General features: G+C 42.6%; 2 protein-coding genes across 5 annotated transcripts; one reads left to right on the top strand and one right to left on the bottom strand.

The window, feature by feature from the left end:
• Nucleotides 1-36,712: 36,712 nt before the first annotated feature.
• LGR5 (leucine rich repeat containing G protein-coupled receptor 5) lies at nt 36,713-156,453 on the top strand. 3 transcript variants are annotated; one of them, XM_048500939.1, is made up of 18 exons: nt 36,713-37,336; nt 97,807-97,878; nt 105,889-105,960; nt 107,548-107,619; nt 120,167-120,382; nt 128,744-128,815; nt 131,236-131,304; nt 136,622-136,693; nt 136,971-137,042; nt 137,125-137,193; nt 137,951-138,022; nt 140,550-140,615; nt 143,111-143,182; nt 145,493-145,564; nt 147,056-147,181; nt 150,774-150,919; nt 152,744-152,821; nt 154,283-156,453. In XM_048500939.1, the coding sequence occupies exons 1-18, from the start codon at nt 37,125-37,127 to the stop codon at nt 155,371-155,373; spliced, it is 2,721 nt and encodes a 906-aa protein (XP_048356896.1). In that variant the 5' UTR covers nt 36,713-37,124; the 3' UTR covers nt 155,374-156,453. The 3 variants fall into 3 exon arrangements, with proteins under 3 accessions (XP_048356896.1, XP_048356898.1, XP_048356897.1); XM_048500941.1 differs by lacking the exon at nt 105,889-105,960; XM_048500940.1 differs by lacking the exon at nt 145,493-145,564.
• Nucleotides 156,454-168,055: 11,602 nt separating this feature from the next.
• On the bottom strand, nt 168,056-217,027 carry ZFC3H1 (zinc finger C3H1-type containing). 2 transcript variants are annotated; one of them, XM_048500201.1, is made up of 35 exons: nt 216,314-217,027; nt 212,133-212,546; nt 211,219-211,280; nt 210,849-211,047; nt 210,481-210,707; nt 209,561-209,684; nt 207,967-208,064; nt 207,455-207,658; nt 206,781-206,945; nt 206,203-206,340; nt 204,785-204,903; nt 204,390-204,536; nt 201,350-201,524; nt 201,117-201,248; nt 200,005-200,553; nt 199,805-199,914; nt 194,408-194,539; nt 192,118-192,239; nt 191,162-191,263; nt 190,847-190,966; nt 186,777-186,960; nt 184,462-184,648; nt 183,485-183,676; nt 182,185-182,422; nt 181,487-181,592; nt 181,004-181,202; nt 180,323-180,417; nt 178,394-178,504; nt 176,981-177,085; nt 176,723-176,888; nt 173,414-173,514; nt 170,609-170,710; nt 169,976-170,015; nt 169,169-169,231; nt 168,056-169,044 (listed from the first exon to the last, which is right to left on the bottom strand). In XM_048500201.1, exons 1-35 carry the CDS (start codon nt 216,876-216,878, stop codon nt 168,907-168,909), a joined length of 5,931 nt encoding a protein of 1,976 aa, XP_048356158.1. In that variant the 5' UTR covers nt 216,879-217,027; the 3' UTR covers nt 168,056-168,906. The 2 variants fall into 2 exon arrangements, with proteins under 2 accessions (XP_048356158.1, XP_048356159.1); XM_048500202.1 differs by having other exon boundaries at nt 211,219-211,277.
• Nucleotides 217,028-236,344: the final 19,317 nt, after the last annotated feature.

The raw sequence follows: 236,344 nt of genomic DNA, 5'->3' as shown, positions 1-236,344 counted from the left end.
AGGCTTTCAAATGTAAATCCACATTTACACCTACGACAGACAATTCCCCTGATACTGGTTGTGGTGGATTTTCCAGGCTGTGTGGCCGTGGTCTGGTAGATCTTTTCACCTGCATCTGTGGCTGGCATCTTCAGAGGTGCATCACAGAGAGAAGTCTGTTACATACTGCTATCTTAGTCTTAATGTAGTTTGAGGAAATTCTTTATGAAAATCATATATTAATTCAAAAAAAAATTGTTTGATCCACAGAAGAGGGTTCTTGGGATAATTTTTTGAGATTTAAATCCTAACATAGGAAATTTGTTGTAAATTGAAATTCACAAGGGTTAGGTAAGGGTTATACTATGATTGCCAATCTATATATATAAAAAGCTAACAGTGACTTTGTTAGTCACGCCCTAACGCCGAAACGGCTGGACGGATCGCCCCCAAATTTTCACAGAACGTCCCTCCCTGTTGCGGGCAGGTAATCAGACCTTCAAATCACCAAAAGTCCATACCTGAGCCAGGTAAAACATATTTTTCCTGGCGCACCAAGCCATGAAGCTGCCTCTGTTTAACTGTCACCCTTAGAATGTTCGTGCAGCATGTCTGTGGCCTCAGGGCTTGGTATGAGGGCTTAGAATGTTTGTGCAGATGGGCAGAGATGAGCAGTGAAAACAGTAAATAGATAATACTATTAGTGGAAGTGAAACGCATACACACATTGCCGTGTTAGATGTCAGGTGGGGTTCCCCCCTCACACGCAGGTAACTTTCACTCTCTGTGCCTCACCCACTGCTACCACACAATACACATTCAACTCATCCTCACACACCTCACTCTGCCCTCCCTCACATCCAACCACCACTTACCCACTTCCTTACCCATATTCACCACAGCTCTCTTTTACTAAAAGCGAGCTGGAGTTTGCCTTTTTCATCTAAGAAAATCCATGGGGTGGGGGCAAACCAACACTACTGGCTCCGCTTCTTTTGCACATGGCCCTTTAAGAACCCAGAGAGCTGGCCTCGATCTGAGCGCCTCACCACCCTGCCTCTGCTGCTTGACTGGGATAGCCTCCTTGCCCCAGTTCTACCTTACCCAAGCCAGGACTGTGTGTGTCAACCAGCCTCATGGACAGTGGGATTTGCACTCTGGACAGTTCCGTTGTGGAATGGGAAGGGTTACCTTATACTAAAAAAAAGAAGACAGCACCATATAACAATGTGCACTGAAAAGGGAAAGAGGGATTCCATTTGACCACCCCAAAAGGCTATGCTGCAGATCATTGGACCTGCATGGACATCTGTGCGGGTTGCGGACTATGATGAGAAGGACAATTGCCACAGCAACACGTGGCCAGGCCCCGCTAGTTACCATTTATACATGATATTTATATATATATTTGCTTATTTCAGGAAGGCTATATGAGGTTGGAAGGCTATACGAGGTTAACCAAAGGCTATACGAGGTTAACCAAAAATCCGGAAGGTTAACTAACCCCACCTCGCATTTTTGCAAATTTTAATTGCTTGTAACTATACATTGTTTATGTAAAATCATGTACTTATTTTTGATATGATACAATGTTGGATGAAAAAATGCATATATGAAGTGTATGAAAACATGATTTACTGTAAACTTTCAATTATAAACTGATCGTTTTGTTAAAATATACCACATGATTGTGGTGATAGCCTTTTGGATACTAATTGCAATTTTGCATTGTTTATGCTATACATGGGGCTGCCTTTGAAAATGGACCAAAAACACCAATCAAACGATTACATTAGAACAATGGGAAAATTTTTACAAGAACATCTATAAATTTACCCCCAATACAGATTTATGGGAACAAAGCTTAAAAATGTATTATAGATGGTACATGACACCTATAATTATGGCAAAAATAAATAAAAAAACCTCACCTGAATGCTGGAAATGTGGACAGGAAGCCGGGACCTTTTATCATCTTTGGTGGACCTGCAAAAAAGCAAAAACATTTTGGTCTGAAATACATGCAAATATAGAAAAAATAATAGGTAGAAAATTTAAGAAACATCCGTTAATTTATTTGTTAAGCCCTACAATGGTAGAAAATGATTTTGGAAAAACAAATATGCATTTAATGTTTCATTTGACCATAGCGGCACGTCTAGTATACGCCAAACACTGGAAAACAGAAGAACTCCCGACGACGGAAGAGTGGAAGACGAAAATACAACATTTATTTGTTATGGACAAACAAGCTCATCAAATTGCACTTTTACCAGCAGAGAAATATAGAACCAACTGGCAGCTTTGGATAGAACATATATCAGAAGTAAATGACATTAAATTTCTACCGGTTGAATATTAAATGAATGTTATACAAGCTTTTTTTATGTTACTGAATGTTATATGACGTAACCAATATACAGGTGAACAATAAGACTAGAAGGAGTATAATATAAATTGAAATTGGTTATCGGAAAGTTGATATATATAGTTTAGAAGGAATGGAACTTAAGATAGTGTAACATTTAGTATTATATAGTTAGCTTAATATATATATATAGAAATTGAGGAAAAGGCAGGCTACGTCCTGCTCCTGAAGGTGAAGTCACAATGAATTAAGCTAGAAATTAATTCAAATTCAGTTAACAGAGAAATAGAATACCGTGACTTTAACGGTATGTAACCTCATAACTATTTCTTTTTCGCTCTTTCCTAACTCTCCCAATAAATTTCTTCTACTTGAGTCTTGGTTTTCATTATATTTTGATATGATAAACATAAAGTAAAGAAATTTAGACTTTACACATGTAAGACAAGAAATTATACAATTATTTTGATGGTTGAAACTGAGGCTTTTTAAACTTTCTTTTTTGTATCTATTGTATCTATTGATTCTCTGTAACTTTGCCAAAAATTTTCTAATAAAGAATATTAAAAAAAAGAAAAGAAAAGAAAATGGACCAAAAGCTTAAGCTACTGCAGAATACAGTGACTCATCTGCTGACCGGTGCCTCATACTGGGACCCCGAGTTTGAGGAGTCTGCACTGGCTTCTTATGTGATTCAAAGTGCTGGTACTAACCTATAAAGCCCTAAATGGCTTTGGTCCTGGATATCTGAGAGAGGACATCCACCCATACATTCCTGCCTGGACCCTGACGTCAGAGGGGGAGGCCCACCTGGCTGTCTCACCCCCTTCAGAGGTGAGAGGGTGGGGCAGCCCAGAGGACCTTCTCAACAGTGCCCCCTGCACTGTGGAATCCTCTCTCACTACAGGCCCATCAGGTACCTACTCTCTTGGAGTTTCAATGCTTGACAAAGACTGGCCTCTTCACCAGAGCATTTGGCTGATTCCCCCTCCTACTGGGATGCAGGGGCCTCAAGGTACACGCCTCCCACTTTTGGGTGTGGTTGGAGGTGGGTAGTTTAGTCTAGAATGTTTTATGGTTTTAGGACTGGTTTTATAGAGGTTTTATTGTCAAACTGTATAAGATTTTATTACAGCTTTTTATTGTAAGCTGCCCTGAGATAGTCATGAAATAAATAAATATTTGATGAAATGGAAGCATAAAACTGTTGCAGTATTGTTGTTGTTGTTTCTGCATTTCTGTTGTTTCTACACTTCTGCTTTAAAATATGTGAATGGATTGTATATAGACCAGGGAGACTCTCACTGGTGCTCATTGGGTAGAAGGATCCTGCACTACTGATCTGTAAAATGATGAAGAAGGTATATTCTATATATTATCCAGTTAGAAGTTTTATATTGAGTTAATACGGTGCAAGTAGCCAATTAAGTTATTGCCTCTTTACAAACCAATGCTAAATTGCTAAACAGGTGTGTTTGTGGAACAATTGTTGTGGACTCTGATGCAATTGCTATGCTCTCTGCACCTTCTTTTATCCCCTTGCATTTCTCCTCTGCAGAGTGCTGGCAAAGCATCAGTCTCAGGATCAGTTAAAATCCTTGAAATTAGCTTACAGTTAATGCAGAGAAGTCTGAGATTTGGAATCAAGGAATGGATTATCACAGACATCACAACTGGAAAGTAGTGCGATGGAACAATAGAAAACTTTATCTGGGACAACTGTTGAAATCGTTACATTTAAAAGGTCCCATTTAAAATAATAGCTGGTGGACCAAGATGAACATCTTGGCTTGGCATCCTCTTTTGCTATGTTTGAACTTACTGAAATATTTTGCCAAGTAACTGTCAAGGCAAAACTATTTTTAAACTGGGTTTGGTTTAGACAAGTTATTTCATTCTCCATGATATCTTCTATATGCCTTTTATATACCTTGAAATCCAAATAAAATAGTGTACAACAGCTGTTGGCTTTGGAAACTAACATAAAACATACTTCTGAAGGAGCAAATGGAAACTGAATAAAACAAGCTAATGGTTGCTGGAAGTCAGATATCAAAATTCCATGCCCTACTTATAACTTCATCTTTAAAAATTACTTGCAGGTGAAATGTTTGTTGGAGAAGAAAATACCGATCACAATCTCTAGCAAAAGATCCTGTTTCTGAGACATCTTCCTGTCATGTAAATGGGCAAGTTTGTTACTAACAGTGCAATCCACGGGGGAGGAGGAAGAGCTGTGGAGCCTGCATGACGCCAGTGCTGACATTATTGCCAGTTCACATGGCATAAGTAGCACTTACACCACATGGATTGGCAATGATGCTGGCACCATGTAGTTCTATGTTGCCTGACCTCCTCCAAGGCCACTGAATCAGTGCCCCTCTGGCACATGAGTCCATGCTGGCATGATGGGGGTGTTCCCAGGTGTGGGACCAAATTAGTTAACTTCCTCAGGCCTTCCAGCCCAGGAACACTCCCTTTTGCTGGCAGCAACTTATGCCAGCAAAAATGCAGGCACTGCAAGGGTCTGGATAGGGCCCTTGCAGTGTAGAAGGTAGGTTTATGATTTATTTTACCTTGCTGCACTGCTGGGAACCTCCATGGAGATTGCACACCTGCGAACAAAGTAACTTGAATCAAGATCAAGTTTCAAGATGACTGGCTAAGAACAGTTCTGCGTTCCAGATCATTCAACCTAGAGTTTTGGTCTCCACCTGTTAAAGCTGGTTTATTTCAGATTTCTTTTTAAAATACAGATACAGTGACTATTGTTGCCAGTGCTGCCAAAGTAAAGCAATGTACACATACACCTTGATTCTGTGCAGGCCTACTTTGAACTAAGCCCCATTAAATCCAGTGCAGCTTACTCCCCAATGTTTCAAGATTGTACCTGTAGTCTGCACTGAAAAACAATGAATTTTAGGCCTAGGTCTAATTAGTAGATCACAAATTTTTGATAGACCTTAGGCAAGAACAGACTAGCAAATAGCTGATATGTGCATAGGCTTATGTTAATTTGCATATTCGGAGAAGGCTCATATGATTTGCTTTTAAAATGAGCACCATAACATTAAAAGATGATATAAAGCTGAACTAGGCTAGGGATGGATTGAAAAACAGTGAAGGTAGCTTTCTTTATTTTAAAAGCTGCAGATCTGGAAAAGACTGAACAGAAAGAGCAAACTTGGTAGCTGGAAGAGCTAACTGAACATTGTAGTACCTAGAAAGAGCTGAGCAAACCCTTCCTTAGAGCAGCAATAATGGAAAAGAGGAAAGAGGAGCATTTGCCATAGCAGAACCCTTCAACAACTGTGCTGAAGCACCCTAGTACAGAGCTGCCTCACCTTGACTGGTTAGGAAAAAGGGGGAACTGCTCCTAGAGCAATAACCAAGCTGGAAGATTCATTCAGGAAGAGTTCTTGCTGTGGCAAGAGGGATTTTTTGGTATTCTGCTCCAGACTTGGTCTCAAGAAGAACACACAGTGCTGTTTGTACTTTCTGCAAAGAACTGTGAAGAGGACTCTGCTATGAGACAATGGTTAGTGTTAATCATTTTGGGAATGTTTTCACAAATGTTTTCCATTGTATTTTAATAAATCGGATTTTCATTTTGAGTTACTCTAGACTTTGAACCTGGCCCTTGAAGACTCAAGGGGTTACATACCTCATCAATGCATTGGTTTAAACTACAGAGATTTTCAGATGTGATTATCTTCTGCTGAAATACTTTGGCAGAATCATCCTCTTCACTAATATTGCCACCCCAGCTAGAGCAAAATAAAAGCAAAATATGACAAACATTCAAATTAGAAAAACTAAGATTAGTTACATATAATCCTCAGTTCATTCTTAAATCAATAGATTGTAATGTAAAAATTATCCACTATATCAGGATATGTGTGTCCCTGGCATCTGGTCATTAAAAAAATCTGCTGCTTAGCACCTAGGAATTTGAAAACATTTTTTCAGGGCTGGTGCCTAAAAATGTTATGATGGTAGTGCTTAAAAATGTGAAATACATTTCCACTCTTATTCATTTCACCGCTTTTATTCTCTTGTGTGAGTAATACTATACACAGACCTATTTAGATCCATAAAAAAACAATCACAATAGCTGAGGGGGAAGGTAATAGAAAGCAGTTCTTTCCAGCCATATGCAGTGAGGATCGAACTGACACATTAAAATATTTCTAACAGATTAGTTTATGAAATAAAATAAGAACTCATTCCAATGCAGTATTTTTACCCCCAGCTGATTTCAAATAGAGAGTTAAGCGCATGCACAATTTATCTTCCAGTGAAATAGATAAGATTTCTCATCTTTTTTTTTCCAGGGAGGAATCTGTATTGTGCTGAAGAAGTACATAGTTTCATGTGTTCAAGAAGACTTTGAGCTTGTATTTCTTGACTTCCTACCCCTATCCATGATGTATGACAAACTCAACAAGACTTCCCAAGCAAGGGAGGGGGGCAGTTTTGCTGGCAGAAATAGGAGGAAAATCTGCTAATATTCGTGTGGATCCTAGCTACAGTTTCAATTAACTTCAACACTATAGTATATTGAGTAGAATTCAGGAAGGACTGTGGAACCCTGTGAAAGATGCTTTATGGTCATTCCTGACAGTTGAAATAAGAACAAACCTTTTTCCAAACCCATTTCCATTCAGAGGAAATGCCTTTCCATCCACTAATATACCGATTACTAAGCCCCTCAACACACAAGTAAGGGTTAATAGTGACTCAAGATGTATTTTATAGGGGAAAGTTGAACATTAGCTTCTATAATCACATTAGAGTAGAAAATGAGTACAAACGTGAGAACAAAAAAGCAATGCGATTTCTTTTTTCCAGTGGTAACTTGCCATATGAACAGATTTTTTTTAAAAAAAAATATCGTCTGATGATGGAACACACTTAATAGTTAATATCCCCAATCCACTTACCAGCTATGAAGCACATGCAAGTCTAAAGAAAAGGAAATCCAAAAGTACATCTGGTACAAGAATGTGAGTCCAACTACACCTTGGAAAGTGATCAGTAATGCTTTTAGACCTCCATATCCGTTTGATATTTTTATCAGATTTGGCAATATACCTTTGCTTTGTTTGAATTGTCAGCACATTTAGGAAATGTTTTCCAAGGATCTTAGCGCAACACATGTGCTAATGTTATCAAATGCATTTCTTAATACTAGCATATACTTTTGTCCAAGAACTCTCATAATCATGCAGTGCTATGCAAATACTACCCTTTGCCGAACAAGAGTTTGCTTTCGATAACAAGTTTTTTTCAGAGACACCTTTTTCTTTCAGCTTATTTCCTCTTTACTCCATTTGAGTTCATCATTAAGAAACAGGTACATCTCCAGGCAAATCTTTAAAAACTCCTCATGCACAATAATACTACATCTAATTTGAATATGGACATGGGTACCAGAACTTACACTAAACCCAGATGCCAACTTTGCTGCCATATACACCCAGGCAGAACAAACACTAGATCTAACAACATCAATGACACCATCTCAGGCTCATTCACTTGCGCATCTTCTAATATTGTATATGCCATCAAATGCCAGCAATGCTCTTCAGTTCTCTATGTAGGGCAAACAGGTCCAACTCTATGCCAAATGATAAATGGACACAAGTCTGGCATCAGGAATCACAAAACGGAGGAACTGGTAAGACAACACTTCAACCTTCTGAGAAATTCAATGTAGGATCCCAAATTTGCTGTTTCATTGCAAAAAAAAATCAGAATGGTACTAGAAGAGAAGGTTGCTGAGTTGCAACTTATTACACACTCAGGATAATAGAAACACCAGGACTTAATAGAGATATCAGATTCTTATCACACCACAAATATACTATCATCATTCAGTTCCTGCATGTGTTTGTAAACTCTTCTATTGTATTGTGTGCTAAATTGTTGCCATTCACGGGTTTCACCATGTGTTAATCCAATCTTACTTAACACTCCATTATACATATTGACCAAACTCGGTCTTCCAGGCAACAGTCTCCCCACCTTCTACCTATATGTAAAGGCTGGTGACTTCTGTTTCAGTGTACCTGAAGAAGTTTGAATGCACACAAATCTTATACCAAGAATAAAACGTAGTTGGTAAAGGTGCCACTGGACTCAAACTTTTTTCTGCTGCTTCACATGAACATGGATACCCACCTAGATCCAACTTGTAAAACACTGAGTCAGCAGTTGAATGGATTGAGTTTATGAGTCCCAGCAATGGCATGAGGGCTAAGATAGTAAACTGAGGCCGAACAAGCAACACCAGTGTTAGTATATTTATTTGTTTGTTCTTATTTTTTTAGATTTATAACACACCTTTCACCTTAAAGGCACTATGGTAAAAACAAAAATGTAACACAATACAACTATCCCCACCTACCCCCCCCCCCCCAAATATAAACATCCTAACCAATAAAAGGCTGATGGAATGTTTCCACAACGAAGCCTCCAGCAATGGGTGAGCAGGAGTCCTGCTCACCCATTGGTGTGCAAGATTATATCCCCTCCCCTCTCCTTCCCCTGATCCAGGAGCAAGCCCCAGCACCCCAGCCCAGCCGGCTGAGCAGTGGTGCTAGGCCCACAGAAGCCCTTTAGCCTCCACACCCCACCACACCCCAACAGGCCATCCCTTGGGTGCGGGTCGGCAGCACCTGGGTGCCCCCTGCTCTTAAGTGCATGCTGCCCTGCTGGCTCTGGAAAAATACAACACAATACAATTCTCCTCACCTACCCCCACAAATATAAACATCCTAACTAGGTCCACAGAAGCCCTCCACCCCACCCCCAAGAGCCAATCCCCACTAGCAGAGCAGCAGTGTTTAGGCACATGCTGCTTGGCTGGCCCCACAAAGCCCTCCCACCTCCCCCCAAATATCCCCATTCCACTCTCCCTCCATCCAAGACTCACCTTCCCACCCTCCCCCACCTGAATACTCACCTTTCAATTCTCTCCCCAAGCCACACCTTCCTCCACCTAAAACCTTACCTTTCCGCCCTCCTCCACCCAAAGCCACTCTTTTCCACCTGCCCCAATCCTCAACTTCCCACCTACCCCAAGCCACACCTTCCCCACCTCTCCCACACCCACGCTACAAACTCACAACCAGGTGGGAGGCATCGCACCATGGGCCACTCCCCACTTACCTTGTCTGAGTGCAACCCCGCAGCGACCCCTTGTAGAAAAGCCTCCGTGGCTTTTGACAACGGAGACATTTGTTCCCCACTCATTTTTCATTCAGGAAATAGCAAAGGGTTCCACATCACGAGTCAAAGAGGCAACTGCTGCGTTCTGATTGGCTGCTGGTACGTAGGTGCACCATTTACACGTGGGAGTTGCAGCCAGTCGAAGGCGGCGCTCCATTCTCACTGGCTGACCCGAAAAGCTCGTTTCGACAAGCTGCACGCATTGTTTTTAAGACGCCAAGTACATGCTGGGTTCCACACTACCTGTTGCAAATTGCTTGGGCAGAAAAATGAAAGTAAATATCAGTTTCGGTTTACACCGCCGACAACCCTGTGCTCAGCAGCACTTTGCCAAGCTGCAAAACAGTGGAACCCGAGCAAAAAAGAGCAAAAAAAGAGCACTGCTGGCACGCCTTGTTGTGCACACATCTCACTTTCCGAAAGCACTTTCTCTTGACGGGAATACTCCTCCCTAAACAAAATGGCGGTTCCTGTTTCCTCGATTGTTGGTCGGAAGCTGCTGGCCAGGAGCTAATCAGCCGCTGCTGCAACAGCCGAGGTTCCCACACACCTCTGCGGCAAGTGAATCTCAAAATGTTGCTCTTTTCAGAGAACCTAATTTGCCGCGCGACAAGGAGGTGGGAGAGCAGCAAATTAAGGGCAGCTGCGCAGTGGGCGCTGGTGACGTGAGGAACGTCCATCCTCCTCGTGTCTTTTAAAGAGGTGACCCCGCGGCTTATGGTGAGTGGGGAGTGGCCCCAGGAGAGGGAACCTTTTGCCCCAGTAAAGCCCATTGAGGGGAAGATGCTTCCTCCCCAACCCTTTGCTAGGGCCCATTGAATCTCTTTCGCAATGGGCTTTGCTGGTAGTTAAATATAACCTGGAAGCCTAAACATACCAACAGCAAAAGGAAGTATAAACAGAATCCCCACAGTTCAAGGCTGAAATACGTCACAAAATAAGAACAACTTATTGACAGAGCCGATTGAACAAATTCTAAGACATAATTGACTAAGCTTTAGAATGTGGTATCGATTCACTTCCAACCAATCACCACACAAGACTCAGTTCCAACAAAACCATGTATGGAAGTGAGTCCTGCATGGTGATTGGCCTCACCACATTCCTCGCAGCTTGACCAGTCCCCTGCCTGCCCTCCCCCCAACCCAGGAGCCTGAAGAACAGCCGCAGCAGCCAACATCCCTCTGCTGCTTCTGATGTCCCCCACAGCTTCCATGCCCTCTCCACTTCTGCTGCCCTCCACCGCTCACTCACCATTTCTGCTGCCTCTTTCTGCTGTCTCTGCTGCTCACCCTCCACTTGTGCCATCCCATGTCAGTTCTGCCACCCCTGCTGCTCATCTGCCACTTCTGCCACCCCCTGCTTCTGCCACTCCCCTGCAGCTCACCCACTACTTCTGCAAACCTCCCACCACTGCTTCTGCCACACACACACACCCTGCTGTTTCTGCTACCCTCTGCCTACCATCAAGCTACAGCATCTTCACAAGAAAGCAGCTTTCCTACTTGAACACAAGAGAAAAGTATGCAATTTTTAGAGCTAAGTCCAGCTGGAAGGTGACCAGTGAATAGAATCTGTGGGATAGATGGGGCTGCATGCCAGAGGGAAAGAGAATCAACTCCCTCCATCCTGGAAAGCAGTACCTCAAAAAGGGAAAATATGCAAAAAAAGGGGAGTGAGAAAGGGTAAAGCAGAGAGGATCTGGGGATGGAAGTGTGTCTATGTGTGAGCAAGAAAGAGAGAAAGCAGGAGGAAGAGAGGGAGAATGACTGCAAAATATCAAACATTGGCCAAGGAGGGAAGAAAGACCGAAGGGGTTTCCCTTCTCTGTGGCTGCCCAGAACCCACAAATACTTTTCTAGCAACCATTGTATTTCTTTGTTCAAGGCTTTACTGCTAGTCTAATATAATTTCCCTCTGAAGAAATTCCCCAACTGAGAGTTACTAGTGAAAAAGTTCATATGACATCACCAGAAGGGTCTCATCTGCTGATCTTAACAGCTGTTCCACAATGAAGAGAATTGTGCAGAATTTTCTTTTTCAACTGTGGGAGTGGGGGAAATCACATTTTGGAATACTTCTTTGCATTGAAAAATCCTTCCACGTAGTAAATTCTAACTTCATAGTAAAAATGTAATTCAGATGTAATTCAAAACTTCTGTTTTGTGCTTGTGAAGCCTGGTTTCTTGACTTACCGCCACCTCTAGCAAAGAAGTCATCCTCCCTATTCTGCCGTCTCTGTGGTCAACAACTGTGGTTTCATAATTCTGTTTTAAAATCCTGATCTGGTGTCAGAGTCAGAGACCACATATCCAGAGGTAGGATCCAACCAGTTCTAGAGAAGTGGTTACTAATTTTTTCTGAGTGCTGAGAAGGGGTACTAAAGCAACCTCCCTGCCCAATAGGAACTGGAGGTGCATGTGTGCGGCGGCACCACTGTTTGAATCCCACCACCATCGGAACCTGTTATTAAAATGTTTGGATCCCACCACTGCACATATCCAACAGGAGGTGTACACATGTGCACAATCATACTAGGGTTATTATGATTCTAAACAAGGATGGACTGGCCCTTAAACTTACCAGGTGACCAGGAGCAAGCTAAGCTGATCTAAGATAATCTGAAACCAGTAGCACTGGCAGTGTCACAGGAACTGCTCAGATTGGCTTGGACTGGTGTCACATAAAGAGGCAACAGGCAAGTGATGCACATTGTCATTACTGTTGACCAGGTCTGAGCCAAGCAGTCCCTAATGGGCACTCAACCTGGATTAATATTTAAATGTCCCTATGCCCAAATGTTGAGTTTCTGATACATTTGTGGTATGGGGAGGAATCATTTTACAATGGTCTCCATGTGATAAAAGCTATCAGCAATACGTGTCCTGAGAGTCAGCAGTGTCCCTTTTATCCAGTCCAGCAGAAAAACAGATCAAGGCCCCTTCCGCACATGCAGAATAATGCACTTTCAATCCACTTTCACAATTGTTTGCAAGTGGATTTTGTTATTCTGCACAGTAGAATCCAGCTGGATAGTGCATTTAAAGTTGATTGAATGTGCATTATTCTGCATGTGCAGAAGGGGCCCAATTCTCAACAAAGTATGTTGCTTCATGCATTGGTGGTGAAAAGTGCCATCAAATCCCAGCTAAATTTATGGTGATCCTGTAGAGCCGTGGTGGCAGGGGCTGATGGGAATTGTAGTCCATGAACATCTGGAGTGCCATAGGTTAACTATCACTGCTGTAGGGCTTTCAAAGCAAGAGATGAACAGAGGTGGTTTGCCATTGCCTGCAACTGTGTAGCAACCCTGGACTTCTTCAGTGGTTTCCCATCCAAGTACTAACCAGAGCCTGCTTAGCTTTTGAGATCTGATGAAGTCAGGCTAGCCTGGGCTGCCCATGTGAGGACATATCATGCACTAGTAGTCCTCAAACAGTTTGAGTAAAGGAGAAGAAGAATGTCTCAAGAATACTAGAGCACTGAAACAATAATCAACAATCAGACCTTTTTTTAAAATGTACGAATGGACTGATACTTTCCCTGTTAAGCCACATAGGGAAGGATGAGGAATCATCCCTGCTAAATTTCTGTGCAAGTGATTAGGTTGATTTGAGAAAAAAGTGCACAGAAATACAATGTGTTAATTACAACCTGAATGTTACCCTTTTTACCTGGAAACTGAGTTGGTGAATCCAGAATTACTGTTCCTATTTCATTTTCATCCCATTAATCATCCTGTAGGTGCTAAGCTGTAGCCTAGTGAAGGATTACCAGCAACTCACATTTTCCATAAGGCAAAACTGACAGATTTTTAAAAATCTTTGTGAGCTGGAGACATTCAAATTCATTCCTGAGCTCTGAATAATGGTAATGTGGCATTCTGTGGTTTTAATATTGAAGTCTTTCATGCTTTTTCTAATGTTTTGCAAGTATATAGTCATAAAATAAGGCATGCCTAGCCCAGCACCAGATAGCAAAATGTTCCATGAAGACCACATGATATTTTAATGATGTTGGTAAAAGATAAAAAAGCTTTTTGTACAAGCTTTAATCATTGCATCTCACAATATGCCAGTTTTCTCCCATTTACGACAAATAATACCTTTGTACAAACAGTGTTTAGATAACTTATAGTTATATGTGTTTATAATTTTGTTTGTATTCTTGTTAGATTGAAGATTCTCTATTTTGTCATTTGTGTAAAGGCATTCAGATTAATAACTGCAGACAACCATTAGGATTGATTCTCATCTTAATTTCTGATGATGTAATCTCCATTAAGTGATTTTACCAACCCTTCACATAGATAGCATTCAGTTTGAAGGTACCATCAAATGGGAAGAAGTTAAATTTGTTCCAGCAGCAGGAACCAGCCCAAGGAAAGAAGGCAAAAAGACACGTAATTCAAGCAAATACAAACACAAATACAATCAGACTTCACTGACCACAGATTTCTTCCATTTTGGCATTGCATAAACAGTAACTGCAGCTGGCACTAAAAGCCACTTGGAGATAGCAAACAGCCCAACCCCCCCCCCCCTTCAAGGGAAGTAAAATTGGGTTAAGTTAAAATGAAAAGTAGCAAGCATGTCTAATTGTGTCCCTCCTCCCAGGGTCCCTTAAGAACATTCCTAAAAGATCATGTGAGGAGCCTACCCTCACATACCCTTGCACTAGCTTCCCTAAAGTATGGTCAAATGCTTCAGCCAATAAACAAGACAGAAAAACAAAGAACACTGAGTGTTTGCTCTGAGGAAGGCACAAACCAGGGTTGCCAAACTCCCAGTAAGGCCTGGAAATCTATTGGAATTTCAACCGATCTTCAGACTACAGAGATCTTGCTGACTTGGAAAAAATGGCTGTTGTAGAGGCTGTACTCTATGGCATTATACCCTTCCCCACCCTCTCCAGGCTCTACTCACAAATCTCCAGGAGTTCCCCAACCCAGAGTTGGCAACCCTAGCACATACCGCAGGGCACCTGCAGTCAATATAGCCTCCTAGATTCCTTCCCAGCTTTGTCAACCAGGGATAGGAGAGTCAGCTACCAATTAATTAAGGCATAGCACTTCAGCTGCAAAGAGGTACTGAGTACCAGACCCAACTCAGGTCACCCTTTAGCCTTTGTGTAGGATGGGCCAGAAGAAAACAGCCTGTTTCAGCCTGGCCCAACCTCCCTATCACCCACCCATCTGGTTTCCAGGTGATTGGCCTGAAGGGTAGTCTACCTGCAGCAGGAAAGGAGCTAGAGGTGAGAGGCAATTACCACAGATTTCTGTCCTGCCTGATTGACCCCCTCATCCTTACATCTTCCACCCATACTGGGTGCGGCACCCTGATATATGATAAGGAATCAGACTGCATAATTCATAAACACCTTGCTATGTAAAAATAAACAAAAAACCCCTATGGCTCTCAACATATAAAGATATGTTAATTTACCAGGTGAAAATGTTGTGACAAACTCACTTTTGCCAAGATCCAGCCTAAGGAAGCAGGAATGGTCATGTAACAGAGGCAGGAGAGTGCTCCCCCCTCCCAATCTCTGTTCACTATCACGAAGCATACATGTAGAGGGAACTTGAGTGACTTTGCTTTCCTTAGGTTTGCTTTTCTCTATGCCTAGGATAAAGCTAGTTTTTTCTACGACCAAAAAACCCCCCTTCTCTCATAGGTTTCTGCTAAACATAACCATTACAGTGAAGGGAATGTAGGTGCCAACTTCCAGGTGGGGCCTGGATTCTTCAGACTACTAAGATCAGTTAACCTTGAGGAAATGGCCGTTTTGAAGGGCAGACTCCAGGGCATCCCATCCCCATTGAACTCCCTCTCTTCTGCAAATTCCACCCTCCTGACACAACTCCCAAGTCTCCATGAACTTTACAAATTGCAGTCAGCCACCCTAAGGACAAACTACTTTACTGGAATGGGCCACTTTCTAGTCAAATATTTCTGCCTCCTCACTACAACACTATTTCGGGGTACAAGCAATATTATTATACACTGAACTGTCTATGATCATAGCTAAATCAGTAGATATACTCATGAGTATATGAGTAGTACAACACAGTCATTTTTGATGGATTTAGTAGTGAAGAAAAAAGTGTCTAATTTTTCCCCAAGTATTTGTATGTCATAGTATCTGAGGAAAAATAGGGTTGTGTTTAGCTGTAACTGTTGGTCATTGAGTGATTTTCTGTGCAGGCACACATGGAACTGCACAGCCTTAGGCTGGCTGCTGAAAAAAAAATACAAGCCCAAAATTCTGCTTGCTAAAATCTACATGTTAAAAGCTATTTGAAATAAAAACTTGATGACAGAAGGAGAGAAAGGAAGAAGCACACCGGAGTGAGGACTAATTGCAATTTTTTTTCAATTGATAAGGAAACACAGTGAATGCAGAACCTGAGCAATTGAGTATATACAATCTGTAGGTACTTATCAGAATTCGTTTACTAACAGCGAGTCATCTAAATATGGACTTATGACACATCCTGTCATGATTAGGTATTCCACTACTGCAGAAATGCATTTAGTGAACACCGTGATGGCTGATGCCAGTCTGAAGAGCACCATAAACTCATAAAATGACTCCCCACACTCAAAACATAGATACTTTTGACATGTTTCAGGAAAGACTGTATGACCCCTTCCACACATGCAGAATAATACACTTTCAATCTACATCACAATTGTTTGCAAGTGGATTTTGCTATTCCGCACAGCTGCAAAGTGCATTGAAAGTAGATTGAAAGTGCATTATTCTGCATGTGCAGACGGGGCCTATGAAAGTATTATCCTTCAGGTCCAATATTGTAAACCTCATCCAAGTATGAAGTAAAGGAACAGCTTGAATGACAATAACATTTTAAACTTACCAGTCTTTTAAAACTTTATAAGTTGCCTGAGGTCCAAAATTGGCTATTTGGAGAAGGGAAAGTATGGACCCCTCACTGTTGGTGAGTGTCAGCTGGTGAAAAGGTGACCTAAGATCCTGCTTGTATCAGCAACAACTGGCATCAAGGCAATGGTGATCCTCAACAAAGGGGAGACAAGACTCTGGTGTTGAGAAGGTAAATCTTCTTATCTCCAAAGGGAAGCATCCCAGTGTCAAGGAGATGGCATTGGCAAATGGATTGGAGATGCTGATCTTTGACACCAAGGAGTCCTGGAGGCTTGCTGTTTGGACTTTTTCTTTGCTTTTTTAGGTAGAGGCTCAGAAGTGGCCCATGGAGTTGGCTGTTTGTTGCGGTGGAGCCTATGGTGCAGAAAATACTGCTGGAATCTAAGTACTTTTTCCATTGTTCATGCTGAGGAGGAGCTGCTCCTCAAGCCTTTGCTCATAAGGCTGCTTTATGCCTAGTAGTCCTCTCAAAGTGCACTTCCAGCATGAACAACTGGCAAGCCTCACACGAGGCAGTATTATGGCCTTTCCCCAAGGCACATTAAGCACAAATCATGCTTATCATTTGGGGCATTTTAATCCCACATTCTCTGCACTTTTTAAATAGTGCCATTTCCACAGGAATTAATCAGAGCCTGAAGTGAAAGAAGAAAGTTAAAGATGTCCTCCTTCCATGGAGGTGAAGAGAGATTTGGAGGGGGGAGTGTACCACAGCCTCTGTCTCTGAACATTGGGGCAGGAAGCAGCACCTCAAAATGAGGAGAGGAAGCAATTCCAGAGCTTAGAATCTTCCAGGAAGCTTGCAAGCCCTCTCAGCAGCTGGTCTGCAGCTGCAGAGTCCCACATGGGACTGCACAGTAGCCATGACAATGAACACTTTATTTTATTTATTTGGTTAAAAAAATCATACAGTTACAAGAAATTATTTTAGAAATAAATAATAATTTTTTTCTTAGCATATCAAAATGTATGGAATTTTATGGTGTGGAATGTGTCAAGCTTGTACTAGCTCTCCAAAATGATGTTTTAATGGTGCTGAGAAAAACAGCTTAACAGTCTGTCCCATGCAGCACGAGATCCACAGCACAATTTTAAGCAGATCTCCCCAAAATCCTGTATAAGTCTACTCAGTAGGGCTTACTCCTAGGAAAGTGTTCTTAGGATTGAACTTCAGTCACTGATCTCCTACTATTGTTCTTGTGTACAGCTTTGACTTTACATGGACTCTATTTTCCAAGTATTTTACAAAAAGCAGAATCATTTCACTACATCCTGTATGAATCGATATATGACTAATCATAATAAAATGTATTGCACTCCTGTGTAATAATGTCACCTCTGAAATATTAGTAAAAGTTAGCCAAACCAAATTAGTAGTCCATTTGCTCCACAGTATTTTACTAATTTCAAGACACTGCTTCAAAGTAGCTTGTGGAGTACAGATTTTCATTTTACAGTATTTAAAACCATTAGCCAGCAGGGGGAGCTCACCTTTTCAACTTTTTTTTTCATTCTTCAGTTCAAGAACAGAAGTGTAAAGGTAAAAATGTAAAAGAAATGTTCCATTTCACTGCATACTAATAAAGAAGACTTAATTTATCTTATAATTATGATAAGTGTTTGACATTGCTTCTCAGCCATACTTTTTAGTTGGCTGCATTGTGAAGGTAGAATGTTGATTCCCTATTCCTGAACAAACCTAAAGGTAAACCTGGTTTAAAACTTCCTTGTTAATTAAACATAAACTGTTAGGTGAGGTTTGCTTGTGTCATTCTGCTGCATGGCAACCTGTTCACAACTCACTGTAGCTGTTATTATATTTACATGACTAGATATTTGTGTCCTTAACATTTTGCATAGGAACTATGAAAAGGAGCTAGTCAGAATATCTACAGATATTCATTTGTAGATACATTTAAAAACCAAAGATTCATTTTTAATATATTGTTCCTGAGCTATAATAAAGTCTTACAATGAACTAAAGTATAATATTTGACCCTTAGCTATTCATGCTGTGAAAAGCTTTGGCCATTTGTGCCCCTGCCACTTCATCCTACATCAGGACCTCTCAGAACCTGGAGATGTGACGGTGAACCATTTGGGTACTGCACAACATGGTGGGTGAGAGGACAAGCCCACCCATGCAGGAAAGACTGTAATCAGAGACCCCTTAAGGGCACCAGAGCTGTTCAGAGGTGAATAGAATACTCTCTATGTGCTGGCCTATGTGCTGCCAGCAGGCAGGGGCGTGGCCGGGTCTGACCCCACAGGGCAAAGTGGGCAGCAAGTACAAGCATGGTCAGGCCACAGTCCAATGAGTCAAGGCAGGGGCAGGCAAGGCATAGTCAGGTCACAGTCCAATAGGTCAAGGCAAGCAGCAGGCAAGGTGTAGGCAGGTCACAGTCCAATAGGTCAAGGTAGACTGGGAATCATCAAAGAACCAGGCACATGGCGGCAACAGATAACACACTTGTTGCACCCAGGCAGAAGCAAGCTCACAGCAAGGCTTATATAGAGAGCCTTGCTCAAGGGGCTGGGATTCTGCAAGGAGTTAATCCTCACCAGATGCAGAGACTTCTAATCTCCCATATCTTGCTGCCAAATGAGCATTCCTTCTTTGCTTCTGCAGTAGCAGCCTCTGCTTCTGCCTCCTATGCACAGCTGGCTCGTCACTGGGTTCCCTAGGTCAGGCTCCTCCACCTGCATGTCATCAGGCAGGGAAAGGCTGAGAGTTGGCTCTGCTGCCTGGTCTTCCTCAGGAGCAGCCACCTCTGACTGCACTGTGCCCTCAGGTTCTGCCTCTCAGTTCTATGTGTTCTGGTAAGTACCCAGGGGCTGGCTGTGTTGTCAATGCCACCTCCTAGTTCTCTGCCATTGTGTCCCACTACCATGGGGTTTCCCCATGCCTCAGAACAGGGAAACGGGAAACTGGCTCCATCCCTTTTTGCTTGGAGTGTCATTGCCCCAGCTTGTGGCCAAAGTCCTTCTATCCTACCTGGCCTGGATTTATAGCCTCTTTATATGTTCCATCTCTGCCCCTGCAGATTAGGGGCATCTCTATCCCCATAGAGTTCCATCTCTATCCCCATAGGCTCTTCCTCTTTCCCCTGGGCCATTATTTGGCTGCCTTCCTCTGAACTATCTTAAGTGAGTGCCTGTCAGTGCCTTACCCAGCCCACTTTGTCCTTGCTTGGCATGGCCCTTTTTCAGCCTGGCTGCCAGGTCAGAACCATTGATGGCTACTGTTGGCCTTGTGGCCCCTTTGTAGACCTGCCTTTCCCCAATTTTGAACTGTTGCTGAAACACCAGGTGATTATGTGACCCACTGGTGCCTTGAGACCCATGACTCTGGCAAGCTATGCTGGGATTTGCTGTGGGAGGTATGGTGATAGGACCTGGACTTGGCTTTGGGCCCAAGGCCTGCTGGTGGTTGTGACAGGCCTGTTGGAGTTGCTGGCAACAAGTCCAGGCTTTGCAATGATCCCATACAACTGGAAAAGGATTTTCCATAGGCCTTCACTGTTCCATAGGCCTTCACTGTTCAACAACACTGTCATAAAAAGCCACATATTCTCCATCTACCATGAAGCGGGGGGCGCCATGCCCCAGGCACATGCCATTGGGGTCACATGGGGGTGGAAAATCAGCCCCACACTCCCTCCCCCTTCCCCCACCCTGCCAGGTCTGGCAGAAGCCCAGAGCAGCCTGTAAAGAGCAGCCAGCTGAACTAAAGAAAGGGGGGGGGATGGAGGAGTAGATGGCATCTACCCAAGTGAAGATAAGCATTTCCTTGTAGGAACAAAATATGTCTGGGACTTAAACATGCACTAATGTCTGTAGTTTTCATATACCAGCTAGTATTCATGTAGGTTACTTTAGGGCTTGGGTTGCTCAACTGCAGACATTAAGAGGTCTCTTCATAGAACATTCTATCCAGAAGCACAAGTATGTACAGGCATGACACCCAAGTATTACAGCAAATAGGAATAACCCAACAGAAACCCTATAAATAGAGATACAACTGAAAAGGTCAGTATGGTATTCATGAAATATGTATCCTAATTCAGTCTAATCAGTTACTAATAATATTCATATACAAATTGTGTTTGAAACTAAATAATAAGGTCCACAGGAAAATTCAAAATATTTTCAGCATTACAGTATTTTAAATTCATTTGAGCAGAGAAAAGTCCTTCTGCTGATGAAAAGATCTTCAATGTGTACTGGAGAAGATGAACAGAGTTCCTTTTTGCTAAACAAAAGGCACTAATGAAGATAGGAGCTGGATTAGAAAAACATTCCACTATTTTAATTTTTATTGACATATAATGCTGAATTAATTGAGTACTTTGACATGTAAGCTATTAATGATTATATTTGCTATTTTTTCTATTGATAATCGATTTTATCAGGGACATGTCTAGACATATACACTATATTAACAAGAGTGGATTGTGCTGAATTTGTATACAGTATGCAACAAAAAATTTAAAAGCACAGATAAGTGAGGGGGTGGGATATGCACATATCCATTATCCCCATTCAGACCACACCTAGCATTCAATCAAAAAACACATGCTCCAAGACTGTTCTTACGATGATCACCTAAGCATGACTCCTGTAACCACAGTGAACTGGATAGAGCCTAAATCATTCTAAATAAGTTGTGATAGAGTGAGATTTTCAATATGCAGTTTTTAATGTAAAATGTCTTCAGTTTTAAATATGTTAAGGAATATAACAATGATATTTCATTCAAGGAAAATATAGAAAAAACAAACAACTTCTTACAACACAATTGGTATTGTGGTTGGACATTCCTTTAAACATCTGCCAGCTCTCCAAAGCGGTTATCATCCTTGGGGAGGAAGTAGAAAAATGATAGCCTAACAATGAGTCAACGAACCTGCTTAATCATGTACAGAATTTAAGAAATTGATTCTGGCACCAGGTTTGCTGTTGTATCTATAAAGGTAATTTCATGCAAATATAGATTGATTTTTTTCAGGTTTCTTGATAGTGGCATCACATTCTCAGGGTGTGGCATCCACTGATAAGGGGGCTTATATTGTAAAGCATTTTGTAGTTGAATTCAACTGTGCAGATTGGAGATCTGGGAATATATTTTGTACTGCACATTCTTGAGGAACTGAGCTTATCCAGTCTCTTGGAGTGGCAATGTGTATGGGCACTAATAAAGCAGCATGGAATTCAAGAGCTGTAGTACAGCATCCCTGTAAGAGATTTTAAGGCATACTTCTTACAGTGTACAGCTGCAAGGAAGCAAAATCTCTTGGACTGACTGAATAAAAGTCAGTGAAGTTCATTTGTGTCTGAATCTGCCCTCCATCAAGATAAAATGGTGGTTCATTGGTGTTAACATGGTTAAGAAGGATAACTTTCTCCTCATTATAAGACCACAACAAGTACTTTGTATGAGTACACTGGAGACAGCAGCCCTAAAATCTCACTAGCGCAGGCGGCAGCTATGTCAGAACTAAACTAATGCAATGTGGTCACAATTCTATGCCAGGCCAGAAGCCAAAATAGCAACAGACATACCACAACATCCCTGATATCTTCATTGCATTCCACCAATCAGGAAAATATTAACTGATGCTCCCATATTAGCGTGCATTCATAGAATGATAAATGGCCAAATAGTGTTATACAAATTATAACACACACACAACTAAGTTCACACATACTAGTATATTAAAAAATACAACAGTGCTTGCATATTACCATGACCAAGTAGGTAAGTGGCAACAGTTAACGTTTATAGCCACAGGCACTCAGAATATCATGTAGACATGAGAATCCAAACCCAAGCAACACAAACAGACTGCTAACAACTACCCTTTTATAATGCAAATAGGCAGGAAAGAAAAGAGTACAATTCTGATTCCAATGCATAGCCAGCTCCATTGTGTGTGTATGCAGGCATTGGGAACACTTGGGCCCTAGCAAAAAAAAGATCAGGTCCTCCCCATAGTAAAAATGCTTGTATCCAAACATTCAATATTTCAAACAGGTAATAGCAATGTGTTTTTGGATCGTAAATGATGAAAATCTAAACATGAAAAATCTCTTTTTTGTAATACTACAATGTATCTACATTTTTAAAAATCAATGATCCATTGGTAATATTAAAAATCCTTGGATGTGGATGTAAGTTTGATGCCTAGCTGTCTGGCTTAGAGTTAAAAGTGGTCAGAATAAGAGGAGAAAGTAGCTAATGCACTAGGCAGGAGATATTTAGTAATCAGCAGTGGTATGTATTGAATATTGAATTGAATGTATTGAATTGAATGTATAGCAGAGATTGCTATTGAAGAAGATTGTGTTGATAAGTCTTTTCCAAAGCATAAAACAATCACAATGCTAGCCCCTTAGTTTATGAAGGATTTGGGTTATTTCCACATGGAGTTTTCCTTCCAAATGGAAAGAGAAGAGACATACAACATCATGCTCTTTGCAAGTCTTCTGGGGTTTTCTCCTTTAAAACTGATTAAACTGTAGGATGACTATGGGCAGAGAAACCATGAAGTCACCCCATTCTCAGCCATTAGGTTGGAGGTGGAAGCAAGCTCTGATCTTTAAAACTTACACTCTGCATTTCCTGTCTCCCTTTCTGACCTTTTAAGTGATTTTTCCTCCTTTTCACAGCAGACCTGTGCAGAAGCTGTACAACATGGCTTAACTGGGAAAAGAAAAGGGAGGAGCACTGTTGGAATTTCCAGCCTTGTTTGCATGCGGCAGCAGCACAAGCAGCATGGAATTTTGGAAAGCTGCACGAACATTCTAAAGATGACAGTTAAAATCCATTGGTAGTGTTCTGTTCCCTCACTTACACACTAGCTCTCTCGACTGTCTGACTGACTACGTGAAAAGATGTTCTCTGTACTGATGTAAACCAAATGCTATGTAAAAGTGCTCTGACTAAAAGATATTGTATCGCTACCAAACTGTAACAAACTATGAGCCGTGCATGTAACTATATTTGTGATACTTTGTTAATGTATATATTGTATGTTTTCTCTCTCAGTTAAAGTAAAGTTCTCCTTAAGTTGATGAACTTCTGAGGTAAAACGGCTGGTCTTTTGAGAGATAAACTATTCTAATTTGACGTGCCGCACAATCCACATTTCTGCTTGTTACTCTGCTTGACAGAATTACATATACTAAATATATATACTAAATATACAATTTTCACCTTCTTTTGGAATTTTAAACAGGGGGCTCCAAAGCAGCTTTTATGCCCAGTAAAACTGTGTCTGAAGACTGGCCATGCTGAAGGCATAAACGTCATCTTCAAAAATTTTGTGGAGGGAGTCCCAATTGTGGTGAAAGACTTTTCCCGCAGGTTAGCTTTAAACCTTGAAGTCCATTCATGCCTGGCCTTTGTAGTGAACAGGTGGTAAGAAGGAGACATATAGGAGATATGATTCTCACCAAGACAGATGAGGCATCTTCATGCTCATTATTTTCAATCATATTTGCTGCATTTGGAATACCTTTTGAATAGTACCATTGTGAAGGAGAAAAATCCTGAGGTAAAAATGAAAGCGCTCAACAAAAGGTCTTGTCTCCATGGTGTTGATAAGAGAACTGAGGGTGGAGAACTCTCCTTGCCTCCTTTCACATGACTGGTTGGGTGGGAAACCAGCCCTCTCTCAGCTCCAGGGGGAAGGGAGAGAGCACTCCAAATGCCTCCTGGTCAGGAATTTATTTCCATTTATAGATTGAGCTGTACATCTGTTCCAGAAAGGTGACAGAGTGATTCAGATCAGGGTTGACCAAGGATTTTTGGTGCTTGAGACCAACGACAAATGGCACTGGTTCTGGTGGGTTTTCCGGGCTGTGTGGCCGTGGTCTGGTGGATTTTGTTCCTAACGTTTCACCTGCATCTGTGGCTGGCATCTTCACAGGTGTATCACAAAGTCTGTTTCACACTGTGTCTAAGTGAGAAGGGAAAGTTTAGTGTGGTATATTGTCCATGTCCCAGGGTGGGGAACCAATCATTGGCCATTTCCGCACGGGCGGAATATGGCGGCCTGGGGATGGCAAAAATGCCGTCCCCAGGCCGCCATTCGCACAGGGGGCGCAGCTGCTTTGCAGCCGCGCTGCCCCTGGCGCCGCTTCGTTCTTCGGCGCCGAAGTCAAGAAGTTTCCAGAGTGCGCTGGGAAGCGCACTTTTCTGGAAATGCCGGCTGGGAGCTGCTGCCGTGCGAACAGCAGCGGCTTCCTGGCGCTTCCCCCCCCCCACTCCCTCCCTTCCCTTACCTGCTCTCCGGCCCTCCGGCGTGTCACCGGGGCCTGGGGACATGCCCCCCTGCTCTGCGACACGGAAGCAGGCGCATGTCCCCAGGCCCCGGCGACGTGCCGGAGGGCCGGAGAGCAGGTGAGTCGACCAGGTGACGGCGCCCAGCAGCACTGTCTCCCCGGTTCTTTCTGGGACCGTCCATGCAGACGGTCCCGGCGGCGTCGGGTTGGCGTCAGAAACGCCGACCCAAGCCCTTCCGCCTCTGTGTGGAAAGGGCCACTGTCGGCTTAACCATCCTGAAAAATCTGCAGTTGCAGAACATGTGTTAAACAAAACTGGACATAATATTTTATTTGAGAACACTGAAATTCTGGACAATTCAGAAGCTTACTATGTCAGACTGCACAGGGAGGCCATTGAAATTCACAAACACCAAGACAACTTCAATAAGAAAGAAGAGACGTTAAAAATTAGCAAAGCCAGTACTTAAAAAATTAGCAAAGCCAGTACTTAAAAAATGGACTGATAACTCCACCAGCAATACAATGCACTCAACCACACCTTTGCATAGCAAGTTCCACCCAAACACTTAATGATTGGTTCCCCTGGGACATGGACAATATACCACACTAAACTTTCCCTTCTCACTTAGACACAATGTGAAACAGACTTTTCTCTGTGATACACCTCTGAAGATGCCAGCCACAGTTGATGGCGAAACGTTAGGAACAAAATCCACCAGACCACGGCCACACAGCCCAGAAAACCCACCAGAACCAGTTGAATCCAGCCGTGAAAGCCTTTGACAATACACAAATGGCACTCTTAACACAGTTGGGCACATGTTAGCCCAGAGCACTCTGGGCTTCAAGCCTCTGTGAAACCAGAGGGGGGAAGTGCACTGGAGTGACCTGTTCTCTACCCTTCCTCCTTTATGGGGGTGGGGCAGGGCAAGGGGAAGGCGGGCTGGGTGAGTAACCAATTCCTAAGCTGTTATGAAGTTAGATGTAGGAAACACAGCAGATTTGGTGCCTGCCAGCTCTTCCTCCCTCCCTCCTGAAGGAAGGCAAACGGGACAAGCAGGTAGTGATGCTTAAGGATGCCACTTGCTGCAGCAAGGATTTTTTGCTGCCTCTGGTGCCTCTACCATGTGGCACTCAAGGCAATTGGCTATGTCTGCATAGTGGCTGGCAGCCTCTGACTCAGAACATATGGGACAGCTGGACTGTCAAATTAGGTTCTGGGTAACCCAGGTTCAAATCTTCATTCTGTCATGAAAGTTTGCTAGATGATTTTGGTTCAGTAACCCCTCTCTTATCTTAACCTACCTAAAATGCAGATGAAAGAATCACAAATGGCATTCTGAGTTCTTTGGGGAAAGTGCAGAATAGTAATGTGCTATAGTAGATGCCTAGATCAGCAGGAATGCCAAACAAAAAGCTCCATGTAATGGGGGATGTGTTAATTTCTAGCTGAGGGAGGTATAAGTTTCTATTTTCATATACACAGAAAGAGACAAAGGGAGTGAATTTAAGTTAAATCAATTGATTAAATAAACAGGTCCATTTTAAAGTCTAATAACTGAGGCATAAGTTATAAAATAAAGAATTCCACTCCAATCATATCTTGCTTATTGAACTTTTTTTAAAAAACAACAACAATATTTTATGTTAACATTATATATGCTGTATTAGATTACAAACATATTTCAAGCAAAATAAACACTATTCATGTAAAATATACATTCCCTCCCTCTCAATTATTAATCAAACTGAATTTATCAAAAGGAAGTGAGTAAAGATATCAAGCCTCGTTCATTATTTCATCTATATGAAAGGAACAGTGTAAATAATGGACTTTATACTCTTTTAGAACAAGTTAAATATGTCTGCAACAACTCAGAACAGAGAACAAACAGTATTTAACTATAAGCTTGAAAAAATATTTACTTATCACTTTGCTAAAACTATTTTGGCATCCTTTGGTTGAGTACACTCTAAGTTTTATAAAATACAATGAATGGAACTGCCAGTTTGCAGGAACTGAAGGTATGGTATTTAGGCAGTTGCTATGATAGAAACTGCCCTGACCTTGATGGCCCAGGTTAGCCTGATCTTATCAGATCTAAGCAGGGTCAACCCTGGTCAGTATTTGGATAGGAGACCACCAAGAGTACCAAGGTCATGATGCAGAGACAGGCAATGGCAAACCACCTCTGTTAAAGGGTCAAGTTTCTACCCACGGCCCTCTCGCTACCTTTACGCCGTGCAGGAGTTCTGTCGGCGTGCAGGGATGCCTGCTAGCGACGCGAAGCTGATGCGGCGAAAGCAGGCAACGGGAGGCCGGACAGAAGGCAGGGAAGTCTGACAGCATCGGGAAGACAGCTTTCTCCCTCCCATGCCCCACCCCACGGTGTCACTCCTGCAGTCGCCAGCGGGGCGTCGCAGCCCCGCCCACGCTGCCCTCCGACCCCAGGAGGTCGGAGGACAGTGTGGGCTGGGGGAGACTTCCGGTTGCGAGGTGAAGAAGACGGAGGCAAGTTTCGTTGCTCCGTTCAACCCCCACCCTTTAGCTGGATAGCGTGACCCCCTCAAAATAAAGGGGGGGATTCACTGAAGAAACCAGCACTCTCTCCTGGATTAAAAGGAGAGACAAAGACAAAGAAATATAACCTGCCGGCAGCAAAACAACAAAACCCCAGAAGCAAGCCCGCAGCGAACGGGGCGGCGCGGGAGGCAGAGAAGTGCCGAAGCGCCTGAACGCCGAAGCGCCTGAACGCCGAGCCGGCTTCAAACTGAGGACGGGGGAAGCAGCAACTTCACTGTAAGCAACCTTCCATATAACAACTGGAACATAATAAACTTCTAAAAGAGAAAAAGGACTGTAAAAGTTTATTTCGAGCGGGCGTAGTCTGTATTTACTGGAGGGGCGGAAGAAAAGTGAAGCAGGTGTGGTGGATTTAAAACCCCCGCCCGACATTGAAAGCATTAAGGACTTTCCTGAGAGAAAGGGGAAAACTACAGGACTGTAATACTATAAAACCTAACAAAACAGCTTAGAATTAATAGTTACCAAAGAAATGAATAAAACCAGAAAAGCAAGCCTTATTGAGAAATCGGAAAAAGACGAAAAACCGGACAGCTTAAACTTGATTACGTAATTGAAATGATGAATGGCATGCAGAAGGACAATACAACTGTCTGGGTTTTAACGAGGCACTAGGAGGGCAAATTAGGAGTGCAATGCGGATAAGAAATTTAATATGGTCTGTACCGAAACTAATGATATGAACTCAGAGATTAAAATCATTAAAGATAAGGAGTCAAAAAATGATGGAGATAGAACAAAAAGTGTAACCAACTACGGGATCATCAAATAGATGAGTGACCAGAGAATGCTTGACTGGGAAGTGGAGTTTAAAAAACTGGAGAATCAGGTATTATTAACAGAGCTACAATCTCAAAAACAAAATATATTGTGTAGAGACTGAGAGGTGCTTACCTGAATATGAAGGAGAAAAATACAAGAAAAAATCTAATTATAATAAATCTAGCCAAATACTTAGACCACTGAAGATGACGTGATGGAGGAGAGATATCGAAAGAGCTTTTAGGTTGAATCAAGAAACCATCCGGAGAAGGTAGAGAAAGAGACATTTTGGTCTTCTTAAGCTAGACAAAAAAAACTAAAGAAAGAGATTTTGAAAAAACTCCAAATCCAAGTTAAAAATAAATTCCAAAGAAGTGTTGATTCTGAAAGAGACACCTTTTATAAAATTTTGAAAGAAAGAGACGTGGAATATGACTTCCCTTACTGTAAGGTGTGTACTGAGAAAAAACAAATATAAGATATAAATGGGAAGATATGTGACTGGACTCTCCTTAACTTATAAAAGAGAGAGAAGAAATTTGAAAATCTTACCTCAATCCAGCAAAATACCAAAGAATTCTTGGGTAAGAAATGAAAATGAACTCAAAGAGTTAAGTAAAAAAAAGAATATATAACTAAACTGAATTTTGTATTATAAGAAAAAATTAATTATGAAAATGAATTTAATTGTAAAAGCCAAAGATATTTATTGTGGATTTTGTTAATAGTGTTAATTGAGTATGGGAGTTAAAGTTGATTTCTTGGATATGTAATGGCCTGAGATGTGCCACAAAAAGAAAGAAGGAAAATATTTCATTTATTAGTAAAAAAAAATAATTACTTAACTTAATTTGTTTTGCAAGAAACACACATGCACTCAAAAAAAGATGAGAGACTATTGGGTAAATATAAAAGATTAGGCTTAAACTTTCATTAGTCAAGGGGAGGAAAAGAAAAAAAAAGTAAAAAAAATAGGGGTGGTAATTTATGTAAAGGAAGATTTAGACCCAAAAGAAATCATTAAAGATACAGAAGGAAGATTTATTGGTATTGAGAGTAGAATTGGGAAAATAGAAAAACCCTGATTATGCAGGTGTGTATGCTCCAAATCAAAACAAAAGCAAGTTCTTTCTAAAAACTTAAAAAAAAAAAAAGATATAATAGCTAAATTAGACTATATGTAGGTGATTTTATTGGGAGATTGGAATGGGGTAATTTCATCTCCATGATAAAAAATCTGAGATCAAATAGGGAGGTGGAACAAAACGGTGATGAAACTTCCGAAAGTACTTTTTTTTTCATTGATGGATGAAAATAAAACTGGAGTGGATATATGGGAGAGAAAAACATAATGGTTCTTATAAAAGAATACACATACAGATCGGGACCATTATAAGACAAATACAAGAATAGACATGATACTCTGTACACAAGATCTGAGTGTAGAACAAGGGAGGTTACCGATATTACCAAAAGAGCATAATATCAGATCACAGAGCAGTAATGTGGAGAAGTGGCCGTTGAAAAGAAGAGAGGGAGTTGGAGATTAAATGAATATCTCCTAAAAAAAAAAGACATAATAGTTGAAAGGAATAGTTGAGAAAGAATTTACAGACTTACAAGATTAATTGGACAACTGAAATTAATGTTAACACAGTCTGGGATACATTCAAAAGCTTATGCTAGAGGCCTATTTATTAAGGAAAACAATATCTGGAGAAAGAAAGAGTAAAAGCATGAAAAGGAGTTATTAAATAAAATGCAAGTAATTGAAAATGAACTGGTGGAAAGATCCACAAAATGAAAAAACTAAGAGACTGAGATGAAGAACTTGCATGAACTCAATTTTGGTTTGTTAGTGACCAATGAAATGGAAAAAAAAATTAAATATGCAAGAATGCATTATTACTTTTGAAAATGCTAATAAGCCCGGAAGAGTGGCTTTCCAAGTGAACTTCTAAAAAAAAATTATCAAATGGCGAAAGTAGAGTGCTTTAGAAATTCAAGGAGAAAAGCAAAGCTTTTATACCAAAACAGGGAGGATATATTAAGGAGATTTGTAGAGATCATTACTCTCAGAACTGTGGTTAAGGGGCCTAGATAGTAAGGAAGAAGGAGGGATACTAGGAATATATTCAAGAAGAATATGATTACTCAGTTTTACTGTTGAACATAAAAACCAACTGAATGCAGAATGTATAACAAAGAATGAAATTGTAGAAACCATTTCATAAACTAAAATTGAATAAATCACCAGGGAATAGAGCGGCTTGCCGAATATTTTCTATAAAAAAATTTCAGGATCAAGTAATAGAAAATATTATATACAGTTATGAATAATATTAAAGAAACCAAACAGATCCCTGATTCATGGAAAAGAATCAATAATTACTTTGTTACCAAAAGAAGGACAAGACAAAACTTCGGTAGAGAAACTACCGTCCTATATCCCTGTTAAATTCTCGGACTATAAAATATTTCCATGCAATACTTGCATAAAAGGAATAAAAGGCCCTTAAGTTTGTATATAATTAGCAAAGAACAAAATCGGGTTTCTAACAAGATATCTAAAGAACAATGTGAGAACTGGAGTTGACATGATAGAATATCTTAATAATAGAATAGACAAGCAAGCGATTCTTCGTATTTATAGACCTGGAGAAAGCCCTTTGACAACCTGGACTGGAGCTTTCTAAGAAAAATTTTTGGAAAGAGTAAGTAGTGAGGGGAAACTTTATAAACTGGGTTGGAGCAATTTTACAAGGAGCAAAAAGAGCAAAAGTAAAAATCAACAATGAACTAACAGAATGGATAGAAACATCAGTAAGGGCACCAGACAGGGGTGTCCCTTATCACCCCTTCTCTGTTTATATTAGCATTAGAAATTATTGGCCAAAAAATTCAATTAACGATAAAACAAAATAGAAAGGGATTAAGGTAAATAATTTTGAATATGGAAGGTTAGATCCTAAGCTGATGATATTGTCATTATGCTAGAAGAACCAAAAAAATTCGATAAAAGCCCTACAAAAAAAAACCTAGGATGAATTTGTTAAGATGAATGGTCCAAAGTTAAGAGGGTGGTAAAATAAAAAATACAAAAAAACAAAAAGTTATGGATGTTTAATATGACCAAAGAGACCAGCAAAGAAAAATATTGGACATTACAACCGAGAATATCAGAAAACCAGAAAAGGTCAAGTAAAATATTTAGGGAATTTATCTGTGAGAAACACAATTCTCTAACACTGTTTCAGAACAATTATGAAAAGTTGCTGAGAATAAAATCTGGTAGGAAAAGATCTAGATAACTGGAAGAAATTACAGAATTGATAATGTTAGGGCAGGATAGCCATAATAAAATGAACATCCTTCCCAAAATGATTTTCCTTGTTCCAAACTTGCATACCAATTATTTACTCCCACAAATAAATGGTTTGAAACGTGGAAAAAAAGACATTGTAAAATTTGTATGGTCTGGGAAGAAGCCCCGTGATAAGCCAAGCATCAACATGCTTATGTGTGATAAGAAGGGTGAAAGAGGGGGACTTGATTACCTGATTTACAAATATATTTTGAAGCGACCAGTTTGATGTGGTTCAAAGTGATTGGATGACATTAGAAAACACTGAACTGTTGAATCTAAGTAAGGCTATGATTTGAAATTCTACGTAGCTGCAAGTATCTTATATTTGGTATAATACAAATGTATAGTTGGACAAACAAGATTTGATAACCATTTTGTGGAAATCCTATCAGGAAAACTTGGGAAAAAGTACAAACTGAATAAACTTTGATTCTACAGACCCCAGGTTGGATATCCCCACATGAAGGCAAGCATTACTGAGACCTAATGCCAGCAATATGAAATATAAAGAGATACTCAGAGATCCTGAAGAAGGATAAAGATGAGATAAAATTGAAAGAAAGATTTTGAAAATAACAGTAAACGGATTAAAATACAATGCCATTGGTTTCTTTATAAATCAATTGAAAGAGAAATTTAAGCAGGACCGTGGAATCGGTTTTTTTAATCTGGGAAACAAAGGTGAATTGTGGGACAGCTTATGCAAAAAGCGAAAAAGGGATGGTTAGAAGAGTATATGACTTCATTACTGACCCAAGTAAAAAAACTGAAGGAGAAAGGGTCAAAAAAAACACTGATTATTTGGGTCATTGAAGCAGTAGGGGAGAAATATATATATAGAAGAATGGGGACCAAATCTGGAGGAAAAACATAAAATTTACAAAAAATATAAACCTGAGAGAGAGAACATAATAAAAAATGTTCTACAGGATGGCATTTATGCCCAATCGAGAATATAGCAAAAATGTATTCAAACGTGTCTGATTTGTATTTAAGCGTTGGCTCCCCATATAAAGATAAAGGAAACTATGACTACCATATATTTGAATTTAGGACTGTGTCAAAAATAATAGAATTTTGGGAAAAAATTACATAAAATAATTCAGGAAATATTAGGATACACTTTTAAAAGGAAAAAAGAGATGTATTTATTGAATGAATTTGTTAGGTATGGGATATTAAAAATAGGAACATAGAAAAAATTGCTTTCTCTTATATGTTTTCTTGCAGCTAGAATATTGTGAAAGTCGCATGAGGGAAATTGGAAAAGTGAAGAACTCCCAAAGATATACGGAATGGATCAACAAAATTGTAGAATATATGGGATATAGGACAAACTGTCACCAATAGTTCACAAAATGGAACAGGTAGATGATTTTTGTTAAAGATTGGAAACCGCTGCATAGACTACTATATGGATAAAACGTAAAAGACAAAACAGAAATTCCTAAGTTTATGTGTAAATATTAAAGGAATATCAGAAGAAGAATGATATACCCCCCAGTTTATGTTATATTATGTAAGAAAAGTAGATATTAGGTTTAGAAGTTTGGTAAGAAGACTATAAGAATTGTTAAATATGGGAAGAAACTTTCTTTTAAATAATGCGAAGAAATGTAATAGAATAGAAATCGTATAAAAGTAGAAAATAGTACTAGAATAGTAATTTTTTAAATTTGTAAGTTGGTGTTGTGTTTTTGTGTTTTGGTTAATCGTTATGTAATGGAAGTTTATTGGATGACTCTATGTATGTGATGTTTTGATTGCTTTGTTATTTGTTAAATAATTTCTGTTTTATGAAACTTAATAAAGATTACTAATAAAAAAAAAAAACAGTGTGGGCTGGGCTGCGACGCCCCGCTGACGACGAGGAGGACACCGTAAGTGAGGCGGGGGAGGGAGAAAGCGTCTTCCCGGCGGCGCGGTTCGCACCGTGCCGCAGGGAAGACGATCCCTCCCCAACAACAACCCTTTAAAGGGTTGTTGTTTAGGGCGGCTTGACGCCACCCTGTGGGGAGGGAAGAGGGCGTTGTGGTCGCTGCGCTTCAGTGCGGACGGGCCGCCTAGTTTTACTTTGGCGCCCCCTGGCCGTCACAACGGGCCGTGCAGATACGCCTCTTAGTCTTTGGCCTCTTGAAAACCCAACTGGATTTCGCCGTGCCGCCAGTTACATTATGGGAAAATGCTGCGTAGCACTGGCAGCTGGCAGTTTATCAAGGCTGCTGCATGGGGAAATCCCACAATGGATACATAAATATTAGTATTGTACAGAGATAAATATGAATATTGAAGAACTGCTCTGCAGTGGTTGGTGCATACTCCTTGCGAATTATTTTGTTCCTCATGACAAACTAGCGATCTGGCTGAGATCTTCCAAGTGAATTAGTTTACTTTTTTGGTTTTATTTCCCTTAGGTCTTGCAGTTAGTTTATACATGCCTGATTTTCCCCACTCGGATAACCTATCCTGCACGCCTTTATTCTCCGGACAACGTTACAAAGCATTATATATGTATAATATGAATGAAGCGGGGAACAAAATCCAGGAGGCATATATAACCAATAAAGCATTCATAAATTCTCTTAGACATTCTGGCTGCAAGTTTCAGGAGGTATGTACTAATCATGATTTTCCTAATACATATAGTTGCCATGTTATCTAAAAGATGCAGTGTGTGGGTTTTGCTCACCCACCCAGCATCTGTAAATAGTCAAACCAAACTGATTTTTCTAGGTTCTGGTTCACATCTACTAAAGCTGCAAATCTGTGCATGAATCCTTTCAGACAACATGATGATTGCTTGTAACAGGAGGATCTCTGAACAGTAACATATAAAAAGGGAATTGTTTTTAGTCATTAACAAATAACCAATTAATCAAAATGTGCAGACTCCAAATTGCAATTCACCTTAAATGGAAACAGTCTGACAAACAACTGACCCTTGATAAGACTACAAATAGCTACGCTTTTTACAGATTTGCAGGCTACTTCCAATGTTCATATTCTGACACTTTTGTGTCTGTGTATTTCCTTTGTTTTTGGAAGTGAAAGATTTGAAGGGCAAAGATAAGTTCTGTTCTAGGACTAGTATGTCTTGTCATTATCACACAAAATGTATGAAACTTCTTTATAATAAAGCTGTGAGCTTGACAAAACAACGCTCTCTGAACCACATTGACTATTCTGTCACTAACTGGATCTGATCAATGCTTTGAATTTATTTACTTTATTTATAGCCCACCTTTTCCACTGAGACACGTAATGTTGTGAGACAGCTCTCTGATTAGCATGCATGGCTCTATCAGTGCATTCCTAAAGAAGAATGTTAATGTTTGCTAATGACTCTAATTTCTCAATGGGATCTAATTGTCAGGAGATGGTTTCCAGAGATCTCTCTTGTTCAAGGACTCATTAGAACTTGGAGAAGGTCTCTCCTAGGCACAGTAGGGAATGAGTTCAGGGGTAAGTGTGAACAAGAACAATCTTGGGATCTGGGTCAGAGAAAAAAGAAGAGAGTGAAAGCTGTCTGAAAAATTATGCTTGTTACAGGGTTCAGGATCTGATGTGGACTAATGGACCTGGTGCCTTGTGGAGTACCCTAGACATCTTCACCTGTATTCTACTTATAAATAAAGCACACATTGCAAGAACAGTGATAGTACTGAGTGCTTTTTGTCACCCTAAAGAGAGTCAAACCTTAGATCTTCTCTGGAGCTTCTCACTGCTCAGAGAAGATTTGCATAACTATACAAATAATTGCATTTATGTACTGTCTTGCAAAAAGAAAGAGAGCTGTGTCTGTATAAAGTGCTGACAGGCTGCAGCCAATTTACGGCAACCCTGTAGGGTTTTCATTACCTGTCTTCATAGCAACTCTGGACTTCCTTGGTAATCTCCCATACAAAACCTAACCAGAGCTGACCCTGCTTATCTTCCAAAATATGACAAGATTGGGCTATCCCGATCAGGCCAGACACAGAGGACCACAAAAAAAATCTAGCTTTTCCTTCTAGTCACTGAAGGGTTGTAATTTCAAATGGAATGTTCCTTTTATGTATGTATGTGCCATCAAGTTGAACCAACTAATGGTGATCCCAATTAGGGATTTTCAAGACAAGTGATAAGTAGACGTGGTTTGCCATTGCCTTCCTCTGCAGTCTTCCTTGGTGGTCCCCCATTCAGCTACCAAACTGCATAGCTCCTGAGAACTGACAAAATTAGGCTATATCATTTCACATTTTGAAGATGTTTTTTACAGGGAAATAAAGCCCCCATAAGAAAAAAAAGTGACACAAGGCAGGAATGTTAATTCCACCACCACTCGTGGGTTGGGCAACTATCATATGTAAAGCAAACCCAAGAGACTTCTTGACGTCTCTTCCGTTTCCTACTCCAGTTAAGAGAGAACCCCCCCCCCTCTCCCAATATGTACATCTATACTGAGGAAAGCTTTACTTGCTGACTTTCTCATTCATCATTAAAAGTGTATCCTGTCAGAAAATATGTGAAGACCTCAGTCGTACTCTTCAGAGACCTACCATAGGCAGCTGCTTAATGTTGTTTATTTTTTTGATCACATCTTCCACATAACATCACTGTCATAGATCCAACCTTGCTCTAGTCACTCAGTTCAACAGAGACTTATGTTAAATACCTTAACAAAGCCTGTGTTAACAAGCTGAATATAACTAGTGCTCGTTCTCTGTACCTTTCTTAATTAGATCTGGATATTACATAACATTTCACGCAGTACTGCGTGGCCCTAGACCCGGTTGTCCACCCCTTCCGACCTGCCCACCATCTTGGTCCAACAGGTTTGCCTATGACTCATTTCATCTGCAAAAGTGTGCTCTAGTCCACAAAAGCTTAAACGGGAATACATTTTTGTCAGCCTTTAAGGTGTCTCAAGATTCCTGTTTATTTTTACTAGGAGTGAGATAATTTCTGTGCGAGGCGAGGGAGACGCTGTTCGTCATTAGCGATGGACTGCGGCCACCTCGCAGGTCTCAGCGGTTGCCAAGCCGCCCCCTTTCCCTCACTGTGCGCAAAAGGCTGCCACACCGAGATAGCAAACAGCTCCCGCCTCCCCCAACGGCGCGCGCTCCCGCTGCGCGCGCTGCGCTCCATTCCCAGCCTCGCGGCGCCCCCCGCTCCTCTTCCCGACCCAGCGACACTAGCCCAAGTCCCGCCCCTCGCGAGCTTCCTGGCTCACACGAGCCCTCCCACTGGCGCTGGCAGGAGCTGGGGAAGCGCTGCGACGGGCAACGTTCGGGCGACGTCAGTGGGCGCGCGCGGTTCAGACTCCAGCTCTTTAAAACGGCGTGTAAACTGAGATGCCGCCACAGGGAGTAGCTCACCAGCCGCGTCCCGGCTGCTCCGGAAAGTCCAGGGGCGGACTCGGCGGCTTCGTCGGGGGCATCTCGAAGCCTCCCACCTCGCAGCCCCCCATCCCGAGCTGAGGAGGGGACCCTCCCCCCCCGCCCCAACACACACACACACACCACCACACCGAGGCTGCTGAGAGTCGTCAGAGCTTTCTCGGCCCCCTCTGGTCACCGCCCAGGGTATGACAGCGGCGTCCTCGGCTGATCAGCAAAGCCCCCGAGCCCTCTTCTTCGCCCCCGCGCCCTGGCACCATGGACACCTTCTCGGCGGCGGCTGCCCGCGCTCTGCTGCTCCTCGGCTTGCTCGGGCTGGACCCGGCGCCTGCCAGTGCTGCGGGCAAGCGCCAGAGGCACTGCCCGGCCGCCTGTCACTGTGAGCACGACGGCATGCTGGTGAGGGTGGACTGCTCGGACCTGGGCCTGACCAGTGTGCCCGCCAACCTCAGCGTCTTCGCTTCTTACCTGTAAGTAGTGGCGCGCGGGAGGGCTCCCTTCGCCATCCCCGCGAATGGAGTTGGCTCCTCCTGGCAAACGCAGGGATTCTCTGTAGCGTTTACTCCTGGCTGACAGGGATCACCCAAATTAATGTGTTCTAAGGAGTAAGTGAGATTCTAGTTTTTGGGTCCCAGGTGGCCCATGAGGAGAACTCCCGGCAATTCCAGGTGACCTTCCAGGATTGCCAAGAAGCAAGGAATGTGGGCAACAAATAAAATAAAAGAGCAACCATTTCAAAACAGTTTGTGAAGAGGGTACTTTGTAATGTTATTCAAACAGGACAGGAACATGTTACTTCTTGAGATGCTGGAAAAGTTTCCAGCAAAAACTGTGAATATTCCTAGATCCTAGAGAACATTTCAACCAGCTGTTCTGTAGAAAGACATGTGTATTTAGCTTCAGGACTGACAAGTAAATGTTTCTAACTTGGGATAGCTGTTTTGTAGCAGTGTTCCAGGAGATGAGATAAAGCATGGTCTTGTGGTACCTTAAAACTGAGACAATTTTGTTCCACCAGAAATTTTCACGTTCTAGATCATCAATATGCTGTTATTTGATGTAGGAAGTATGAAACAACAACAAAAATAAGAAACTGGATCAGAATGAAGGATAACATGTAAAAGTAACACATAATCAGAAAAACATATAGAGACCATTAAAAACCCGCTAAGCTAGTTGACACTTCTAATTGTTGTGATACCTCAGTTTTTCCTAGAATAGTTAACACTTATTTTGCAATAAAGATCCCAATCCCTGGGATATAGTCCAAAGAAGAGCTGTATTGATAACATGGTGATTATCTAGATTTAGTAGAGGGTGGTTCTGTAATATGAGGGCAAACAGAGACAACAACAGTCTGCCACATTATGGCACCCACACATAGAAAGCTTAGCCATATTGATTCCGGTGCAAACTTCCCAAATGTGGTAACTGGACACCAATATAGAGCTTCCAGTGCATTATAGATACTTCAGTGTCTAAAAAGATCTTAACAGTCTAGCTGCTTGTAAATATTTTAGCCACCACCATGAATGATGCCATTGGAATGCGGACAATCCATGTTCCTATTAAAACTCTAAGCATTATAGTGCAATCCTAATCAGAGTTACACTTTTATGACCATTTGCTTCAATGGATTGAGAAGGATGTGACTCTGATTAGACTGCTCTGTGAATCACCAAATCAGTACTGATATGCTGTTAACACCTGCCTTATTTTAGTGCATCTGAGGTGGTACTGTGCAAATAGGGATCTCAATTCCGAGTCAAATCTTTGTTCACTTGGGATTCTTAGAACAGGAACTGCAGCATGCTTCAGAAACATTTCATGTATAAATGTCGTTAGTGTGTTGTTTTCCAAAAATATTTGTTTAATCACCTGTTGATCATAAAATGGGATATAAAACATTTATAGACATGGCTATGTTATTAACCATCCAGAATAAGTACAGTATACTTGCACAAATGTGTTATATGATGTATTGTTTATAGGGTAATTAAAATGAGCTAACAACAGAAACTTGATTGAACCTGCTGGCCATTATCTTTACCTTTGATCCTCGGGGCAAGGCTTTGAACTATAGAATTTGATTTAATTTTTAACTAATCTCTATCTGAATTTAGAGAGCTAAAATGGAGCAATTGCCAATAAAGATAGGGAAATATAATAGCATCACTGGAAAAGACAGAGGATGCTTCTCTGATTTAGGATAAGACCACTTTGGTTCAATTGTTTTGAATCTGTAACATAAATATTAATAGCAAATGTTAAGGTATTGGGAAAAGAAATACACATGATAGTTTTTGCTCTTTGAACATTGTGTACAAATTACAGTCTTGGTATTGCATGTGTTTCCTAGAAAGTAAAAAATTAAGAGAATGGAAAATATTTTGCTTTGCATTACATAGCTCCCATCTTGCAGTGAAGTGTAAAGTACATAGATGATGGATCTATGTTAGGTGTATTGTGTTTATTTATTATATCCATACCCTACCTCGTAACTTTGTATTTGTACTCTCCATTTAAGTGTGTGATATTTGCTATCTTGGTTCTTGGGTTTTTACCCCAGTGGCTATAATATAATACAGTTATGAATACTTTTTGCATTTCAAGTAGATAACATTTCTTTTTAATTGCTCCACACAAAAATATGTCTTCAACATATTTACTTAAAAGTATGATCCACTAATAAGATCAGAGTATACTTCCAAGAGTGTGAATTCAAGATTAGACTTCTGATACGTGTTATAAAACATGTATCTGTTACATACAGCAACGTGGTACTATTTTTTGTTTCTTCAAAAGAGAAACTTCATTTTTCCTTAAGAAACTCTGTGCTCTTAATTGCATTGTTGATTTTTTTTCTTTTTTTCCTGGAAACATTTATCCATGTTCTAAAGATAAAATATCATTTTCCTTTTTAAAAGCTGTAGACACTTAGTTGTACAAATTAAGTAATCTCACTGCTTTCTCCAAATCATTGCTGTATGGAATAATGCAGTTTGTGAGTAGATTCACACTTGGGCAATAGTGATGGGACAGATGGGGGGAATGCTATTCTGTACTAATTCAGAACAATTTTCTAAGAGTGCATTAGAGGTTGCTCAATGAAATATGATGGAGCATGTTGAGTTAAGTAGCATATTAATATAGGCTGAGAACTAGTATAACATCTGTAGGGCAGGAGTTCTGGAATGGAGTAAATCACATGCATTGCATTTTGTGATGGTTAGGTCTGAACCTTTCAGTCCATCTCTGAAGGTACTGGGGTCATCATTTGCTTGGGTAGATACTGAATATTTATTCCTAATGTCCCACAGATATGGGTACTGAGGGTCACAGAAAAGACAAATACAACTGGAGATGGTAGAGGCCAGTTATTCTGGGCACCCAAAATTTTGAGAGTCAAAGGAAAATCACTTCAATGGAAAAATAACTTCAAATAACGTAATACAATGAATGAAGTATGAGACCCTGGCACATTAGATTGCCTTAAACCCCTTGGTATGGAAGAATGGTATTCCTACCTCAATGGGAATGCTGTATTACTATTTTGTGGAGTTTTAAGTCACTGATACTCATTTACACTCAGCTATAGTAGAATAAGTTGTGTGACAGATGAGTGGGTTTTTAAAACATAATACAGAATGATAAAGATCTGTTAAGCCTTAATAATATAATTTTATGAGATACCATTATATCAATACCAGTTCATTTTATAGTAAACTAATACCAATTTGTTTACTGCTTAGAAAACTCATGTAGTCCAAAAAATTGGGGAAAAACATTAACATGAAATTTCTTGTTATTTAACAATCGCTTTATTTGAACCAAATTCTTCTCATTCCACTTATACAATTGTATAATAAAGAAGAGTTGCTTTTTATATCCTGTGTTTCTCTACCTTTAAGGACTCTCAAAGCAGGTTACAGTTACCTTTCCCCCCCCTTCCCACAACAGACACCTTGTGAGTTGGCTATGGCTGAGAGAACTCTGAGAGAACTGTGACTAGCCCAAGGTCACCCAATAGGCTTCATATGGAGGAGTGGGGAAACAACTATAAAAGCCCGCTGCTCATGTGGAGTACTGGGGGAATCAAACCCTGTTCTCCAAATCAGAGTCCACTGCTCTTAATCACTATACCACGCTTGCTCTCAGTATGAGCAAAGTACGTAACTTCCATGGAAAGTCCTATTATACTGAACATCACATCTTCAGATAATCTTAGGCAGGTAGAATATTCAAAGATTGCCCAAGTAATTTCTGGCTTAGGGACCAAGTGGCAAAGGGCACTTACCTACATTTTTAAAGTAGCTGATACAGGTCTCACTTGACAGTACACCTGTCTGTCCTGCTGCAAATGCAAGACCTGTTTGTTCTTCATGTACCTCACAATGTGATGCATTTTTGCTTTTACTCTTAGGTGCATTTACTTTAAAATATAGTATATTTACTCAGACGTATGTCTCACTGCATCCAATGGAATTTGTTCCTTTAAAAAGAGCGTTAACATTTCAGTGTTAATTACAAAAGACTGACAGACCACACTTCACACTTGCTTATAATAAAACAGAAAACAGAGAAATGTTGGAAATTGTGAATCAAACTTCTTAATTTTTAAAATTAGGTTTGAAGTTCAGTGTTACGCATTTGGTGGGACAGCATTTTCCTTATGCTTAGCTAGTTTTGTAAAACTGCATCTTTCTAGGAGGACATACGCAGCAGTGGCGTAGGAGGTTAAGAGCTCGTGTATCTAATCTGGAGGAACCGGGTTTGATTCCCAGCTCTGCCGCCTGAGCTGTGGAGGCTTATCTGGGGAATTCAGATTAGCCTGTGCACTCCCACACACGCCAGCTGGGTGACCTTGGGCTAGTCACAGCTTCTTGGAGCTCTCTCAGCCCCAGCTACCTCACAGGGTGTTTGTTGTGAGGGGGGAAGGGCAAGGAGATTGTAAGCCCCTTTGAGTCTCCTGCAGGAGAGAAAGGGGGGATATAAATCCAAACTCTTCTTCTTCTTTCTTACAAAGAATTTAGATGCCTTGTGGTTGCAGGGCAGGAAATGTGTATTCATGTCATTTCAATCATCATGAGCAATGCTTAATGAAAATATCAGGTGATGTTACTCTTTGTTATTTGTGCTGAGTGTTAACATTTTGATTAAATCAATGTTTTCTAAGTTATATGATGGAATAGCTTTAGCACACCTGCCCTTTCTCATTGATAGCTGTAATACAAGCATTAAGTAAAAGTTGGACAACCCAATAGAGGGATAAGCTGCAGTTTTGAAGTCAAATCTTCTTGCGACCTGAGTTCAATCCCAAGGGAGGTCAGTTTTAGGTAGTTGGCTCAAGGTTGACTCAGCCTTTCATCCTTCTGAGGCCAGTAAAATGAGAACTCAGCTTGTTAGGGGTAAAGTGGGGAAGGTAACAGCAAACCACCTTGTAAATGTTATAATATGATCACCCCACTGGTGACTAATAACCCAGTGCTTGCACTGTGGACCATCTTTACCTTTAAATAATTAAGTTAGTATTTAAAAATCTGGGATTCCAAATGCTGAAAAACATTTTGAAATATTTTTACAGAATTGATGCCTAGAGATGTGATACTTATGCCTTATCAATGGTACATATTTGCTACATAGGTCTTACTGAAATAGTATTTCAGCAATTAGCATTATGTTTTTAAATAACATTTTTGGGGATGGATATTATTGGTTCCTGTGTCAGATTAGCTGGTCTTGCAAGTATAAACACTTGCTCTGATATATCTGCCTGCAGTGTCACTGGCTTAATCCTGGCACCATGTCTGAATATGGGTGAAGAAATTTAAGTATGCTTTGGTGCAGTGGTGTATTTGCACCACCGGGCACCACTCTTCTGGTCATGTGGGGGCGCAAAACCGGCACCTCACGTGAACAGGAAACCAGCGGGGGGGGGCTAAGTGCCCTCCACCCTGCCCATGTCAATCACATTTCTTGCTGCCTCGTCATCTCCAAGCGCCCCTGACCCCACCCATGTCGATGATACATCTTCGAATTCCCTTGACCCCACCCATGTCACCATCACCACGGACATGGGCAGGGTCTAAGGTGCCCAGCTCCCCCCTCGCCTCCCCCCCTGCCGGCTGGGCTCGCAGCCAGCAGCCAGGAGTCCCTTCTGCTCTCCCCTCCAGGCAGGCCAGAAGAGACTGTAGTCCCTGGCCTCGAAAAGGTGCTTTTATAAGCACTGGGGGTGGGGGTGGGGCTTGGGGAGGCATGTCCAAAACCTGTGTGCTCCATAACATGTGCACTGAACATAAGAACATAAGAACACTGGTAGCTGAGAAGGTAGAAAATTAAAGCAGCTTTAAATCATAGCTTGTTTGTTGTACCTGTAGAAACTCAAACTATGATTTGCTGTTATTGCACCACAATATAGCCTTTAGTTTTGGTACCATGTTTCTATGCTGATGATGGGCAAATGCACAAGAATCGTTTTAATGACTATGGCACCTTGGGGAAAAAATCAGAAGTCAACCCATGAGTTATTTACTGTGGGGGAAAGTCCAGTATGAGAATAAATGCTACGTAGGTGGCAGGAGAAAAGAAAGCGTATGCTGTCTTCACACACAGCTGCAGCCTGGCATACTAACCAACCAAACAGTAACAGTGGCTTTCTGCTCAGGAGGGGACTCTTTCCTGGCAACAAGGAAGGGCTGAGTTATAGAGCAAGAAGGGGTGCCTTGATGCACCCAGCCACTTGCCCATCGCTTACATGACAGCCAGCTGCCTGGCCAGGACAGGATGGTCCATGATCAATGTCTTGTAGCATCCCTGCTCCCTCTACCTGTCACCTTGACACAATTGCACCATGTCAAAGGCAAAGCAAATTAATGGCAGTTGGGGGGAAGGGGGCAGCCTTTGTCTCTCACTTCTCAAGTTGCCATTGGCTGTGGCACTGTCAGAGAGAGCAGCCAAACAGCTGCATGGCAATTGTATAATTGTATATCCTTTGGGGATGGGGCGGCATATTAACTCTGATATATAAATAAAATAAAAATAAAAAATAAATTGGGGGGCCCAAGGCAAGTGGCCATATTGACTCATAGCAAAGACCACTAGTGCAAATATGAGCACTAAATCATCATCTTCCTCATTCATGTATAAAGCAGGACATCTTGGTAAACCTAATTTTAATATATGAAGGAGTTCATGGATGAGGAGAAATTATGGAGGGGCAGCTAAATTTAAAAAAATAAAAAAATCTAGTTGCACCTTTTAAACTATTTTTTTTGTTTACAGACCATGACATGGCCTCATTTGAATAAAATTAATGAATACTACAAATGTATCAACTGTACAGTTTGTTCTTGTGTATGTTTCAAAATGGAAATATAAAAACATATCCTTTTGTTGGCAGTTACGTATTTGAATATCAAGAGGCCTTTAATGTTTAATGTGTGATTGATTCCTATTTACTTAAGGCCTAATGGCACACACATTGTTCCTATTGATTAAAGTAAATTTACATGGTGTCTGATTGAGGATAAACTGCAGGCCTCTGTTTCTATTTACAAATGTAATGTTTTCTTATTAGAGTGCTATAGGGAAAACTAAGATCCAGGATCTGCAATTCCTTTACATGTGGAATGTCCATTAAAAACCATAACTATCTTGTGCTATAAGCAGACTCTTACCATCTCTATTCATTAGATAACAGATGTTGGACTAAGAACTTTGTCCTAGTCCACAAGAACAACTTGGTGACAACCCCCCCCCCAATTATTTCTTAGTATTGATTGCTATAATAGATTTATTTTTAAAATTATACAAACATTTTTCTGTTTTCATCACTCTCAGCATAATTTACTAGATCTGTTATGTCTTAAGAGAAGAAATCATATCAAGCTCTTCATACGACTTAGAGTAGCCTCATAGGATTGGTGACTGGCCTGTCTTCCTAACAGGCTTGCTGTACCGCATTTGTTTCTTGCATATGTCTACTGTTAATGAGTTCAAAACTGAGGTATTTTCAACTGATGAATGGGTACATTTATTTAAAGTACTTTTGTCATGCTCTTGTTGCCAGTGCCCAGATTTCCATTCTGTTTGGGGGAGTCCTCCTCTACTATTTTGGAAAACAATCTTTACAGTTTAAAATCTTGATTAGCACTATATTTAAAGCTGGGCATTTAAAGGGTGGGGGGAGTCAACTCTGTAGCTTCAAGTGGAGCCAGAGACCAGCCTTGTCAATATTCTTTCACTGGCAGAAGATCGATTCCAAAATATTTGTGGCATAATATTGATGTCCGCATATCACTAAAAGTGTTCATTATTAGGACAGAGGATTTACACAAGTCAGAGAATCTCTTTGTAAACATATCTCATCCCAACCTGGGCAACCAGATGTTGAAAGCTGCTATGAGTACTACACTTAAAGTGTGCATAATAGAGGTTTACAAAGCAAAGTCTTTACCGATTTCACCAGGCATTACGGCACACTTAATCAGTAGCGCTGCAACCAATGCCACTTTCAGGAATCAAGTGTCAGTCGAAGAAATTTGCAAGGCAGTAACATGGTCCTCAGTTTCTTCATTCAGAAGGCACTACAAACTGCAATCCTTGGTTTCTGCAGACACTGTGTAAGAAAATATTGTCGGGAACTAATGAGGACCGACCCATTTTGGGGACACTGCTCAGGGAGTCCCACTCAAGATGTCCTCTGCCTCCATGAGAACGGTCCATTGAGTACTTACTGTGAAGGGCCTTCCTCATGGTAGGCAGGAGGACATCTTGGCCCTCCCTGGTTCTCTATAAGTCCCCAATAAGATTTGTGGTATGACACAGTCATCGTAGGCATTTAATGTTAGTCATACTAGTTCAGACATAGGATCCTAAACTGACATTACCTTTAATTCTCTATTCTGTTATGTTATAACTGGTTATGCTTATGCTACATTGCTTCCTGTTATCTTTATCTTCATGTTATTATGGTTACTGCTATGACAGTCATTTACTGGGGAAAGATGGCCCCCAGGGCTCCCAAAAGAAGTGATGTAAAAGTCTTTCCTGCCTCCTTGTGAATGGGTAGAGGAATACCCACTCAAGATGTCCTCCTGCCTACCATGAGAAAGACCCCTCACAGTAAGTATTCAATAGACCGTTCTCTATTGAACTTTTGAACATAAGAGTCTTTTTCATTTAAAAAGTATGCTAACTGTTCTGTCATTTAAGATGAGCTAAGGAAACTTTTCTAGCTCTTTTCCTGATCTGTTTATTGTTTTGACTAGTTTTTTTAACCATTACGTTTTATAAATGAAGGGATCCTTCTAATTTAAGATGGGATTGTGGTGGATGGATCAGATTATTGTTTTATAAAAATCAGTTTTAAATTTCTTTTTTAGGTATGTGAAAAAATAGCAGTTGGCTTTTTCCAGGTTTTTAAAAAATACTGAATTTTTTTAGATGTTAAAACGCAAATTATTTTTTAAAATAATACTTGTAATTTACCCCTGCTTGTGAAACAGCAGTGGTAAAGAATAAATTTATGTTTTGTTTTTGTTCAGGGTTGTATGCCTTTAAGAGGAGGGATTGAAAAGGCACTTGCACACACAATGCTCCTTTTTGTGGTGACTGACTATGGAAATGATATGTAAGCTGACAGGGGGGAAGGAAACTCTTTAAACTAGTAAAATACACGGATCTGGCACAGTGAAGGCACCTTCAGTTTGCCTTAGTATCTGGAGTGCAAAGGACAATTGGGTTGACAGAGGGAGCCCAACTCCAGCTGAGAACACGTGCATGGAAGTGACCTTCCCAGTCAACATGCCAGTCGACATTAGGATTTCTTCAAGTGTTCCCTTGTTAACTCAGTCTTTTCTTTGGCAGTTTGTCTTTCAAAAGCTTATCATTAAAATCACAACCCATTTGCAACAATTCAGAATGTCTTTCGTTTACACTCTGTGTGACATCTCCATCCATTTTTGCTTAAGGGTATGATTTATTGTACTAATGCATACTTGAACATAATATTGACTAAAATCAATTAAGTTTACATCCAAGCAAATGTATAGGGTAGTGTAATGCAATTTAGTTAACTCATAACTTACTTGTCTGCTTACAATATGCATTATGAAAGATGTAACCAGAAGAACTGAATTTAGAGTATGCTTCCTGAAACACAATAGCAGAATAACAATGCAATAAATGTCAGAGGCAGAGGCTTTAACTCATTTATGCCATGTAAATGGCTGTTCCTTCATCCTTGGTGAATCCAAGCCATACTTGAGGTCAAACTCATTGCCACACAACCACTTACGTTACTTCTAAATTGGTGGGAGCAGTCAAAACATTCTACTACCAAGTGCTATATAGCCACAATGTCCCTTTCTCTGACTGAGAGCTATTGTGTCTAGCCATTCACAGCAACATTTGCTTTTTGTTGTTTGGTAGCTGGATTGTGCAGTTTCATGTCCACAGGTGTGGCTCCTAGTATTGGCATAGGGATGACCATTTTGTGGACTGCACTCACTCATAATGCATAATGCCTGTGTACTCATGCTGGTAGAAAAGCCTGTAATTTGATACATTTGAAGTGGCAAACCATAATTTGGCATTAGATGAGCAAAGCTTGGGTTTGAATGCTTCCCCTTCCCCTTTCCCATTCTTTCTGGCAGCAAAATAAAGTTTTTAATTACATCTGAACTAGTAACCAATGACTTGTGTTTGTCTTTCTTAAGAATAGAAGGCTACAGTTTGAACATGGTTTCTTGTTCTGTCTCATTAGGTCAAACTAGGGTTTGTCTGCCATGGGAAGTCAAGAAGGGAATCAGAGCATATGAGGGAAAGGGGGAAAATATGGGCTAGGGTTCCCAGGGAGTGCCTAGCAATGAGTGGGAGGAAATGTTTATGGGCCTCAAAATCAGAGGCCGCTTCTGCACACGCAAAATAATGCGTTTTCAAACCACTTTTACAACTGTTTGCAAGTGGATTTTGCTATTCCGCACAGCTTCAAAGAGCACTGAAAGCAGTTTGAAAGTGCATTATTCTGCATGTGCAGAATGAGCCAGAATCCCGCTCTATCCCTTCCTTCAGCACCTATAATAAAGTCTCATCCATTTGTATGGGTTTCTTTTTGTGTGTGTGAGATTGGGCCTTGGGAGTTGGGATTGCTACAACCCCTTGTTTGGTTTGAATCCGGATAGTAACTCCGAACCCAAGTTGTTTTCGGGAAAACACAGAGACCACCACCTCTCTGTGAGGCTTTCATGCTGAGGAAGGCGGAACAACGTATCAGCTACAAAATTATGGCTGCCCAGGGAGTATTTCAAGGTAAAGTGAAAGTTAGGGAAAAAATTAGCCTAACAGGGTTGTTAAGCATTCAGGTGGCGGGGATTTTTCAGCACTTCTAGGTTCTTATGATCAATTCAGACTTCAAACGTGCAAGCCACTCCCTCCAATCAGACTTATAGGGCCGCTTTTATAGCAAGTGTTTTCTTCTCCCACACCACCCAATTATGCTCAGCTTCAGTGAATTTACGGGAAAGATATGCACATGGGTGCAGCTGCCCATCATACGCTTTCTGCTGCAAAACCCCGCCCATGGCCCCATCACTTGCATCAACTTGCACCACAAAAGCTTTAGTGGGATCAGCAGTGGCGTACCTAGGCAAACTGGAGCCCTGGGCAAAACCTGAGTTTGATGCCCCCCATGGCAGCCACCCTCCCCCACCATGACCAAACAATGATTTTTTCCACTAGGTCGTTTCAAAGTCACCATCACATTATAGAACATGCCCCAACTCACAAATCTGAACACAGCAATGGGACATGCCACACAGCAGAAATAATATTTTTGAAAACATTTTCAAAATGCTTTCAAAATGTTTTATTACTGCTATGAAAACATTTTATGGTATTGTATCCAGTCCCCCCAATTGCGGAAAACATAATCACTTTCAATGTTATTTAAACTGGGAACCCCAGATTCTCCCTTTAAGGTGGATTTAAAAGGAGAATCTGGGCTCCCTAGTTTAAACAAGTGATGCTGGAATCCACCCTCAAACAGCATCATTTTCAATGGTGTTTAAATTAGGGAGCCCAGATTCTCCTTTTAAATCCACCTTAAAAGGAGAATCGGGGGTCCTCTGTTTAAACAACATTGAAAGGGATGCTATTTTGGAGTGGATTCTCCCTCACCCTGAAACAACATCACTTTCAATGTTTAAACTGGGGACCTCAGATTCTCCCTTTAAATCCATGCTGAAGGGGGTGGATTTAATAATCATAATAATAACCTTTATTAGGCATTGAGTTAATAAAAGAAAGAAAGAAAACAAGCATTGGCAGGAAAGGCGTGGATTTAAAAGGAAAATCTGGGGAAATTTAGGGGGTGCCTGCTGTCAGGGGTGCAATTATTAAGATAGCAGCACCAAAATTTCAGAGTATCTTCATGAGACCCTACTGATGATACCACCCAGGTTTGATGAAGTTTGGTTCAGGGGGTCCAAAGTTACAGACCCTCAAAGTGTAGCCCCCATCTCCTATTTGCTTCCATTGAAAACAATGAGGGATGGGGGCACTCCCTTTAGGAGTCCATAAGTTTGGACTCCCTAAACCAAACTTGGGTGTTATCATCAGGAGAGTCTCCCGAAAAATCCCTGAAATTGTGGTGCTGCTAGCCTAAAAACTGCACCCTCTGCAGGCCAAAAATGGAAATACACTGAAAATCCAAAACCCCACAAACAAATTTGCATTTTTGGCGCCCACCACAAGGGGGTGCCTTGGGCAACTGCCCACTTTGCCCAATGGGAGGAACGCCTCTGGGGATCAGCATGGTAAAGAACAGATTAAGTGGCAAATAGTTTTTCAAGGTATCAAAAGCCTGCTGGCAACTCTCTTTCCAAACGAACTTGGCCCTAGATCTCTTGGCCTACTCACCCTTCCCCCTAGTTTTCAAAAGGTCCGTTGGGAGAGGGCAACCTCGGCAAACCCAGGGATGAAATCCCTATGGAAATTGCTGAATCCAAAGAAGCCCTGTAATTGTGTCTGGGTAATAGGCACCTCCCACGTTAGCATAACCTGCACCTTATTTGGGGTCCATTTCTAGGCCCTTCTCAGATACCCTGTAGTCCAGGAAGTCTAGGTTATCCTTGTGAAATTCACATTTGAACAATTTCGCAAAAAAATAAATTATTTGGATCCCCATCAAACAATGCTTGCAGCTCATGGTTCAGTTGGCATGGTGGAGGTGCTTGCGGGGGCCTCGGAGGTAGTGGTGCTAGCAATGCAACAGGTGGATTCCAAGCCTCTCTCCCAGTGCTGGGGTGGTGGAGCAGACTGCTGGGCTACTCCCACGCTAGGGCCTCAATGCTCTTTGGATGTGTAGTTCAGCCATCTGCCCAGCTGGGGCTCTCATTCCTCTGCTGAGGATGCTCACCACATCCCTGAGAGCCTCATTCTCAGTCTTCAGCCCAGGGGTCTGCATCCTGCAGCTCTTTCACCCTTATACTGTGGCTCCGCGTGGCCTGGAGGTTGGAGGGTAAAGTGGGCGTGTCCCTCCAGCTCTCCAGAGCAGCACTGAAAGGAAAGGTGAGTGGAGGGGCCGAATCAGAGGCGGCTCCGTGCATGAGGGCACCACTTTTCGCATCCTCTCCACTCGCCTCTCCTTCCAGTGCTGCTGGAGGGACACGCCCATGCTGCCCTCTGACCCCTAGAGGTCGGAGGGTAGAATTGGCATGCCCCTCCAGAGCAGCTGACATCCCCACAGCTGCCACCCCCCTCTGTCCCTCGGAGCAGGCGGGCAGGCGGCTGACTGCTCCGTCGGGCAGAGGGGGTTTCCCTGCCCGGCGCCGCTGCCTCCTGCAGCGTGAAAGGAGGCGGCACCAGGCAGGCCGAAGCCGCCACCCCCCCTCTGCCCCATGGAGCAGGTGGGCAGAGGGGGTTTCCCTGCCTGGCGCCGCTGCCTCCCACAGCATGAGAGGAGGTGGCATTGGGCAGGCTGCAGCCGCCATCCCACTTCTGACCCATGGAGGAGGCAGGCAGAGGGGGTTTCCCTGCCCAGCACTGCTGCTTCCCGCAGCGTGAGAGGCGGCAGCACTGGGCAGGCTGCAGCTACCATCCCCCTCTGCCCCACAGAGCAGGTGTCTGCCTGCTCCGTCGGGCAGAGGAGGTTTGCCTGCCCGGCGCCTCCTAGCGCTGGAAGGAAAGGTGAATGGAGGGGCCGAACCAGAGATCTCTCCAGCTCGGTAGATCTTCGGGGCCATGGAAAATGGGTCCAAATGGCTCTTTGGGTGGTAAAGGTTGCTGATCCCTGCTCCAGCCAATGGAATTCTTGGTCCCGGCTCTCTACCTGAAACTGCTTTCAGACCTCCAGAAATTCAACAGACATGCCAGTCTATTGTCGGAGGGCTAGCAAAGAATGGGTTCTTAACCAGTCCAGCCCGCATATTTCTCAGGAGAGAGATCTGGGAGAGAGTTACCATCAGAATTTCCTCCCCCCACAAGATCATCTGGTTTCAGCAGGGACGTAGGTATAGATTTTTTATGGGGGGGTCTGGGGTGGGGCCACCCCCCCACCCATCCCTAGGGCATGGCCACGCCTCCCCTGGCCTAGCGCTTATAAAAGCAGCTCTCCGAGGCTGGGGATGGCAGACTCCCCTGCCATGCCCTCCCTTGCACCCCACCAGCTGGGCTCCCAGCCGGCAGCTGGCAGTTCCTTCTGCCCTCCCCTCTGGGCAGAGGCATAGAGGGAAAATGGAGCCCGGTGCAAAATCTGAGGCCCCCATCCCCCGGCAGCCACTGTGATGCTGGAATCCACCCCAAACAGCATCACTTTCAATGATGTTTAAACTAGAAAGCCCAAATTCTCCTCTTAAATCCACCTTAAAGGGAGAATCTGGGGTCCCCAGTTAAACAACATTGAAAGTGATGCTGTTTTGGGGTGGATTATCCCCCACCCTGAAACAGCATCACTTTCAATGTGGCATAGTGGTTAAGAGCAGGTGCATTCTAATCTGGAGGAACCGGGTTTGATTCCCTGCTCTGCCGCTTGAGCTGCGGAGGCTTATCTGGAGAATTCAGATTAGCCTGTGCACTCCCACACACGCCAGCTGGGTGACCTTGGGCTAGTCACAGCTTTTCGGAGCTCTCTCAGCCCCACCCACCTCACAGGGTATTTGTTGTGAGGAGGGAAGGTCAAGGAGATTGTAACCTCCTTTGAGTCTCCTACAGGAGAGAAAGGGGGATATAAATCCAAACTCTTCTTCTTCTAAACTGAGGACCTCAAATTCTCCCTTTAAATCCATGCCGAAGGGGGTGGATTTAAAAGGAGAATCTGGGGAAATTTGGGGGGTGCCTGCTGTCAGGGGTCAATTGTTAAGCTAGAAGCACTAAACTTTCAGGGTATCTTTAGGAGACTCTTCTAATAGTACCACCCAGGTTTGGTGAAGTTTGGTTCAGGAGGTTCAAAGTTATGGACCCTCAAAAGTGTAGCCCCCATCTTGTATTAGCTCCCATTGGAAACAATGAAGGATGGGGGCACTCCCTTTGGAAGTCCATAGCTTTGGACCCCCTGAACCAAACTTCACAAAACCTGGGTGGTATCAGTAAGAGACTCTCCTGATGATACCTCCCAGGTTTGGTGAAGTTTGGTTCAGGGTGTCCAAAGTTATGGACCCTCAAAGGTGTAGCCCCCATCTTCTGTTAGCTCCCATTGGAAACAATGAAGGATGGGGGCACCCCCTTTGGGAGTCCATAGCTTTGGACCCCCTGGACCAAACCTAGGTAGTATCATTAGGAGGGTCCCTGAAAGTTTGGTGCTGCTAGCCTAAACAATGCGCCCCTGCAGGCCAAAAACAAAAAAACAGTAAAAATGTTTTTAAAACCCACAAACGGGGGGGCGGAGCTTTGGACATGAATGGGGGGGTTGAACCCGAGAAACCCCCCCTTACCTACGTCCTTGGGCTTCAGTTCAGTTCTCTTCTTGCTGCTGCCAGTGTCACTTTGAGTTTTTGTCAACATGGCTGCAGGATGGAACTTTGTGGGGTAAACACGTAGTGTGAGTTCAAACAAACTGTCACAGCCCCAGACTTGCTCAAAGACAGGAATCAGTACTTTAAAAGCAAAATTCTTGTTTTATTAATGGCAAGCATAGAAATAACTGGTAGGTCTATTGGCATCTCCACGCACACATTCCTTAGACAGTGATAACGCCTTAACGAGTTTCACAGAGTGCAGCCAAACTTTCCCAGGCCGTTCAAGCAGGAAGTCCCCAATAGCTAGAGACATGGCAGGACCCAAGCTAAAAAAATCTTGACGCCTGGCCAGATTTGTTGAAGCTTCTGCTAGGAAGTTTGGGGTTTCTATGTTACTTTCTAAGCTAAGGTGTGTCATTCGTTTGTTGTTGCCCAGTTTGCAAAGATTTGTATGTTTTTCTTCTTGTCAATCACTAGTGCTGCCACTGAATGCTTCCTCATAGGTGGTGGTGGTGGTGCTATTTGTACTTGAGTTGTCATCCTGCAGGGGGTGGCTGGAAATCTTCTAGTACAGTGACCTCTAAGTGACAGAGATTAGTTTACCTGGAGAAAATGACTTCTTTGGAACATGAACTCTTTGACATTATACCCATTGAAGTCCTTCACCTCCCAAAACTCCACCTGCCTCAGACTCCACCTCCAAAATCTCCATGTATTTCCCAACCTGGATCTGGCAACCCAGTTTGTTACTAATGCAGCAGCGGCAGGAGGAACAGTAGAGCATCAGTGCTGATGGGGGCAGCCTCTGGATTTCTCCAGATAGGAGGAGAATCTTCCTCCATTGTTGGCCTTCAGGACAGTGGCTTCCAGGAAACCTCCCAGACTATGCAGAGAACTTAGTGGCCCATCTGCTCTGCCTGAGAGGACATATGAATATTCTAATATTTGTGAATAAATATTCATAAATGTTTCTGTCTTTATAGAGTAATGACACTACCCACTTCAGTTCAATTATCTTCAAAAAAAGGAATCATGCAGAACAACAGAAAAAAATTGGATATTCAGTTGAATTGAATATTCAGCATAAATCTTTCTGTTTCCTGAGAAATAAAAGTTGTGACATTCTGCTGTCAAAATTGCTCAAATATCCTTTCATATTTCAAAGAACAATATACACATCTTACATTGCTGTCATGAGGATACCTATCTGTGATGCAGACCTTTTTCATTGGGATTGGCTCACACAAACAAGTACATTAGGTGGAGCGTGATTATATAGGGGGAGCAAGTGTCAACTTTTTGTTGAATAAGCTCAGGGACTATAATTCAACAAAGAACAAAAAATATTAAATTCTCACACTATTATTTGTCTCACAATATAATTTTTCTGCCACTTGTGGAGAACCCACAGTGATAGAAATTCAACCGCAGCTTTTGGTGCATGTAGAAAGGAAAGAAGTAGTGAAGAATGAATACTTGTTGCATCGCATGTTCTTGTTTTTTTCCTGGCCAGAATTGACTTTGTGGGACTAGAAATTCCCTTCTACATTTGCAGTTACTCTCCACCTTCCTGCACTACTGCTTGACCTTGTTGCTACTACTTCATCTTGTCTCAGACATCAAACTGTTGGGCTATGCTAGACCAGCTGGCAACATTACTACACAATCAAAAGACTTATGTTTAGACATGGGTCAGATGTAATGTCGATCCATCCTTTGGGTCCCTTTTTCACTTCCCTTCTTTCCATTCTCTGTGTATGTTTGTTTCTGTGTTGTGTGAGAATACAGGCATGGTCTTCTGTATGTAGAACAGAAACAGCAACAAAAAGTAGGCATTCCTATACTGTTGGGCCTTTGCGTGCCAAGAAATTGTGGTTTTCGGGGATGTTTAATTTTGGAGGGAAGGCTAATTTTGAAAAGGTTTCTGAAATTTTGTTTTTAGTGTTGCTACACATTAGTGTACTTTTCTCAAGTTCCTTAATTGTCAGCACTGTGGAACTACACTTCCCCAGAACTTGTTCTCACATACACACCCTTTGTCCATGATCTCCATGGCACTGACGAGCTTTCCCCTCTTTTTAATCCTTGGGTTCTGCTTGGGGTTGCCAAGATTTGAGCATACTGCCTGGGGAGGGTATTGTTTTGGGAAGGGAGCCATCTCAGCAGAGCAGAATGCCACCCTCAAAAGCAGCTGTTTTCTCCACAGAGACCTCTCTCTCTAGTCTGGAGAGCAGTTGTAATTATAGGATATCTGTAGATCACACCTGGAGGTTGGCAACTATGGTTACGCTCCACAAAATTCCACACAGTTTGACAGAAGACAATCTGAGTGAAACATCTGGATTACAATAAAATAAATATTAAGTGGAATACACCTGGAGAAATCTGTTCCTCCCAATATTTTTAAAAAATTATCAAGGAATCTTCCTATTTTTAATGAGGAGAAGCAGTAAAACTAAAGTTTGGATAATTCACTAGCATTAGCTCTTGGGAGTTTTGAATTTTAAGACCACCCAATAACATTTTTATAGGGTCTACTAAATTGTTTTTGGAAGGGTAGCAATTTTATACTAAATGACATAATAAATTGAAGAAGAAAAATAGTTGTCTTATGTTTTTGAAGTACAATCAATTTTTATTTGAAAGATTTTGTTTTCCTGCTACTGAAAGGAATGTTGATTGCAAAGTCTTATTACAAGTTAAATTTTAATACTATCTTAACATACTTAATATAAGGTCAGTTTAGATTATTCTCCATAGGAAAGAGCTAAGGGGTGGTGTGCTCCCTCCTCCCCTTTGCTGCATGTCCCCTTTTGTACCCTCCCAATTTAATACTAACCATTGTTTGCTGAAATATCTGATTCAGAATATGGTTTGCCCTTTTTGTCCAAAGTTAAATCAGCAACCATGGTTTAAAGTGGAGCTCCAATTTATTCATTATAATTTATTACACAGGGGTACTGTTGCTGCCATCGTGGTGGTGCATCTCCAGTGCAGCGGCTTGCACTGCCACCAAAGGGGTGTCCCTAAGGATGGGGCTGATGTTATTCAGCTCCCTGACTCCTTCTGGGCCAGAAACACCCACTTTTCCATCACAAAGCCCATACAGTTGCATTATCAGCTGTGAAGAAGACACCCCACCTCCCTTGGCTCCATGGCTACAAGCTGGCCAAGTGACTGGTCAATGGGGTGGCAGTGGAAGCCAGCCCAACTCCCTTAACAGCATCCAATTGCAGGGGCCCTCCTCTTTATAAAACTTTTCCAGATATATGCACTTTCCGACTGCTAATCTGTACAGCCTGAGATGCTGTCCAGCAGCTACCAGATGTGAGAATGCCACATGAACCCTTGGGAGAGGGGCAAGCACTAGGAAGTAGCCAGCATTTTGCATTGTTAGTCTGACACTTTGCACAAAGGGTTCACTCCTAGCACAATGGGCTGGCAGTGTGCACTCTTTGACTGACCCAGCACACAACAACCTTTCCGGGAGAGCAAAGCCCACACACCCTGTGTCACTGAGCCTCCCCCCCCCAAAAAAATTTACTTTGTAAGTTGTGTGGCTCACTCTTAGCACAATGGACTGGGAACTAGCTGCCAGAAAGCTAACAGTCAGGTTAGACACTACCCCTACAGGTGAGCTCCCTTTCCATCCTTCTTGGCTTCATCCAAGATCACCCGGTAGTCAACTGCAAGGGCTTAGGCAGGCAGGAAGTGCAAGTAGTTTGCTCCTGGTGCATAATTGAGGCCAAGGGAGCCCAGGAGGGTGGATGAGGGAAGCCAGATTGTCTGCGGGGCAGGCCAAGGAATATATAACCACCACACCTGGGCCACATCCATGTTGGGGAAGCTCAGTCCCTCTGGCCCAACCTTTTTCACTTTAACTTCTGTGTCATCTTGTTGCAGGGGAGGGTGCCTTCCTGTGTCATCTTCCTGCAAGGGAGGGTGTTGCAGGGGAGGGTGAGGAAAAAAAGAACAAAGTAGTCATGCCTTGAGTATAGATGGATCGGGACATCTGTAGGATTGCCACGGGCTGGGGCAAGCCAGAGTCCATGGAAACTTGACCAGTGGCACCAGTGTTGCAGACCCAACTCCCAAGTCAGCCATGCTGGATCAGGAGATGTACTGTCAACAAAGATGCATTCAGCAGGTAGGTCTCAAGCTGCAGCTAATGCTTTGTGTGCTGTTGCCACTTTCTCCAACAGATTCTGCACCCATTGATGTTTGCAAACCTGAGTGACTGGGCCTGTTGCAGATGCATTCATCAAGTGAGTGTGTAGCCGTGGCCAGCACCTGCCGTGGCCAGCACCTGCCACACACCGTATTGTGTATCTGTGGTGTGGAGTGAAGTTCGTCAGCGTCCAAGACAAGTTAGGGATTTGGAGATGGGCATCTCCTCAATAAAGTTTCCGTGCACCCAACTGCAATGTCTTCATACCTCTTTTAGAGAAAGTAAAGGGGCTGGAGTGGATGGAGTAGGGAAGGACCTGGCAAGTGTCAGGCACCTACTCCACAGTTGTCCAGGGGCACCAGACAGCACCACAGGGATTGTGCACACCCTCACTAAGTAGAAGGTCCTTTTCTGACAGAGAGGCAATTTGTACTCAGTTATTAAGGGCCCCAGCCTACCCATGGGGATGGTGAGGTGGAGCCAGGTAGGAGGGAGGCAGAGTGCATCAGGGTACTCTTCCACCAGCTTGTGTCCTGGTGAGATCATGAACCCTCACTGGTCTGCCATCAGGGTGAATGAGATGGCTGCCCCTATGTTTGTGTATTTGTAGTAGCTGGCCAGGATCCTTCCTCTCCCAGCAACCCCTGTTGATGTTTGAATATGCTGATGCATTGGCAAGGAATGCTAACATCCATGTCTGTCTGGTTTCCCTGCCTGGGGGAGTTGCCCAGGAGGTTGGTCTGGCTAGCTTGTGTGAGAAGGACTCAGGGTATGCTTGGGCCACCTATGCCCACGTTGAAGCTCAGTGTCATCCAAGCCTGGAGGTCCCTCTCTCAGGAGATGGCACCTGGGACCTCCATGGCAAAGAAATTGCCACTTGATCAGATGTACAATTCCTGGGTGGCTGGTGTCTTAGCAATGTTTGTGATTGGCATGTTGGGCTGGTACCTAATGGCTTATGCAGATACAATGACAACCTCCTTTCTAGGCCTACTGATTGCCATGAGATGGGGCAGGTTCTTCTGTGGGAGGGGGTGGGTTGGAGGGGAGAAGGTTAGCTGTCATGGGGTCTGGGTGCCTCTTTCTGGAGTATCCTCCCCCACTAGTTTTAGACTGTTCCCTGACCTTTTCCTCACCTTTCAGGGAACAGGAGTCAAATGGTGATTGGGAGTTCATCTATCTATTCCTGCCCTTCTCCACCCCTGGGCTGGCTTTGCTAGCTCTCTTTCCCCATTTCCTCCCACCCCCAATGGATTGCAGTCATCCTGTACATCAGGGCCCCTGCCCCCCACTCTCCATGCTGCTGCTGCACCATTCCAGGTCGATAGACTGCCTTTTTGCTCTGTCATCCCAGAGCTGGCCGTGGTGCAACAAACTGCTTAGGAGGTGACTCAGCTGTGCTGTTGCTGTGTTATTCCTGGCCATGGTACAACTGCTGCCTCCCCTGATTGCACTAACATTTTATATCTACCTTTCTTATCTTATATGGACCAACAAGATGGCTTATAGGTAAAATAAACGTTATAAAAACAAGTCTTACAATCCATTTAATTCCCACCCCCAATTCACATTAAAACAGTTAAAACCAAAGTTAAACTATATGTACAAAAACATTACAATATGACCAGAAGGAGGGAGCAGTGAGGGAATGGCAGATAAGATAAAGAATACTTAATCTGCTGGCAGATGGCATCAGAAGAGGACAATTGTGTCTCTCTAAGAAGAGAGTTCCTTGGATTTAGTGCCACGACAACTAGACCCTCTCGCAGGTTGTCAGGTACCTAATCTCAGAAGATAGGGACACCAAATGAAGTCCTCAGAAGATACCAATAATGGTTAGGTTGGTTTATAAAGGAGTAGATTGTCCGTCAGGTATGCTGGTCCCAAGCTAAATAAGTGTTTAAATGTCACCACCAGCATCTTGCATTTAGCTCAGAAAAAGATTGGGAGGCAGTGTAGATGGTCCTGGACTGGAGTGATATCATCCCTATGACCCACTCCAGAGAACATCCTTGCTATAGTACCAACAGATTCCAAACACTTTTTAAGAGAAGTCCCAAGTAAAGTGCATTGCAGAAATCTGATTTAGATATAAACAACTGTGGAGAGAAACTATTTTGGAATATTCCACTAGTTCCAGCTGAGCTTTCATTTTACTGTTCTCTGGCTCTCTACAGGTTTCAGTCCTGGTCCTCAGTTTGCCAGTTACTTATCAAGGTAATCTACTCAGGCCGGTTAATTAGCTCACACAGTTCAGCTGTGAATCTTGTGTGAGGGGGGGAGCTTGCTCTCACCCTAGAAAGTTCAATCTGTGCAGCCTTCTCATTGGTAGAGGAGGTTAGGTTGTAAAACTGCCCAACATATGAGAGAAGGAAGACCCTTATCCCTTTTCTTCCTGACCCCTCTTTTGCTGACTAGAAGGTATTTGTATTATTCTCTGGAATTCTGTGCTTAAGAACCATCTCTGCTGCTGTGAAATCTAAAAGTAAATGTCAGCTACATAGCTTTGTTATTTTATGCTTTAGCACTGCTTTTGAACTATATGGCTTCTTTTTAATATATTTTCTTCAATTGTTTCAATAAAGCCTTCTTTTGCTTTGTGGTATGTGTTGCTTGAGGAATTACTGTGACCAAACCCAGGTGAAGCTTGGGCTGTTTCCGCCGTCCCCAGGCCGCCGTTCGCACAGGGGGCGCAGCTGCTTCGCAGCCGCGCCGCCCTCGTGGCGCCGAGCCGGCATTTCCAAACCATGCTCCCTCAGCGTGGTTTTTTGGAAACGCCGGCTGGAAGCTGCTGCCGTGCGAACGGCAGCAGCTTCCCGGCACTTCCCCCCCACTCCCTCCCTGCACTTACCTTGTCCCCGGGCCTCCGGTGTGTTGCCGAGGCCTGGGGACACGCCCCCTGCCCTGCCCTGCGATGCAGGAGCAGGCGCGCAGGGCCGGGGGGGGGCGTGTCCTCAGGCCTCGACGACGTGCCGGAGGCCCGGGGACATGCCGGATCAGCCGGGCGATGGCGCTCTGCGGCGCCGTCGTCCCGGCTCTTTCTGGGACCGTTCATGTGAACGGTCCCAGCGTCGTTGGGTCGGCGCAAAATGCGCTGACCCAGCCGCTTCCACCTCTGTGCGGAAACAACCTTGGTTACATTACTGCACCAAGGCAGGGTCAGCCTGCACACCAGCCTGCGCCACAGTGGACAGATCTTTTGTATCTAGGAAACACCACAGCTGGCTAGCCTTATCTTTAACCTTTATTGGAATAAAAGAATTAAATACAAGTCTTTAAAATCAGCTGGCTAACCATTTGAAGCTGATAAAAGGCCGTTCTGGACACTGCTGCTACTTGCTTATCCAGCAGTAGTTCTGGGTCCCCCTCTGCCGTGTTAAGTGCCCCAAGGAGGGCAAGTCTGCCAATGTAGATCCTTGTCACCTCCCAACTGTGATTCCCCCCCTCCTCAATGGGTCCGGTAGACATCTCTGCAAGCTGTTTTGGAAGTCCATTAAATTCATTTATGTTAACAACTCAAACTTCTTTCTGTCTTTCTGTAGCATGATTAATGGATTTTAGCCTTATTGAAATATCCCGCAGTAAAATCTCTTGCTGGGAAAGCTAGGAACCTTGACTAATTCCCAGCAGTGCTGATTTCACAAACTTTTATGTCATGCTTTTAAGTTTGACTACAGATTAAGGGTAATGACTTCATGCTGATATCTTGAAATGTAGGGTATGAAAATACCTTCCCCCTATATCAAATCCTTGATAAATGTACATTACAAAAATATGATCAACAAAATTGCTTATATCATTCAGCATGAGATCATTTATGTGCTTTCAAAGCAAAATTCATGCTATTGTGAAATATTTACTTTAAAGATGTGTACTATTCCTACTATTTGCATTGTATACTCTGCCATTAAATATCTGATAGCGAATGCCAACGGAGCAGTACATGGCGGAGAAGTAAACAGCCCAATTCAGAACTGTAGATGTTTTAGTGGGAAAAATGGGATATTGATTAATTTCTTTTAACAAAATATTGAATTTTTACTGGCAATACAAACAATTATTAGTTGTTTTTCCTCTGGCCCCCTCTGGTTTAGAATCAGCATTCAGGAAAGTCAATCGAAAAAATGGAAAAATATTTTCAGCCAGTTCAACAAGACTACATTAAAAAATTGTGATCTAAGGGTCTTAAGTAGATATTATTGGTGTGACAAACAACATTTTTGTCACTTTATTAGTTTTATTTTTCTTCTGAAAACTGCAGTGAGTATGGTACAGATTGTGCAAAGAGGCTGGCAGGGTTGTATTCTTTGATTCTTAATTAGCGCTTTTAGTCTCAAAAAAGAACTAAAAGAAATGTCATAAAATGTTGCAGCTGCATTGTTATTCCGCTCATTTGGTTTGTTAAAAGTCAACTAAGCTTTGGCAGCTGCAGTAAGGGAAAAACTCAATGGATGTTTTATATTGTGCCCGCTGAAGTGGAAGAAGGCAACACTTTATTTCAAATGGACAGCTACATTGTGACATTTAAATTGATCTGAAAATAAGATCTACCTTTAATGTATAGCAATTGAGAATAAGAAAGGAGAAGCATATCTAACGTTTACTGTGACACACAAATTTTAGGGGGGGGAATTTATGAGGAACCAAACATTTTGGGGAACTTCATGAATGAAAAATGTTGAGAGTGATACATGTTAACAAGAACAAGCATTTAAAGTTAAATTAAATAATAGTTTTTTGACTTATCTAACAAAGTGAATTGTAAAATGCTGTATGCTTAGGAGATGTAATACCTTTTTTTCTGGTCAGTATTAGGACCACCAGTGTCTCCCACTTTATTGAAAGCTATTTTTTTCTCAGTTGAATATATTGCAACATACATTTTTATGCTAAAGCTTGATTCCCCCCCCCCTTTGCCATAGCAATGAAATAAAGAAAACATTTAAACTCTGGTCAGATAAGTTTCACACACATTCAGGAAATGCAATTAGAGAAATATGTAAATCTAGATGTTTCATCAAATGCTTGCTAAGGGTTCCCAGTTCTCTTTTTGCACAAAGACTGAACTAAAGAACTTCAGTGGTTGTGTAGGAACCATTGTTCCAACCTCAGTGCTTGTTAGAAACCAAGTCCAGACTGGCCGTGGGAAATACCTACATATCTGACATTGGCACTATTTTGGAAAGAAAAGGGTGTAGAATAAAAAGTATGGAGATTTTACTGTTGCATTCTAATCACCCATGATCTTTGATCAAGAAGATAAACTAATTTTCTTATAGTCTGGAATTAGCAAGCCAGAACTGCACTTTCATGTTTTTTAAAAAGGCACAGAACGGGGGGGGGGGGGGGGGGAGGGGGGGGGGGTAAAAATTGTAATTGTAACAGCAAAGTAATACTTTTTGGTTCACCATTGAGCATTGTTAAAGTGGGATGATGATACAGCAGAGTCCCTGGCTAAAGACAGTATTGTAAATGGTGACATATGATATTATTAAACTAAAACAAGACTTCTGCAGGGCAATTTGTTATTACATGTTTTAGTCCATGTAATGAATTTCTTGTCTGGATGGAGCAAGCAGAAAGAATATCTTTCAGGGGCCAACTGTTTTGTGTGTCAATTTCTTAAAATTAGTACTCAGTTATATCGCTGGAGTTTGCCAAATATCTATTAAATAGAGTTGGTATTTTATGCTACAGACCCACTTGTTCCATATTATTTATCTTTGGTAGTCATCTTGAAAGTCTTGTGACAGAATAAAGCAAAAAGTCACTTGTTGTAAAGATGTAGATTTATCCAAATAAATTTCACTTTATTATTCCGTTTCCCAATCAGTCATCTGTTTGTTTTCATTTTAACTCTGTATTTAATGACAAAACTGGAGTTCCTTGTTCTTCCATTCAACTAAAGAGAGAATGACTGAAATTGCTTGTAGAAAATATCAGGATGCAGAGTAGAATTTTTGAAAGAAATTGATGGTCTATTGGGTCAGAGCGAAATGATATCCCAGTGTAACATAAGAACATAAGAGGAGTCCTGCTGGGTCAGACCAGTGATCCATCTAGTCCAGCTCCCTGTCATTGAACTTAATCTGTCACATTGTTTCCCACTCAGCCAATTTGTGGAGATTCTTTTGGAGCTCTTTACAGTCATCTTTGGTTTTCACCATCCTGAATAATTCTGTGTTGTAAACTTGGGCATTACACTACTAACCTCCAGTTCCATATCATTTATGAACAAATTAAACAGTACTGAACCCAATACTAATTCTTGTGAGATCCCACTGCTTCCGTAAGACTGTCCATTTATTCCTACTCTTTGCTTTCTGTCATTTAATCATTTTTAATCCATAAGCAAACTCCTGAGTTAACTATGGGTATTTGATGAGGTACCTTGTCAAAAGTCTTTCCAAAGTACAAGTATATAATGTCTACCAGGTCACCATTGTTGACATAAGAACATAAGAACAAGCCAGCTGGATCAGACCAGAGTCCATCTAGTCCAGCTCTCTCCTACTCGCAGTGGCCCACCAGGTGCCTTTGGGAGCTCACATGCAGGAGGTGAAAGCAATGGCCTGCTGCGGCCGTTGCTCCCGAGCACCTGGTCTGTTAAGGCATTTGCAATCTGAGATCAAGGAGGATCAAGATTGGTATGCCTTATAAATCGACGCTTCTCTTCCATAAAATCTGTCCAAGCCCCTTTTAAAGCTATCCAGGTTAGTGGCCATCACCACCTCCTGTGGCAGCATATTCCAAACACCAATCACATGTTGCGTGAAGAAGTGTTTCCTTTTATTAGTCCTAATTCTTCCCCCCAGCATTTTCAATGAATGCCCTCTGGTTCTAGTATTGTGAGAAAGAGAGAAAAAATTTCTCTCTGTCAACATTTTCTACCCCATGCATAATTTTATAGAGCTTCAATCCCTTATCCCCACTCAAACGTCTCCTCCTCCAAACTAAAGAGTCCCAAGCATGCTGCAGCCCTCTCCTCATAGGGAAGGTGCTCCAGTCCCTCAATCATCCTTATTGCCCTTCTCTGCACTTTTTCCTATCTCCTCAATATCCTTTTGAGGGCTTGGCCCGACCAAGAACTGGACCACAGTACTCCAAGTGCCGGTCGCACCACTGCTTTATATAAGGAGGGCATGACAATCTTTGCATTTTATTCTCGAATTCCTTTCCTAATTATCCCCAGCATAGAGATTTGCCTTTTTCACAGCTGCCATGCATTGAGTTGACATTCCCATGGAACTATCAACTAAGGCAGCCCAAATCCCGCTTTCCTGGTCTGCAGCTGACTGATAGCACTGACCCTTAGCTGTATGTATGTAAAAGTTTGGATTTTTTGCCCCTATCATTGCATCACTTTGCATTTTGCTACATTGAACTGCCATTTGCCATTTCTTAGCCCACTCCACCTAATTTATCAAGGTCCGCTTGGAGCTCTTAGCAATCCTTTGTGGTTCTGCACCACCCCTACATAATTGGTATCATCTGCAAAACCTGGCCCACCACATGCTACCCTTCCCTACTTCCAGGTCATTTATGAATAGGTTAAAGAGCACTGGTCCCAAAACGGATCCTTGGGGGACACCACTCCCGACATCTCTCCATTGTGAGAACTTCCCATTTACACCCACTCTTTGCTTCCTGTTTCTCAACCAATTTTTATTTATTTATTTATTTATTTATTTATTTATTTATTTATTTATTTATTTTTATTTTTTAAATTTATAAACCGCACAATCCCCAAGGGGCTCCTAATCCATAGGAGGACTTCCCCTCTTATTCCTTGATTGCTGAGTTTTCTCAATAGTCTCTGGTGAGGAACTTTGTCAAAAGCCTTTTGGAAATCCAAGTAGACAATGTCCACTGGTTCCCCCTTATCCACATGCCTGTTTACACCCTCAAAGAACTCTAATAAGTTTGTAAGACAGGATTTGCCTCTGCAAAAGCCATGCTGACTCTTTCTCAGCAGGTCTTGCTTTTCTACATGTTTTATAATTTTATCTTTAATGATAGATTCTACTAATTTACCAGGAACAGATGTCAAACTGACTGGCCTGTAATTTCCCGGGTCCCCCCCTAGATCCTTTCTTAAAGATTGGTGTGACATTGGCCATCTTCCAGTCTTCAGGGATAGAGGCCACCGATTTCAGGGATAAGTTGCATATTAAAGTGAGAAGATCAGCAATTTCATGCTTGAGTTCTTTAAGAACTCTTGGATGAATACCATCTGGAGCCAGGGGATTTGGTAGCATTTGTGGTTTATCAATGGCTGCCAAGAACTTCTTCCTTGTCTACCACTATCTTAAGCTAGTTCCCTCGGATTAAGCCTCCCAAGAAGCATGGTTCAGGTGCAGAGAATTTTTCCTCACCTCCTCTTGGGTGAAGACAGATGCAAAGAATTCATTCAGCTTCTCTGCAATCTCCTGCCATCTTTTAGCACACCCTTTGTTCCTTTGTCATCCTAACGGGCCTCACCGCTTCCCTAGCTGGCTTCTACTTTTGATGTAGCTTGAAGAACTGTTTGTTGCTGGTCTTGATGTTACGCAGACCATCGTTCCTCATAATCCTTTTTGCCTTCCACTTACAGCTAACTTGCTTCTCTTTTGCCACCATTTTGTGTTCCCTCTCATATTCTTCATCAGTCAAACTGGACTTCCATTTTTCTAAAAGAACATTTTTCTTTTTTCTGATAATTTCCTCAACTCTCTTACTTGTTATTAACCATGGTGGCTTTCTTTTTTTTTGGACTGGAGTGCCTGCCTTTCCTAACCCTCGCCGGAACACATTCCAGCTGAGGCTTTACTAAAGACTGTGTGTTTTAAATAACCTCAAGCACATCTTGGACAGTTTTGACTCTCTTGATTTTTCCCTTTCAGCTTCCTGCACACTCATTTCTCATCTTTGAGAAATTTCCCGCTTCTGAAGGCGAATGTAACCCCTACATTAGTAGTTGTCACTTGTTAAGCATGCAGAGATACCTGAATCTGACAGCGGTAATTGTGAATTAGCTTCGATTTCCCTATCGGCTCCAACAACACTGACTTCACTGCACCAGAGGTCCCTGGAGTCCCCACACTTAGAATTGAATCTAGGATCACCTCTCCTCTAGTTGGGTTCCACAACCATCTGCTCCTAAGCCACAGTCATTTAGCATATCCAGGATATGTTCTCTCTTTACTATGACCTGAACATGCATTTTTCCAGTTAATATGGGGATAGTTAAAATCGCCCATTACCAATACATTTTTGTGTTTGGTGGCCTCTCTGAATTTGCTTTTTTCCATCTCAGAATCCTCTTGTGCACTTTGGTCAGGGGGACAATAATATATTCTAATATTAAACTGTCCTTCACACCTGTAGTATTGATATCCACAGTTATTCTTAATGGGGGGGGAATCAGCTCCCCTTTCATTGTCTATTTTATGTGACACTATGCAATCCTAACTTTGATGTAAGGGCAACTCCACCCCAATGCGCCCTGTCTCTATCCCTTCCTACTATATAGAGCCTGTAATAGCCTGGTATAACAGCGCACATCCCACTGGTTCTCCCTCATTCTACCATGTCTCTGTAATGCCCACTATATCAAAGTCCTCCTTCAAAACTCTGTGCTCCAGCTCCCCCCATTTTAGGTGAAGGCTTCTACTATTAGTTATAGAGACACCTGCTTATACCCTGCCTCTGTGTGTCCTTAACCTGGGAGTTTATATTGCTTTACCCTCAAAGTCTTTTTGTATGGACACTATCCCTTGTCCACAGGCACATTGCTATGTTCCTTGCTTGTATGTGGTTGATTTAGAAAAATCTCCCTCTCTGCATCCCCATAGATACTGTATTCAGACGACGAAGTCACCTCTGCTTGCACCTGTCGTAGAGCTTTCCCCCAGGGATCAGTTTAAAAGCTGTTCTGCCACCTTTTTTAATGTTGGCCAGCAGCCTGGTTCCTCTTTGTGGTTAAGAATGAAGCCCGTCCCTTTTTGTACAGGCCTGCGCTTGTCCCAAAAAGGTTCCCCAGTTCCCTGACAAATCTGAAACCCTCCTGCCTTACACCACCTTCTCATCCGCCATTTGAGACCCTGTATCTCCGCTTGCCCTAGCTTTAAGCCCTCTTGGCGTGGAGCGGAGTAGCAGCATTTCTGAGAATGCTGCACCTTGGGGGTCCTGGACTTCAACCTGTTTCCTAGCAGCCTAAATTTAGCTTCCAGAACCTCCCGGCTACATTTCCCAATGTCGTTGGTGCCAATGTGGACCACAACTGCTGACTCCACCCCAGCACTGTCTAAAAGCCTATCTAGATGAAGCGTGACATCTGTGTAGTCGTGCCCGCGGAGTCTACCCGTAGAACAAGGCGCAGATCTGCGGGAGATATCATCTGGTGGAGAGAGCCAGCAGCGGGAGGCCTTGAGAGGGTTCGTGATCCTGTAGCTCAACTCTGCAGCGTGCTAGTTCCTGGCACCTTTTATTAGGAGTTGCTTGCGGTGTAAAGGGGTGGAGCGGTGGGAGAGCAGGAGACGGGGGGACTGGGAGATCATCAGGTGATGTAGGATCTCATCAGGCGGCTACGTGAAGGGGGGAGTGTCAGCGTCTGGGTCTAATCCACACCTGAAGGCGAAGGCTCCATTGTCCCTTTGTCTGGGACACCCGGTGGTTATGAGCGAGGTAGTTCATGGCCTGTGACTCACCAGGGTGTGGGGGGATGGGAGAGGCGGGTGCAACCAGAAGGCCGTAGTTGGGCTGGCATGCCAGCGCTCTGCCTACGGAGCTGCTGGGTCAGCGGCTCATCCCTACATCTCCTCCTTTTTTACGTTTTAGGAAGGAAGCCGAATTGGTTGGGACAATTTAAGGGGACGCTTACCTCCTTCGCTACCCGCTCAATCTGGTCGAGCTGCTTGTGCAACATGAGAACTTGGTTGCGACGTAAGGGGAAGTCAAAGGGTTTCTTACACACGTTACAGGCAATATTAGAGATACATTGAATAAGACAAGATTCGACGATGAGGCATACAATCAAGCCAATGCAGAGCTGTACAATAGTACTTAACCATCCCCCTGGTAGCCAGCTCCAGAGGGCGGACCACAATACGTCATACTTCAGATTGGATACAACATCTTGCAACTCCTGCACTTTCATATGAATCAAATGGGAATTATCAGAGAGATTAAAACAACACATATTATGTACATTCTCACAACCTTGGTGATGCAGTAACAACAAATAATCAATAGCGGCACGATTATCTAAAAGTTGCTTGCCAGAAGTTCTTGTTGCTTTCGGAGCCCAGAAGGGCATCCAGAGCGGTGGAGAGTGGAATTAATGGACTTACGCAAGGGCATCAGGCCAGCCCGGCGAAATAGTCTTAAGCGTTGTAAGAAAGCAAGTCCAGGGACTCCCACTAGGGAAGCAGCGAGAGAGCGAACTCTGCACCGGAAGAGGCCGAGCCATGCATTAAAGCTCCTGGCAAGGAAGGGGTGGACTTGTGGATTAGCGACAGTCTTAGGTGGTGATAAGGGAGAAGCGCCGGCCGGGAGGGTCTACCAGACTGACGGGTCCCCAGTCGAGCTCATAAGATGTACTTGATGGTGAGGCATTCATGGAAGGGGGCTTAAGCCAGATTCCATTAGGAAATCTCCAGGGCCCTTGCAAACAGGGAGCAGACAGGAGCCTTAGCAAACTCCCTACTCCCTAGGTACTGGCCCAGGCAGAAGGTCGAGACGTTGGCGGCGGAAGCGAACCGCTCCCACCTGTTGGTCTGATCAAGGCTCGGCAGGGGGTTACCGCTTGCCGCCGGCAAGCGGCACCAGAGCAGGCAGAGGCTAGTGACTGCAGAATTGGCGAAGTGATGATCGCCGAAGATGGCAGCTACAGAGATCCTTGGGTGTTTTAGGCCTGCGGCTGTTGTAGCTTGGCTCTCGAGAGAGAGCCTGGCTGGTGAGGTAAGCGCATGGCGTCTCCCCATGTAATCCGGGTGCTTTGGGCTGTCTGGGCGGCTGGCCGGCCGGTTCACGTCCGAGGCCGCGGGACAGGGGATCCTCCAAAGAGATCCTGCTCCACCATCTCGGGATAGGGTTGGCGAAGTTTTCAACTTCCTGGCGCCATTCAGCATGGAGCTACAGCCAGACATGTGGCGAGTCAAAATCCACAGGGGACCTGTAGGAAGAGGTACTGAAACACACCCCCTTCCCCAGGTTATGGGAGGGGCCGGGTCCTGCCAGGCTCGGTCTTGGAGCTGACGGCGGGAGGTCAAGTTCAAGTTCAAGTGATTTGCTACAAGCGATTTGCTAAATATGGATATAAGCTTAATTTGCAGCCTGCGTGAACATTGCTTTTAGCGCAGTCTGTTGGGGGCCACCTACTCCTCTTTCTTTAATTTGTTTGACAGGGAGGGCAGAGGGTAGGCGATCCTGATGGAAGGTCGGCTTCAAAACGTCATCAGGGCACGTCAAGGCGAGGGTCCGAGCCCCGGAAGAGCCTTGGTGTGCGGACGATTAGGCAACCGTGGGTATCCATACTTAATCTGCAGTACAAAAGGACTTTGAGAGCGCTTTTGGAGTAAGGAATGCATCAGGGGAATGAAACAATCAGGCACTTAGGAGTAGAATTTCAACACAAAGGGGGGGGGGGGTTTCCTTGCAAGAGGGAATGTACTTACCGTGACCTTGGTGGTTGGCTCACAGGGGCTGTAAGGGTGCTGGAATTGTGATTAGTTTATCTTGAAATGCATCCCGCCCGAGAAACCACTTCTTAAGAGGCGGTTTATTTATTTCGCCTTGGCGATGGCAACCACAAGCCAAACAGGTTTGTTAGGGGAGGCATAGTGGCGGCAGCCCTTTTTTAACCTGGGGCCTGTCACTGGCAGTGCTTTCGCGGTACCAGGATGGAGCCCAGATTTTACCCCAATCCAGGAGGGCCAGTCAGCCAATTGACCCTCCGCCTATGTTACAGTTGAAAAAATGGAAGGAAAAGGTGAGGAGGAAGGAAAAACAGCTCCTGGAGCAGAAGTCAGGAGACGAGTCAAGGAAACAGTCGGGATCAATGATCTATGCGATGGGGAAAGGCGGCGAGGGTGGATTTATCAGCATCCCAGACCAGAGGTCGTCTTGACCTGGCTCATGAGTCTCTTCCCCAAAAGAGTTAACATGGATGTCAGGACGATGGGGCCCGGACTGCTGAGCTGCGCTTCTGGAGTCAGGCCTGTAGACCGTGAGCTGTAGGATGCTCCGTCATCCTGATTCGTTTTCCCCCCACCCCCCAGATGCTTTGGCAGGCAAAGCCTCTGTTGGCCACTGATCAGGCCACTTTCGGCTGCTCCTGATGGCAGTTACGTCGGCGCCAGTGTCCACCAGTCCCTTGAACAGACAGCCTTCTATATGGTGAGCTCCAGATGCGAGGCGGGGAGCTTCCGATGGAGATGTTTCCACCGCTGCTATGAGGTGGTGTTGGCTTGTGTCCTGATGGCTGCCTGGGCTCGTGGCCTTTATTGAATCAATGGCGAGGGCAAGCGCATGGGGCGAGGAAGGATCCCGGCTGTCGCGCAGCTGGTTCCGGCGCTGGGCCCGAAAGCTCCCTGCGGGATGTTTGTCCATACCTGGATGTGGATGGATCCCTGGTGTGTGGAGTCAATGACCCCTGGGATGATGAACAATCCCTGCTCAGCGGCGGAAGCCTTTGGTAACACCAGCCCAATGGTCCCCGTGGGGATAGGGTATTCGCTATATAGGTTGGGGAGACGAGAATCTCGTGGGGGAACTTAAAGAGGGAGATAGGCTGGGATTGCAAGGCTGAAGCGAGATGCCACCGAGAAGGAGATAGTTTTGGGTGTGGGCTTGCGGTGTTTGGGGTTGTTCTAGTAATCTCCTCCTTGGTCCTGGGCTGGGGAGATGCCGAAGGGCACGCAGGTTTCCGGCCGGGCACTTTCGCTTCTCCAGTGGAAGCCTCTCTGGCACTGGGGGCATCTGGTCCCTAGAGCTGTCTTGGGGGTCTTAGCCTCCTGGGGGAGGACCCCCCTCCGTCCGGGGTTGTAGGCCCCGCGGCCCGGGCAGCCTACATTCCCTCGGAAGTGCTGCCTGGCTTACCGCAATTAGAAGCACTCATCCTGGGGCTGTCCCCTGGTGGTGGAGAGTGCTGCGGCTAGGAGTCTGGCTTGGTGGGCGGAGGATCCGATGTCCTGGCAAGCTTTAAGCATGTCGGCCAGTTCGGGGTTCCTCCCTAGGCCTGTGATCACTCTGCGGCACTCAGTGGAGGCGTTCTCTTTGGCGAGGCGTAAAAGGAGCTCGTTCTGGGCCGCCTCGCTATCTACCTGCCTCTTGAGGGCCTCCTGGAGCCTGTTCACAAATTCAGCATGCTCCGGGCTCTTGAGGTTTTTGTCGGATGCTAGAAACTTTGGGTTGGCTGTCCGGCATTGGGGACCTTCATGGAAACGCCTTGTAGGCGCATTTCAGAAGGCGATCGTAAAGGGTTGGCCTCCGGCAGGAGCTGATTTACGATCATTGTTAAGGGTTAAGCTTGAAAGCTTCGCGGCCGTAAAGCTGTAGCAGCGGCGGTGTAAGCGCCGCCAGAGGCTGCTCCTCTGCTTATACACTGCTGGCGGTACTTTCGGCTTTCCCCAGACCACATACTGTGCGGGGTTTAAAGAGCATCTACGAAAGGTGGTTTTCCAGTCCTCCCGGAACCATTAGGTGATTCCTCCCGACTGCTTCCAACATGCCTCTCACATAGGGGGCTGGTGATTCCCCGATCCCGCTGTGCCTTCGCGGAGTTCAGTGAGAATATTTAGGCAACCTGAGGGGCGGTGCTGCGACAACTTCGCTGAATAGCGCCATCTTCCCCTTCATGATCAGGTGTAATGGATGGGGCACATATACCGAGGATGTAACCGGCATCGTCTTCCGTCAGGGTTTCCTTTTTTTTTTGCAGATTGTGGCTATCACGGCTCTGCTAGGGTTTTGAAACCAGCGCCATTACCGTGGCTGGCAGTCTTGCGATTGGCTTCAGAAAATGAAGGCGAAAGGGAGGAGAGGCTGACGAGCCGTTATGGGAGGATTTGAAGGCCCGAGGGGAAGCAAGAGAGGAGGCAGAAGGAGGACAGGCGTCCAGTTTAGTGGATAGAAAGTTTAGGGGTTGAAACGCTAGGCTGAAGAGTCCGGAATTAGGAGGGCGTCTCACGACGAGAGCCGCTTAGACCTGCAGAGCTGATGGCGACATAGCATTGCCTCCACGTTAAGTAGCAGCTGACATCACGGTATGAGCTCTCTGTGCAGAAGTCGCCCGATGTTTTTTCCCAATCAACAAGATTCAATGTCCCCCTTTCTGGGTTACCATGGACGGTGAGCTTCAATCTCCTCAACCAATTTCGCGCCAGCTCCCCTCTCTTCACCGGAGACCCTGCCGCTTTTCGCTGGCGCTTTCAGGCCCATTCGCTAGCGTGCTTTGTCATAAGCCCTGCTTTTGCAAAGCTCCCATACTTACCGTTAGTTCATCAGAGCGAGAAGTGTCCTAGAACTTCGGAGTCCCTGGATGCGCCGATCCAGCGGACGGGCCAGTTACGAGAAGGTAAGTGGAGTCCCTGGATGCGCCGATCCAGCGGACGTCGGTACCGCGGCCCTTTCCCAGGCGACGGTAAGCAGGGTGGAGGTTCGAGGATTCCCAGGTTTCGGCACCAGCTTGTAGTCGTGCCCGCGGAGTCACCGTAAGAACGAGACGAGACGCGGAGATATCATCAGGGGTCCGTGATCCTGGCAACTCTGCCGCGTGCTAGTTCCCGGCACCTTTTATTAGGGTTCTTGCGGGGGCGTGTAAAGGGGTGGATCGGTGGGAGACCGGGAGAGCGGGAGACCGGGAGATCATCATGTGATGTATGATCTCATCTGGCTGCTACGTGCAGGGAGGAAGTGTCAGCGTCTGGGTCTAATCCACACCTGAAGGCGAAGGCTCCATTGTCCCTTTGTCTGGGACACCCGGTGGTTGTGAGCCAGGTAGTTCATGACCTGTGACTCACCAGGGGGTGGGGGATGGGGGAGCGGGTGCGACCAGAAGGCCGTAGTTGGGCTGGCATGCCAGCGCTCTGCCTACAGCGCTGCTGGGTCAGCGGCTCATCCCTACAATCTGCAACCTTCGCACCAGGCAGGCAAGTCACCATGCGGTCATCACGCCTCTCACAAACCCAACTCTCTACATTTCTAATGATCGAATCACCACTACGAGGAGCCCCCCACCTCCCCGAGGGGTATCCTCAGTGCGAGAGGATAGCTGATCACCAGCTAAGGAAGGGATCCCATCTAAGGGAGCATCTTCCCCCACCTCAGACTGGCACCCTCTGTCCCCCAGACCTTCATTCTCCATGACATCTGAAGAGATGTCACCTTGGGAGTGGGACCCGGCTGTTAGGTCCCTGAAAGCCTTGTCTGTCACCCTCTCTGCCTCTTTCAGCTTCTCCAGGTCTGCCACCTTGGCTTCAAGAGAACGCACACATTCCTTGAGTGCCAGGAGCTCATTGCGGCGAGGGCACACCCATGACTTCTGTCCTAGTGGCAGATGAGTGGGTACATGTGACACTCAGTGCAAAACACTGGAAAGCCCCCGGCATCCCCTGCTGGCTTCCTGCCTTCATATCTGATTTTGTTTAGATATTTAGAATTTTTAAACTTTTAGTCAGGTGCCCTCTGGAGCTATCTGTATGCGCACTATCACAATCAAAAGTATGTCGCTTATTAATTTAAAAAACAAAAAAAATTGAGAAAAACAAGAAATAAGGGTAATTGATGGCAGCCCTAATGGCGCAGCAGCACAGTCCAGAGACTGAACTAAAGCCCCACCTCTGGTTCCAAAGACTGAACTAAAGCCCCACCTCTCACAGCCCAGGACAAAGAGGAACAAGAGATGAACTCTGTTAACCCCTGTTAAGCCCCACCTTCCAGCAGTCTCAGCTCTCAGGAGCCTTACAAGGAGAAAAAGAGATAACCCCTGTTAAAATACACTGTTTTAAAAGCTGTGGCTTTGAGAAAAGCCCTCAAAAATGAACTCCAGAGCTCACTCTGCTCTTCACTCTGCTCTTCCTGGCCCAGTCTTCTCCACTGTTACTCCTCTCTGCTGGTTCCAGAGACTGAACTCTCATTTCAACTGTTCATTTTCTTAAAGAACACCAAAAAAAAGTTGTGTGCTGATTTTCCCTCCACAAGCTTTATTCCTCTATGTGCCTAATAATTCTGTCTTTGATTACAGCTTCTGCTAATCTGCTTGGGACAGATGTTAGACTAACTGGCCTGTAGTTGCGTCATTCCCTTCTGGGCTCTTTTTAAAAAATTAGTGCTACATTTGCTACTCTCTAGTCAATTGGTACAGTGGTTGAATTTAGTGATAAGTTACATATATGGGTTAGTAGATCACCAATCTCATATCGAAACTGCCTAAGAACTCTCTCAGGTACATGCCGTCTGACTCTGGAGGCTTACAAGTTTTTAATTTCCATAGCAGGGCTAGAACTTAATCTCTGGTCACATCTGTTTAACTTAGTTCTTCAGTCTATCTTCCTGAAAATAGTGGCTGTGTTCACGCTGAGCTTCTCCATCTCCCAGTCATCCTTTCATAATCCATTTATGCCTTGGTCATGCAAAGCCCAGTTGTTTTTCTGGCTGGTTTCCTGATCTGTATAAATAAATTTTTATAGTTAGTCTTGATGCTTTTAGCAACCTGCTCCTCAAATTCTTTTTTGTTTGATTTATTAATGACTTACATTACTTTTTCCATAGCCTATGATCCCTTCTGTTGAATTCATTGGGGCAGACCTGCCACTTTTTAAAAGAAGCCTTCTTACGTTTTATAGCTTTGTTGACTTGTATTGTTAACTATGCCAACATTCTTTTAGACTTGGCAGTGCCTTTTCTAACTTGTAGAATGCATTCTATCTGAGCTTCAATTAGTGTGGTTTTAAAGTTTCTAAGCATCCTCTAGGATTTGACTCCCTTGTGTCTACCTTTCAGCTTCCTTTTAACTGTTCTCATTTTCACAAAGTTCCCTCTTTTGAAATCAATTGTTACAGTTTTTGTCTTTAGGAGTGACTTTCCATTGACATTAATAAAGAACTTAATGACATTGTGGTCACTTGTTCCCAGTTGATGCAACATCCTGTTAATCTCTGACTGGGTCTTGAGCTCCACTCAGAACCAAGTCCAAAATCATTGCCTTTCTAGTTCGCTTTGTGACCAACTGTTTTAGGTATGTATAAGACTATATATTTTAGTGTTGCCTATGACATCTTGACCAACTGCCTCATCAGCATAGGAGTACAGGAAACTGTCTTACAGTGGCTGTACTCCTTCCTCCAGGGCTGGGGACAGATGGTTGCTATTGGTGAGTGTAAGGAATTCCATAGAAGCAGAAATAAAAGGCTTTTTGGGTGTAAAAGACCGTTTATTCAGACATCGTAGAAAGCTCACGTACACGCAGTGGCAGGAATAAGATCTCCCGCCAGAAACACAGGTTATAACTCTGTCCATCCCATCCCCCCTCCCGGATTCCCATGGGAACGGAGGTCTCATCTCCCTCGCAGAGATAAGGTCTCCGCCGGAGAAGCTGGCCCATCGCCCGGGCTGTGGAATGTAGTCAAGGCCAGGCGGCTGACCCGCTCATCAACACCATTGAATTCTTTACACTCTGCCTCCCTTAAAAAAGACCCCTCCCCCCCAGGTTTGTGCGGAAAAGCGCGGTGGAAAGCAGAAATGAGGGCAGGGGCGTCAATATTTTCGGAATAAATCCATTGATTATACCCAGAGGAATACCCACCAAGAGACTAAATATTGTAGCGTTCGATTAAAGTGAGAGTCCAGGATGGCGTCAATTTCGTAATGCTTGTAGCCATCAATAATAGTCGGTGGGGTCTCTCCGGTGGGTCGTGCCAGGCATCGGAAGCGGGAGCCTCCTTGAGTAAACTGGAATGGAAGACAGGATGAATATTACTAAGAGAGTTAGGCAAATCCAATCGGGCAGTGACATCATTAATCACTTTAGTAATCTGAAAAGGTCCCGAATCTTTGCTAGTTTTGAAAATTTATGCACGTCTCTGAGATTTTGGTAGACAAATACACCCAGGTACACGCGGAAATCCGGCGGTGCTTATCAGCTTGCAGCTTTTGGGAGTCTTTAGCCTGCTGTAAGGCAGTCTGGACCATTTTCCACCCTCGGCCAGAGATGAAATCCACTGCTGAAACTCCGGAGGATCAATGCTTCGCCAGGTGGTTCGCGACAGCGGAGGGAAGGAGGCGACCCGGACACAATTTGAAGGGGGTCTTTTTTTGTACTGCTATGAACGCATTATTATGGCGTACTCTGCAAAGCGGATTGGCTTCGCACCAATTGTCTTGGTGGTAGTTGGTGTAACAACGTAAATACTGCTCTAGGGGTCTGTTCGTTCTCTCCGACTCACCGTCACTTTGAACGTGGTAGGGGTGGCAACGCAGGGAGTGACTAACAACCCTAGAAAAACTTTCCAGAACTTAGAAATGAATTGGGGGCCGTGGTGGGAGACCACCTTATGCGGAGTGTAGGCGGTAAACATGCTGAATGAACAGATCGCTAACTTAGGATGCGGAGGGATGGAAGCACATGGGATGAAATGGGCTTGTTTAGAAAATAAGTCCACCACCACCCACAAGACCGTGTTGCCATGACTTTCTGGCAAATCTGTAATAAAATCCATGGAGATGACTTCCCAGAGGGGCCGGGAGGCCACGGGAGAGGTTTCAACAGACCATGGGGTTTTCCGAACGTTCTTGGCTTCTGCACAAACAGAGCAACCTTTAATATCGTCTCAATGTCCTTAGCGCCAGCGCCACAGAACTGACGGCGGGCCAAATGCAGAGTTTTAGAAAGCCAAAATGTCCAGCCCGGCCGAGGCGGGCATCATGGCAGACCTCGAGAACCTGCTTACGGAGGAGGCGCGTACCAACACTCCCCACGCCGTAAGCGCCATTCTCAAAAGCAATTGGGAGTCACCTTCCTCCGCCCGGATTTCGCGCAGCCCGCCTCCTCGAGTTCCGGGAGGAAAGGAGAGACCAGGCTGGGAATAGGCGGAGAAGGAGGAGTGGATGTCTGAGATCGGGTGACAGCCAGCCCCAATTGGGAGGGGGAGAGGACAGTGCGTGGAATGTCCCATAAGGCAGCTCCACCCCCCTCCCCGATGTGGCGCGAAGCGCATCAGCCAGTTTATTGGTTTTCGAGGGAAAAAATGGACCGATGAAAGAAGCGAGAAAAGAAATCGGCCCAACAAAGTTGCCGGACATCTTGAGGGGGGTGGAGAGGGCGGCCAAGTTCTTGTGATCCGACCAAACTTGAAAGGGGTGTTTAGCCCCCTCCAGCCAGTGGCGCCAAGTGGAGAGTGCTACTTTGATGGGCGCAGTCTCTTTATCCCCTACAGTCCAGTTGAGTTCAGCACCGGAGAATTTCTTTGATAAATAAGCACGGAACCAGCCAATCATCTTTATTTCTCTGCAACAGGGCTGCCCCAAGCGCTTTGTCCGAGGCATCCACGTGAACCACAAGAGGGAGATCTGGGTCAGGTGCTTTAGGATAGGTTCGGTGGTAAAAGCAGATTTTAAAAGCTGAAAGGCCGTCTGACATTCTTCAGACCAGGAAAGGGGGGCCCCGGGCTTGGCGGTCAGTGGATCTTTACCCTTAGTGCGTAGAGGTCTGTGAGAGGGAGAGTCAGTTCAGCGAATTGGGGTATAAAGTCCGCGATAGAAATTAGCAAAACCTAGAAAGATTGGAGTTCTTTTTTTAGGTTGGTAGAGAACAGAGCCATTGGAGGACTGCATCAATCTTAACAGGATCCATTTTAGGCCGGGGCGAGATCCGGTAACCCAAATAGTCAATAGAGGTTTGGTGGAAACAGCACTTGGAAAGTTTGGCAAAGAGGGAGTTGTTGAGCAAGCGTTTCAGTACTTCCCGAACCAGTGCTTCATGCTCCTCCATGGTTTGTGAATAGAATTAAAAGCGTCATCTAAGTACACCACTACTCCCTTGTACAATAAATCATGGAGAACTTCGTTGATAAGGGCCATAAAAGCTCCGGGGGCCCCACTTAACCGAATGGCATTATTAAGTATTCAAACTGTCCAAACTTTGTGTTAAATGCAGTCAAATGTTCATAGCCTTCAGCAATTCTGACCCTGTAGTAAGCTTCTCTCAAGTCCAACTTAGTAAAGATCGTCCCTTGCCCAATCGTCTAAAAGGTCCTTGATTAAAGGCAAAGGGTATTTGTTGGACAGGAGACTGCATTGAGTCCTCGGTAATCTGTGCAGAGCTGTAAAGACCCATCTTTTTTTTACAAACAATACAGGAGCAGCATGTGTGTGTTTGGTAGCCCGCCGTATGGACCCGTTGGCGAGGATCTTGTCTAAGAAGGCACGAAGTTCCTTCTCCTCATTGGCACTCATCACGGTAGATTCTACCTTTGGGCAGTTAAGCCCTGGCTGTATTACGATTTTGCAGTCAGTGTCTCTATGGGGTGGCAACTGATCGCATTCCTGCTCCTGAAATACTCTGGCTAGATCTTGATGCGCGGTTGGAATGCGGTAGAATCGGGAGCAATAAGCTGATGAAGCCAGGGGGGGGGTGTGTGTGTCAGGAGAAGTCGAGTTTTCCCCCCAATTCATGTGTTCACCGCAGGGAGGTCAGTGAATTCTAAGATCCTTTCCTTCCAAAGGAATTTTGGTTCATGCAACAACAACCATGGCATGCAGAACTATGGAATGTTTGGCCACTGGCCAGAATAAAACTAATTTTCTCCCAATGGTGGTAGGCCAGAGAACGGTTGCGTTTTGAACTGGGCGGTCCTTCGCTCGAGAGGACTGCCGTCCATTTGGGTGAATGGTATGGAAGCTTAGCCAGGGGACTTGGTCTAGACCTAGCTCCTCCGCCACCTGGGGCGCATTAAGCAATGGGAGCAGCCAGAATCCCACAAGGGCTGAGGCTATATCTGAGTATGCTTAAGCGGGGTTGGCCAGAAATGCTTGGATTGTAATGGGGCTGCCTTCACTCACGGCGTCTGGAGTCGAACCCATGTCCATGGGGGCTGAAGAAAGGCAAACAGCTGCTTCCCCTCCTCTGGAGTCGCGCCGATGACTGCCTTGGCCGAGCCCGTTGAGGGCGGCCCGGTTCGCGTGGTGGCTTGGCAGATGGGGTGCGCGCGGCGGGAGCGGTTAGCTTCTGTTTCGGGCAGTTGGCGGCTAGATGACCTGGTCCTCCGCGGTAAAGACACAATCCCAGTCGGCGGCGGCAGCTCGGAGGTTGTCTCGGTAGAGGCGGCTGGAAGCTTGGTTTGGTGGGCGCAGTGGCAGGTTTGGGCGTGGGCGGCCTCCCGGCTGGCGTTACTCAAGCGAGGCAGCCACCTGGGATCCCAATGCAGCCCAATCCCAGCAATGGTGCGGGGGACCGAATTAAAAGCTACCGTTTCACGCAGCTTGCCGTCGACAGCATCCGAGAAGTTATTCACATTTCATGCGCTCAGGCCACTCAGGAGGAGTCGAGCAGCCGCCGCACGAAATTCACGGGCAAATTCTGCAAGCGGCGGTTGCCTTGCTGAATAGTTTTGATAGATGCGGATGGCTTCATTTCAACACCGGATCTTGGAAGCGAGCCCTTAAGGCTTGGAGGAATCACGGGCACCGTCGCGAGTATCTTCATCTTGCAGGTTCAAAAGAGTCACAAACCAGTCGGCTGCCGCCCATCCAGGACTGAGCCGATGTCCGTATTTTCGGCGCTCAGACCGGTATAAATCGTCATAGTCCTCCATGTGGGCATCGAGTTGCAAGATGAAGTAAAGGGAAGTTTAGAAGCGGTCCCATCGAAAGCGGGCAGGTATTGGAGGTCTGTAGTATCCCCTCTCCACGGCCCCTTGGCGCCGGCAGAGGCGGTGGATTGCGCCAGGTTGAGCAGGTTGAGGCAGCGGTTGCGCAGGGGGGGCGGAGATGCGGTGGAGGTATCGCGCCGGTGCTGCTGGCGTTCCGGTGGGAAACGGTCCTTGGAAGGTGGCAGGACCCAGCAGCGTCGCCCCTCTGGCGCCGGCTGTACCAGTGACAGCGTAGACTCCAACTTGGGTTGTCCTGGTCTGCTGCGTCTTCAGTTCCCTCTCCAAGGCAGCCAGCTCTCTCTCCTTGCGAGTCAATGCATCCTGGTGCGCATGCAAAGCTGCTTTCTCTCGTTCCAATTTAGCCAGTTAGATCCCGTTGAACAGCTGCAGTAATTTCACTTTGTGTATGCGCGAAGGCCTGAAGCGGCTTTCAGCGTTGACGCTGTAAGTTCAGTTTGGAGTGTTCCAGGACTTTATCATGGACTGATAGATTCTGCGCATATTGCCGTTGTAGCGCATCTTTGGCACGGTCCAATTCGAGTTGGACTTCTTTGCGCTGCTGTTCCCGGTCTCTTTGCAGGTTTTCACGCTCTTGCTGCAGCTGTTCTCGTTCCTCTTCCCATAGCTGGCGTTCACGGGCCCATGCTTCTTGGGCATCTACGCAGTCGGCCCACTTCCTCCTCCCCGCTCTCTTTTGATGGGAGAGGGAACAGATCCGGCGGGGAGTGCAGGCTTTCTCCGGACCTCTCTTCATCTGGACGCGGGACGTCGTGCCCACCGGTGGCTCCACGGGGCATCTCAGGTGCAGCCCGTTGGCCCAGGATCAGGGGTCGATCGGAAGGCAGTGCGGATACCCCTCCCAATCCCTGGTATAGTCCCAGTGTCACGGTGGTCTTCGGACAGGCCCCAGTGCTATGCCACGGTGGATCTTTGGGAGCATCACCAAAATACGAGTCCAGGAATCGTTCGATGGACTCCTGGGTTGCCGCATGAAAGGTGGTCAGGCCCGTCTCCTCCGTGACAGGTTGCATCTGGGGTTTGTAATCCATACGAAAACGGGTAGATACCCGATCCACAGGCGCTCGATCCATAGACGAAAGCGCCCCAAGCGACTCATGTAAGTCCCCATGAGTGCGTCTTCCGTCCCTCGTTCCAGCGGAGTAAGGGAAGACTTCGTGCTGATCTGAGGGCGGGGAAAGAGTCACCAGCGAGACCCGTTCTCCCGCCGGTTCGTCCAAATCCAGAAGGGAGAGCTCGGAGCCCTCTTTGGGGGCTACCGAACCTTCCACAGGAATATTCAACCTCTCCATGCCGAGGCACCAGAGGTCCACTGCACTAGGAAGATAGATGAACGATGCATTCCTGCCACAATGTAAGGAATTCCATAGAAGCAGAAATAAAAGGCTTTTTGGGTGTAAAAGACCGTTTATTCAGACATCGTAGAAAGCTCACGTACACGCAGTGGCAGGAATAAGATCTCCCGCCAGAAACACAGGTTATAACTCTGTCCATCCCATCCCCCCTCCCGGATTCCCATGGGAACGGAGGTCTCATCTCCCTCGCAGAGATAAGGTCTCCGCCGGAGAAGCTGGCCCATCGCCCGGGCTGTGGAATGTAGTCAAGGCCAGGCGGCTGACCCGCTCATCAACACCATTGAATTCTTTACAGTGAGAGATCATCCTTGCGCCACCCATTAGTATGTGGCATTCTACAGGGGGAAATTATCTCACCAATACTGTTCAACATCTGTATGCAACCCCTTACCTGGTTAATCCGGGGGCTGGACAGAGCTGTCATCAGTATGCTGATGACACCCAGTTGTATTGGTTGATGAACTGTCATCTGGATGCCATCCTAGATGTTTTTGCCAGTTCTTTGGGAGCTGTTTGGGAATGGATGAAAGGGAGTAATCTAAAGCTAAATCCAGCAAAGGCAGAGGCCATGTGGCTGGATCAGAAGGCCTGGTTTGGGAGTGCTAGCTGCAGATCCTGGAGAGTGTGCAGCTGACTACTGCATTAACCATTAAGAGCTTAGGGGTGCTCCTGGATGCCTCCTTATCCATGGAGGTCCAGGTAGCACACACTGCTCGAGTAGTGTTTTTTCATCTACACCAGGTGAAACATCTGGCACCCTATCATTCCCAGACTGATCTAGCCACTGTGATCTATGCAGTGGTCACATCTAGGCTAGACTATTGCAGTTCACTCTATGCAGGACTACTCTTCGGCCTACTCTGGAAGCTCCAACTTGTCCAAAATGGAGCAGTGAGGGTACTTATGGGATCCTCGTGGCAGATGCACATATAATCTGTGCTCTGACAGTTGCACTGGCTTTGAGTGGAGCACCTAATTAAGTTCAAGCTTGTACTAATGTACAAAGCCCGAAATGGTCTGGGACCTGAGTCTACACGACTGCCTCTTCTGGTATGGCCCGCAAAGAGCAAATTCCAACTTACTGGTGAGCCTTGGCTTTAAGGAAATCTGGCTTGCTTCAGCCAGGGCTTTTTCAGCCCTGGCCCCAGCCTGGTAGAAAGCTGTGTCTGAGGAGACCAAGGCCCTGCACTGCTTAATGCCATTCCACAACATGGCATTACAAGCCATTACAAGACAGAGCTGTTTCACCAGGCATATTGTTGAGGCAGCTACAGTTATCATTTAGGCTTCCCCCAATCATCATTAATTTCCATCAACAGCAAACATTTATCAACAGCAAACATTTAACAGCTGTCAAGACCCCACTGTGGGGTGGGTTTTTATTGTTATATTTTGCTCTGGTTCGCCATTTCGATTATTTTATTCTTCATTAGTTGTTTATTGGATATTTTAATATTTATTATTTATATTATTTATATGCTTATATAATTGTTCTACTCTGCCCCAAGCCCAGAATGGGAGGGGCGGCATATCAAATTAAATAAATAAATAAAAGATATCCAATTCCCATTCAGAGAGGTGAACACTGTATACCCTGAAGACCCTAGTGAACACTGTTGACACTGTTGACCCTGCTTGAAAGAAATGTCTGTGTGCCATATCAAGAGTCCACCAGCTGATTTGATTATATGCCCTGCTGCCTTGCAGACTTTCCTTCTGGCCAGTTCACCTTGTCTGTCGCAATGGCACTGTGCCATTCACATCTCTCCAGCAGCTCTGACCACAGTAGCTTTGTATTCGGGAGTCTGGAAATAAGAAACTGTAAGTCTGTAGCCATGGTGATGGCTTGCTGGGAGGTCATTTTTGTTGAGCTGGATAATGGTGGCATTTGGGGGTGCCTAGGGGTTGAGCTGGTGGTAGATTGTAGATAGCAGAAAGCCCCTACACATTCTTCTGTGGCCCATCTAGGTAATCTGGAGGTGTTTGTCAAGTCCCAAAGTGTCCCCCAGTGTGCTGTGTTTGGATTGTCACTGTATGGTTTGTGTTTGACATCCAAACAAGAATTGGAAGCCATTGATTGTAGTAGGTTTCTAAATCTGTTTTGAAGGGAAAACATATTTTGCCAGTTTAGACACTGTGGAAAGCTATGCAGTAAAGTTCAGACTTAAAAGTAAAATTATGCATGACAACAGAGGGGGCTTTGATTCTCCATGGTTTGGAGGTTTCTGTCTAATTAATGTTCAAAAAGTTTCCAAATGATTATCCTTAACATTTACCTTAGCATGATGGCATACAAACCCAGCAAAGCTTCATGGTTTGTGGTGTTGCATTCATGATTGGTATTCCTTCCCCATTTATTTTCTTCCATCATGAAACTCAAAGCAATAATGATATCTCTGTTTAAGACACAAGCCAGACTCAGAGCTGCTGAGCTTCTGCAAGATTGTTGTATGATATGTCTTCAGACTGTAGCCTGGACCTCCTTCTATGCTGGCCAAGCAAATCTTCAGATGCTACTGTAAGAATTTTCAATATCTTTGATTTACTGTGTAGTCCTAAACTGAATTACATCCTTCTAAGTCCATTGAGTTTACTGAACTTGGATGAGTGCAGCTTTGCTTAGGGTTTCTCTCAGCTGGGAGGGCTATTCCTAGCTATGTGCATTTTTCCTTGTTTGTTCTTAGTAAATAACACTATTTCCTAAATTATAAAAACAAAATGAAAGTCAAATGTGCTAAAACATTACATTTATAAAATTCTTCCAACTACACTAGGCATGACAACTAAAATGTTAAAGGTGATCAAGGAATAATTAATAGTCAGGCTGTATTTCATCAAGTAAATTACCTATCCTTTTAATAGCATCACTGCTAAATTAGAAATGTACCATTTCTTTTTACTAAAAAAAACTACAACATAATTGCACAACTGTTTAAGGTTCCTCAATCCAAATTGAGTATATTTGATAAAAATAACAAGGCATGACCAATAGACAAATAGATTTCAGTAATTCACTAAAGAATGTCTCTACCAAGCCTTTGTGACAAATGTCTTGTTTGCAAGACAAATGGAGAGTTGAAATAACAGCCCATGAATACCACTGGTGAAATGGCTATGTACACAAGGTGAATGCTAAAGCTTTCCCTTCTGAATGGACCTTTTAATCTAGGCATTATCTAAACTCTGAAAAAGCCTCAGTGGCCTTACATACAGATTAATGGGAAAAGCTGAGACCCAGAGCTGAGCTGTTTGCAGAAAATGTTTTAAAGATTTACTGATGGTTGACAAATGCCATTTAAGTTTCAAAGCCATCAATAACCTATTGAAAAAAGATTTAAAAGGAAGCCCTTCCACTATAGAAGAAGATGACTTTAAAGGATCTCAGTGATAGCTCCTTTCCCCATGTCCTTTTCAAACCCTTCAATGGCTTCCTTCACCATTTAGAACCCTGAAGCGCGTGGCCTTGGAAAACAGGAGGGTAAGTCTCCTTTTAGAGATATTTGTATATAACTGATTGTGTGGACCTGCTATTGTGCAGCCATAAGAACTGAATAGAACTGTTTCCAGAAAAGTCTGTGGTATCATGATCAGCCTTTCAACAGCCTTTCTGCTAATAGTTTTTTAATGTGGGAGTTGGGCGTATCAGAGTCAACTTTGTTAAGAATTTTGTTCAGTTGGAAAAATTGTCCTCAACCAGCACATGTCTGAGGAGCTCATGGTTCCCTCCTTAAATGTATTTAGTACATTCTCATCCTGCCCTTCTTAAAATACATTGTTCTAGCTCTAATATGTATCTTCATAACAACCCTGTGAAGTAGTTTGCCTGAAACAATGATTAACCTGATGTCAGCCAGTAGGTTTTATGGTTGAGTAGCAGTTTGAACCTAAATTTCCCTGGTCCTGGTCTAACAGTCTAATGTACATGGCTCCTAATCACTTTTTAAAATAAGGAAAGCCTTCGACAATACACTTCTTAAAAGTTTTCTTTAAAATGTGCCAAATTCCATTTATGCCTGTGGCTATGCATTTTGCAAGCAAACATAGCCTAAGCAAGCAAGGTACTAAAACTTCAGTTGGGAAAAAAACCCTACATTCCTAACTGGTTAACTGTTTTCTTTTGAGTTGCCTAGAAAATAAAATATGTAATTAACATAGAAAGTTATGACAATATTGAGGCAAGTAATTATTTTAGTTATTGAGTTAACTCTGTTCCAATTGAGTTAACTCTGCTCTGGGAAAGGGACAAATTTCACAGCATCATCAGAACTGACTCAAGGTAGTTAAGACTGCTGGGAGTTGGGTTTGTTTTTTTGTAATATTTATGATTTTTAAAAATCAATTTTATTCATTCATTTTAATTAATTTTAATTAATTGTGTGTGTGTGTGTGTCTATATATATATATATGAGAATAATTGTATTTTATCCCTTTTTACGCCAATTGCCAATATTATTTGTTACTATTGGTCATGGACTGTAAAAAAATAATCTGTCTGTCTGTGGGAAAGTGACCAGGGATGGACAGCCAGAACAGCTGTCTAATGGCCCACAACTCGCATAAATGCTTTGCAACTCAATAGGAGGAAAAATCAGTATAACATATGTTAAATACAGCTTAGATTGTTTTGGAAAAGTACCTTTTCGCATTAGCCATCTTTTTATGGTGTCACCATTTAATATATTCCCCATGCTATTTATGCACATCTGTAGGAAGCCCTGCAGCCAACTAGAGAAATATGTTTTCTGTCATTCATTCCACAGCCAGTCAGAAATCCTTGGCAGAAAGGACGTGGCAAGCTTCGTTTTCTTACACCTTCAGAAAAACTTCCATTAAATAATAAAAATTTTCAGAGGAGTAATTGTAGTTCAACGGGGAGAAAGGGAACTGACATAGTGATTGGGAAAGAACAGGCTACATGAAACATCCAAATCTACCATACATACTCGTGTATAAGTCGACCCGAATATAAGTCGAGGCACCTTGTTTTGCCACAAAAACTGGGAAAAATTATTGACTCGTGTATAAGTCGAGGGTGGGAAAAGCAGCAGCCAGCGGCACAGAGCAGGGCACCGCCGCCATTCCCCCTCTGCCTCAGGGACAAGGCAGCCATCTTTTCCCTGGGGCAGAGGGGGTCCCCTGCAAAGAGCAGGGCTCTGCCGCCATTCCCCCTCTACCCCAGGGAGAAGGCAGAGGGGGTTCCCTGCTTGGCGCCCCCCACACCCCCCCAGCGCGCCCTCCCCTACACACTTACTTTAACAAACGGAGCAGGCTTGAGAAGAGACCTGCCTCTGTTCCCTTCCAGCTTCAAACGACTTGGTGGGAACTACATTTCCCAGGGTCTCCTGGGAAATGTAGTTCCCAGCAGGCCATTTCAGCCTGGAAGGGAACACAGGCAAGGCCTCTTCTCAAGCCTTCTCCGTTTGTTAAAGTAAGTGTGGGGGGGGGGGGGCGCTGTGGGCCCCCCCTAAAATTACAGACTCGCGTTATAAGTCGAGGGGGGCATTTTTCAGCCTAAAAAAAGGGCTGAAAAACTCGACTTATGCCCGAGTATATATGGTAGTTGTTGGACTATAAAACCAGGGATATTAGTGAATCAAAAATCCAAGCTATCATCACAGGACAGTTCACTAAGCAAGTGTAGAACATTGGTATGATTTTGCTGTAGACTGATTTCACTATGAAACCACTATAATGGAACAATAACTAATACAAAAGAAGACAGGAAGGCCTGTACACATCACAGAGCTTCCAAGGGAACCAATGCGGTGGACAAAGCAAGTCTTGCAATGTATTCCAGCAACAAGAACAGCCCAACGTTATCCGTTTCTAAGCATACATATGGCAAAACCTGTTTTCCTCTGCTTTCTCATCATTCAGTTTCCAGCTTTCCAATAAACTCTCCTATTTGTTTGCTTCTGAGTAAATGTGGTCTTGAAGTCTGGTTCTGTTGGAACCAAGACAGAATCTGTGGCTGTGGTTGCCTCTAACATTCCCTTATTGAAGATCCTGCCCAAGGAAAAGCCTTAGAATAGGGTGAAGAGGAAGCGTTTTTTACCCTGATCCTTCTTTGTCTCACACCAGTTGCCTTTCCTGTGGGTTCTTGGGGTTGATCCTTTGGTTCTATTAGGATTTGCCCTTTAAAGGATTCCCTGACATCCCTAGACTTTCCCATTCCTTTCTTTCCAGAGATTGGACCTATTGCAATGACAGGCACCAGGGCCAATGGGCCACAATCTGGTGTCTCTAGCCTGCAGTGCCCGCACCTCCCTTTTGGCTTTCTTTAAAGTGTTGTGTTTTTGGCCTGTGCAGGCCTAAGAGGTTTGACACCACCTGCTCTTTCCTCCACACCTCAGCCAAGGACTGCCTGGGCATGACAAACCATCTTTCTTCTTTACTTGCTCCTATGAATTCCACCATGGTGTCTGGCCCTGCAGTATACTGGGCACCTGGGCTACTCTGATCCCAGACTCATTTTTCCTGCCTGCTGCCTCCTTACTATGTATTCCCTAGGCACTCTTCTCTTGCTTCACTCTGCCTGGTACCCCTGGCTATCCTGGCCTTGCAATTGACTGAGAATCAACTTCTTTGGTGCTGGGCCTGACTTTCTTCTGCTGGCTTGACTGGTGGAGACTGGGGTTTGTTCTCCTATGGCAGGGGTCTGCAACCTGCGGCTCTCCAGATGTTCATGGACTACAATTCCCATCAGCCAATTGGCCATGGTGGCAGGGGCTGATGGGAATTGTAGTCCATGAACATTTGGAGAGCTGCAGGTTGCAGACCCCTATCCTATGGAGATAAATGTGGGGGCAGAATACCAACTCAGACAATGTCCCTTCCCATGAACGGCTACAGTTTGGATGTTGAGATCTCCATCCTGAAACCAAGAGAAACCTTACCTTGCTCTTTGAACATGAGAAACTTGTTTAGGAAAGCAGATAGGCGAGTAGGCAGTTAGATGCTTAATTGGGTGAGATCAGCAGCTTCACCTGCTGGCTTGTGGCTGTAGTGTAGACATCCATGTGCAATGTTGCCAGAATCACACAGGCTGTTAGTGGGCATGCCTCCACCATGTCTCTGTGACCTCATCTCAGTGGGCCATTGGTGGGAAAAGCATTGAAGAGTAACACTAGAAGCATTGGATTTAATTATATCCAGTACTTCATCATCCAGTCCTACTGTATAAGGTAACTGTTCATTATTTATTCTTGCAACCTATTATTGAAATACAATGTATGATTGACACTTGAATTTGCTTTTGTTAACACGACCTAATAATTTATTGCTCACCACATTGAGATCTTAATTTGCAAAGGTAAGTTTTGTGGGGGCAGGGTGATAAATATGGCAGTTTGCCTGATATTCTCAGGAGCTGAAGTAATCCAAGTTTCACATTCTTTGCTCTGAAAAGTCAACTACCTGTCTGATTAATTTAATTTTGCGTACTATATCTGAGCTTTTGGCCTTATTTTCTTCTTCAGATTTCTGTGTGCTCTTCCTGTACCAGAATCTTGATTAGATAGCAAAATTATTTTCTGAAAAGTTTGAACATCCATGTCAGTGTGTCCTAATTGATACTTTAAATAATACATTTTTGTAAATAATACAAAAGCATGAGTGTCTGTTCAATTTGAAGTAGGAGTTTGATCTGTGAGCTAGTAAATGCCTGGGTCAGATCTTGTCTTAGCCATGAACTCTAGGTGGATTAGGATGAGCCCTTATGGAAAACATTGTTTGTTTGTTTGTTTGTTTGAAACCTTTATACCCTGCCTTTCTTCTGAGACTCAAGGTGGCTTACACAATAAAGTTGCAATCCAAAGAAGTTGCAATAAAAATCTGAAATAAAGAAGCAAAATAAGCAAAAGCTAATCCTGGTTAGTGTTAAAAGCAGCTGCAACATTAAACTTTGGTTAATTCTGAAAGTGGCAGGGAAGTGGAAATTCGTCCAGGAAAGGATGGAGGGGCGGGGGGGGGGGGGGGGGAGGAAGGAGTGGAAAGTACACCAGCCTGTGTCCTGTGCTTGATCTCTTAACCATGCTTAAAACATGTAGAATTTCATTTACATCAGGCTAATCTATGTGAAATGCTATGAAAGTTTTAAAAATCTGTATAAAGATATAATGATTTTTTTTTCTTTCTTTCACCTTGAAGTTGAGTTTAGGGAACTGGGAGGCATTGCACCTGAGTGCCAATTTTTGGCTGCATTGCATCTTTTTCTAAAAATTTATGCATCTTATAAATGTATAAACCAACTGCTTCAGTTCTTGGACATGGTCTCAGCATGAAATGCGGAAGCAGGATTAATCTTGAAAATAGTACAGTACAGTTACCTACTTCTGTTCTAAGATACAACCAACATTTTTAAAACAATAGTTATAATTTAGATCTTGAAGCTGAAGAGTTTTGTGTAGTTGTATATCTTTAAAAGAATTGCTGTTGAAAACAACTGTTGTAGAACTACAAAAGAAGCTTGCTAAGGTGCTACAGAGCTCTGAGTACAATTAAGAAACTGACAAGTGAGCAGCATACAACTGTAAGCAGTCAGCCAAATATTCATGATCTGTTATTATAGCAGAAATACTAAAAATTGACCCAGACTGGTGGGCCCCAGTGCTGGCTTAATCATTCACAATCATTAATAACTCTAATGATTCCTGAGGACTGATTAAATGTGATAGTTGTCCCTCTCTTTTAAAAAGGAGATCCTAACTGCTCCTCTAATTACAGGCCTCTCAGCATTTTATCAATTGTGGGCAAACTGTATGCTAAATATTTATTACAAAAAATAAAGGCATGGACAGATCAACATCAGCTTCTCGGCCCCAAACAAACTGGTTTCAGTGCAGGCAATTCCATTTTAGATCACTGCCTAGTTCTCAATCATTTAGCTAGCAAATATGTATTTCCAAGGAAGAGTAAGTTTTATGCTGCTTTTCTTGACTTGAAAGGTGCATTCAACTCAGTAGACACAGAACTTCTATAGCACAAATTAAAATCTTTAAATATGGAAAAAATACTTTTATCCTTAGTCAAAGTGTTCCATACAAATACAACTTGTCAAGTGAGGACTCCAAGGAACAGCATGCTAAGAGAGGCAATGAAGGTTAACAGAAGGGTCAAGCAGGGCTACCCACTGGCACCCAGCCTATTTTGCTTATTTCTTCACAATCTTCCTGCAGCCTTAACTAAAATAGTTGGTCATCCCCAATGACTGGGATCCTTGTACGTTTCTGTTTTGCTCTGCGCTGACGACACTGTCCTTTTGTCATTTTCTCAAGCAGGCCTGAAACGACTACTAAATTGCAGTGCAGATTACTTCCATTCTAATAGGTTGATTCTTAATTATGACAAGTCAAAAGTCATGATATTTGCAAAATCCAGGTGTAAACGTAGTTGGACAGTGAATAACCATGCTTTGGAGCAAGTAAGTCAGTTTAGATACTTAGGGCTCCTATTTTGGTACAATCTATCCTGGTCCCCTCACCAGGGACGTAGGTATAGATTTTAATGGGGGCGTTCGGGGGTGGGGCCACACCCCCACCTGCCCCTAGGGCATGGCCCCGCCTCCCCAAGCCCCACCCCCAGCCTAGCACTTATAAAAGCAGCTCTCCAAAGCCGGGGGCAGACTCCCCCGCCCTTCCCTCCCCTGCCCCCCACCAGCTGGGCTCCCAGCCGGCAGCTGGCAGCTCTTTCTGCCCTCCCCTCTGGGTAGAGGCATAGAGGGAAAATGGAGCCCAGTGCAAAATCTGAGTTTTGCATCCCGCCCCACCCCCCACCCCCGGGCAGCCGCTGTGATGCTGGAGAGAAAGGGAGGATATAAATCCAAACTACTTCTTCCTCTTCCTCTTCTTCCTCTTCTTCCTCTTCTTCCTCTTCTTCCTCTTCTTCCTCTTCCTTTTCACTGAGGATCTCAGATTCTCCCTTTAAATCCACACCTGACAGCAGGCACCCCCATGCCAAAGGGGGTGGATTTAAAAGGAGAATCTGGGGAAATTTGGGGGGTGCCTGCTGTCAGGGGTGCAATTGTTAAGCTAGCAGCACAAAACTTTTAGGGTATCTTTAGGAGACTCTCCTAATGATACCACCCAGGTTTGGTGAAGTTTGGTTCAGGGGGTCCAAAGTGATGGACCCTCAAAGGTGTAACTCCATCTCCTATTACCTCCCATTGGAAACTATGGGGGATGGGGCAGCCCCTTTGGGAGACCATAGCTTTGGACCCCCTGGACCAAGCTTCACAAAACATGGGTGGTATCAGTAAGAGACTCTCCTGATGATACCTCCCAGGTTTGGTGAAGTTTGGTTCAGGGTGTCCAAAGTTATGGACCCTCAAAGATGTAGCCCCCATCTTCTATTAGCTCCCATTGGAAACAATGGAGGATGGGGGCACCCCTTTTGAGAGTCCATAACTTTGGACCCACTGAACCAAACCCACAAATGGGTGGACGGAGCTTCGGACATGAATGGGGGGGTTGAAGCCGAGAAACCCCCCCTTACCTATGTCCTTGCCCCTCACTGTAAACTAGTGGAGAATAAAGCCAAGATGAACGCAGCAGCTAGTCTCCATTTTTTCTATACTAAAGGGCATCAGTTTGTTCCCTCTGCACTGATAATTTTCAATGCTTAGATCAGATACTATTCAGAGCTCCAATATGGATTACTCAAATCAAGACATCCCTTGAGTCTGTGCAGTCATATTTTTAATGAAGAATTTGGGGGACTCCAAGATGTGTCCCATATGCCATCTTATGTAGAGAAACTGGGCAAAATAACATAGAACTGATGGCATGGACAAGAGCTTTCAGATACTGTTCTCAAATTCATTTTGAGATCAGTCCTACCAGCCTTCTACATCAACTACTGTTAGATTTTACTTCTGTAAGATGGTTAGCAGATATAGATAAGAAGCTCAGCAATGTAGGTTTAACAACTGACCACTTTCAAACCATGTCCATCACAAAAACCTATAATGAAATTAAAATTGTATTAATTGAACAAGAGAAACAGAGAATGTTGCCGGGGGGAGTTGCTCTCCACAGTCTTTAAGCATCAATTGGTCAGACCATTGTTCTAATTATCTGCATATCCTGAGCGACCCCAAACAACACAGAGCATATTCATTAGCCCGCTTTAATGCTCTGCCTAATGCCATGACATTCGGCAGATATAATAATATCCCCCATGAGAACAGGTTATGTCAGTGTAAAATGGCTGCTGTTAGGACTATCCAACATGTACTTTTAGAGTGTCTTATCTATCACTCTCTTCGTTCTTTGTTCTAGGTATATCTATCCTCTGATATAGAGGTTAGATCCTGATATGTCATAATTTATTATGAACTTTTTACTCAGTGGTTCCTGCAATCTTATTTGTGATAATGTTGCGAGCTTCTTGAAATATTACTTGGTCAAGCATAATTATTATTCACAATATAACCACGGTTAATTAATTTATTTATGTGCATCTACATATAGGGGCCTGTATGTGGATACTTTCTGTTAGTTAACTGATAATGTATAATGCCAATAAAGGCATGTGTGTGTGTGATTTTGAATGGATGATTTCTTGTGCAGTTTCCATTCATTTCAGTGGGCTTCTAAGTTTTTGAATCTGTTCTAAGGTTGCTCTAATGTTGTCCTTCATTCACTTCATAATTATATCCCATTACTGGCAGTATTCTGGCTAGCCTTAATTAAGGTGACATCAGTTTTAAACAATTTACCTGTTGACATAGATAGGTATGTTATGGATCATGCACTGTTCTCAGAGCTTGTTTTTGAGGTTATACACAAATTAATGTTAGTGGGTAGCTTCGTGTATTCCTGTGTAAGTAGTACAAAATGATGCAGCATTTGCTAGCTGTTAGGCCTTGGTGCTTTGAAAAAATCTGAAATTCAAGTATAATTTTGGGGAAATATAAATATATTATATTATATTCTTCTGATGGCTGTGGGGGATTATAATTCTAATAGGAAAGCACTCTCAGTATCAGGACCCTGGACAGAACATGGAGTGGGCATGGGCTGGGGACACAGCTGGAGCTAACAAGGAAACCTAGCCTACCAAGTAAGAAGTCTGGAGTGATCTTATGGCAATTCTCAGAAGCCTATTGAAAACTGAAATACTGGTGTAAGGGGACATGAGCTCTTGGCCTCAGCTTCCTGGAGGAAATCATCATTATGTTAAAGCATAGTCTTCTAATCCTGAATGCTTCTGAAGTGTATACTGCAAGTACTATTGGCCATTCTGATGGTCACTGCTGGTTCTGGGTCAGTGTGATGGCAACAACAGGTTGCCAGAAGCTGAGGGAGTTTTAATGGCGGGGAGTGGGGGAGTTGTATGTGTGAATGTAAGCAAGAGGACAATCCTGGGGACAGGTGATGGAATAAACCTGATCTGTAGGGGTTCTTTTCTTTCATCAACCAGGACCTTTGTTTTGGCCATGAGGAGGGGATCCTAGCTGAAGCATTGAAATAATCCAGTGATAGATTCTGCTAATGCTAATGTGGAACTTTGGAGTTTGCCAGTCTATTATAAACCAAGTCTATGCTCCTTTTGGAAATCCTAGTCTGAAATGGGTTCAGTGCCAGTCACAGAACCAACCCTTCCTGCTTGCCCAAATGCAGCCATCCTTTCAGAAGAAGCAGATTTATACTCCACTTTTATCAAACATAAAGAATCTCAAAGTGGCTTTCCTTCCCTCTCCCCATAACAGACACACCTTGTGAGGTAGGTGGGACTGTGAGAGTTCTGAAAGAACTGTGATTAGCCCAAGGTCACCCAGCAGGCTTCATGTCTACAAGCAGGGAAACAAATCCAGTTTACCAGATTAGAGTTTGCCGCTCATGTGAACAAGTGGAAATCAAACTTGGTTCTCCAGCTTAGAGTACATCACTCTTAACCACTGCACCACACTGGTTCATACTCAGCAACAGCAGCAGGGTCTACAAAAGCTCGTTATGTGAACAGTATGGTCATGGCAGGGTATTGAGGTATGTAGTCTTCTCCCCACACTAGTTACTCAAGGTCCTATCTTATCTGTATGTAAATTTAACTCCATGACTGCTTTACAGGTGAATGGACAAGTTTATAAGGCAACATATTTATTGTAGTGGCCACTGTATGGACTAATTGTTCCCTGATATGAATTAAAAGAAATAGACTTACAAAGAATTAAAGGTGCATTTATAAATTGCAGTAGCATGGATAGCCCAGCTTAGGCTCATCAGAACACAGCTAAGTAGTGTCAGCCACAATTAGTATTTGGTTGGGAGACTACCAAAGAAGACGGGGGTTGCTATGTGGAGGAAGGCAATGGCATTCCACATCTACTTGTCCCTTGTCTGGGATGCCCCATGGATAGTTTTGCCTTGATAGAGCTTTGACTCAGTGTCATATTCTCCTTTTTAAACTTCCATCCCACCATTCAATATCTCCACCTTCCAGGATTCTCTAAGCTGTCATGGACTTTAACAAGTTAATGTAATCTTCCATTCTTTTTTTTCCACTGGTAAGCTGTCCCATATCCCATACCTTCTGGAGCTAATTTGGTTCTCATAAGGCTGTTTTAAAGTTTCTCTTCTCCTGTTTGGTTAATTTACAAAGTCATACTTTCTGCCTCCCTAGGGAGTCCCTGGCTCCTATGCCTTGTGTGTGGGTGGCCTGGCATTGCAGCTTTCACCATCTATGCAGAGGCCAATTTGCTAGTTTACTATTAGACGTAATGGGAACTTAACCCAAACAAAGAATTCAGTACCTAAAGTCAAGAAAGAGTTAGGGCCACTCAATTAAAAACTGCCTAATTGCAAAAATATAAATGCATTTACTCAAATTAAACCCTTAACTTCATAGTAGAATGCCCATAATAGCTGGCCTTATGTTAAGGCAGGCTGTTACAGGTCTTCTACTATGAAGTTATGATTTTAATTTGAATAAATGCATTTGTATTTTTGCTATAAGGCAGTTTTTAATTGAGTGGCCCTAATTCTTTCTTGACTTGTAGGTACTTAATATATTAGTCTAATGTACATTTTTTATTTCATATGTAAATATATATGTTTGCAGACTGGACACTGATTTTCTAAATTTAAGCAGATATCTGTCTTTGTCAAAGTATACAATTTCAGTTGTATTTCTATAGGCGCAATATGACTTTCCAGATTCAGTCCTAGTCAGAACATGTCCCTTGAGTTAAAACCTACAACTGTATTTTTTACATATACTGTCATCACTCTAAAGGCTTTATGTTATTGTCCATTAATATATAATTAATTCAATCGAAGGGGTTTCATTTACTTTATTTTTGTACTTTTGCCAAAAAAATCTTTTGTTCCTTTGCCAAACCAAAGGAGTAGCCAACTACTGAGGAGGGGAAAAAAGCATGATTAAACATTACAGCAAAGAGGGAAATTTAATAACCACACCGGATCTGTTTGATAAATTAGCTTTAGATTTGCCTTCTAAACATCTAATTTCTAGTAGAAAATGGATAGCTGTTAAGAAATATTAATAAATTTGCCATTTGTTTCCTAGTCTATCCTGTATATATGTATGGTGTAGGAAATAGTTGTAAATCTATTTAAAATATGTATGTGCCCTATGATGTGAATAACCAGCATGATCAATAAGAATTTTAAATGTTTGCAGTAATAAAACTTAGATCGTTTATTTAAATTTTCCATGAGATGAAAGAACTGCTAAACTCTAGTATCATTTACAGCCTGATGTGCAGCTTAACAATGCAAGCCAGGGAGGGGTGGTGGAATGCGGCTTGGGCTTCTGCTGGTGTAAATGCCCTCTCTGGGGCACTTACACCAGCAGAGGGGCAAATCTGCTGGTGCCTAGCTGCTGCAGCACCCCATAACGTCCAGCCTCAATGCCTGACCTTGCTCCACCACTTGCCCCAACTTTGCTGACATTCCAGGGGTGTTCCAGGGGGTGGGGCCAACTTTAGCCTCTAGACCCTCTTGGCCCCCAAGCACCAGCAGAGATGCCAGCAGAGATATGCCACGAGTTTTGCGGCATATCTCTAGTGTCCCCTATGGGTGAGTTGGAGAGGTTTTTAAAACTTTTTCAGGCTTCCCATGATGCAGGAACGCCCTGTGAAGTGGGCTACCTCCACTCTAAAATGCGCTGCCCATCTTATCACAGAATGCTTATATTTAATGTTCATTTCCATTCAAAAAGACAGTTTAGATGCAAGTTCTCCATCTTAACTGGATAATGGACCACACTGTTGTATCTACATAATTGTAATTTTCTTTTAAAAAATAAATGGTGACTGAAAGCAATAGATGTGTCTAAGACACAGGTTTTGATTGTGTCAGTGTTTACATGTGGAGAAAGCGGACTACCCTGCTGGTGGGGACAAAAGGTGTTTTTAGATTGTTTTAAAATGTTTTTACATCTGTTGTTTTTGTGTTCATTTTCTCAAATTGTTTTATATTGTTGTCCACTTTGGTTCATGAGATGCTTGGGAGAAATATGGGTGCATAAATATAAATTTAAAAAAACTGTTGTCAAAACTAGTTTTGGTTGATTAATATTTTGCATACAGTGATTTATTTTGCACTCCATTAATAATGTTTGTCTGTACAGGGAAAATCCACTGAGAATGTTTTGAGCACATAAATTGAAACAAATGGGACTACATTCTTGTTTGCTCCCATTCATATGAATCTTGTGCAGAAGAATCTACCAGTGGAATTTTGCCCTGCAGAGACTCAGGTAGTTAACTATGTTCTTGTACAGCACATTTGTTTTGATAGCACATATGCAGAAGAACTTCTCAGTGAATTGAGCCCACAACAATTGTGCTGCCCTTATGAATGGTATACTGGACTACATTAAAAACCTGATCAAATGGACTATAGAATAAAAGTAAGGTTGATTTGAATTCTGACCAGATCTTAAAATGCTGGTGGTTTCCTGTGCCAGAAACTATTGTGGAACCCCATCAGGAAGTGTGCTACATAGCAGGATCACAGTTCACCATTGTTTTATGGTTCATTTCACCAATGTAATGTAACTTGAGAAGCTGCAAAAGGAGCATGTTAAAAGGAGAGTGTTGGGGTGGGGGTGTTTGATTTCTGTGAATCAAAATATTTGTTTTTTTTAGTGTCAGAAGTGTAACATAGGACAAAATTTCTCGACTTGTACATCAAGTTCTGCAGCCAGAGTGACATATAGCTGTGTTTTTCAAATGCAATTAAATGTTCAGATGTTACTGCTCATTGCTTGCAAGAGTCTTTCCTCAGATTGTGCCTGATATCCCAGTTTTTTTTCAAAAGATTGTGTATTGAAATAATGCAAATGGAAAAATGGCTTAACCATGTGAGAGTTTTTTAAAACTGCTGAAAATGTGCTTATTAAAGCATGTTGTATATTTCATTCATTCATACATATATTTTAAATTTCTAAAACCATTTATTATGATGTAATAGCAAAGAAATCATCTGGAATAAATATGCACTCTGGTGAATTTATTAGCCCTGGCACAGCAACAATTTTTTCCTGAATGTGCTACTTTAAAATGTATAGCATGAACTGCTGGATACTGGGCCTCTGCATGTGGTATAAATACTTTTTTTCTATTTTCCTCTGCAGTGATCTCAGTATGAACAACATCTCAAAGCTACCTTCAAGTTCCCTGAACAATCTCCGCTTCCTGGAAGAGCTGTATGTACCATTGTATCCTTGATTGGCATAGCTGAGTGCTGGGCACATTCCTGGGTTTGTCTCTTCTCTTTACTCCAGGAACCCATTTAACACGGCACAGGAAAGTTGTAAGCACTGAGGCTTTTGGCACATGCGGAAACACTTAGTTGGAAAAAAGCACTTGCTTTTGATTCTGGAAATGAACTTTTTTTTTTTAAAAAAAAGAGTTACCATGAGGTTACAACTTTTCTAAGCAAAGACAGAGCCAAACAATTTTTGATTTATTATTTTTTTTAAGCAAGGGTTGTTTAAAAGACCTGGATTGCTATTTGGAAATAGCTACTCAGCAGGATATTAAAGTTTGAATACTGGCTCATGTTTATTAAAATAGCAAGTAAAGTTATAATCAAAACCAAAGCCTGCTGCCTGGTTCTGCTCGTGTCAAGGACATTTGCATGCACATTTCAGAGCTCTACGTCTTCTTGTTGTAATCACTGTTAATTACTGTTTCCTTTGTTTTAGCATCCCTCAAGGCTAATTCAGAAACACAGAATCTTGTGTTGCTTACTTTTTTTTCTATTTGGTGTTTTTCTTTTTTAAAAGAGGAGAAACTATGCTGTAAAACTAGTTAATCAAACACAGGATCACAAGTGGAATGCTGATTAGAAGTGATGATGGCCAACAAGAATACTCTGCAAAAAAGACTGAGCTATAACATAGTAACTCATTAGTTTGAAAAAGAAGCTTTAAAATTCTCACTTTTTTTCAACAATAGTAATATGAAAAAGTGAAACACCACAAATATTCTAGGAAAGTTCACTGGGCAAACTATTTGGTCATCAGTTTGGGGTTTTTAAATGATACCACAGCCTGCAACTTTTAACTAATGGTTGAGTAAAAAGCATTATAGATCGTGGGATGTTACAATTCTATTTATGCATAATATCCCGGCATCACTCCTTCGCACACCCACATATGCACACATTGGAAAAAGTAAAATAAAGTCTCCTTTACTTTGAAGCATCATGAAACAGGTTGGGATAGTTATTCTATGGAGAGTTGGTCCCATGGCGATAGAGACAAGAGATCAAACCAAATTCTGCCTTTAAAACCTTTGTTTTGTTCACTGGAAGAGTCAGTCATATTTGGAGAAGGGCCCAAACCATTACTGCCTTAAGAGTGGAATGTGAAATGCTCAATTTAGTGAGGGCATCCTGATGGGAACTTTGGTCATTGACTACAGTGTTAGTTCTCTGAATGCCAGTACAGCCTACTACGTTACGTAGTCTTGCCAGCCAGTCTCCAACAACTGCCTATAATGAAGTAAATGATATGAATTGTAGAACCTACAGCCATTTAATTGTTTCTGCAACTCTCAAGAAGAAAGCAAGTTAAGTTGTTGGAGCCATTTAGGCCATTGAATAAGACATATCTCATTTCCTTTTTAAGACAGAAAAATTGTTCTTTTCAAAGAGAGTGGGCAAAGCTCCAAGCAAATTTTAGCACAATCCTATTACTCAATAAATTTACAACAGGTGCTCTGAGTAGAATAAAGCACAGATATATTCACTTTAGGCTTGAACAGCCCCCCCCCCACACACACACACACCTTTCTTTTTAAACAGAATGATTTTGGAATTAGTTTCATATAACAAGCATTTTGTAAACAAAATGACAAAGCTACCTTGAAATGTAGTTCTGTCTTGATTACAGGTGCAGACCAATAAATTAAAGTTCGCACCATTTAAAAACAGGAATATAATGTACGCCTCTAGCTTGAATTCAGATTTTATCTTTTTAAATGGGAAAGACTGCTGAAAGACTGCTTTCTAAAACTATACAGTAATTCAATGGTGAGGTACAATATAAAAAAACAGCACAAATGCAAAGAAGCAATGAATTCTTTTTCAAGGCAATAATGCTAGTAGAAATGTAATAAAAATAAGCAATATTAAAAGTTAACTTAATTTCTTCTAAGTCACATTTGAATGAGACAAAGGTGGATTCCACACAGGACAAATATAACATATTTCGGACATTATATATAGCATTTTGGGGAAGAGCTTCGCACAGGTCTCTTCCCCACAATGAGTTCAGCCCATCCTATTTCTCCCAACCCGGGTTTTTCAAAGATTGCTAAACTAGCAATCTTTTCCCCCCAACCTGGGTTGAGGACAATTCCTGCCAACTGAGTGAACACCAGCAAACAGGAAACACTTCATTTCCTCTGCCCAAATGCCTTACTGTCATTTCCGCTACTTGCGCCTGCCATTTAGTGTGCTGCAGGAGAATCTCCGTGGAGATTCCTCATGGAGGTTTCCTCTGCTTGCAGCTCATCCATTTGCTATTTCACTGTCAAAAGTAGATGAATGAAATTTGTTTAGCCCAGCAATCCCATGCAGGTGTCGTTTTTCCTTTTTTTGGAGGGCACTGTCTGTGAAGCAACAGCAACATGACTAGAGAAGATGCACTAAGCGCATATTTGTATTGCTGTAGCTTTTCAGACAGCCCCCTCCGAACAAAAAAAATGTTTGCTTAACCCTTGGACGTACATCATCTGAAAGGGCCTTAACCCTTGGACGTACACCACCTGAAAGGGTGGTGTACGTTCATTTTGGGCTACGGGAGGCTTTTACATGGCTGTGGTTTTGCAGCTCTTCGCTGCCTCCTTGGACTGCCTGCAAACCCTCTGGAGACAGTGTGGCAGCCTCTGGATTGTGCTGCCCAAGAACAATTTTAGTTAAGTTTTGGAAAACACTGTCTCCCTCTCTTCCAACTGCAAAAAATGCCGAATGCCGAATATTATATGCAGTTCTTAACACTAAATTTCAAGTGTAGAACTGAACATGTTTTAAACGAAGGGGCAGAAAAGATCTGGAACAATTAATAGGAAAATATTTAATAACAATAATAAAAGTTAATACTTTTTCCCATCATGTGAAAGTAGGTGCATTTTAGATGGGTAGAAGTGATGATTAAAACAGTAATGCTAAGTCCTAAAAGTGCCTACAAAAATGTATAGAAAACAAAATTAACCTGTTTTAAATTATCTAATGATCAGCAAGACATACAGTAGCAAGTGTAGTGATTGCTGCTGGATGTTCAAGTCATGCAACTTGCACAGATACTGCTACTGGACCCAGGCAAGTTGTCTAACATCAAGTTGCCCAGCAACCACCATCATACCTAATTGTGCAAATTATATGGTAGCAAATTGTCAGGTGTTTGTAAGTGGGCCTGGCCCCAATGAGTCCTCTTGCCAGAGCAGGAGCAAGGGGGAGAAGGGCTGGACAGGAAGGCCAAAAGAGCCCTCATCCCCACCTGTTACTGAAAGAGAGGTTTGAAATTTGGCAATAATGTTGTGGTTGCTTAGCAACCCCCACACTGGCTTCTGGGATCTCAGAGAACATTTTAAATGTTCAGGTGCTGTTTCTATTATTTTGGTAAAAAAAAGTGTTGGTGGGGTTAGATTTCTGATTTTTCTGCAAACCTGTCTTGTCTGTTCGTGGTTCTAATCTCTGTATTAGATGGTGCTGGGTTGAGAATTAGATATACTGATGCTATTACTCTTTCCCTTCAACCTTTGGAGGGGATTTAGTAAGGAAGTTTGTCATTTTTATAATAACTTCAGAAGCTGGAGCTAACCCTTGTTGGAACCAGAAGAATGGGCTACATGAAGCATGGCTGTGGGGTTTTAGGTTTTTTGTTTTGTTTTTGTGCCGTTCCTGTAATTTAAGGCAGCTTATGGGTTTGTATATGCTCTCAATATGTGCCTTTTGATATGTGTCAGTGAAATAGATGTATTATTTTCAATCTTGCATAGAGAGTGATGTGTTCACGATCACAGTGTTTCATTTGTAATAGTATTTAGGGATGAGAGATTACACCACCACCCCAGAAAAGCAACACCCAATGGCATATTGTGAGTGTATTCCCTCCTTAAGTGTCTGATCTCAGAGATGGACTTGTATATTTCAAAGATTATACCAGCATGGTATAAGATATACCAGCTACTTTGAGATATACCAGTTGTCCAGATATACACTGGTGGTAAGCTTGAAGCATCATGCCAATACCACACAGTACTGTTGTGCAGTATCAGGAGTATTCCTGCCCCCTAAGTCCCATGTATTGAATGAGAGTTAGTTGGTTTTCTCAGCTTTCCTGTAGCTCAGCATGCCCTAAATGCCTGGGGAGCATAATACCACTTTGGGGATGGAATTTGGAGAGGTATGCTGGCTGGGCAGGGCCAGTGTATTGCTACAGCAACACACAACACTGAGGAGGCTCAGAGCTGAGTCTGTGCTGACAATAGTTTAGCAGGGAATAATTCAAGAGATACCAAGTCCATGGGAGAGTCCAGAGTAATGTCCATCAAACTAGGAATCAGAAGCCAGGAAGGTACACCGTAACAAGGAAAAACCAAGAGTCAAGGTCAAGAAGCTAGTTGTCTGGGCTTGGCCGTGGAGCCCGCCACGGCTCCCGGACTCGCCCAGCCTGTCCACGCTCCAGCCGGTCCTGCGGGGGAAGGAGCGGTGCCCAAAGAGATCATTCCCGCTTGCTTGCCCTCATGAGCAGCAGGGACGGGGCCTGGGCCCGGGGAAAAGCACAGGGCCTAGGGAAGGGCGGCAGCCCGCAGGCGAGTGGAGCTGCCGCAGGGACACCTGCAGCGGTGGTGACCACGGAGGCCTTAGCAGCCCTGCCCATCAGGGAGGCGGGAAGGAGCGCCAGACTCGGGTGGGTGCGGTGTCCCACAGCTGAACCAGCTGTGGGGAAAGACCAAAGGCTGCAGCTGGGGAGAGGCAGGGCAATGAGCGGGGGAAAGAGATATAAGAGGGTGGGAAAGGAAGAGACGAGAGCTGCTGCAGCAGCAGGTGCTGAGGAGGGTGGTGGAGAGCGGCGAGAGGAAGAAGTGCGTTGGTGGGAAGCGGGCTGGGAGAACACGGACCTGGGAGCAGGGGTAGCCCACCAGTCAGAGAGCCTCTCTCCAGACCAGTCCCACCCCTGTGAGGAAGCAGGGTGGGATCCCACACCACTGCCTGCTCCCAACCCCATGAAGGAACAGGGTGGGAGCCACAGTCTAAACTGGGGGCCCGCTCCTGTGAAGCAATAGGGCAGGAACCACCCCAAAAACCCTGGGTATGCCAGCTAGGGTGAAGCATTCAGGAGGCAAGGGTTGCTGCCTATGGCAGGCGCCCTATGGGCGCTGTTGTTTCTTGGCCCCTTGAGCCAACTGGAAAAGGCAGCGACTGGGGCGGACAACCCCCAGGTCAGGGAAGGTGGGAAGGACCAGTCACCCGAGGGACACAGGGGAGGAGGGGAAATGCCACACTAGTCTATACTCAGTCAGGGTCTGGAACCAACAGTGGCATACGGGTCAGGAAGAACACACTTTGCAGCTCCTGGTTGATGTTATGGTCTGTCCCTCTGGGCGGCTCTCTCACCACCACCCTACTCTTACATAGCTGGCTTGTAACTTCTCTTAGGGTAGTGTTCTCTCCCCCGGTTTCGCACAGACAACGTGACGATCTCTCACTCCCCCCTTGTTCTTTTACAATACGGGTAATGGCCTCTCCTGGGATGGCTCCCTCATTGCCCTCCAGCTCTCTCACAGCCGGCACAGCAGTGGCATTCTTTATTGTGTTCTTTCAGCAGCTTTCCAACTTGGGACTGCCATTCCCTGCACGAACCAGCTGCCAAACTCAGTGAGCATGGAGCACAACTGATTTTTCTATCAGACCAGAAGTCGCTCCAAAAGTGCACAGGAAGGCCAGATAGCTCATTCCACTACTCCCAGTAAAAACGAACAAAAGGGGCGTTTTGGGTTGTAATCTGCCCCGGGCGCCATCTTTAAAATGTTTTATCATGTTTAGCAACCCTGTTCCAAACAAAGTCACATGATTCCTATCAATATGAATATCCCCACTCCTTTTCCAAAACTTTCTACATTTCAAAATCATACAGGACATAAAAATGCTAATTAGTATGAACAGAACCAGTCCAGTCCTTTCACTCAGGGGTTAGCAACTTGAGGCTTCTGGACACTGGTAGGGAAGTAATTTGACCTAAAGCTTCAAACTCAGTGGAAACTCCATTTAAAATAATCTCAGAGGTCTTGATTTGGCTTAGAACTATGCTGTGTGTGTGTTATGGGAGCGGGGGGTTGCAGGGAACAGTAAGTATTAGACAACTTTAGGAACTGGGAGGAGCCTTTGCATCACCTCCCGTTCTCTTTTCCATCTGACCTTTCACCAATCCTAGATGATGAACCAGGTTTTAAAGTGTGTAGTTGATTATATAAAGCTAACTCTTTGCTTAGGGCCAAAATCCTGAAAGACAAATGCAGGATTGGATTTCCAATGCAGTTTTTATTTATTTTTTATTTTATTGAATTTATACCCTGCTTAATTCCTGGCAGAAGTTGGGCTCAGGGTGGCTTATAATCAAGATTAACTTTAACAAACAAGTTCAGGTTTAACAATACAGCTTCAGGCAGGGAGTACCAGACCATGGAGCAGGATGTGTGTGTGTGTGTGTGTGTGTGTGTGTGTGTGTGTGTGTGTGTAACTGTTCACCTCATACTGTTTTTTTTAACCTCTAATGGCCCTATGGAGTTGGTGCTTACCTCACAATGGAAACATACATGTTGTCTTACATAGTCTGTATATAAACTAATCTTCAAGAGCCATGCTTTGGATTGTCCTTTACCTTTCTGAAGAAACATGGGTGGACACAAGGGATGGGGTGTGAAAGAAACACCTGAATGACTTAACAACAGAGAATATAGCAACATCATGATACTTGCTAGCCATGGTACAGTTCCAATGAAGTCATACATAGGAGTCAGGCAACATGTACAACTATGGCAAATTTCCATGATGTTCCCCTGTTCCTTTTCAAAATCTGAAAGATACGATGGCTTCAGAGACCCAGCTTTGCCAGTCTTCTGTCAGGCTCCTATAAGAGAAATAAGCCTTTTGCAAGAATAGGGATGGCCCAGGCTAGCTTGTTCTCATCACATCTCAGAAGCTAAGCAGGGTCAGTCCTGGCTAGTACTTGAAATGGGAGACCATCAAGGAATATTGGGGTTGCTATACAGAGGAAGCAATGACAAACCACCTTCTTAGTCCCTTGTCTTGAAAACCATACTGGGTTGCCATAACTAGCTGCAACTTGGGTATTTTATACACACACAAGATACGAGAAAGGAGATACTAAAAATTCACAGTTGCATATTGATGCAAAGCATCCTTGCAGAAGTCTTCAGCAGCCAGCTGTCTTCTAAGGAAATTGCTGTTAGGTTTTTACTCTGCTGTTCTTAACATTTGTTTTAATATTCTAGATATTTATTGCTGTAACTGTATGGATATTTCTGTGATACTAGTAGCCAACTTTGGGATCAATAAACAGAGAAGGGAGATATATGCTTTCAATAAATAAATTTTAAAATATATTTGTGGAATCCTCATATGCACATATAAAATGAAGGAGAGGAGAATGATGTAAGCCCCTTTTGATTGTCATTAAAAAGAAAGGCAAGTATTAATGAAGCAAGTAAATTAAAATTGGCAATTAAAATTAATTTAGGCGTTTAAAACCTTACAGTTGCATTTTGAGATTTACAAACGTCTTATGCAACCATGCAGTGTCTTATATTTGAATGAAGTTTGGCTATTTATGCATGTTCTTCCAGTGATTATATTCACAACTGATGAAGCAAACTCTGATAGTTTGCCTATATTCTAAAGTTCTGAATTGTTTGCTACTGAACCAGAACAGGTTGAGTAAGTAGATGTGCACTACAAACTGGATTTATTGAAGCAAATTCATTTGCCCAGCTGCCAGTAAATACACTATATAGTTATAGGATGATTTGCACAGAATGATGACAAAACAAGGCTCTCAAATAACCAGTTCTGGTCATGGTTTTCCCAGCATTGCCTTTTTGTACATTTTAACATCCAAATTAATTCCACATGAAAATAAATCTATTTATCTTTTTTTTAAAAAAACAAAAACAAAACCTTGCAGCCGTCTAGCAGGAAATGGCTTGACACACATCCCCAAAGGAGCATTTGCTGGGCTTTTCAGTCTCAAAGTGCTGTAAGTAAACTGGCTATTGTTTGTGTCATTATTCTTGTGTTACTTCTTAAAACCTTCCAGAACTTAGTTTTATTGCAACTCTCTATTCAAGTGAATTATTTGTTTTGATGTGTGCACAGGAAAAGGAAGATGTACAGGTCTATAAAATATATATTTGTTATATTGTACCAATAAGCCTCTAAACTCAAAATAGTGAGTGGTAATAAAAAAAACCAGTTTACTTATCCAGTAATATGATGTTTTTATTAGTGATGTTATGTTTATGATATTTTTATCATGTGAAATGTTATGACTATTGTTATTTGCTGCTTATATTGCTTATGTTTATTGATGTTCTTACTATTTTGTAATGTTATACCTACTGATGTTTTGTTAATTGACTATGACCCATGATGTTTGTTGTTTATATTACTGTTGTTCACCGCCCTGAGCCCTACGGGGAAGGGCGGGTTATAAATCGAATCATGAAATGAAAATGAAACATACAATATAAAAAACAAAATTTCTGCTAATTGTTTCTTTGACTATAGAACCATTTTTAAAGATAATAGATGGCAGGAAACAATGTTTGTTTCAAACTGTGTAGGTAGATGGAAGAAAAAATGAATATATTAGTTACTCTGATCATGGTGTAATTTGGCTTTCAGAATCTTTCATTTTATGTCAAGGTGGATGTAATCAATTCAGGATAAAGTTAGTCCTTTTTAAATGAAAGGAAATGTTCTGTCTATTTGGTTTTTTTAAAAGCATTTTCCTTCAAACAAGACCCTACCAGCCTGGGTGACTTTGCTTAATTTCCAACACTGGGCCGGATACAACTAACTTCTAGATGGAGATAATAGTTGTGTTGTAGTTATTATTTCACAGTAGCAAAGATTGCTGTACAACAGCCAGCTTGGGAAAAGGAAAAGCTGTATAAGCCCTGAATTCATAGCTAGAATCCACAATGTGCATAAATGCAGCTAGCAGCATCTGATAGTATAAGGATTTAAGGAATAATTATTGCCAAACTTAAATTTTAATTAATAAGTGTCTTGAAATAATGGGGCTACTTCAGTGGCGTAGCACCAAAGGGGAGGGAGTGCACGATGCACCGGGGGCACACCCCTGCAGGGCCGTGGCAAGGGCATGGAGGGGGCATTCTGGGGGTGTTCTGGGGTGGGGGCGGGCAGGAGCGTGGCAGGGACGCAGGGTGCACCTATGTCCCCGGGTGCAGTTCCCCCTTGCTCCACCCCTGGGCTACTTACGTTCACCATCTTTTTGGAGAACTTACTCTGCAATTGTACACCCATGAACAACATTATTTTAGGGTCCTCAAACATTTGTTTCCTGGGTCTTTCCTGTACCAGTGTCTCATTAATAAATAATTAATAAATAAAGATTAATAAAATAAGGGTACAGTCTCTAAAAAATTATTTTGAAACAGAGCCACTTTCCAGGCAGCACTAGAATTTGGGGCCAAGAATTATTGTTACTGGACTTGACCCCCAACCCCTTTCTCTGGCTTTGTAGACATGTATAAAATAAAAAGAAACTGAACTTTGAACATAATTTTTTTTTGTCCGCACATATTGTATACAAATACAGAATGCTACAGAACAACCTGCTACATCAGGTTCCGGCTGAAGCACTCCAGAACCTGCGCACTCTTCAGTCTCTGTAAGTATATTTATACTTTACGTGGCAGTCTATAGTATATTTTTAACATAGGGAGAATGTAGACAGATATTATTGTCTTAACACGGCAACATCACGTTATAAATCCAGATTTATATTAAATATGATGTGGCATGAGATCATAATGTTTTTTCAGAGATTTTGCTCGCTGCTTAGATAATAATTCAAAAGAGAAATTACTTTCTAAAGTACTCTATTTCATATAGGACTGATTCAGATGTACTAAGACCCTATCCCACAAATAATAAATTTGCAATTAACCCCCTCAAGCAAAATCTATTTTGATTGAACATAAAATAATCAGTGATTATTTGTTTAATTAATTTCCTCTGGATCTTTTTTGTTCTGAACAATATTTCTCTTTTGAGTTTTAAAGATCCCATTGAGGCCGGTGAGAAAATGACATATGTCTGCTCGTGGAATTAGTTTAGGATTCTGATAGCATAGTCCTATGCAGAGTATCTCTACATGTGAGTGTCATAGTTTTCACTTTAAATTAAAGTTAGTCTCTACCCCTCTTGATTGCTGAGGTAAGCTTGAAACTATGATGACCAAGCCTATACTTAAAAAGAAATGAGCAAACGGAAGCAAGTCAGATGGCACTCAGAATCATTATATTTTCTGCGTTGATTCCCAGTAGCTACGACTGTAACTGTAGATACATACTAGACTTATAGAAATTATAAACCACATAACAAGGAATTCTCTGTTGTGCTGAGAAAGACTTTAAGTTTCAGCAGGGATTCTAAATCAATTGCCTGTGTTGCCATTTTCATTCTTTGTTGCAAATGTCTTCCCAGAAGATAGGAAAGAGGAGGCTAAGAAAAGAAAGAGCTGAAAACTGAGGGGTTGTATTGTCCCTATAAAGGTTTGGTGTTTGGTGACAGCATTAAAATCAAAAGAGAATAAGGGTGGTCAGTAGGAACTTTATAAACAGCTGTGTAGCAGACAGCAGATAGAACGATAAGAGCATGTACAGAAAAAGAACTATCAGTTGAAAGAGGATCACAGGCAAATATGACCTCTTTGAGGAAAGAAAACTAGGATTCTTTTGTTTGTTCCAAATGGGTTGTTCCTCTCTGATAAAGGTGTTCAGAGATCCAGTTTCTTGTTTCATGCAGCCTAGTAATTTTCTGTCTATAAGGTGACTCTTTTCTTGGCCTTTGATTTACATTGGAAAGACTTTGAAACTATTGAAAAACAGGAGACTTTTCGAAAACAAAAGAATTGAAAAGTTTAAAGTCAGTTAAATGCTTTTTACAAATTTAAAGTTTTCTTTAAGGCATAAGAAGGCCTAGAAGTTAGTTAATTGGAAGGAATTTGATTCTTGATGTTGGTGGCCTTCACTGTTTTGCTCAAATTTACTGATGGCTTGCCAAGCTGATCCCATTGTTGCTCTGTAGGCTGTGTTGAATATTATGACTATGTTTATTCTTTCTCTGCAACAAATACATCCTAAGTGACCTTCTGTGAAAATATGTATTCTATTGCTGTGCAGAATTCAGAGGATAATTTAGAGGACAATTAAAGGACAATTTGTCTTTTTACTTCTCTATCCTCTTTCATTAAACTTTTGATTTGGGATTGTAATTGAGGTTGTATTACTTTCTGCCAGCTGGTGTTAGTGGCCTACACAGTTTGTACGTAATATTCATTTATATGAATTCACTTCCAAACTAATTTTAACTGAAACAAAAAATCCTGTTGTTGTTGACATAATGCAGTGGGAATGAAAGATCCTCAAAGACTGCAGCAAAAACAGTGGTGGAATCCCCACTGCCAGTTAATCGCGTGATAATCACATGAAATATCCAGCTTTCATGATGAACTCCCCACAGCTGAACCACCGAACACAGATTCACCCTGGTTCTGGTGCTCCCTCTCCCACTTATCATGCATTTTTATTAAGAACCTGCATGACTGTAGAGAATGACACTCCTCTGGGTCTCATGATTTCTGCAGTCCTTGTAGTGAGTTTTTGATCTATCCCAGTTCTGCAAATTGCAGTACTTCCAAAAGGCTTATGTAGAAAATACAGTTCATACAAATAGCACCACTTCATGATCCATAGCAAGTTGTAAGCACATTGATGGCCCTGCATTTCATTTTTGTGGTCTTCATGTGCAGCCTGACATTGGGACTGCACACACACACAGGATTGCCACTGGACGAATCACAAGCTACTTGAAAGCTTTGCTGCACACTCCCCACTGGCCCATTAACGGGCCCCTCAATGATCCCCTGAAAAGAGGAATGGGAAGCACTTTTTCCTTAGTTCTCCTGACACTGTGGCTGATGTAGAATGGTTGGAGCTTCAGTACTGATTAAATCTGAGAAAGGTTTGGCTGAGACGATGGGGAAGTCAGTGGCTCTTTTTAAGAGATGTGTCAAATGTAGAGAAAAATAGCCAGAAATGATGGTCATGAGGACTGTCAGATGTATCTAGGGGAATGGCACATACCAACTGCATGTAAGGTGTGTGCTGAACTTGCCCAAAGACACATCAGGAGAGTGTGGCACATCTGCAGGCCGCCCTTTGGGAAAAATCATTGGGACTGCCAACATCTGAGGAAGCCAGTTAAAAGTCTCACTCCCCATTAATGGCTTCACCCTGCCCCCAACTACTGCTGCAGTGAGGGAGCCTTGGGCTGTTTCAGATCCACCAACTAAGAATCCAAAGAAGAAAGCATGTTTGAAGCCCTCTGAAAGGGCCGAACCACACAAGCTGGGTCAACCATCTGAAACCCATGGAGAGATGGAAAGGACCCTGTGGAGTCATCATCCATCTGCTTCCCCGAGATGTTGAGCTAACGTGTCTTTGGTTTTCCTGAGGCCAGTGATCCAGGATCTGGGGTTGGGAATGAAGGGTCACTCTGAATCACCAGCAAGGGATTATTGCTGCTGAGGCCACACAGCAACTCACCATCAATCTGACAGCCTTATTCAGCAATGGGACAGTTCAAGTCACATTTAGTGGAGAGGATAACTGCACAAATGAGTCATAGGGAGTGATGCTCCTTGGCGCCAAGGAGGCAGCACTCACAAACACTGTCATTGGGAGGGGTCAACTCTCCCTCATCAGATGGAAAAGACTCTCATCCTAGTGAATTCTGATCTCGTCTCAACAAATGATAATACCCTGTGGAGGATCTCACTGGCAGATCTTCAAGAGTAGAAGTAGATCTTCAAGAGTAGAATGCTGCTTTGTCCACTATCCTTATGGTAAGGTGAGGGAACTGTTTTCCACTGTAATGAAGTAGTCTAAAGATTTTGAAAGCTCTCACCACAGTGTGCTGGATAGTCTTGAAACTGCTACAAAATTAGGACACAGAAGTGAGCTGTGGTAGATCTTTTTTCTATGGGCTGTTTTACACTGGTGTGGATTTCCTATAAAACCTTTTAAAACTGCTAACAATCATGAAAGTCAGATGCAGGATAATTATGAACAAAATTTTGCCCTCCCAATTCCCTTACCACTGTCTAACAATGGCACCTGGATCTTCTAGAAATACATATGAAAGCTAGGTATAATTTTTATTTGAAAACTTTTAGCTTTCAGCCATCACCTCCTTTTTAAACCTCCTTCACTTCTTCTCAGATCTTGCATTTGTCTGTTTCCTGAGGTGAATGTTTGTCATGGATATGACCCAGAAAATACTTCATAGCAACACAAGAAATCTGTATTTTATTCCTTTGTATGGCAGCCAGTCATTTTGCTGTATTGCCATTATAATTCTTCAGGTATTTTTTTCTACAAAACTGCAGAACATATGGCCAGAACATGCACAATATTTTATTAAAAACGACATGGGATTACATTCCTTATGCTTCATGACTTTTGCTTGAAAGATCTGGACATTTTAAGTGAGCTAGTTCATGATCAATTTCATATTGTATTGCTTTTGTAACGTATCTCTAGGAGAAAATAAAATATTTTTGTATTCCTAAATTGGCTCTCTTCTGAGTATGATAGCTACTTCTAAACTTCTCACATGTTAGCCATATATTTTGCATTATAAATAAGGTATTGTTTATGAGCTAATGGGTTTAGCTTTGAAAGTGCCAAAACTTTGATCAGCACTAGTAAAACAACTGGATGAAAACTTTAGGTTTCATGGTATGTTTTATACATCAGTAGACATTATTTACATCGTGACAGGAAGCACGATCACTAATGAAATGTTTCATTATCTGCAAGTAGAAAAATAATACTTAAGAAAAAAGAAAAGATTAGATAATGGGAACATTTGTGGCGGTAAGTTTTAAGAGTACTTTGTAAACTCTTTAACTGGGTTATACATTTTATAATACTTGCCACAGTTTGGTATGTTAAAGATTAACTTTGCTGGATCTGAATCAAAAATTGCAATGGTTACTTCTGTTGAAGTGTACTACATTTTTATTACGCGCCTGCATGTATACTGTAACATTTAAAGATAAATGTTTCATATACAGCCTTAAAATTAAAAAGAAATTTCAAAATGCAAATTATTGCTACAGAAGCCTTAAAATTTGTGAACGAAGAATTTATGGGCTAAACATTAATCTAACTGAAGACCAATTGAAAGCAATGTTCCACTCTGACTTGCCTTAGAGCAGTGTGGAAGGAAGCAGCAGTTGTCCCATTGACTTTGCAGCAAGACCAATTAGTACTTGCAGCACTGTTGAAGGCAACTACCATCACTGCCTCTTGAAGTACCCTCTGCTAGATCCAAGCCCAGTGGCCCTCTACTATGGTGAAAGTGATATGCCTTTCATCCATTTCCCATGCTACAAATTCTGATGGTTTGCAACCAGCTGATGATGATGCAGCCTGAAGATATCAGTTTCCTGTTGCATCCTCAGCAGGAGCCACTCAGCTTTGATGTAGCTGGCAGTGCTGGGAAAAGAAGACTACTAACACCTAATTTTGCAACACTGCCATTGGGACCATCTGTGGTGGATGCAGTAAGCATGTCACCCATCTCCCACAATGTGTGAGCTGCTCAGCTTAGACCTGGCTGGTGGCAATGCAGAAGCAGAGATGGGATCCAGCAGGTTCTCACAGGTTCCCGAGAGTAGGTTACTAATTATTTGTGTGTGCCGAGAGGGGGTTACTAATTGGTAATTTTGCCACGTGATTTTTGCCTTAGTTACGCCCCTCCTCTCAGCAGTAGCGTGCAGAACTTGAAGCAGTCTAGCAGGAGGTGCACCGGCGTGCGTGGCATCCTGCGCCTGCGTGCATTCGTTTCCCACCCAAGGACCGGCGCAGCGGCTGCATCCTTGCCACAGCCCCCGGAATGCCCGGCCACACCCCCGTCATGCCCCGCCCAGCCCCATTGGCGCTATGCCACAGTTTGAATCTCACCACCATGGGAACCTGTTACTAAAATTTTTGAATCCCACCACTGTGCAGAAGGACATGACGGGAGGGCCTACTTTCATTATCGCTTGATCCTGTTCCACATCCATGGCCTAATCCATGCCTAATTGCTGTTAGGAGCTGAGACCATCATGTAAATGTGTTCTAGGTCAGGCCACCATCTCTCTTCTTACTAAAAAGTTTAAAATTGGCAAAGAATTTAATTATCAACTTCAGTATAACCCAGCGAACCCATTCCAGTTAGACAAGGGATCGTTCCACAGGTGTGGTTTTTGTCATTTGCAAAATGCAGCTATCTTTGTAATTTTTTATTTTTTATTTGGGAGTGCAAAATCTGAATTTTTTTGGTGACTACAAAATTTAGAGTTCCTTGGTACAAAGTATGCCTGTTTCTCCTGCCCTGGCTGATACCTAATGTCCTATAATCCTGACTAGCATAAGCCACAACCTTGGAGTTAGAAATAAGGGCTCAAAATCTAGGTCACATATAAACAAGGATGTTATCCTACTGAGAAAGAAAAATGAATTGATTAAAGCTTTTTCCCCCTTAATCAGTGTAACTGTCAAGTTACTATAATTCTTTTGTCCTTTGCTTAGACAGAAATATGACACTGACAAGAAATTTATTTCTGATTAAATGGAAAGCTACACTGTCCTTTTAAATTCAAATTGTATTTTACTTAAGAAAAACAACACAAAATATATTATTGCTAGCAGGAAGGGGAGGCTCAACATGGGTTATTCTAAACATTTCCACCTTCCCCCATTTGTTGACAGACCTTGTGAGTTATTTTAGAAGCTATGTCCCTGCTTTCTGCCATGTTAGTTATACTGAAAATTTAATTGTAAAAGGGCTTTGACACTGAACTTTATAAATTTGTTCCAACTGACCTTGTCTCGGTTATTTGCCAGCCTGGCATAAAGCCATAGAAATTGTTATTTGTTCTCATGCAGTAGGTAGAAACACAGTGAACTGGGAGATAGAATGGACCTGACATTTTACGTGACTGTAAATGAAGACTGTAAATGAAGAAGCTTAAGTAAAAAGATTAGCAAGCCTACTCTCAAATAACTTGCTGCATTACATCTGTTTGTGTGGGCCCCCCCCCCCGCTTCCCTCTTTGAAAACGCATATTAAGCATATTTGAAAAATCACATTTCCTTTTTTAGCAGTCTAACTTAATAGGTTTGCAAAAAGCTTCCAGAGTCATTATAGTAAAACTATAACATATTCCCAGTAGGTATTTTACTATGCCCCTTTCTAAACCATAACAATTTTTCAGATCCTCCCCTACTTTTACTTTTTCATTTAACTGCTGCTCTGAAGAAGAGCTATAAGAGATTTGACAGGTATTCAACTGTTAGTTGGTCCTAGGGTTGTCAACTTCCAGATTATCAGTTTCCCTACAGTAAATGGCAGCTTCAAAAGGTGAACTCTATGGCATCTCATCTCCACTGAGTTCCTTATCCTCCCCAAACTCTACGTTCTCTAAGCCCTGTCTCCAAATATCCAGAAATTTCTCAAGCTGGTGTTGGCAATCCCAGTTGATCCTAATGAAAGCATTGTGCTCCTATTTAGCTTATACTTTTTGTGCTGTCCATCTTTAGATCAAACTTATTATTCTGGGAATGTTGTGAACAATTTCCTGATTTATTTTTTAAAAAATCATTAGCAGCCAGAGAAGCTGATAAGTTGTCTGAGAAAAAGACATAGCTCAATTGTCCTGATTAGGCTTGGCAATTTGGCAGGACCGAAACGCCAAAATGGACCAAATTCAGGCATTTCGGCTCGAATTTGGGTCGAATTCAAACGGCCCGAATTGAGCCAAATTCGAATCCAGTTGAATGCCTGAATCGTGATTTGTGATGCCTGAATCGTGATGCCTGAATCGTGAATCGTGAATGGCTGCAAGGGTGTTGGGAGGCTCATGGGCTCCCTTTAAACAGTGCTGAAAGCAGCATTGTTTATTTGGCTAAATTCAGCATGGATTCGGTGGGGAGAGATTTAAATGGAGCTCTCCCTTTAAATCTCCCCAATCCATGCCAAATTTAGGCAAACAAGAATGCTGCTTTCAACCAGAGGCATAGCACCTTTCTGCCAAGGGGGGGAGGCGCCAACACGAGGAATGGAGTGCCTGCGCTGGGTGGGGTCATTTTAGTGATGGCAGGGGGTGTGGCAGGGTGCACGCAGGCCCCAGGTGCAGTTTCCTCTCGCTCCAGCCCTGCTTTTCCTCCCCCCCTTCCCCCTCCCTCCAGTTCCTCGGATTGCCAGAGCCTCGTGGGCTCCTTTGAAAAAATGCTGAAAGCATCATTGTTTTGTTTGGCTAAATTCAGCATGCATTGGGGGGGGGGAGAGATTTAAAGCAAGCTCTCCCTTTAAATCTCCCCCAATCCACACTGAATTTAGGCAAACAATGCTGCTTTCAATGCTGCTTCCTCCCCTTCCCCTTCCCCCTCCCCTTCCCCCTCCATCCTCTTCCCTAGATGGCTACCCTTCCACCTTCCTCTCCCACTGCCCCTGCTTGCACCCCCACACCTTTCTCTCCCACTGCCCCTGCTTGCACCTCACCTTCCTCTCCCACTGCCCCTGCTTGCACCCCCACACCTTTCTCTTCCTATGCCCCTGCTTGCTACCCCCACCTTCCCCTCCCACTGCCCCGCTTGCACCCCCACACCTTCTTCTCCCAGTGCCCCTGCTTGCACCCCACATTCCCTTCCCAGTGCCCTGCTTGCCACCCCCCACAATTATCACACATCCCGTGCTCCATGATGCCATAGGGGCACAAAAATGTGGTAAAAAAGCACAGATCCTCATGGATCCTCCTGATTTTTCCACGTAGTCACCCCAAAATCACCATCACATCCCAGCTCATGTGGTAGAGATTCCAATGTGGAGGGGCTCTGCTGTGGGTATTGCTCTGGGTAGGGACACCAAATTTCCTGCAGGGCTCCTGTTGAGTCTACTGAAAAGAGCCAGCAGCCAACTTTGCTGAAGTTTGCTTGGGAGGGGCAAATGCTGTGGACATCCAATTGAAGGTGAACCTAATGCCCACAGAACAAATGCCCAGTCATCCAAACTTCAGCAAAGTTGACTGGTTTCTTTCAAGAGACACATCAGCAGCCCTGCGGAAAATAGGTGCCCCTACCCAGAGTAACCCCCCCCTCAGAACCCTCAATAAAATCTCCAGCACAGAGCCAGCTGGGCAAAACAGCAAGCCCCATTGAAGTCTATGGTGGGAAAAACCAATTAATTTTTCCCACTGTAGAACTTACTGATGAGCTGGGAGATTCTGTGCTTTGAAATGGCTCCATTGTATCCAATGGGGAATTTCTTGGCAGGGGAGAGGTTTGGGGTGCACATTTGTAAACTAACAGCACCAAAATTTCAGGGTATCTTTCAGAGGTTCTCCTAATGATACCACCCAAGTCTGGTGAAGTTTGGTTCGGGGGGGTCTAAAGTTATGAACCCTCAAAGAGGTAGCCCCCATCTCCTGTTAGCTCCACTTGGAAACAATGGGGGAGGGGGCACCCCCTGAACCAAATGTCTCCAAACTTGGAAGGTATCTTTTATTGTAATAAATTATTCTATCCTATCACACCAGTTTGCTTCACTCAGACATTGTGATCTACTTCTATTTCTAAATATTATGTAATGAATTAGACTACAGGCCAGGATTATCTTCCCATTCACAGGTCAGCACTACTGATCTGCCTTTATTCTTCACTGTGATGCCAGAATTAAGTCATTTTTAGGGCTACTAGGTCATTATCTGGCACCCCTAGAAGTTTGGGATTTGGGAGAGAGACAGAAAAGCTCTGAAATCCTCCCTCCAAAAAAACCCCTCTAGGGTAATATCATAGAATGTTGATGAATCTGTAAAGTATTGACCTAACATTACATTCAGTTGTTCACACAGAAGTGATATCAACGTGTCACACAATTTCTACCCCTTTTCTCTCCTTTGCCTGGATACAAGGGAGGCTGGAAGGGCTGAAATGCTGGGAGATTGCCTGCCCAAAGCAGGCAAATGGGAAGCCTAGTCACTATGCACACATAGTACAGCACAACTGTGCAAGACAACTAGTGCTTTAGATATAAAAGCAGTAGAAGCAAGAAAGGCAACAAGATAGGCACACTCTGTGCCACTCCCCCTCTGTGCCACTTCCAAACCACAAAATGGCACTGAATAGCACTGTGGAGTTCAGCAACTATGAAATCACCGTGTACATTAACAAAAAAACTGCCTGCATTCAGGCCTTTTGTGGTTTGGCTGTAAGCCTGCATTGTTTTGTGAAAGTATAGTGGTGACAACTGCACCATGGCATTGTGAAGAGATCAAAACAAAACCTGAAGGGAGGAACATTATATTGCTTAACTGGACTCCTATTGCTGGCTCTGAGATCAGTATTTAATTAAAAGCTCTTTCCTGACTTTAAATTCACCTTGGGAAGAGCACTGATTTAAGATAAAAGAAGGCAATTACAGTCTTAAAAGGTCTCATAATTTCAACTTTGGCTGCTTCTAAATTGGGGTTTTTCTCTGCTTAGGGTTCCAAACTGGAGCATGGGTGGGGGTGGGGAGCATCCACACAAAGTCCTGCTATAATTGAGATCTAACCATCCTTTTCCTGTCCATTGTATGCTTTTTCCCAAATCTGCTTTACTCTAATGTTTTTGGAAAGAACATACATTCCAAGTGTGTTATCAAGCCAACTGGATGGAAAGGTGTGGATTTGCTTGCCTTGCAAGGATCCTGCCTAAAACAGCCATCATGGTTGTAATTTTCCCTGCCATACTTCCAGTTAGCTTTTAGGGTTTTTTTTAAACCTAGTAATTGCTATAACACTATACATTATAATGCTATAGTAATTGTCATTTTTTTAAAAAAAGTCCTCCAAAAGCCCTCCTGATGCCTGGCAGAAAAACAGTGCTGGGGAAATAGCAGTTGGAGGGCATGCCCAGAAAACTCTCATGTGGAAGGCCCATTGCCAGTGTTTATGCCTCTGTATTTATACTGACAATAATAACAATATGCTTTAACCATAAAGCATGCAGCACCTCATGTTCTAGGTTAATATTATAGTGATCAAATAGAAGTTCAGGAAATAACCCCAGGAACAGTAGCAATCCCCTTTCCAATGACAATCTCCATACAAGAAGGCTTGTGTATGGACTGCACAGTCCTGCCTGATCCTGCATGAATTGGTGGAGCCTGAGGTGTGGACATCAGAAACTCAGGAACAACATACCCGTATATACTCGTGTATAAGTCGACCCGCATATAAGTCGAGGCACCTAATTTTACCACAAAAAACTGGGAAAACGTATTGACTCGCGTATAAGTCGAGGGTGGGAAATGCAGCAGCTACTGGTAAATTTCAAAAATAAAAATAGATACCAATAAAATTACATTAATTGAGGCATCAGTAGGTGAAATGTTTTTGAATATTTATTTCAAAGAAAAACAGAAAACTATCTCTGTAAGTGGAAAAGAGGGTCAACAAAAACAATATGGTCTCAACAATAACTTTAAAAGTACAAAAACCTTAGTTCAACCATCAACCAAGCTAAAACACAAGAGTTAAAATCCTTCAAAACTGGATTTTTGGTCAGGGGAGGAATGTTTATGTTATCAGTACCAACATTTCAGAGTATCTTTAGGAGATCCTCCTGATGATACCACCCAGGTTTGGTGAAGTTTGGTTTAGGGGGTCCAAAGTTATAGACCCTCAAAATGTAGCCCCATCTTCTATTAGCTCCCATTGGAAACAATGGGGGATGGGGCACCCCTTTTGGGGGTCCATAACTTTGGATCCCCTAAACCAAACATCACCAAACCTGGCTGATGTGAGCAAGAGCTTATCCTGATGATACCACCCAGGTTTGGTGAAGTTTGGTTCAATGGGTCCAAAGTTATGAACCCTCAGAATGTAGCCCTATCTACTATTAGCTCCCATTGGAAACAATGGGGGATGGGGCACCCCCTTTGGGGGTCCATAACTTTGAATCCCCTAAACCAGGGGTAGGGAACCTGCGGCTCTCCAGATGTTCAGGAACTACAATTCCCATCAGCCTCTGTCAGCATGGCCAATTGGCCATGCTGGTAGGGGCTGATGGGAATTGTAGTTCCTGAACATCTGGAGAGCTGCAGGTTCCCTACCCCTGCCCTAAACCAAACATCACCAAACCTGGCTGCTGTCAGGAAGAGCTTATCCTGATGATACCACCCAGGTTTGGTGAAGTTTGGTTCAATGGGTCCAAAGTTATGGACCCTCAAAATGTATCCCCATCTACTATAAGCTCCCATTGGAAACAATGGGGGATGGGGCACCCCCTTTGGGGGTCCATAACTTTGGATCCCCTGAACCAAACATCACCAAACCTGGCTGCTTTCAGAAAGAGCATATCCTGATGATACCACCCAGGTTTGGTGAAGTTTGGTTCAATGGGTCCAAAGTTATGGACCCTCAAAATGTATCCCCATACTATAAGCTCCCATTGGAAACAATGGAGGATGGGGGCACCCTCTTAGGGGGTCCATAATGTTGGACCCCTGAACCAAACTTTACCAAACTTGGGTGGTATCATTATGAGAGTCTCTCGAAAAATCCCTGAAATTATGGTGCTGCTAGCCTAAAACCTGCACCCCCTGGCAGCCAACAAAGTAAAAACCCTAAAATATTTTTAAAAATACATCTGACTCATGTATAAGTCGAGGGGGGGCTTTTTCAGCACAAAAACTGTGCTGAAAAATTTGACTTATATGGTAGTATATACAGTACTTGATTCCTGAAATTAGGTCTACCTACCTGTGCTAGAAGGGTGTTGTGCCCCATTCAAACAAAGGCTTCCCCTTCCATTCCTTAGATACCCCCTCCCCCACACACACATCTTTAAAGAAAACTATGGTCAAGGTAATATTTTGTTCATATGTATTCCAGTTCTATCCCACCCTTTCTCCATGAAACTTGTGGTCTCTTTCCCTGTTTTGTAAACAGTGGTGACTAGAATATGCATCCAAAACAATGTCATATAAAATAGAAAGTGCAAGAAAGAACACAACTCATCAAAATCAAAATTAGATGCAGAATATTTTCCATGTTTAATCAGTTTATTTGCATTGTGTTATTCAAAAAAATCTAAATCCTACATTTCTGTCTCTCTTAGACGTCTGGATGCTAATCACATCAGCTTTGTGCCTCCCAACTGTTTCAGCGGCTTGGTTTCACTCAGACACCTGTGGCTAGATGACAACTCTTTGACTGATATTCCAGTGCAAGCTTTCAAGAATTTGCCAGCACTTCAGGCAATGACTCTAGCTCTGAACAAAATACATCATATTCCAGATTATGCTTTTGGAACTCTCTCCAGTTTAGTAGTTTTGTAAGTTTTTTAAAATTACATTTTAATGCATAACATTATAGTTAACTGACTCTTTCAAAAACTTGGGTCTGTTGGCATGTTGAATTTGTTTCAGTGTCTAATATAAATGTAGAGAAGGATCCATTGGATTCTCACCGTGAAGGGTCTTTCTACTGTAGGTAAGTGGGGCATCTTGTGTGGGTGTGATCTCGACCAATTGCAGAGAGGCAGGAAATGATGAAATTCTTCCATGTACTTCCTGTGAGGTCTTGGGGTCACCTTCTTCAGTACCCCCGCCTGGCATAGTAGTATAGCACTTAAGTAACAGGAACATATAACCAAAAACATGGAAGGAAAAACAACGGCTCGGCAATAACTAGGATCACTAGAACAGTGACAACAACAACGACAACCCTAAACGTTGAACAGTCTGAAAACATGAATTTAGTTGATAACTGAGTGAGTAACATCGGGAAACAAATGGAACTAGGGAGGGCCAAGATGCCCCACTTACCTACAGTAGAAAGACCCTTCACGGTGAGTATCCAATGGATCCTTCTACTGTAGAGGAGTGGGGCATCTTATGTGGGGCCTCCCCGAGCAGTGTCACGAATTCGGGTCAGGAGTTTCATTAGTCCCTGATGATACTTTCCAGTACCCTTGTGCCAAAGGCTGATTCTGCCGAGGCCAGGGGACGGGAGGAAAATATTATAACTGGCGGTATGAAGGAGGTGGAAATGGGAGACCAGGTGGCAACACTTTGCAGATGTCTTCCACCGATGCATGATTTGGGAAGACTCTGCGTTGAGTGCCCAGCATTGCTTGAGCACTGGAAGTGAGCTTCAATGACTCCCCTGAGGGACCGGTGCAAAGTCAGAAGCTTTTGTATGCTTCGCATATACAGGCTTTCCAGGGTGCACTACTGATTGCTGCCTTGGACATCCTGCGCTCCCAAGTTGAAGTGAACTAATGTTGATGAACATATACTCTCTGATTTGCATGTAAACTCCTCCGTTCTTATTATTATGTATGTACTTTTAAGGCCCGTCCCAGCGTCCAATGTGTGCCAGAATTTCTCTTTGGGATGAGAGGGTTCGGCATGAAGTTGGGAACGAAGCGATCTCCTGGCTGCATGATGGAAAGAGGAGTTAACCGCCGGATATGAAAGTTGGATCTGTCACGAAGACATGCACTCTATCCTTAGCTGGAACAACATGAATTTGGAAGTTTTGTGAAGGTAACTTGAGAAGTTCAACCACTCTTCTACAGCCGATGTTGTTGCAATTAAGAATAGCGTTTTCTGAATTCTTACCCATTTGATGTGTACAGTTTGAATGGAGTTCGAGCGGGAGACCTAGTGAGTGCCGACAGGACAGCGTTCAGGTGCCAAGAGGGGAACCTGTGGACTACACATGCAGGTTGGGACAATTTTACCCCTCTTAGGAAGTTCAGAGCGATCCAGTGGATGTCTAGTGATGGGGGTGTAAGCCCACACACAAGGAGGATAGCCGGTAGCAAGAAGCTGCCAATTGTCTGTGTAAGGTTGGAACACTTGGAGTCCCATTGAGTAGCCCTGTTGCAGGAACTCCAAGATACTTGGTGATGGATTGGTTCCGTGGGGTCCCGAGTCCGTTTCTTACTGATGGCACCTGCCACCTAGCGTGGATGAGCCTTCCATGAACAGTTGTAGATATTGACCCGTCGACCCAGACCTGCGTCTGGCTGTTAAGATTGTAGATGTGACTTCTTCCGAGTACCCCTTTATCCCTGAGGTTTTTTACCCGTTCAAGAGCCATGCGGTCAGCTTAGACCAAAGCCCGGGATCGGGATGTATGATGGGGCCCCTCGTCAGGGAAGTCGGAGAGTGATTGGCTTGGGAGTCAGTGGTTCTCGATGGCCAGTTTCAGGGATGGTGAGTGAACCAGGGTCTCCCTGGAGACGCATCTGGGGGCCTACAAGGATCACCAAAGAAGCCTTCGGATACTGATCCCTGCGCCCGGGAGCCCGAGGATCCAGGGGAAAGGAGGAATGCATAGAGAAGATTTGGAGGCCATATAGCTAAGTTCCAGGGCGTCCGTTGCCACTGCCTGTATGGATGGTAGTGTCGGGTTATTGAACTTTTGGGAAGTTGATGGTTCTTCTGAGAGAGGCGAACAAGGGTCTACCTCGAGGAGTGCGAAGGTGTTGCATATCTTGAAGAAGACCCGAGGGATCGAGTGCGCCATTCGGTTTCAGCACAGATTCTGTCTGCTGAGCAGAATACAATCCGCCTCCTAGATTCTATGGACTCCTCCTGATGTGTGTAGGAGCTTCTAGCAATACCAAGAGTTCTCCTCCCATTGTGAGGATTTTTTGTTGCTTCCGAGTGGAGCCTTGCTGATCTAGGAGCAGCCCTGGTTGTTGAGTGTACATCTTACATTGGCAACATTGTCTGTTCTTATGATGACATGTTGGTGACTGGCAATTTGTGGCCGGAAATGTTGAAGGGCAAGGAAAGATACGCTTCGGAGTTTCCAACACATTGATGTGGAGCCGAGATTCTTCTGGAGAGCCAAGTTCCCTGGACATACATTTGACTTGGAGGTGCTTGGCCCCAGCCCTGAAGGCTGGCGTCTGTCGGAGAACTTGAGCTTCGATAAAGAAGCATGTAGATAGCGTTTTCCACGATCTGAGGTTGGAAGCCGGTTCGTCCACCAGAGAAGGCTAAGAGCGGACTCACCCTGCGGGGTATGGTCAATTTTCTGTCTTTCTTGGCAATAATGTCCAGCTGGTATTACTTGAATCGTTGGAAGCGGTCTGGCGTGGCAGGATGCCCACTGGGTCAGATTAGATTACTGAGATGAAAGGTTCCCAGCAGACTTGCCAGTTTTATGGGGCGATCTTCTGTTGGACATGACTAGTAATGTCGTTTTCCTGATTCTTTCTACCTTCTCTTCTGGTATGAAAAGGGTGTCTTGTACCCGTGTCCAGCACATAGCGCCCTAGGTGGCAATTCCAGCCGTGTGGAGGGAATGAAAGAGCTTTTTTTTTTTTTTCTTTGTTTCACGATAAAACCATGCTGTTACTAGGGTTTCTTGAACTACCTCGATGTCGGTGATGGCCTTAAGGAATGAGGCGTGAGCGGAGAAATCAACTCAGATCGTCGAGGTAGGTGGTAGAGCGATGTATCCCACAATTCCCTCAACATGATGACTGGAGCCAATAAGTACCTTGGAGGAAGGTTCTTGGGGCCGTGGCTAAGATCCGAATAGCAACCAGCGTCTTGAATTGATAATGTTGATCCTGTATGGCCCGAATCTCAGGTACTTTCTGCTTAGGAAGTTGTGAATAGGGATGCAAACTAGGAAGCCCGGTCAAGATCCTAACAGAAGTCAGCCAGATCTTGATAGCGAAGAGTTGCCCATTGATAGACCGAAGAGAGTTTCCATCCTGAATTTGGGGACCAGAATGAATATTGTTGATGCGCTTCAGGTTGAGGATTGCATCTCCAGTCCCCATTTCTTTTTTAGGGACTGTGAAAATAATGTGAATATGTCCCTGAGAAGCGTTCCGCTGTCGGATTACAGGTTCGATGGCTTGGATGCTTGGTTAGGTGGAAACCGCCTCAGAAGTTCTGCTGGCTTTGGCGGATCCCTTTGAGAGCGGCTGAAATGAAGCAGGTGGTGATGTGGAATAACGTTGAATTCTATCCACACTAACCTGTGGGAATGACTTCCCTTTGTCCACCACCTGTCCCACGTGGTTTCCCTACCAGCGGTGCTTTAGAAAGGTGTTGGAGACTGACCTCCACGGGATGCTTTGATACGTCATTACTTGTTCTTATTGGAGTTAGAAGGACTTGCACCCGGCTTGTTGTATTATTGTTTGAAGGACTGTTTGTAGTTCAGAAAGGAATGTTGATTCTGCACCAGTGTAATGGTCTTTGCCCGTCTCGATTTAGATGCAGGGAGTAAGGATTTGTGGGACCGGAAGGTATTAAACTTTTACTGTTGGTAGAAGGGACCTTGTTTGGAGTGCCAGGACAGATTTTGGCATGTCGTCTTTTGTTGTCCTTGGTTTGGACAAGGGACTTCGTCCAATTCTTTGCCAAATGGGGCCCCTCCATAGGTATGAATAACCAGCCACTCACGATGTTTTAGGTTATTGTATGTCCGCTTGCCATTAGGCGAATCCAGGCGTTGCGTCTTGCTATCAAGTGGGAGGCTAGGGATCTGGCTACAAGTGACATGGCGTCGAAGGTGGCATCTGGTATGAAGGGATTGGCAGAAAAGGACCCTTTTCGATGCTTTCTCTGATGCCTTTCGCTTCGACTGGAGATGCATCTCAGGAGAGCGTTTAGAAACCCACACCATGGAGGCTCCTGGCCACTGTGGAGAGGGCGTAAGAGTTTTGATGGCTGCCGCAGCCCAACCACTCATGGGATCCTACGAAGCACTGCTTCAGACTACTCCTATCAAAGCCCGGGTCGCTTGATATTGCCCTCCCCCTCTTTGGCTACCAGTGCCCCGGAATGCAGGATGGACACAGGGGGGTATCAACTGGAAGAGAGGATTCTGGAGGAGGAAGGGCGTGAAACTGCTGAGGAGCATCAGATATTTTTTTTCTTAAAATGGGGGGCAAAGCCAGCTTAATGGGCAGTGGGATTGAGCCATTCCCTATGAATCCGCACTTTTAACAAAGCATTCCAGGAACAGGAAATACTTTGTCAGCCCACTCCTATCAGCGGGGAAGTGGGATGATGTATTGCCTTTTTTGGATAGCCCTTGATTGGCTTTGTTAGTTGCTAATAGTTAATGGAAGGCCTAAGGGGAATTCTGTTTCTTCCGCATCCTCAGGGTACGTGGTATAAATCCAGAGCTGAGATAGTTTTTAGAAATTAAGGATTGGATTTCTTCCAGTTTAAAGGAACTGTATGGATTGTTCTACAGCTTTGGCTCAGGGGTTTCTCTCTCTGTGTCCAGAGAATTTTTCTCCCCATCAGAGCCACCATCTAAACTGGATGAATTCTTTCTTTGCCCCACTCCTCATTAGGTAGGGCTAAGGGTCCCTTCTGTAGGAGCCGGAGTCCTCTCGGTGGGAGACTGCAGGGATCTATGGGACCGAGTAGAGGGGAAAGCCGGGCATTAGCTGTTCTTTGATCTCTTTGCATCCAAAGAGCTTTGTCTATCTCCCTTCCCACAAGGGAACTCCAGCGAAAACTGCAGGGGCTGCGTTCATCCAGGAGGAGGCTGGAGTTAGCTGCCCAGTGTTAGAATCTCCCCTGTTCTTTAGGATCCTGTGGGTCTTGCCTGTTAGGGGGCACAGGGAAGAACCAGTTAGATCGGGGGGCCAGCTGAGGTGTAGCTTACGACTGCTCCGAGGCCCTGGGAAGGCTGGAGGATTACGGCTATAGGAGTGCCTCCGGTTAAGGCGCACCCTGGGAAGGCAGCTAGCACTCCCGGCCCGCAGTTTAGTCTTTTCTCTTTTTCTTGGCGGGTTAGGATGACTCGCGCTTTATGCCTCGGAGGCGCCAGGATTTTCCAGCAGCGCTGCGTTCTAGCTGGCATCCTGTTTGAGTGGAGCTTCTCCCCTCTCTTTATGGCCGCTCTGACTTTGGATGGGCCATTAATGCGCTCAGCCAGCGGAGAACCAACAAAGGTTCTGCGTTCAGGCGAAAGGACCTCGCATCCATGTGATTAACCTGTCTATGCCTTGCCAACGATTCTATTTGCCAAGGGAGGTGGGGAAATTGGTGGAGTGGGAAGGAAAGCGGTTGCTTTCTGAAGCGGTGCTAGACTACTCTTCCCTGTAAGCTCTAGGATGCGCGGCACCTTACACTCCCACCCCTCTAAGGACTCTGTCCAGACAAACACAGCACTGGGACACAAAACAGACTACGAATAGGGTTTGCCTTGCCAGAGCCAACCCAAAAGCAGCGTCTGCTCTCTGCAGAGGCAGGAAAATACTGAAGAAGGTGACCCCAAGACCTCACAGGAAGTACATGGAAGAATTTCATCATTTCCTGCCTCTCTGCAATTGGTCGAGATCACACCCACACAAGATGCCCCACTCCTACAGTAGAAAGAACGTATTTTGGGATGAACAAACAAAAATGAGAATTCAGTATGCATTAGTGTTTTTCTTTATGCTCACATTTTTAAAAGTCCATGTAACTTCTCTCATTTTATGTGGTAAAAGTGTCATCAAATCCCAGCTGACCTACAGAGACCCCATAGGGTTTTCAAGGCAAGAGACACTTAGAGTTGGTTTGCCATTGCCTGCCTCCACTTGGGTCGGGAGAATTCTGAGAGAACTGTGACTGGCCCATGGTCACTCAGCAAGCTTCATATGAAGCAGTGGGGAAGCAAACCTGGTTCTCCAGATAAAAATCCATATCTCTTAACCACTACAGCATGTTGGCTCTCTCTCATACAAATTCTGCATCAGTGGCATAGCGCCCACAGGTGAGGCAGTGTGACACCCGGGTTGGAGCCACGGCAGAGGCGTGGCCGGGCCATGGCAGGGGCATTCCTGGGATGTTCCGGGGTGGGGTGGCATGCACGCACCCCAAGCGCAGTTTGCCCTTGCTCTACCTCTGATCTACATCAGCAAATAAATTAAATATAGTGGATTGTCACTTGACTGATGACTTCAATCCATTGTATACTATCAGAAATCTCTTTCATCACCTATAGAAACACAAAATGGAGCTCTGTAAATCATATTCCGATTAGATCTGAAACATAACTAATCTAAACTAAAGCCAAATTGTTCTAGTCTGGAAATCAGTTGTCATTCCATGGGATTCCCAGCCTCCACCTGGAGGTAAGAAACCCTCCACCTCCCCCAAGCCACTCCATTGACGCTTCTCTCATCCCAAGCCTCCCCGTTCCACCCATCCCAAGCCACACCAGTGCACCCTCCTCCCACCCCAAGTTGCCCCATTGCACCCACCCACACCCCAAGCTCCTCATAGCACCTTCCCCCACCCAAAGTCTCCACATCCCACCCATTTCTGCCCCAAGCCTCCCCATTGCACCCTCCCCAAGCTTCCCCATTCCACCCTCCCCTAACCCAATCCACCCCATTGCAACCTCCACCCCAAGCAACCCCATTGCACCCTCCCCCTCCTCTAAGCCTCCCCATCCCATTTACTAACTTGCCAGAGTTCTTCTACGACTCCATGCCTCAAGCTTCCCCATCCAACTCTCCCCCGCCCCAAGCTGCCCTACTCCACCCTTCCCTGCCCCAAGCTGCCCCATTTCACCCTCCACCCACTCCAAGTTTCCCCATTCCACCCTCCACCCACCTCAGGCCTCCCCATTCCATCCTCCTCCTGCTCCAAGCCTTTCTATTGCAACCTCTCCCCACCCCAAGTTGCCTTATTCTATCCTCCCCCCTTCAAGCTTCTCTATTACACCCTCCACTTGCCCAAGCCACTCCATTCTACCCTCTTCCCAAAGTGTTCCCACTGCACCTTCCCCCTGCCTCAAGCTTCCCTATTCCACCCTCCCCCCACCCCAAGCTGCCCCATTCCACCCTCTTCATGCCCCAAACAGCAAGGCAGGTCAATGGTGGTAGGGAGGTCAGCAGGAAGCTGCTCTGACCACCAGGCCCATCACCACTTTCCCTATTGCCTCACCTTCCTCCCCCCCGCCCCAAACAAAAAGAAGGACCTACATGGCAATAGCAAGGAGGAGCAGCCTTGGGTAAGTCTGGCTGGAACTGGAGCAGAGACTGGTATTAGGGCACTCTCCTGGGGGGGGGAAGAGAGAGGGTGTCCCCTGTCCTCCCCCCCATCTAGGCCCGCCCCCTTTAAAAATGCTTTATTGCTAGTTAAGATATATTTTTCTTTTCTTGCTTCTTTTCTCCCAGACTGAAATTCATTATTTTAGATCCGGGGGGTGGGGGTGGGTATAGTGGTGCCATTGCCATCTAGGTGAAGGATGCATGCACAAAGCCACACCTTCTTGCTTAATTTAGAAGTGTGTGCTTCAACCGTTATCACTGCACTAAAGAGTAAGAGACACTTAAAGATTATAACTGGTATGTACTGGAATTAAGCTTGTGGTCATTTAAAAGGTATAGAACACGGTCTAAAATAATTTTTGTAGGAGAGAACAACAAAGAGCAAGAACTGAATGAAGTGTGGGGTAATAAAATAGTATTATCTGTTACATAAATAGGAACTTCAGGAGTAATCAGGAAAGTAAAAGATTCTTATCTGTGTGGTTTGAATTAAGAAACAAAGGGAATAAGTGACCTTGTGAAAGCATTATTTGCATATGATCATGTCTGCCTGAAAAAAATAACTTTCTTTAGATTTAACCATCAAAATGTTGTCCTGAAGGCCACTCTGTGCAGAATATTGTCCTCATTTGTGTTCTTAATGTCCCACTGCAGACATCTCCATAACAATAGAATCTGCTCCCTGGGAAAGAAATGCTTTGATGGTCTCCACAGCCTAGAGACTTTGTGAGTTGACCTTTTATTTGTTGTGTTTTATTTTCAGTGTTTTCACTGACGTTCTGCAAAAAGCCTACAAGGCAAACATGCTTTTGAGATTACTAAAGGGTCAGGGTAATCATTCCTGATGACTACGTAAAGATAGACCATAACCTAAATTATAATATTGTTATCGATTTTGTAGGCAATGAGGTACATATTAAGAACAATATTAAGAACAATAAATATTAAGAACAATAAATTCTTCTCACTCTTAAAATTATTATTGATCTTAGAGAGAACTTCTTCCCGGATGAAAAATGTCAGTCTGTTCATATATTCTTCCATAGATTTTAATGCACATTACTTTAAACTGCATTTGGATGATAGTAACTACTTCTGTATTCTTGGATTGGTTTTGCTATTTGATTTCTTTTGAAAAGCATCACTGCAAATGCTTTCTATATGCTTTCTATAAGTGTCATCTGAGAAGTATTTTAAATGTTGGAACTCCCCTTGCCAAAAGTAAAGAATCCATTGTAGTTAAATTAGGTAAAATTAGCAGGGTAAGGGTAAAGCCCAATAAACACAGTCCCATCCCAAATAATTTTCAGCCAGTCACAGATTCTTTCTGGGGGTCCATTCAGTTCTTCTCAAAATAGGCAAAGACAAGGGGGTCTTATAATGGGGAGGGTCTCATTTCCCCAATTCCTCTCTATTTTTCAGTTTGCCTCCTACTGGCAGTGTCTGCAGCCTTTCCATTTTCCTTTCCCATCCACCCAGCTACCTCCCCGCCACCTTTTTATGTTTCTTCCTCTGGCAGCCTCTGCCCCCCCCCCCCCAGTGGCGTAGTGCCAAGGGAGTGGGTGTGCGCGATGCACCAGGTGCGTGCCCCTGCAGGGGGCGTGAAGGGGGCATAGAGGGGCAGACGGGGGCATGCCCTGGGTGCAGTTCCCCCTCGCTCCACCCATGCTACACCCTACACTTAAATGCTCACTCATCTTTTTCTATTTCCATCCTCCATCTTCAGCTTTTCCTGTTAAAAGTCTTTTCTCTTCCCCTCTCAGCTTTGCCTTCGCTTCCTCCTGTCTTCTACCTTTTTTGCTTCCCCCCACCAGCAACATACTGACATTAGTGAACACTTGGAATATTCAACAGTATTGGTTGGAGTTGTCTACCAGACCCTGAAGTGCCCTTGAGATCTCACAAAGTTGTCTTTGGAGATCTCAATGCAATTCTTTTCTTAAAGAAGCAGACATTGCTTCTATGATTTTAGGGCATGTGAATGTATTCAATGTATTTTTTTACATGTTATATTTTTCTGCAAACCTGGGGATTCATTCAGGCTTATTAAAACATTCCCTATCTCTATGTGGCCCAGTTGTAAGGACTTTTTGATCAACACTTTCAGATTATTATCCAGAATTTGATAAAACTAGCAGTGGACCCCCAAGAGCTTGTGGAAAGCATCTTATTTTCCCTGTATCTGCTCTCACACTACTTCCTCTTTCTCTTCCCTGGCAGCCTCATAGCCTCTCCCCTATTCTTGTTCCTTCTCTCCTTAACACTGCCAACCAACCTGCCTTTATAATCCTTCCCTTTTTTCAGCTTTTTCTTTTTTTTTTTCATCCTCCTTGGCACCCTCTTCCCAGGAAAAACCCAGATGTATGGTGACTGCTGCCACCAGGCCTAGTTGTGCAGTGACCACTGCTGGTGGGCTTGGCACATCTGGGCATTGACTGATTTCAATGGGTGAGGCCCAGTTTTGTTGGTAGTGAGTGTTCAGCAACAGGGTTGTTCCAACTGAGTCCTCCTCCATCAGAGGTCATTGCAGGGGTGGGGAAGAGACCCCTTCCAGGATTGTTTTTGTTTCCAATTCTACCCTTCTTTTCCTGCCTCTCCCCACCAGCTTTGCTTTACAGAAGCAAAGGTCAGCAGCATTGTTGTGGTTGCCTAGTAATCTCCAAAACCAAGAGTTCTTAAAGTTACAATAATTGTTTCTGTTATTTGGAGGAGTTTTAACTGTCGTGTGTGTGTGATGGAGCGGGAGGGTTCTCTACAAACCTGAAGGAAGTCCCAGGTTTGTCAAAAATATTAAATCTAATATATATATATATTCTGCAAACCTGGGACTGACTTCATGATGATAGAGAAATCACCCATCTATAAGTTCATTTTATTTATCTCTTAATTCACCCACAGTGGCTCCAGAATTAAATATATTGATGACTGCAGAAAGTTGCATTGGTCCAATGAAAAGGCAACAGCAGAAACTGCATAATACCTTTTCTTAGGACCAATCAAAAAGTGATGGTAAGGGACAGATATTTACATTTCTGAAAATATACTGGTTTATAGACCTGTAAATGCAATGCAGGTAATACAAATATAAAACAAGAATGCAATAACCTAACTAACCTAACTACTATAACTTTTTAAAAAATATCTAGAGATTTAAATTACAACAATCTGGATGAATTCCCTTCCTCTGTAAGAGCACTCAGAAGCCTGAAAGAACTGTAAGTACAAACTTTCAAGCTGTTAAGACTCCCTTTGTCTGGTCTTCAGATTTCTTTATGTCAGTGATAATGCCTTTCAGTATAACTGAATGCCTTGTAAATATTGGAAACAGCCAGTCCTTCATAACAGGCTAGGAAAAAGATAATGAATCTTTGCTCTGCAACTACAGTTGTACTCTTTACTTCCTAACTTAAAGTCAAACTACATGAGATTCCAGCCTTGCACAGCCTGGGACCTCCGTACCTATGGGACCGTCTTGCCCCACATGTCCCAAATCGGCCTCTAAGTATGTAGGAGAGGCAAATTTGCTGAGTGATCCCTAGCCCCTACAATGATGCATTTGGCAGCTCCCACCCAGACCCAGGGCACAACAGCTCTGGCCCCTGCCTGGTGGGGCTCTACCTCCAGCTCACACTTGGCGGAGCCCTGCAGGATCTTGTGTGAATTTACCCTTGGGGCCACCTGCAGGTGGAGCTGTTCCACCGGGCTTTTGGGGAGTCTGGCTGCTGATGCCCCCCTCCTCCTTTTCATAACATCTGTGGACCCTGCTGTTCCCTCTCTCCCCTTCCCCTCCCCCACTTTTATTTAGGGGATTTCTAGTAGAGTGTATCAGTATATTGTGAATTAGGATGCTGCATTTTAATGGGGTTGAGATTTTAACATATAGAGGCCATATTTAATGATTATTTACTGAGATTTTTTATCACCTGTGCTCTATCTATTTGTTTTGTTCACCGCCCTGAGCCCTTCGGGGGAGGGCGGTTTATAAATACAATAAATGATGATGATGATGATGATGATGATGATGATGATGATGATGATGATGATGATGATGATGATGATGATGATGAAGAAGAAGAAGAAGAAGAAGAAGAAGAAGAAGAAGAAGAAGAAGAAGAAGAAGAAGAAGAAGAAGAAGAAGAAGAAGAAGTTGGAACTCCAGATGTGAGATTCACAATGCAGTCATCACCAGTGATGCACTCTGCTAAATCCATTGAAGTCAATAGCTTTTAAAGAAAATGTCCCTATTTAGTATGAATTTCCTCACCATCTTTTTGCCATGTTGGCTATAATTTTTTCATTCATACACTCCTAGAAAGGAGAGGGAAGCCCAACTCTAAAAATAGGAAGTTGCACCAAAGGCATACAGAGGAACATCCCCGACTTCCACCTATGGGTTTGGGCCTCCTGCCCGCTCCAGGCCCCTGCCCTCTCAGAAGCCAACAACTTCCTAAGCGAGGGTAGAAGCCGGCCTGCAGGGGGGGCAAGACTTGGCAGTGGGCGGCTCAGACGGGTGGCTCAGGCAGGCACCGCATCAGACCAGCTCCTGCCCTCCATGGGCTGGCCTGCTGCCCTCCTGGGTCCCCTGCCACCCGGCCCTGCACTCCCCAACCTCCCTGGGAAGGGCAGGAGCCAGTCTGCAGGGAGGCTGGGGGATGGGGGCTCAACAGCAGGCAGCTCAGCTGGGTGACCCAGGCTGGGCCCTGCCATGGCAGGTTGGCTCCTGCCCTCTCTGGCCTCCCGGGGGGGGGGCGCTGGCCTGTGGCTTCAGTGAACAACTCAGTCATTGAGCGGTGCCCCAGCATGGGGGAGCCACCAGGCACCGGCCAGGACACCGCACCGTGGGAGAGGCCAGGCGCAGGGACCCACCTGGCGCCTGGAGCCCCCCATGTGACAAAATAGTGTGCGCCTGGGACATGGGGTATCCATGGATGGTACGCCCCTGACACACCCCTCTCCCATTTGTAACTCCCTAGTGTCTCCATTTGAAGATGTGCCTTCTGCTAGACATAGCATAGTAACTAAGACAATTCTTCTCTATCAAATCAATCTTTTGTGATAATTTGAACATTGTAAGTGGATGAAAAAATTCTTCCTACTGCAGTAGTTTTCCCAATGATCAATCATATACACTTGACCAGGTACTTAGCCAATTTTACCAAGACTATAGTAGCACAATTTTGTGAAAATCAGTTGCAATCAAGTAGCAGAACACTGCCACATAAGACAGTCACATCAAAATTAATTGGTGTCAGTTGGAATTAGTGATACTACTCCTTGCTGGATTATACTCAGGATGTATTTTGCCTTGCCCATAGTATTTAACTTTCTTTCATTACTGTATAAAGAGGCATATTAAATCTTTCCAGACAGTGCACAGAAAGTCTCAGGGGCCCCCTGGAATCTAGTCTTCCAGCTTCTGAAATGCCTCTCTGGAAGACAAGAGATGCAGGTTGCATCCCAAGTGCAGTTCCCTGGTATAAATGTTATTTTGCATTATATTATCCTTCATCTAAAGTAGTATTATTTAGCAGATGGAAACATTTTCCACACAAAAAATGCATTTGGACCAAAAATCAACTCAATATTGCCCATGCTGCCACATGCAGTATGCATTTTCAGATGCTACTAAGAATGGCCAAACACATATTTTTAGACATTAAAAATCAATTGTTAGAATCTAAGGAATGATGGTTCCACTTGCAACAGACTCTTTCAGTTCCAGAGACATTGAACCCAAATTGTGATATCATCTAAGAGTGCTGCCAGTGAGATTGGCTCTCAGAGGACTACTTCACAAATGATGTTCTTTTTACACAGTGAGTAGTCCTCAGTTCCCGGAATCCAAACAATACACCCATCTAAATTCCAAAATTTCTCAGAATTCATTTATTCACATGATAATTCACTAGTGTTAGCCATCCAGAATTAGAAGGTTCCTTCAGAAATGACATATGCTTTCTTATATCATCAACTGAATATGTTGCCAGATATTGGCACTCAGTTTTTCCACTCTCAGGTTAGTCTCCCCTGTAGTCAAACTAAAAATGAAAATATAGTACAAGTTGCCTAAGGTGAACCAAATTAGCATTTCCACTTGAGAGTATCCTTCAGTTCACTTCAGCTGAACTCCTTTTGCTCTTTGGTGGCTGCCTCCTTAGTTCCATGAACTGAAATCTATGTCAAGGTCTGCATTAACCTCGAGTTCTTGTTCTTCTTTTTAAAGCTTTTCTTTTCCCCTGAGGAAGAACAGCTTCTCACATTCTTTTTGTGTGATATTTCCAGTTACTCAGTGTATGCCCGTGAAACTGCACATAATGTACATAGCAAGTCCTGTATCCTCCTGCATTCCCCATTCCTTCCATTCCTACCTGAACCATAATACCTTTTTGTCACCCCCTACTCCTAGCCTGCTTTCTTAATCTCCTTAAATACTTGACACATATGGCCAGCAGGTTGACCCAATGCATCTGTTGCTGATCTGTATGACTTCCAGCTCCACAAGGGGGCATCAAATATTTGACTGCTACACCACATTTTTTGAAAAATACACCTTGCACATTCAAAAATAGCCTGATATGTCGAAGTCACATTATTTTTGCATTGCTGGTGAAATATCTAGTTTGTTTGCACTCAGTTTTGCCTGCATGCTCACTATTCTGTTTTCAGTGTACTTTTGTGTTACATTCATGGTTGCCAATCTCCAGGTCTTCCAAAATTACAACTGATCTCCAGCCTACAGAGATCAGAACCCCTGGAGAAAATGGCTGTTTTGAAGGGTAGACTCTGGCATTGTATCCTGGTGAGGTTTCTTTTATCTCCAAACTGAATATTCCCTAGGCTCCACCTGCAAAGCTCTAGACATTTCCCAGTCTGGAGTTGGCAACCATAACTTTTTATTATATGTTTATTTTATGTAGTTCCATGATAATTTCCCTCAAAGTTGGCATGTGTGTTTGTTTCTGTAGAGTGTAGCCACCGAGGCTGCAATTTAACGAGGAAGACCAGTGTGTAGGGGGCAGTCATTTTATGTTTTCTCCATTTCCTGCAAATGTTTTCTCCATTTCCTCCATTTCCTGCAAATACCTCAATCTCCAGTTTATGTTTACCTCTGCTGGGGAAAAATATGAATACAATGTATATGAATACAATATGAATACAATATTCCTCTCTGGGATTCAAAGGAGCTTGTGGGTAGCAATGTTCAGCAGGGAAGAGGTAAAGGGGAGAAGGTTAAATAATCCTCTTTCCCCTGCCCCCGCTACTTGCCTATTGCTTTAAATCATAACTGCGACTACCACCACCACCCCAACACATAAAGATACATCAGGAAACATATCACAGAACTGTACAATGTATAACTCTACCTTAAGTAAATACAAAATTAGTATGAATTTGGGGGGGAGGGGAGTGTATTAAGCCTAGGAATGTGCAAGAATCATTAGCGTTGCATTCTGTCTTCATACTTTGACTGTTCTGGCTTCTCCACTAGAAACACAATTTTCTTCTGCTGCCAGATTTCTGAGCCAGCCACTGTAACAGCCCCAGCTGATAAACTTGCCCAAGCAGTGAATAAGAGGCACTCGCATCAGTGAACCATCCAGTGCTTTGGTTTAAATCTGGGAAGCTTTTTCATACCTGACTGAACAAATGAACATTTCCCACACAAATCATTACTGGCCCTGCTGAATACTTTGTTGCTTCTTTTGTTCTTAACAATAGATTATTACTCATGTGAATAAAATGCAGTAATTAATTTGGAGGCAATCTGCTTCCTTCTTAAAAATATCAGTAATTACATTGTTCGGCTGGTTCATTTCAAATACTGTCATAGAGAAGCCATGTCAAATGCTAACACGTACAATAGACTCTTGAATCTTATGCATACGCACAGATACTGAAATTCCAGTCTAAAACACGTTTGCTTGGAAGTTCTGTTAACACTAACTGAAGTTTTTTCCAAAACACAGGGTGAGGATAATTACCTAAAAATACAAATCTATGTATACTTACATTGGGATAGTCCCATTAAACTAAGTGATGGTAATGTAGAGGCTTACTTCCAGGTACTTTGTAGAGATCTGGAAGGTAATGATGGTTATAAGCCTTCTCCCTCACTTTTGGCCCAGCAGTGCTTCCAGTGCCAAGCAAAATGGTCTGGTGCGCTTCTGTCAGCATGTGTGCTGCGGGTTGCCTACTCCAACACTGACCACTGCCTCACACTGATTCCCTTGACTGTGTTTATGTATCTGGCATGCCAACTACTTCATTGGTGCAACATTTCATCATACTGCCTTTTAGAGGGGGTTCAGATTTTATGGATATGAAAAAATGATGGCATTGTTACAAAATTACAAAAAAAATCGTTATCTATCCATATAGATCCGGGTTCTATGTATCCCTCCATTCCTACCTCAATAGTGCACAGGAAACCAAAGAAAATCCTTTGCTACTATACAATATAATACGAAATGTGGCTTTCACAAAGAGCTAATGTTGCTAACATACTTTCCTGGTTTTTTTCCCCATCTGCAGGGGGTTTCATAGTAATAATATCAAGTCAATTCCTGAGCACGCATTTGTGGGCAATCCATCACTTATAGCTATGTAAGTAGCAGCAGTTTGTTTCATATAGAAAATGTGAAATTAATTATAATAATTGTTTTATGGTTGGGCCAAGCCATACTAATAAGCACATCAGTGTAATCTGGGAAGCAAGTTTAGGAAATGGTGACACATTAAAACTATCAGTCCTGACAGAGGGGGCTCTAATAGGCAGACTGTGGGCAAGGTCATGAAAGCTTTATAAGAACTGCCCAGTTTATTGCACAACTATTATCAGATATAAACTTTGAGTGTTACATCTGTCCTTTCTTTTTTACAGCCATTTCTATGACAATCCTATTCAGATTGTGGGAAAGTCTACTTTTCAGCATTTACCTGAACTCAGAACCTTGTATGTATTCACATCTTTTAAACCACCACTTCTGTACAGCAACCTCTTCTCTCTGCTAATTATGTTGAACTTATAACTTTAGGACTCTGAATGGTGCTTCACAGATAACAGAGTTTCCTGATCTGACTGGGACAAGAAGTCTGGAAAGCCTGTAAGTACCAGACAGATAGTTCATGTTACCCCTTCAAAGCAGATGGCATTAATTATTGCAGATATTGACTCATTTTAAATCAGCCAGCCTTCAACCAACCATTTGCAATCCAATCTACAACCTGTTTAAGCTAAAATACTCAAATCTGAGCGTGTTTGAGCCTGTTACTGTGTTAATTTACTTACCGAGTCAGCAATTCTTTTTGCATGGTGGGGGGAAAAGGCATTTACACACACCCTCCATGCCATAGTATATCATCTGAGGCAAGTGTTTCATGGAAAGACCTAGACATACGTAACCCTGATTCACATGGGATTCCCTCCACTTTCTTTTGAGGGGGAAGAATAATTTACCTTGTGCTTGACATGGAGTGTACATGTGTGAACAGTGAAGAACTGGGAAAAGTATGTGTATGTTCCCTTTCCACGTAAGGGAAACCCCTTCGGGAAATCCCCTTTGGGGATAGGGCGGTATAAAAGTCCAAAGAATGAATGAATGAATGAAGAAAGAAAGAAAGAAAGAAAGAAAGAAAGAAAGAAAGAAAGAAAGAAAGAAAGAAAGAAAGAAAGAAAGAAAGAAAGAAAGAAAGAAAGAAAGAAAGAAAGAAAGAAAGAAAGAAAGAAAGAAAGAGATCTGCCAGACTGTTAATCTAGCCTGTGGCACTGAACAGAATGCTATTATTGCACTTGAGTTTACTTGCACATTGGAATATAGATTGAAAAGCATTACACAATAACTGTCTGTGATTTCTTAACAGTACCCTAACAGGATCCCAGATTACATATCTTCCTGAAACAGTCTGTGATCAGCTCCCTAACCTTCAAGTACTGTAAGTAAAAGAGGATTAGTAAATAAATGTAAAGTTGCAAGCATACAATGTTTCCATAATTGTATAATAAAATCATTCAACTACTTGGAGCCAAACTAGAAGTGCCAGCATTCCCAAGTTCACCATGGGAACACTTTAATCATTGGAGACTCAGGCACACGATGAGAGGAATTTCCTGTCCCCCCACCACCAATGCTGTTTTCAAGAGCCCAGACCTCTAATATTGGAGGTCTTGAAAATAGTATTTGAGCTGGGAAAGCAGATGCCTCTCTTCCCTCCTGCTGCCATCCCAGTCTTGCTCAGGCCCAGCAGCATCTGTAGACAGAGGGAATTTCATTCCTAAAATGGTGGAGGCATCCCTTGGGTGGACTTGGGATGCTGTCACTTCTCATTTGGCTCTTAGAAGCCTAAAACCATAAATAGGCATATTACTTTAAAAAAGGGTATCACGATTGCCATGCAGTTATCGATTATACTAGTGCTAGCTATAGTGCTTTCTATTCAGCATTTATCTGGTGCCATCAGTTTCTTAAGCACTGAAAAGAACATAAAAGTGGAACAAGGCCTACTTAGAGCGTATGCAGTTTGAATTGGATGAACAGGATGGCAGTGGAGACATGTGAGAGGGTGTCATAAGAACTAATGAAAAAGTGTATGGGAAGGGATCACTGACTAAGCAGAAAGAGTAAAGCTGCAATAGCTCAGGAAAGGTTTGGCAAAAGAAGACAGTTTTAGGTGACAGAGGAAAGAAGAATAGGAAGCAGCAACCTGTTAGAAGTCATAGTGGTAGGGAGATGGCTAAAATGAGAAAGAAATATAGCGACCAAAAACAAAGGCACTGGAAGATGAATGATAGTACCCTGATCACACCCTCCGATTTCCCCAGCCATTTCCTCCTACTGCTCAGCTGAGTTGAAACTGGAGTAGGACATCTGCTGCCCCACTTTAGAAGAGGGGAACCCCATAGTAGAGTTAGTAGTATGGCATCTGTGGAAAAAAAACCCTATTAGAATATACCACCTAAAATTGAAATTTTATTGTTTAATCTGGGTATTGTTAAAAAAGGAAATCATGAATATTATTTTGAGAAAAAAATTATACCCCTCTGGAGGTGGTGTGGGCCTATGCCAGTGGAAACGCCCTCCCTGGGGCACTTGACCCAGTAGAGGGGCAAATTTGCTAATGCCTGGCCATTATGGCACCCTGTGATAGCCAGTCTTGGCACCCAGCCTCACGTTGGCACTCCCACGCCACCCCCAGCTGGATCAGCATGTGAGGCGGGCGTTCCTGTGTTGGAGCCGACTTGGTCAGCTTCTACCCTGGGTTTGGTGCCAGTTGTGCTGCAATCCCAGCCGTGCAGTTATGCCACCCTTTTGCGTGGTATAAGTGCATAGGGCTCCATTGGGGGAGTCCTGGTGGCAGGGAGGGTTTTCTAGTTTCTCCCCTCTTTGCACAGTCAAGAAAACTCATTGGAGGCAGTGCAGTGCAACCTCCAGCACGCCATCCCCATTGACTGTCCATATTGGAATGTAAGAGTTCATTTCTCCAGAGTCCATGCTTTGTCTAGTCTTTGTATTGGCCATTTTATATTAGTCCTCCAATGCCTCCCTCTCCAGTGTTCTTGTTGGTGGTCAGAAACTCTTCCTTAATTCTGCTGTCTGCCTCTACCATTTACACATCTGGAGAAGATTCCAGGTGCATTGCCACATTTTCCTTTCAGTGTTTCTTTGGCAGACCTTTTTTAGTTTTGTGATGGATTGATTCTTGTGGCTTTCCACATGTCTATGGGAAGCGGATTATCTCTGCCAAGAGGGGAGGATTTACAATCAGAATCATTCAAATAAAATTTGGTTTTTGAACAATGCCCTGATTTTAAAGAATTAGCCACTGGCATAAAACATTCCCATCTCAGGTTAAAACCAAAGGCCAAGGACATGTCCCTGTGTCCAGTTTCATAATTTTTAAGCAGGCAGAAGTCTTATTGAAGATGATGGAATATTTCTCTGTACAAAGGTATACAGGATACACATCTATTTCCCCTTTTTTCCCTTCTTGCTACAATTTCTGCAAATTACTGTGGCTTGTTTTCAATTAGTTATATTATACTATAAATTAGTCCAGATGTTTTAGTTATTCTGTAATTTGTTGAATTTTGGCTTAAATCATTTGAAGGGCTTTTTTCCCCCTTGCAGTGATTGATTTCAAAGTTAGTTCTATTTCCCTCAGTTAAAGATATGGCAGTTCTAGAGGTCAGAGGCAATATTATTATTTAATTTAAAGTGTAGTCTGGGAAGCTAATTGAATTTCACTGTGATTGCAGCTAAAGTTGTGGGATTGTCCTAACAAAATGGCATCTAGCAGATTATTTGAAACAATTGACATAAGAGCCCGACTTTAAAAGAAAGCTGGATTCAGAAGTATTTCCAGTGCCATCCTTTTTCAGAAAGCAACAGTAATCTGAACATTTTTTTTACTGTGCACAGCCGAGCCATCTAACTTACTTTTTGTCTGCCTTTTCGTATTGCAGAGATCTCTCCTATAATAGGCTGGAAGACTTACCCCTTTTTACAACTTGTGAAAAACTTCAGAAAATGTAAGATTTGATACATGCATAAGTACATGGAAGCAGATTTTCGTTCACTCTAGCAGAGGGGACAGCTTCAAATTCACAAGTCTGGATTAATGTTAGCTTGTATTTGAAATTTGTATTAAGTGTGATGTACATCTATCAATCACAACACATACTCTTCTTTTACATCTTTAATGGGATGTAAGCTTTATCAGAGAATACAATATGACCTTCAACATTGGAGGGCTGCTTCTTAGCTACTAGACTCGAGTATTCTGCTTATTGGATTCTCAGTACAGTAAAAAAGTTTTAAATGTCAGTTGAGGATCTGAAGCTATCCTTCCAGATCATTTTGGATTTCCTCAATACTTTTTCCCTTTTTTTCCAACCACTGGGTTTTGTATATTTATCAGTTTCGTAAGCTTTTGGGTCTTTTAGTATAAAAAGATGGAATTGATAGGGTGTATATTTTGCCTGAGAAAACGGAGACTTCTTGGTCTGACATCTAACATCTTGTTTTAATTCTCAAAGAAGTCTAAACAGTGACTGTGCAACTGTTTCACATTTTATTTAGTTAGTGCATTTTTAACCCTCTAAGGAGCTCAGGGAAGTGTACATGGTCGCTTCCTCCTCCTCCATTTTATCCAAATAACAATTCTGTTAGGGAGGTTAGGGCGAGAGAGAATGACTAGCCCAAAAAGAACTGTCAGGTCGTGGCAACTGAACTTTATAACAAGTGATCCAGCCATTCTCAGTGTGTGTGGGAGAATAAATGGCAGCCATGAGGGACTGTGGCATGGAAAGTGTAGAGAAAACTGCTGTGTGGACACTCTTTGCCACTATGAATGTCTCTGCATTCTTAGCATCATTACAGTTACACTAGGGTGACCATCCGTCCCGCTTCTCGCGGGACACTCACGCTTTTGCGTGAGGTGTCCTGTGTCCCTCCGGGCTTTGGGGAATGTCCCGGTTAGGGAATGTGCTCCTGCGGCCGCGCACACGCGGCTGCAGGAGCACACTGCCTTTTGCGCGGCACTCCCCGGGCAGGAGTGCCGCAGTGCCTTCTGGGGCGCTTCCCTGTCTCCGGCCTGGGGAGTGCGGCTTGTGTGCGCGTGCACCGGCTTCTGGGGCTCGCGTTTTGCCGCCCTGTGACAGGGCGGCAAACCGCAAGCCCCAGAAGCCTGTGCTGATCCCTGCAGCAGCGTGCGCCCGGCTTCTGGGTTGACTTCGTCAGCGATTTGCCGCCCTGTCACAGGGCGGCAATAACGCGAGCCCCAGAAGCCGGCTAAACACCTGCCTGAAGCGCTTACGGGCTTCCCTGGGCTGGCGGTTTGCAGCCCTGTCTGCAAAGGGCGACAAACCAACCCAGAAGCCACGATGTGCTGGAAATCACTTTGCCCATGGGTTGCTGCGGCAAAACCATGAGCCCCAGAAGCCCGGCCTGCACGCGACGCCGCGAAGCCGGTATACCGCACGGGCATTCCCCTGGGCTTTGCGCGGTTTGCCCGCAGCCCTGTCACAGAGGCTGACAAACCGCGAGCCCCAGAAGCCTGTCGCGGTCCTGCAACTGGCGTGGTCGCCGGGCTTCCACCTGGGCTTGGCGTTTTGACAGGGACGGACAAAACGCCTTGCAGCCCCAGAAGCCGGATGGCAGCGACGCCGCAGCTAGCGTATGCGGGCTTCCTGGGAACTTCGCGGTTTGCCGCTCCTGTCACAGAGCTGACAAACCGCGGGCAATTCTGAAGCCCGTGTTAGCTGATCGCGGGAATATCGCTGATATCTTGCGGCGCGCACAACCACCTCCCCGTCCCGGGTGAGGAAGGTGACTATCTGGTCACCTTAAGTTAAGTTACACAGAAAATCCTCTTGCTGCAGAAGCAACTTTTGGATCCAGCGTTCTAAACACAAACCCATGGGGTCTTTGCACTGATATTTCTCAGGCATCCTCAAGCATCCCCTCCCCTCTCATGCAAAAAAACCAAAGCACTTCTAAATCTGAGGGAGTTTCAAAGGCAATTTGAGATGTGGTATAGGGACAGGGAGGTTCTGCTATTTGAAAGTAAACAATCCCAGTAGTCATGCTCAAGATATTGGATCCATGTAAATATTTGGAAACCTGTCTTTGGGGAAACCATACCAAAGCATCCTATAACAGATAAAAATATAGAAACACTGCAGTAAAAAACATACAGCACACAATAATAGCGTGAAATAAAACACCTATAAGCCAGAGATGGCACTACTCAAAGAACTTTGAGAATAGATAAGTCTGAAGCTAACACTAGAAGGCCTGAAAATAGAAGTTACTCGAAATTTGAGTAGAATTCTACAGCCTAGGGTTGCTGCTAAGAAATCCCTTTTATGGGTCCCTGCAAAGGAAGATTTCCACAGGGGAACCTCATCAGATAATCTCAGGGTTTGGGCAGTAACATGTGGGTGGATGTGGTCTCTTTGGATTCTAGTCAGGCTTTGAAACTCTGTGAATGTTTTGTTACATGCAGTCATTTTTGCTGTTACAGTGACTTACACCACAATAAAATCTATAAAATCGAAGTAGGCACATTCCAGAAGCTGGTTGCCCTGCGTACACTGTAAGTACTGCCATAAGAGCCTTTCACCTTAGTGCTCAGAAACATAGAAGTTCACATTCCTTTCTTGTGCCTGCTCCTACATATTTTGTTTTCAATTTTCCCCCTTTGATCATTCAGTTCACTGGGTTAGATTTGTTGAAGCAAAACAAACTTTCTGATGTTGAGCATTTCCAGCAATGAATTCACAGAGCCATGAACAAAAAAACCCTTTAAATAACATCTGCCAGTAGACATTTCTTTTTTAAAAAAAAACCAAACACCCTTTTATTGATATTCACCACAGTCCTGTTGTTGAATAAAAAACAGAATAACTTTTATATAGATAACAATTTGATTAAAAAGAGACAAACGGTGTAAATGTGCACAAAAAGGAAGTCACTGTTTATTTATTTATTTATTTATTTATTATTTTAGATTTATAGGCTGTGAATGATTTATACACTGTGAATGTAACAGGAATAATATTTCAACAGAATATTTTAGAAGCAGGTCAAATCATTATGATATATTGTATGTGTTTAGCAGTAAAATGTTGCCACAAAGGATTCCTATATGTCAAAGATAGGAAAGAGAAATAGGAGAAAATGTGGCAAAAGAGCCAGGGACAGGTGAAAGAGATAAGTGAAAACTGGAGCACAGAAAGATAGAAACATGGAGAGAGAGAGATGAGGGAGGGTTGGAAGAGAGGGTGAGAAGATACTTGTATGAGAGAGAAAGATTATCCCAGGTTTGTCGGTGGGGAAGCTGTTGCTGGTCAGAGGAAGGACTACCTGCATTCAAAGTTACCAAGCTGAATATTGTATTGTCTAAGGCTTTCACGGCCGGATTCAACTGGTTGTGGTGGGCTGTGTAGCCGTGGTCTGGTGGATCTTGTTCCTAACATTTCACCTGCATCTGTGGCTGGCATCTTCAGAGGTGTATCTCAGAGGGAAGTCTGTTACACACTGTCCAATGAGAAGGGAATGTTTAGTGGGGTATATATTGTTCATGACCCAGGGTGGGGAACCAATCAGTAAGTGTTATGCAAAGATGTGGTTGATAGTATTGTATTGCGGGTGAGGTTTTTCAGTCCAGGGACTGATTCACATTTTCATGCCCTGCAGCAGCAGCAGTTTTGGCGAATGCAAATCCTGTGTTTGGGTGGAGTCCATTGTTCATGAGCATGCTTTTGGTGTTTTTAAGTACTGGTAGCCAAGCTTTGTTAATTCTATTCTTTCCTGTTGAAGTTGTCTTGGTGTTTGTGAATTTCAATGCCCTCCCTGTGCAGTCTGACATAGTAACCTTCTGAATTGTCCACCCGCAATACAGTTCTATCAACCACATCTTTGCATAACAAGTTCCACCCAAACACTTACTGATTGGTTCCCCACCCTGGGACATGGACAATATATACCCCACTAAACATTCCCTTCTCACTGGACAAAGTGTGTAACAGTCTTCCCTCTGTGATACACCTCTGAAGATGCCAGCCACAGATGCAGGCAAAATGTTACAAACAAGATCCACCAGACCACGGCCACACAACCTGGAAAACCCACCACATCAAGCTGAATATTGATTATAGGACTCCAGTTCAGTGTAGTGGCTTTTGAATTGAATACATCTCTTTCACTATGGCTGCATTTAGACATTGTGACACACATACCCATTTTGTTTGCCATGCTTGCATGCTGTCTAATTCCTTGTGTTCTATTACACAATTGGAAATTTTCTGGTGTCAAAATCATAGAATTAAAGTCCACTTGGCTCTGATGTCTGAATAGGCAACTTGGGGGTTAATGCAAGATTTGCAAAGCCAGAGAGCTTTTATTTGTACTTGTGCATAAAGGGAAACAGAAGGAATGCATGAAACTGGCAAAAAATCCAGGTTTGTGCCCGTCATAAGCAAACAGAGATTTGCTGTGATGTCTGAAGAGCCAGTGTGGTGAAGTGGTTAAGAGTGGTGGACTCTAATCTGGAGAATCACATTTAATTCCTCATTCCTCCACATGAGTGGCAGACTCTTATCTGGTGAACTAAATTTGTTTCCCTGCTCTTACCTATGAAGCTTGCTGGGTGACCTTGGGCTCATCACGTTCTTCAGAAATTTTATCCCCCAGTGCCCCCACCTATCTTACAAGGTGTCTGTTGTGGGGAGAGGAAGGGAAGGAGTTTGTAAGCCACCTTTAGACTCTTTATGGTTGAGAAAATCAGGGTATGAATCCAAACTCTTCTTCTGAATGCAGCCTGTAAGAAAGGTAAAGGTTTTAAAAGAGTGTAAGCAAATCTCAATCCATTTCTAAACATGTATCATTTTCATTCTTTCTGTAGGAATTTGGCTTGGAACAAAATATTGATGATTCATCCCAATGCATTCTCTTCTTTGCAATCTTTAATTAAACTGCAAGTATCTGCATATTCTTTCTTTAATATTTAACAGAAGCTCGTAATTTTCTTTCAAATATTCATTGGCAAAATTCCATTGAAGTGAAAAGTAAAATAAATTAGGAAAATTAAAAAAACAATAAAATACAAAACTGGACAATTATCTGTCCAGAAAAGTGGTCTTATCATTCTGCACTAAAGTTGATTTCAACTAGCGCTGTTGCATAATTCATAAATTGGGCAAGGCCAGGAGAGAGCAAGAAACGGGGCATCCAGGATCCTGGCACCTGTTGTCCCACCGGTCAAATTAGCCCTTATGGAATCTGGGCCCAATCCTAGTCATATTAATTTTACTCCCACCACCCTCTGCATTACGTTCACTCTGCTTTCCTAATTTATTGGGTTAGTGATAACCACTCACACTGAATTCTGTATTACAATTTTCTGGTACTATGTATATCTCTGTGAGCATTCACAGTAGTGTCTCAAGCTGTTGGGAGTAAAAGAGAAATGTATTTCCCATAGGCCCCTTCCGCACACTCAAAATAATGCATTTTCAAACCACTTTCACAACTGTTTGCAAGTGGATTTTGCTATTCCGCACAGCTTCAAAGAGCACTGAAAGCAGTTTGAAAGTGCATTATTCTGCATGTGCAGAATGAGCCATAGTCTGCATTTTCCATAGTTTCTAGTATCTGTACGTGCTGCAGCTCATATTCTTGGCAGCATCAAAAGATTCTGTAAAATACTTGACATGCACCCTCCCCATGATCCCAGTAAAGGAAAGGAGACCAGAAAGGAGCAGTACTATGGTGAAGCCCAACCCGCTCTAATCCATTTTGGGTTCCATATTATTTTACTGAATGTTAAGAGGATGTTTGGCAAAGCAGTTTGGATTCCCAGATTTCCAAATCAAGGGAAAAGTCTGTATCCCACCCTCAGTAATTTCCATAGATTGATATCCATCCTGCCTGCTAAGAAGTTTAGGACCACATACAGATTTGTCCTATGGGTAATATTTCTAGACCACTAACATTACTGGTATACAAAATCTTTAACTGGGAGTGTAAAAAATATAAATACAATTTCAGTTGTTGTTGACAAGGGGTTGGATTCAAAGGTTTGCTTCTGCTAGATGATAAAGCTTCTACAGAAAGAAGATCCATCACTGTGGATAGGAATCACTCAATTCAGTCCATAAAAAGCTACAGAGGCAATCCACTAAAATGGTATTTCACTGCTCCCATTAATTTCACCCGCCTTGGAAAGGAGTACTTGCTGGTGAAATGTGCTGTACCATCAAGTTGCATAGACTTTTATCAGAAATGCAAGAAAAAAGCAATATTTTAACTGAGTCCAGATTTATTTTTGTACACATAAAAACTGGTGCATCTTTTGGATGCTGAGTAGATTTTCTGTTAATTTAATAATCTGTGACAATAACAAATTTCTTCTGGGCAAAAAAAATCCCTGTAGAATTATAAACTGATTTTCTTTGTTATTTTGCAGGGATCTGTCATCCAACCTTTTGTCCTCTTTTCCTGTAATTGGCCTCTATGGTTTAACTCATCTAAAATTAACAGGAAATCATGCACTACAAAGTTTGATATCATCTGAAAACTTTCCAGGACTCAAGTGAGTACCTCATTAAAACTAATAAGGCACACTTGTGTTCATGTGCAAGGGGAGGAGTGTCACTGTATAATGTGTGTTGTTTCCTCTTCAAAGTCTTTGATCCACAGTATTGAAACCGACATATATGGTAAAAATTATAGACTTACTGCTTTTTTGTCTCAAGAAAATATGATTGATTTTGAGCACCATGGTAGTTGCTTGCTCTGGAACGCATCTGCTTCTCAGCAGTACCGCTTGTGTGTGTATATGCATTCATTTGTTAAAATTACTTTGTATAATTCATTTTTGTAGAAGCATGCTCCCCTTCTATTGATTGTTGCTTCATATCTACAATTATTTTTTAAAGTAATATATATATTACTATAATGAACCATGGATTCCCACTTTGAGAATAAAATAATCTGTCACAAACAATTACTGCAAAAATGTACCTGGAGTTAAAAAAAATCCCTCTAGCTCTAGTTGAGGACAACTGGACAGTTTTCTGGCCAGGGGACCGCCAGCAAGTGAGTATTCAGTGAGCCTAACACTAATTGGAGGGTATACTGGAAGAGGCAATCCCACAGATACGAAGATCCCAGATCATTTAGGGCTTTGAAAGTTAGCACTGGAAACTTGAACCTGATCTGGTATTCCACCTGTAGCCAGTGCAATTGATGGAGCACTGGTTGAATATATGTCCTCTACAATGTCCCCATAAGGATACATGCAGCTACATTCTGGACCAGCTATCATTTCTAGAGCAGTCTCAAGGGTAGCCCTGCATAGAACTACAGTACTTTAGTCTTGAGGTGACCATTGTGTGGATCACCATGGCTGAGGTAAGACAGGTAGGGTACCAGTTGCTTCATCTGGTGAAGGTAGAAAAACGCCAGCTTAGTTACATTTGTGACCTGTGCCTCTATGGAAAGGGATGCATAGGTGCCAATTTCACACTGTCTAGAGCTGGGAGCTGGCATCCCATCTCTAAGGCCCCTTCCGCACACGCAAAATAATGCATTTTCAAACCACTTTCACAACTGTTTGCAAGTGGTTTTTGCCATTCCGCACAGCTTCAAAGAGCACTGAAAGCAGTTTGAAAGTGCATTATTCTGCATGTGCGGAATGAGCGTCAGTCTCCCTGACCCAGGCACAACACTTCCATATTTGATGGATTTAATTTTAGCCGACTCTGTTTCAGCCATTTCATCATGGTCTCCAAAGAGCTGGTCAGTATATTTAGCATGGATTTCTGTCGGCTGCACATCAACAGATATAGCTGTTATGTTAGAAAGAGTGTACAGTTGTACAGTTGTGTGTACAGTTGAAATATAAGAGATTTGTTGCAGAGGTTATTCCTTTATGGTTGTCTCCAACTGAAGCATTTGCCAGAAAAGAAGCAGGCAGAATATATAAGAAAAATGTTTTACATATTGAGAGTTGTTGATTTTTCAAGATAATAATTGTGAACTTAAACCTATAAATATAGGTTAAAACTGGTTAAACCAATTAAAATTTAGTTTTATTATTATCAACTGTTAGAAACATATAAGGATGATAATAAGAAAGCTGGTTTTAATTCACAAATGACAGATTTTGAATGCAAAATATGTATAAATTATGACAAATTGATCACCAAAATGTGTAAGATGTTATTACAATGGGATATTGAAGATGAGGTGGTTAAATCTGTAATTATTAAGTGGTCTAGAAATAAATGTTGGTCATTATATTTTGATGGAACAGAGGGAGAGTCTGTGGAAGAAAAGTTTAAAATTTATAGCATGTTACAGTTTGACTAAAATTGTTACAAAATTATATATAGATTATATTTAATGCCAAAAAATTGGCAAAGATGTATAAAGGTGTACCAAATAGATGCTGAAAATGTCAACAGCAAGAAGGACCTTTTCCATATGTGGTGGACATGTAAAGAGGCTATGACTTTGTGGGATATGATACTCAAGGAACTGCAAAAAAATTGTGAAAATAACAATTGTGAAAAAACCTGAGGCCTTTCTGTTGGGAATAATGGGTGAAGACTTTCCTAAGCAATATAGAATTCTGTTTATGTATATGACAACTTTGCCCAAAATCGAGAAACAATAAGATACCAACAAAAGAGGAGTGGATTCTGAAAGTTACAGAATATGCAGAAATGGCAAAACTGACAGCATTATTAAGAGAGAATAGTTTTGACAATTTTTCACAAAACTGGAAACCTTTTACAGACTACCATTTGAAAAACTATTCAAACAGAGAAGTAGTGTCACAGTTTGAATTCTAAAGAAGATTTGAATTACTAGAAGACAGTCAAGAAAGAATGACTGAACAACATGTTAATTGGATGCATTGAAGTTGGAGTTAACTATAAGATGAGCGAACTCATAATGTATAATGGGTTGTGTTTGGGGTTTTTTCTTTTTGTATGTTTTTGTGTTCTGTGTTGTCTTTTTATGTGTGAAAATAAAAACTCTTAGTGTCACCAGCATGCCAGCCTAAAACTCCAGACCAACTGGACAAGAGGAAGCATTTATTTGTTTGTTTGTTTGTTTGTTGGATTTTAAACTGCCCATCCCCGAAGGGCTCTGGGCGGTGTACAGCAGGCCTGCAGCAACAATATGAGGCTCATTCCGCACATGCAGAATAATGCACTTTCAAACTGCTTTCAATGCTCTTTGAAGCTGTGCGGAATAGCAAAATCCACTTGCAAACAATTGTGAAAGAGGTTTGAAAATGCATTATTTTGTGTGTGCGGAAGGGGCCCAAAGTAGCATTAAACACAGCAGGCTAAAAACAACATTTTACACATAAAACTAAGGTAATTTAAAACAATTTACAAATCTAAAACCATAAAACACAGCAGCATCAATAATATATGTGGCGCCTGATCCCAAGGCCGAGAGAAGACAGTACTAATTAGATGGTATCAGGCATACCAATGACGGCACGCAACACAAGAGCATCCTAGAGGGGGAGTCCGTGGCTGGTCTCACCAAAGGCCCAGTGGAACAGAACTGTTTTACAGGCCCTGCAGAATTCACCAAGATCCCACAGGGCCTGCACCTCTGATGGAAGAGTGTTCCACCAGGCAGGGGCCAGGGCCATAAAAGCCCTGGCCTGGGTAGAGACCAGCCGCATCATGGAGGGGCCAGGGGCCACCAGTAAATTTGCCTCTGCCGATAGCAGAGGCCTATCCGGGACATATGGGGTGAGACGGTCACAAAGGTATATTAAATAACATCACGAGTATAAATGTCTTGCCAGTGTGGTGCTGATGGCTGTTGTGATGGAAATTCCAGTATAGGATTAGGCTATTTCAATAATGTAGATAATACTAGCTAAAACAAAGAATGTAAATGTAGGATTCCATAGCACCTACGTATTTCTGTCTTATTGACAGAAAATGTGTAAGATACCTGAGACTTTCAAATTATGTTGAACTGTACAAAGTTCTTGGGAAAATGTGCTAATTTTAGATATTTACATGTCAGAGCCCTAATTTTATATTATCTCAATCTGTTATTAATTATTAATTTGTTAGGTTTTGCAAAGAAAGAAGGTGGCTGAGACATTTTTTGTGGGTAACTGTATATTGTCTCTTTTTTCAAAGGGTGATAGAAATGCCTTATGCTTACCAGTGTTGTGCCTTTGGAGTTTGCGACAACTACTATAGAGTCCAAAATCCGTGGAGCAAAGATGAGAACAGCAGTGCTGATGAATTTCAAAGGAAAGATGCTGGCATATTCCATAGTCATGGTAAATAAAAATTTAAATTTAAAAGTAACATTAAAGGATAGTTGCTGTTGATTGAAACTTGGGTAACCAGCAACTGAATATATGACTCAGGCTGATTCTGCACAGCACATTTATAACAAGTTGCAGTTGTTATAAATGAACTCGTTTTCCCTTTTTATAAATGGAACATGAATTCATTTATAATGATTGCAACACATTACAAAAATGCTGTACAGAATCCATCTCAGTTTAGCCTTTTAATAGGAGATTGTCAGTGTGAATAAATTCCCAATAAGGTACCTATTCTATCCCTGAAACAAAATGTTTTTAGCAATGTTTCCTGTACATTTCCCTGTAATGTAATAAGTCATCTTAACATTTTTTCTCCTCACATGCACATTTTATGGTGCACCAGTCTTTAATAAGTTATATGACTTATGTAAGATCCTCTAAGTGAGGCAAAATTGGTACTTCTGTTATTCTAAAATATTAGATCCTCCTCTGTCAGCTCAGCAGAGACATGCCTGCCACTCACTCTGGGCTTAAGCAACTCAATTCAGCTGCTGACTTCAGGGATGCTGAGCTGGAAAAGTCAAGAATCAGACGTGGCCCTGCCAGTCACTGCTCCATATGGCGTTATTGTCCATGCTTCATTTTTTATCTTTGTTGTTATATTTCCCTTCCCACCTTGTTGTTATATTTCCCTTCCCACCTTTGTTGTTATATGTCCCTTCCCTTCCCTTCGTCACAAGTAAAAATGTCATTAAAGTTTGGTTTCTGCATTTGCCACACTATAGCTTCTGGAATTATCAAATTAGAGATAGGATGCTATGGCTCTTTATTAAGTGCTTCAGAGAGATTGTCATTGCCAACTTCTAGAGCATATAAGTCTGTTTGCCTTTGCAGAATTATGCAGACTCTATGGCTAAATCTTCTGTATTAGACAAAGAAGAAGGCCATTCTGTATAGGTTTACGTGAATCATCTTGATCTCATTTTCACTCTCTGTAGAAGCATAGCCTTAGTGCTCCAAATACCAGAAGATATAGAAAATCAAATATGAGGAAGTACCATTTAGAGAAGGTTATTGTGTTTTGAAGCTAGATTTTACAAACAAATGTGTTGTTTTTGCAACAGCCAATATTCAGATAAAAGATTTTTCAGAACATTGTTTACTTAAATGGGAAAGCCTGTTTTATTTGATATCAGTGTCCATTCAAAGAACATTTCCCTCCAAAAAATCAGTAGATCCAAATTTTGAAGTAGGATTAGTATACTGTAGAACCTCGGTTTTCATTGCCTTCAGTTTTCATCGTTTTTTTCAGTGAAAAATTTGTCTCGGTTTTCATCGATTTGCCTCAATTTTCATTGATTTGCAGTAAGGTGCAGGGGTTTGTGGAAAAAAATCACTCGGACAAAGCTGTAGCAGGCCATGTCTGCAACTTGTTTAATGACAATGTCTTGCCCCATTTCAGACAAATCTTAACGAGGCGTCAGAAACAGTCCTCTTTGGACAGCTTTCTGGTGCGACATTGGTCCACTGGCTCTGAAGCTGGTCCTAGTGTTATTGTCTGTTACTGTTTTCAGCACTAAACTATGTTTATTCACCAAAAAATGTGTTTTTGGTAAGTTTTTGGAGTGCCTAGAACAGATTAATTGGATTTACATTGATTCCTGTGGAAAAGTTTGCCTCGGTTTTCTTCGGTTTCAGTTTTCATCGATTCTTTTCGAACGGATTACCAACAAAAACCGAAGTTCCACTGTATATGAAATGTTATCAACCTTTCTAGTATAAGATATTATCACTGATGTAAATGACTGAATACTGTGATATTTCTTCCTACAGAAGATTTTGAGGATTTTCTTCTTGACTTTGATGAAGATCTGAAAGCTCTTCATTCGATCCAATGCTCTCCCTCTCCAGGTAAAGATCTGTTCCGATCAGGGTTCCTTTTTTTTTAAGATACCTTGGCTCTGAAATTTGATCCTATCCTCTAGTAAACTGTGTGAAGGACCAGCTGTAGTTCTGAGGGCTCCATCTGGACATGAAGGCGAGTAAAGAGTTCCCATAGCCACTGCACTGCTGCACTAGTGGATACACAATTAGGATACAAAAATGGATAAAGAAATTACACCTTACCAGAGCCCCAGGGAGCCCTGAGCTGAGCTGAAGGCCAATTACCATATGGGTTATCTTTGGTCGATTCTGCACAAGCCAAAAGAGATGGGTGTAGGGTGGCATACAATCAGTTTGAGGGGGAACTTTGCACAGGTCCTGCGTCCCGCACCCACCTCAAATCTGTCCCGTTTTGTCTCCTCCAATCCAGGGTTTTTGACATTGTCTAAACTAGCGATCCTTTTGAAAAATCCTGAGTTGGAGCTGCTCCTGTGTGAAGGACCAGGCAGGAGGCGCTTTATTACTCTCCCTTCCACCCTGACATCCACAATCAGGGAGAATCCACCTGCTATTGCCCAGCTGTTTCAGGGAGGTCCCTTTTTAAAAAATTTGTGGGTTGCATCTGTGTAGCTAAGCAGGTGCTGGGACGATCGGCATAGCTGTGGGGATTAATTTCTGCATGCCTGTGTGGCTACACATTTTTTTTTTGGAAATTAAAAAAAGAGAGAACTCTCTCTGTGCGAAGGCATGAAAGCAACCTGGATTGTTTTTGTGGCCTCCAATCGCTGCCTGCATGGAACGCATATGAACAGGAAAACAGGGAAACAGGTTCCTTTATCATGACTGCAACCCATTTTGCATTTGCTGTGTGGAATCAACCTTAGACTTCTCAGAAATAAAATAGGTTTTTTTCATGATTCATCAGATTATACATGTGTATTGGGATTTTGTCTCTCTGTGTGTATTTTTGTAACTGACTGGACTAAAGAAGTCAAGACTGAAGAGGAATGTCCCCCAACCTTCAACTCAAATTCGCATGTCTGCTACAGCCATCTTCAGTCAGCCTGCCCAAATGTAGATGTTTGGGCAGGCTGAGATGTTCAGTAAGTTTCAGTTGGCCCCATAACTGGATGGAAAATAGCTAAGAAGTTTACCTATACCTGCTAAAAGACCACATCTCCAACAGAGATTCCAAACACAGAGTTTTCATTTATATTGTGGAAAAGCTTTCTCCAAAACCAATACCAAGGCTAAAATAGAGGAAGAACAAACAAACTGGTTAAGCAGGTGTTTAGCAGCAAACATCAGGTTGGGGTTGACAGGTTTCTGGCAAATAGCCATCTCCCAAATTCCAACAGCACATACGAATGCTTATAACATGTGATTCTTTATCCCATTCTTTCCATGCAGGACTCACAAGGGGAATCACAAAGAATACACCAGCTAAGGTTTCACGTAACTCTACTTTTCTTTCTTTTGTCATTGCAGGCCCCTTCAAGCCATGTGACTATCTATTTGGCAGCTGGTTGATCCGAATTGGAGTTTGGACCATAGTAGTTTTGGCCATCATGTGCAATATACTGGTGCTTGTAACCATCTTCAGATCCCCATTGTTTGTTTCCTCCATAAAGCTATTGATTGGACTAATAGCTGCTGTGAACTTGCTCATGGGCACATCTAGCAGCGTGCTTGCCAGTGTGGATGTGCTAACCTTTGGAGCCTTTGCTCACTATGGTGCTTGGTGGGAAGGTGGAGCTGGTTGCCACACCATTGGCCTTCTGACCATCTTTGCTTCAGAAGCTTCCATTTTTTTGCTCACCTTAGCAGCTCTTGAACGCAGTCTCTCTGTAAGACATGCTGCAAAGTTTGAGACAAAATCCATTGTTGCAAGCATTAGAATAGCCATTTTCTTTTGCTTTATGTTTGCTTTAATCATTGCAACAATCCCTGTCCTTGGGGGGAGTGAGTATGGGATTTCTCCCCTCTGCATACCATTGCCTTTTGGAAAGCCCGCTGCTGTGAGTTACATGGTAGCACTGGTCCTGTTGAATTCTCTTTGTTTTCTTGTTATGATCATAGCCTACACAAAACTCTACTGCAGCCTGGAAAAGAGAGAATTGGACAATATTTGGAATTCTTCTATGGTGAAGCACATAGCCTTGTTGCTTTTTACTAACTGCATTCTTTATTGTCCTGTCGCCATCTTATCATTTTCTTCCTTGTTAAACCTCAGTTTTATTAGCCCAGAAGTAATTAAACCAATACTCTTAGTGATTGTCCCCCTTCCTTCTTGTGTAAACCCTCTTCTTTACATACTTTTCAATCCCCATTTCAAGGAAGACCTTGGAAGCTTTCAAAAGCAAGCCTTGATATGGAAAGAATCAAAGCATGCCAGTATGGTGTCTGTTAACTCTGAGGATGCAGAAAAACAGTCCTGTGATTCAACTCAGGCTCTGGTAGCCCTTGCAAGCACCAGAATAGCCTACAATATTCCTACCAATAATACACTAGTGTCTCCATCACATCAAATGTCAGAAAGCTGTAAACTTTCATCTGTAACATTTGTTCCATGTCATTAGCTTCCTTTGAGAAGCTCCCAGAGTTCTCAATCCAAAATTAAATGAATGTGCATGCATTTGTTTTGCAAAGAAGAAAAAAGTCTGTCTGATCTCATTGCACATGTCTGAAAACAATGAACTTTGGAAAGCTTAAACCTCAATATATACCCTCTCAGCATGTTCAGAAAACCACACACACATTTCAATGATCATTACAGTTTAGAAGATGACAGGCAGCCAGAGTGGGTTCAAATGAGCTGTGGAAATGGTATCAGGCTGTGCTGATGTGCCTGCCTCCTCCACTGGTGCAGGGGGCATCCCCGCTGGTGCGGAGGGCAAAGGCACCAGTGGCATGGCACTTCTCAGCTCTATCGTGGTGAAACCTGGATGTGGGTGCCATTGTGGAGCAACTCTGGTGCCCAAGTAGACACCTGCACAAGTCGTGGGTGGGCCAGCGCATTCCCAGGGGTGGCATTTCAGTTCAGGAATAGCACCATCAGAGCCCTTAGACTTATGCTACAATTTTGTGCAGTAGAAGGCTGTTTAGGCTATTGGGCAATTTGGGTGGCCAGACGGTTTCCTTTTTTCCACACCACCCAAAGTTCCTGTGGAGGCAGCGTGGCACTACCTTCACCACACCATTTCTAGCCGTCTCCTGCTGCCTCCATGCTCCCCCCCCCCGCCCCCGCCCCCCCCGGTCTGGATTGCACTGTAAAAGCCACTTGTTTTTACAGCATTAGGTGGGAATAAAAACAAACAAGTAAACAAGTAATTTCCACAGAAAGGACTAGAAACCTCCTACCATCTCCTTTCTGGAATTTATTACCATTATAGTGAAACTTCCCATGAGATAATGCCAATAAGATGGGGATTTCAGATATTAGGTGTGTCATTACACAAAATGCTGGAGGCTTACATGTATTTTTCTCATACAAGATAGTTTAACCACCCTCTGATTATCTTGTTTAAGTGTCTGTGTCAAAAACAGGATGTACGGCTATCATTAAACTAGTTAAGTAGATCTAAGTAACATAGATTATGACTGGCAACTGATATCAATTCATCTTATTAGCATCCAAAGCACACCCTTACTCTGAGAAGCCTCACACACACACACACACACACACACACACACACACACACACACACACACACACACACACACACACACACACACACACACACACACACACACACACACACACACACACACACACACACTTGGGAACACACACTTGGAATATTGTGGGAGGGGAGACCTGAATTCTTTTCCGTTCTCAACACACACACACACACACACACACACACACACACTCTTTTATCTCTTTGGCTTTTAAAGCACTGCAGCATACAGCTGAAGAGATTCCTAAAACCACTTTGGATTAAACAAGAGAGAATCTGATGTTTGCAAATAATTATTACCATTTTTTTAACAGTGGTTCAGTTATGGAGTGCTTCTTAATGTCAGTGAAATGGTTTCTCGCATTTGCGTTTGTATACAAATAAGCCTGGAGGTTGATTCATGAAAGATTCTTTTATTTAAGAAATATTTTTTAAGATTCTCCAAAACATAAAGGCTTCTATGCATATTATTTTTATATACCTACTTAAGACATTTGATTCAGATATCCTTAACTTGGAATTATTAAAGTTCATTTTAGAGAAGCTTCTAAAACAATTTGTAAATATGGAACTGTATTTATTATTACAATAAAACATACTAAAAACAAGAATATGCCATGTACAGTTTCATACTGTTTGCTATATTTTCTACGCATATATTTGACTAAATTCAGTATCTGTATATAGTATATGTAAATGTGTAGTGATTGTAAATAGATGATGTGCTCTCTTTTTTACTGGTGTTTCAAATATATGTGATTTGTAATAAAATCTGCAATTGGGCAGAAAAGTTGTATTAGTGTCTTGCATTCACAAAACCTTATCCATACTTCCAAATATTCTCCAAAACCTTTTTGATATATCATCATAGAAGAATATCTTTGGGTTCTACTTTGTACTTGTTATCTATTTCTCTAGGAGAGTAAAACAAACTGTCAGTATTTCATCTCAGCACATGGACAGCCCAGTCCAGATTGGGAGGGCAAATGGACTTTGGGAGCTGCGGAGGGCTGCACTGACACATTTGCCCCCTCTGCCGGCGTAAGGAGCACTCAACGCCAATGGAGGGAACAAACACATCAGCATCCAGCCGCCCCACAGCTCCACTGTGGGCAAAACCTGGAAGTGGACAAAACCACTGCAAAGCCACACTGGTGCTCGAGTGAATACTGGTACAGGGGAGTGGACTAGGGCATTCCCAGAGCTGACCGTAGTCAGCTTCCATCAGCATTCCAGCCTGGGAATGCCGCTCTCACAGCATGCAGACTTAACACTAAACTTTTGTGTGGCGTAAGCCTGTTCAGGCTTTGGGATAATTGGAGATCAGGATGGTTTTCAATTTACCCTTCTTTCTTTGTTGCCCAAAACCCCTTTGGAGGCAACGCGGCAACATTTTCACCACGCCTGCCCTGGCTGCCTCAAGCTCCCCTTCAATCTGGATCTCCCTCCCTCCCTCCCTCCCACCCACCCACTTTCTTACATGCAGTCAGAAGAGTTATGGTACATACTTGCAGCTTTTCATATTTCACTTTATATTATCATCTCCCTTTTGGGTCAAGAACTGAATGAACAGCTATAACTTTCAGATTAACCCACAACTAGTTCACAATTACCAACACAAAAACTGTTCAAGAAATAAAGGACAGAGGAGAAGAATGTAATCATAGGAAATGAAACAAACATCTATATTTATCTACACTTGTAACAGAACGTAACTGCAGCACTTCAGTTTGGAAAAAGCACCAAGTATAAGATGTGGACCTACATTTTTGTTGACAGCCAAGGAAAAAAACCTAAATTATATTCTGAATATACACACAGCTCATCTATAATTTTTAAAGACTTGAATTTTTTAAACATCTTCAATTCTCTTAATAAAAACTGCTTAGACAGTTCTGCATTGTCTTTTACCATTCTGCCCAGGAGACTGGTCCAAATCTGTCTTAGAAATGATTGATGAGGTCTCTTGCTGCTTATAACCAAAACTTAAAAGAAAATGCCAATTTCTACAAAGTCGTTTCATATTCAGTTTCACCCAAAGCATAGAAGGGATTAGTGAGAAAATTGAAATAATAATGTTGTAATTTATTCACATAACACGAATGAAAGCATTCTGTTCAACTCTAGCCACCTAGATGACCAGCCAGCAAAGGGCCCTCCCAATAAGTCTGGTCACCCTGAGAACACCAGAGAGCAAGGCAGGACCAGCCCTGACAAGGCTGATGGAGTTTGAAGGGAAGCACCTGCAGTTGAACACTGAAGTCAGGCCCAAGCCTAGCATTCAACTAGGCTCGCCCCATCCCTGGTGGCCTGACTCCATTAACAGCACAGGGGGTTGAGGACTGCACTGGCTGTTTCCAACTTAGCTGTCCTACCTTCGTTCACCCCACTTCCATTTTTGTCTACTGATTTTGTTTAATACATGGGGGAGAATTTAGTAATACTCTTATTGTTTCCCCTCATGAGAGATATATTCTAAGGTTTTAGGTTTTTATTATGTTGTTTCAATGTTTGTTATGTTGTAGGCTGCCTACATTTTGATATGTATGATACTGACGTTTGCTGCTCTGAGCCTGTCTTGACAGATAACAGCAGCATAGAACTCAAATAATGAATAGGATCCAGCTTTGTTGCTCTAGAAAACAGTTAATGCAGCTGCAAAAATTGCTTTCTTCCAACTCAGTCTAGCCCTCAAGATGCTCCCCTACCTTGACATGGCCCATCTGGGCATCTGGATCCATGCCACTGTCCAGTTGCCATGATGCCTACTGACACCCAGGGCTGTTGGGAGCCACCATGCATGCCCATCTGTCTGTCCATTTGTGGCAGGCATAACTCATCAGAAAACTAGAAATCTCAAAACTGGCCACCAGCTTTAGGATGATCATGGCAATTCTAGGGTCAAAGATGAAAGGAATCAGAATATCCTGGCCCAGGTTATATCCATCCCGCCACCTCCCAATGCTATTTGCAACAGAAGCTAAGCTTGTGCAGTGGTTGAAGTATTGGACTTGGATCTGGGAGACCCAGGTTTGAATTGCTTGTCTTCTGTGGGTGCTTGTCACACACTGTGTAACTTACCTCAAGAAGTGTTGCGAGGATAAAACAGAGATAAAAACAACATAAGCCAATGTAAGTCACTTTAGCTTCCCCTTGGGAAGAAACGCAGAATATAAAGAAAATAAATGAAGTTCTAACTTCCTCACTTGTTACCGCTAGACAGATTAACATTTAAAGGGTAGAAGCAGATAAAGGCCAGTAATAGGGACATACATCCTTTTGCTACTTTGATAGATTATGGAGATATATTAACTTGCTGCTTCTGTTCATAATAATAATTGCCAACTAGGATGCATGAGTTGAGACTGAAAAATTTGATTCCCCCAGCAGCCCTGCCAATACATTCCCTGGCACCCCTTTGCCCACCAGCGGTTCTAGGAAAGTGGGTGTGGCCAGGCAGGGCTTTTGCCCAAGGGAAGCTTTTGAACAGAAGATTGTACAACTCCTAGCCTTGAAGAGGAAGCAGAGTTAAGAATCAGGGTGATAGAGGGATAATCCTGGGGAGAAGCTGGACTCAACTACCTTTTCACCTTCAAGAGCAGTGCAGAGAAAACTGAACCAAAAATGCTGGGCTAAAGGGGGGACACTTTATATTAGGTATCCCCCAACTTTTTGAGCAGCTTAAAATTCTGATGCAGGGTGGTGTTTGTAACTACATAATGGCTGTCTGCCGTAAGGATCCAGCTATAGAATCGCTCCCCCCGAAAGTGGTATCAACCATAAAATATCATTGAGTGAAGTTGTGCATAGCTTTTAATAGTAGTTCAACATTTCATCAGGATCTCTGTTTAGCAATACCTTGTATAATGAAGATACTATTTAAAAAATGGTTGCTTGCATTCATGTGTAGTAATGCAGTAAACATCCTTGTGCTGGGGTGACAGCTGCTGTACATCCAATGGCTAATCATGATTAGAACATCATTCTCACTTGGTCTCTCTTGGCCTAATGGACATAAATGTAACTCCAGCCCTAAGCTAGAAAAGGAATGTACATAGAAAGAGCAAGTTCACAGCTATTTAGGCTGCCTAGAATTATTCACCTATTCATGACATCTTTCATATGCTAAATACACATATTTATTACGTGCATTTCTACTGAGCAAAAGACAGCAGCCAGAACTGTCAAAAAGGCCCCCAGAGTAATGCAAGACCAGCTCCTACCAATTCATAGACCTTAAAACAGTAGCCCTTGGAACTAGAAGACTGGTCAACCTTTGAGGCACAGTAGCCTACCACTTGCTCCAAACACTGAAGAGTGATTTCCATCAACCCCCCCCCCCCCCCGCCCTCATGCAGCAGCCTCTGGAGCCACCCAAAATGTTGTTTCAGGGAGGGGTCAGTGAAAAGAGGAAATGGCAGAAGTGGGCTTTAGGATGAGGGGCTGGATAGAGGCCAGCCATCTCAATGTGGATTCTTCATGTGCTATGCTTGCAACCCTTCCTCTGCCTAATAACCCCAGAGCAGCATTTTACATTTGCACTCATAGTACGTAGATTAAGCAAAAAACAATTATTTGTTCCAAACCATGCAGTGAATCTTAGTTCAATCCAGAAGACTTCCAGACAGTGTGGGGAGGCAGTGAATATCAGGAAAACTCCGCCCCCTGAAAGCTCTCCATAGTCAATGGACTTACACCAAGAGCTATGCCGGGGGTGCTCCTGAGCTGAAAGCTCCTGGGAATGCCCCTAGCCAGCCCCAGCTGCACACAGCATATGACTTTAGGCCAGTGCAATTTTGCAGGGCACAGGCTCTTCTGGGTTGGCCAGATAATACTCCACAGCACCCTCTCCACCTCTCTGTTTGCCCTTTCTGTTGGTATAAGTTGGGGGTGGGCAAACGTGATGGCACATGCAAACTTGCCAGCCAATTCACCCCCCACCCCACCAAGATTGGACTGTTACAGCTACGTGGCTCACAAAATGATAAACTTGAGGCACACTTGCTGTTTTGCTGCTTTCTTTTACTGAGTCTTTGTTCACTATCATCAAAGACTGAATATTTTTATGGAATTTGGACTTTCATTCCAATACTCATTCTGAGGTAGTAGCAACTAAATTTCAAAACTACTGGTGTCTCCAGGAAGGAGGGTGTGATGTTCCAGTGTACTCGATGGGTAATTTTGTTCCCTAGCCACTCAGTCTGCCAGGATTCTGCAGAAACCCTTTACTATCCCAAATAAATTACTATAAGCAACCTAGGCTGATTTATTCAAGAATGCTTACAAGATTTGTCCTCAAAACATTATTCTTCAACCTGGAATTTCTGCCACTGGCTCAGTGGAACTTGCAGCAATTGAAACTGAATAGGTGCATCAATTAACCTATAAGCACTATGCACATTAGAGGATTCTTCCTGAGGTGTGGGCCCAGCCAAGTGAACTGTAAGGGTGGCAAAACAAGCTACTGATCCTTTCTCCTCTGGTCAACTTGGAACTGAACTTCTCCAGCAAATGACAACACCAGTATTTTCTTTATTCCATACTACTTTTCAAAAAGGTACAGGAAGATGTAACTCTGTTCAATCAAGGAACTCTCAAAGCTCACCAGCTGCCGGCTTGCTCTATGATCAGTCTACGCTTTGATCTTAATTAAACTGAGAACCCCATACCAGCAAATGCTGGCCTCTTGGATGGTGTCCCTGGGTAAGGGATATAAATTCAAGTTTTATGTGCCTGTTTTGATTTTATAGATACCACCCAACTCATGGGAGAGTTCTATATGAATGAAATCATTGTCTGTATCTTGGACTAAGTCCAGGCGATATTCCTTTTCCCCAGCAAGGTGATTACAAATGGCTTGACTGAAAGATCATTAACAAAACTTCTTCATCTCCAGTGCCCAATCGAGCACATGGCTACTCTCCAGCTTTTTACAGAAATATTCATCAATTAGAAAACACTTGAAAAGAACTGAATGAAATTTGCTTCCAGTACCAGAGTTGCAGAAAGGTTCTGGGATGTACATGCATGACAATTATGCTTTGTACACAGAAGAGGCCCAGGTTCAAACCTGGATGTTTCCAGTTAAAGCCTCTCAGATTGTAATTCTTGAGAAAAACCTTTCGCAAGCAGAACCCTAGAAAAGTTATTATTATAATAATAACTAGATAATACTAGACCAGGAGATAATACTAGACCAATGGGCCAATTCCATAAGACAGCTTCCTAGGCACACGATATACCTGCATCCATTCCATTCTACCAGATTTCTTGAACCACACCGCCTATATGCATCGCAGTCCAGATTATCAGTATGTTTCCTCAGCTGCCTTTCATCAACCTGCAAGTTAATGTATATGCCCTTGTTGGAAAAAGCATGATACCCCATAATCCTCCAGAAGGATGATGGTAGGGCTGTTCCTTCACTCCAGTATAGTGAAGACTCTGCAGCTACTAAAAAGGCCAAGAGCAAAACAGATTCATATTCTCTCACACATACACCCAAAGAATAATTTGCAAACATAACTTGCTTGTGGAGAGCAGCCACTAACCACTTTTTTACTTCAGGTGATAGTGCTAGTTACATGATAATACAATCTACTTTTGCAATTCATGAAGCTTCTGCTTTTGCATTTCTCAGCTGCAAAGACAGATAACGGCTTTAAAAAACTGTTTTTTCCCTCCACACTGCCCATGCAGCAGGACTGACACATCAGTGCAAAGCCTGTTTTCAATTGCTAGGTATCAGGCTAAAGCTTGAGACAGCTGGTTCATCTTAATAGGTTCTTCCAGAAGTTTTTTGCAAGCAATGGCCAGTTCTCCGCATAACACAGCTGCTCCCATTATACATTTGACATCTGAAAGATCCTGCAACTCTGAGGAATTTTGGGGGGAGGGGGAGGGGGGGGAGGAGAGCATGTGGAGCTATAGAGAATAAGATGTGGCAGGAAAAAAGGCTTATCCAATTAGAATGCTTAGGATACAGCCCAATGTAAGTAGCCCTGAATCTATAGGATGAGGAAGGATAAATGCTAATGAGGAAAAATGCTAAATCTTCCCACTGCTGCACTTGTTTGCCCCCTTTTTATACAACCGAGGGTGTTAAACATCATCTTCTCACATCTAGAGCAATTCTACAATCAAACCTAACGAGCCTTCAGGTGCAATAGTCAAAGTTTTATGATTGGAGGCTACACTCCCTTCAACAGAAAAGCTAATAAATCTCAGCATTCTGTGTCAACAATTTCACAAGGGTTGAGTTCAGATGCAATGAGTCTCTTTATGATTCCAGGTACCCAGGCAGAGCCATTTCAGATACTTCCAGCAAGAGCAAGATCCACTGAAACCTACAATATCAGAAAAGTAGCACTTCTGGATATTAATCTCTCTACGGCAGGGGTAGGGAACCTGCGGCTCTCCAGATGTTCAGGAACTACAATTCCCATCAGCCAATTGGCCATGCTGGTAGGGGCTGATGGGTGGACTGGTATCTGAACACGGGATTCTATTATGAACCTGCGACTCTCCAGATGTTCAGAACTACAATTCCCATCAGACAATTGCCCATGCTGGTAGGGGCTGATGGGGTATGGTCCTAGTATCTGGAAAACCTGGGATTCTACTCGGCTACGATAGTTCAGACGCATATTTTAACATACTTTTGCTTATGCCAAAATACCTTCAAGATGACAATGTATCAGTTTCAAGTCCAGGATGGATTTTTGGGGGGTGCACAATTCAGTCTCTCCAACTTTCACATTTAGTTTCTTGAGAATTTCATTACTGACAATTCCACTAAAGACTTTTAGCCCAATCAACTAAAGAAGAAGAGCTGAAAGGGACCAGATGTGTACTTATCTCACCTCTCTGCCTAAAAGATCTGCATCTCTCAGATTATTTTATCAAAATCAAGGCAACACCATCTTCCACTGCACTAATTCCATCCACTGTTTAAGAGTACCACATGACCTATACATGTTAGGTTTAGATAATCCAAGCCCAACAAAGGTAGAGGAGGTAATCCTTTGACTCTTTTTTTTTTACATAAATGTTTATTGAGATTTACAACATTACAAAAAAGAAATCATACAGTATTTGTCAGTTAAAACTTTTACATAAAGTTGATTTAAAAGAGAGAGAAGAAAACTTTTCAAATATGTAGTTCCCTATTTAAGGGTTGTCATCTCTAAAATATACAATTTCTTCAACTAAATTAGGTTTGACTTCACCAATCTTTCTACTGTTCGTTAAATAAAATATCACTTAATTGTCACTAGCCTTCTATATTACACAGCATACATCTTCGTACTCCTTATACAAAAAAGAAAAAGGAATAACAAATAACTTTCGTATATTTTAATTCAGATGGTTTGAAACCTTTTTGCGAAGAATTCTTTCAGTAGAGACCAGCTATCCTCCTTATTTTTTTGTATGTCCTTGTTTTGCAATGTGATGGTCAATAAGTCCAGGTCCATGTAGATCCACAGTTTACCAATCATTTATGGAGGGAAGTTGTGATGATTTCCAGTTTCTCGCTATTTCAATGCGGGCTGATGATGATAAATAGGTCAATAATTTGGAATTACAGGTAAGTTTTTTGTCCTTGTATAACCCCAACAGATATATTTCTGGTAACATTTCAAAGTTAGTTTTTAAAATAACTTGTGTTTTTTTATGTACTTTTTTCCAGAATCTTTGTACTTTTGGGCACGACCACCATATATGATAGAAGGATCCCACCTCTTTCCCGCATTTCCAACATAGCGGTGAGTAGTTATTATTTATTTTGAATATCTTTAGTGGTGTGATATACCATCTATGTATCATTTTCCCTATGTTCTCTCGTATGTCTATACAGACTATTTGGCTATATGCATTTTTCCAAATACATTCCCAATCGTCTAAGTTTAAATTCTTTTTTAAATTCCGACTCCACTCTATCATACTGTTTTTTATTAATTCCTCCTCTGTATCCAATATTAGAAGTAGCTTATATATTTTACTCAACGTTTTTTTATTTGTTTGTATTATTTCATCGAATGCGGTTGGTTTCATAGTAAAGCCCCATATTTCTTTGTCTTTTTTAAAGTAATGATATAATTGGTTATAGGTGTACCACTGGCATGATCTACCTTCTATTATGATCTGATCTCTGTCTTTCAGAATAATTTGATTGTTTTGTTGGGTTAATATCATTTTGTATGTTGGCCAAATCCTATTGTTTATATCTTTTACCTGTAACGACTCCATACGGGATACCCATAAGGGAACTTTTCTGTATAATATATCTTTGTATTTGTCCCAGATTTTTATCAGGTGTCGCCTCACGTAATGATTATTGAACAGTTTGTATTTTTTGTTTGGGTTGGGCCATAATCTGTCATGCTAGCCCAGGGGTAGGGAACCTGCGGCTCTCCAGATGTTCAGGAACTACAATTCCCATCAGCCTCTGTCAGCATGGCCAATTGGCCATGCTGGTAGGGGCTGATGGAATATGAATTCCTAGGCTATCTGGAAAGCCCTGCAGATCTATTAACTATCTATCTACCTATTCATGCCAGCCCATCTGCATATGTAATCCTTTGACTCTTGACAGAACAGCAATCCGCACAATAAGCAGACTACTTAAGGAATGGTTTGCATACACAATACTACGAGATGACAATGAAGTAGCAGACACCTGAAGTGGCAAAATGAATTGCATCACTAGAGACAGAACCAAATGGGTGGTTAGGAAAAGCCACATGCTGAACTCCCAGCTAATAGAAAACCAGTAGGGTAAGCAAAGGTATGGTGTTGAACCTTCTGCTCAGCTGTGCAAAGGTGTTGTTTACAGTGGGATTTTTCTGATGGCATGGCGTGTTCAAAGCTGGAATCTACTACTTATACACTGAACTGGTTGAGTCCGTTTGACCACCTCAATTTTCTGCATGTTGAACAGGCTTAAGAGACCCGAGTTCAGCAAGTTAACAAAAGTCAGCCATAACAAACCAAAAAACATTCCTAATCAACTTTACTTCCCTAATTACTAGGATTATACTGTAGTTTGGATCAAACAATACATCATCCTCAAGAGAGGAAGGGAATTGAGCATCATAGCCTTAAAAGGCTCCAAGTTGGGGCTTCTCCTAGCTGTATGATATAGATGGTATGCTTGGTAAAATCATCTTTTTTTACAACTGCCAGAAGGCACAGGAATTCTACTGTTGGATGCTATGGGATCAGTTTCTCTCAATAAAGGCTGCATTCACACTACTTGTTATGAATAGGAGCTATGGTATCCATCTGGTATTATTATGTCTTCCCGCACCTAACTTTTGTATAATCCAAATCTCTAGTTGCCCAACTCAATGTCTTGCTATCTTTGTTTCCACAGAAAACTAAGCTACATTTGTTTCGCAGGAAAGTCTACATTGTGCAGTTATTCTCAGCTCACAATGAAGCTCATAGTGTCAAGATCGAGGGATGTAATTGTACCTCTCTATTCTGCATTGGTTAGACCTCACCTGGAATATTGTGTACAGTTCTGGGCACCGCAGTTCGGGAGGGATATTGACTGGCTGGAGCGGGTCCAGAGGAGGGCAACCAAAATGGTAAAGGGTCTGGAGTCCATGCCCTATGAAGGGAGGCTTAGGGAGCTGGGGATGTTTGGTCTGGAGAAGCATAGGTTAAGGGGTGACATGATAACCATGTTTAAATATTTGAAGGGATGTCATGTCGAAGAGGGAGCAAGCTTGTTTTCTGCTGCCTCAGAGACTGGGACACGGGAGTAATGGATTCAAGGTGAAGGAAAAGAGATTCCACCTGAACATTAGGAAGAACTTCCTGATTGTCAGCGCTGTTCAACAGTGGAATTCACTGCCTCAGAGAGTGGTGCAGCCTCCTTCTTTGGAGGTTTTTAAACCAAGGCTGGATCAGCATATGTCGGGAGTGCTTTGATTGTGTGTTACTGCATTGCAGGGGGTTGGACTTGATGGCCCTTGTGGTCTCTTCCAACTCTATGATTCTACTAATGACACAAAAAGGGGGTTTCAGACACTTACATAGGCATGTTCAAGTATTCTTGCATAATTCTCTAAAACATGAGTTTTCACTATCAAGATACAAGAAAAGGCTAGTTTTGCAAAGCTTCTCTCAAATTAACGTTGGTTGAGTTTTCTTCATGCTCATGTATAAAATCAGATTTTTCTGGTATTGATTCTTTTTTCCCTGATGTGCAGCAGACGAAAGTATTTGCTCCTGGGTAATCACTTTTCCTTAATCTTTGGGTACTTGTACATGGAAATAAAAACAATGATCTAAATGTCAGGCTTGGTGTACGAAGATTAAATTCAGGGAGGCAGGGCTGCTTCAGAATCTTTCCACTAACCTGTTGTTAAAGTCCAGCTTCCATTAGTGCAAAATAACAGGGCATGTTTATGTATTTTTAAATATTTTAAGCTGTTCCACTAAACAGAAATGAAGATACATTTCCTAGCACAATAGAATGGTTTCCCAGCAACAGAGAAAGTGCTTCCAGTTTTCCAGCCCACAAATTCCAACCATATTAGCCCAGCTTGATTAAAGACACAGACAATGATTATTTTAAAAAAGAACTTGTATTCAAAATACCTTTGTATAAACAATGGCAATACTACAAAGTAGTATCTTAATACAAAGCAGTTCAATATTAACTGTTAAACTTTTATTATAAATTAAAATTTCTTTACAAAAATTGCACATAGTAAATTGACCACTCTCAGGTTCTGATGCACTGGCATTTGCGATAGTATATTTAATCTTCAAATTTAAAAAGTCTCTGCCACAAGTCCAGAATGCAGAAAGGGCAGTCAAACAACCCTCATATAGCCTTCAAGTGCAAAAAGCATACTTGAAGCCATGGCAGTTACTTTCCTTAAGAATGGTTGCATTTGTTTTAAATCCTGCAATGAAAATAAATGATCGCCACAAAAACAAAACCGAAAAGAGAGAGAGAAGCAAAGGAAGAAGATTTAAAGAAAAAGAGAGAGAAGTACAAAAGAGGACTGCTTGTTTACTTACGTAAACACAGCCCACATAATTAGCCCCAAAAACAGATCTCTCAGGCATCAGTGCGAGCGTCAAGTGAAATCAGGAACAGCACAAAAAAGAAAAGAAAATGAGAACTGAAAACAAAAAACACATTCAAAGTCTGTCATTGATGAACTATACTTACGTACACGATGTTATGACAGTCTGGCAGGGCCCAGAAGCAGGCCGTACAGGGAGTTCATTTATCCAAGGTGGCATTCATGTTAAATGTTTCCAGGCTCAAGGAAAGCAGACCGGAAAGACTTGATATGCTCAGCACTGCTCATCTGCTTTATACAGGCCTAAAGCTAGAAATCAGCCTGGAGAATCATTCAAATGATTTTGGCATTTAATAGGATTTTTAGCACTGACTGCAGCCAGCGTTCAGTGATTCGTGCTTTCTGTTCTGTAAGTGTTTAAATTTAAAAGCTCATCTAGGCTGACTCCAACCTCTTGGCACTTGGAAACTAGTTTTCTCAGGTTATCAGTTTTACCTCCTCCTGATGCTTCAAACAAGAGTTGCTGTAAGAGATGGGGAAGCAGATATAAGAATTAGCCAGAGTTTGAATATCACCATATCGATGGATATGGGATATACAAAAATTTGTAATGAAGCCTTAAGCAGAAACATAAGGAAAAGCATTACATCTTTCCACAGGGTTGCAGATAGAGGTAACTTCTGAATGGCTCTCTGATATAAATGATGACCCTGAAAAGAGAACAATCCATGTCAGTGGGACACCAAAACATACAAAATGACTCAAAACTAAGTCAATGAACTATGTATGGGGAAAATATTGGAAAGAAACCCACAAGGTCCCCTAGAACAAGGTAGTTTTAAGCAACTTTCTGAAGAGGGACAAGGAATGTTCTAACAACACTTGCAAGCACAATAAGGGAGAAGTAGAAAAGTTGAGTCAGATTTAGGGCTTTTTAAAAAGGGCTTATTAACAGGCTGATAGCTGTATATTTTCCTGATTTATTTCTTTTTAATGATTACACTGTTGGTTTATTTCTTTTCATGGATACACACATCATGCCAGTCAGTAACTTGAAATTCTTGAAACACAAATGGGCCAAATTATGGAAAGAAAATTAACATCCCAACTGTTTCAAACAGCAGAGGAAACTATTTTTGCAGCATAATTTGAGCTGTCATTTGTAGTTGCCGCCCAACGTAAGTCTGTCTGTGATCCCCCAATAGTAGAATATTCTTCACTCAAGAGAAAAAAGGCCTCTTTTCCCCCTTACACCTCAATTGATGGCAGAGATAAAACCCAGTTCAGAAACACTGAAAAATAAGCATCCTATAAAGTAACCTAAACATTGCTCTTACTATTCCAAGCAGAGCTCCATTTAAACATGTGGATTTACTTACCCCGTTAAACCCAGGAGTTAGAAAAGTTAAGGGTTCTGAAAAGTTCAAGTTTTACTGAACTCTATTTTTACATACCTCTCTCTGTCCCTTTAGAAAGCACTCAGCAGCAATGGCTCTGAAGGGAAGAAATAAAGAGGACTTATATTTTTGTAGAACACGAAACAATTTTACCATCATAACACTGAGTTGGGATGAAGCTAAAAAATGTCCTGGAAAGGGACAGACTAGCTTCCAACGACGACAGCCTATAGTGAAGAGTTTAAAAGGATTCAGTTCATAAACAATCTTACATGAGTAAGACATTTCAGTTATTCCTGTTATGTATAAACACTGCAGACAATCAATCACCAATGGGACAATCACCAATGGATATTGCTATTATGATATATAAAAGGGAGGAAACAGAAGTCAATAGCTTAATACTAAAATGCATTCCAAAGCAGAAACAGTGAAAACTATCAATGCACTTTCCTTAATCCACATAATGCATACTTACTTCTGAAACATTTGGGTATAGGGCAGCAAGAGTCCTCATTTTACGACATAAATGTCAAGAATCTTTCTAAACCAGTGCTTGCTGAAAAACTGCAATCATAAAACACCTTCCTAGCATAAGTCCAATTTGATGACTAGCTTTGTCAAGCAAACTTTAACGATTTTTTTTTAAAAAAAATAGCTATGGTAACAGGTGTATGACTGTTGAATTACATTTTCCAGATGGCCAGGCATGTTGGGATATTATATGTAAACATCTTGGCTTGCAGTTTCAGTATCTGAATATTGCTCTCATCCCAATATTGTTGAAGCAGCCTACAACAAGAGAGGAACAAACAAATAGTGAGTGCCAACTGCTGAAGATACCATTTTGACTGCTAAACAATAATGATGATTCAAAAGGTTCTGGTAGAAAGAATCACTTTAGTCACAATGGCCAATTAGTTCCATGGGAATGTCAACTCAATGGATGGCAGCTGTGAAAAAGGCAAACTATGCTGGGGATAATTAGGAAAGGAATTGATAATAAAACTGCAAAGATTGTTATGCCCTTATAGAAAGCAGTGGTATGACCGCACTTGGAGTACTGTGTTCAGTTCTGGTCGCCACATCTCAAAAAGGATATTGAAGAGATAGAAAAAGTACAGAGAAGGGCAATGAGGATGATTGAGGCATTGGAGAACCTTTCTTATGAGGAGAGGCTGCAGCGTTTGGGACTCTTTAGTTTGGAGAGGAGACGTCTGAGGGGGGATATGATTGAAGTGTATAAAATTATGCATGGGGTAGAAATGTTGACAGAAAGAAATTTCTCTCTCTTTCTCACAATACTAGAACCAGGGGGCATTCATTGAAAATGCTGGGGGGAAGAATTAGGACTAATAAAAGGAAACACTTCTTCACACAACGTGTGATTGGTGTTTGGAATATGCTGCCACAGGAAGTGGTGAGGGCCACTAACCTGGATAGCTTTAAAAAGGGCTTGGACAGATTTATGGAGAAGTCGATCTATGGCTGCCAATCTTGATCCTCCTTGATCTGCGATTGCACATGCCTTAGTAGACCAGGTGCTCGGGAGCAGCAGCAGCAGCAGCAGCAGCAGGCCATTGCTTTCACATCCTGCATGTGAGCTCCCAAAGGCACCTGTTGGGCCACTGCAAATAGCAGAGTGCTGGACTAGATGGACTCTGGTCTGATCCAGCAGGCTCTTTCTTATGTTCTTAAATAATCCAGTAGTGCATTTTGGGCAAAAATTCAATACTATACTAAAGCTGCTCACTCTTTCAAGTTGCTACATTAATAGGTTAGTTCCACCTTAGGCACATCTTCCTTTAAGAACCACCTTATTACCTCGCTATACATCAGATGAATGTTAAAAGTGATTGTTTAAAATTGCACTATATTCACCAGAAAGTGCTTGGTTTAGAGCCTATCCCAAATAGCAAAATACATTCTAAAGTAACATTACACTTGTAAAAAGTTTATCTATTACAAAAAACTTACAATCTGGATCTGCAAATGCCCTCAAAGAAAAAGAGTACAGCTATGCATTATGTGTCTCCAACTATTCTGTTACTTACTTAAATTATCCAACATTTTATGAACTTTAAGGTATTTATTTAAAAAAGGGCAAAGGGGATATTTTCATCAATACACAAGATTACATGGCAGTGGTAGAGAAAATCACATGAAAAATGTAAGCAATCAATCAAGAATTAGTGAAATCATATCTGATTTGGTTGGACAAGCCCAGCTTTGTGGTGCATCAATAAGCAAAACTCTTGTTGATCAATTCTGGTTATTTTTCTGCTTAAACACATTCCAGGCTTTCTTCCAAGAGAAAATCTTAAGTAGAATGCTGTAGAATGCTGTAGCCTTTCTGAAGATATACTGATTAATTCATTGCCACTGAATTTTTCCCCATATACAAAACTTTTCTCCCCATATACAAAACTTTAGAAAAATATTTGATCCAAGTAAAGAAAATTGAGATAGTGGAGGAGCTAGTTTCAACACCAACAGCATCCCACATTAACTTATGTTGTGTTCATTTTTATGATAGCTGATAGATTCTTCCCACCTCATGCTTTTTGTAAGCCTTCTGATAAAATTGTTTTTCGTACAAACAAAAAAAGTTTTGAGACAAATGAATTAGCAATAGGAAGCACATCCCCCCTCTTGCAGTAAACTATTGAAATGTTTTAAACAATAAGAATGTAGCAGGTAAGAAGGGGTCAAATATTGTACAGTAGTGTTATGTTGAGGATACATTTGATTTAAAGGAAGAAGAAGAAGAAGAAGAAGAAGGAGAAGAAGGAGAAGAAGGAGAAGGAGAAGAAGAAGAAGAGGAGTAGGAGGAGGAGGAAGAGGAGGAGGAGTAGGAGGAGTTTGGATTTATATCCCACTTTCTCTCCTGTAGGAGACTCAAAGGGGCTTACAATCTCCTTGCCCTTCCCCCCTCACAACAAACACCCTGTGAGGTGGGTGGGGCTGAGAGAGCTCTGAGAAACTGTGACTAGCCCAAGGTCACCCAGCTGGCGTGTGTGGGAGTGCACAGGCTAATCTGAATTCCCCAGATAAGCCTCTACAGCTCAAGCGTCACAGCAGGGAATCAAACTTGGTTCCTCCAGATTAGAATGCACCTGCTCTTAACCACTACGCCACTGCTGCTAAGACATGATGGGCCTTTTTCTCTTCAATAAGATTAATTTCTAACAATGTTATAATATAAATTTGAATGTGTTTAAACTTTCTTTTCAGCTATAAATATGAGATGCATATGCAAAGCTACACACTTTCTGATTTTAGCTTCACAAAAGGCTACATCAGCTAGACTTTGTAAAGAATCTGCACAACTTTTATGCTGATTATATTGTCCTATCAGAATTACAAGTCTGGAATAGGAAATCATGATAAAGTTATCAATCAGTCATTTAACTTACTGGATGTCTCTCAGGCAAGAAACAAACAGACCGACAGACATACACTGTTCACATAAAAGCTACAACAGATATTTCGTACCTGAATGAAAGTTCAGGATTAGCAGGCATGGTTGAGCAAAATCGTTCCAAGGCTTTGGAATGCTGAGACTTTGGAATACAGCTCAGGTAAAAGGAAATGACCTGCAAAAGTGAATTGTTTTAAATTAACAACAGTTGTGGTTGCCTACAATTTTGATAAGAAGTCTGAGTATAACACGGGTTCCCTTTCCAACGGAATGACATAGTTCAAGTACACTGATAGTCTTTGTTTAACAAGAATTTTTCTAATTCCACAATCCAAACAAGGATCTCAAGCTCAAAGTAATTAATTCCTTGAATAACATACTCATATAGAATCACTACTGTTTCCTTTTCAACACTGATGGCTTATATCTCAGCTGCTGTATGGCATAGGGGAAGGATGATGGGGTCAGTGTTTCTTAGCACAATTCTGTGCCGGAAGCAAGGGGCCAATGAACTCCTGTTTAAAAAGAAAAGATTTAATAAAAACTAACCAAGTGACTGAGGACTGCACAGAAAAAATACAAGTTTAAAAGTGCAAGTCAGTCAGTAGAACAAGGTGTTACCACAACAGAGTGGGGAAAAACTTCCTAGAAATGGGAAAGCACCCTGATTGGGTAAGCTGACCTGCACTCTGGTTGGTGGAGCAACCAGTTGACTCAAAGAGGGAGGAGACGAAAAGTTTTGTAAGCTTTTGGATCTAGATTCCTGTGAATTACTATCAAGTCCTTTAACTGTACGTTAAATATCTATTCTGAGGGAATTTCAATCAAGGAATGAATCTGATTTGAAATATACCAAAATCAGTGTGTGCCGAAAACAGAAAATACACAGACAGGAGAACTGGGAGTTTTATTTAGCAGTCAAAGCTGAAGATGGATTACCCTGTTTCCCCGAATATAAGACATCCCCCAAAAATAAGCCGTAGTAGAGGTTTTGCTGAAGTGCAAAATATAAGGCATCCCCTGAAAGTAAGACATAGCAAAGTTTTTGTTTGGAAGTATGCCCGACGAACAGAACACAGAAAAATAAGACATCCCCTGAAAATAAGACATAGCGCATCTTTGGGAGCAAAATTTAATATAAGACACTGTCTTATATTCGGGGAAACAGGTCAACATAAATAAAAGGGAAGGGAATATATCTTCTGGGCGTAGAAGTAGAATTCCTAAGCCAATTAGAATGGGAATTATATACACATGTGGATTCCCAGTATGGTGTATTAGCATTCTGCTGAAGTTACCTCAGAAGGGAAGTTTATGTGAAGTGGGTAGTTAACAGTGCCAAGGCTGTACGTGCACTTTGTGAAAGATAACAGAACCCAGGGGCATTGTGAATCCATTAGGCATTAACATCTAACTGAACAAACTTAAAGAACCTCTCATAATACCTAAGCAATTTAAGGAAGTTATAAACCTTGAGTAAGAACTGTGTCTGTGCCAAATACTAAAGTTTGTCTATAGTTGTCTCTTGCTTGATTTCAATCCATTTAAAATATATCCTGATCCCACCTAGTTTGTTCAATAAATTTTACTCTCGGTAGATGAACTTGCCTCAGTTCTCTGGTGCCTTGAAAAGGGGTATTTGCCATTAAGAACAGGCTCGTTTCACCTTTCTGGAGTTCTTAAGGCTGAGCGGATAAGCTTTAAACACCTTATACACTTCCATCAGAACGGCTCAGTCATAGAAAAGGCAGGAAAACCTGCCAAGAATAGTTAGGAGGCTGCCTGAGCCCACCACAAATAAGTAGGAAGGTGAAGGGACTTGCCACAGTGACAACTCATTTTTCAGACTATCAGTGCCTTGTCTCAGCCTCAGTAAACAGACTAGAGCTATTGCTGAAGACCACGGCTTGCTAGAAGGATAACCCTCTACTCAGATGGCTTATAACAGTGGACTTCGATGGCTCTATAATGTCTCAACTCAGTGATCAAACTTCTCTAATAGCAGCTTCGCAAAACATCTGAATACAATGAACAAATCTGATTCTCAGAGGACTCCTGCAAGTTTGTCCTTGTCATTACTGACAACTATATTTGATAGCTATCAAAAATGGCACTGCTTTATTTTATTCTGCTTGTAGGCTGCCCTATAAATGGGATTTCACTGATTGTTACCATCCACCCCCAGACCACTGAGTTTATTCTGAACCTGCCCTTCACATGCACCATGGAGGGGAGGGGGGGAGGAGAGGAAGTGGTACAGCATGTTTTTAGGAATATTTATTTGGTTATGAAGCTGTTTATTGTAATGTTGAGTCATTTTTAGATTTTTGTAACCTGCCCTGGAATGTATTTGAAGGGCGGATAGAAATTCACTAAATAAATAAATGGTACTACGGCATCAACCAAAAGGGAGACTGAAAGCAATCAGAAGAAGACTGAGACTAGGAAGGGCAACTATCAAGGAGATCCAAAAGATTCTTATGTGTAAGGATGTGTCACTGGCAATCACGATAAAGTTAATTCATGGCATAGTACTCCCTATTACAATGTATGGGTATGAAAGCTGGCCAATGAAGAAAGCTGAAAGGAAAAAGTAGATTCCTTAGAAATGTGGTGTTGGAGGAGAGTGTTACAGATACTGTGGACTACTAAAAAACAAGAAAGTGAGAGTTGGAAGCAACTTGATGGTAAACATGCACACACGCAATCATGTACATGAGCCTGAGGCACTACAAAAGGAAAATTATCTGGAAGAATTTGTTCCCGTGAAGAGAAACTTGCCTGAATACCTCTTCCAGTTGCTGTATGTCACATAGGAAGGGGGCATTCATGATTTACCAGGGCTGCCAAGCATGTGCAGAAGCAATGAACTCTCCAAAAGGTTGGAGAAGACTGATGGAAAGGAATTAGCTGGATAAGAGCAGTTGGTGCTGGCCAAAGAGGAAATCTAACTGGCTTCCTGAACCACAGAAGGTCAGCTGTCAGAGGATGGAGGTAACAGATAACCTCTTCCTCTAAAGCAGGGGTCTGCAACCACCAATTGGCCATGGTGGCAGGGGCTGATGGGAATTGTAGTCCATGAACATCTGGAGAGCTGCAGGTTGCAGACCCCAGCTCTAAAAAGTGAGAACCCGGAGAACCACAGTCCCCTATCTTCAAAATGTGGCTGTAATTGTTTAGAAATCTTGAACTCCCATTGATTCACTACGCAAACATTCCAAAGAGAAAAGCTTTTTCACATGATGAGCTCTCATTCACTTGGCTTATAGAAAGGGTTTGTTTGCTCACTGTGTGAAGAAAATACTGGGGAAGCTCTCCAGTTACTTCAGCATAGCCATTTATATAAAAGCATCACAATTTAAGAGTTCCTAAAATATTCACACCTTGTTATGAAACTCATAGTTGGTCCAGTAATCAGCAGTAGTAAATGGAATAGGGTAACGGGTTGGGACTGTAACAAGACATCTGTTCACAAAATCAGTAAAAAGCTTAAATTCTTGAGCTTGATTCCTGGATCTGACAACTCTGCCATTGATGAAAACAAGGTAACTGGAAAATAGAAATTAAACACAGACATAAACACTTCTGAATGAATTGCGTGAACAACTGTAGTAAAGTAATGCCTCGTCATTTAAACTTACTCCATCCAAATGTGCGGTACAATTTCCTCTTGCATAACTGCTCCCAGGGCTGCCTCATAAGCATCTGTTGTTTCTTCAGAACTTCCATGAAGAGATTGGTATAAACTATTTTTAAAAGCAATGAACTCTTTAAGTACTGTTCTGTGCCTTGATGAACTTATTTGCAAGCTTAATATTACATAAAAGTAGATGCAAAATTTCAGAAGTAAAAATATTCTAATTGCACTTCAACTTTAATAATTACTATTAACTGTACAACAGGCAAGACTACACTGAAGAAAACAGACGCATGTCTAATAACATACTACAAACTAATAGTGGACACAAATGTGGAGCTTTTTCCATTTCAATGTAATGCCTCCAGGAAAAGTATTGCTGTTAGCAATTAGATTAACCAAAAAGGAATAGATGGCCTCATTTGATTGTAAAGGAAGTAGTTTGAACAGTACATTAGTTGCTCCTTACAGGTAACAAAACCAGACCACCCACAGAAAAGCAGGGATTTGAATGGTGTGTTTGGTGGATCCCCAGGTCAGCAGAATATACGACTTGAGTTAACCAAAAGAAAACCTTCACATTTAGGATGACAGAATGCTGGACACTCCTGAATGTCAATTAAATGATTTCCCATATGGGACTGAAGCTCATATTCTACCACTAACATTTGAAGATTCCTTCTTCAATTGCCCTGATGCATCCAAATTATTCAGCTCCTCTTACTGTTTATTTTATTTAATTCATTTATACTATGCCTTACTTTCCAATGAGCTTACAATAGGCTCCAAAGCAGATTACATCCATTTTATTCTCATCACTTGAGTCCCTGAGAGAATGGGTTAGGCTGACGACGACTGTGAGAGCGATGTTTACAGCCCAAGCGTCCACCTAGTAAGCTTCCATGGTATTAGCTGCGGGGTGGAAGTGATGAAGTAATGGATGTCCATCTTCATGCCAGATTCTAGTCTAACACTCTTAACTACTACACTGGCGCTCTCTGTGCAGGTGTCATTCAAAACTATAATGATGCGGGGGAGGGGTCATGCCATACATCCTGGACCTAATATTCTTATCAACACTGTAATTTTCTATCAAACATAATCTCAAGTTTCATAACATATTTTAGCCAAGTCACAGTTAATATGGAAGAAGACTGGGATAAACTATGCTGGAAGACCTGTGATACTAAATTCATGATATAGGTTTATACAGAAGGAGAACAAGACCATAGAAAGGTCCTACCTACATTCCTGGTCAATGGCAGGAACAAAGAGCTTTTGAAGTCAGCTACCAGTGACAATACTGACTAGGACAGAACAGCTGAACCTTTAGGTATCTAGTGAGCAGGAGCCCCAATGTGAAAAACTGTTGTGGCATTCAAAATACTTTGAAACAGAGTGAATGTTTGAGACTCACCAGTATATTTGCCACAAGTATGGAATTTGCCGGTTTAAGGTTTCTTCTGTAAAGCATCCCTTATATGAAGGTGGTGTAAATTCAATTGGCATTGGAAAATTCAAAAAATATCTAGAACAAAAGAGTCCTTTAGAGCATGTACAAAGAAAAAATCCTGAATGACTCCTGAAGATCTGAGCAAAAGTGGCAAGAACAGCGCTATTATGCCTAGTACTGAACTATATTTTTTTCAGGATAAAGAAGACAGTGCTGTCATGCATCCTCTGGGGCAGGGGTAGGGAACCTGCGGCTCTCCAGATGTTCAGGAACTACAATTCCCATCAGCCCCTACCAGCATGGCCAATTGGCCATGCTGACAGAGGCTGATGGGAATTGTAGTTCCTGAACATACTGGAGAGACGCTAGATTCTCTGGAGAAGGTGGAGCGAAAGCATGGGCCGCTTGCTGTTACCGACGCCGTGCTCAATTCTCTGGCAGCATATTAAAATCTTATTTAAGTGCCACTGCTATCGAAACCATTATTATCCGCACCAGGAAACATAGCACTTTCATGTAATACCATTTATATTCCTCCGGACGCCTATTAGTGAGAGCTTCCTTTTTGTAAAGTTCCACTTGCCATGACACCTGCAACTTCATGAAAAGGAAGGTGTTGCTAATAGGTGTCCAGAGGGGTATAAATGCTATTACATCAAAGTGCTTTGTTTCCAGATGTGGATAACAACGGTTTTGATGGAAGTGCTGCTTAAGATTTTAAAATGTTGCCAGAGAATCAGAAGGGGGAGGGAGAGACGCAGGCACTAGGACCCTGCAGAGCAGTACAACACAGGAAAATGTGGCACATTACTGAACATCTTTCAGGATAAAGATTTATCCTGAAAAGGGTATAAATAAGGTTCAGACTGGGCATTACAGGCATATTTAAATGGCAGCCATGAGTCTAGTTCTCTTTGCTGCTGTTCCCCTCACTACTTGTCAATAATCTAATATTCTGTATTTGCCTCTCTACAAAAACCAATTACATAGGAGGCAAAATGCAAAAGATCGTAGCACAGGTCAGTTGTATAGGACGCTACATAGAGTGGAGGGGGGTACTTATCCCACCGATGATTTTGGTATCTGCTTCATAGTTATAGTAAAATTTAATTTGCCTCCAACTGAAGATTCCAAAAGATTCCACAACAATGACCAATCAAGGCTAATGAGCTGGTGGTGTTTAAAGCTGTACAATAAGAAGTTCAACAGATTGATTTTGTGCTTTAAGAATTTGTTGAGTATTTAGAAAAAAACAAGGAGGGGGTCCATCACATTAATCCCTTTAAGTCAAAGCTACTCATGAGGTGGCAAAGTGTCCTGCAGGACACTGAGTAGATGGCTGTTGCAGTAGACTGCACCAGAAGCTCAAAGTTACCCCAAAGCTGCTTCAAAATTGTGTATCAACTATTTCACTTGGAAACTTCAGGAATTAAAGCCAGGGCTTAGCATGTCACAATCACAGAGGGTTAACAGAACACCAAGGAAAAGGGCTTAAGAAACACCTCATTCTCTGTTTCTTTGGTTTACCTACAAAGAACATGTACCCTCTTGTTGACTTAAACCATATATGAACATTTTAATTTGTTTTGCGAATCACATTTCTTCATTACTGTCTCCAGAGATGACAAAAATCTGCAAATGCTGCAGAGTGTGTCCTAATTTTTAAAAAATGTTTAACCTTACTGGTATAAAATGTAACCTAAACATATTATTACACTAAGCTTCTCTTAACTAAGAAATTAACAGTCTTACATTTACTGCTCTAAGTGCAACCGTGATATTGTGCTGCAAGTCTTGCTCCCAAAAGAATCACACATTTAAGTACACAACCAACACAAGCCAATAATTATATTGACTAGGCTTTATGACAGCATATCTGAATTTTTAACTTACCGCAACAACACTACAGGACTATGCACTTGATGCGAACACTCGAAGAATGCTGCAACAAAGGCTTGCAGGAGTGGAGGAATGCTATCAGATCTTTTCTGTTAGGAAAGAGTAGGTAACATAAAAACACATCTCAACACACAATTTTCTGATGCGCTTTCCTAGCTCTTTGAGCACACACTTATTTTAAAAAGCTGCCATCCAGGAGGGATAAGCAAAGGCAGATTTTAGCCATTCCACACAAGACGATAAAAAAGTAGTCTGAATAGCTTGGACATCTTCTCCAAATGTTTTACTTGCTTTATAAAGAAAGGATAACTCTTGCATATCTCTGGGGTGACCTACCAGCATTCATCATGCATGTGTACAAAGGAGAGATACTGCTGTGCCCCCTAGTGTACACTAAATATCTTTTTACTCTTTTGCAAGTCATAGGGTGTTGCAACTTCGATGTAAAACTTTTATGACACCCAAAGAAGGATGCTACTCAGGTCCAGATTCTATCTTTCCAGCATTTGCAGTTACAAATGCTGCCACCCCCTAAAACCAGCTATCAGTACATTCATTCCACTGGATCAGCCTTTCGATATGCCTGAATTACAGACATATTGTGTTGAATATATAGAGGCACTTTGTTATTTAATTTTACTCCAAAGAATGTTTGAACATCTGTTGCCATATTACCTGCGAGATGAAGAACTTGCACATAAAATAGAACACCTGGGCGTTCTGAGGATTTTTCTCAAATGCAGTAAGCCAAACATCACAAGCTCTCTCAATCTGGGATGTCAGCAAGTACAAACTAACCAGAGCTTCCAACAGCTGACAATCCACAGGGCAAACTTTTAGAAGTGATTTACAAATCTCAATGGCTGCCTCCCACCTGGAATCAAAACAGTACAAAGAAAAAGAGTGAACAGTACACAAATGGCTTACTAAAAAGAGAAGCTTGTTGCAAATACATTTACTGTTCAGATCAAGCCACTGGCTTTAAGGGAAATGAACCCATCCCCTACATTTGAAACTACACTTTGGTATCAAGAACATTTTACAATGTACTGCAAGTGCACGGAGAGGACAGAACATTTGATACGTTGCTGTACTATCACATATCTCCATAAAAAAATAAAATGACATTTTGGCAACAAAAACCAAAATCCTCTTTACCTTTCTAGGAGCTTCTGCAAAAGAATCATATTCCTGTATAATGGAAGACAAATAACTACTTTTTCATCATTTTCAGGATTTTCACTTGTACAGGACTGAATGGCATCTAAAAGAGGAAAACACATTTACAGTTACAAAGACCAACAGGAGTCTTGTTGCATCTGAAGAATAAACACAACATGGTATGAGTTTTTTGTGGATAACAGCCCTCCCATCACTAGCCCCACAGATGTACATGTTATTCTTCAACCTTTGGGAAATTAAATTTTAAGAGGAAAAAAAACAAAAAAGCAATCTTGCCACACACTACTTGCATCCATAAAAGTTCAGACAGAGTGTCCCTGGGAATTAATATAGCCCTTTGTTTACACCTACAAGTAGTGTCAATAAGTCCAAGTCAGTCTATCTCTGTGGTGGCGAACCTTTGGCACTCCAGATGTTATGGACTACAATTCCCATGCTGGCAGGGGCTGATGGGAATTGTAGTCCATAACATCTGGAGTACCAAAGGTTTGCCACCACTGGACTCTATCTTAATATATGTGCTGTGCATATGAAAACTGGCTGCAATTCAATAAAGAAACACCCATCACTAATGATAAACAAAGTACTGTAGTGAGATTATTACAAATATACTGATGTATATTACCTCATATGAACTGATGTAATAAATTAATAACTTTTATTGGCAGAATTACCTTCAAAGACAGCTAACAACGTATCAGGATTAGTCTTTACGTCTTCAGCTTTTTTCCAAGGTATTAAAAACGGCTCTTTCTTCATGATTTTTGAAGGACTGCTATTTGCAGGGTCATAAAACTTGACAGGGAGGTCACCAAATTCAATCAAATGTATATAAGAAAGCCAAGCTAAGCAGCGGTCACTGATAGTGAGGTGTTGCACCACCACCTTATCATTTTCTGACTTCAGAGCATTCTAAGGAGGATGATAATGATAAACGTAAAACAGCAACCAAGGTAGCAGTACTATATCTGTTCTTCCAAATTTAAAAGGAATTCCACAGAATGAATTACAGGCTTTTTAAAGGATCGGTTCACTGTCACCCATGCATCTCCACTATATCTGTTACTGAAGCTGCTGAAAAACCTACTAGGTAAACTAGGTTTTCCTTTCTTGCAACGTATGAAAGTGCTTTTAAATAAAAGTGTTCCCTTTCTGAAACAGACCCTTACCTTTTGCGGGGGGGTGGGGGGGGGAGGGGTGGAATCAAGTCACATCTGACTTCTGGTGATCCCTGGTGGGGTTTTCCAGGTAAGACACATGGTTTGTCACTGCCTGCCTCTATGTCACAACCATGGTATTCCTTGGAAATCTCCCATCCAAACACATGCTAGGGCCAGTTTAGCTTCTGAGATTTGATGAGATCAGGCTAGTCTGGAGCTATCACAGGGACACCCTTGCTATCACTGCTGTTTTCTTATAATCAATAAGAGTGAAGTACCTGAGGGACTGCATCTCCCCATACTGTCCCACTAGAGCCCTCCGCTCCTCAGAGGAGCGTCTGCTGGAAATCTCCAGCCCAAAACAGATCCGGCTGGCCTCTACAAGGGCCAGGGCTTTCACAGTGTGGCCCCTACCTGGTGGAACAGGCTCCCTAAGGAAACCAGGGCCCTGCGGGACCTTCAAAGTTTCCACAGGGCCTGTAAAACGGACCTGTTCTGCCAGGCTTTAGGCCAGCCGGGATAGCCATCAGACCCTCATGTCATCCAGGCCCCCTGTGGATGGGATTGGAGGGAGGGAACTGTCACCATATTGATGGTTATAAATTACAGACTGGATTACTGTTTTATGTTTTATTTCATATATTAAATTATGATATACATCACCCTGAGCCTACTGGGGAGGGCGGTCTAAAAATATAATAAATGAATGAATGAATAATACTACATAGCATCATAAAAATATTAACACACAAAAAGCTACAATCATTTAAATGAATATAGGATCAGGTGTAGAACCATACACAAGTACCGGTACCTGGAATAATGCAACAGCATTTTGATTTCTTCCAGTAAAGATGCTTAAATGAACTCTGTACAGCAACATCTCCAGCAAGTGAAAAGAACGAAGATCAGAGTTTTCTTCACACTTTGGGGTTTCCATTAGGAACTGCAACATTCTCCTGCACACATAATCCTTTCCATCGAAGGAGTTTTCCAGGTCTAGAAACTGAACAGACAACATTTTAAAAGATACTACTATTTTACAGAAGGATATAACAATGTTTCCTTTTATTTCTATAGCTTTGTCCCACAGGTAGTTAATACATTTTGCTTGGCACTTTTGTTGGGAAAATTGGCATTTTAAGGGAACTTCCAGACGACTGCTTCCAACTGCAACTTCTTGCACTGCATGAAATGCTACTCTGAAAAGTCTTGATTTTCAGGAACCATACATCTGCAGGCTTGGAAGGGGTATATTTCGATGTCTACATTTCCATGAGTTGGAACTACAAACTGCAAAGGTGCTTGCAGACAAAAACCTCTCCTGTTTTTGCCAGCAGCCCACAGCAAATCTTAGTAAGCTGTTGCTTGGGGTCTGGGGAGACTCATTAACAAACTGCACTAAGGGACACTGCCACAATTTCCTCACCTCATCTAGTGTGCCACCTAGTGTGACACTTTTGGGGAGTTGAGGAGCCTCACAAGGCAGTTTTTTGGGGATCACAGAGAGATTGTTGGGGAAAGATGGGAAAGATCAAAATCCAGGAGTACCTTCCACTTGCAGTTCACAGTATGCAACCCTATGTTCCTGCCCTGTGTTAGGGAATGGCAAATATAGTAATACATGCAAACAAGAGAACATTGAGTAATGGAATACATCTTGAACTTTTAAAACAGAAGTCATTTAAACAAAAGTCTATAGGTACGTAACACATAGTGCATTGTATGTATAAATCCCCTACCCACCATCAATTTTGGTGCACGTGTCAAATTTGAAGAGATCAAACTTACAGTCCACCAGATCTTATAACTAGGAGCATATTCCACTGCAGTCTCACACATTTCTTGAACCTCTTCCTTGGTTCCCCTATTTGAAAACAGCTTGAGGTAATGACACCAAATTTCAGAATTTTCTTTGTTGTTTTCTAGAGCTCGGGCCAAAACATTTAAAGCAGAATCCAAGCATTCTGATGATGGTCTGTAGTAAATAGGCAAAAAAAACCGAGAAAATATTGTACATTTTGTACTCACATTCAAAGTTTAATGGAACACAAAACTCCTCTCCTCCCAGGTGCTACCTTCTCTCTTGTATTTCATGTACAGTTGGTGGGATGTGAGGAAAGCAAAATCACTCGGGTGAGATAAGGGGGGCGGGGGGAACAGATAGATTCCTTGAAAGTTATGGTGATGGAAAGTAGTCTAGGCATCTTCATGGCTAGAAAAAGAAAGGAAAGATGCTGGAAAGAGCATTCTTTCCAGCAGGGAGAGCCAATATGCTAGCCCTTTGATTAGTTAACACCTCTTGATGGAGGGTGCAAGTTTGGCAGGCTGGAGCCCCAAAGATTAGCACCCAGATTAGCACCCCAGTATGCTAATGAGAAGTGGGGTTTGAAAAAAGGGGGGCTGCTCCTTTGTTTGGAGCTCCTTCTTGGTTCAAGCTCGGAGGGGGGGGGACCCTTGAAGCCTTTTTTTTTGCCATGAGCAATGACACAGAGGAATGATGCTAAAGAGACTTGCAGAAGCTGTCTAACCCCTGAAAGGAAAAACAGTCATTCAGCTGAGCCAACAGGAGTTCTGCTCCGGCTCCAATCATCTTTGAGAAGGGGGAGGAGATGGTAGCAGGAACAAAGAGGAGTTGAGTTCTGCCTCAGAGAGACAGCATTAATAGCTCAGATCTGGCTCAGGAAAAAAAGCAGGGCGTGGGGTAGCTCTGCCTGGTAGTGCGGCAAAGTAGTTTAGCTCTAACTTTCGGAAAGAAGAGGCTGCTGAATTGTTAGGCCTGTCTCTGGTGATGAGCAGACCTTGTACAACTCAGTCTGACTCTGGTAAAAGAAAAGCTGGTATGGGTGGAATCCTGAGTGTGATAGAGGATGCACCAGAATGGCTAGTCAATAAAAGTATGTTTGTGTCTGACAGCATTGTAGAAAAGTCCAACTACACTCTCAAATCATAACCAGTTTACATTTTTGTGCCTCAGCCAGGTTTCTACTTTATCAGCTGCTGGCTTGTTTCTTTAAAACCAACCTTTAAATAAATCTTCTTAGTTGCCTATATAGAAATCCAGCCTTGGTGATCTCAATCTCCCTGCACACCACAAAAATTACCTCACAATAACGAACCTGAGGCCTGAACACTTGCTACCTGCTGAGGGCAAGGTCTATAGTTCAAAACAAATCTAGATCCCAAAAATCTTAGGAGGCTGTGTGCATGAGGCTGTGTGCATCCTCTCAGCAGGGGAAAAGGCTTGTCACACTAGTCTTGCCCCACAACATGACAGAGACCACGAGAAGCACTTAACCCCAAACTTAAAAGTAAAAGGTGCAGGTGGTTTGCAGTCAATACTCTCAGGGCATCTTCTAGTTCCAGCTGGGAAGGTTTGCAATCTTGTGTCATTGCTTCTATCACCAGCATTTTAGAAAAGTTCTTAGATCGCTCCATTACCCCCATAGCCATTTAACCATCTCTATCTCAAAATACACCTCATTTGTTTAGATATTTATACCCAACTTTTTCCCCAATAAGGACCCACAACAGCTCATATTAGTTTTTCACTCGTCCATTTATCCTCACAATAACTCTGAGAGGTAGGCCAAATGGACAGCGTGTCTGGCCTAAGGAAGCCAGTAAGCCTCCAGGGAAGACGAGGACTTGAGTCCAGACCTCCCAGATCTTTGTCTGATACTAGCCACTACAACACACTGACACAAATTTTATTTGGTACTTCAAACATCAAATTGCCTTGCACTAGAATCCCGGATCTGGCCTGGAAATCTACAACCGCTGCAAACTACACCATCTTAACTAAATTTTTTAAAACATTCTCCATCCTCACACAACAGCCACTCACTAGCTCCACTGTGAAGTGAATCATGCCTTGAATGTATGTATCGCAATATTTTATTGTTAATATTCTGAACCACTAAGAGCTTCCAGTGACCTAACAAATTTTCACAATTGCTTTCAAATAATAACCAACTTGAGGCCTAGCCAAAGAAGCAAAGGATCATTTAAAGCTAGTGGGGGGGGGGGGGGGGGACTACAACAGCACCAATGACAGCTCAAACAGAAAGTGCAGCTCAATTGTTTGTGAGCTAAGAATTACCTACCCTTCATTTTGATTCAGATATTTATATGCCAATTTGATCCACAGCTGAACATCACAAGGGTTCTCAAGAACACTTGCCTCCAGGTTAGCAATGTCATCTGTTTCATTTGTAAAATACCTAACATCATCCGGAGTCACAACAGCATCCAGAGTGGGCACGTTAATTTTGTTCTCAACCGTTGGAGCTGCAAATAAAAACCATTTTTAAAATACGCCACAATTTCCATATTTGAAATCCAACTCCCATTTTTATTCAGGCAACTCACTACTTTTGTGAAAAGAGATCTTTTTTCCAAATTTGAACAGATATGCATTAGTGAGAAAGGTGACCATGGCGATTCTCAAGAGCAAAAGACTGCCTTCCATTGAAAAAGACGGGTTGGAACTTACTCTTTTCAGTGGCACGAGGCCGTTCACTGACCATTAGGTCATGCCACTACTGTCCAGGCAGGGCTCTGAAAGTTTCTGTTTCCCTCCTGGAATGATAAGGGGCCCTCTTTCCTCTCTCTTCCAGGAGCAATATGCTCTGCTCCACCTGAAAATATATACTTTTCACTCCCGCATTTGGGTTGGTAAAGGTGAATGACTCTGCCACACTGAAGAGAAAATATCTTCATAAGTTGTAACCTGTCCCAGAGGGTCTCCATCTTCACTGATAGTTATATGTCCAAGCTATGACCCAGGATAGAAATACCCCAACAGTATTACAATATTAACCTTAATGATTGTACTGATTTTCCTCTATTCTCACCATAGGATTCCTGATGGACCACCTGCTGAAAGACTCTACAACCCAAAGCTACGTCAGTTGAAACCTGAAAGTCTAGCCTGTAGAGCCACACGAATGTCAAAAAAGACGACCAAGGTGCAATTTTGCAGATTTCACTTACAGATGCACCTGTCACACAAGCAATTGAGGTCGCCACTGCTCTGATCAAATGAGAGACAACATTTCCTGGGGACTGTAATACAAGGGCCTCATAAGCCAATTTTACACATAAAGTAACCAACTGAACACTTTTCTCCCTATGTTTTTCCTTCCATCTGTACTTATGAAAGCAACCGTTCTTGCCAAATAAAACACTAAGGCTTTACGATCATCTATCTGTGCCATTCCTTATCATTTCAATGGACTGGATTAGAGCAAAAGAAAAGAAGTACAACTGGCTGGCTTAAGTGAAACCCCAAGTTTACCTTAGGGACAAAGGAAGGTTGCAGATTTTGGTTGCAGAGAGTGTTGGAAGAAGTTGGGAGGGGAGAGGAAAATTCTATCCAATAGCTACCTCAGATTGCTCACTATCTCTGACCAAGTCTCTTGAAAACAATTTAGTCAACCCCCAACAATGTAGTCAGGCGGAGGATGATTTTGGAGTTGTGCGGCTGTCTTGTTCATTGAAGATGTTTTGGAATTGGTGACCTTGTTTTCAGCCCCTGAAGAAAGAGGTTCCACCCTTTCTAAACAGTTTGTAGTTCTTAGATTTGTAGGAAGGACGAAAGGAATGAAAAGAGTATGAGCCCTTGTCATTTTGGTCCTTGTCCTTAACAGATGATGATGAAGAAAAGGGCATGTCTGCACTAAGACGTTCTCTGGGACTGCATCTGAAAAGTAACTTGTGAGAAAATTTCTCTACCAATAAGTTAGCCTAGGTCATGTTGTTCACCTTCCAGGCTTTCAGCCAAAGGATTCTGTGGACCAGCATTGTTGCTGCCTGAGACCTGTCACAAAACTGTATCGCATCCTGGGATAAGTCAGCAATAAATTGAGAGATATGTTGCACCTTCAATAGAAACCTCTTAAGTGCTGCTTGGATTGAACTCAGGTTCCTCTGTGAGGTTGTCTGCCCAGATGACAGAGGGTCTAGAGAAGTTGGACAAAATTCCCAAGGCTCTGATGGTCAGAGATGCTGCTTCAAAAGCTTTCTTGAGGGCTATCTCATTTTTGTGGTCTAAGGAGTCTTTGAGAGCATTTTCATCATCCTTTGGTAAAATTTCCCATGTGTAATACAGTCACTGGGCCATCAATGAGGGGCACCTTTAATTCGTGCATGGCCTCCTCTGTCAAGATATTATGCCTTTTGGCAATCACATCCAGGGTAGTTCCATAGCCCACTGTCCCTTGATGATTTTGAGAAATGGTAAAAGACAGCCTGAGATTAGGTTTGTCGGTTATTTAAATGGTGTCATATTGTTCTGAGTCATCAGATGGCACTGTTGAGCTAGACTTTTTGACCAGGTAGTTTAGAGCTGTGATGACTGGGGGAAAGCCTTGAGGTTTCACCTTGAGATTCCTCCTCATCCCCAGACCACTCTCCATTTTCTCTGTCCGAGCCCAAGGTTTCAGATCTACCAGAGAAAGAATCTTCCAAACCCATCTCACCGTCAGAGTAATGGGGACGATGGGTTTTCCTGAGGATGTTTCTGTCTTTTAACAGAACACACAGATTCTTCTTCCTTCCCTTCAGTGGTATAATCAGGGGAAGGAGATCATCTCCCCCCCTTCATGTGATCTCATTTTGGTATGGCCCGATGATCTTCCCAATGACACTGTGAGTTGGACATGGCAGCATTTTGAGTTTCCAGGCTTTTTGTCCCCTCTGCAGTCGATCTTGCGTGCCTTAGTTGCTGCATCAGCAGCTGTTGAATCAGATTCCATGGGAACATTCCTGCCCAATCCACATTTTGCCCAGTGACTGGGGCCATGGAAAAGGATGGCAGTGACACAATGATGAAGTTTCCCACCAAAAGTGTGCCTACGGAGCTAGCATTCCCTGACCGGCGTGGGTCCCCTGCAATGATGGTCCTGGGCTCTAAAGGTCCCTGTCCCATTGCCGTAAATGCTGCTGCACAGGTAGAAGGGGCCAGCTCACCAAAAGGACAAGGAGTAGATCGCTCCTTGTTGCACTGGGAAATGGTTTATTATTATTATTATTATTATTATTATTATTATTATTATAATTACAATTAATTATTATTATTCCTTAATTATTAGTGAGTATTATTCATTATTATGTATGTATTATTATTATTATTGGGTTTATAGACTGCCCTCCCCCGGAGGAGGCCGGTGAACAGCATATAAATAGTTCAATACCAGTTTCAATATTAATAGGCCTGGGAGGTCACATGATGCTGCCACTGGTCTCAGTGAAGAGGAGGTAGCGGGTTGGGGCTGCTAAGGAAAAGAAGAACATCTGGTCCCTGTCACCCCAGGCAATTTCAGCCGAGCTGCCTCCAAGCCCATTGATTTTTCTGGGAAAGGTGACTTGTTACTTGTTGCTTTTTTCTTCTTTGCCTCCACAGCCACAGAGGAGCATGATTTTATTTTGTCCTCCGCTATTCTGTAGAGCTACTCCAAATAGTGACCTGTCTGGACACAGGGCTATGAAAACTGGAAGAGAGAGGATGGACGGCCCTTAGTTGTTCTGGGAGGGAAACAGAAACTTTCATAACCCTGCCTAAACAGTAGAGGCATGACCTAACTGTCACTGTATGATGGAACCCCACTGAAAGAGAACCAGTTTACCTTTAGAATGGAAAACCAAACTGAACAAGAACTGGGTCTTGTTGGACAGTAAACAACTAACAAATGGCAGATAATAAAAGTCTACTGGAAGTTTCACTAAACATAATTACCGTTCTTCAGATTCTTACAGAATTCAGTGCTGAATCAAAACTGTAATTAGTGCTACAGATTTAAGATTACTTCTGGTTATTAGCAGCTGAGCGTTAGCAGCATATGACTTTGAATAATGAAATATCTTCTACAGGCTGCTGCTAACCAGTACTTCAAATGCACAGCCTACAAAAGCTCTACAAGGGTTCCCAAACAGGCACGTATTAAACATCATCTAAGAAGAAGTATACCTTTCAGACTACTGACTCAATGAAGCTAGAAGGGTGTAATAATGCTCAGGATCACTCAGGAAGTTTTAACTAAGCAGGAGAAGGATAGGTCAAAAACAAAATAGAACAAAGACAGAAAACAAGTAACTGTTCAAGTAAATATTTTCCCTCACAATTTCATTCACAAATTCCAACAGTACATATTTAGTTGCAATATATTCAACTTACCATATTTAATAGGGCCAGAGGACTGTTCCTCTTCACTGCTAGAACCACTGTCCAAAGTGCTTTTTTTCCAGTACTTGGGCTTCCATTTCCTTTTCTCTTTCCAGGTTGTAAATGGAGGAGCTGTCAGCAACCACAGTAAAATTGAATAATGTAACATATTATTATATAAAAGCAAAGCAGAATTCCTATCCTACGATATCAGTATACTGAAGTTACTAAGGGCTTTATAGAAAGATCTGCACAATGCCCTGGAATCCTCTGTAAACTAATAAACTATTATAAGAGCCATGTTGATGTATCCTAAAAGTTACTTACTGTGTCCTTTGCTTTCGTTGACGTTACTAACAAGAAGTACAGCCATTTGATCCATGGACATGCGATCTTTGTTTACACCAAAAAGTTTCTCAATATATTTTTCTGAAATGAGATAGATGCAACTCCAGACACATGTTTCCATTTATATTTTACATTAATGCTTTCATATACTCAAGAATAATTACAGAAACTTTGGGGGGAAAAACCTACAAGCAAGCAGGACTTAAAATTGGCACCAATTATAGGTAATCATAATAAAAAGTATTAGTTTACATACAAACTTTGGTCACTATTTTAAATAAGCTGTTTTCCAAGAATCGAAGGTTTCTAAGATACTAAGGCAGGGGTGGCCAAACTTCAGCTTGTGAGTCACATAGAGCTCTTTGCCACATAATGTGCAGCTCGCAGCCAGGGAGGATGGCCAGTGAAGTGGGTTTCCCCCTCTCCTTGTGTGTCTCTTGCTGTGCACATGCTTTCCCATTGCCGTGCTGCCATACTTTGCTATGGGGCAGGGAGGGTGGAAGAGGCAGCAAGAGTCTTGAGCATGGAGAGGTCCCAAGAGGCAGAAGTGCCCAAGGCCCCATATTCCTGTAATTTGTAAAGCCTTGACAATGTATCAGCCAGATTTTAAACAGTTCACAGCAAAGATGGAGACATACAATATTTCTACTAGCAGTAATAGCCAGGAACCGTCTCTAAGTTACATATTATTCTCCATGTTTTGTGTAATATTTGGTCATATCTTTCAGATCTTAAACATCTGAAGTTTATTCTATATGGGTCTTACACTAAGCAAGTTTGGCCACTCCTACATTAGGGGTAGAAGAAATTTGAAATATGTTCTGATTAGAAAGAAGCCTGCATTAAGAAACTACATGCCCTATAACAGCCTTTAAAAGCAATTTTTCTTGACGCAAGTAAACAGGGCACATGCTTTCATGAAAGAAACAGCATACCTGTTGCAGTGCTTATCTCTTCATCAGAACTTGTTTCTGAACACCCTATCAAAGCTAAATCGTAAGAAAGAATATCTTCAAACAGCTGCCTTCGGCTGAGGGTGCAATCTTTCATGTGTTGCCTTTAAAAAGAAATAATCCAACTAACAACCAGTTTCCACAAAAAAAAAAGAACAGAAAAAATGGGAATTCTACAATTCTACTTACAAAGCTAATTTATAAGCTCATTCAGATAATAACAAAACCCCACAATGGTGAAATACAGGGATACATGCAGTTGTAAAACCTGGTGCCAGCATAAACCCAGCCCTGTCACCACGAGCTTTCTGAAATTATTTTATTTGTCTTCTCCTCTGCCCCTTGGCTTGTGACCAGCCTATCCTGACTGTTAAACTTAAAGACTTAAAGTTCCAGCAAGCCCTTGGCTACTGAGAGGATCCTTCAACTCTTGTGCTGGGTGGGGTGGTGGTGGTGGTGGTGGGTGAGAGAGAGAGAGAGAGAGAGAGAGAGAGAGAGAGAGAGAGAGAGAGGCCCTTTCCGCACAGGCCAAATACAGTGCCCTGGGGACGGCAAAAACACCGTCCCCAGGGAGCTGTTCACACAGAGGGCGTAGCTGCTTTGCAGCTGCCCCGCCCGAGCAGCGCGAAGCCACCATTTTCCGACCTCGCTTCCCCAGCGAGGTTTTTGGAAAACGGCGGCTTCGAGCCGCTGCCGTGCGAACGGCAGCCCGGCTCAAAGGCGCCCTCCCCCCCCTTGTCACCATCCACCTACCGTGTCTGTGGCCGTCCAGTGCGTCGCCAAGCCCTGGGGACACGCCCCCCTGCCGAGGCGACGCTGGAGCAGAGCCAGCACCCGAGGAGCAGGGGCTCCCAGAGCCTGTCCAAAGGCACTGGCGGCGATAAACCAGAAACCACAGGCCGCGGCCGCTCCAGCCGAGCACTCCGTGGTAGCCGTCATTCCCGAAGCTGTCCAGAAGTGTGGAGACCGTTGCGTTGTAGAACCGGGTCCTAAAGGTTGTGTTGGCGTGCGTATCACGCCCGATAGCCCTACCCCAATCGTGGCCGTGCACAGAGAGAGAGAGAGAGAGAGGACAAGACAAATGAGATCAAAAAATAAGCATGAACAGGCTGCTTAGCACTATCATATTATTACTGTGAAGGTAAACAAGTCCAGAAAAGTAAAGCCTCTGGAATAACAGAGAACATACAGTGAAACTGATCAATCTGCTACCACTGGCCTTTAGCCTATTATTACTGATTCAATCAAAACACTTCTGTCTACTACCGTCTATTATCTTGCTGCATTCCTCCAATTCCAAATGTTTTGTTATTTACTCCTGGCTCTTACCTCAACAGCTGTCGTCATCATCTCAATTTCATGTTCAGTTTATGTATCTGGAGGTGTCCCCAACATATATCCTGGGACCTCATTTTTGCCCTGTTCCACAAGCTTCTCTCTCTAAATCTCCTTTAGGACACTGCATAAATCTCTGCATGGGATTTTTCTTTGGTTCCTTGCCAATCTCTACCATCTAGGATGTCAAACCCTCCTGTAGTTCTGAATTCTGCTTGGATCAACAGTTAGCTGGATAATTTTCTACTCAGATGTTCCCAAGCACAATAAAGACAAAGTATATCTTCTGCCTTTGTCCTGGCTGTCCTTTTATCTTGTTCTCACCATTTACAGCACTCAAGTTACATGTAAGAGCATCATAAGCATTGTGTAGATACTGAGATTTTTATGTATATTACAGACTTTCCAGTATTTTGTACCATGATGTACTTGAATATCAAATGGAAATCTGTACTTATTTCTACTCCCTAAACAAAGTGTAATTATAGTTATTCAGCAAAATTTAAATATTCATTTTCATTTCCAACCATGCCTTGGAGCTTCATCCCTTTGTTTTAAAGGACCCTTAGAAATGTGTGCTTTTTGTTCCTTACGACAGGAGCTAAAACCAGAGCCTATGGCTCTTTTAGAACAGGAATGGTGAAAGAAGAAAAATGGTTTCTCCTTTACACCTGACCGTCTTAAATTTGGGCTGGAAAAAATTATATCTCATTCACACACAGATCCACTGTACATAGGTCTTCCTGAGTGAACACAGTAACTAAGCAATACATACACCACATCCTGGCCAGAGAAACCCCTTTCCAATCTCACTAATCCCTTTCCAGTCTCAACAATTTAGTGTTGTTCTCAAAACTGCCATGGGTGTCCGGGGTAGCAACATCTGCAATAAGTACTGCTGAACTGAGAATATTTTTTGGGGAAGCAAACAACTCACCACTGACAGTCATCATCATTGCATGTGCCTGTTAGATCAAAACGGCAAAAACACTGTTTTGGCTCAATCATATTGCTGAAGGATACTGAACTGAGGTAAAGTTTTTCTTTTGTTCGAAAATAAGGACTAAATCTAAAAAGAAAATGAAGGAATGGAGATGTATTTTCAAGTCAAGATTAGGAATGTTGTTTTTCAACACATCAAATAAGCTACATTTAATTTCTACATCAATTCTGAATTTCTGTAGGATAATACGCTATCAAACAATGCACTGGATTTACCCTGGAGGCATCTTCTCTTTTAGTGGGGTGAAGTCATTCAGCCTGATTAGATCACCTCTTCCATTGTTCAGGCAGGGCTATGCAATTGTTTCTGCAAGCTCTACTGGGGGGGTGGGGTGGGGGGGCTCCCTCCCTAGTCCTTGTAAAAGTGTTCCTTAAAAAAACCTATTATAAAAAATTAGTCTTTGGGGGTAGGATGTGGATGACCTTGCCCTACTGAAAGAGAAGACGCCTTTATGGTAAGTCCAACATGTCATTCTCCAATAGTGGGGCATGGTCATCCAGGCTGTGAGCCTACCATTATGGGAGAGATAGAAGAACCACTGACTGCAGAGTGTGTTGAATGAGCTGTCATTGCCCACAGTAATGGTACAGCCTTGATTCACAAGCTGTCCTAATACAATCCTTCAACCATTTTTCTATTGTTGTCTTGGATGCCTTTCATCCCAAACAATTCTTGGCATAAGACACGAATAAAGAATCCATACGCCTAAAGTCCTGTTTCCTGTCAAGATAAACTCTGAGAGCTCTCGGCACATCTAACTTATGCCATTCCCATTCCCTGGCATGGTTAGGTTTAGAACAAAAGGAAGGCAAAGTGATCACACGTGACACGTGGAACTCTGCCCATACCTTTGGAACAAAGGAGGGGTCTATTGTCCTGAAATATACAAAGTTCCTTCCTGACAGATAGCAGCCCCAGCTCAGAAACCTGTCTGGCCAAAGTAACAGCCACTAGGAACACAATCTTCCAGGTAAGGAACTTCAAGTTTACTGATCTCAGAGACTCGAAAGGTCTCCCCGTAAGGGGTTTTAAGACTTTCCCCAAAGTCCATGTGGGGAAAACTGTGATGGTTAGGGGGTGCCAGTTGTGAGACCCCCTTTAAAAACTTTTTAATTAAGCTATGAGAAGCCAGAAGTCTGTAACCTGTGTCCCAGGGTAGCAATCAGACCCACCGCTTGCCTATGCAGTTTATTTGGTCGAATCCCCTTTTTCCACCTGTCAAAAAGAAACAGAACGAACTGCCTATGTGAGGGCCTAAGGGGGTCTATCCCTCACCCTCTCACCAAACACCTTCTGAGTGTAACCATATGTAGTCTGGTAGAGTCCCTGTGGCTCAGGATCGTAACGTTTATCAGTGAAACTCCTCTCTAGATGTGCACCTTCAATGGCCACAGCATCAGCTGTAGCCAGCCGGGTTCCGGAAGAATGACTGGCTCCTGGCTGAGAAGGTCCAGACAAATGGGCAGCTACCAGTGGTTCCCTTCTGAGAGCTCCATGAGGTTCGAGAGCCATGGCCTCCTGTGCCAGTTCGGGGCCATCAGAAGGACCTGAGCTTGTTCTTCCCTGATCTTCCGGATCACCTTTCCCAGGATGGCCACAGGGGAAAAGCAGACAGAGTCGTGGAGGCCACCTGATTCTCAGAGTGTCTGGGTCCACTGTGTCTTGAAAATGAGAGAAGCGCTTAACCTTGTAATTATGTCTGGCAGCAAACAGGTCCAAAACAGGATTGCCAAACCTATTTGCTGTAGGCTGGAAAACTCCAAGTGAAGGGACCATTTCTCCTGATCAATTTCAGTGCAACTAAGCCAATCCACAGTGACATTTAAGTCACAACTGAGGTGCTTGGCCCTGACAGACAAGATGTGTCCTCTGCCAAACAGAAGAAATAAGGCCTCCTTGTGTAGCAGATGTGTCTTGTCCATTTATGTGTGCCTTAAATGTTGTGTTGTCAGACTGCACCATAACATGGTGTTCCCCTCAGGAGATCACTAAACTCCCAGAAGGCACTGTAAACAACATGTAGTTTCAGCCAATTAATGCTACTCTTAGCCTCTGATACTATCCACTGTGCTAACTGACCCAGACAGCAAGTCCCCCATCCCCTTTTACTAGCATCAGTTGGTCCCAGACTCTGGGTAACCTGTATTAATGGCAACCCTTCTTTCAGGTGAGAGGGGATTGTGCACCACCTCAGCTGAGATTTGAGATGTGGTGTTAAGCAGACCTGTCGGCGTTTTCTGCACACGATGCCCCTCTGAACGGGAAGCAATGTCCATTGGAGTGACCTGACATGTAACCTGCCCCAGGTCACCATGTCTATTGTGGACATAATGCCTAGTAGTGTGGCCAAGTCCATTAGCTGTTGACTGCTGCTTGCATATTGTGGACATTAGATGCATGATTTCTCCTGTTTCTCCAGTATCAGGAATACTTTGCCTTTGACACTTAAAGATCTTTTGTTTCCAACAGCACCAAGTCCAGGGCTATGGTCCCAAATAACAGCTTGCTTGCAAACTTCTCTTCTGGCAGGTTGGCCACTTTCTAGACCTTGAGTCAGAGATTCCTCCGAATCAGGGCCTGAGACCTTGCACACTGCATTCTGAGAGATGTCTGCAATAAACTGCTTTGTGCTCTATATCGTTAGTAAGAAGCATTTTAGAGCTGCTGGGGCTTTCTCTGGTTCCTTTGCGAAATTTATCTGTCCAGGTGATAAAAGTTCTGGCAAAGCTGAATAGAATGCCCTGAACTCTAATAGCCAGGGATGCCACTTTGGATGCCTTCTTGAAAGCAGTTTTCATTTTTCCTATTGAAAAATACTTTTAAGGCATTCTCGACATCCTTGGTCAGAATGGCTCCTGAATGAAGTGCAGTAACTTTCCATCAATTAATTCTTCCATTGCCTCATTTATGAGAGAGTAATAGCACTTGATAATAGAATCCAGGGGATTTCTGGTCCTTGGTGTAGGCCATTCTCCCTTTATAACTTTTGGGAAACAGTTTGGAAAGGGCCATCTTTTAATCGGATTGGCTTGATTTTTGAAGGCCCTAGAACCATAATGCTCTATGTCAGCAGGTTGTGCTGAAGAGTCAGGATGCTTATTGACCCAGTAAAAGCTGCAACAGAAACCAGGGGAAAGCTCCCACATAATTAGCTGACAGGGTGGGAAGAGGAGTGGCTGAAGAAGGCAGTGTTTGCAAAGAGGGAAATGGCAGAAGCCATTTTAAGGCTTCCTGCCAAATTTGTTCTCAGGAGACTCGAGTTTTTCAGGTAGGAGCCTGACCCACTCCTCTACAGGTAGAGGGCCACCGATCCCCACTTGGTACAATCATGGTACAATCTGAGCAATCAGTCATCTTATCCCCACTCTGCATGCAGGCCTCGGAGTCCAAGGAAGACTGCAGAGCTGGCCTCAAGGACGGCTCTCAGACTTTCCATTGGTCCCAGGTTAAGTAGGTTGGGGCACTGCAGGTGGGACTGAGGGCCCATCCCCAGGCACCTTGTCAGTGCCCAACTGGGTCATAGAAAGCTCCTTTGTGGATCCAGGACAAGGTGGGGCAGACATGGGAGTTTGTCTTCCCCATTTCTTGATTCAGTGGAGCTGCTCCAAAAACAGTGACCTGTTTGGATGCAGAACTATAAAAACTGGAGGGAAAGGGGAAAGATTGTCTCTGAAGTTCTGGAAGGAGCAAGTTTTCTATAGCCCTGCTTGGACAGCAGGGGTGTGACCAAACCGTGTGTGAATGATGCAGCCCCATTGAAGGAGAAATAAAGCCCACTGTGTTTTGAAGATCTTCTCAAATTGATTTGGGGGGGGGGGCGCATTTGACAACTGGATGAGAGGGCTGTTTGAAGGCCCCAGCCTCTAGTTTACAAGCGAGAATTGCTTCATCTGCCAGCTGAACCACTTCCTTCTTGTAGCCCAGGGTGCTGAGGACCTTTCTTAAGAGCCTGGAAAAGCGGTCAGGTTGGAATAAACACACAGACTTATCACCAGGTTCATCCTCCTCCCCCAACCAATCTGACTGTCTCTGATACAGGTTTGGAAGAGCAGCCCAAACCCACATCTCCTTGGATCAGCCCCAGTGTCACCTGGCGGCCACAACTATGGGTGCTTGCATGATGATGGATATGGATTGTATCTCTCCCTCCTCTGAGTCCGAAAGGACCTGGCAGCTGCTTTTGCCATATTTTATTCCTGAGCGAATTCTTCACAGGCTCTACTGCAGAGCCACTGCCATCTTGAATCATCCTGGCTACTGAGGTAAGGCCCAAATGAAACCCCACTGCTGCTGAGTCCATCAGGGCAAGAGAACAGGCTGCTGCGATGCAGCGAGACCTGGTGCCCTTACCAGTGGAAAACCTCTGGGCGGAGCCAGCATCCACGGAGCCACCTCAGAGACCAGAGTCTGACTGCACTCAGCCGAGACTGGACCCCAGGGGGTTACAGGAAGCATCACCAGACGGTGAGGAGTTCCACCCCTGGCAAGAGCCACACTGTTAGCTGCTGCTTCCAGAGCTGCAAAGCTTGCAGAAGATAGAGTCTGGGAATTGAGCCCTGTGGAAGCAGAGGGACTAGCCCCTGAGACTCCAGACCAGCTAAAAGGTCCATCCTGCAGCTGGTCCCTGGCTCTGGGAAATCCTTCCTCACCAATACTGGAAGCTCTCTCAAGGAGTCCACCTGCAGACTGGCAGAGCTCTTGTGAGAGGATTTTTCTTTAGTATTTATCCTCTTCTTTTTAAATCCTGACTCGGATGGTTCCGATGAATGTGACTGCTCAGACTTCACTAGTAAGTATTATTTGCTAACTGAAGCCTAACTAGAATTTTGAGAAGCTAGGTTAACTAGTGACTGCATGCACAGCAAGGCTATTCAGATTGGAAGGAAAGGGGATGGCTACCTACAGCACAACGGAGATTGCAGAAAAAATTGCACAGCCCTGCCTGAACAGTTGTAGGCATGACCTAGCCAACCTGAATGACCAAGCCCCACTGTTGGAGAAAGTCTGTTTTTCACGTACAGACTTCAATGATGGGATAAGCGGAATCACCAATGGAGATAATGAATGCCTAAGAACTCTGTATGTTATTACATTTAGATCAGCACATTATACAATGAATCATCTCATCAAAGGCTGCTTGAATTTCAGAAGAAGTATCAGAATGGCACTAGTAATGGTAGTCAATGTACTATTCTGTACAATTGCCAATATAGTAATGCTTTTTAACATTCTGTTATACTACTGCTTTTCTGTTTACACGAGTAATCCCCACCTACACCCAGCGTGCTCTGGGACATTATGCTGTTTGTTTCAGTAACCCAGCACTCATACCTGTAAGATTTAAAAACAAGGAGTGGGCTATGATAGGGTCCAAATGGATGCGGCTTCTCTTCTGCTTGTCTACCTGGAACTGTAAAAGGATCTACATCCACTGCGATCATCTGTAAAATAGAGGTAAACAGGTATTTGTTTACTGATACAAATATTCCAGTCACAGAGATCCAAATAACTTATTTCATGTACAGAATTACCTGACCACATAGGTTCTCTTCATTAGTCACCAACAGAGCTGTAGTTTTCCTTAAGACCTCTTTCAATCCATCTCCTGTCACATAAAGTTTTTTCAGTTCATCAATATTGAGACCCAGAAAAAGTTCGGGTTGCTCCAGTATCTTTTTAGGAAGTTTGTTTGTACTTTCTTGCTTGGGAGTATCAATGTGTTTAAGATTCGGTTTAGTAAAAGAATTTGATTCTCGGAAAGATCGCCTTCGTTCTCTGGACGAATTGGATAAAATTTCATCATCAAAATAATTCTCTTCAATATCCAAAGTCAGTTTGTCTTGTGTTAGATCATGAAGGGAAGGCTGAGGTAGTGCAAATTCAGGTTCCTCTTCAACAACGGGAGCAATATTTGACTGGTCCCTGGTTTGATGTGTACGAGCTTCTTTTAGCAGCTGAATTTTTAGAGCATATTCATATTCCAGCTGCTGTAGTCTTTTTTTCTCCAGTGCAATCAGCTCTGCGGAATTTTTCTTGGGGCTTGATGATGGCGAGTTTTCCAGTTTCAGTATTTTGTTTGGCTGTCAAAACACGCAATTTTTTAATGTCACCACCTTGTGCAGACAAATATTATAAAACATTTATATTATAAAAAATTTGAGGATGTAATAACACCAATATTAGTAGATATTATTAATAGGATTATTAAAGGTTAGATATTATGAATAGGGTTATTTTATTAGTAGATATTTATTAGTAGATATTATGAATAGGATTATTTCCATCATCATGGAAAGAGGTTAATATAACATCCCTGAAGAAAACTTGGAAATGTTAGAAGTTAAAGACTATAGATGAATTTCCTTGTTTAATACAGACTTTGTATAGCAATAAGGAATAATGATCCTGAAGTAGGTCAACAATTAATTTTTGATTAATGTTACATATACTAGAGATATATAGTCAATTATTAGAAAGTTTGGAAGTATTTTATTATGGTGTAGTGGAGACATTATATCATAGTGAATAATATATGAAAAAGTGTTCAGAAAAACTTTGCTTTATCTTCACTGCTTCCTCAACTGTGATTTGAAAGCGACAGAATAAAAGCTACTGCATATAGTTATTCCTTCTAGAAACTTACTCCGAAGTGATCATATTCAAGTTTTCGTTTTCCAATTTCTTTGCTAGCCAGTGCTTTTGCTCTAGCAAGTTCTTCTCCGTATTTTACCGCCAGCGCTTTCTTCACTGTTACACGTTGCTGTACTCTGTGAATCTGAAGCATTTTGAAATTTTTCAGCAAATGCCATATTGGATGCAAAGGAAGTTTAGAATATAAACTAGAATATTTACCCAGCTAAAGAAAAAAAATCTTACTTGTTCTTGAAGTTTCTTCAAAAATACCCTGTTGGCATTTAGTATCTTCCCTGCTGCTTGAAGCTGTTCATTAAGTTTAGCAATCTTGCTTTCAGCAAGACGAACAGACTCTTTCTTCTTTGCTTCTTGCTGTAGAAGGTGTTTCAGTACAGACTCATCTTTCATCAAGAGAAGCCTAACAAAAAGGGAGTTCAAATCCGACATTTATTTCAAGAGATAACACCTGCCGGAGACCAGGCCAGCATGCTCTCTCCTCCAAGCAAGCGTTTTTAGTGCTTCTTCTGCAACATGAACTTAAAGCCTTGTATAAATTGTTATTCTGCTTTTAGTTGAAATATGTGGTGCAAAAGACTACAAGCTTAGGAAAATTTAAATGCTAAACAGGAAAGAAACTGAGCATACTGAGCAATTCCTCCCAGCAAGCCTTAGTCTTGTACTTTGCAGTTAAGTCAACTATTCCTAGGTTGACATTTAATCTAACCCCCCAATACTACTTCTTCACCACTCTCTCCTCCACACTCCTTTTAAAACTAAATGTAAATACTCTACTTCCAGCAGAAACATCATCATCTTGGGAAAAAAGCAGGCTACGCGTTAAACAACACCTAAAATGGCCATCAAACACAGCAATATGAACATCGTGGAAAGACTAGCACTGTATTATATCTAGATGTGTATTAAGGGTATTGTTTAAATAACACACCTGCTTTTTTTCCAAGAAAAGGCTATTTCTGCTGGAAGTGAAGGATCACCACTCAGACTTATTGCTAAAAATCACAGACAACTCAGAAAATGGCATACATGTACTGTGTCAGTATAGTATAGTGCTTAAGAGGTGACAGACTCCAATCTAGAGAATTGAGTTTCATTCCCCACTCCTCCACATGAACAGTGGACTCTTATCTGATGAACCAGATTTGTTTCCCCACTCCTACATTTCTGCTGGATGACCCTGGGCTAGTCACAGTTTGCTAGTCAGTCTGCTGGATGACCCTGGGCTAGTCACAGTTTGTTCAGAACTCTCTCAGCTCCACCAACCTCCCCTCTGGGGAGGGGAAGAGAAAGGAGTTTTAAGCTGCCTTTAGTTCTCTTACAGGAGAAAAAGGTGGGAGGTTAAGAGCTCATGTAGGAGGTTAAGAGCTCATGTATCTAATCTGGAGGAACCAGGTTTGATTCCCAGCTCTGCTGCCTGAGCTGTGGAGGCTTATCTGGGGAATTCAGATTAGCCTGTACACTCCCACACACGCCAGCTGGGTTATCTTGGGCTAGTCACAGCTTCTCGGAGCTCTCTCAGCCCCACCTACCTCACAGGGTGTTTGTTGTGAGCGGGGAAGGGCAAGGAGATTGTCAGCCCCTTTGAGTCTCCTGCAGGAGAGAAAGGGGGGATATAAATCCAAACTCCTCTTCTTCTTCTTCCTTAACTAATTAGTTTTTTTCTGCAGCTGAATAATAAAAGTAATACCTGCCACTATTTAGCAGAAAATATATCCAGCAAGTTTAAGGGAAACAGGCACACCACTCAGAGAGAATATATAACTAGGAGTCAGCAAAGATGTGCATGAACTCTGCCTGTTTCCCGATATGTGTGTCCCTCCCTTCTCATCTCATGTTGAGAATGGTGTTTAAACAGTGAAGCTATCTTATGACTGTATTATCTTATGACTGCATTATGTTTTATGTTGTGCACCGCCCGGAGCCCCTCAGGGAGAGGGCGGTATAAAAGTCTAAAGAATGAATGAATGAATGAATGAATGAAAGAAAGAAAGAAAGAAAGAAAGAAAGAAAGAAAGAAAGAAAGAAAGAAAGAAAGAAAGAAAGAAAGAAAGAAAGAAAGAAAGAAAGAAAGAAAGAAAGAAAGAAAGAAAGAAAGAAAGAAAGAAAGAAAGAAAGAAAGAAAGAAAGAAAGAAAGAAAGAAAGAAAGAAAGAAAGGACTGGATTTATCCCCAACCTTTCTCTCCTATAAGGGGTCTCAAAGCAGTTTACAAACTCCTTTCCCTTCACCTCCCCACAACAAACACCTTGTGAGGCAGGTGGGGCTTAGAGAGTTCTGAATGAACAGTGACTAGCCCAAGGTCACCCACAAGGCTTCATGTATAGGAGCAGGTTCACAAATCTAGTTCTCCAGATACGCATGTGGAGGAGTGGGGAATCGAATTCTGACATGATCTCATGTATGTAAAGAAAGAGAGAAGGAACTGATGTAAAGTGAAAGTCACCTCAGCAGAAGTTGCTGTTGTAAATTATTTCCTGAAACATTCAAGCTACATAACATATATAAATAAAATTTCAATTTGTTAAAAGTAACCTGGAATTTCACACTGGTAATTTCTCCTCAGGACCACATGGCCCTTCCAAGGTGCTTTAAAGCTCTGACACACTACTTCAGGGGAAAGTATAAAGAGGTTTGGAATTAAATTTCTGGTGGCAGTGAAAGATAAGAGGAGAAAAAGACAGGAATAAACAAACATTATTTTGCACTTGTGATATTTATTTGTAAAGAAAAGAGGGTGGGCATCGCACAGCCCTTCTGTCAAAATCAATGGGCTACAAGGGCAACTGCATTGGAATGCATGTTCAAATAGCCAAAAGTGAAGTTGAGAGAAACTGTCCTCATATTTCCAAAAGGGTGGAGAAAACAGGATAGGATGATTATGTCAGCAGAAATGTCTTCCCCGAGGTAAATTTGCTGGTGCCCAGCTGCTACAGCACTCTACAATGGCAGGCCACAGTGCCCGGACTTGCCCTTCCACACCACTCACAACTTCGTTAATGTGGTGGCCATTCCAGGGAACCGGGCCTACCTTAGTTGGCCTCCAGAACGCAACTGGCCCCCATGCACCGATGGCATCATTGGCAGAGATATGCCATGATTTTCATGGTGTATCTCTATTCACCCCAGTGGGGGCTTTGAGTTGAGTTCTTGTTGTTTTACATTTTCGGGCACCATGGGAATGCCCTTTGGAGCAGCACTGTCCCCACTTGCCCATCAGCTCTGGATTGGGCTGTAAGTAGGATGAAATTTATGATGAGAAGACTTACTTGTGTTTTTTGAGTTTCGCTTCTGCATCTGTAACTTGTTTTGTTACTAATGCTATTCTACCAACTCCATCAACTTCGCCATCAGAGTTCGCTGGTGATGAACTTGCCTTCAAAGGTTCAGCTATTATTAAGCGCTGCTTTTCCCGACTAAAAGGTTTAAATACACATTTTAAAACAATGCATATATTAATTTTTTTAATTATACACACAAAACCCAGACAATTATATTCCAAGAATGATCAAGTTTGGTTGTCACTGACTACTTGTAAGCTGTAAACAATAAAGAATAATTTGCTCTGACTAGAACAGTCCCACCCAATAGAGATTTTTGTAATTTTTATTGCCTGCCAACTTCAATTAGTTTTCTTGAATATTAGTCCATAACAAAAACATACCAGGCAATCTCTTCTTTTAGGAGTCTGTACTCTATCTTCTTATCTTCCGGCAAGGCCTCAGGAGTTCTTATGGGATTATTTTCTTTTTCTGACTTTAAAGGTGCCTTGGGTTTTGATGCCTATAACAGAAAGATCCAGAACAACAAACATTACATGAAGCCATTTAAAGAATTCCAGTCACAGAAGAAAGGGAGGGAACTGACACAAATGTTTCTTCTGTATAATAAGAATGAATACAGGCAAAAAATAGCTAATTTCTCCAAGGATGCAGAAGATGGGTCCAGCCAACTTTAATATCCTCTTCTAGAGAGGAAGCTCCTTCCCAGTTTTGAAGACGCTTTTAGAAAGAGTAATGGAATAAATAAGCCCGAATACCCATGGGCAAAGCTGAAAACCTTACTATATCATGTAGCATCTTAATAGAACCTTTTTAAATTGTTAGGAACCTTGGCAGCTTGTCCAAGGACAGAAAGGCAGGGATACAATAATGAGAGCTTCAAAAGAAGGAAGAATATGGTAACAGATAAAAATTGTGAAAGAGCTTCATCTGGGCACTCTCTACCAAAACCTCCTCTAAGGGAAATACCAATCTGCTGTGCAGCAGAGACTGCTGCCCTTTGTTCAGGGTACCCAAATCCTTGAAATCAGACATCCTGGAATTCTTCCTGCACTTACTACTGAGAATATGGAGAATAAACTGGACTGGTTTGTTGTGCTGAGCTTGGGCCACTACAGGCAGAGAGAGAGGAGTCAAGTCTGCCATTAGAATACATGGCTTACTAAAGATAGTATTCTTGATGAAGTTTTACTCCTGTGGGATCCTGTTCCCTGATTACCATTTTGACATGCCACATGTATTACTTGGGAACTCTGGAGGCAAGCAGAAATGTGTACTAGTCCATTCATAGCAAAAACTAGTGAGAAGATGGGATGGATCACTGTTATGGACCTCTTATATACCACAACGATGCTTCATCAACAGGAAGAAACAAGTTGATTCTAATAAAATGAGTATGGGTATGAGGGCAGCTACAGTGACCCGCTCACAGTGCATGTACTCAGAGGGACCACTGCAGTGTTATCTTCCTCAGATACTAGGAATAGGGGCAGAAACATTCTTCCAACAGAAAGAAAAGAAAAACAAGTGAGGCTGGCCTCACAGTAATGAAGTCACAACATTCAATTTCCTTTCAGACCAAAAGCACTAGAATTCCTCTCAAGAACTGGTGTTCAAGTTTGTTAGCCTCGACTTCTCAGATATAAAGAAATTAACAATATCCTTGAGCACTCTCTCATAAAAACAAAGAAGTCTGTATATAATGTTCAGAATATTTACTCATTACATGACATCCCCATAGAATATTTAAGCACTTAAATATACTTTCAAAAAGAAAGACGTTTGTTACATACACACTTACCTCCACAGTTCTTCTAGCTTCTTTGATCATAGATTCAAGACCACCAAACACACTAATAGCAGAGTTAGGTTGTTCTGCATCCGATTCACTATCATCTGAATCATTCAGCGTAACCACCACTGAATTGTGTTTTGGAAGCTACAGAAATAGAAAGCTGTTTGAGCAGACAATCACAAAACTGATATTTTTAATTCTACACAGTAACAGTCAATTAACTGCTTAGCATAATCCCCCCTCCCCAACAATTCAAGTTAGCATTTCTCTGTGTTTTTCATAACAGCAGCATGCTACTTTTCATAACAGGGCAAGGACATCTAACTAAAACTGATGAGAAATACTCTCCATCAAATGAATCAATCTGCCCAAATAGTTTCATATCTTTATGATAAAGCAATAGAATATTTTTCTATAAGAACACATATTTCACTGACTTCTTTTCAAAGGACAATCTAGACTTGTTATAATATACATGAATAAATGCCTAGGATTTAACCCTTCAGTTTGTGAACAACTTCAAAACCAAATTAAAATGTGTAAACATGTTTCATACCCAGAACCAGTTAGAAAAGTTTAATTACCATGATAACAGTTCTTGGGGGTCTTGGTACTCTAACAATCTTGGTGTTCTTTATACGAGGCTGAGACACTGTATTAATACTGACAGCTGCCAGATTGCTTCTTGGCAAAGAATGGGAATTATTAGGGAAAGGTGGTGAAGGTGGACCACTATTACTTGAGTTTTCCTAGTTAAGAAAACAAGTACAAGTAACACTTCACAAACAGTACATTAGCAAGCTGTGTGCATGTTTAATTGTTACAGTACATAATTAAATTCACAAATAATAGAAGGAAACAATATAGAATATGTAGCCTGAACAAGAACCAGTTAAGTGCTGTCAAATGTGCTGAATCGTCAATGATATATTCAAGTTTAGATACAGCTCTAATTTGACTAAAAATGAGAATAGCAGTAAATATTTCTATTTTTCTTCAGGTTTCCACCATTAGAATAATTCTACTAATTTTCCAGCAATGACACCTGAGACAAAGCCAACATCAGGGTTGTTTTTTTTTTTAAAGCAGTCTCAGCTTTGTAGCAAAAGCCTTTGACTACCCATTACATTCAAGCTGTCCAATTCCTGACCTACACTTTTGCTTCATTCAGATGAAACCTGAGCAATTTGAACAAATTTGCTCCTGTTGAAAACTATCACACTGAAGACTGCCATCTTGTGTTACATTTAGAACTTACTTCTGGTTTATAAGCTCGTTTATTTGCCAGAGATTTAAGCAATTCTTCTCGTAGCAACATTTCTTCCTCTTCTTCCTCATCTGCAAATGGAGGCTTTGGTGGCTGTTCTGGTTCTTCAGGTGGAAGAGGAGGGAGCGGAGGGAGCGGCTCTAAAGAAACACTTGAAATGCCTTCAACATACAACTGGCTTATTGATGACTGGGCCTGAAGTACACAGGAAAAAGGGATAAAATTTTGCTTGAACCTCCTAAGCAGTGTAAGAAACTTAGCAGACAAAACCAACATTACATGTCAGAACAGGCTGAAGTTCAGCAATCCCAAAGCTAAGAGATTACACTATAGAAAATTAGAGGGACAATTCTGATTCAATAGAAGTCCAATCTGAATAATTACTAGAAGGGGAAATTTCCGGGATGGTCAGGAAAACCAGAAAATGTACAAGAATATTAAAATAGTTTCTGAATTACATAGAGAAGATCTAAGGATATTGCTAGTCATACAAAATCACTTACTGAAACTTGTGGTGCACGAGGCAGTGAAATTTGTGGAATAGCAGGAGGGAAGTATCCAGCAGGACATTCAAAGTATGGAGGCTGCACTGGAGAAGATGCTTCAAAGAAATTATACAAAATAGAAGGTGTGTTACAACACGCAATATTTTTAAACAATGTATCACTTAAAGCACTCTGTTTTTAATAGTTTTATGAAATTTTTGTGTGTGGAGAAGCCAAATCTCTGGGATGCATTCAGACTGAACTGACAATTTCCATCAACTCCTCCTTTCCACTGCAAACCTCCCCCTCAGTATTTTGTGGAGCTCAGTGAGTTGCAGTCGGGGAAATGGGGGGAAGCAGGAAAGTTTCATACTGCCATGGAAAATTTAGTCTGAAGTTGACACCTGTTTAATTTGTCATGTCTGAGTGAAAGTCTGAGAGTTCTTGGACACTACCAGAGCATCAGTTTTAAAAAATGCATCTTATACATATCAATATGCTATGCTAAACCTGTTCCTTCCTTTGCTAACAAAATGCCAATAAAACAGCTTACTGCAAAGAAGGAACAACCTTCCTTACATTATCAGTTTACTAAGAAACCCAAATACCTCATCCCATACATGACATTAATGGGTTGAACTACTAAATTTTAAAAGGAAGCAAGAAGGAAGCTGGTTTGAAAGCAGAACACTGAATAGTCACTGTTAGAACTAAAACACAAGCAAACTAGAAAGCTAAAGTCCATCAAGAATTAAGGTACACATAAGAGGTAAATATTGAATTTCCATATATTTGGCAAATTAGTAGAATAAATCTATGTATTTTGTGTATTTGCATTATCTGACTCCCCCAAAATGTTTCCTAAGGCAGCTAAAAACAAAAATCACAATTTGCTTAAAATAAATAAATTGACAGAATTCTGACAAGCCCTGCAGCAGTTTAAAAAATACAGAGGGTAAATAGTAAAAAGAAAGTTCAAGCGTGTAAAATGTTTACCAAAGTTAAAGTCCAATTGTGTGTTAACTCCTCTAGTTGTAAGAGATGTCACATATTATGTAGGACACATCTGATGTCTATAAAAGTATCTGGTCAGCTCTCATGCAAAATTGAATGAGTTGTTTTTTAAACAGAAGGTTTCCACATGAATTTAAAGTATGAAATACCACTGATTTGCTGAAGTGGAAAAAACCATACTAAAATTATGCAAACAGGGAGGACCGCACAGAAGAAGAACCAGTTTAAACCTCTTCAGTCTCTGATAACATGGCCTAATTACTTCAACTCATAGCAATTTGGAACTCAGAAACGTGACAAAAACACTGCAAGATTTTTCCAAACCACAACACTGACACCCAGGTTAAAAGATGCCTTGAAGAGCAATGCTTTAAATGGCAAACGTCTGTGAGAACATGTGCAAACTTAGCAACACTGTCTCTTCCCATTTGCTACAGTTGCATTTGAGTGTGGTAGGAATTACATTTTAACAACCAAATTGTTCAAGTAGCTTTTCATGTAGGCTTAAAAATAGAAGTATTTAATATAAAATTTAAAATCATTCAATTTAAGAAAACAGCAGAAAGACATTCTAATCCAAATATTAAATAATACGTACCAGGAGAATTTGTTTCACTCTCTGTGTCCATAGCAACCTCATCGTAATTGTCATACTGATAGATCCCTCCTGCACTCTCGGTAGACTGTTTATCTAATGGTCGTCTCAAGTCTTTCTCTGAGGACTAAACAAAGGTGTTTTATGGGCTTTTTTTGGTTTTGCATATTTTTGGCTCACTGTAATATTGCTTTAAGGTGATAGAAGAAATCCAGTGGGGAAAGGGGAGTTAATAGCAGCTAGGGTTAGGAGAGGAAGATCTATTAGAAAATGAATTGGAAGGAAATTATTCAGCATCTTCTCTCCTTGTGTGTCTTTTCCAATGAATAGGAACATTCTTGAATACTTTCAAGAACTGCAGACAACTCATTCCCAAAAGATGTTAGAAAAAATGAAGTACTGCACAGCATTGATGAATTTCTACATAAAACCAACTCTGAAGAATTATAACAGCACAGTTTTACAGACAGCACAGGACTGTTTTTAAACTAGCTACAGATTTACAATTTTGTCCGGACCACTAGAAACTCCCGGTTATCAACATTATTGCTTTCTTTAAAAAAAATGTTTTGGTCCTTGCTCTACAGACATACACATTTTCCATCATGCTGAAGTCACCTACAAACATCTACCACATCTCTAACATGGTCTTGGCTCCTATGAAACATGTAAGTAATAAACAAGAGTAGTCTTTCGATTCAGTCTTTGGTTAGGATTTATATTTTTAATATGAATGTTTATAGAATGTTTTAAACTTGTTGTAACCCAACCAAAGTCCTTTGGGGATTGGGGGGGATATAAATCCAACAAATAAATTAAAATAACTTCTTACAAACCCACTGACTTAAAGTCCCATCCCATTTGGGGCCTGCAAATCATGCATATTATCTGCAATACCCACTGCTCTTGATCATCCACTGTACCTTGCTCCTTGATCGCATTTTTCCCCCAACCAGCTTCATGAATCTATTGTACTGTTCCTCTTGATTCGAAAGATCGCGGATTTTTCTTATTTCCTCTTCCCTTTTTCTTCTTTCCTCCTCTTCCTCTTGTTTACGTTGCTCTTCTTCCTTCTGATGCCTTTCTTGCTCTTTCTGTTGCTGTAGTTTTTTCCATACCTTGGTTTGCTGTTTCCTCAATGCTTGCTTAGCTTTAAAATAAAATTATTGTCGAATTACACTTTATTTTCTCAAATATATCCAGAACAGATAGAGAATGCAGCGTATCCAATACCAGACACTATATATTTTTGTTTCTGGAAGCCAATGCAAACCAATATATAATGATTTACCTGCAGTGCTATTTTTTTTGGCAGAATGTGATTTTGTACTGGTTTTGACCTTTTGCGGCACAGTTTTTGCTTTTGCTAGTTTTTCTTTGCTTTCTTTCATCACTTGCTGTTCTTTCTGCTGCCACTTTTTACTTGCAGACTGTAGAGCTAGGAGTCTTAGCTGCAACTCTGACATCTCCTCTTCTTCATCAAGCAGCCTCTTTGGTGGGAAGAAAAGGATATAACAATCTCTCAGCTTTGCATTCGCTAAACTGATCAAAAAGCTCCTCGGCCCCACACTAAAGATGGGTAATTTTCAAAAATCAAGTCTGCATTTTGTCAGAACTAAGTGCCAACTCTTGATTTTACAGGATAAATCAGTTTCCCTTACCTTCACTGCTGCAGCATCTGAAGGGCTAAGTTTCTGATCTGCTTGTTCTTTTTCATCAGCTGCTGGTACAAAGACAGTAACATTTTCCTAGGTTAATAACAAAAGTGAATACTTGAAAGTAAATTAATTAAAGCACGCTAAAAGCTGCACTAGTTGCAAAATATACAAATTAGTAGAGGATTTATTATAAATCTTAAATATCTTGTTCTAACAATGTTTCAAAGTGCAAAATTTATTTATACCCCAGAAATATAGTGTGCACACTGGGGAAAGGATAACTAAGGAGGTAGTCAAGTCACAACTAGAGACATGAAGACATGTACCAAAACTGGGGAGGGGGAAAACAATGGGTTCTTCCCACCAAGAAGATTTTAGTTCCATCTTCTCAATGGGGAAAATAGGGACATCTGGGGGGAAAAACTACTATCAAATGCTCTCTCTGTTAGAATAAGTTGACATGATTTTAAAGGCATACAAGACTACATATTTCCAATAGCCTGTGCTCACAGACATGCATAAGATGGGTTTGTCTGTCCACACTCCCTCCACCAGGCTACCCAGCTTTTTCCAAAGTTAGAATGGCAGGGAAATACACAGCACTACTGATTCAGGTTGTGCATACTACTCCATTCTCCTCCAGTACACCAGCTGCTGTAACTACAACTTGTTCACATGACTCCTACAGAATGGGAAAATACAGAGCACAGACTAAAGATACTCCACAAAAAGAGGAAACAGAACTTATTTTTACCTGAATCTGAAAACAAATTTACCAATAAATGCCAATCAGGAATTGTCTGCAATCTGTACTTACAAATTTACACATACCACCTAAAGTCATTTTTTGCAAATAAAAGGCAGGTTTCCAACTGATAGAAATCAAATTCCATAAATTACAAGTAAATAGAAGTTACCCTGGTTAGAATCCAGTAAGTCAGATTTTTGTGACTGTTCCTTTATTCCATCTTTTGCTTTCTTTAGCTTGCTTCTCTCAGCTAATGTAGGCAGTTTTTGCCTGAGAGGTTTCAGTTCAAAAGCCTGAAAGGTTAATACTTGATTCTTCTCCTCTGGAAATGCTTCACTTACAACATCCTTTGTAATACTGATATTATCTACAACCACTTGGTCCTCAAGACTGGCCGTTTTATCACTTTGTGGCGGAGTTTCTTCCTTGCTATTTAGAGCCAATTTTTCATCTTTATTAATATATTCAAGTTCTAGCTGAATTTGTTTATATTTCAGCAGCAAATCTTCAAAGCTTTCTTCAGCATTATCATTTTTAGACGAATAATTCTGTTTTCTAGATAGAGGCTTTCCAAACATTTTAGCTGTTTCGTTTGTTAAGGACATTACAAGGAGTATGTATATCTTTTAACACCATTATCATGATGCCAACATGAACAATACAGGAATTTTAAATTTCCTCCTGGTGTAGTTTTATGCTGAAGAAACTTACAAAATCCTTCATTCCCCGCCACTCTCCCACCAGAAATAGCTGAGGCTAATATTGCAAGTACTACCACTGAAGATCCTCTGAAGATGCCAGCCACAGATGCAGGCGAAACGTCAAGAGAGAATGCTGCTAGAACATGGCCATACAGCCCGGAAACCACACAGCACCCCAGTGATTCCAGCCATGAAAGCCTTCGACAATATACCACTGTAGTGCTTTGCAGAGAATCCCTGCCCTCTGATAGAAATACCTTCAAGGTCTACTTAATAAATCACCAAACACAAACAAAAGAGCATCAGTATAAAGCTGGACCTACCAATAAGTATTTTCTTACTTCCTGGTGGCAGGTCTATCAGTTTAGGGCAGTGATGGTGAACCTATGGCACACGTGCCAGAGGTGGCACTCGGAGCCCTCTCTGTGGGCACGTGCACACAGAGCTTGTCATGTGGGGGGCGGAAAATCAACACACACACACACACGCCCCACACACATCTAGGCTGGCCTGGGCCACTGAACACGATGTGCGCACAACGCGGTGACCAGGGAGGACTCGGCTGGCGGGCCTGGTGCCTGTGCTCTGGGTGGCTGCTGCCTGAGGAGGAGGGGGCGCAGAGGAGGCAGAGATGCTAGAGAGCCACAGAGTGGTGCACGCGGGACTTGCTGGAGGCTAGAACAGGCTGGCCCCTGCTTGAGCTGGTGGGGTGGAGGAAGAGGGAGCCAACCGTTTTTTTTTCTAAACTAAAACCTCAGCATTCAGGTTAAATTGATGGGTTGGCACTTTGCGATAAATAGGTGGGGGTTGGGTTGCAATTTGGGCACTCGGTCTCGAAAAGGTTCGCCATCACTCGTTTAGGGAGTCAAATAAACCTGTTTTCCTAATTTTTGAAGTTCTGTTTGCAGCCATCAGATCCTAGCATTCAGTCAAAAAAAAAAAAGGAGAACTTCTCAAGTTGAACATTTTGACACTGTGATACTCAGGATAGCATGTGCAGGTACACCATGCTTTTTAAAAAAATATTTTCTGTGTGAACTTTGTGATTAAGATGTAGAAATATACATTATTTTGTATTATTTATTCTACAACTTTCTCACTTATATGTTCTGGCTTGCCCACACCTGGAAATCACCAAACCTCACCTGTAACCACCAGAAACCTGTTAAGGCCAACTTCAGGTTTCTGATTTTAGTAGGTATTATTCTGAAACCTTCAAGAATATGTTTAAAAACAAGTGTTAAAACTTGCAATTTGTTTTAGGAGAGCAAGAAGGCAGAGATTATCAGTAAGCTAAATTCCATGGCTAATGTTTTGTGAGTTTTCTATGCTTCTGCCGAACTATGGCACAAAAACAGGTCTGTTTATCTTCCAGTACAACAGACAACTGTGCCAAACTTTGAATCAAACCACCAAAAGGAATTACTAATACAACTGGAAGGCATCTTTAATATATACACATATATATTAAATTAATGACCAAAATTAATAAATTTAGTAACTGTGGAAAACTTGATGCCAAAATTTTGTAGAAGTGCAACTGCATACTGAAAAACTAGGTACTTCTTAACACTTGGCTGTGTACATTTTGAAAAAGTTACCAAATTAAAAAGACAAAAATTTTCCCAGTCAGATTAGTACTTTAAAGTAGTTCTTAAACGGACATTTACTTAAGTTTAACACTAGCTGGGCACTCTAAAACAACCTTATCTGATTATATGCCAATAAAAGCTTATTGATTGAGCGAGCCTTATCTGTGTGACTGCTGCAAGCCGAACTTAGAAATACAATAATTTTACACACGCTTTCACAGGAAGCACAGAGAAAGAAACAAAGGCTCATTCCAGCCACATGAAGTTATTATTCTCCTTTGCATCTACAGAGCATTCAGGGCTGGAACGAGCTTCTTTAAAAATACAGTCACTTATTGATATGCTCAGCAAATCTCCAGCTATGAAAAGCAAACAACAGCTGTGGGGAAAACTCAGCCAATAGTGGCTGCCACGCCTAGCCAGTCATCCTAAACATATATTGCAATAGACCAAAGGAACTAGGTGAGACTGAATTCAAATGGCAGTTGCATATTTGTATGCAGTTACTTGAAGGCAATGCAAGCTTATTATTTATAGCTTCTTCTTTCAAATATCTCAGTGAGAAACTACCTATCTTAACTGCAAAAACAAACAAACCACAATGTGAGATAGTGACTTGCTAGCTTTCTGTCTAGTGTTATGGTCAAGCAAGGATGTGAGCCCATAAATCTCCAGCTAATTTATGCACTACACCACACTAGCTGTCTTGGATAAAATAGACATGTAACACTTTCACTGGAAGCATCATCCAAAGAGGGGGGCAAAAGAGCTTGTGGGAGCAGTGCACCTTCATTCCAGCACATTTGCCCTCTCCGGGGTATTTACCCCAGAAGGGGAGATGCACTGGCACTCAGCCATTCCACAACTCCAACACCACAGAACCCAAACTGAGCTGCAGCAGGATTGTGCTGGCATCCCATTCAAGACGCCAGTGTGGGAGGGAGAAGCTCCCTTCCAGGATTGACACATGGTGAAGAAGCCTATGTCTTTTCAGCCCTAGGGGGCTTTTCAGAAGCGGGCCGGTTTTAGGGCTTTTCCCTGTTCCTTGCACTGCCAAAAAGACCTTTTGGAGGCGGTGGGGCAGGACATAATCCGCATCCCAATCCTCTGCCTCCAGATTTAGATGGGACTGTACGCCCAGTTTTCACTTTTACATATGAAGGAATCAAATGGAATTGATTGTGTCATCTTCAGCAAACAAAAAAACGGAAATGGTGGAGGGAGTAGGAACAGAGGACACAGGAAGAGACTGAGAAACATCAGCTATAATTCTAGGACATTTTAAAAAACCAGACCTTCTGAAAAGACAACTGATAGGTAAACTACATTAGAGCTTGTATAGCCTAAGCAATTCTACACCAACAGTTCAGAATTCAGTTTCTTTCTTGCATTCTATGAACAATCCTGAAACCAGAATACAAAACAAGAACCACACCCTGATCAAGGAGCAAAGGAATAATATTGCAGTAGTACATTTCTTCATAAGGCTTGCTTATCTACTATAATGCTCAAGATGTGAACTGCTAAAAAAAATTCTGAAAACTGTAATGACTTAAACCAAACTTATGATAACATACCCAATACGTGTCAAACTATTCCAATGTAGACATTATTCCAGATTTTACAAACACAAGTTAACATAGCGACCAACACTGACTGCGCAACGCATACAAAAAATTTAATCCTATTACCGAACATTATCTGGTTCGGTACATTCTACAGTGTAGAACATTCTACACTGAATAGTTCAATTCAGCACACATGAATTTTGTAACACACTGTTGATAAATGCCTCTCTAACCATACTTCGCTGACTCCACAAACAGGCAAGAGAGCTTGAGGTAGTTTTTCCCAGGGTGATGTTGTTGAAGCAGCCCCCGCCCTACCCTGAGGGCGACAACTGTCCACAACCACAGGGTCGTCTTGGTAGGGCGACCCTGGAGTTTGGAGAGCAAGCGAAGGGACCCGAGTCCGGCCCGAAGCGCAGGCCACGCCACCCGCCATTCCCTGCGGGAGAAGGCCGCAGCGCCAGGCCGAGGCCCATGTGACAAGGATACATTTCCGAGGCGAGGGCTCTCTCCAGGCCTGGCTGCCGCCGTACCCGCCGCTCCCACTGCCACCTCCGGGCGGCCTCCCAGGGGGGTTGCCTCCCCGGCTCCTGCCCCAGCGGCCCCCGCCCCGGTAAGGCCTGCCCCGAAAGCGAAACCGGTCCAACGCGTTGTGGCTGCGCTCCCAGAACGAGAGCCGGGGGCCGGAGTCGGGGTGGGAGCCGGGCGGCAGGCGCGAGCAGGGAGGCGGCTGGGGCGGGTGCGGTCGGAAAGCCTCCTTCAGCCGGTAACCGCCGCCGTGGCTGTGCAGGTGCCCGAGCTCGGGCGGAGCCTGGTGCCGCAAGTGAGGGAAGCGGCGGGACGAGGCGAGGGGAAGGCCGCCGCGGATGTCGGGAGGAGGCCTGCGCCTGGCGTAAGGGCCCCTTGGGCCGCCACCTCGGCTGGTCGGCTCGGGAGGGCCCTCGGGATTGTCGTCGTCGCTGATTTCGCCGTCCTCCAGCTCGCCCTCCTCTTTCGGGGAGAGGCCGCTCGAGGGGGGCGCCGCCGCCTTCTCTTCAGCCTCAGGAGCCGCCATCGGGGTGACTCGGCGCCAGCAGGAGAGAGGAAGCCGCTCGGGTCGATCCGCCCACGGGATCCTCGCACAGTTTCGATTCCTCTCCGAGAACGCTGCGGCTGGCCGGGCCGACCCTAAACTTGTACGCGCACAACACCCTTTCCCCTTTGCTTTGCACAAACTCTCGCGATATCTCCCCCTTCCCTTCCTCCAAGAGAGACGGGGGGAGCGAGCATCACAACAAGGGGCGTGATGGGAACTGTAGTCCCCCGCTGCCTGGCAACGGACCCAAGGGTGGCCGCTTCAGGCAACCGGGGGGGGGGCGGGGGGCGGGGGGCGGGGATAACAGTGGCTTAACGGACCCAGTGTTCCCGCTGTTCGGGAAAGGGCGAGGAAAGTAATTATTCTAGTGAAGTTTAGGTCTAGGCAGGCAGAATCGACGTCAACTATGCCACGGGCGGGTGTCTGTAAGCGCATTTAAAGAAAACACCAGAAATATTTATGTTTCTCAAGGGAGGTGCCAAACTAAATTTTGAAAAGTTTTTGGGGCCAGGATAATATGGAGTGAGGGGCTTTCTCCTTCCAGGCAGGAGACCACTGCAGCTACCATTGGGTAACTAGGATCCAAGTGTTCGAGAAACAGTCTCATATCCGCTCCATGGTTCTCCTGTGGTTCGAAGAATCTTCAGGATGATAAGGTTAAGGTTCTTGGGTTCCAAAACAATGGATCAGTCACGCTTCCCCCCCCCCCCCCCCCCCATCCCTCACACACTTTTTTGGCGGGAGGGGGGTAACACTGCCTGACTGGGGTCCTCTTTTTCTCCTTTCTAAATTTTTAATCTTCTGAGAACCTTTCCTTGCTGCCAGCTAGCCAAAATCGAGGGTGGGGGATTGACTAAGGTTGCCCGCTCTGGACAGGGAGTGGGGGGGTGGTGGGGTTTCTGGCCAAGAGCACGGCTTTGATCATGCTGCTCAGCAGTTCAGTTGTTGGGCACCTCTGATGGACAAGTAGTGAGAAGGTATGGGGTCTTGACCACAGCCTCAGCATTCACAATGTTGTAGGTGACTGTGGCCTCCCTGGACCCATTCTTTTGCAGGAAAAGACTCCATCTCCACACCCATGGGAGTGCATTCCACAAAAGACTCAACAGCTAATGGGAAAACATGAAATGATCTGATGCTAGGCTGAGGGAAGCAGGACTCACTAAAAAAAACTCCAGCCTTCATTATAGGCCAGTCTCCATAATAGGTCACAGTGCTGTGACATAGAGAAAAAAGGGGGGAACAAGAGTACCCAGATATTGTTTAGGTAAGCCATGGAGATTTGGGGATGAAGGCAGACAAGGGAAGGTGACCTCAATGGGGCTGTGTTGCCACAGAGTCCTCCTTCTGAAACTTCCATTGTCTCCATGAGAACCGATCTCTATAGACTGGTGATGGGCTGCCTTCCTTGGGTACTCCAGTTTCCACCAGGACATGTCCCTTTAAGGGTGGTGGGAAGTGGGACACTGATATGCCTAGCCCTGCCCCTTTTCTCCATAGGGCTGGTACAGCCCACTCCACTCTCATGCCTCCAGCTCTTTGACTGATGGTAGCCACTGTATCTGTCCCAACCCCATATGCTGCATCAGACTACCTGTCAGGAACTGTGCCTGGTGATTGAGGGGCACTCCTAGCTGATTGTCTTGCAGCAGTTTATATTGATTGATATGTAAAGGACCTTTCTCTCTTTTCCTCTCTCTTCTGATCTTCATGGCTTTAAAACAGATTGTAGATTACTAGGCTAGTGACCCTGACGAGTCACTCCCCAGAGAAACAGGTTGTGCCTGTTGTCTTGAGGGGTGAGGTGAGCCAGGTGGCTGTATCTATTCCTATTGTGACCTTGGAGCTCCTAAGCCTCCGAACAACTTTCTTCACACTTTTTTCTGGGAAAACGGGAGGGGGGGACTGGCTGGGAATAAAGGGATCCAGGAAAGCCAGGTCTGGCAGAACTGGCTTTCTCAAGCTGGGTGCTTTGTTGCCTTTCAATAAATGCTACTGATCAAGAATCCAGAGTTTGTTTATTGGCTAAAGTTCCAAGACTTAACACTACCGCTGAGAAGTTGCTCTACTCAAACACAGCAGCACCAACGTTAAAAGTTTTTTAGAAGCCCACTTCTTTCCCCTTCTGACTGCAGTTTTTGAAAAGTGTGGCTGCAGTTTTTGAAGAGTGTGGCTCAGCTATGCAGTAGGGCTCTCAATACTATCTGGGTGCCTGGAACTGGTCGTCCAGTGGTAAATCAGTAGAGCTACCCTTCAAAACACTTCAAAGACTGCAGGTGATCCAAAATGCAACTGGTAGGTTGCTGACTGGAACATCATGGTCAGCTCATGTTCCAATTTGTCAGCAGCTGAACCTGCTACCAATTAGTCTCTGGATTCAATTCAAGGTGTTGGCGCTAACATTGAAAACCCTTAATAGTCTAGGACTCACAACTCCCCACCCTCCTTTTGGTCATCCCCTAGGTGCCTTTTGCATGTATCTGCCGCCAAGATGGCTCGGATAGCTGTCATCAGGAGAAGGCCTTCTCAGTTATGGTCCCTCACTGCGGAATGCTCTCTTTGATGACACTTGTGCCCTGCTGGACTTGTTTAGTTTCTGAAGGACATGCAAGGCCAAATTGTTTAGGTTGGCCTTTGGAGTGTAATACACAATTTGCGGTGTTTTATTATTGGGATGGTACAACCTATATATTTTAATAGTTTAGTTTTTTAATGTTAATATTTTATATTCTTATGTTTTTAACTAATTCATATTATTTTAATGTTGTAAGTCACCATGAGACCTTTTGGGTAAGTGGCTACTTTAAAAACAAATCTAATAAATAAATAATTGTACACTTTTTCAGTGTAATATGCAATTTCTTTCTTCTGATTTGTGGAGAGGTATGCACATACTGTAGAGGAATAATTTCTTAAAAAGTGAAATCAGTTTGAATAAATAATGCACGTCAAATAGGTACATGGATCATTTAAACCAGAGGTCTGCAACCTGCGGCTCTCCAGATGTTCATGGACTACAATTTCCATCAGCCCCTGTCAGCATGGCCAATTGGCCATGCAGGCAGGGACTCGTGGGAATTGTAGTCCATGAACATCTGGAGAGCCGCAGGTTGCAGACCCCTGATTTAAACTATCCTAGATAAAGTAGCAGCTTCTTTATTTGTCTAGATCTATATTCCCACTTTTTTCCAATGTCGCCTCCCGAAGGCAACTTCAACACTATTCTTTCTTCCTCCATTTTATCTTCACAACCATCACCCTGTGAGGTAGGATCAAGCGAAGAAGTGACTGGCCCAAGGTCAACCACTGAGCTTCCATGGCAGAATGCCTTGGCTCTGCCATCATTCTAACCACACTACCACACTATAACCATTGCACTCAACACACTAACATTGCACCATTCATTGAACCATCTACATGTGAAAATGGGAGGGGGGGAACCCAGGAAATTGTTGACACTAGTTCGTGGAGTACAAGTAGAACTAACATCTGCAGAACAGAAACCAGGCACAGAACAGCAACCACACAACGCAAAGCAAGCCACCACTGACTTTATTTCAGGACTTCAGCACACATTTAAGAAGCAAGTAAACTCCTATATGGTGATTTGTCTTTTGTACCCACCCATAGTTGAAATTACTTCTGAGTAAACATGCATAGGATCAGACACAGGAGCAGATGGCATAGTAACATTGATTGGTTCATTTTGTTCTTCAGTGCTCATAGAAAAACACTGGGTGGAACTCTTCATAGGAGAAAACCTGCACCAATCACATACTTTTTTTTTTATATGAGGCCTGTAGGCTAGGGTGCTCCCGATCTTACTTACCGTACCTCAATCATATTCAGTCACATACCAACATGAGTCACAAGAGTATTTGAGTTCTGCCATGTAACTGAAAGAACGTAACTGAGTTTACTTTGATGAGAAGCAAATATAAGATAATCCATTTCAATATTCTTCTTGAAGGAGCTGTTGATAGAAACTCAGCAATCCACTTTTGACATTTTCTCAGGGCTTCACTCAGTGGTTTCACTTCTTCCTCTTGCATCTACCACCTCAGGGATATTTTCAAAACTGTACACAAGTTCTCCATAACAGGTAAGGGATTTTGATTATGCTTTTGATGATATCCATTCCAGCTCTTTAATTACATTGGTTTTCTTGCAGTTTAGATGTTCTACAGCTGAAATACATTCTTGTTGACTTCATTTATAGTCTCTGAAACTCAAGATTGATTACAAAATATAAAAATTCAATCACACAGCATAAGACATTCAGTGACTATGCAACAGGACTAGGATCACAGACATTAGGAAAATTCTGGAGGAAGCACTGCTTCTGCTTTTATGCAAAATAACCTTTCTAAAATATTTTTTTAAATCTCCACTTTCATTTTTAAATAAAACAAATACCATTAATATGCTTACTATATATTCAATTGAAAAGCATGCGTAGTTATTCAGAAGTAAATACCGCTGAGTTCAGTGGGGTTTATTTTTCAAATATATATGCATAGAATTGCAATCCAGGTATTATTGAATTTCATGCTACCTGATTTAAAGCCACACTCAGCCACAAAATCCAGCATCTTCCTGCCTGTGATCTTAAACATTTTTTACTTGCTAATTAGCCCTATTGAGTTTACAGCTGCATTTAAAAAGGATTATTCTTGTCCAATTAGATTGCAATGCAGGCATGGTCTTATGTAGTCCATGTCAAATTAAGAGTAAATGAATGCATTGTCAGTACAATGGATTATGAAAACCTGGTTGGACATGTTGCTATCCACCGAGGAAATGTAATGGCCTTATGGGGCAAGCAGCTGTCAAGATCAAGTCCCTTGACTGGATCTCTCTTTGTTGTTTGCGGACTGACTGCACCTTGTTTAGCAAGCTTCTTGAGAAACTGATGTAGGTTTTGTATCAGACATTCATATCTTTGGGCGGAGTCTACTAAGTGATAGATGTTTTTCACGCTTTTAATTTCTCTGCAAGAGGCATGCCAGTTTATCTGATGAGTTAGGTAATCTTGCAAAACTGGAATTATTGCGGCCAGATTGCTCCCTGGGTTTTGGTTATGACTGCTTGTAGAGATATGTACAAGGCATGTTGGGAGTTACTTGAGAGCTCCAGCATATGTGGCCTTGCTTTGGTCTTCTGGTGGACGGGGGAGCATTCTACCCAGAACCATCAATCCAGTCATATAGGAAGGCAGAAGAGACACAAAGCTGTCCAACTGATCAAGATGCTAAAGTGATCTCAGTACCCTTAGTAGTTAGTGCAATTATCCTTCGTTATTCCAGTACATTGTCCTGGAGAGCTCTGTTCTGTTTTTTGCTTCCACCTTTTAAAAAATCCATGTGCACATAAGAACATAAGAACAAGCCAGCTGGATCAGACCAGAGTCCATCTAGTCCAGCTCTCTGCTACTCGCAGTGGCCCACTAGGTGCCTTTGGGAGCTCACAGGCAGGATGTGAAAGCAATGGCCTTCTGCAGCTGTTGCTCCCGAGCACCTGGTCTGTTAAGGCATTTGCAATCTCAGATCAAAGAGGATCAAGATTGGTAGCCATAAATCGACTTCTCCTCCATAAATCTGTCCAAGCCCCATTTAAAGCTATCCAGGTTAGTGGCCATCACCACCTCCTGTGGCAGCATATTCCAAACACCAATCACACGTTCACGTGGAAGAAGTGTTTCCTTTTATTAGTCGTAATTCTTCCCCCCAGCATTTTCAACGTATGCCTTTTGGTTTTAGTATTGTGAGAAAGAGAGAAATTTTTCTCTCTCTGTCAACATTTTCTACCCTATGCATTAATTTTTTATAGAGCTTCAATCATATCCCCCTCAGCCATCTCCTCTTTCAAAGCTAAAGAGTCCCAAAGCGGCTGCAGCCTCTCCTCATAGGGAAGGTTGCTCCAGTCCCTCAATCATCCCTTGTTGCCCTTTCTCTTGCACTTTTTCTATCTCCTCAATATCCTTTTTGAGATGCGGCAACCAGAACTGGACACAGTACTCCAAGTGCGGTCGCACCACTGCTTTATATAAGGGCATGACAATCTTTGCATTTTTATTCTCAATTCCTTTCCTAATTATCCCCAGCATAGAGTTTGCCTTTTTCACAGCTGCCATGCATTGAGTTGACATTCCCATGGAACTATCAACTAAGACGCCCAAATCCCTTTCCTGGTCTGTGACTGATAGCACTGACCCTTGTAGCTTGTATGTGAAGTTTGGATTTTTTGCCCCTATGTGCATCACTTTGCATTTTGCTACATTGAACTGCATTTGCCATTTCTTAGTCCACTCACCTAATTTATCAACGTCCACTTGGAGCTCTTCGCAATCCTTTGTGGTTCTCACCACCCTACCTAATTTGGTATCATCTGCAAACTTGGCCACCATGCTACCCACCCCTACTTCCAGGTCATTTATGAATAGGTTAAAGAGCACTGGTCCCAAAACGGATCCTTGGGGGACACCACTCCCGACATCTCTCCATTGTGAGAACTTCCCATTTACACCCACTCTTTGCTTCCTGTTTCTCAACCAGTTTTTAATCCATAGGAGGACTTCCCCTCTTATTCCTTGATTGCTGAGTTTTCTCAATAGTCTCTGGTGAGGAACTTTGTCAAAAGCCTTTTGGAAATCCAAGTAGACAATGTCCACTGGTTCCCCCTTATCTACATGCCTGTTTACACCCTCAAAGAACTCTAGTAAGTTTGTAAGACAGGATTTGCCTCTGCAAAAGCCGTGCTGACTCTTTCTCAGCAGGCCTTGCTTTTCTACATGTTTAATAATTTTATCTCTAATGATAGATTCTACTAATTTACCAGGAACAGATGTCAAACTGACTGGCCTGTAATTTCCCGGGTCCCCCCTAGATCCTTTCTTAAAAATAATGAGGTGTGACGGTGGCCCATCTTCAGTCTTCAGGGATAGAAGGCCTGATTTCAGGGATAAGTTGCATATTAAAGTGAGAAAGATCAGCAATTTCATACTTGAGGTTAACTTTAAGAACCTCTTGGATGGAAGATAACCATCTGGGCCAGGGGATCTGGTAGCATTTAGTTTATCAATGGCTGCCAGAACTTCTTCCTTGTCTACCACTATCTCCGCTAGTTCCTCGGATTCGCCTCCCAAGAAGCATGGTTCAGGTGCAGGAATTTTCCTCACCTCCTCTTGAGAGTGAAGACAGATGCAAAAGGAATTCATTCAGCTTTTCTGCAATCTCCCTGTCATCTTTTAGCACACCCTTTGTTCCTTTGTCATCCTAGCGGGACCCTGCAGCTTCCCTAGCTGGCTTCCTACGCTTTTGATGTACTATGAAGAACTTGTTTGTTGCTGGTCTTGTGATGTTTTGCAGCCATGCGTTCACTACATAATCCTTTTTTGCCTCCCTTACAGCTAACTTGCTTCTCTTTTGCCACCATGTTTGTGTTCCCTGTCGCATATTCTTCATCAGTTAAACTGGACTTCCATTTTCTAAAAGACATTTTCTTTTTTCTGATAATTTCCTCAACCTCTCTTGATTAACCATGGTGGCTTTCTTTTTGGACTGGGTGCTGCCTTTCCTAACCTCGCGGAACACACATTCCATCTGAGCTTTTAAGACTGTTTTTAAATAACCTCCAAGCATCTTTGGACAGTTTTGACTCTCTTGATTTTTCCCTTTTCAGCTTCCTGCACACTATCCCCTCATCTTTGAGAAATTTCCCTTTCTGAAAGCGAGAATGTAACTACATTAGTAGTTGTCACTTGTTCACATGAAGAGATACTGAATCTGACAGCATTGTGGTGGCTGTTCCCTATCAGGCTCAACAACACTGACGCTTCCTGCACCAGGTCCTGGTTCCCCACATAGGAATTAGATCTAGGGTCACCTCTCCTCTGGTTGGTTTCCACAACCATCTGTTTCCTAAGCCACAGTCATTTTAGCATATCCAGGAATGCTCTCTCCTTACTATGACATGACCATGCATTTTTCCAGTTTATATGGGGATAGTTAAAATCACCCATTACTACTACATTTTTTGTTTGTTGGCCTCTCTAATTTCTTTTCCATCTCAGAGATCCTCTTGTGCACTTTGGTCAGGGGCGATAATATATGCCTAATATTTAACTTTCCTTCATACCTGGTATTGATATCCACAGTTATTCTGTGGGGGCACGAGCTCCCCTTTCATTGTCTATTTTATGTGACACTATACCCTCTTTTATGTAAGAGAACAACGCTCCACCCCAATGCGCCCTGTCCTATCCTTCCTATATAGAGCCTGTAGCCTGAGTATAACAGCATCCCACTGGTTCTCCTCATTCCACCCATGTCTCTGTAATGCCCACTATATCAAAGTCCTCCTTCAAAACTCTTGTACTCCAAGCTCCTCCCCATTTTAGGTCAGAAGGCTTCTACTATTAGCATAGAGACACCTGTATACCCTGCCTCCTGTCCTTAACCTGGGATTTATGTGCTTTAACCCTCAAGTCTTTTGTAGAGCACTATCCCTTGTCACAGGCACATTAGCTACTGATGTTCCTTGCTTGTATGTGGTTGATTTGAGAGAAAAAACCTCCCTCTCTGTCTGCATCTCCATAGATACTGTAATTCCGAACCCGAAGTCACCTTTGCTCCTAGTCGGCTTTCCCCAGGGGATCCCAGTTTAAAAGCTGTTCTGCCCACCTTTTTTTTAATGTTGTTGAGGCGCCAGCAGCCCTATGGTTCCTCTTTGGTTCCAAGATGAAGCCCGTCCCATTTGTACAGGCCTGCCTTGTCCCAAAAGGTTCCCCAGTTCCTGACAAATCTAGAAGAAGCCCTCCTGCCCCTTACACCACCTTCTCATCCACACATTTGAGACCCTGTATCTCTGCTTGCCTAGCTTTCGCCCTGCTTGGCGATGGAGCGAGGTAGCATTTCTGAGAATACCACCTTGGAGGTCCTGGACTTCAACCTGTTTCCTAGCAGCCCTAGAATTTAGCTTCAGAGACCTCCCGGCTATATTATTTCCCCAGTGGTGTTGGTGCCAATGTGGACCACAACTGCTGACTCCACCCCAGCACTGTCTAAAAGCCCTATCTAGGCTGGCGTGACATCCTGCAACCTTCGCGCCAGGCAGGCAAAGTCACCATCGCGGTCATCCGCGCCTCTTACAAACCCAACTCTCTACATTTCTAATGATCGAGATCACCACACTCTGAGGAGCCCCCCACCTCCCGAGGGGTATCCTCAGTCGCTTGGAAGGATAGCTGATCACCAGCTAAGGAAGGGATCCCATCTAAGGGCATCTTCCCCACCTCAGACTGGCACCCTCCGGTCCCCACAGACCTTCATTCTCCACTTGACATCTGAAGAGATGTCACCTTGGGAGATGGGACCCGGCTGTTAAGGTCCCTGAAAGCCTTGTCTGTCACCCTCTCTGCCTCTTTCAGCTTCTCCAGGTCTGCCACCTTGGCTTCAAGAGAACACACACGTTCCTTGAGCGCCAGGAGCTCATTGCAGCGAGGGCACACCCACGACTTCTGTCCTGAGTGGCAGATAGTTAGCGTACATGTGACACTCAGTGCAAAACACTGGAAAGCCTCCATCCCCCTGCTGGCTTCCTGCCTTCATATCTGATTTTGTTTAGATATTTAAATTTTAAACTTTTAGTCAGTGCCCCTCTGGAGCTATCTGTATGTACTATCTGTCAAAAATGTCCTTATTAATTAAAAAAAAAATAAGCTGCCCTCACGTGCCCTGAGGAGATTTTTCCCTCCAAAACTTTAACTGCCTGTCCTTTCAGGCTCTGAACCACCCTTTTAAGAATAATTATTTAGAAAAACATAACGTGTGAGTGTTTTATTTTTATAAAAACTGTTTCCCCACCTTTTTAACCAAAATAAAGATTTATTTATTCATTCGATTTTATAGGCTGCCTCATTCCTAAAGGGCTCTATGAAATTTCAGGCATCACCCAGAAAGCAGGAGCATGTTACTTGCTTAAAACTACCTTCCCTAGTCAGAAAAATAAAAATTAGGCACAAGAGGCTTTTTTTTTTTAAGATAAAAGGATGAACTAGAGTCAATTTATTGAAAAATAACAAAGAGGTTTGGTGAAGTAAAACAACACAAATAAAATAGGTAAGTTGATCAGGCACTATATACAAGTAAGATGTTAATAGGTTTTGACACTTCTCAAGTGAGTTCAATTGTTCAGACTTTTATAAGAGTTCACAAGTTCTTATTTCAGGTATTTTAAAGACTTACAGATGTTGTTACTCAGAACACTTTTCTCTTTCGTTCTCTAAAGAGACTTCTCTGTTTACCCTCAGGCAAAAGATGTTTTTGCAGAGTATCCTTATTTAGGGCAATCTGTCCTCAATTCTGTCCCTTCTTACACAAATTTAAGTAGGATTTCTCTTTTTTTATTTCCTTCAGAATAAATCCACTCTCTCCTCTGTGAATATCACTGACCAATAAGCCCTCGTACTTATTTTTCTTCATTGTATTTCTCACAGACAAAACAGTAACCAGTGTGAGTTCAGTCTTATATGCTATATTGGGGTCTCTGAACAGACCACCTTGCCTGCCTGATATGTCCCCTCACAAAGAGAAAGCTTTCTCACACAGATCAGAGCAGCTGACTCCACAACTGCCTCTCAGCTTTCCCTGCCTCAGACTGACTCTGGCTCATTCCGCACATGCGGAATAATGCACTTTCAAACTGCTTTCAGTGCTCTTTGAAGCTGTGCGGAATAGCAAAATCCACTTGCAAACAGTTGTGAAAGTGGTTTGAAAATGCATTATTTTGCGTGTGCAGAAGGGGCCTCTCAGTCCTCACAGCTGATATCTGGCTCTCTAGCTGCCAGCCAATCAGAAGCTGCTAAAGTTAACTCCTTGTTTACAGGAGCCTTTGCTGTGGTTACACTCAGTGAAATCCTGAAATCCATCATACCACGCCACTCTGATCCCTGTATCTGAGTTAGGCATGCCATTTGCCTGCCTCAGATGACCAGTCTCCCAGAAGCTGGGTTCTTACTCCCCACACATCCTTGCAGAAATTAGGGTTGCCAAGGTTGGAAAATTCCTAAAGATTTGAAGGTAGAGCCTGGGAGTAGTGATCTCAGCAGGCCACAGTGCCAATGAGTCCACATTTCAAATGCCATATTCTCCAGGGAAATTGATCTCGATAGTCTGGCAATCACTTGTAATTCTGGGAGGCTGCCAGGGCCCTCCTAGAGGTTAACAACCCTACGTTGTACCCTGCACGCCAATCCTCCCTCTGTCTTTGAATGCTGCCAAAAAACCCTCTGGACAATATAGAGACTGTCAGATCAGAGAGGGAGTGTCAGACTGAAGTCAGTGGGCCATGCCCTCAGTCTCACAGCCAAGGAACTAAGTCAAAGTAGAAATGCTGCAGTCGCCAGCCTCAGGATTGCCAGAGACCTTGTAACACCAGTGACTCTGGGCTCAGGAGGAGGCGCAGGACTGATGCCTTAGCACGCTGTAGGCTGTTCAGTAGAAGCCAACCTCTGCATGTGAGCTTGAGTCACTACAGGATCAGAACTAATAGTCATCCAATTGGGCTGTTTTTACCTGGTCAACATGTCTTGGGGTAGATCCAGAAGCTTATGCACCACCACGGTGCTTTTTCCCCTGTTTGATTCCCCACGGCTCTCCAGTTCTTCCTGGGAGTTGAGGCAGGAGTGGTGCATTATGCCTCAGCTGTTTCCGCGCAAGTTCAGGGCTTTTCCATTTGCACCGTGAGGGTGGGCTGGAGGACGCTGAGAACGGGAGTGCCCCCTCTCTCCCAAACACACATTTTAGATGGGGGGAGGGCTCTGCAAACAGGAGTGCCCTCACTCTCCCAAACAAATTTTAGACGGGTGGAAACAAAAATCAAGATTTTTCAAAAGCTGAATGGTGTGAATGTTGTCCTAGTCACATAATATGGCAAATGTGCATATGGCAAATGTGCAATATGGCAAATGGTCTTCTGGTAAAATCCAGGAAGAAGTGCCAAAATTGGAATGAGTGATAAATGGTAATAAGACAACTCATGAGCTCAATATTTTTACCTCAACTTTTGAAATTAGCTCCAGGGCAGTGGCGTTCCTGCCTAGGGACAGGGAGTACCCTATGTCCCTGGGCGCCCCCCATTTGGTCACGTGGGGGGGCGCCAACATTTCAGGGTTGTTTGGGTGTTTTTACATTTTTAAAGTGTTTTTTCACATTCTGGCCTGCAGGGGGTGCATTCTTAAGGCTAGTGGCACCAAAAATTCAGGGTATCAACCAGAGACTGTCCTGATGATACCACCCAAATTTGGTGAGGTTTGGTTCAGGGGCAGCAATGTTATGGACCCCCAAAGGGGGTGCCCCATCCCCATTGTTTTCAATGGGAGCTAACAGGAGATGGGGGCTACCCATTTGAGGGACCATAACTTTGGTCTCCCTGAACCTAACTTCACCAAAACTTGGGTGGCATCATAAGAATAGTTAACAGATGATACCCTGAAAATTTGGTGTCACTAGCTTTAAAAATACACCCCTTCCAGGCACCCCAAGAAATTTGCCCAAAATTCTTCGTTTTGCAGTGACTTTGCTCCATTGTAGCCAATGGGGAATTTCTGAGTGTGTAGGCAGGCTGCACATTTTTGAAGATAGAGGCACCAGACTTTCAGGGTGGCTCCAGGAGGGCCTCCTGGTAATAGCATCCAGGTTTGGAGACCTTTGCTTCTGGGGGTTCAATTTTATGGGCCCCAAAAGGCTTATTTTTTCCCCCTCTCCTGCACATGAAAGCCTGTGGGCTGAGTTCTCTCAGAACTCTCTCAACTCCCCCGCCCCACTCCAGAAGCAAAGCTCACAAAGCTTGGATGCTATTACTCAAGGCCTCTTGGAGCCACCTTGAAAGTCTGGCGCCTCTATCTTCAAAATGTGCAGCCTGCCTCAGAAAAAATTCCTCATTAGCTACAATGGAGCAAAGTCACTGCAAAACAAGAATCTTGGGCAAAATTTCTTGGGGTGCCTGGAAGGGATGCATTTTTAAAGATAGTGACACAAAGATTTCAGGGTATCATCTGTTAACTATTCTTATGATGCCACCCAAGTTTTGGTGAAGTTACGTTCAGGGGGACCAAAGTTATGGTCCCTCAAATGGGTAGCCCCCATCTCCCGGGTTAGCTCCCATTGAAGAAAACTGTTAATGGGGATGGGGGGCATTCCATTTGGGTGTCGTAACTTTGCTGCCCCTGAAGGCACAAGCTATCGCCAAACTTTCGAGGTGGCTATCATCCAGAGAGACAATCTCTGGATGATGCCCTGAAATCATGAGTGCTATTAGCTTTAGAATTCACTCCCTGCAGGCCGAAACAACACCAAAAAACCACCCCCAAAATCAAATACCTTGCATTAGCATTTGTTCATATGTTGGGCAGGTAATGCATAATCAGACAATTTTTTTGTCGAATGTTGCCCCAAATTTGCCCAGATTCTGGCCGAATCTGCTATTTGTTTTCATCTGAATCCCCAACCCTCCAAAGAAGTGATGCTGTTTCCACAGGGTGGTGGGGAGAATCCACCCCCAAACAGCATCACTTTCAATTTTGTTTTAACCGGGAACCCCAGATTCTCCCTTTAAGGTAGATTTAAAGAAGAATCTGAGGCTCCCTAGTTTAAACACCATTGAAAGTTATGCTGTTTGGGGGTGGATTCCACTGGAGAGGTGATGTTTGTGAGAGATGATGCTGACATTTTGTTTGAGGTAAGAAAATGTTTTGCTGGGGGTGATTTGTGAGAGAATTAAATGCTTAATACCCACTTGCACTGGCTTGGAGTTGTTTCTCAGGCTAACAACCTACCTCATAGGGTTGTTGTGATTAGGAAATTAGGAAAAGAGTTGGTGGGGAGAGAGCCATGTATGTTTTGATGGGAAAGGGTGATGTTTTGTGAGCTGGTACAAAAAAATCATTGTTTGGTCATGGTGGGGGAGGGTGGCCGCCCATACGCCTGGCGGGGGGCGGGGGGGCGCCAAACTCAGGTTTTGTCTTTGGGCACCAGTTTGCCTAGGTATGCCCCTGCTCCAGGGTTTAAGCTCACTTTCCAAATGACTGTAAAATCATGCATTCTGAGCAGCAGGTTATGCTGAAGTCAGCAGTATTCAGCAAGCCTTCATAGAAGTGGACTATGGAGGATTTGGAGAAGCACTCTTTAAAAACTCAAATGAAATGAATATCTTATGTGTGATACCTTTATTACACTGCATAATTTAAGAGGCTTCCTTTTAGTCATTGTGTCTCTGAAGCTCTGTTTTGTTTTATAAAGCTTCATTAGTCTAAGAACTTCAGGTCAATATTTCTTCAGGTGCAAATACTAAAAACTTAATGTTCAGCTTGAAAAGTCTGATTTGTAATGCATAGGGTAAGCAGGCGAACGTTCTCAGCTATATTCTTAGACTGTAGAGCAGTGATGGCGAACCTTTTCGAGACCGTGTGCCCAAACTGCAACCCAAAACCCACTTATTTATCGCAAAGCGCCAATGCAGCAATTTAACCTGAATACTGAGGTTTTAGTTTAGAAAAAACGGTTGACTCCGAGGCGTGTGTTACTTGGGAGTAAGCTTGGTGGTAATTGGCGCCTTTGCTTTGAAACAATCGTGCAACTCTTCCAACAGGTAAATCACGACCCCAGGAGGGTTTACTCAGAAGCAGGCCCCATTGCCAGCAACCAAGCTTACTCCCAGGTAAAGGATCACACTTTAGCTCTTCTCATGAAAAATTAGTGGGGTTTAACAGCGCTTAACAGGGTTACCTACACTGCTTCCCCAAAATTAGGTTTAATGCTAATAATCGAGCCCAGCGCCCCAGGCCAGCCTAGATTTGTGGGGGGAGGGGGGCGACTCTGTGCGTGCCCTCAGAGAGGGCTCTGAGTGCCACCTCTGGCACCCGTGCCATAGGTTCGCCACCACTGCTGTAGAGCATAGAATGTAGCTTCTGCATTTTCCTGTAACTGGGAGCATACATTTCCATGTTCAGTAATTTTATAGATGCCTTGTGAGCATCCCACTTGATCTCCCAGTAATGGAGGAACTTAGAGGCAAGACCACACTCTCTTTTTTGCATCCTTAAAAATTGGTTTTAAAGATGAAGCACATGTTGCTGACAGGAATTTTGAGAACTATGGGGGATGAAGTCTGTATTTTCCTGGTAAGGAAACTGAGTAATAGGAAAGACAGAGAATAGTGTAATTGGAGATCAGATTCCAAGTTATTATGATGCCTAGCCTAATATATTTACTTATTTGAAATTATAGAAACCCCACTCATGATTAAATTGTGAATAATTAAATTATCCGTGCAATTATATTTTTGCATTTTTTAAATTATAAGGTGCAGATGTGGAAGTTACTTGCACTCTGATCCTAGCACTATTTGTGTTACAATAAATCTCACAGGTTTTAATAGGTACTTCCTCCATTGTTAGTGTGCTTTAAATTATTCACCAGTGAACGGGAATATTATACTTGGGATTATTTATATTCTATGTGCAATTCCTTTCTATATATCTTGCAAATATAGTCTTACAATTTATAAAATTTTCAGAAATTTATGTGGGGTTCCATATCACCTCAGAATTCTACACCAGAGCCAGAGTGGTGTAGTGGTTAAGAGCAGGCGGAATCTAATCTGGAGAATGTTTGATTCCCCACTGCTGCACATGAGCAGCGGAGTCTTATCTGGTGAGCTGGATTTGTTTCCCCACTCTTACATTACTGCTGAGTGACCTTGGGCTAGTCACAGTTCTTTGGAACTCAACTCTGGAACCTATCTCAGAAGGTGTCTGTTATGGGGAGAGGAAGGGATAGAAATTTGTAAGTCATTTTGAGTCTCCTTACAAGATAGAAAGAAGGCTATAAATTCAAACTCCTCTTCTTTTTTAAAAAGATGCAGCCATCAGTGAAGGAGGATTTGGTTTCTATTATCTTAGTTCATATCATTAGGCATATTTGTTAACTTGTATTAATTATTGGGATCACTCTTTGCAATCGTGATTTAAAAATTGGGAAGGAATCCTGAGCAGTGGCGTAGTGCCGTGGTAGCGAACCTTTGGCACTCCAGATGTTATGGACTACCATTGGCCATGCTGGCAGGGGCTGATGGGAATTGTAGTCCATAACATCTGGAGTGCCAAAGGTTCACCACCACTGGCGTAGCGGTTAAGACCAGGTGCATTCTAATCTGGAGGAACTGGGTTTGAGCTGTGGAGGCTTATCTGGGGAATTCAGGTTAGCCTGTGCACTCCCACACACGCCAGCTGGGCTAGTCACAGTTCTTCTGAGCTCTCTCAGCCCCACCTACCTCACAAGGTGTTTGTTGTAAGGGGGGAAGGGAAAGGAGTTTGTAAGCCCCTTTGAGTCTACTATAGGAGAGAAAGGGAGGATATAATCCAAACTCCTCTTCTTCTTCTCTTCTTCTTTTATGGAAGACTTGGACAAATAAAGGGGATTTTTACATTGTAACAATTGATAGGTTATGATGATGAGTATCTGTCATTTTTTCAGCTGAGGTCTAGATATGACTGGTCACCTTCTGTAGAATGGTAGTACTTACAATTGCAATATTTGTTGGTATGCAAATATGGCCCTGTGGTATTAAGTGTCCTCTTCGCTCCTGGAAACTTTGATTGAATCAAAACAGAAACCTACAATATTTGTGTATATAGTTGATGTGATTAATAAATATGACATGCAGCATCTTAAGAAAGGTTGGAATAAGAGGTAAATCACCCTATTTTACCAAAGCAATAGGATATGGCTTAAAGTTTATACCTGCTCTCTCCATAGATCTTAATTGCAATTTTATTCCATTAAAATTATCTTTAGGATATACGAGACACCACAGTGACTCTTTAGCAAAATATTAAGTAAAATATCTAATTGCTGGCATTGTAACCCACGAGATGCATCCCTTAAACATATAGTTTGAGCATGTTCAGTCATGCCATTTTAGTCATCAATTTTGTATTAAAATGTTCACTGATTTTAAATTATCTGACTATCTCTTGGAGGTAACTGATAATCAACCAAAAGGATCCTCCATGCTTTTAATACAGCTAAAAGATGTGTAAATCAGCACAGTAAAGATGAAGCCCACCTCTGGTAAATCAATGGACTGAAGACTCTATCAATATTTGAATGCATGACATTTAGATGACAATTGTGTATGGACTTATTTTTACATCTTTGGAAATGGGTTATAGAAACTTATATGTAGATCCACTACTGCTGTTATATTTTTGTCTTTGTTTGTGTGTGAAAAAATCTTACTCAGTTGCTGGCTATTAAGTGCTTTTTCCCTTTTTCTTTTTTCTGTTTTTAAACAAACAAATAAACAAAGCATCAGTATTTCTTGGTGCCCTGGCTTGGATAGCCCAAAATAGCTTGAACTTATCAGCTCTCAGAAGCTAAGCCTGGTAAGCCCTGGCTAATGTTTGGATGGAAAACCAACAAGGAAGTCCAGGGTTACTGCGCAGAGGCAGGAGATGGCAAAACACCTTTGAACATCTCTTGCCTTGAAAACCCTATGTGGCCACCATAATTGGGTTGTGACTTGATAGCAAAAAATATTGTTGGAATTGATTGGTTCTCATACATCTTTTTGCATGATTCCAAATATATTTACTTAGGCCGTTTCTGCATGGCACAATTATACCAGGTTACAGCTGGTATCTTACAATCCATATCTATTTTATCCCAGTTTCTCCCTTCGCATGGCTGCTCATTTCTGTGAAGGAACTGAGTGAAGACCAGGAGGAAAGACTCAGCAGCAGCAAGCCTTTATTGGCATAGACAACAATACAGTAATGGTAAAGGACTGATTTTTTTGAACCCCATAAATATACAATACTGGAAATAAATGTTAAATGAAAGGAAATCTACTGTCATTTAATAATTTCCAGGAGAAATTCTGCCACTATCATACAGAGAGAAGGATCAGGATTGTCCAGCAAGTAGTATAATCTAAATAAATCGGGGAGATCGGGTAAGTGTAAAGGATCTGATTTCCTTAAATCTGGGACAGTGTAATAATTGGTGGGCCAGAGATTCAACTGAGCCAGCATTACACAGGCACAAGCTGTTAGACTTTTCTTGCTTGTTAAATCTGCCATGTAACAAGGCGGAAGGCATAACATTAAACCTGGTGAGCATTATGGCTTTCCTTTGAATGGGGTTTATTAAGCAGTACAGCTAGTGTGCCAAGTAGCCCTGTTCAAATGGGATAGAAAAGTACAGGGGGAGCAAATTTTCTTGGCTGCAGTGATCAGGGTAGAGAACTCTCTATCTAATAGTTGACCTTTTAATTTTGTATAAGCTTCTGAATAGGACAACACCTGGGCCTTTAACATCTATCAAGATCTGCCGTTCCTCTCTAGGGGGAAGAATTTAATATTAGGTATCGGGCGTCACCTATACCTATATCTATGCTTTTATTCATTCTACATTTTATATGTTAATGTGTAGCTAGTTTCGCTGCTTTTATAAGTTTTAGCCTATTTAGGATATTTTATGACTGTATCCATTGTATGCTGTACGCCGCCCAGAGCCCTTCGGGGACGGGGCGGGATAGAAATTTAAAGTATAAATAAATAAATAAATAAAAGGCAGAGTGAATCCACTGACAGTCCAATAGAAACCATTTTTTCTTTGATTATGGAAAACCATAATGGAATGGGTGTCAGAGAGCAAGCGGTGGACCAGGGAATTACAATCCGAGAGAAAATGAATTCACGGTCAGAATCTAAAAGCCCCAGCCAAGCAGCTGATTCCAAGGAATTTTGACCTAACTCCAGGCAAAGGGCTGCATGGGGCACGCAATTTTGGAATCCAGTTATCTTATGAAAAAAATTGAATTGAAGGGAATTCAAAGAGTGGTTAACAGTTTGAATCCAAATTGGGACTCCGTAAAGCAATCTCGAGGTGACTTTGGCACTGAAAAACTTGAGGGCAGGAGGAATAAAGGAATGGCCATAGCTGTAGAAGAAGTGTAGTAACTGAAATGCTGTTGGATGTGGCTAGGAGAGTAGCCTTCCTATGGGATGCCCATGAAAGGTCATAGGAGAATGAAAGGCTGAGGTACTTATAGCACTTAACTTGTTCAATTGGGTGCTATTCATTGCCCATGCGAGCTTCTTAAAGCACCTAGAGAAGACCCAAACCTTGGTTTTTTCATAATTAATTGTCAGTCTAGTGGTTTCACAGTAATTCACACAGTGCTTCATTAAGTGTCTGAGACCAACTCTGCATCGAGAGAGAAGGACAGCATCATCTGCATAGAGCAGAATTGATACATGGGATGTTCCCAGTTTTCGGGCATGGCTGTTCACTGCTGAAAGAGCAGAGGGGAGGTCACTTAAAAAAAGATTGAAAAAAATGGGGGCCAGGACGCAGCCCTGTTTGGCCCTTTTGGAAACTGAA

The sequence above is a fragment of the Sphaerodactylus townsendi genome, linkage group LG06 (genome assembly GCF_021028975.2).
Source record: "Sphaerodactylus townsendi isolate TG3544 linkage group LG06, MPM_Stown_v2.3, whole genome shotgun sequence".
Lineage (NCBI taxonomy): Eukaryota > Metazoa > Chordata > Lepidosauria > Squamata > Sphaerodactylidae > Sphaerodactylus > Sphaerodactylus townsendi.
This window is presented reverse-complemented; position numbering and strand designations above follow the sequence as displayed.

Excerpts from the sequence above, each read along its gene's own strand:
- ZFC3H1 (XM_048500201.1), bottom strand. The coding sequence starts at position 216,878 with ATGGCGGCTCCTGAGGCTGAAGAGAAGGCGGCGGCGCCCCCCTCGAGC. Across the intron at positions 201,525-204,389 it reads GCGAAACTCAAAAAACACAA|GCTTCTCTTGATGAAAGATG; the intron begins GTAAGTCTTCTC and ends CCTTTTTGTTAG. Across the intron at positions 169,045-169,168 it reads CTGCAACCCTGTGGAAAGAT|CAACTCTTGTTTGAAGCATC; the intron begins GTAATGCTTTTC and ends CATCTCTTACAG.
- LGR5 (XM_048500939.1), top strand. The coding sequence starts at position 37,125 with ATGGACACCTTCTCGGCGGCGGCTGCCCGCGCTCTGCTGCTCCTCGGC. Across the intron at positions 136,694-136,970 it reads AATCCATCACTTATAGCTAT|CCATTTCTATGACAATCCTA; the intron begins GTAAGTAGCAGC and ends TCTTTTTTACAG. Across the intron at positions 137,043-137,124 it reads TTACCTGAACTCAGAACCTT|GACTCTGAATGGTGCTTCAC; the intron begins GTATGTATTCAC and ends TTATAACTTTAG.